Source organism: Brassica napus, chromosome A9, assembly GCF_020379485.1.
Source record: "Brassica napus cultivar Da-Ae chromosome A9, Da-Ae, whole genome shotgun sequence".
NCBI classification, from domain to species: Eukaryota; Viridiplantae; Streptophyta; class Magnoliopsida; order Brassicales; family Brassicaceae; genus Brassica; species Brassica napus.
In genome coordinates this window covers 6589272-6871427 of record NC_063442.1, presented here as the reverse complement: position 1 = coordinate 6871427, position 282156 = coordinate 6589272, and the positions used below count along the sequence as shown (strand labels likewise).

General features: G+C 33.5%; 39 protein-coding genes, 1 long non-coding RNA gene, 2 other non-coding genes and 2 pseudogenes across 55 annotated transcripts; 20 read left to right on the top strand and 24 right to left on the bottom strand.

Moving 5' to 3' along the window:
* Positions 1–2868: 2868 nt before the first annotated feature.
* LOC106441723 (probable alpha,alpha-trehalose-phosphate synthase [UDP-forming] 11) lies at positions 2869–6022 on the bottom strand. The gene is made up of 3 exons (XM_013883502.3): positions 3874–6022; positions 3512–3785; positions 2869–3437 (listed from the first exon to the last, which is right to left on the bottom strand). Exons 1-3 carry the CDS (start codon positions 5844–5846, stop codon positions 3090–3092), a joined length of 2595 nt encoding a protein of 864 aa, XP_013738956.2. The 5' UTR covers positions 5847–6022; the 3' UTR covers positions 2869–3089.
* A 22055-nt stretch (positions 6023–28077) lies between these two features.
* On the bottom strand, positions 28078–29296 carry LOC111213920. The gene has a single exon (XM_022715763.2). The coding sequence runs from the start codon at positions 29099–29101 to the stop codon at positions 28139–28141; it is 963 nt and encodes a 320-aa protein (XP_022571484.1). The 5' UTR covers positions 29102–29296; the 3' UTR covers positions 28078–28138.
* Positions 29297–30446: 1150 nt separating this feature from the next.
* Positions 30447–36325, top strand: LOC106374704 (putative RING-H2 finger protein ATL49). Its single transcript, XM_048739648.1, has one exon. It carries the CDS (start codon positions 34759–34761, stop codon positions 35989–35991), a length of 1233 nt encoding a protein of 410 aa, XP_048595605.1. The 5' UTR covers positions 30447–34758; the 3' UTR covers positions 35992–36325.
* Positions 36326–38070: 1745 nt separating this feature from the next.
* On the top strand, positions 38071–39936 carry LOC106374714 (geranylgeranyl pyrophosphate synthase 4-like). The gene has a single exon (XM_013814681.3). It carries the CDS (start codon positions 38104–38106, stop codon positions 39286–39288), a length of 1185 nt encoding a protein of 394 aa, XP_013670135.2. The 5' UTR covers positions 38071–38103; the 3' UTR covers positions 39289–39936.
* Positions 39937–40780: 844 nt separating this feature from the next.
* On the bottom strand, positions 40781–42951 carry LOC106441732 (UPF0496 protein At2g18630). 3 transcript variants are annotated; one of them, XM_022692416.2, is made up of 3 exons: positions 42498–42951; positions 41079–42350; positions 40781–40988 (listed from the first exon to the last, which is right to left on the bottom strand). In XM_022692416.2, exons 2-3 carry the CDS (start codon positions 42227–42229, stop codon positions 40970–40972), a joined length of 1170 nt encoding a protein of 389 aa, XP_022548137.1. In that variant the 5' UTR covers positions 42230–42350; positions 42498–42951; the 3' UTR covers positions 40781–40969. The 3 variants fall into 3 exon arrangements, with proteins under 3 accessions (XP_022548137.1, XP_022548138.1, XP_013738966.1); XM_022692417.2 differs by having other exon boundaries at positions 41079–42254; XM_013883512.3 differs by having other exon boundaries at positions 41079–42241.
* A 9302-nt stretch (positions 42952–52253) lies between these two features.
* LOC106441745 (NEDD8-conjugating enzyme Ubc12-like) lies at positions 52254–53520 on the top strand. Of its 2 annotated transcripts, none has more exons than XM_013883518.3 (6): positions 52254–52343; positions 52505–52623; positions 52720–52828; positions 52901–52979; positions 53059–53175; positions 53257–53520. In XM_013883518.3, the coding sequence occupies exons 2-6, from the start codon at positions 52512–52514 to the stop codon at positions 53392–53394; spliced, it is 555 nt and encodes a 184-aa protein (XP_013738972.1). In that variant the 5' UTR covers positions 52254–52343; positions 52505–52511; the 3' UTR covers positions 53395–53520. The 2 variants fall into 2 exon arrangements, with proteins under 2 accessions (XP_013738972.1, XP_013738977.1); XM_013883523.3 differs by having other exon boundaries at positions 52265–52343; positions 52508–52623.
* A 6051-nt stretch (positions 53521–59571) lies between these two features.
* Positions 59572–62954, bottom strand: LOC106374726. Of its 2 annotated transcripts, XR_002654141.2 has the most exons (4): positions 62809–62954; positions 62174–62709; positions 61957–62042; positions 59572–61418 (listed from the first exon to the last, which is right to left on the bottom strand). It is a non-coding gene; the product is annotated as an uncharacterized LOC106374726 (long non-coding RNA). The 2 variants fall into 2 exon arrangements; XR_002654140.2 differs by having other exon boundaries at positions 61957–62709.
* Positions 62955–65474: 2520 nt separating this feature from the next.
* Positions 65475–67839, top strand: LOC106374738 (homeobox-leucine zipper protein ATHB-21-like). Of its 2 annotated transcripts, none has more exons than XM_013814698.3 (3): positions 65475–66157; positions 66386–66726; positions 67335–67839. In XM_013814698.3, the coding sequence occupies exons 1-3, from the start codon at positions 66070–66072 to the stop codon at positions 67575–67577; spliced, it is 672 nt and encodes a 223-aa protein (XP_013670152.1). In that variant the 5' UTR covers positions 65475–66069; the 3' UTR covers positions 67578–67839. The 2 variants fall into 2 exon arrangements, with proteins under 2 accessions (XP_013670152.1, XP_013670160.1); XM_013814706.3 differs by having other exon boundaries at positions 65481–66157; positions 66389–66726.
* Positions 67840–72816: 4977 nt separating this feature from the next.
* LOC106441762 (splicing factor U2af large subunit A-like) lies at positions 72817–76665 on the top strand. Of its 3 annotated transcripts, XR_001287889.3 has the most exons (14): positions 72817–73045; positions 73387–73655; positions 73742–73837; positions 74006–74076; positions 74470–74537; positions 74611–74658; positions 74741–74800; positions 74881–74941; positions 75029–75141; positions 75222–75668; positions 75763–75907; positions 76048–76147; positions 76215–76282; positions 76393–76665. XR_001287889.3 is itself a non-coding variant. In XM_013883532.3 (13 exons), the coding sequence occupies exons 1-13, from the start codon at positions 72941–72943 to the stop codon at positions 76528–76530; spliced, it is 1689 nt and encodes a 562-aa protein (XP_013738986.1). In that variant the 5' UTR covers positions 72817–72940; the 3' UTR covers positions 76531–76665. The 3 variants fall into 3 exon arrangements, 1 of the variants encoding a protein (XP_013738986.1); XR_007316173.1 differs by having other exon boundaries at positions 76048–76282; XM_013883532.3 differs by lacking the exon at positions 76048–76147.
* A 467-nt stretch (positions 76666–77132) lies between these two features.
* Positions 77133–78666, top strand: LOC106441776 (pentatricopeptide repeat-containing protein At2g18520, mitochondrial-like). Its single transcript, XM_013883546.3, has one exon. The coding sequence runs from the start codon at positions 77265–77267 to the stop codon at positions 78522–78524; it is 1260 nt and encodes a 419-aa protein (XP_013739000.1). The 5' UTR covers positions 77133–77264; the 3' UTR covers positions 78525–78666.
* Positions 78667–79246: 580 nt separating this feature from the next.
* On the top strand, positions 79247–81448 carry LOC106359169 (splicing factor 3B subunit 4-like). Its single transcript, XM_013798910.3, has 9 exons — positions 79247–79494; positions 79567–79615; positions 79690–79778; positions 79863–79919; positions 79990–80052; positions 80122–80187; positions 80278–80364; positions 80472–80565; positions 80679–81448. The coding sequence occupies exons 1-9, from the start codon at positions 79390–79392 to the stop codon at positions 81212–81214; spliced, it is 1146 nt and encodes a 381-aa protein (XP_013654364.2). The 5' UTR covers positions 79247–79389; the 3' UTR covers positions 81215–81448.
* A 6899-nt stretch (positions 81449–88347) lies between these two features.
* Positions 88348–90169, top strand: LOC106357802 (probable polyol transporter 3). The gene is made up of 2 exons (XM_013797502.3): positions 88348–88544; positions 88683–90169. Exons 1-2 carry the CDS (start codon positions 88424–88426, stop codon positions 90062–90064), a joined length of 1503 nt encoding a protein of 500 aa, XP_013652956.2. The 5' UTR covers positions 88348–88423; the 3' UTR covers positions 90065–90169.
* A 4198-nt stretch (positions 90170–94367) lies between these two features.
* LOC125577790 (cytochrome P450 71B2-like) lies at positions 94368–96410 on the bottom strand. The gene is made up of 2 exons (XM_048739647.1): positions 95223–96410; positions 94368–95128 (listed from the first exon to the last, which is right to left on the bottom strand). The coding sequence occupies exons 1-2, from the start codon at positions 96117–96119 to the stop codon at positions 94517–94519; spliced, it is 1509 nt and encodes a 502-aa protein (XP_048595604.1). The 5' UTR covers positions 96120–96410; the 3' UTR covers positions 94368–94516.
* Positions 96411–97383: 973 nt separating this feature from the next.
* Positions 97384–97927, top strand: LOC125578023 (uncharacterized protein At4g04775-like). Its single transcript, XM_048740290.1, has 2 exons — positions 97384–97557; positions 97637–97927. The coding sequence occupies exons 1-2, from the start codon at positions 97384–97386 to the stop codon at positions 97925–97927; spliced, it is 465 nt and encodes a 154-aa protein (XP_048596247.1).
* Positions 97928–98235: 308 nt separating this feature from the next.
* On the bottom strand, positions 98236–100171 carry LOC125578022. The gene is made up of 3 exons (XM_048740289.1): positions 98664–100171; positions 98362–98593; positions 98236–98286 (listed from the first exon to the last, which is right to left on the bottom strand). Exons 1-3 carry the CDS (start codon positions 100169–100171, stop codon positions 98236–98238), a joined length of 1791 nt encoding a protein of 596 aa, XP_048596246.1.
* Positions 100172–103243: 3072 nt separating this feature from the next.
* LOC125577789 (proline-rich receptor-like protein kinase PERK4) lies at positions 103244–106597 on the top strand. Its single transcript, XM_048739646.1, has 9 exons — positions 103244–103591; positions 103767–104350; positions 104424–104975; positions 105066–105152; positions 105258–105328; positions 105417–105493; positions 105590–105734; positions 105832–105993; positions 106063–106597. The coding sequence occupies exons 2-9, from the start codon at positions 103819–103821 to the stop codon at positions 106303–106305; spliced, it is 1869 nt and encodes a 622-aa protein (XP_048595603.1). The 5' UTR covers positions 103244–103591; positions 103767–103818; the 3' UTR covers positions 106306–106597.
* A 2066-nt stretch (positions 106598–108663) lies between these two features.
* On the top strand, positions 108664–110308 carry LOC106357805. Its single transcript, XM_013797506.3, has 7 exons — positions 108664–108882; positions 108968–109018; positions 109144–109257; positions 109333–109435; positions 109506–109800; positions 109869–109923; positions 110015–110308. Exons 1-7 carry the CDS (start codon positions 108751–108753, stop codon positions 110081–110083), a joined length of 819 nt encoding a protein of 272 aa, XP_013652960.2. The 5' UTR covers positions 108664–108750; the 3' UTR covers positions 110084–110308.
* Positions 110309–118048: 7740 nt separating this feature from the next.
* On the top strand, positions 118049–120012 carry LOC111206748 (GATA transcription factor 20). The gene is made up of 2 exons (XM_022704062.2): positions 118049–118596; positions 119000–120012. Exons 1-2 carry the CDS (start codon positions 118270–118272, stop codon positions 119279–119281), a joined length of 609 nt encoding a protein of 202 aa, XP_022559783.2. The 5' UTR covers positions 118049–118269; the 3' UTR covers positions 119282–120012.
* A 6014-nt stretch (positions 120013–126026) lies between these two features.
* On the bottom strand, positions 126027–127177 carry LOC106423686 (non-specific lipid-transfer protein 8). The gene is made up of 2 exons (XM_013864459.3): positions 126767–127177; positions 126027–126374 (listed from the first exon to the last, which is right to left on the bottom strand). Exons 1-2 carry the CDS (start codon positions 127105–127107, stop codon positions 126365–126367), a joined length of 351 nt encoding a protein of 116 aa, XP_013719913.2. The 5' UTR covers positions 127108–127177; the 3' UTR covers positions 126027–126364.
* Positions 127178–143296: 16119 nt separating this feature from the next.
* On the top strand, positions 143297–144887 carry LOC106399912 (zinc-finger homeodomain protein 6-like). The gene has a single exon (XM_013840359.3). It carries the CDS (start codon positions 143968–143970, stop codon positions 144763–144765), a length of 798 nt encoding a protein of 265 aa, XP_013695813.2. The 5' UTR covers positions 143297–143967; the 3' UTR covers positions 144766–144887.
* Positions 144888–146658: 1771 nt separating this feature from the next.
* On the bottom strand, positions 146659–149704 carry LOC106399901 (ATPase family AAA domain-containing protein 3). The gene is made up of 8 exons (XM_013840349.3): positions 149344–149704; positions 149177–149272; positions 148656–148766; positions 148259–148568; positions 148040–148130; positions 147629–147959; positions 147397–147545; positions 146659–147313 (listed from the first exon to the last, which is right to left on the bottom strand). The coding sequence occupies exons 1-8, from the start codon at positions 149614–149616 to the stop codon at positions 146785–146787; spliced, it is 1890 nt and encodes a 629-aa protein (XP_013695803.2). The 5' UTR covers positions 149617–149704; the 3' UTR covers positions 146659–146784.
* Positions 149705–154386: 4682 nt separating this feature from the next.
* Positions 154387–156549, bottom strand: LOC106357813 (transcription factor HBI1-like). 2 transcript variants are annotated; one of them, XM_022710385.2, is made up of 6 exons: positions 155687–156549; positions 155408–155608; positions 155192–155326; positions 155040–155111; positions 154813–154953; positions 154387–154718 (listed from the first exon to the last, which is right to left on the bottom strand). In XM_022710385.2, the coding sequence occupies exons 1-6, from the start codon at positions 156074–156076 to the stop codon at positions 154662–154664; spliced, it is 996 nt and encodes a 331-aa protein (XP_022566106.2). In that variant the 5' UTR covers positions 156077–156549; the 3' UTR covers positions 154387–154661. The 2 variants fall into 2 exon arrangements, with proteins under 2 accessions (XP_022566106.2, XP_048595602.1); XM_048739645.1 differs by having other exon boundaries at positions 154813–154947; positions 155687–156348.
* A 2964-nt stretch (positions 156550–159513) lies between these two features.
* TRNAN-GUU lies at positions 159514–159587 on the bottom strand. The gene has a single exon. It is a non-coding gene; the product is annotated as a tRNA-Asn (tRNA).
* A 2449-nt stretch (positions 159588–162036) lies between these two features.
* On the bottom strand, positions 162037–163014 carry LOC125577788 (annotated as a pseudogene).
* Positions 163015–163324: 310 nt separating this feature from the next.
* Positions 163325–165324, bottom strand: LOC106413316 (transmembrane protein 53-like). Its single transcript, XM_048739644.1, has 4 exons — positions 164545–165324; positions 164223–164325; positions 163841–164025; positions 163325–163767 (listed from the first exon to the last, which is right to left on the bottom strand). The coding sequence occupies exons 1-4, from the start codon at positions 165180–165182 to the stop codon at positions 163482–163484; spliced, it is 1212 nt and encodes a 403-aa protein (XP_048595601.1). The 5' UTR covers positions 165183–165324; the 3' UTR covers positions 163325–163481.
* Positions 165325–171796: 6472 nt separating this feature from the next.
* On the bottom strand, positions 171797–172720 carry LOC106422311. Its single transcript, XM_013863120.2, has 2 exons — positions 172135–172720; positions 171797–171954 (listed from the first exon to the last, which is right to left on the bottom strand). Exons 1-2 carry the CDS (start codon positions 172718–172720, stop codon positions 171797–171799), a joined length of 744 nt encoding a protein of 247 aa, XP_013718574.1.
* A 1058-nt stretch (positions 172721–173778) lies between these two features.
* On the top strand, positions 173779–176265 carry LOC106357815 (soluble inorganic pyrophosphatase 2). The gene is made up of 9 exons (XM_048739643.1): positions 173779–174026; positions 174744–174892; positions 174960–174988; positions 175067–175132; positions 175270–175377; positions 175468–175533; positions 175619–175739; positions 175819–175900; positions 175980–176265. The coding sequence occupies exons 2-9, from the start codon at positions 174748–174750 to the stop codon at positions 176020–176022; spliced, it is 660 nt and encodes a 219-aa protein (XP_048595600.1). The 5' UTR covers positions 173779–174026; positions 174744–174747; the 3' UTR covers positions 176023–176265.
* A 992-nt stretch (positions 176266–177257) lies between these two features.
* On the bottom strand, positions 177258–182523 carry LOC106399829 (tryptophan synthase beta chain 2, chloroplastic). Its single transcript, XM_048739642.1, has 4 exons — positions 182241–182523; positions 180366–180799; positions 177645–177739; positions 177258–177558 (listed from the first exon to the last, which is right to left on the bottom strand). Exons 1-4 carry the CDS (start codon positions 182418–182420, stop codon positions 177371–177373), a joined length of 897 nt encoding a protein of 298 aa, XP_048595599.1. The 5' UTR covers positions 182421–182523; the 3' UTR covers positions 177258–177370.
* An 86-nt stretch (positions 182524–182609) lies between these two features.
* Positions 182610–185940, bottom strand: LOC125578021. Its single transcript, XM_048740288.1, has 10 exons — positions 185416–185940; positions 185317–185339; positions 184862–184989; positions 184473–184570; positions 184168–184371; positions 183995–184087; positions 183832–183933; positions 183462–183755; positions 183282–183374; positions 182610–183212 (listed from the first exon to the last, which is right to left on the bottom strand). Exons 1-10 carry the CDS (start codon positions 185938–185940, stop codon positions 183201–183203), a joined length of 1572 nt encoding a protein of 523 aa, XP_048596245.1. The 3' UTR covers positions 182610–183200.
* Positions 185941–187448: 1508 nt separating this feature from the next.
* LOC125578000 (tryptophan synthase beta chain 2, chloroplastic-like) lies at positions 187449–190942 on the bottom strand. Its single transcript, XM_048740229.1, has 2 exons — positions 189739–190942; positions 187449–187541 (listed from the first exon to the last, which is right to left on the bottom strand). The coding sequence occupies exons 1-2, from the start codon at positions 190048–190050 to the stop codon at positions 187449–187451; spliced, it is 405 nt and encodes a 134-aa protein (XP_048596186.1). The 5' UTR covers positions 190051–190942.
* Positions 190943–198442: 7500 nt separating this feature from the next.
* On the top strand, positions 198443–198549 carry LOC125578724. The gene has a single exon (XR_007316807.1). It is a non-coding gene; the product is annotated as a small nucleolar RNA R71 (small nucleolar RNA).
* Positions 198550–201202: 2653 nt separating this feature from the next.
* Positions 201203–202090, bottom strand: LOC111198085 (glutathione S-transferase T3-like). Its single transcript, XM_022689379.2, has one exon. The coding sequence runs from the start codon at positions 202088–202090 to the stop codon at positions 201203–201205; it is 888 nt and encodes a 295-aa protein (XP_022545100.2).
* Positions 202091–205532: 3442 nt separating this feature from the next.
* Positions 205533–207510, top strand: LOC106362784 (AAA-ATPase At2g18193). The gene is made up of 2 exons (XM_022692399.2): positions 205533–206741; positions 206828–207510. Exons 1-2 carry the CDS (start codon positions 205713–205715, stop codon positions 207326–207328), a joined length of 1530 nt encoding a protein of 509 aa, XP_022548120.2. The 5' UTR covers positions 205533–205712; the 3' UTR covers positions 207329–207510.
* Positions 207511–212425: 4915 nt separating this feature from the next.
* On the top strand, positions 212426–214496 carry LOC106366417 (mitogen-activated protein kinase 7-like). Of its 2 annotated transcripts, XM_013806015.3 has the most exons (3): positions 212426–212727; positions 212956–213390; positions 213548–214457. In XM_013806015.3, exons 2-3 carry the CDS (start codon positions 212968–212970, stop codon positions 214229–214231), a joined length of 1107 nt encoding a protein of 368 aa, XP_013661469.2. In that variant the 5' UTR covers positions 212426–212727; positions 212956–212967; the 3' UTR covers positions 214232–214457.
* Positions 214497–228345: 13849 nt separating this feature from the next.
* Positions 228346–229713, top strand: LOC106366419 (bZIP transcription factor 2-like). Its single transcript, XM_048739641.1, has one exon. It carries the CDS (start codon positions 228974–228976, stop codon positions 229478–229480), a length of 507 nt encoding a protein of 168 aa, XP_048595598.1. The 5' UTR covers positions 228346–228973; the 3' UTR covers positions 229481–229713.
* Positions 229714–235066: 5353 nt separating this feature from the next.
* Positions 235067–237366, top strand: LOC106364209 (purple acid phosphatase 5). 2 transcript variants are annotated; one of them, XM_013803830.3, is made up of 7 exons: positions 235099–235324; positions 235442–235651; positions 235748–235859; positions 235941–236167; positions 236268–236406; positions 236490–236832; positions 236923–237346. In XM_013803830.3, the coding sequence occupies exons 1-7, from the start codon at positions 235160–235162 to the stop codon at positions 237128–237130; spliced, it is 1404 nt and encodes a 467-aa protein (XP_013659284.2). In that variant the 5' UTR covers positions 235099–235159; the 3' UTR covers positions 237131–237346. The 2 variants fall into 2 exon arrangements, with proteins under 2 accessions (XP_048595597.1, XP_013659284.2); XM_048739640.1 differs by having other exon boundaries at positions 235067–235651; positions 236923–237366.
* A 735-nt stretch (positions 237367–238101) lies between these two features.
* On the bottom strand, positions 238102–242235 carry LOC106366423 (transmembrane and coiled-coil domain-containing protein 4). 2 transcript variants are annotated; one of them, XM_048739639.1, is made up of 15 exons: positions 241953–242235; positions 241790–241861; positions 240497–240967; positions 240237–240402; positions 239989–240141; positions 239767–239864; positions 239574–239665; positions 239409–239479; positions 239204–239339; positions 239048–239107; positions 238847–238929; positions 238699–238775; positions 238546–238616; positions 238403–238460; positions 238102–238317 (listed from the first exon to the last, which is right to left on the bottom strand). In XM_048739639.1, exons 1-15 carry the CDS (start codon positions 241992–241994, stop codon positions 238204–238206), a joined length of 1764 nt encoding a protein of 587 aa, XP_048595596.1. In that variant the 5' UTR covers positions 241995–242235; the 3' UTR covers positions 238102–238203. The 2 variants fall into 2 exon arrangements, with proteins under 2 accessions (XP_048595596.1, XP_048595595.1); XM_048739638.1 differs by having other exon boundaries at positions 241790–241871; positions 241953–242232.
* Positions 242236–242397: 162 nt separating this feature from the next.
* LOC106357824 (zinc finger CCCH domain-containing protein 44) lies at positions 242398–245478 on the bottom strand. Its single transcript, XM_013797525.3, has 4 exons — positions 245008–245478; positions 244837–244916; positions 244584–244771; positions 242398–244514 (listed from the first exon to the last, which is right to left on the bottom strand). Exons 1-4 carry the CDS (start codon positions 245301–245303, stop codon positions 242751–242753), a joined length of 2328 nt encoding a protein of 775 aa, XP_013652979.2. The 5' UTR covers positions 245304–245478; the 3' UTR covers positions 242398–242750.
* Positions 245479–246104: 626 nt separating this feature from the next.
* Positions 246105–250126, bottom strand: LOC106362785 (probable serine protease EDA2). Of its 3 annotated transcripts, none has more exons than XM_048739634.1 (11): positions 249722–250126; positions 249505–249630; positions 249257–249416; positions 248999–249174; positions 248720–248890; positions 248556–248627; positions 248248–248453; positions 248076–248170; positions 247925–247999; positions 247769–247852; positions 246105–247700 (listed from the first exon to the last, which is right to left on the bottom strand). In XM_048739634.1, exons 1-11 carry the CDS (start codon positions 249893–249895, stop codon positions 247585–247587), a joined length of 1455 nt encoding a protein of 484 aa, XP_048595591.1. In that variant the 5' UTR covers positions 249896–250126; the 3' UTR covers positions 246105–247584. The 3 variants fall into 3 exon arrangements, with proteins under 3 accessions (XP_048595591.1, XP_048595593.1, XP_048595592.1); XM_048739636.1 differs by having other exon boundaries at positions 246105–247673; XM_048739635.1 differs by having other exon boundaries at positions 248999–249178; positions 249261–249416.
* A 3641-nt stretch (positions 250127–253767) lies between these two features.
* LOC111200897 (histone H1) lies at positions 253768–254656 on the bottom strand. The gene is made up of 2 exons (XM_022692397.2): positions 254433–254656; positions 253768–254342 (listed from the first exon to the last, which is right to left on the bottom strand). Exons 1-2 carry the CDS (start codon positions 254544–254546, stop codon positions 253971–253973), a joined length of 486 nt encoding a protein of 161 aa, XP_022548118.2. The 5' UTR covers positions 254547–254656; the 3' UTR covers positions 253768–253970.
* Positions 254657–255898: 1242 nt separating this feature from the next.
* LOC106366425 (peptide methionine sulfoxide reductase A5) lies at positions 255899–257319 on the bottom strand. The gene is made up of 4 exons (XM_013806022.3): positions 256902–257319; positions 256623–256735; positions 256396–256540; positions 255899–256316 (listed from the first exon to the last, which is right to left on the bottom strand). The coding sequence occupies exons 1-4, from the start codon at positions 257196–257198 to the stop codon at positions 256119–256121; spliced, it is 753 nt and encodes a 250-aa protein (XP_013661476.1). The 5' UTR covers positions 257199–257319; the 3' UTR covers positions 255899–256118.
* A 235-nt stretch (positions 257320–257554) lies between these two features.
* LOC106362788 lies at positions 257555–260167 on the bottom strand (annotated as a pseudogene).
* A 4774-nt stretch (positions 260168–264941) lies between these two features.
* LOC125577787 (protein SMALL AUXIN UP-REGULATED RNA 10-like) lies at positions 264942–266675 on the bottom strand. Its single transcript, XM_048739633.1, has one exon. The coding sequence runs from the start codon at positions 265587–265589 to the stop codon at positions 265263–265265; it is 327 nt and encodes a 108-aa protein (XP_048595590.1). The 5' UTR covers positions 265590–266675; the 3' UTR covers positions 264942–265262.
* Positions 266676–278796: 12121 nt separating this feature from the next.
* Positions 278797–281806, top strand: LOC106375100. The gene is made up of 11 exons (XM_013815000.3): positions 278797–279063; positions 279154–279288; positions 279678–279951; positions 280062–280152; positions 280254–280378; positions 280448–280529; positions 280603–280720; positions 280807–280964; positions 281043–281157; positions 281236–281421; positions 281506–281806. The coding sequence occupies exons 2-11, from the start codon at positions 279256–279258 to the stop codon at positions 281641–281643; spliced, it is 1320 nt and encodes a 439-aa protein (XP_013670454.1). The 5' UTR covers positions 278797–279063; positions 279154–279255; the 3' UTR covers positions 281644–281806.
* Positions 281807–282156: the final 350 nt, after the last annotated feature.

Sequence of the window (282156 nt, the reverse complement as noted above, 5' to 3'; positions counted from 1 at the left end):
CCATCTCTTGTTCGCCGACGATACCATGTTCTTCTGCAAGACAAACGCGCGGAACTGCGAGACTTTGAGGGGGATTCTCCGTAGATATGAGAGCAGCTCAGGGCAATGCATCAACTTGAGCAAATCTACCATAACTTACTCTTCCAAAACGCCAAGCGACATCAAAGACAGAGTAAAGAGAGCACTAGGAATTGAGCAGGAAGGTGGTATGGGCAAGTATCTAGGATTGCCTGAAACTTTTGGTCGAAGAAAGTGTGATGTGTTCACAGGTCTTGTGGATAAAATTAGACAGAGATCTCAGTCTTGGACTACACGTTTCCTATCGGGAGCAGGGAAGCATGTTATGCTGCAGTCGGTGCTCACTTCCCTACCAACACACTCCATGTCTAGCTTCAAGATCCCGACCTCCCTCTGTAACAGGATCCAGTCCATCCTTACCCGCTTTTGGTGGGATAGTGCACCTGACAAGAGGAAAATATCATGGGTAGCGTGGAGCACAATGGCGCGACCAAAATTCTTGGGAGGACTGGGCTTTAAAAACCTTGAGGACTATAACGACTCCCTTCTGGCTAAGCTCAGTTGGAGAATTCACTCCAAGCCGGAGTCTCTACTGGCCCAAGTGGTGAAAGGCAAGTACTACCCGGAATGCACCTTCCTGGAGAGCAAAGACACCTCTGGCTCTTCCCATGGTTGGACAAGCATAATGGCGGGCTTGGAAGTTCTAAAGAAGGGAATGGGTTTTGTAGTAGGTAATGGTCACGACGTTCATGTCTGGTCAGATAATTGGCTCTCTACCTCAAAGCCTATGGTGCCAATAGGACCTCCAACCTCCATCAATCAACATCTGATGGTCAAGGACCTATTGAATCCAGACACCAACGATTGGGACTTGCAGAAAATCAGACAACATTTACCTCAGTATGAGGAGAATATCAGATTACTCATCCCAAGCGCTTCAGCCCCAAAAGATCGAGTAGTCTGGTTACCTGAGGACTCAGGAGTTTATACTACAAAGTCAGGGTACAAGACCATCTTTGAAGAGAAAAATGTCTTAAACCTTGATTTTGACTGGATGCGGTTTGTCTGGAAAATCCACATTCCACCAAAGATTCAACACTTTCTTTGGAGGCTACTCAACAATGCTTTACCGGTGGGAGAGCTACTTGCAATTAGAGGAATTAATGCAGAATTACAATGCAAGCGATGTGGAGAGGCTGAAACCTTACAGCATCTGTTCTTGCAGTGCCCTTTTGTAGGGGAACTCTGGCAGCATGTCCCTGTTTCACCACAGCTGCCAGATAGTTTGGGTATAGAGAGCCTCAAAGTTTGGTTGCAAAGATCGACAACTTCTCAGGTGTTACCTCCAGTAGGCTTATGCTCTTCACCTGCGATACCATGGATACTCTGGAATGTGTGGACTGCAAGAAATAAATTGGTGTTTGAAGGAAAAGTTTTTCAGGTTAAAGAGATCATCTCGAAAGCCATTGCTGACGCAAGAGAATGGGAAGCAGCTAATCTCAAAACAGAAAAGGAGCATGCGAAGTCAACGGGAGTGAAGCTGAGACTACACGCTGTTCCAATGTGCTGGACGGATGGAGCTTGGCAGGAAACCTCAAAAGCTGGAGGCATGGGCTGGATCATCAAGAATGAGGATGGTGCTGTGCTACACAGAGGATCAAGCAACCGGCTGTTCGTCTGCTCTGCCCTTACGGCAGAAGCTCTAGCAATGCGAGAGGCCCTCATCAAAGCTAAAGAACTCAACCTTCAAAGTATCCAATTATTCTCGGACTCTCAGGTCCTTGTATCGGCCCTGCGATCAGGGTTGGACGTGTTAGAGATTGCAGGTATCCTTCATGATATCAGGAACCTTGCCACTCTCTTCTGTCCACTATCTTTCAATTTTATTCCTCGTTTAGATAATCGTCAAGCTGACTCTTTGGCACGAGCAGCTCTTGAACGTTTGAATGCAGTGTAAACCTTTGAATTTAGTAATGAAGTAGTTGATTGATTGACAAAAAAAAAAAAAAAAGATAAACAAATAGTGTTATATTCTTTTTTGATCAAAATAGTGTTATAGTATATGTTTATGGTTTTTTGGTGTTACATCGAAGTTTATCAAGAAACGTTGCTGTCTTCTCACTTTACTGTGCATTGTTTCGCTGATAGGAGTGTCTCTGTTCAGCTCTGAAGCTTCCTTCGGTTTTTGATCCAAAAGAAACTTCTCCTCTAAGTAGCATTTGTGAAAGCTTTCCAAGTCTTTTGTCTCCGTCACTTGAAAAGCTCCTCAGGTAGCAAAAGAGATAAGCCTTCTTCTGGTCGAGGCATGGCATGTCCGGTTAGCTTACATACATTCGCTTATTTGACTGTTTTAGCACTATTTATGATGCTTACTCTTTTGAATATTGAAAACAATTCCATTGAATATTCCTAGAGCTTCTTAGGTTCTTAGCGCTCTCTCGCCTTCGGATATACATACCACTAGTGGGGTGGGGTAAATCGAGAAGCTTTTGTTGGCAATTTGGATCAGAATAGCTTGTTGAGCACATTGGATTTGCAGGTACTTCTGTTCTGATTCTTGTCGAGTGTGCTACAGATAACTGCAAGAAAGATTCAAGCTGACATCATCTCGCAAAAGAACCAAGAACATTCCTTGACAAAGTAAACTGGTGACCACCTTTTTTACATATCAAATCAATTTTACTGTAACAAAGGTTTTGACTTTGATTAGTACCATATAATAATCTCACAATTGTCATGAATCTGTCAAAGATAACCCTAAACCAAGTACAAATTATAAAAAAAAACTTGAAGCTGAAGCTTGAAAATAAAGAAAGCTGAAGAGCAATCAATCATTGCTCCTCTTCAAAATTGAAATGAATTTCATAGCATATCTATTTCCTTTTCTATGTATAAGCATCTCACATAGGGGACAAAGCCACCCAACCAAATTGGAACCAAGTTCAAGATACTCTGTACAAAGGCATAATAACAAACCCTAGTAGAAAGAACCCTCTCATGATATCAAAACCTACCCCCATCTTTTTTTTTTTTAATATCACAACATGAAATCCCTAAAACAAACCCCTTCTTCAAAGATCTATGATCTCGTTTCGACAATGCCCCTGCTGAAAAGTGAACTTGCTCTGTTGCTCACCATCCTTTGACTTATCCGAAGCTGAGGCCAACCATTCAAGCATATTGATAACCATTGGTGTATCATCCAGATAGTACTTGGCCTTGCTCGGTTTCTGACCCACCGTGCACGCAAACACCTCTGCAAATGCGATTGGGGACACGTCTTGGTGCTTCACTATGCTGTCAAACATGTCTTCATCCGACCTGTCATCGCCAATGCACAGCAGAAAGTCCGGTCGCTTCCCTTTGCTGTTCCTCATCGTCGCTATCAAATGCTCCACCACCTTTCCTTTGCTTACTCCCTGAGAACCAAAATCCCATCAGAATAATGCCAATTTCAAGCAAACAAGTGTAGAACTGAATCATTTATTTGTACCTGAGGTTTAACTTCTACGATGTGCTGGCCTCTCTTGACAACAACAGGCTCGTTGGTGAGAACGCTCTCTAGATGATCAAGAAGCTCCTTAGCTTGCCAAGAACCGAATGAAGGGTCAGCTTCTTGGTGGTGCCACACCATTGCACTCTCTTTCTCCTCTATGAATGATCCATCAGTCGCTTCTGTGTAGTGGCTCATCACTGGTTCAGCGATCTTCTTCCAGCCCAAATCCGTGGGTAGTACAGTCGTCTCCCATGGTGAATCACTGTTCCATCTGTGAGAGAACAGAATCGAAAGCATTTAGCTTTAAAAACAAATGAGACAGAAGATGATCAAACTATAAAGGTTAATAGAAGTAGTACCTAGTGAAATAACCATGCTCAGCTGAGAGACCGAGATTCGCACAAGAACCAAACCATTTGCTAAGCGGGTCCTTACCTCGACCACTAACGATAAAGACCAGATTGTTTGGGTCGCCACACAAACGGTTGAGAAGCGTGATGAGATCATCGCTCGGCTTTTTATCCAAACTATCCTGATCCATCATCGTCCCATCGTAATCCAACAGGATCAACCTGCTGCTTGTCTTCTTATACGCAGGGACTATGGTTTCAACACCTAGCTTCCTGAAGTTCGGGTCTAACGCAACAACCCTGAACCCAAGACCCAGTCCAACTCCCCAGAACCTCTTGTTGTAATGATCCTTGCACGCCCTCTGAAGATCTTGGTCGTAGCTGCGCGACCAGTAGGCCACGTCGTGAGAGCTTATGTACTTGTGATGCTTCTGGTGGCGCAAGTTCTTCTCTTTATCCGACATTGTAACAGCAGAGCTCATGGCATCAGTCACCGCATCGATGTTCCACGGATTCACACGTATCGCCCCGCTCAGGGATGGAGAGCAGCCTATGAACTCAGAAACGATAATGACACTCTTCCTAACATCACCAGCCCCAAAACCCAACGCTTCGTCCAAAACAGGGCTCCCTTGCCTAGTCACCGTGTACTTGTAAGGCACCAGATTCATCCCATCCCTCACAGCATTCACCACAACGCACTCGGAGATAGCGTAGTAAGCTACTTTATCCAAAGTACTAACGGGTCCATTCACAAACACAATAGGCTTATAACCAGAACCAGGTCTCCCAAACTTGTTATTAACCTCATCAGCAATCAAATGTATCTGCGTCTCCACGTCTTGAACATCCTTACCTGAACTCCTCGCAGGGTTAGTAATCTGCACGAGAACCACTTTCCCACGAAGCTCCTTGTTCTGCTCAAGAAGCTGACCCATCGCCCAGAACTTCAAGCTAATACCTTTGAACATATCCAAATCATCAACACCAAGCATCACAATCTTCTCCTTGAACCTCTCTCTCAACCCCTTCACCTTCTCCGCAGTCTCCTCGGCGACTTTAATCTCCTCAATCTGCCCCATGTGGATCCCAACCGGCAGAATCTTGATGCTCACCGTCCTCCCAAAGTACTCGAGACCAATGTAGCCTCTCTTCGACTCGTAGTCAAGACCAAGCATCCTACTGCAACAAGACAAGAAATGCCTAGCGTAATCGAACGTGTGGAACCCTATCAAGTCGCAGTTGAGGAACCCTTTGAGGATCTCGTCCCTCACCGGAAGGGTACGGTAAATCTCCGACGAAGGGAAGGGACTGTGGAGGAAAAATCCAAGCTTTATCCGATGAAACCTCTTCCTCAAGAAAGTAGGCAAGATCATGAGGTGGTAATCGTGAATCCAGACGTAATCCTCATCAGGGTTGAGCACTTCAGAGATCTTGTCAGCGAAGATCTTGTTAACCTTCGTGTAGGCCTTCCAGTGGGATCGATCGAAGAGGGATCCTTGGGCCTGGGTCATGGGGAGGAGGTAGTGAAAGATGGGCCAGAGGTAGTGTTTGCAGAAGCCGTGGTAATACTTGTTGAGCAAGTCACAAGGCAAGAACGTTGGAACGCACTGAAACTTCTCGAGAAGGTACTGAGAGACGTCTTCTTGCTCCGAGGGCGAAACGTCGGCGTTTAGAGACCCGACGTAGACGACTTCCGTCTCGGGAGGGAACCCGTCTTTGAGCTGCAAGTAGAGACTGTCATTGTCGAACTCGAAGCACCACTTGTTCGACGAAATGTCTCTGTGGGCGCGGAGCGGGAGCTGGTTCGACACCACGATGCGTCTCGGTTTTGAGACCCACGCGCCGCCGTTTCCGCCGTCTCCGTCGCCGGTCTCGAGACCCGGAAGCTTCGTGACGGCATTGGGGATCCGGTTGCCCATGATCTGGTAATCATCGGCCGAGACCAGGCTCAGCTGGTCTTTCCAAGATTCCGGTAACATATTCGAGAAGAAAGAGCAAAAAGATTCAAGCTTTGCGTAAATCGAGAGAGGATTAAGAATGGGTAAATCGAGAATCTTTCATAACATTCGAGAGAAGAGAGAAGACGAAGAAGAGAGCGTTCGTTCGTCTTTAAGAAGGAAGAAAAAAACGGAAGTTTTTTCGGTGAGGATAAGAACGAAACGAAAGAGGAAATAAATATATTAAAAATCAGGAACGGACGGTCGGGATTTTCTCGAGATGGAAATGATTGGTCGATCTGAGCCGTTAGATGAGCGCGTGTGTGTGACTCGAACCGACTTCTCTTTTAGAAGATGGGAAACAAATCTTAATAAAAGCGTATTAACCCTAATTTCTGATTAGTTGCTATGAGCTGTTACTTCTCCAATATGGGATATAAATATTTACAGCTATTATTTTCCATAGATACGTTATTTGTATTTATCTTATTGCTGACGTGGGTTACCAAGGCAAAACGTCTATTTACTTTGGAACATATCTCATTTTTAATGGATGGAGAAAAGTTGGTCAATCTATGAAACCTTAAAATCTAAGGGAATATATATTTTTAGACTTTTGAATTAAATACATGAAATATAATATTAATTTATTTATTGGATTTAATATATCTGTTCATATGTAGTACTCAATAAACCCCAATTTATTCTTTTACTGTTTTATAGAGATAGTGGAATGCCACTAGTTTAAAATATGTATAAAATTCCACAAGTGCAAATATATCTTGAAAAGTAAAATTAAAAAATAGAAAATTATGTATTTAATTTCTTATTATTTGTAGACATTTTCAATGAAAATTTTCAAATGAAAAATAAGAAAGAAATCAGTTACATTTTAACTTTACAAACTGTATTTAAAATTAAAATTAAAAATCTATTATCCCAAAATATTCTCTCAGAATATTCTCAAATTATTCCAGTGTTCGTCCGTATATGAAGACTGATGTGAAAAAAAAAATATATATATATATATATATCACAAATATTGTATATATAGTATCAACAAATATAAAACGAAATACATGTGGAATAAGCAGAAATACAAGATCAAGTAATTACTAGAGTTATTTTCAAAAAAAAAAAGTAATTACTAGAGTTTAGTCCAGGTACATGTGGAATAACTTCAAATCATACAACAACCAATAATATATCAGTGAATTCTATTAGAAACTACACAAAATACTAGTTTCTCTTTTTGTTAATGGATAACATACTATAAACCTTTTTCTTAAAAAAAAAACTATTTAGATAAAAACGAAGTTAGCCAATTAAGCAAAACAAATTTTGTTTTTGATAAACAAAAAAAAAAAAGAACAATTCTTTTTGTACTATTCTGGTGGGTGGATAAGGAAAAACCACGTGGCAAACATGTAGAAGAAACGTGGCGTGTTAGGGTGGGAAGAGAAGATTGGCAAAAGTCACGAAGCATGTGCTCCTTTGTTTTCTGACTGATGACGTGGAAGACTTTGCTATCAACGGCAGCTATGTCATCCAATCACCCTTTGACACGTCATTCTTTCCCTCCAGGAACGTTTCAAACTTTGTTCTCCGTTTCTCCTCGTTTCAACGGTATAACATGATGGTCGACCTCCGTTGGGAACACGTGACATCATCTCAAAGGAACATTTATAATGCTTCGCATCTAATTTCATTTTTTTCCCAACTTTTAACTAACACCTCAACCCTTTTTTTTTTGAAAAATAATACTCCCATCATCTAACACATACTTGTATAAAATGTTCAAACTCCTTTGGTTTTGCAAAATAAATTATCAAAATACACAAAATAATGGCTTAACTACTACTTACTTTACGTGTTAGAGATAAAATATTTTAACTAAATATAGAAATTTGAAGTTAATGTTATATCATACACCATACATGGGTTAGAATGTTGGCTATTTTTTTATTTATATAAATAACTACTTAAAAATAACACTGGATGTTAGATTTAGATTATTTAAATTTAATTACATTTACAGAAGAATTATATAGAATAACCACTCTCGCGAAAAATTTCAGTACTGTATTAAAATAACTGATTTTTATATAATTTTAACAGGATAAATAATTTTTTCATCTATGAAAATTTATTAAAGAAGCCACAAGTATATCGAAGAACACATACATAAAATAACAACAAGAGAATCAAAGATCAATAACGTTTTATCGAAGAGAAACATATTTGTAAAACAAATTAAAGCGGAGTATTGTACATCTTTGAAAAAATTTAAAACATGAAATTTAATAATAATTAATATTAATGCGGAATCATTAAAGTTTTTAAATACGTAATATTCTTAGAACCATCTCTTCTGATACTTTTAAAATATTAAAAATAATGAGGTTATTAGTAAGTACTGATATTTTATATGCAAAAAGGAAAAATATTCACTATTTTTCATAAAAAAAATATTATTTTAATATTTTTATTACAAAGAAAGTATCATTTTAAATTTTTTAATACAATTTATATTAATTTTTATTTGATATCAATACAAAATACATTGATCTTATAAATAATTTTATTTATTTCATGTATTACGAATTAAATAAATTAGAAAAATACATTTAATTATTTTTTAATCTGTATAAAAATCAAAATAACATTCTTAAAAAAATGGAGGATATATTATTTTTGTGTAGTGCCCAAGAAGAAATAGAAAGAAACTTTAGACAAGAAAATTACAAAATAATTTGGGTGATCAGTATTTTCCATGGTAGCTTCAAAAATATCATAACATGGAAACTTTTTAAAAATCAAAGAATCTTTTTTAAAAATTGAAGATGAAATGAGTGGTTTAATGGTGTTAGAATTTGTTTTAAATTTCTAGGACAAGATAAGGGAGTGGGAGAGAAAAAGAAATACTAAAACGAAAAGAAGAGGACTTATCCAAATCCCAGAAACCATTGTCCTAATTGTGGGACCCGATCTGATCAGCCACGTTGTCTGAAAGATTTTCTTGGGCCCCACTTTATCTATAGCGTCTTGAGATAATTATTTTAATATTCTCCTTTTCTTGCTTTTTGTTTATTTTTGAATATTCTTTCTCCTTTTTTTGACTCTTCTTTTTCTTTTTTCTATTTTTTTTTAAATATGGCAATTTCTTGTTTTTGTTAGTTCCATAGAAATATGATAGCAAGCAATTTACCACAGCCGCCGGATTTGTAGTCTTTCAAAACTTTTTGCATGCCAAAGTTCGGTAGATATGCTCTGAAATTATGGGCCCCCTTGAATGCTTACGTGACAATCGTGTATAAATGACGACAAAAAATAACTAAAATATAATAAGTTAATACTCTGTTTTAAAAAAATATATGTATTTCTAAAATATTCATACATATTAAAGAAATTAAATTAAATTAAATTATCAATGCATTTTTGGTAACTAATTATTCTCCGTACCTTTTAACCAACATAATTTCAATAAATACATTTTCTTTTAAAATTTACAATTTACTTTTAGTTAATACATGGAAATTTTTTTTTGACAAAAAAATGGAATTTTTCAGAACAGAAGAAGTATTATCAGAATATTATAAATTTTAGCTACTGTTATTGCATTTTGTTTCTAGGATTTTATTATTATTATTACTTACACTTCTTTTTAATTCAATATTTTTTTATTCTAAAACCAAATGTCTTATAAGTAATTTATATTTTCCGAAACCAAATAAAACAAAATTAAGATTTCAGATAACTTGAATAAAAGCTTTAGAAATAAAATTTCAAAGTGTAGTACCACCCATAGCTCATACTCTTTTACTTCCTCATATGTACATGCAAAAAGAGAGATGAGTTATGAAAATTATTTAGTGAGGATAAATTTTATGAATCTACGAACTTGTTTAGGACAAACAAACAACACACACAGTCATAAGCTAATATCAACTACCAAGCATCAAACAACAATCAACATAGACCTCTAGGTACTAGTGCATGCCCATGATTGTCCATTACCATCTAACATTCGTGGAGGGCGTCTAATCCGAACTACTATCCACAACTCCTATGTGACTATCCGGCCACAGCTGGTTGACCCATTAGACACTGTTCGCACTCTAGTGACCATAGTCATTTATATTCAGACTCGACATGACTCAATCTTACCGGCACCGTTATGTTCACATCCCCATCCACAATTTTGACCACACCCATTCTCGGTGTCACAACATCATACAACACATCATTCATAGGACTTTCTATACACATGCCTCACCTAATTTATTCACATTACACAACTAATTATCACAATCATCCACAACACACAACCATTTCGTCCTTTAAGATCCTAATAAATATAGGTGTTTTCCATCACACCAACACAAATCAACAACTAGATACAGTTCATCATATCAACATCATCCTAACCAAAACACGGACAATAGTAACAAATCACTAATCTCCTTGGGTTTCTTGCATGAGAAGAATTCACAATCGGATCCTCATCTAAGTCGGACACATACATATAAAAAAGATGTAGATTGGTCACTATCCGAGGTAGCTAGAACGCAGATGATGAAAATATCTGATGAGAGAAAATAGAAAAAAAGATTCTTCTATTTATAAAAAAAGAAAAAAATCAATAAAATTTCTCTTTTTAGGTCTTTTACAAACAAGCAAAGCTCGCGATGTCACAATTATGATTACAAGTTCTTTCAGAAAGAAATTTCACATTTTAATTAAAGTGGTTGAACAAAAACATATTTCATACAACCTGCTTATACGTAAACAAATGATTAGTTCAGATAATATTTTTAAACTGTACAATGAAATTTCAAAATACATATACATATATATATATATATATCAAATACAAATTTTAATTTAATTTATCTTATACAGTATAAAATATAAATTGATATTCAATAAATTAATAAATCTTCTCAATTCTAAATTGAGCCGGTTGAAAATATGACGCATATCGATAAATAATATATTTTTTGATAGAATTATATGCAACTATATAGTCCCACTAAAATCATAAATTAATAGCTTTATATGTATATATATATATATATATATATATTAGGATAATTCTTTTTAGTTTTTTTCACCAAAACCAAGGAGAAAAATAACTAAAATAGGTTTTATTAAAGGAAAAATATACACTTATACTCATATGATTTACTAATATACACTTATGGTTTAAAGTTAAGAGATGGGGTTTGGGGTGGTGTTTAAAAATTTTAAAATAAAAAATAAATATTAAAAAACTTTAAAATAAAATTTTTTAAAATAATTTCATAAAGCATTTTGGAATTTAGAAAATAATTGTTTTAAAAAATTATTAGAAAGTTTGAATTTGACCATATAATTTTAAATTATAAAATATTTCTTATTATTATTATAATTTTTAATAAAATAATTATTTATATTTATATATTTATAAAGCAATGAGTAAAAAGTTTTTTGCCTCTTTAATAAAAATTCTTTTGATCATTTTTATTTTATTTTTGAGGTTCTTTGAGAGAAAAACTTAAAAAGAAATATTTGAGAAAAATGATTTTTATAAAATTAAAAATAAAATATTAAATTGTATTTTTTTGTTAAAAATATAATTATTTTTATTTTTTCTTAACACTTCAGTGTATATTTTTTTATTTAAATAGTACTTAGTAAAGGTTATATATAAAACCACATCAACTCGAATCTTTGTTGAAGACGGATTGTCTATAATGTTTTACTGTTTTAGTTTTATTACCACCGGTTAGTATATATATGTGGATATTAAGGTCGGCTTCTCTCTTTTTAGAGAGAGAAAGTTGTTCTCTTGACTTCTCTTCTTCTTATCTCCTTTAAATATTTCAGAAGAAGAGATTTCGCCGATTTTTTTTTTTCCATCTCTGGATCTTTTCGGGTTATGATTCCCGATGGTTCGATCTTTGACTCCAGGAAGTGGCAGTTCTCTCAATGTTATTTTCTCCATCTATTATCTTCGGGAAGAGGTGTTCCCGTTATTTCCTCTTCGCCGGCTCCTCACCGGGGGTTTTCTCGGTTCCGTTTGATCATCGCTTCTGCCCTTTCTTTGTTCCATCGACTCTCGATCTGATCCTCCGAAGCCTTTATCTCCCTGTAACTAGGTCGTCTCATCTTCAAGCTTATTTTCATCATCAAAGATGGCTGTTCGTTCATGCAGGAAGAACAGAGTTCTCTTAGATCGATTGAAAACGATGGTTTTTTCCGAAGCGGTGGTCTGGTTGCGTCTTGGCCTTCCGTGAAGACTACTATGTTGGTCTTTCACTGATTCTTCTCCGCTGTCGGTGGATCTACGACGTGACTCTTTCTGGTGGAGGTAGTGGTGCTTCGTCTTGATGCATGTTTTAGAGTCGTTTGTCGCTCACGTGGGGGAAAGTGTCGCTTACCTTTTTATACATTTTTTTCTGTTGGGATGAAGGCGCATGGAATTTTGTATATGCAGACCGTTGTTTAAGCTTCTGTTTTATCTTTCTGTTGGGCTGAGTCTTTTGTTGGGCTTTGACCCGTTTAATAAAATTTTCAGTTGACAAAAAGAAACTGTATATGTGAATTTAATGTTGACAGACTGATGATATGAAAGTGGATAATATTTTTTAAAGAAGTCGATAATATTGCATTAAAAACTGTTTGATAAAACAATGATAGTGAAAAACAAATGTTGAGAACGACTTTCTTTGGTCGCGGCATGTTATAAGTGCAACGAAACAAGACGAATCATGACTCTTTTACAACTAAATACGACTGCATTCCAAGTATGACGTAAAGACAAGGTTTACGTACATGCATGTCAAAGGTAACATTTTTAAAAGACATAATATGAAATAAATAATATGTAACAGCTAATAGATTAGTCAATACCAAAAAAATTGTTCCATAACACTTATTTTCAAACTTTACCTATATTATACAACTAGGTCCAGTTAAGACTACGAATACACACCTTCACGTGATCTCCGAACTGATGAGAGCTATCCAACTAGCTAGGTTTCTAGCATTAAATCGTCGATGAAAATATCATATGAAATTTTAGGTTTGGGAAGATCTTTTCCACAGGAAGTTTGAGGTTTGAGATCCATGACCAGTTTCTGAATTTATCTGTCAAAACAATTAAATATTTTACATATACATATAAGGCCAATCAACATAGTGAAATGAAACGTAAGTTTTGCCACTTCAAATTTGAAAAGTTAATAGTATATATATTTTAACCATATGACCTTATATTTCCTAAAAAAATTTGTACCTATCTTAAACACGCCAGAAATATAAAAAGACATGTGTTTCTAGAAGAATAGAGTGGATTCGCGTCTGAAATACATCAAATACTATAATGCTTTTACCACCTTTTTCATTTTTTTAAAATGAATATTAAATTTATTCAAGATATAAAAACACTTTTATACAATAGATGTGTCTTTGTACAAAAACACCTTTTTTTTCATTCTCTTGTGATTAATGCTTTTGTGTTCGAAATATTATATACCTTGGTGAAGTATGCCCTTTCGCTATTATGTTATCTTGTATTATATATAGATATATACGAAAATATATCTAGCTTTATAGAAAAGGGACAGGAATGATCAAGAAATGTTCACAAAATTGTCAGCTACATATGGACACAAAAGCAGCATCGTTCCACAAAAATAATGCATTCCGCTATTTTTCCGATTTTCAAAAATCCTACGAAGAAAAATAAACTAATATTATATATTGTCATAATCTATTATATATACACACAATCTCATCGACTCAACCCCCGTAAGTACTAGTTATTGGTCATGTACATTTGCGTATTACACTTGTGGCATAAAGCTAATATGTATGCAAAGAAAGGTATTATATACTCGCAAGACTGAAATCCGATCCATAAAATAGGAAGAATGGCTCATTCTCAACCATAAAATAGGAAATATGATTCTTATAAGCTTTTAGATAAATAAAATACGGTAATATATGCATATACCAGATTGGCCTCGGGTAATCTGCTAATTTGGTAAATAATATCTGGTAGTAAAAGTTCGACCTCGCTTTGTGTTGTGATTGGCCTGGGGGAAGTTAATATTATTGGGTTCTGTCTTTCAGTTTAACTGAGGTTCTTCTTTATGTGGCAAGCTGGATGTTTCGACTATGTCTGGTCCGGTGGTTAGCTGTCTTATTTGTTGTGTTATTCCCCTGTTAGGTTAGGAAGAATAATGTTTAGTTGTTTTACTTCTTTTATGTTACTCGTTTTCTATGTGAGGATTTATTAAATCTATATCCAATTATATATTGTTTGATTAATACGATATTATTCACTTTAGCCCTTAAGTAAATTCGCATAGATTTACTTTTAGTTTCCTTCCAAAACGCCTCGTACTAATTAGTTGGACATCTCTTTGTATATTAGATTTTTTTTGTCTAACTTCCAATATGAGACTTTGTTTGATATCTCACATTCTTTCTCTCAAACTAAAAACCACGCTCATCTCGTGTGTTTTTCTTCCTTTAAAAATGTTTCTCCACAACATCTCGTTTTTTTGAGAATTTTTTTCCCACAACATCACATGTTCCATGATCTTCTGACGTTTCTACCACAGATCTCTTATTCCGACTTGAAAGATCTCATTTCTATTCGAAAGGTATTTTGGTATTCTTGCAGATCTTCGTCAAACCTGATATGATAACAATGTTGAGATTTATTAAATTCATGTCCAATTCTATATTTTTTATTAGTATGATATTGTCCACTTTGGACCTTAGGTAAACCCGCATTGATTTATTTTGTTTTTTTTTTAAACTATGTATTAGTTAGAGTTAGATATCTCTTTATCTTCTGTATATCTGTAAAAAAATTGATAATAATATCTTAGCATTTTTATCGAAACAAAAATATATGCATATATTTTATTTTGAATTCGACCAAAAATAACTGAATTTCTAGTTTTGGAGAACATTCTCTCTAAGAGAAACTTTAACGTAAGCTTTTTATTTATCATCGAACCAAAACACTTGCTATATCTTATACGTTGATGTCTCACAATTTCCGAGATTCTTTTCAAGTTAAGATAAAATGTTATTTCTAATGATCACTAGCTAATTCATTATTCAAATTTCATCATCTAGAAAATAGGAACACTCGTCATCTTTCTCCTGTTATAGATTTTTCCAATTTGTGATTTTCTTGTCACCAAATAAAAATACTTATTTGTTCTATATATATATATATATATACACTAGTAATTAATCCGTTCCATTGAATATAGAATGGATTTGTGCACACAAAAAAAAAATACAGAATGGATTACATTTTCATTGTCATGGATGGGTGAGCAGTTTGCATCAATAACTTTTGTATAATGGTCCTACAATTTATAGGATAATAAATGTGAGAACCACTACAGCTGATATTTATAGATTTAGTGGGCCGGATTTGATTGGGTTCATACACGTTATTATTTAAAACAAAAATAAAATGTAAAATTTATTTTCTTTTCGGCTCAACCAAACCAAAATGTTTGAGAAACCTTATTGGATAATATCTAAAAAAGATACTAATTTAAATTATGACAGAAATATATAATTAAAATTTAAAAACTTAAACCTGTAATAAAGTTACAAATCGCAACAAAGTATCTGCAGAGGTTCTTAAAGCTTCTAACAAGAAACTTTCTTATTCTTTGTCATCCATTATTCTTATTATTTTTAATAGTTATATACTTTGCATGACGACCCACGATAGACATGCGCTTAAAGCAATTTTAATAGTGAGATGCTAATTTGAGTATCTTAAATAAAAATTTGTGAAGTGATTTTAAATCCATAATTTTATGATTATTTATCTATATTATTATTTGTAAAGTGATTTTTTGTCTAATTTTTTACATTAAAAGTTTGAATGGTTGAAGTCCCTAATACCCTCAATATATTATTAGATTTGCTTATTAAATAAATCTAATTATATTATTTATTATAAATTAAATAAACATTGATCAAAAATGAAAACTATTTTAAATTGAAAGATAATTCCCTTATATATAATGTGAATCTGTTCAAAAAGAATATTTTTAATCATAAAAATCAAAATAGTAGGAAAAAAATATGGATAATTAATTTTTAATCAAATAAAAATTAAATTTTATATATAATCAAAAAGAATATTCAGGAATCCCAAAGATAATATATAGAGAGATTTTTGAAAGTATTTATAATACATAATACATGAGAATTTTCAAAAATTTAAGTGAATAACAAGCATATATATTTTAATAAACAATGTGTCAAATATAGATAATTTAGTGACGTTTTTAAACGTTCTGAGAGCATAAACAATATCTAATTTTCTATGATTTTAAAAAAAAAATTTTAGTAGACGCAATTTTTTTTTCAAGTTTAAAATTAATTATTATTGGTTGATATACTAAAACATAAAATGTATCTTATCGAATTTCTTTCTCTAAAATATGTCGGAAGAAGTAATTAATATACTAAAAATCAATGTGTGACAATTTCATCATTTCATGTCGGGCGAAATTCAAAGCGGCATTCTTAATTTTGCCGTATAGTCTCTAGACAATCGCATGTGCAATGTTTTCACATTGTTTGGACAAGTTTTTCAAAAGTTTCGTGAAAAGGTTTTACACATAAAATATGATAAATCAAACGATTAAGTAATCATATTTCTTAGAACAATTCATGGTTTAATATTTGGCATATTACCGAAGATATTAATTCTACAAGTAAAATTTTCTACCTTAAGAGTAAAGATACCAAAACTCGAGTGTCAGCAGCTGTAGGAAGGAGATTTAGCAATATGTTGTTGACTTGTTGTTCTTGCCTCAAGGAAATTATAGGCTTCGATCTACAATTTCTTAAGTTCGATTTAAATATATATATATATATATATATTTGTCATATTACGTTGACTTTTTTAGCACTGATTTCCTATTCTAGATTCATGGTTTTCTTTTTATCATATAAGTGTAAGTGAGAAAAGTTTCCACATATAATTTTCTAAATGACTTAAATACAAATAATAAGTCGACATGGGTTCATACAATATGGTTATTGATATTGTATAGTGGCATTATATTTATGGAATGAATACAACTTCTGTATTAGGTGGGGAGCTGATCGGTTTACACATAAAATGAGAAACTACTGTGTACCATAAAATTTTATTTCCAGTGTCACATTTAAAATTAATTATCGTGCTCTTCACATTTTAAAATTTTACTATACCAAAATGTTTTAGGTGTTTTCAAAAATAACCAAACACATACAGCTCAGTTGGTTTATTCTGTGTGTGTGTGAACGTTTTATATATGTTGGACTTTGGTTGAATTCGTTCAGTTATTCATAATATAAGTAAACATACACATAGTTTTAAAACCATCACTCCACATATCTATACCATGACTTACCCGTTTCTTCTAATACATTCAGTTAAATGGGACATATATAATACTACTACTGTATTATTTGTAAAATAAACTTTACAATAGTAAAGAGAACAAAAGATTTGGGAAAATTATCCTTTGGGGTAAAGTTCCCACAAAAAAGACTGACTTTGGAAACATTAATTTATAATAAAATAATGGAAAATTGTCATTTAAATCATAAATTTTCAAATTTGGTTGAAAAAAACATGAACTTTCTCTTGGACCATTTAAAGCACTCACTTAGTTTGAATAGCCAATTTAAACGTCAACTTAATTTGATTAAACCAAACTAAAGACGACGTTAACTCGGATAACAGATTGATTAGATGGGGCTAATTACCGTTTCTAATCTCTGTTAAGTTGAAACGACGTCGTTTTGATTTGTTTATAAGAAATTGTAGGTGTAAGGAATCGAACCCGTGGCCAAAGCTACACTTGTTATTTCTTAACTTGAATAAACACTAATAGATATTATTATTAACCTTCTAAATCATCTTTTCTCACTTTAAATCCCTAATTTGAAGAAACACGAACACGGAACATATATTATTATGAAGCCGGGAGAAACGGTGATACTGCGCAATTCGAGAATAGACATGTTTAAGGGTACGATCAGTCTATGGGTTGATAAATGGGCACGTATCGAAGCTACTGAACCTGCATCTTTCACTGTCAAAGAGGAAAACAATCCGTCTCTTGTTGAGTACGAACTGATTAACGTTAATGACCAGTGATCTTCTTTAGTGTGTGTTTGGGAAGTTAGAGGGTTATGATTCTTCTTCTTCTTTAGTGTGTGCTTGAAAAGAACAGCTCGAGAACGATAAAAGAGAGTTAGGGATTTAGCGTGAGAGAAGATGATTTAGAGGGTTAATAATAATATCTATTAGTGTTTATTTAAGTAAAAAAAATTGTAAGTGGTCTAGTGGTTTGGGTTTATAACAAGTGTAGCTTTGTTTATGGGTTCGATTCCATGCGCCTACAATTTAAAAAAAAATCAAAATGATGTCGTTTCGACTTAACGGCGATTAACCCCGTCTAATCAATCTGTTATCCGAGTTAACGCCGTCTTTAGTTTGGTTTAGTCAAATTAAGTTGAGGTTTAAAGTGGCTATTCAATTAAGTTGATGTTTTAAATGGTCCAAGAGAAAGTTCATGTTTTTTTTCAACCAAATTTGAAAGTTCGTGATTTAAATGACAATTTACAACAAATTTCAAAGAACGATTTATTTGGAGGTTCCTAGAAGAAAACTTGGAAGCCAAAACTTGAGCTTCACCTTATGTCTCCTGGCAATGAGGTCATGCTTCAGAGAGCTTTAAAGAAGAGAAGAAGAAATTGTATTTGTCCTAGAAAACTGAGAATGAAGAGTAGGTGGAACTAAGAGAACGACCTCACTGCCTTGCAACCGGAAGACAGAAGAACTTCATGTTGGTATCGCTGAAGGTTTTATAAGGAAGAAGAAGACTCTTCAATGTGCTTCTCTAAAGTAGACTCATATTCTCGTTGTTATACTTGACAACAAGCTCATAAGCATCCAGGCTACTTTTTTCCTAAAAGAAAGAAGAATGATAAGAACAAAACTACGAACACTGGGACTATTTTTCTTTGTCCATTTAGTAGATGGAGATGAGAATTAGTGTTCGTTTTGTGTTAAAATGAGAAACAACTAGGTCGTCGACTGCAAGAAGACATGCCTATGACGGAGAATGTTTACGAGGAATATAGGTTGTCGTAAATTGACTAGGAGGTGACGACGACATTACGATGAAAGAAAATTGTCGTTTTAAATTTATGAGAAAAACATTTTGTCATAAAATATATCTAACTTTACGACTACTGTACAATATAAAAAAATTACTCGTAAAACAATTGTAAAATAACAACTGTTTTATGAAGGAAAAATTTAAAATTCTTTAAGGACAAGTAAACTGAAATGGTAGGTGTATGAGAGATGTCAGGCAAGAAGTAACTAAAGAATATGTGTGAAAGGTGAAACATATTTCTGCTGGATCTTGCAAAATATTATTAGGAATTTCCCGGGTTAGTGAAGCTGAAATGCGTCATCTTCAAATATAAATGGTTCAACTCCATCGTCAACAGAGGTGTTTGGTTTAACAAATTTGGAGTTGTTAATGTCAATTCCGGACAAAGATATAACAAATTCGAGCATTCCATATTAGCATTGCATACAGACCAAGTTAGCTTCCTTCCATACCTTCAGATCAAAGATTCCAGAATTACTTGGTTATCTACTATTAAAATTACACCTTATGGCCAAATAGTTAGTGGAGAAAAACTACCTTTACAACAAGATTTTTGTATCAATGTAGCCGAAGCAGCTGAACAACAAAACAATGCCATCCTTTTTATTGATCCAAATAACCGTAAATATGAAAATCTTCCCGACGATATTGACGGATTTGATGAGAGTGATGACCAATGTAGTGATGATACCTCGGATGATGAATATGAATGATTTAATATATTTTCATAATTATGTTTCTATGTTGAAACAACTTTTTTTCCTTTTATAAATGAATTTCAGATTTAATGCATGTGTTATGACAGAAAAAAGACTTAGTGCATGAGTGTTGGGGTTTGTAGAATCATGTTTAGGGATCTGAGTTTAAAGGATTCGGTTTTGAGGTTTCCATGTTTAGGGATTCAGACGTGGGACACAAAAATTTGTCTTAAAATAAAAACACGGGACGTGGTAGATTTGTTGTAAAATTATTTTGCCGTAAAGTCATAGTAACTGAGAAACGCGAGACGTGGTAGATTCGTCGTAAAATTATTTTTTTCATAATTGAAAAACACGGGACGTGATAGATTCATCTAAACCATTTTTGTCGTAATGTCATCGTTGTGGCGAAATGCAGGACGTGGTAGATTCGATGTAATTAAAAAACACATGACTTGGTAGATTTATCGTAAACCAGATTCGTCGTAAAGTTGTCTTCATTGAGAAATGCGGGATGTGGTAGATTCGTCGTAATAAAAAAACATGAAACATGGTAAATTCATAGTAATATTACGACGATACTACTTCTCTATATACACTTGAACCATTTCGCCCTCCTTCCTCGTCTCATCCTCTCACTCTATCCCAGATCATCATTTCCTGTCCAATAAAAGTTAGTAATTTTTTAAAAAAATAGACTCTATAGTTTAGGTAATGGAACTAGTTTATGATGCAAAATATGAAATTTATATATTAAATTGCAGAATTTGGCATTGTTTTAGATTTTGTTTGTAGATTACTACTAGGCATAGAAGAGAAAAGAGTCCACATAACAGTGATTAGGCGGCATCACCTCACTGAGGAGGAGGCCGAGTTAGAAAGAAAAGCCGACGTGAGCGCTCAGAGCTCTTTGACAACCTCAATTGCTAGTTACTTTGTTTTTTAGAATTTAATTTTTATTTTTACTTTGTACCATAAATTGAAGTTTTAATATTTTATAAATTTTATAAATATTCATATTTTATACATTTACAAATATTAAAATTTCATAATTTTATTTTATTTTATATTTTTTTAAGAAAAATTACTTTTAAAAAAAAATCAAAGTTAATTCTTCATTATAGTTACAAGTACTTTATGGGGCTGTACTTGTTTATTCGTTGTAAAATTTACAAGAGGTTTACTACAACATGCTGCCTTGTTGGTAAACTATGATTTTACGACGAATTGCGAATTTGTATGCTTGGTGTTTACGATGAAAACAATTCGTTGTCACACTAATGAGTCATGGTTAATTTGTCGTAACACATGAAAAATTAACCACGACACAGACTGCTGTAAAACATATGCTTTCTATTAGTGTTCATCAAAAATATTTCTTAAAATTTAAACAAAGTTTTGAAAAGAGCATGCCCTAATGAAACTTTATAATTTTCTTTCAAAAATGAAATTTCCTTTTCACATTAAATCCATAAATAAAATTTTCTTATAAACCCGTCAAAAGTTTATTTTCTCGTCAAAACCGTAAAGTTATATCTTTTTCTCCAAAAAATGAAAGTTATATTTTCTGTTAAACCGTAAAATCATATTTTTAGCTAAAACATCAAAATTATATTTTCTCATCACAACCACAAATTCATATTTTTCTCACTTTAACCGCGAACATACTTTTTACAAAATAAAAAATTATCCCACAAAAACCGTAAAATCATATTTATTTATTTTTGTTGAAAACTGCATAATTACATTTTCCGCCAAATCACAAAATTCAAAAAATCATAATTTTCTTGCAAAAATCCTTTTTTTTTGCTAAAACACTAAAATAACATTTAAATCTAACCCCTCCCTCCCTCCCTCAAAATCATGTTTTCTCACTAAAACCGCAAAATCTTATTTTTTTTTCATTAACACTGCAAAAATTTATTTTTTGTCAAAAAAATTGAAATAATATTTTTTTGTCAAAACCGAATAATCACATTTTGTTATAAAACCACATAATGACATTTTCTTAATAAAATTTCAAAATCACATTTTGTCGTCAAAATAGAAAATTATATTTTGTATGAAAATGCGAAATCAGATTCTGTTAAAAGTACAAAATGGTTTTTTTTCATCAACCACAATATTGCATTTTCACCAAATTGCAAAATCAAACTGTATATATTTTAAATAAATAATTAAAATTACGAGTAAATATTAAAATTTAAAATATTATTATCATGATAAATGTAGTTTACTCATTTTAAGCAAACAAACAAATATTCATTTAAATGTTTCATTCAAATAAACATCCAAAATTAAGACAGAAACAAATAACAACATTCGGATGAAACATTTGGCTGGAAGGGGATCCAGGCTTTTTCTCTACGCATTCCACTTGTTGTATGCCTCCTAGGTAGTCAATTGCAACACACCGAAAGGAACAATGATAATAACATAACTATAAAACTGTGCAATTCTTATTCCAATCACAAAACCATACAGATTTAATAATAAATGAAAGGGGATCTCTACTCTCAACCATGTGCAGAGACAGCCTTATAAATCCATCCCTAACCAATTTCACAACAGCATAGGTGATGCAGCGTAGCATCCTATTTCTATTAGGCTTTGGTTTTCTAATTTCCTTTTTATTCTTGTTCTAGATAAACATTAGTATTCTTAATATTTGGAAAGATAATGATTAAAGACTTTAGGATAGAAGGTTAGATCCTAATCCTTAAGGACTTAGGTCTTTTCTTGTAAGTATAAATAGTGAGCTCTTGATTTGTAAGAGTCACAACTTTGATTATTGATTTATAAAACTTAGAGCTTTGTGTTAAACAACTCTTGATTCCTTATTTCTGGGCATTCTTTGAGAATTCAACAGATCTTAAGAAAGCTAAGATAACGGGCATTCTCAGAATTCAACGATATCTTTGCATTATCGGTTACTAGACGGTACTTCCGCTCCGTCATTTGGTATCAGAATCCAGGAGCTTTAATTTTTAATTAGGGCTTGATCCAGGGTATCTCAAACGATGACATTTAGTAATCATACAAACTCCATAATATCGCAAGCTATAAAATCTGCGGTTGATGGCGTACTAGAAAAATCTAGGCATGAGCGGCAAGAGTTATTACGTGACTTCATTGAAACTGCTGCCCGTGTTTTTATTCTACAGCGTACTACTCAAGATTGTGAGGAGGGAGATGAAGCTGATGTTTTTAAGGACAATTTGTTCGCAGAAACAAACCAAGACCAGCATCAACTTCTTGAATTGGAGGATCCTCACGATCAAGTTAGAGACTTCGTTGGGGCGCCAATATATGATGATTATGGTGATGATTTTTACAGGGAACCATGTCACATATCAGACGTGATGACAAAAGAAGGAGACACGTCTCCTCAAAGGAAGTTGCTATCTCCAATTGATATTCATGAGATCAATGATAATATGACAAGAGAAACGCTTTTCGGTAGACCTATCGTCACAAACGACGTGAAGAGCTATTACGTTCCAGTCACAAACCTGACCGATGAGCCTATCTATGATGTTTCTGATGATGAAGTATTTATAGATTCCCACTACTGCTTAGATCCACTGTTCAATGACGAAGATGAAGTTCAAGGCTTGAACAACGGAATTGATGTTCACGTGGTAGTTGATGATGGTAATATATGTGTCCGCAAGGAAGGCATAAAATATTATTTGGGAGAAAAGGATTGTCATCAGCAATTTCATCGCAATCCACCTGATCGTGATAAAAATCACACATATGGAGCTCCTTTTGTAACACATAATAGAAGAAGCATTGGCTCCTCAAATACAAGGTTTATGGAAGAAACGGGGAGTATTCTGAAGTTGGACCATGATCATCAGGATTGTTTAAGTAAACTATCTTTCATGGAGATACATGCATTGGAAAACAGGATAACTTATCTTCAAGAAGCTCTTGCCTTAGAGAAAGAGAAGAACATGAACTTGGAGCAGGAACTGACCAAAATGCATAAGAAAATTCGAATGTTAAATAATGGATCTGCAAGCTTAGACAAGATTTTAACCATGGGAAGAACAGAGAAGTCAATAATGGGTCTTGGTTATCAAGGAGATTCATCAAATTCACAAACTGTTTTTGTTCGTGGTAAATCTGCTGAGCAAAATAAAACTAGGGTTGTTTTGAATGATGAGTTTAGTGGTCCTTTGGAGTGTATAGATGCACACAGATGTCTGCAAACAGAGAGTGAGTTTTCTATGGAGCCAGCCTATGGTGTTGGCAAGGAGGAAGTTCGAATTCAGGATGAATGCAATGAATTTGATGTTCAACAAAGAGAATTCTTACAGTTTCCCATGACACGTTGTGGTATAGGCGTCAACAAACTTGACGGAACAACTAAAGTTTCACCTTCACATGATATTGTGAAGCTGGAGAGCATGGATAAAAAACGTGGATATATGTGGTTGATAGAAAACAGTACACACGAGTCTTTTTCTTTCTCATTGACCGACGCGGAGGAAGAGGCCAGGGATTATGCCATTGCCAGTGTGATTTGCCGTACGTACATTGGTCCTTCTCATCACGTGCAGAAAATTTACATGAGGTTTCCAATGACAAAGACTCCACAATTGTTTGTTGGAGTGACGTTGCTTGCATATCAAGCGAGTCCTTGTTTGGGTCCATATTTTGCGCAGGAAGAGAGTGTCTTTATTTTTCTGTCATCTCTTCTGGATTTCTATTGGTGGATCTTTTCCATTTGGTGAATCAGAGAGTACAAGGTTTCATTTGTATTGTTGCTTATTGTCCAAGTTATGTGTCACCAATGGACTATTGTTGGATCCTAGTCATCATGGACAAGGTTTCGTGCTCCTATGACCTTTCGGTGGAGAGATTGTATCACACTTTCAGCATCATATTGGATATCCTCGTGGGTGGTATCATATTTTTCGTTGAACATTCCATAAACAATGTGGAACTACAGCTGGCACAAGTCAAGAAAAGCATTTGTGTGGCATATCTTTTTTTGAAAGAATGTTAAATTTATTCAAATCAAAAAAGGCTTTTGTACAACTAGTGCAACTTTAGTCTAATACGAGAGATAGTTTTTTGAAACATTCATAAATCACAGCAGCCTAGTCTCTAGTAGAAAACCAGACCACCATTGTTTTGTTGAAAGTTGTTCCTCCTCGTCCACGTAAAGAACTGATTCGGTTCCGTACTTGCTTGTCGATGAACTTGATAAGAAGACTTGGGGGACGATTGACCGTGCCATGCCTTCTTCCGTTTCGCTCAAGCCAAATAGTATGCACAGAGAGTTGGAAAACATATCGCAGAAGAAACTTGGTATCTCCTGAGATAGTATTTGTAGATAGCAAAGCAAGAACCTGACCCCAAATGTTTGAGTAGCTCTGCCTCAAAAGTTTCTTAGTGAGGTCTCTCCAAATGACCTGGTGAAATATAGATGATTCCGGGACTCAGCAGCAGCATTGCAGAGCAAGCACTGAGCATTTGCCTGAGGGTTCCACTGCAGCAATCTATCTCCTGTTGCCAGTCGGTTATGTACTGCAATCCAAGCCATGACCGAGTATTTAGGCGTTGATCAAGAGAACCAGATGCCCTTATACCACGGGACCTTTACTTGCTGCACCCGCGTAAGATTCCAAGTTTGGTTCGTGTCGAAACTAGGTCTGAACACATCTCCTTTTCCTTTCCACAAAACCACATCGTCTTCTTCAAGAAGTCCCTTTGATCTCAGCTTCAGAATCTCCTTATCTATGGTGATAAGGTGTTCTGCTCTATATCGGCGGCTCCTATAGTTTTGAACTACAAATTCCACAGAAGCATTGATATTAATACCGAGTGCGATGCATCCTTGCATATTTGTGAGCTCAATTATCCTCCCCAGGGGGGACCACTCGTCAAACCAAAAGGAGGTGGTAGCACCACTCCTTATTTCAACTTTAACAAAAGATCTGGCCAGCGCTCTGTATTTCAACAGCGTCTTCCAAATCCAAGAGCCAAGAGAACCTGCCTCATTTATGCTCCAGAATGAGCCCTTTCTTATCAAATATCTTTTAACCCATTGGACCCATAAAGTAGACTGAGACACAACTCGCCAGATAAGTTTTAAGCAACATACTCTGTTTGTTTCTGATAGTGATCGTAGTCCCAGCCCACCTTCTTCCTTTGGACTGCAGACCTTGTCCCAAGATATCTTAGCTTTTGTCGTGGACATAGCCGGTCCAGACCATAAGAAAGCTGAGCAGAGTTGATAGATCTCCTTGATGCATTGTTTTAGAAGCCTATATACCGACATCCAAAAGTTGGTGATACTATGTATCACAGAACCAATGAGTTGTAAGCGACCTGCAAAGGAGAGCTGCCGTGCCGTCCAAGTTTGTGTGGCATATCATGTTCGACGTTTCCTGTTTCATCGTGGTCACCGTATGCTCTTTGTGATCTTGGAAAGAAAAATGTTTTCTTTTGTGAGACCATCGTGGAGTTCTTTGGCCTTAGGAGCTCTGTATCCAACCATTCACCTTTTGCGTTTCGTCTTATTCTTTCATGAATTATGTCGTGGAGTTGACATTAAAGAGTTTGACCTCGTGTATCTTGAGTTCACTGCAGCTGGTAGTGCCCATATGGACGTTGTGGAGTCAGATTTCACAAGAAATAGTGTGCATGCCAAGGAGTCTGAAGGTTCTTATGGTAAGCTAAAGACGAGGAAGATGGGACCACTAGAGATTCTTGGGAAGATGGGACCGCATGTGCATGCAGCTGACGTTTTTCACGTCAAACGTTTGTTCATAGTTGAGCCAGGTGATGCGTTACTGTCCGGATTCGTGGGCGAATCTCTCAAAGGGGGAGGGACCTGATGCAGCGTAGCATCCTATTTCTATTAGGCTTTGGTTTTCTAATTTCCTTTTTATTCTTGTTCTAGATAAACATTAGTATTCTTAATATTTGGAAAGATAATGATTAAAGACTTTAGGATAGAAGGTTAGATCCTAATCCTTAAGGACTTAGGTCTTTTCTTGTAAGTATAAATAGTGAGCTTTTGATTTGTAAGAGTCACAACTTTGATTATTGATTTATAAAACTTAGAGCTTTGTGTTAAACAACTCTTGATTCCTTATTTCTGGGCATTCTTTGAGAATTCAACAGATTTTAAGAAGGCTAAGATAACGGGCATTCTCAGAATTCAACGATATCTTTGCATTATTGGTTATTAGACGGTACTTCCGCTCCGTCAATAGGTTAACCTTGATTGCCGAAAGCAGCTCATTGTCGCCTTCCATTGATATGCAAACCGAGAAAAGCATCTTTAAGATTTCAGGTTCACCAAACAAATTATTCATCTATATCAGACTCCTCTTGAAGCATTTTTAGTTCTTGGGGATACCACCATCAAAGAGCCCCAATATATTTTGTAAACTTATCTTTAAAACAATTCTTAAAATCTTATCATACTCCCAACAACGAGTCAGCAGAAAACACATAAGACCTTTCGAGATTTGTTCTATGTATCTATGCATTTTATTTTAAAAAAAAACATTATATGGAACTAATCTTATTTATGATTTATACTAGTTAAATTTTACCTATTTCTAGACATTTCGTTAAAATTAATTTGGCCACTATTTACATATTATACCATTTTATTTGAATACACCATCACACATGAAATTTTTGATGTTTTCTATTTTCACTACGATAAAATTTTATATATATTTTTTAAAAAATTATTTTTTAAATAACAAATTAAATATATTAATATTATTAAAATGTGTATCCAAATATTTTTTTCAGTTTTCTTCTAAATTTTTCCTTTTTTACAGGCATGAACATGTAGATTTCAAAGAAAATAGTAAAAAAATTATTTGTTTGAATTAGGCATGGACGTTCGGATTTCGGTTGGATATTTTAGATTTGGTTCTAATTTATATCTTAGGTCTCATTTAAGTAAATTGGTAAGTACGGATCAAGTTCAGATATAACACATCGGGTTTTGTTCTAATTTAATCACATCATAATTCCCATAAAGTAACTATATATCGTTTGAATTAGAGTTATATCGGTTCGGTTCGAATATACATGAAATAAAATCCAAAATTGAAAAGGCAAAACATGAAAATAAATACTTTTTATAGAATCGAGTATTTAACTTATTTAAATTTTACATATTTATTTTTAGATGTCAAATAAAAATAAATTTGGAAGTGAATATTTGAAGTACACGTTTATGTTTCAAATAATTATACATTGTATTAATCTGTGCATTCAGATCGATTTCTTTGTATATTTTTTGAATTTTTTGTTTTCCGGTCATCCATTCGGATTCTCGGTTTATAACACTTGAAATCATATGTGGCATAAACAGTATAAAAGAAGAAGCAAATATATATTGAAAAACATATATTATTCATAACAGTAATTTTCCAAATCAAGGCAATGCTGCTCCAATAAGAGAAGTGGATGATAATTTCGTATATTCAACATCCCTCAGCGACTCAATATCTTGGCCGCGGAGACTCTTGCATTGGAAATATGCAACGGTGTAAATCACAAGTTGAAACATCCTCACCGCAAAGATTGATCCCACAAGTACCAAACCGGTGGTTAAGGTAACCGCAAACGACCATCTCAAATCGACCAGCCTCACGACCTGAGCTAAACCGAAGCACAATAAACCGAAGATAACATTCAAGAGGAATAGTTGTGGTTTCATCCCTTTAACGATCTTTGCAGCTTTCCCCAAAGCTTGGAATCCATAAGTTTCCTCGAGTATCGATATGACCAAAGATAGGTACCAAACGATAGCTAAATAGGACTCGAACAATGCAAACAGAACAAACAAGGACCACGACTTGGTTGCTAAGGAACTAAAATTTGAAGACAACAAAAGGAGAGGGAAAAGGATTATGAAGAAGAGAAACCAATAGCCAAGACTGAAGAGAGATATGTAGAAATAGGTCACAAGAGGTCCCTTCCAAGATTTAAGGGTCAGAACCGGAAAGTCTCTGAGATTCACGTTCTCATCTTTATGAGTAAGAGCTGAAGCATGGACGATGATTAGAACCGATAAAAGTTTGATGACAAAGGAGACTGTGGAAAAGAAGTATGAAGAAACCACAAACTGGCGAAAATCTGCAAAGACTCTCATAAGTTGAGCTATGTATTCCGGGCTGCTTGGATCCATCATAGGTAACAAATTAGATTCTTGAATCAAGTTTGTTATCTCAGGTTTGATGGCAAGGACCGTGAACAAGTAAACTAGACCATTGAGCAAGAGAGGGAATACCAAGACCGAGAACATCAACTTCTTGTTCTTGAGAAAGAGTTTGCGGGATTCATTTAAGGTACCCACAACATCCTTTAGAACATTCAAGAACGGAACTCGATCCATGGGTTAGAAGGAAGAAACGCAAATGAAAAGCTCTTAGATATTGGTTTTTGAAATGGTGGTGAGGGTTTATAAGGTCATGCATTCATACCCACCTGTTTATATACTACTAACCATAAGACTGATTAATTGACTGAGTCCAAGTTTACGAACCACAAGATATATCTAATCCAAAAAGAAAGAAACCAAGACTTGAATCCATTCAAGGCCAAGAAACCGAAGCAATATAACAACGTCGAAGAAAAGTCTAAACATGACCTCCTGATAGGGACATAATTAGCGATGTTAAAGAGAGGAAACAAGAGGAAGCATGTTCAACATTGCAACTGGCCTCCCTCATCAAATGAACGTGATCAACACTCGCTTCATTAATTTATGTTGAAACGGTCAAGCAACACCGTGTAGAAAACGAAACGTCTACATCTATTGACATCTTATTAGTGAATATATAAACTAACTGCATATCATCTCCGGTAAAGACGTCAGACAAAAAAAAATCTGTGGTATAGAATAAAGTAGTTGACTTTGTTAACTAGAAAGAATAATATAAAGGGTAAAGAAAGTCACCGGCATTGTGTTTTACTACATTACTTTTTTTGAAAACATCACATATAGTAAAACAAAAATGGTTCCAAAACGTCAACTAAAACAAAATGGGTGGAATATAACATAATGTCGGGTAATTCAAGTTAGTAAGATGTTCTTTCTTCTCTCACCGTGGAAAATTCAACGAAAACTTAAGTAATATATAAAAGATTACGGTCAATCAATTTGTCATCAATAAGTATTAAATTAGAAGCCTATAAAACTTATCATGATATCAAAAGCATGTTAGATTCAGAAATATTATGAATTACCAACTTAAAACCAGTTGATGACAAGTGGATTAACTCTAACCATTTATATATTAGTTAAGATCCCCTTAAATTTCCGACATGGAATACCTATCTTTAATATATAAGATTAGAAGTTTTGGATCATTATGCTTAACGGTGTGGCTAGTCTTCACTAGCGTTCTAATCTTGTAGATCTGGTTTTAGATCTCTGTCTCTCCATCTTGTTTTGTGGCCTGTCCGGTTTGGCCCCTCCTCGTGCAGCAGTTGAATGGTTGTTGTTGTTGGTGATTCTATTTTTGAAGTAGAGCAGGACTTATATGCATAAGAAAAAAATTATTAGGGTCCCCATTTAATGGGACCCCACTTCTAATTTGTATTCATATATAATTATAAATGTAAGAAGAGAAAAAAAATTAATAGAAGAAAAGTGAAAATATTAGATGTAATGTGGATAACTTGTTAGGATTTAGATAATAATAATAAATTTAACACTACGATTAAAATAAATAAAATTCATCAAACAATTGAATAAGGCCTTTTAAAATTAATAGAAGAAAAGTGAAAATATTAGATATAAAAGTTAGATAATAATAATAAATTTTAACACTAAAGTTTCTAGTCAAACAGTTGTTTTGTTTATAGGAAAAAAAAATCTAGTTTTCTTTTTTGAATAGGGCCTTTTAAAATACAGGTTCTACTCTGCCTTAAAGTATAATTCTTTCTTTCTCCCATACTTTTTTTCATGCCGATTTCGTTCTCTTTCACTTTTTGTTTCTAGAGATGGGTTTGTCTGGTGTTGTCAGTTTCGCTCCCTGTTTCTTCTTAGAGATCAGTCTGAGGTCTTGCTTCTTTATAAGCGGTTCTTGATCATGTTTGCTGACTTCATTGTTCTGGTTGAATGTTTTACGAGCTTTTTGTGGCTTGTTCTAACCGGTTCTGGAGCATAGGCTCTCTGTTTGGATTTGTTATGCTTATTTATTATGAGAAGTCTTTGTTACCTATAAAAAAATTGGTGACCTTCTGTTTAAGGATGTAAGGCCACCTCCAACACCAGTCTCTTAGTAAGTATATTAAGACTAAAAAATAGAAAATATATTGAAAAAGGTGAAAAAAAAAGAGAAGCAGTATATGTGCAGAAATATATTTCTCTTCACATTAGAACTTATTTCCACTATATGTCTTTCTTTATTGGTCAAATTATTTTTTAATTAAAATTATTTAATTTTTTTACTTTAGTATACCCAATACAGTTTCTATGCGTTGTGGTTGCCCTGAAGAGTGCCAACTGCCAAGCTTTGTTTCTTGGTGTGAATATCATATTTCTTGTTGTTGCTCTTCTCTCCATTTTGGTTTAGGTTCATCCCCCCTAATGTTGGGTATTGGAGTTTCTTTTTTACTTACGTTATTTCTTTTCTATATTAGGGATTGGTCTCTAAGAGCATCTTTGTCTTAGCACTCCAAATGGAGTGCTTATTTTTTTATTTTTTTTCTTTTCTCTTATTAAAAAAATAAATAAAAAAACTCACCAATTGTGGGCTGCCACGTGTCAGTAGAACCCGCAAACAGTACAAACAACCCACATAATTCAACGCTTATCTGGGAGCATCAAGCATCGGCTGTTACTTTTAGGGTGGGGCCCACCAACTATTAAACTAATTTTTTTCTAAGCACTCCCTTCTTAAAATACCCCGTTAAAGATGTTCTAAGAGCTTTTCCAACACTGATACGAGAGAAAGTTTGTAAAATTTAAATAATAATAAAAGTTTAGAACAGTAACTGAAAAGACTAAGACCGATTCTTTATTCACAAACTTTCGGAAACTTACAATATACTCAATGGATCATTTTGAGTGGTTTATTTTATAATTTTCATTTCAAACAAAAAATCATAATTGAAACTGTATTAAAAGCATTAACATTAAATAAAAAAATAATGAAAACAAAGGATCTACCGTTGAAGCTGCTCTAAGAGCACTTCCAACGGGGTTCTTCCCGTTGGAGTTTTTAATATATTTGTTATGTATAAATTATATATGCATAAGTAATTTTGAAGTCCACAATTTTTGTGGAATTCAATAGATAAAGATTCTTAAAAGAGGGTTTTAAAATCTTTAAAAACTTTTATTTATGAGGTTTCACAATAATTATAGACTCCACAATTATTTACACATATATAGTATATACATATATATATATATATACATAATACATATATTAAGAACCTCAATGGAGAGAATTCTCATTCGAAATGGTCTAAGGAAGCTTATTTTTGCTGACTTAGTTTCCGAAAATATCCCATAAATCCTTCTGCTTTGTATCTTTTGAATGTTTCAAACAAAATATTCGGAAGTAGAAAAAAAAACTTGTACGTTAAATCTTTATCAAATTCAACTATAAGAAGAATCAACACATTGTACCGTTCGACCAAACATTGAACAAACATTTAAACAATTTACTTCTTATACATTTTATTTTCCCATTTTTATACTTATATTTAATGATACTGTTATAAATAATGAAATAGTAGAATAAACTATTTCAAAATATTCTAGTCTTCAGTTAATTTACACAAATAAATCTAATAAACTATTAACATAAATTCACTTTCAGATGATTTTTTTACAATGATTAATTAATTTAAAATATTCAAATTTAAACTAATATCCTTTGTTTATTTTGCTATTTTATATTTAAGATTAATATTTTTATGTAACATAAATAATATTTATACATTGTTTCAATATAGTATTACATTGCTAATTAAAAAATTAGTAGTTTAATATCTAAGACATCATTTTAAACAATAAATTCATATGTAAACTGAAATTTCTATGTATTAATTAAAAAAAATAGTATTACTAAACACATTAATATTATTGACATAAACATATTATTAAAACAACGTGGTATTAATGTAACAACTTGTATTACCTAGATAAATTAGTACTACCTCTACTTCACATTATTTTGTGTTTAAAGTTTTTTCAAAATTATTGAAAAATTGTTAACTTTTATTCATTTTGCATTAACTAAACCTAATCAAACCTATTTTTTTTTAACGACTATTCACTTTATGACAACATGGTTTATTCAGTTTGGTCATTGGTGGTTCTCCGGTGTCATGGAAAACACAAAAACATGTGTTCACGCTCCCCTGTAGAGGCTGAATATCGTTTGATGCAGATACTGTAAGTGAGATTATTTGGCTGTGTGGCCCTTTCGACACACTAGACGTGAACTGTTCTACTTTTGTTCCTCTTCATTCCGATAGTCTCTCGGCTATTCATCTTAGTAATAACTCAATGTTTCACGAGCAGAAAAACATGTTGGCAAGGAATGCCATTTCATAAGTGATGAGATCATACGAGGTGTTATTGCTCCTAAACATGTTTCCACGACTCAAATAGCAGATGTTATGTCTAAGACTCTTGGATGCAAGGAGTTTAGAGCTTTTATTTGTAAGTTGGATGTTGTGATTTACACACTCCAACTTTAGGAGAGATATTGAGAGTGTTATGGACTGATTTGTATATTGGTTAATTACATAAGTCTAGGCAATTGCCAAATTTTGTATAGGGCCAATGTGTGTATAAAAAGCCTATGTCTTCTTTGTGAATGAATTTAAAAAAAAAAACTCTTTACACCAAACTAGGGGTTTTGACATAGTAAGGAAGAAAATCACTTCTGACTTCACCAAACTTCTTCAACTATATAAAACAAGGAAGAAGAGCCTTAGAAGAAGTAAGTGGATTCTTAATCTAGAATTACACAAAGGAAAACTAAGAACAGAGTTCTTACCCACCTTATCTCGCTTACATTACACTCATAAACATATAGATCTACATACGAAACTACTCACTTGAAACAAAAAAAATCATCATCCTCAATCGATGTCTAACTTCGGCATCACATAGAGAGAAAACTCCTTAAGGTCACTCTTTCATGCATGATAGATGCACACCCAGTGACCCAAATATAGTACGACATCATTCTTCATCCCCCCAAAGAACAAATTCTTATCTTATACAATTCAAGTTATTCCACCAGAACACACACTCCCATTTGGCGAAACAACCCTACAACCAAATATTCCACACTATTTTAAACATCATTCATATTTCTCACTCTTTTTTTTTTTTGTTCAACTCATATTTCTCACTCTAAAAAGCGCATAGTGGGACGTATATATTTGGCAAAATTTCAAGATGACATTGTGGTCATCCCCTAGATGATTTGGTTGTATATTATTTCAGCATGAATAGCCCACTCCCAAATTTTAATGATAGTTTGAAATATTCCCTTATGTCTAGTCATTTTCAATCTTAATGGTATTTTGAATTCAAACTAGGTTTATTACATCAAAACAAAGGTTAAGCTGTCAGAAAATTGGTTTATTCTTATGGATTCTACATTTATATTGTTTGTCCCGTTGGCTTTAACATGGTTAAAATCATAAAAAATTATCATTTATGATTCATGAAGGAAAGTGGTATTATCAGTCTCTTTATTTAAAGAAATGTATCGTTGACTTCCCATTTCTTCAGGTAATAAAATACTAAGATCCAAATCCCATTAATTTCTGAAATTTTAAAAAATGATTTCAAAGACTAGACTCTTCTTGGGTGTAAAAAAAATATAAAATGAAAAATAAGAAAAAACCTCATCTGTCACCATCAATGGTCCAACCTGTGATTCTCATAATCACCACTGTCTTCATTAATTTCAAAACACTTTGAGCTGAGCTCAAACTCTTCTCTTCTCTTCTCTCAGTTTCAAGAAAACCAACAACAAAGCTAGACTCTTGGTAAGTTCTTCCATATCTCTCATGACATTTTCTCAGGAAAACATGGACTTGATATCCCCTTCATCATCACCACAAGTTATACCTCTCAAACCAAACACAAGCTTCGACTTAGCCAGCAAAGTCAGCCCCGACATCCTCCTTATAATCATAATCCTCTCCATCATCTTCTTCATCTCCGGTCTCATCCACATCCTCGTCAAGTTCCTCCTCATGCCATCAACCCAAAACAGAGAAGATTACTTCGACAACAGCAGCGCCACAGCTCTTCAAGGCCAGCTCCACCAACTTTTCCACCTCCACGATTACGGCGTTGACCAGTCCTTGATCGACACGTTACCTGTTTTTCATTACAAATCCATCACCGGTCTCAAGATCTCACCTTTCGATTGTCCCGTTTGTCTCTGCGAGTTCGAAGCAGAGGACAAACTCAGGCTCTTGCCTAAATGCAGCCACGCCTTTCACGTTGACTGTATCGACACGTGGCTTCTCTCTCACTCTACTTGTCCACTTTGCAGATCCAATCTCCTTCTCTCTGATTTCTCACCTCGTCATAGTCCATATCTCCTTGTTCTTGAGTCCGCGAGTGGTAGAGACATGGTTCCTGTTCCTGAGGCTAATGATCTTGGGTCGACCCATTTCGGGTCGGGTCGTACATCATGCGACCCTGATGGTGTAGATGGAAATGTTGTTCCTTTAGAAGTTAAGCTAGGGAAGTTTAGGAACATGGATCATGTTGGTGAAGGAAGTAACAATAAGAATAATATTAGTGGTAATAGCAATTTAGATGTAAGGAGGTGTTTTTCAATGGGATCATTTGAGTATATTATGGACCAAGAAGCGATACTTAAGGTCCACGTTACGACCAAGAAACAATCCGACAAAGACATTCGCTTGTCTGGCCGTAGGGCAGTTATGTCGGAATACGGTTTTGATCCTAGGGCTAAGGGAGTTGGGAAGAGTGTTGTGGAAAGAGAGAGCTTTTCTTTGTCGAAAATTTGGCTAAGGGGAAAAAAGGAGAAGCAAAAAGTTACTAGTGTTAGAGATCAAGAATGTTCTTCACTGTCTTCCTATTCAATCCAATTTCCAAACCAAAGCAATCCTCCAGAGATGAAGAGTGGGATCGATGAAGAGAATCAAAAGAGCGAAAATTCGGAATCTTTGGAGACGAGAACGCCATCTTTTGCTAGGAGGACCATGCTTTGGCTTGCAGGGAGACAAAACAAGGTTGTTCATCCTTCAACATCCCATGTCTAGTTTTTGACTTTTTCTACAATTGTTTGTGTTTCATTAGAGAGAGAGTAGATGAACATTGGTATTCAAACAAAAAAGAGAGTAGATGAATAGTGGGAGATTAATTAATATATGTAGGGATCTTACTTCTTAGACACATTGAGAATTTGGTGGGTCTGTATTGCAGACATTTCACTTATTGTTCTAATTCTTATTATTTGTTTCTAATAACATTGGAGACAAGAATGTGAAAGAAGCTACTTTGATGACTAAAGTAGATTCATTCTGTTAATCAATAGCTTACTAAAATATTTTTACCAAATTCAAGATTAAGAAGTGTTCCCCATCTGCATGAATTTGTTTTCTAAATATTTTTATCATCAGAGGCAAGCGACGGACGTATCATCTATGAATTTGTTTTATAGCATAAATAACAAGTGAGTTTGTTGGTAGACAGCTGCATTTTAATTGATTCTTATGGATATGTACCAATTTTTATCACACATGTAATGTGTCTATATTGGTAATAAACATTTGAATACTCATGTAAGTAATATATATGAAAAATATATTTGTATATGTATGTGTTATAATTTGAATACTTATGTATGCATGTGTTATAATTTCGATTCGCTAGTAGTCTTTTGCATTAATTGATGAAATTAATAAATGTCACGGGAAGAGAAGGGTTGTATGCTCACTAGTCGCTTTGTTAAGTTTGAATGCACATTTTGTGGCAAGACTTTTGGAATAATTACATCAGTCTTGGTCTATTGGAATTATAATATCATGAGTATTCATGGACTTTCACGAGTTTTTGAAGAACTCATCTCTTGATGTAGTTGATTTGGTCATCTTTCACTTTCACTTCCACTTTCTAATACTGCATACAACTAACTGTTAAACACAAAGCAAGCATGTAAAATTTGCGGCTTTTTTGCGGTGACAAAAAGAAAATAAAGTCATATTTTGCATACCTTCAAAAGCACTTTTAAGCACTATCAAACGCAGTGAATGGCTTATGGCCACATGCTACGTTTGCTTCAAAAACCTTTGCTCTCTAGTCTCCATGTTTTGTTCGTTTGTTATTTCTCTAGTTAGGAAAACTGTATGGTTTGATTACGACAATAACAAATTTACAGGTCACATGTGGGTTTGTTTGACCTTTTTGTTTGCTTCGGGCACACGGTTGTATATAAAATTTAAATCTTACATTTAACCTGAAATTACCCCCAAAAGTAAGATGAAATTACCCCTAAAAATAATAAATTGAAGCAATTTTTACAGCCAATCACATACAGTTTCATTTTGAATATTATATGGGCTTACGATATGAAGATGATACTATAAAGAATACGTTAGGATCAAGTTTGAGTCGTTGGTAAGTTCTTTCTATTAAAAAATCGAAAAAAATTAAACAGAAAACATGACTAACATTACGCCACTATGCGTTGATTGAATCTCTCTTACAAATCATTAAATCCTCGGACTGATAAGTTTTTTGGGCTTCCAACTTAAAATCAATTGGCAATTAGTGGATTGACCCAAGTCCCTTATATATTACTCAAGTCCTTTCATATATTTAATGTGGGATCTTCTCTCCAATACCCTCCCTTGAAATAATGGTGCGTATAACCATTAATCTCGCAGAATCCATCATACTCCCTCCGAAATCATGCTTTATTTTTCTAGCGATCTCGGCGGAACTGAGCCTTCTATGGGCCATCAGCTAATGGGATGATCGAGCCACTGTCCAGGCCGGATTAATGGATTAGGGTATTGGACCTGCTCTGATAAGTCCCTTTCATATATTCGATGTGGGATCTTCTCTCCAATAAAGACAAATGACAGAACGATAAAAACACACACATTAATAAAAATCCAAAACGTTCAAATTTGATGAAAACCAGGGAGGCTGTCATGTTTGCTTCTTCATTTAGATATCAATCAGCCTTAAGCATTCCGGTTTGTTTTTCCTAACGATTTGATTCCGGTTCAGTTTTGCATTTCTTAAAACAAACTATTCACGCATTGACTCTAAATCAATCCATACGGTTTGGACCAAACTGATATACGAATCAAGGCCGAAACAATGATCCCACGACGTGCTTTGCCGTTGACTTTTTGTTTTTGTATATGCTAGTGCTTCAAGACCAGATAGGTTATTATAAAGAACAAGAACCAACAAAGATCATTCAAACATCACACATTCATCAAATGGAAGCTCAAACTATCATTCTCTATCTCTTACTCTTCTTCCTATCTCTAAACTTCGTGTTTCAAACTCTAAAACAACGGCTGAGTCCGGCAAATACACGACGGCTAACCCGTTTCCTCCACCTCCCGTTCAAGCATCCCGCCGTTTTCGCCAGACAGGATGTCCATGAGTTTCTTGATTCCTCAACCCAAGTAGAGAACAACGAAGACGATTCCGAGTTCGACTTCAAACCTTACATGAAAACCAAAGCCGAGTCAATAAACAGAGCGCTAGACAAAGCCATCCCACTGGTGGAGCCTCTCAACATCCACAAGGCAATGCGCTACGCCATCCTCGCCGGCGGCAAACGCGTCAGACCAATACTCTGCCTCGCGGCCTGCGAGCTAGTCGGAGGGGAAGAGCGTTCGGCGGTTCCGGCGGCGTGCGCGGTCGAGATGATTCACACAATGTCACTCATCAAAGACGATCTCCCTTGCATGGACAACGACGACCTCCGGCGAGGGAAGCCCACGACGCACAAAGTCTTCGGAGAAAGCGTCGCGATTCTCTCCGGCGGCGCGCTCCTAGCTCTGGCCTTCGAGCATTTGACGGAAGCTGACGTGTCGCCTGAGAGAATGGTTAGGGCGGTTAGAGAGCTGGCGAAGTCTATAGGGACGAAAGGGCTCGTGGCGGGACAAGCGATGGATTTGAGCAGCGAAGGGTTGGATCAAAACGACGTCGGGTTGGAGGAGCTTGAGTTTATTCACGTTCATAAAACCGGTTCGTTGCTTGAGGCATCGGCGGTTATCGGAGCGGTTATTGGAGGTGGTTCGGAGGAAGAGGTTGAGAAGGTGAGGAGGTTCGCGAGGTGTGTTGGGTTGTTGTTTCAGGTGGTTGATGATATTTTGGATGGGACTAAGTCGTCGGAGGAGCTGGGGAAGACCGCCGGGAAAGATCAGGTGGCCGGAAAGCTGACGTATCCGAAAGTGTTGGGAGTTGAGAAAAGTAAAGAGTTTGTTAAGAGGTTGAAGAAAGATGCGAGGGAACATCTTAAAGGGTTTGATTCGGACAAAGCGAAACCTTTGGTAGCTCTTGCTGACTTCATTGCCAACAGAGATAACTGAATTTGCATGCTGAAAAGATAATCAGATATACTTTTTGTTGTGGAGGATGTTAAATTATTTAAATCAAAATATACAATTGTGAAAACGGTTAAAATTAGCTGTTTGATTGGGACTTAAATAGATATTTGTTCTCTTATCATGTAAAATTACATAAAATAAATTGGTTAATTGGAAATTAAGATTAGTGTTACTGTTCAAGATGAAATAGTATGCATCTCTTGTTGTAGTGCTTGTGATAGATGGCTTTAGCAACAAGAGGAAAGAACATGACTTTTTTTTTTTAAACTCTATGATATCTAAATTATGACATTAATCAACTGAGTTGAGTAGTTTGTGGACTCCCCCATCGTAGCTCAATGGATCCCTGGAAACAAATGATGACTTCTCCGTCTGTCTGATTGATAAGTTGTGGTACTTTAATGCCACATATGTGATGCAGATTAGATATAATTTGGTCTCAACAATTATAACATGCTTGACGTTTTCTTTTTGGTCAAGGACATAATGTGGTTGAATAAAACATCTAAGAAAACTATTAATACATATAAAAGGTTTTATATTTCATGGTCCAAGGCTCATGCTAAAGCATAAAATCAGACACGTTCTAGCCAACGTTATAGATCATTTAACCCATTTGAGTAACACATGGACCGAACCATGGATGCACAAGATATTTTAGCTGTGATTTTGCAGTTGACTGTGAAATAAACCAAAATATAATGTGAACAAAAAGGAGAAAAAACAAGGAGTTTCTTGTATTAATTGATCAAAGAAATAAATTCATAAGAACTCTAAGAACAGAAAAACTAGAAAAGTAGAACGAGTAATCTTTTTGCTAGAAACAAACCAAGGTGACTGGTCTTTTGATTAATCAGTCAACTGGTTGAATAAGACCAATCATCATATCGACCAAAACAAGTCGATTGACTACTAAAACAGAGTTTTATGCTTATACTAAAATGTTGCTCAAGACGTAAATGTCCCTTGTGTGAGACTTATTCTCCATCGTCTTTCATCATCTAACGTCTTGATTTTTACTTTTATTAATTTATTAGCTGGTTAAGGATCCAGCTTATGAATCCTCCAAAAGCACAGACATTAATAAACACATATAAATACAAGATTCGCATAAAATCTTCCAACAAGTTTAATTAATGCATTGTGTAAAGGTTACCCCAGGGCAACTAATAACATTAAGTACATCCTTTTTTTTTCATTTTATAACTTCTCCTTAGCTGTTCATAATATTTGTGCTAAACAAAACAAATCAACAATCTTCAAATCCAACAACTAATCTGAATCCACCTTCTCACGACAACATTTCTGTCCTGGTCATCAAACAAATTTATAAAATCATAAGAGATGGTCAAAACTTTATTCAAAAGACCATGAAGCAATTAAGTAATATTAACTGGTTAATTCTGTAAGGATCCAGCTTATGAATCGTCCAAAAGCACAGACATTAATAAACATATATAAATACAAGATTCAATCGCATAAAATCTTCCAACAGGTTTAATTAATGCATTGTGCAAAGGTTACATCAGGGAAACTAATAACATTAAGTAAAATATCCATTTTTACTTTGATAACTTCTCTTTAGCTATTCATAATAATACTTGTGCTAAACAAAGCAAATCAACAATCTTCAAAGCCAGCAACTAATCTGAAATCCACCTTCTCACGACAACATTTCGGTCCTGATCATCAAAAAAATTTATAAACGTTTAAAACTTTATTCAAATAACCATGAAGCAATTAAGTTTAGTTTAAGGTGTAGGTATCTTTACCAAGCAGCTTCTTCAGTGGTTGAACCATTAGGGTATCTGATTATCCTCTGCAGAATCACAGTCCTCGCCTTCGTCACATCGCTACAATACTTACTCGCATGCTTCCCAAGCTCTTCAATAGTCTCAGTAAACCCATCAAGCTTCTTCTTGATCTCATCTATAGCAAGCCTCACCACTCTCTCATCACCAACAGCAAACTCAGCGTTCTTCAACAACGACCCAATCTCCACTTCCACTCTACGCACAAGCACACTTATACTATCCATCTCCCTAACCGACACATACGTCCCGATTCTAATCGACGTAACGATCTCCTTCTGCCCTCTAACCACTTTCTCATACTTGTCCCAAAAAGAGTTGCACCACTTCCCAACAGACCCCACAGGAACAGCCAACGCGCCGGCCAGCGCCGCCACTATAGGCGGCGCAGCCACAGCTGCTGCGACCACCGAGAAGATCAGCACAGAGACAAACGCGGTCACGAACACCACGTTGGAAACTCGTCTCCACGTTTTGACGCTCTTAAGCTTCTTATCGAGCCTCCTCTTCAGCCTATGAAGCTCCTCGAGCATCATAACCTGATGTCTATGCACCGAATCGAAGAGTGCAAAGAACTCTTTCGAAAAAGGATCGCCAGCTAACGTAAACCTCTTGAGCTCCTCAAGGGTCTTCTTATATTCCTCTTCCTCAAACTGTTTGACAGCAAACTTTATAATCACTTGGCTTCTCCTCGCCCTGTTGAGACAGCTCTCGAGCTCAGAGCAGAAGTCCATGGTCTTCGCGGTGCTGTCGAAGTACATGTTGACAAGAGAGAACATGTCTTGATTGCTCCATATGTCTTCTTTGTCCTGTAATATAACTTTGACCACGTCTTGGTTCATGTCCAAAAGGCATTGCGTCACCTCTCTGAGGGATTCGAAGGAGAGGGATTTGATCTCGACGCCTGATGATGCTGCGAGGTTGTTGATGACGAGGTTGGTTCGTCGGTGAAGGGATGAGTCGAAAGACTCGAGCTTTGGGTCTTCGGTGCAAGCTCGTTCGTATGAGGTTAAGTGTTCTGTGTAAGCTGAGTTGATCTTCATTTGTACAGGTGTTGTAGGTGAACCGTACTCAATGTTTTGCTTCTTCTTGGATGGGTTTCCTCCCATCATTAGAAACCAAACCTATGTTGTTGAGCTTGTAAGAGAAGGAGAGCAAAATGAAGAAGATCGAAGTGGGTATTTGATTTATAGCTTAAAGCAACTAACTTTTAACTGAATCTTGCGGAGGAATCTAACATTGGAACCGACATTACAGAGAGAGAGAGAGATAAAGGTGAAAACTTTAACCCCAAGGGTAGTATTAAAGCGCAGCGAAGCAGTTAAAAAAACAAAGTGAAAGGAGATTATAAAGATGAAGAAGTAAAAGTAGTGATTTTACCTGGGAATTTTGCAGATGATTTTGGTAATTCAAGCAGATGAGTTTACTTTAAAATTGTAGAAGAAGGGGAAAGAAAATGCGGGAAAGTTTCAGGGTTTTATCTTAAGTGAAAGGGAGAGAGATCTGAGGAGGAAGACCATTTCTCTAACGCGGTTTTTTAAGACAGTGTGTGAGAAAGTCTTTGCACTATTCTCTCTCTCTCTCTCTCAACTAGTTTCTGATCAATGGCAAGGAAAAACCAAGAAAGAACCAAGAAAGTACATAGAAGATAGTTAAAGAAGAAACTGAAAATTGTACCTTTTTTTTTTCTTTGTTGTCTGGACAGATAAATTAATCAGTCGTCGAGGCTTGAAAACTGAAGCCGTAGAGGCAGGCCCATCGATTTTCCCATCTAGAATCTAAAAACTTAACTAGTAAGTAGACAAAGATTACAACTTTTTTTTGTACGACATAACTGGTATCAAAAATTTCATTTGCGTTTATACTTCATAAGTTAGTGTCACTGTTTTTTTTGTTACCTACACTAATGACAAAATATACCATTTTGATTTTTGTATTTGCACGAAATCTTTTTGGAAGAAGTGCCCCTGTGATTTCAATTGTCTTTCTCTTCTTTTGATCTGGTCACAGAGATCTTTATTTCTTATAGAATTTTTCAAAATGATTTTATAGATTTACTAACTTTAGGTTGGAAATTTCGTATTGACTAGGAATATGATTGAACTCTCAATGATTTCTCCTCACGTTTTCTCCCCTTATAAACAACTAAATAAAATCTATAAAACATCACTTTCTATAATCTTTTTGTTTGAAAATACCAACAACCATCCAATACGACACACGATTCAGATACCATTATGTGGTTTATGGACCACAAAAAAAGTATATTAACTAATTCAATACAAATCTGATATTTTTATCTTGCAGCATTTTGGTTCTTAAACTATTTTTGGATTTATTTAAACCCATATCTAATTCTGATTATTCTTGTGAAAAAAAATCATGTGAATTTATCTGATCGACCAAAATAAAAATTATTATACTATATTACTAACTAGTGGTTGGCCCGCCCTACGGGCGGGATTCTATACTAAAAATTATTATAGATAATTTTTTCTAAAATTTTAAGAAGCTTTATAAAAACTATTCAAAATAAAAAAACAATACTATAAATTAACAAATAACAGTAACGTTTATTATTTTGTATATAGAATACAAAAGTAATGAAAGTGATTCAGAAAAATGTTATGGTATATATTTATTTCTCTTTCTTTTTAATTTGACATAATAAAAGAAAATTTGAAGTTAAATTAATAAAAAATTATTTATTTCAAAAAAATTTAAGTTTAAATATTTGTACACTAATTGGTTTTTTCAGGATAATTAAACCTAATGTTTAAATACTATATAAATAGTTCCAAAAATAATAATTAGTTTTTTCCAATTTAACAGCAACTGATGTTTTAGAATATATATTTGTTTCAGTGCATAATTATATTTGAATGAAATTTCAATTAGTTTAGGGGTTTATTGATTACATTTTGTAAATTATTATAACTGTTGGTGAAATATTTTAATAACAAAATTATTTGTTGAAATTGTTTCTCATGATATTTAAAATATTTTTTAAAATTAGTATTTTATAAACTAATAAAACATGATATTTCGAAGTATGAACCAAATTGTTAAATTAGTTGAACTCTATTTAATAGCAAATTATTTGTTGGAAGTTTTGTTTTTACTTTAGTTATATATCACTTTATATCAAATAATTTAATAAAAAAAAGATGAGCCAAACTCTAACTACACAGAAAAAAAACTTAAATATAATGAAACCATTAATAATCTGGAAATCAAAATGAACAAAACTGCATATAAATGTTCAATGAAATTCGTTTTTCTTTTGATCAGTAGTGAATCTATTCTATAACTTTTGTGTTGGACTTATATTGAATGAAAGCCTATAATTTATTTTTCATCAAATATTCTCTTCTCAGTTTTACATAGTAACAACGGAAATATTGTTAAACATATATAAATTGCATAATTAAATGTAATAAAATAATCAAAGAATATGTTAGCTTTATATTACAAAGCCCAAATAGACACAACGAAGCAAAATGCATAAAATAATATTTGCACTCCAAACATCTTAATTCCATCTACTTCAGGAGCAACATAATAACACTTCCTACTATATCACTGTAAACCTTTCATGTAAGCATATGAAGACAAAGTAATTCAATTACACTGACCTAACTTGACAATGTAACAGCGTATGATGGAAACAATCATGCACACTAAAATTTCCAGAGCCTCTGTTTTGAAGTTTACAATGATATTCGAAAAGTTTGAAGAAACCTATAATTTCAAAGATTGAAAAAGCCCGACATGGGTTTCATAACCATCCCCAAGAAAATAGACTAACAATATTCATTGGGTTTCACAATGCTGTCTCAGAGTCAAAGTAACGATGGGTTCCGTAAGTGCCGTTGAGAAATAACCGGCCTGCATGTGGGAAAGTGAGTTTTTTAGTTATATACTGGCCTGAGAACACAATAAATCCTACAAACTCGGATGAAGCTGTGTCTTAATGCTGGAGACATTACAAATTATCAGTATATTATCTCCAACAACCTTGGGATTGATGCTAGGGACCAACACAACTTTTGGCTCCGAACCGTAGCTTTATAATTTCTTATGAAATTCAAAAGCTAGGCTATCGAACAGACTAACACTCACACTTTCACATCGCTGTAAAGTATCAATGAAGATGAAATTCTTAGAGAATACAATATTATACAAAGTTATTAAAAATTATAAACAATGGATTGTAAACTGTTGAGGCTACCTTTCTAGACGTAGAGACAGAATTACACGTTGTGTACCGCCGTTGATTGTGCTCTTGATTGCAATGACCTAGTCAAGAATGTCTTGAAAATATTAAAGAAGAGGTCCGTAAGTACCGTGAAGAAATTATAAAGCAAAAGATTCTATAAAGAAGTTTAAAAGACCCTACTCTTTGAGAAAGCTACTGCTCGCTCCACACTTGTTGTCAAGATATAAATTCGTTCCAGATGTAGCGTTCAGAAACAGCCTCCCTGTAAGGAAATTCAGTCAATAAACAGCCAACATAAGTGATTACTTTGACTTGAGAGCTTTTGAAACTGTCTAGCATCTATATATAGTTAGCAAGCGTGAATCAAGAGGTTTCTGAAACTTGTGTGGACTTTTCATATGAAAACATGGACACAAAGGTTTGGATGATAGCTAAAACTTTATTCCTATAACAGAGTAGACCAAGCGTAACTGGAAGTTGTTTCTTACCTCCGACAAGTTTTGGATTTATATTTGTTGCAACGACCCCCTTTGGTTCAACACCAGATTCTAGTAATTTTTTTTTATCTAGGTGCAGCTAGCCTGTCAAAAACACTCAAGCATGGAAAATATTAGTTAATAATCTTTTATAACAGAGCACACACATATACGTAAAACGGGGTACTGAATAGAGGCATGAGATTTCTCAAATACATGTGAAGCCTTTATGGTTGCCATGAGGCGTTGAGTGCTCTGAGTCTTTTAGTTGTAGATGGTTTTAACGCCTCTATTTCTCCAGCGATACATAACTATTAGGGGTAATTATCTGTGAAATGTATACTCATAATATGGAGTGATCGTTTAGGGATTTCAATAATAAAACCTGGCAAATAAGTATCTGTATTGGCTAGTGACATGAGCCGCTCGTATTTTTGAAACCTAAAACACTCCTTGGGGATCAGTTCACAGTTTGGTCTGTGAATCTAATTGACACATGGATTTCAGCAAACTTGAAGGTTGGATTGCTTCATGCAATATCGAGAACGCTTAGCTCCATAGCCTGTGACATGAAAGGATGAATCATAAGAAAAAAAATTGTGATTCTCATATTCTGTTTTAAGAAGATAAAAAAAATTTATGGTCGTACCTTCGAATCAATAAGGACCATAGCAACACAGATCAGTTCACTCCCTTTCTTAACATTCTGGGCTTCTCAAAATCGAAGGAGCCTTCTCGACAACGCCCAGACTTCAATTCTGTGAAATGAATTAGAAAGGTCGCCATGAGTCTAGAAATTAACAGAAGTTCTGCAATCGGAAAGGGAAAAGTATTAAGCTTACGTTTTCAAGCGATGTATATATATACTGAATAGTGGAGTGAAGTCGAGAAGGTAGATTTGAAGCTCCATTGATGAAGAGTTAGTGGTAATAGTGGAGGAACTTGATTGCTTGACACTATTGTTAAGCGTAATGTTGGATGTGAAGGGGAAGGATGACTGAAGCGGCAACAGTTTCAGATCTCCGGTGTTAGGATTCTCAGCTTTGGGGAGGAAGATACTTAGCGATGGGCCACAAGGTTGTTACCTCATAATTAGATCTAATATTACAGCCCAAACAATAGTCTAAAGCCCAATTCGATACACATATTTACATCGCAGCACAAAAAAAAATATGGGAAGAGGGGTGAAAACAAAAATCGCGAATGGTTTAATACGGCGACACGTGGCGCAGAATGCCCCTTCCTCCTTGCTGAGCTGGATAGCCTAAGGAGAGAGACAACTCTCCTTTATATATATAGATAGATAGATAGATATATAGAGTTTAACATATGTCTAAAATCTCAATAAAAAGAAAAAAAGTGCAATCCTAAATTGAAAAGAAAATATAGATATTATATGCAAAACTACTACCTGGTCTTCTGAAGTTGGGCGAGGGACAGCCAGAGAATCAAAATCTTGCAATAATCTTTATTCGGGGTGAGGTTGTTTCATCCATCAATATGAACTTGGTTAGCTATTGGCTTATTGCTAATAGAAAGTTTTTTTAACATTGGTTAAATAGTCAATATATCATCATATAATCTATATTTCTATTAGATATAATTAGGATCGAGACTGATAAACAACTTCACAGACAACGATTCCACGATGTAGCTTTCATCAATTGGTGAAAAATCTTACATTTGTTGTGAAACTTATAACGCATATGCACAGTTCTGCATTTTCATTTTTTCATCTAATTCACCTTTGTTGTTCCAAGTACACGTTAAACTGATAGACTTCTATCATCTTGAGTCTGACGTGGCAAATGAGTGGCTGAGCTGGCAAAAGGAGTGAAGACTCTATGCGATTCAGAATGTTTGCAGTTGGGAAGACTAAGGGAGAAAGACTTCATATAAATATAGTTCGTCTTCTTCACTTGTTCTTTATGCTTATGATGTTGATGTGATTCAAGCGCTATGAGCTTGGAGGAGATGATCGCCATGAGATCATCTCTGCGATCGCTATGAGATCGTATTTCTATCTTTTATGAGCATCGTTACTCTTGTAATCTGACATTGAAGATCAATAAAGGAGTTCTGGATAACTAAAGTCTATCATTGGTGCGGTGAAACTGTGATCGAATCTAACGCGGTGGTGTTACGGTGATGATGAAGTTCGGTGAATCGGCGGCAAGAATCAAGGGAAGCGATGGTTTTGTTGCTGGATTCGTAGGAGGCGCTATTGAGTTTCACGAACGATGCGAAGATTACGGAAGTTACGGAAATCGCAGAGTTTCCAGAGATGATGCGAACAAGACGATGCAGAGAGATCCGTTGGTGACGCGAAACGATAAGGCGACGGCAGAGCGATTGGATTCTGTGGAGAAGCAGATCGCAACGATCGGAGAGGATTCAAGCGCAGTCATGGGAATCGTTACGGTTCCAGTGTTTCCGGATGTCGACTTGAGGCAGTGGATTTCGTGGATGGAGCATTACTTTGCTCGGAAGGGACTCACTGACTTCGAGAAGTTACACATGGCTTATGGATTCATTGTGGATGAAGCTGAGAGGTACATTAGTGGTATCGATTCTTTGAGGCCTATTCGAAGCTGGAAACATATGAAAGAAACGTTGTTGTGGCAATTTGGTGCTGATGATGATCCAGAGAAGATCAGAATGAAAGCTAGTTATGATAGAGGCCACAAAGCTTTCTTGGAGTGGGAAGCAGACAAGCGACGACGTTCCCGACTGTGTTCAGGTGATTCTGGTGACATAACTTTCACGGTTGAATCAACCTCACACAATGCCATTGTTCATGAGACTGGAGTAGTGAGGAACTGTTCTCTGTCAGATTTGATTCAGCCAGCTTTAGATTCCGAGACGGTTCATGAAAGAGTTAGGGTGATACAGACTGTCCCTGCTGCAGAAGTTTCTGTACAATCTGAAACAATACTCGAGAAAGATGTTTTTGCTGAGACTGGTCATGAGGACGAAGCAGAGAAAGAAGCAGAGCAGGTGTCAAAGTCACTATGTATTGCAGCTCAGGAGGAGAGATTAGTTGCAGAGATGTCTCTAAAGGGGCCAGATTTGGTGAAGACGATGGCATTAACGACTTTGGATAGTGTGTCTGTGAGTTCTAGTGATGGGCATGTTTCAAGTTCAGAAGCTGCTCAAGAGGCAGAAGTAGAGCTTAAGCCTGCGTCACTTCCGGGTATGGAGCAACAAGCTGATGTTAAACGTGAGATATCAGACAGTGCTTGTGTGGAGCAACCTGATTTGTTTCTTGAGAAAGCTCCAAGTTCTTCTCTGGTTGATAGGAAGCTAAAGGAGGCCTTGCATTCAAGGAAGGAATCTGCAGGAACTGTCAAGGGCCTTCAGAAGTTGAGTGGGTTGTTGCAGGCTCAACTGTGTCATGTCCAAATGAAAAGTTTGGATGTAATTACCTTGTTGACTTCAGAACAACAAACTTTGGAGCCAAAGAGGAGGAGTTCCAAGTCATGGCACTTCAAATATAAAGCTGAGAACGTGGGGCTGTGTAAACAATACAATCATGTCCTATATTATGCGTGTTGGATTCTGCATATGAGAGACTGGTTGCGGCAGCGCAAGGATGGACAGTGTTTGAAATTTTGGCACTCTCGGTTTCCATGCGTTCCTGTCCTGGCTGAAATATGGAGATCATTGTGCAAAATAATAACTCAGGGTGAGAACAAGGCAGTTGCAGGAATGTCTCAGTGTGAGAACTTAGCTATTACTCTTATCTTGGTTATCCACACATTTGAGAGGTTCAGAGTGGAGAATGGCAGTGTTTGGATTAGTAGCATGATTCTTCCATGCCACGTACTATACCATACATATCTGATGAGCAAGAGGACAGGGCAGATGTTTCTGTTCCAGATGCCGCAGATTTTACAAGTGTTGCAACATTTTTTGGTTGGTGAGGGAGAGTTCCACGTGAAGCATAAATGGAGGTTTAAGTCAGTGGCAGATACAAAACCAGAATTGCAGTATTTTCCTCTCATTTTCCTCTGTTCAAGCTTGTGGGCAAGCTTGTTTTCAAGGGTGGGAGTATATGAGAGTATACTTATCTGCTTATGGATAGTGGCTGTGTTGTTTTGGAGATATGATAGAGAAGAAAAGAAGGAATCTGAGCTGTTGATACAAGAGCTGTTCAGAGTTTCATCATTTCTGAGTCGTTTGTTACCTCATGACAACGGCTTGTTACTAATGCAGCACGAGGGTAATCTGCTACGAGTGCGAGTACAGCAAAGTCATAAGAAGAAAAAGTCTTTCAAGACGTATATGTTTAAGTACAAACAACAACTCAGCAAGACAAGTGTTTGGACAGAAGTTCTGCAAACTAACGTACAAGAGGCGTATATGTATGATATAAGTGGAGATGATGGCAAGGTGCAAAGCCGTGATTGCGGAGGATTGTGGAGTGGCTTGTCTGTTCACAAGGGCAACAAAGTCATGCAACAAAGGCGGAGAAGTAAAGTGCCCAAGTCCTGGATGTTCAAGTATAAAGATAAGGTGGAGACTTCAGCTGTTACATTCGACATTTGCAGAAGCTGTAAGACCTGCATGAATGAAGCATTGATAAGTCCTATCTTGATCTTTTACATGAGCACCAGTAGTTTCTTTTCTTCTCCCAAGCTTGAGGGCAAGCTTGTTTTCATGGGGGAAGTATTGATAGACTTCTATCATCTTGAGTCTGACGTGGCAAATGAGTGGCTGAGCTGGCAAAAGGAGTGAAGACTCTATGCGATTCAGAATGTTTGCAGTTGGGAAGACTAAGGGAGAAAGACTTCATATAAATATAGTTCGTCTTCTTCACTTGTTCTTTATGCTTATGATGTTGATGTGATTCAAGCGCTATGAGCTTGGAGGAGATGATCGCCATGAGATCATCTCTGCGATCGCTATGAGATCGTATTTCTATCTTTTATGAGCATCGTTACTCTTGTAATCTGACATTGAAGATCAATAAAGGAGTTCTGGATAACTAAAGTCTATCATAAACCTATAAAGACTTGATAAATAACTAAAAGCTCTAAAATACATATTTTCACTCGATAAACAAACTCAAAACATGGATTTAAAGCTAGTAAAAACAGTAATATATCAGTTCTCCAGATATGAACATTTTACTTGCCCTCAAGTAAAGACTAACAAAAACTCAAAATATAGTAAAAAGGTTTGAAAACATGAGAATTAACATATCTTCTAGAATACCATTTCACATCAACCAATTGCCTTAGAGACCAATTGTAAGCCACATCAAAAAAACACTAACCTTAATTAAAAGGTATTACAATGTATTCAACCTCAATTTAGCAACCTAACTATTTTCAGAAATACCTTACGACTGTTAAACAATTTTGTTGTAACTGCAATTATGACTAGAAAAAGATCACAGACGACTAACACAAAACCAAAGTAAAGGAACAAAACGTTTGTTGTCTTTGTAGTCTTTTACTATTTGTTCGTTTGCTTCGTGTTTTGGATCAGCTTTGGTTTCCTCAGGTCATATCTCATCTTCTTCTCCACTTCCCTTTTCTTCTTTTGACGCTCTCGTTTTGTTTGACAAACCTCAGTGTTTGTTGCTTTCTCTTCTTCTTACAGTTTTCTTCTTTCTTCTTTCTTCTTTCTTCTTTATGTATCAAATCTTTCTTGGTTCGAGCTAGCGCCTCTCTCTGCGTGCTTCTTCTATCAACCGTAGTGTTTGTTACTGTCTCGTATGGTGAGTCATCTTTCACCATAATATGTTCCTTTGGCAGCATAAGCACAGATTTTTATTAGAAAACATTAACAATGTTTCAAAACGATATTGATTTACGGATGCAAGTCTCACCTTCACACTTGAGAGCTTTCCTTCTTCATGCAGCTTTCTTCTTTCTTCACGTAATACATTTCTTCCGTCGACATCAGTGTATCATGTTGATTTTAGATGGCGAGTCATCTTTCACTAGAATTTGAACAACTTTTATCAACTAATCTTTATCATAAAAAAACTTTTATCACTAGAATTTCAGCTCGTGAAATAGCCTCAGATGCAGTTTTTCTGGTTATACACCGATATGTTGTATTTCTACTCTCAACATTAATAAACTATTATTTTTGATTTCTTTGATTGGTTTACTTTATGTTTATGTAGTATCATGAAAAAAACCTTTGCATTATTTTTATCCTAATAATAAGAAATATGAGATTTGTTTTCCATAGCAAAAAAAATGATTAAATTTTAGTTATTTTCACATTAGAATATAACATATGTATTGTGTATATGAAGTTTTCACACATGCAATCTTTATTGTTTTTACGTTATACAAGTCAAGTCATACACATGTATTAATTCTGAAACACAAAAAGTTGGAACTGAAATTAAACGGACGCGTAGCCCATTAGGTTTTGAGAAGGCCCAATAGTTTGATGGAATGCTACTTATAGTTTCAAAATTACACCTAAAGGGTTCTTCTGAATCAACAACCAAGGGAGAGAAAGCTACGATCACGATCGCGAGAGAGGCAAAAGATTCGATCCGAACTCGTAAGCTCTCTTCAATCCCTTTCGCGTCTTGTAGTTAGATTAGAACCTCCGATCATCTTGTTCCGCTTATTCGTTCTGGGAAGAAGATTCAAAATTGGGCGTTTAGGGATTTATCTGTAAGGTGTCATTGATTGGAATCCATATCTGTTATTTGTTGGTAGAAGAATCATGATAGGGTTGTTCAAGGTTAAGGAGAAGCAAAAGGAAGAAGCTAAGAACAACAACGCAAGAGGCGCTTCTGCCAAGAAACAATCTGCTGGTGAACTTCGTCTTCACAAAGGTTGTGTTATCTCTCTCTCTTTCTTCTGATTGATGTAATCTAAAACTGTATTATTCCCTACTTACCTGTTTGGATCCTTTGGTTGTTGTGTTATAGATATAACAGAGCTGAATCTGCCAAAGTCTTGTTCGATTTCTTTTCCCAATGGAAAGAACGACTTGATGAACTTTGAAGTCACCATTAAACCCGACGATGGTTATTACTTGTGAGTAGTTTTTATTAAAAATCTTCCCTTTCGGTTGCTAATTGATACGTTGTTGTGTTTACCAACAAACAGAGGTGGTAAATTTGTTTTCACGTTCCAAGTCTCTCCTGTGTACCCACATGAAGCTCCAAAAGTTAAGTGCAAGACCAAGGTTAGGCTTCTCTCTCTTGACTTGTTTGTTTGTTTGTTGATTCTTCTTGTAATCTGCTTATTAAGGAATACGTATGTAGGTGTACCATCCGAATATCGATTTAGAAGGAAACGTTTGTCTGAACATCTTGCGTGAAGATTGGAAGCCTGTTCTCAACATCAACACTGTCATCTACGGTCTTTTCCATCTCTTCACGGTAAACAAGGATCATCTCCCTTACTTAGCTTCTTTCTTGGTGGGGGGGGAACTTGAGTGTTTTTTGTTTCTTTCACCACAGGAACCCAATCACGAGGATCCTCTCAACCATGACGCAGCAGCTGTTTTAAGGGATAACCCCAAGCAGTTTGAGGCTAATGTCAAGAGGGCTATGTATGGTGGCTTTGTTGGCCAAACCTCTTTCCCTCGCTGCATCTAGTTCAATGATATGGTTCTGTTTCATATCACTTTTCTTCTTCTCTAGAGACTTGTGGTGTTTGCTCTTTTGTACATTTGGCATTTTACTATCGGTTTTATTATAATAATAATAAATAAACTTCATCTAGTACCGGTGATGCAAGGCTTGCATTGCAGGCTAACCCAACCAACCAATAAGCATAATACTCTCGTACCATCTCTACTTCCCTTGAATCTTGGAGGTGTATCTGTTTTCTCATCTTTATGTAACAAAGACAACACAATCCAAACGCGACAGCCATCATTCACATGAACCCCTTGGATAACACCTCATCCTCACGACTTTTAAACTATCAATGCATTTTGTACAAACCCGATGACTTTCTCGACATTAAGGACTATGATTCCCTGAAATGTTCGTAATGTGGTTACTTTTTTTCATGGCCACCCACGATTACATCCAAAATGGAGCTCGAACTTACTGTTTGTTGCAGAACTGTTTTCATCTTACAAAAAACGCATTCCTTACTCAAAAGTATTAACAATATAACAAAACAAAACCAAAACGTAATTACTTAGTTTCTCACATTACTAAATCAGAAACTCATTAAGAAACAAAATTTCTCACATAAATTTTGGGGTTTATGGAGACGACCAGGGTTATGTTTATATGGCTAACAATCTCGATATTTATTGGGTTATAATAAGTCTGTCCATTTGTATGCATAAATAGTAGGACTAGGATCTGATTTCATCCAAGGAGTAGCGGTTAACGTAAGGCCATTTAGGATGTAACTGATCATACAGTTTCGTATTGTTTTTATCAATCACGTAATACAAGCAATACAGTTAACATAAGGCCATTTAGAATAACTTTTCACATTGAAAGAGTAAGGTTGTTACATAATCAGTTTATATACATCGCTTAACATTAAACCACATTAAATCGACATTCACATTTCTCTTAACCATTGGTTTAGTGACTTTGGTATAATAGTAACGTATGTAGCCCTTTTTGTCAACGGTCCTATAATTATCTTAACTCCCGAGATAACAAGTAGCTAGGTGCATGGAATCTTACAAATCAGTTGTTACGAATCAGAAGATTTTTTTTATTTAAACTATTTTTATCGAAAGTCATTCAGTGATTGGCTTAAATAAGTGACCGAAATTCCTATAATTCTGCATTTAGTTTTTTTTTGGTAGTTAAAAAAAGATTCTTTTCTTCTTTTTTTTTGTCGGCAAAAAAAAAAGATTCATTTCTTTGAAAGCTGATTTACATTTAGGTTCCTGTGTATTTATTTTACAGCAAACTAGGTCTTAAAATGTATACTAATCAAGTTTACGAATTAAATAATTACTTTAGCATGGTTCATTATGCATAATTTTTTAATTTATTAACACAATGCATGTTGTGCCATGTATATACCTTGGACCACCACGAAGTCAGACAAGATCGCCTTAAAAGCTGTATTAACCAAAATAGAAAGAATATCATAAATTCGTAATATTAGTTCACATATTAAATCACTGGCTAAACAGATCAACGACCAATATTTAAGAGCCATCTAGAAATCCGCCTTCTTTAGCTGGTTGTATTCAGAATCATCGCCTAATGTAGGTTACTTGTCGGCATATTTATGGAGACACCTATCATATACCCTTTATGAAAATGTATAATATTATAGATTAACGTGTTAATGACAAGATTTATTTAGTTGCTAACCATGTGGTCAAAGCACCTAATCGGGATATAGAATGCAGAGTGACAGGTTGGAGCTCGAAGAGGCAAAGATAAACGAGAGAGAATATACAATAATGCATGTAAATGTATATATATGGAAAGCATATGACTAATGACTTCGATGCCAAGTGAGAGAATGATCAATAATTCAATATACTAGATGGTTGTCTACGATGGGTACACTGTATATTTAATTATTTGTATTAATATTTTTCACATTTAAAAACTAATTTGCTTATTATATGAACTAAAATTTAGTCAAGTGGGTCAAATAGTTTAAACTGAAGTAAATTAAAATGTATAACTGATGGTAATTAATGTGGCCTATTTTAATAGTGAAATGCTATAGTCATATTTAAGATAAATCGTCAAAAATGTGAAATATAAACATACATCTATAAATGCGTGTAATTTTTTTCTTCTGAATTCTTGATGAATCTGTGTAGCTTATTACCGCTTGGTGACTTGTTGTAAATAGTATCTAAATAGTTTTGTGTATATACTGATATCCGACTGATATGCATTAATTTCTCATGGCTTAACGAGTAAGAAAATGTCTCAAAATAGAATTGACGAAATCAAATTTGCTTAAAGAACAACCAAAGTGTGCAAAAAAGCTATGAAGCTTTTAACGTTTAAAAATGAGAAAGAAACTAATCATTTTATTTATATTACTTTTAAATAAAAAAAATTGCATAAGCTAGTTGCTCTTTTGTGTTATACGTTTCATACTAGAAATTTTATATATATATATAACTACTCATATACGTTAAAATATATTTTAATAGTTTGAGCTTGTAAAATTTCATTAATATACCAGTATTATCAGTGCTACTAGTCTACTATCATTTGATCATACTGACTATTTGAAATGGTATCACCGTAAATTAGCCTAAATACCATTTCCAAACCACTTCTATTTTTTATTACTATAGCTAGCTTTTCCTAAAATAGATAAATTCTATTATAGAACAGCTCTGCAGTGGCAGAAAAAAACTATTTACATGGATCATACCATTTTTTAATGTTTAATATAGTTGTTGAGTTGTGAACGTTTAGTTACAGAGTTGATTTTGTTCTAATGTATGTGTATATATAAAATTCATCTATTTTTAAAGAAAAACATAAAAAATGTCATTTCCATCTCTAAATATAGAGACAAAGTAGTATTTTTTAATATTTTTATATAATAAAAAAATTCTATTATTAAATCATACATTGGAATAAATCTTATATAATAGAGATTTTTATTTTACAAAAACAAAATATAGAAATATATATTGAAAATGCTATGATAGACTGACACACTGTTTTACCCAAATGAGTAGAAATAAAAAAAAAAAATTTGTCAACGAGTAGAATGAATATAGTCTCAAATATCATATATATACCCTTATTTAATTATATCTGTTTTTTTTGTCTCTTCTATGTCTTTTTCATCTCTTACTGACATAAAAATGTGGGTTATTGATATCATGAACTGGGAATCCAACACGTGTCCTTATTGGAATAACCCTAATTAAGACAAAACGTTGAAAGATTAAACTCACATGCTTTCGTCGTTCGTCTTGTTTCTCACTCGGGGAATCTCTAAGGACTTACGTAAACCATTTCTTTTAAATTTCCCCGATTCATAATCCAACCAAATTCAACTAATTTGGTAAAGATTCTCATCACAGACGCAATGTTTGTGTGCTATTAGTTAGTTATTATCTTCGCAAATAAAATATATATTATATCAAAATTAACAGTTATTTGTTGATAAGTATTTGTATATGGGATCAAATGTTTATTTTCTGAGTAGCGCCATTCTTCTTGCATGTATAACTAACGAACACGTTATCTCGCATATAAATTTTTGAATCATGTAATCTTCATGTCTTTTCCGATTATTTTCTTGAATTCATCCTCTTTAAAGTAAACCAGCTATTTTAATAACTCGTAGCTTCCAAGAAGAATCATGCTGAACTGCAACTCTTTTTAAAGAGTCAGGCAATACTTTAAAGAGGATGTATTCATTAGAAGTTTGAAGTGACTTATATAAAATGACAAATTTACTGTTTTTAAAATATAATTAAAATCTAATGTTATTGCACTTATTATTTGATAAAATATTTAGAAACGACTGTTGTTGTATTTTAAAATTTTACTAGTGATTTTTAAAATTTAGTGGAATTCTTTATTTTAAAATATAAATTTCATTATTTTAGATGATATTTTATGATAATTTAAGTTAAATCTTAATAAAATTTTAATTTATCTAAAAAGGTCTAAAATGTAATAAAAGTTAAACCACACCAAACTCCCAGTTAAATACATCCTTTAAATGTAAAATAATAAAAATGTAATTCTTAAAAAAGGAAGAAAACTACTGTGATTATGGTTGTGAACCATAAAAATTCTCTTAAAAACATTTTAAATTATGAAAAAAAGATGGCGGCTATTGCAAACAATACGACATGATTGGTCGGGAGAAAGTGCGGGGACAGAAGATCAGAACGCGTGTGCGAATGGGAGAGGAGGTCTATCCTGCGAGTCTGTTGAACGTAGACACGTGCTCAAACCCATGTGCTTCCCTTATCTCCCTTTTCCCACCATTGGCGCAGGGCGATGAAGTACAAAAACAAGTCAAAATATTTGTTTTATATATATAAATAAATTTTACGGTTGCAGTTCTAATATTTGTTTTATATTTAAATATCAAATTCTTCGTTATTTTACAAAATATTCAAGCTTTTCAAAAATAGGTAGAAAATTATTGGGTTTGTCAGAGATATCAAACATTTTAGAGAAAAATATGCTATTGCACGTGTATTTTTTCATCAATTGTAAAAATATGCTATTGTATGTGTTTTTAGTTTTTTTTTTTACAAATCTTTGATAAAATTTATTATATATAAAAATTCAACAGTTGACAAAAACTTCGGAGAATTTATTAAATCGTACCAACATATAAATATTTTCATTTTACACAAGTTTTTTTTTACAACGAAATGTTATTATATTATTCAAATTTGAAGTTGTCTGGATAACCAGACCGGAATAGAACAATCGATAAAACATATTTCCTTATGGAAAGACCATGCATTCCTCGCTAAAAAAATTAAAATCTGATTTTACACAAGTATTTTGGAACAGTTTGTTTTCTATAATATATGAAAATTTACATACTACTAATCATGCAAATGATTTTATGTTACAAGTTTCATATTTAACTTTGAAATATTTTCATTTTCAAACAGTTTTTGTCTCTCTAGTAGTATTTTAAGTATTTCCAATCTTTTATTGTTTTTGTTTCTGTAATAGTATTTAGAGGTAATTCCACTCGAATATATTCTTATTTCTTCATATAAAATAGAAGATACTACTTTTCTATATTTAAAAATCTCCAATGTATTTTTCTCTAAAATATAAAAATTATGGGTTTGAATGGTAGTGCCGTAGTGGTTGTAGGTGAAGTCCACATTCCCATTTATTTCTACAACATTAAATTCACAACAATCAAACTTTAATTCATAACTCTTGAAATAACATACAACTGTACAAGTGTCTTGTAGAGCCAAATATCCACAATAATTTTTGGGGCTTTTCGTAAAATTCTACGGCAATAAAATCTAAAAACACATCAAAAAGTCTATAAATTTTTTTCTAAAGCAAAAATTTTAAAGCTACAGTCATTACCAATCAGACCCTCTATAATAGATTTAAAATTTACTTTAATGTATTTCCCTAAAATAGAAATATCTAAATATAAAACATAAAATAGAGGAATATTTTTTTCTCTATAAATAAAGGAATAAATAATCTCTATTTTAGAGGAATAACTAGAATTGCGATGAAGCAATTTTGCTTTTAAATGCTACTTATAAAGGTAAAATATAAAAATGAGTTGGAGAGGTTTGAGCAAAAATAACAATCTCTATATTTATGGCAAGATTATTATAGGAGAATACACTAGAGAAAAATTTATTGTTATTATAAAGATTTTTCATTTATGAAAAAAATAACAAAATACGTCGAAGATGGTCATAGAAAAAATGAAGCATGTATGTTTTTTGTTTTCGCCTTGAATCTATCAAACTCCATCTGTATTATAGAAAAAAAAAGTAAAATAAATTGGAAATGGTGCTAAAGAGAAGGAAGAATGTTTTGTTTTTGTTTTTGCCTCTAATCTACCACTAAGTTAAGTATGTCATTTATCATCATCATAAAAGAAGGAAGATGGATATATGCAATTGATTATTTTTCATACATTCTTTATATAAGAGTTTAAGGGGGGCCTATTGGAAATAGAATTTGTGTGAAGTTTGAAAATTTTAAGAGTTAATAGATTTTTAAAAGTTAAGTAGATTTGATGAATTCTTACGCAATGTATTGTATAAATTGTCATTGATTATTATAGATTTTCATATATACTTTTTTCCAAACTTATCTTTCTATTATTTTTTTTTAAAAAAATTCTTTCATAAAATAGAACTATTTGAAAATTAAATAAAATTTTTGGTTTTTTAATATTTTGACATTTTGATTTGTCTTGTTTGATTTTTGTTTTAAAGTTTTTAAGATCAACCTATGAATTTTCTCATGATTTTATTTTAATATCAAATAGTTATATTTCATGAAAGATTTTTTTTAAAATTGTTATTTTTAATAATTTCTTTTATCTTTAGTTTTCTTTTTACAATTATCTTTGACTTGACAATAAAAATGTAAAAATTTTTGTTGTGTTTGTGTATTTGTGTTTTTGTGTTTTTGGTACATAGATTTTGAGAATCCTATGACTATATGTGATATTTGTAAAGTTGAGTGTTATGAGTAAAACTATAGAGAATTTATGTCCCAATAACAAAAGTGTTTAATAGAATTACAAAGTCAATAAAAACTAAACATTTTGAATAACATAGGATTTCCATAGAATTTAAAAGTCCACAAACCAATAACAAAGGATTCTAATAAGATTTTAAGAATTCATTAACCAATAACAATGAAATCTCTAAATTTTAAAATTCCTTCAAAATTTCACTCCCAATAACCCCCCCTAAGAACCCTAAGGTTTTGCTTTAAGTTGAAGGAAAGAAGGTTACCGAAAACTCTCTCACCTCGACTAACGAAATCATTAGAATACATTATACATAAAAATAAACTATTTAACTATGTATTTTCGACTGTCTTATATATGAATTTTTTTTCTTTTTGACAACAAACGACTATTCTATTACTCAAACTTGAGGTGGTCTAAATAACCAGACCGGAATAGAACAACCAATAAAACATAGAGATCTATGAAAAGAACGTGCATTCCTAGCTAACGAACATATAAATTTTGTTATTTGGAGGGAGAGTGAAGGATAAATCAAGTGCAAAAACATAAGACATTTAAGAATAAGGGGGAGACAAATGAATAGACAAGAATTAGGTTTCATTGTTCTTTTCTAATCGAATATTCCTCAGCATACTAAAACCCACGTACCGTTTGCGTTTTATTTGACACGTTTCATGATCTTGTTTCTCATTTCTGTAGAATTAACGCACATATGAAGTATTAGCACAGTCGAAAACGGTTTACTATTGAAGATCTCATCAAGAAATCTAGAACGATTCTTTTTATACACTCAGAAAAACCCATTTTGTCTGTATGTGTTCGTCTACTCGATAGTGATGTATGGCAATCAAGTGAGAAGGAAAATATTGTAGTTATAAAGAGTGAGAAGCTCGAACGTTTCATAACTTTATTAACATGAAGTCATAACCAGTGTCTCTATGTAAATCTTTTCCTCGTTTTCTCTAAAATCCAATGTGAGTTGAAGTAATTTTGACTTTAATTTGATGTATTTGTTTAAATTGGTGCATTAATGTAGTAGAAACTATTACTATTTGAACACGTACATTGTTCAAACATTAAAGCTCTCTTACCATCTATATTATTAAAACTGAAGTACACATTGAGATTGTTTGGAAACATGAATAGTAATCTTAAAGAAAATTGTTTGGAAACTTGGATAATTATTGGTCTTTTAGTAATTTCATTAACATAAAGCTTTAACCAATGTTTCTTATCCTGTCCCGTTAATCTTCTAAACCATCTGGTTTAATTAATCCAATTAATTTTTAAAAAAGACGCTACAACCTAAAATCTCGCATGCAATCTTAGCAATATATAGAAATCAGTCCCATATATTACGTAATTATTCATAGGAAAATTTTTTTCCACTTCTTTTTTTTTCTCCAAGGTAGATATCTTTTAGCTCTGTTATCTTTCCTCCTAATTTCCGTCAGATGCCTTTCCAATTTGTTACCATAATCTGCGCAAACATTTATAACAATATTTATAAATCATTCCCATATATTTTCAAAAGATATGATTTAGTTTAAAAAATTTAATGCAGAGAATATCCGCACAAAATCTATGCACGCCATAACTCCCCTTAACCAACATTCTTTCACCTGTCTATATATACCGAGTCTAAGACGTTCCTAACATTCACACACATCTCAGAAAACAAACATGTCTGGCGCAAGAAAAATGGTTCTTATCAATGATCTCAAGCCATTCAAAGACGAATGGCGAATTAGTTTTAAAGTGTTTTTATTGAGTTCTAACAAGTATTGATTTGCTTTTATTTTAGACAGATTACTGTTTTTCTTTAAGTGTTATAATTTTGAACTTCTTTGTTATTTATAACACATTCATTCACAAGAATACATATATGCATCATTATTCAATCAATACTAAAGCCATATAGTACTATGTAACTATGTAAGGCAATGGTTCAATCTTAATCCTAAATCTACATGATACTACATTGCTTTCATATCAATTAAGTAATAATAGTTACTAACCCTAAGTTGTTGTTTACTTTCTCTGCTCAGGGTGGGAGAGTAACTTCTTTCTGCTCAGCTTGTGGTTGTTCCTTCGCCCACATTTTCTCATTGTAAACAAAAAACAACAACCGCTCAACACACTAGAAAAATACAAATTTGTTGTCCATTTTCATGGAGTAATCTCTGAAACTCTGATAAATAAGTAAATACACATATTAAAACCAGCCGTACTTACTTCTTTTCAACAGTGCTCTTCCCATGAAAATAATTGTCTTCCTCCTCCACTGGCTTGCCAAAGACACGATGCTCTGTAAAAGCAACCTCATCAAACTCCTCTAATAATTATTCTCGATCTATCAACTCCACTACAGCTCCAATAAACTGCTTCTATGTTTGCAGCACTTCTGGAGAAGCTGATATACCAATTCCAATTAATATACACACAAAGCAACTGAAGAAATAAATAACTAAAATCAGTAAATTATCTGCGTGCCCGCGGATGAACAGTTCTAAAGCGCTCCAATAGCTGAATTAGCAAACACACAAAATGAAATTTGACAACAAACATCATCACCACATGACTATACAGCTACCAAATTCTATAAGTAATTGAATAATTAAGAAAAATACTTTCCATGTAGACTCCGACTATCTCAAATCCTCTTCGATGTTCTCTGTTCGTCTTCTCCTCCAAAGCCGGTGTGTTAGGGCATGAGTTCTCATAAACAGATCTTCTATAGTAAGCTTCTTAGCTTGACCCGTGCTCCCGTTCTACATGATGCAAATCGACAACAATCAATATCTAAGAAATAAAACAAAACCTAAATATCCTCAAAATCAGAAGTTTTATATGTACAGTTTTTCACTTACGATCTGCATACATATTCTTAGTTTTGATCCAGAAACATAAGAACATGTGGTCTGGATCTTAGCTTTGTTTTTATCGAAAAATAAGTTTGTTTCCTTTCGTCGGTGACACAAAACTGTTTGTTTTTTTCCCGGAAAAAAAGAAACAGATACCTAATGGGGTTTTTGACACATCAAACAATTTTTTTGAGCCCAAATAACGGTATACATCAGCCCAAATCATAATCTTAATTTCATTTTCATTAATGAAATTGTGATTATAATTTTCTTTAGAAAAATGATTTAAGAAAATATATTAGGGCAATTCTTTCAAATAGACTTTTTAAGTTTTTGTCACAAAAATAGACCTCAAAAACTAAAATGACCAAAATAGCATTTTTTATTTTGAAAATTTTAAATTTAAAAAAAAAAATTGAAATCATATCCCCAAAACTCCACTCTTCAACTCTAAACCCTAAACTCTAAATCCTAAACCTTAAACCCTAAACCCTAAACTCCACCCCTTAACTCTAAACTCTAATGTCTAGATTAATTAACCATATGGGTATATGTGTATATTTATTTCTTTTGATAAAACATTTAAGTCTATTTTGGTCATTTTTATTTTTATGGTCTATATTTGTGACATAACAATTTCTAGGTCTATCCCAAGGAATTTCTCAATATTATATTATATATTGTTAAAAAAAAACATTTCTTCTTTATTTAGGTACAAACATAAAATTCACAATAATTATAGATATATATTTTGTTTATAAAATCGTTAAAATTGATAGCATATTATCATTTACTAAACAATTAACATTTCAATATGTACTTTTTTTTAAAAAAATAGAAGACTTAAAATGGAAAAGAAATAAAAATTTATAAAAAAATAAAAATTAATATGGTGATACAATTGTATTACAAAATGGTTATTCATCTTAAATATATGAGAAGTTCATATAGAAAACAAAAAACACATATAAAAACACTTAACACCCGCACGGCGGGTCAAGCTCTAGTATATTGTTATCTTTTACGTACATACTAAGAGAGACATGTTTTTCTCCCTGTTTTATTTTCTTTTGATCTAAGTTTTCTCTCTGTTAAGGGATCCAAAAGTTAACAGAGTCCAAACCTACAATCGGTTAAAACTCTAATAGTACCTTCAGTCAAGTAAAGATAGTTGTTAACCAATGAAATTATACAAGAAGTAAACAAATACATGACCACTACAGATCTTGAATCCTCACAACAACCTTTCGTTTCTACAATATAATTTCGAATCCCAAGAACTATATAAAAACTCATACTATGTATTTTTAGTGGTTTAAGAAAATATTTATAATTATTAAATTTTTATATAATGTTTTTTTATAACATTGGTGTGATCTCAAAGGATTTATATGCTCAAAGACTAATCACTGATAGACCAACAAAAATCCGAGTTTTCTTGCCACTTAAGGCGTCTATGGGTGACCAAGAGGAATCGAACCCAGAGCGGAAGCTCCAGTTGAAACCCATTTACCACTAATCCAAGACTACTTGGTTAATTCTTATATAATGTTTTCCAAAATGTTTCTTACTCCCTCACCTTTTTTTTTTAAATTGTTACTTTGACATTTTTTTTACATATATTAAAAAAATAATTGAAATGCATTTATGTTTTTATTAGTTACATTTATTTAACAAATAAAATTTGAGATAAATAAAATTATTTATAAGATCAATGCAATTTGCATCTAATATTAAAGTGGAAAAGATATATTTATCATTAGAATTCTAAAATGACATTCTTTGTATAACAAGAAAAAATGTTAAAATGATACTTTTTAAGAAACATAGGGAGTAATTATCTAGGTGTTGTTATACTAATGTATATAGCATGGGCAATAAGCATTTTTTATTGCATGATTAAGAAAGGTTAAATTTATTCAATCCTTACTTCGCACGTAATTGCTTTAAGTACATTATGTTGAAGTTTTAGCTAAAAATACATCATCTTGAAACGTATATAAAATAAAACGCATTTCGAAGAAAAATCTTGAATATAAAGGCATTTGGCTTTATGGTATCAAATATCAATTAGGGACAGTCTATCAGAAAAATATACTTGAATTTGTTCCAAAACACTACAAAACAAAAATGATAGTAGAGACAATCACAGTATATTAAGCATATACCTACCGCTAGCTTTAGATGTTAAGCAAATCGATGTGCTTTTCTTCTATTTTGTTACACAAGAAAATCAGTTGTTTCTATGTTTTCTTCGAATGAAATAATATAATTCCCTCTACGTTTATTTTTCTTTTAACAAACCAAAGAAAACGAGTTTTTAATTAGTAAGCTAATGTTGTTATACCGATCAAAATTTAAAGTCATTTTAAGTGAATCTTTATACTTAATTTTATGTTATTCGAGTTTAGAAATCGGATTAAAGGAAACTTTAGAAAGAGTGGGGACGTAACAAGTTATTAACACACTGAAGATGAGAGTGAAAAAATTAAACAACCTTTTGATGGCAAGTCACTTATGTGTTCTCTTTTAGTTTGTTGCGAAGACTTATCCATATGATGGTGATAACGACTCCCTTTTATCCTCTCACTACACGTAAAATATTTATCAAAATACACATTAGATTATATATAACGAGGATTACATGTATAAAGACTGCATGTAAATATCCCTTCAAAAGAATACTAAAATGGAAATTTTAGTAGAATTTACATGGACTAAAATCGAGAACTGTGTTACTTTGTAATGCAATGTCAAATTTAAAATTATTGAAGTTAATTAGTTTCATATTTTATTTTATTTTATTTTTCTAGATAGAAGGATATTTAGATCCATATATAGTTTTCAATCCAAGCAGTATATTAAATTATATCTATGTTGATCTACTTATTTCTTTATTTAGTACGTAATTAGAAGAAAAAAAATTAAAATGTTCCATTATTTTTATTGCTTTCACATGAGTTCCAGGAAATGATATATTTCAAGTTAAAAGTCATTTCTTTTCAACATGAAACATTATTAACGATAGTGATATATAATATATAACATAATATGCAAAAGGATAATTATGTAATTTGGAAAATATATACTTATTACATAACTAAAAATAAATAAACTCTAATCAAACCATCCCTTGACACCTACCCCTCCTTTATAAATGATAAGTCCCCCTCTTCTCCCAACACATCTTCTCCTTATTGCAGAAAAAGTGAGACAGAAAAAAACATCAACTAAGAAGAAGATCTAGAGAGGGAGAGACCAAGAAACATGAATAACCAGAATGTAGATGATCATAATCTTCTATTCATTTCTCAGATGTACCCTAGTGTCTATACTGCATCAATACCACAACAAGGTTTGTCCATATTTAAGATCTTACTCTTTATTTTTTTTTTTAAAACCCCAAAAATTGGGTTAACAACTATCTTCAAGTGTGTCTTCTTTATTATTTTATTTTTTTGTAATGATAAAATTGTCTTGTCTTAGTCCTTTTCACATACGTGCATGATAAATACTTAGAGTTAAAGACATAGATTTTGTGATAAGTTAAAACATTCGTACTAATTGGTTTCTCTTTGATCAGCAGGAGGATCGAAACCAGCGCGGCCGAGGAGGAGGAGGAAGAGCAAGAGTGTTGCGGTGGCGGAGGTAGGTGGAGAAGGAGGCAATGGGTGGTTTAGGAAGAGGAAACTGAGTGATGAGCAAGTAAGAATGCTGGAGATGAGTTTTGGAGATGAACATAAGCTTGAGTCAGAGAGGAAAGATCGTCTTGCTAAGGAGTTAGGGCTTGATCCTCGCCAAGTCGCCGTCTGGTTCCAGAACCGCCGTGCACGGTGGAAGAACAAGAGGCTTGAAGATGAATACACTAGACTTAAGAACGCACACGAAAACGTCGTCGTTGAGAAGTGTCGTCTTGATTCTGAGGTGCGTGATTATCTTCTCTTTCCAGAAAATAATTAATATTTTACTATAAATTGCTTAAAGATGTATGGCAGAGTTATGTAGGTTATAGATAACGATTACTGGTTTTCATTTAATAACAAAAATTTCTATTTATGAACATATACTTGTAAAATGTTATACACTTATACCCGAAGAAAAAGAAAACTAATATGAACTGAAACCAAGACAACATAAGCAATTGAGAAAGAAAAAAAAAGTAGAAATCAACGTTGATTGAGTCACAATTTTGTTTTGTTACCTTTAGTATATAGCTAAAGCTGTAAATTACATAAACTGATACTATTTTTTTTTTGTCAAACTGTATATTATTTTGTTGTATTAAAAATAAAATAATAGAGAAAGTGAACTGCTAATTCCAAAAGAATAAATAAAACCAAGTGTCATTTTATGTAATTATCTTTCCGTACAAACTTCCTTCGTTTTCTAGTGGTTATTCACTTGCTTGTCTTAATCACTGGGCCTCTAATCACCAGACCCACAAAATTAAATTAATCAAATCAAAGTCATAACAACATGATTAGCTATAAATAGTAAGGTATTTAGTTAATCAAATCAACTTATTATTTCAGGTTCTTCACCTAAAGGAGCAGCTTCATGACGCTGAACGAGAGATCCAACGGTTGGCACTAAGAGTCGAAGGAGTCTTAAGCAACAGTCTGATCTCATCTTCTGTCTCTGTCGAAGCCAATCAGACTACGCCGTTTTTCGGAGACTACGAAGTCGAAGTTGGAGACGACGGTGGCGGTTATGAGAACTTGTTCTACTCGCCAGAATACATTGATGGATTTGAATGGATGAGCCCATTCATGTGAAAACGACTAGCTTAAATATTAATTTTATTAGTATAGTGATAACTAGGCTATTTATATGATTGGTCGATATCTCTAATGAAGCAGAATGTAAATTAAAGCTATAGTTCTAATTCGGTTGTCTAATGTTGTGGATATCTTTCTCTAAGCATCCATTGCTTAACTAGGTAACTAAGTCTAAAGCGGCTTTAATTTATTTGACTTGAAGGTCAAGTTTGCACAAAACAATGTATTATTTTTTGTCAATTATAAGTAAATTGCGATTTCTCTTTCTAATTATAGGTTTTAACTCAAAATATATGTGGATATGATATGAATCATATTATACTTGGTAATTTTTTAAAGAATTTACAACTTTATATAATAAAAGCCTGTTTACGTCGATTCCCTTAGTATTTAATATGCAAAAGACATACATAATTAATTCATTATTCAGAAAGAACTATATATTGATCAACGAGTTATTTAATCACACGCTAAGCAACTACTGATACTCTGATATATTGTCAAAAGACGCAACGTACTACAACTATTAAAAAAACGTATGACCACCTATTTGACGATGATATACACCACTTAAAATATATATTGGTAATTTGACGATGGTAAACGACCACTGAAAAATACATATTAGTAATGTATTACGTAATATAAGATATTTATTAGTATCATAAAAAAAAAAAGTTAAGGTACAGAAAAGATTGCGTTTTCTCACTCTTTAATCACATAATTTAATTTCTTGGTTCTTTTTGCAGCGAACGACTTGGTTGTCAAAATTTATAATTACGAATCATACATAAGAAACCGTACGTACATAGTCATTGAATTAGAATACCGACACTGGTTGTCATTTGTCAAAAAGAAAAGAATACGGACCCTTGGAATCGATAACCTGATAGATTTTAAAGCATGTCTTCTTGTCAGATTGGTACGTACGTGTTTCTATATGGACTGTGGATATATTTTTTTATAAAAGAGTACGTTACTTTAGAAATAAATTTTTTTGCAATTATAAAAAAATATAGTACGTAATATAAGCTGTATATATTACGGGTTTTCTTTAAGAACTTTTTATCATCATCGAACACATATAGTGGCATGGTATATAAAACTAACGGCGAAAGATATCGCACTCGCACATGATACAAACACAAGCAAAACGACGATGAAACTTTAAATGTCGATGGATATCATTTTGTCAAAAATATTAAAAGAGGTTCGGATAGAATATAACTCAATTAGGTAACGAAATAATGTGAGTTCACCTCATGTGACAACAAAATTGGATATCTTATGCAATAGGACGGTCCAATATGACTCTAGAAAATATCTTCCTATGCATATATTATTGTCATTGGTTTATTATTTGAATCACAAAGATTTAGATAATACAAGATGTCTGTCCACGTCTAGAAGTAAATCTTATTATACTAGTGGGTTTTTGTATAATACATCAATAGCTAAAACTCAAAGCTAAAGTTGTAATAACTTTGTTGGGAAGGATATGCAGGAAAAGTGTCCCATGTGTCTTATCCTTGCACCGATTCAAGGCTTTAAATCTGTTTGTTGTTTCTCAAATGTGAGATTTAAATGGTCACATAAAGTTCAAATTCTGTCAAATTAACAATGAAGAAACTGAAAAATATATGTGTCTGTATTTTTTCTTTTTTTTTTTGAACACCAAATATATGTGTCTGTATAAAGAGATGTTATATGTGTCAAAAAAATATTGCAATTTATTTCTAACAAAAAAAGCGGAATCGAGAAGTGATAAAAGAACGCAATTGGTGTAATTTTAGGAAATAAGGATTGATCTTAAAGTGTAAAGAAGCAACAGTGTGTAGGTACTTTTCAAAGTTGAAGTCAGATTCATTGGAGTATAGTGTGATATGTGTCAAAAAATCATGGATTGATGGGTTGAAAAGTCGGTCATCTTTTCTGGTACATCAAATATTGTTTTGAAAATTTCGTTGATAGAATAACAAATGGAAATGAATAGCGCAATATTCCATTTAGTTGATTATACTTTATGAAAACATATAATATAGTGTTGTAGAACCAAAATGAACGCTGCTCAGTTACTGGCTTCGATCGTTTTTGTTGTTCATATTACTCATTTTTCTATTACTATTTTTTGTCAAAAGGGTTTTCATAAAATTAAAAATATTGTTTACACAGTAGCAAGCAAGAACCCATTTTAAACAATGAAATTATATGAAAAAGATCATCAAACTAATACTAGAAAAGAGTTTTTCAACAAAAAAAAAAGTAATAGAAAAGAAAGCAAATGGAGGGTGGAAAACGGACATTGATGAAGAGCTAAACCAGAGCTATTGTTGTTCTTTATTATGTGTAGGATATATACTAATCATTTGTAACACATGCCTATTTTTTTTGTTATACGTTATACGAACCATGAAAACTAGTCGGAGTCGCCCCAGTCACAATGCAGTTGATTAGACAAGTGTGGAAAGGTCACTTTCACTTTAATTAACCAGTCTGATACTGGTTTCAACGTCGGTCTGGTAATCGTTTTGTTGTGTTGATTTGTGGATACCCTTTTCAAAATTTTATTACAACATATATGTATATATATATATATATGTATAAATATTGTATAATCTTACACAATCTTACATTATATTCATTTATAACTTATTTATTATTTTAAATACTATATATTTACCAGAGGGAATAAAACAAAATTAATATATGCATGATTCCTAAAACTAATATTCCAGAAACTTTATTAGAATACAGACCTATTGTTTTGTGCAATGTCTTCTATAAGATCATCAGTAAGATTTTGATAAATCGGTTAAAATCTTCGTAAGATAAAATTGTTTATGGTTCACACGCTGTATTTATCCGGAGAGGCCTGTCAAATAGACAAACTTCGGCTCAGATCAAGTGTTGTCGGTCCATCTAACCCAAGTCGGCATAAGGTTAGGCCAACTAAGATTTTAATGCAGCTTTATTAGCCAAACAATTTGAAAACATATTCATTTGCTTAACTCTTTACTTGCCTAGGTAATTGGATGACATTATTATAACCGATCATGCCCGTTAGAAGATCGAAAGATATAATCGCCTTCTTATGGCTGGAGTAGTATTATGCAGCACTGTTATTCTTGAAATCAGGCCTACGAAAGACAATTGGGGTGGGACTCAATACTATGGTATAGAGTGAACCATGGGTATTGGACACCGAGTCTAGACCTCCAAGGGCCTCGAATCGGGTTACTTATCGGCACTCAAAACTCATAGTTCATTACTTCATTAGATGTGATACTATAGATTTTTATACTACTCTTTTACGAGATTATTTCCACCCCCAGGACATTCATATTATCATTGGGCTGAGACCTAGTAACATGTGGTCAATGGACGGCTTCGCTTGGAATCACTCAAAACTGTTGGTTCATTCCTTCATCAGGTGTTATACTACTCTTTTACGAGATTATTTCCATTCTGAGGACATTCCTATTATCTTTGGGCTGAAACCTAGTAACATGTGGTCAATGGACGGCTACGCTTGGGATTACACAAAATCCAAAATTTATTCAGTTAAATTCAGGTTTAGTCTACTACACAAGAAAAACGAAACATAGACTATTTGGTCGACCACCCGAGTAACACTGGTTTACAGAGCCATGTGTGGAAGGTCTGAGGCTCAGGAAAGATGAAACACTTTATGTGGCAAGCACTTACATGATATTTTGCCACAACATAACGACTTGCCTAAAGATATTTTGGAACTGATAGCAGCTGTCATAAATACGGTGGTCCAGAGAAAACTATAAACCATCTTCTTTATTAATGTCCCATGACTTTTACATGTTTGGGTTTTATCGGATTATCCGCCTCTTCCGGGTTTCTTCCTGAGCACCTTTGTTTACCAAAACATGGACTTCCTGTTTGGAGGAAAAAGTGTAGCCTATATAATACCTCTAATTGACACATTTCCGTTGATCATCTGATACATTTGGAAGGCACGAAATGAGAAAATATTTAATGGAAAAGACGTCTCACAGATTGACACACTCCAGCTAGCTTCGCTTGAAGCGGAATGTTGGAGAAAAGCGATGATTCTGGCCCGCCAGCCGGTGATGATGCTCTACCTTTTCCCTTGGACCCCTAATCTCTGACTTGTCAAATTGATGTCTTATGGATCGACCATGGTACAATCAGTGGATTAGGGTGGACCTAAATGGAAGGAAGGGGTGTAGAACACTTTGGAATCCATGTCTGTCGTTAAAGTCTCTCGGCTTTCCATGCGGAGATGTAAGGATTACTATGTGCAGCGACATGCTTACGGAAGGCGTTTTACTAGGATACATATAAAGACAGATTGCTCAGATTTGGTGGAAATGATTGCTAACCAATTTGACTGGTTAGTCTTTGCCTTCGAGCTAGTTTTATTCTGTCTTCTGCGAGACGACTTTTGGACTTTAGTATATCCCATATACTGAACACGGAATTTGCGTGTAGAGTATCTTGCAAAGGAGGCCAGAAGCATTGGTTTCTTCTTTTCCCATGTAGACAAGATGATCAGAACAAGTGTCCTCTCGGAATGACTTACCTTCAACTAACAATTGATCTCAAGAAATGAGCGTGGACAAAATAAATTAGGTGGAGAAAAAAAGATGACGTAGAATACTAAAAAAGGGTATCAAATTATTTAAACCATTGTTGATGGTTTTATAAAAGAAAAATGTCTTCCATTTTATCCTATATTAACATTGTCTCCAATTTACAAATATAAAATTTTATCTTTATTTAATTATTTTGACACAATAAAATTATAACTATTATTATAGCATTTTGACATATATAGAGAAATAGAAAATGTTTGTTTGGGATTAACTGTCTTTTTTTATACGAAGCTCATACTGAACAAAAAAAAATACGAAGCTCATATACAACTTTTAAATGCATCTTCAACAAGCCTTCAAACCTTCAACATTGAGTCCTGGAATTTTCTCGTCAGAAGAACTCAACTTCAAACCATTATTTTGAAGATCTTCTATCTCCAAAATGAGTTTTTTTTTTGTTGCGGTCTTGGAAATACTATAAACTTTAGAGAAATTTTGGTCATTTTAGTTTTTGAGTGCTATTTTTGTGATATAAATTTAGAATGATGCTATTTTGGAGATTTGCCCTTATAACAAAGTCATCCCAAGTTTTTTTTTTTGTGGTTTGGTAAATATGAACATTTACACTAATACCCCCGAGGTCAAGTTTATCTCCCGATTGTGCCTTAAATTTATTTAGCTTTCTGCTACATCACACACACACACACACACACCCCCTCTTCTCAAAAACCTCAACAGCGATTCGTGGAATTTTAGACGGGGGCGAGTGAGATGTCTGATTACGAAGAAAACGGCGTTGCCGGCGATGGATTTCACTCCGAAGATGGCGGTGGACGCGGCGGCGAGATCGACGACCACCGAGACTCAAAATCCGAGGTATGTACGTTTTGCACAATAGGGCTTTCAGTTTCTCGGAGCTATCACTGTGTTCCTGTGCGTAATTGGATTTGGCTCCGAGATTTGTGTGAGATTCGTCTCGTTTTCAATTGAATATGTGAGATGGGGATAAGTGCAAGATCAATCTCCATGCACCCCCAAATCTCACCAAAATTTGAAGCAAAGATCTTAACTTTAGGGTTAAATTGATTGAATGTTCAGAGCTAACAGTGTTAAGTGTCCACTAGAGTTAGTTTAGATGTTATCTTGCTAGAGTTAGCTTAGTGTTCTTTGAATTAAGGGAGTATTACTGCAGTGACGAGAGTTGTTTTGATGTTTAGAAGGAAATGCTTGACAATGAGAAGGATCCTGGAAGTAAAGAAGAAGAAAGTAGAGTGAAAGGGAGAGATAGGGACCATGAACGGAGGAGGGACAGAGATGGAGAGAGAATCAAGCGGCGTGATGACAGGGATGAGGATAGAGGCAGGGATCGAGATCGACATCACAGGAGTCGTCACAGGGATCGCAGTGTGGAGCGAGGAGATAGAAGAGAACGTGCTAGGGGTGATGATGATGACTACCGTCGAAGCCGTGACCGTGACTTTGACAGGTTGTGAACTCTTTGCATTATGGATGGAACCATTTCCACCTTTATATTTTACAAGACGTTGAGTATTGACATTTTTTATGTTTTAGGCGTAGAGATTATGACAAAGATAGAGGAGATAGACGCCGTCGTCGGTCTCGTTCAAGGGGTAGATCTGAGCGTAGATCACGATCTCCATCAAAGAGGTAACTTATTTTTCTCGTTTGATACTATAGTAACATATTTTACAGAATCCAACTGTGATTTACAAAGAGTATTGTTTAGTTTGTAGAGTAGATTGTTCTCTTGTGCAGCTCTCGAGTTGTTAGTCTTTGTGTTTTCGATTCTTTGAATATCAATCTACTTAATTGCAGTAAGCGGGTCAGTGGATTCGACATGGCACCTCCAGCTTCTGGGATGTTAGATGCTGGTTCTGCTTTTACAGGTATACCCACTTCATATTATACCTCTATTCTAACACAGTTGTTTTCTCTTATATTTATTACCTTGAAAGAGATAACTAAGAGAGGGTTGCTATGGAGTAAAATGCTAGAATTGAAACCTTTGGTTGTATGCTGTTTTTTTCCCTGTCTATCTTTTGAGATGGCAAAGTTGGGTTACTTTCCCCTCTCTTCCAAGATTTTGGTATATCGTTCTTATACTGACTTTGTTCGTCAAAAAATTTGACAATCTCTCTCTTACGAGCTCCTTATAATCTCACTTGTTTCACCACTCTATATTCTAAAACCTATAGGATGGATCTAGGTCTTCTCGTACTAAAGTAGCAAGTAGTAGTAATAGGCTCCGGTCAGGTGCTTACCTTGTTTTCCTTTTGTAGGCCAAGTTCCTGCTCCAAGCCCAAATCTTCTTCCTGGAAATGGAATGTTTCCTTTACAACCTGGACAGGTATGTGCCCTTGTCCCTGCCAAGTTGATCCATGTTCCTGCAACTGATCTTGCTCTTCTTCTATGTCATGCAGCCATTCGGGGGAGTCCCTATGATGCCTATTCAGGCAATGACACAGCAGGTCTGTTATATTTCTCATGGATATATGGAGGATACTGTGATTTTCGTCTGTTCTAACATGCATTTGTATATTGTGTCTTCAGGCTACTAGACATGCTCGCAGGGTCTATGTTGGTGGCCTTTCTCCCTCAGCAAATGAACAGGTCTCATATTGTTCACTGCATATTTTGGTCCCTATGATCTCATCCTGCGTTTGATACATCTATAAATTCTTGTATTGCAGTCTGTTGCAACATTTTTTAGTCAGGCTATGGCTGCTATTGGCGGAAACAGTGCTGGTCCAGGTATTTTTTTCTGCTGTATGCATTGGCTGAAACAGTGCTGGTCCTAGGTTGAATACTGTTACAATCGTTTCTTATGATTATTTTCAGGTGATGCTGTTGTTAATGTGTACATAAACTACGAGAAGAAATTTGCATTTGTGGAGATGCGATCCGTTCAAGAGGCCAGTAATGCAATGACTTTGGATGGAATTATATTTGAGGTATGTCTTATTGTTTGTCATGGCACCAATGTTTCTTCTGTAGGTAATGAAGACTAAACCATATTATTATTCTATCCCAGGGAGCTCCAGTGAAGGTGAGGAGACCGAGTGACTATAACCCAGCGCTGGCTGCAACCCTTGGTCCAAGCCAGCCCATTCCAAATTTAAACTTGGCTGCTGTAGGTCTGACTCCGGGGGGTGCTGGTGCGCTTGAAGGCCCAGACCGTCTTTTCGTTGGTGGACTTCCTTATTATATCCCCGAGTCACAAATCAGGGAGCTGTTAGAGTCCTTAGGAGCCCTGAAAGGTTTTGATCTTGTAAGAGACAGAGAAACTGGAAACTCAAAAGGATATGCATTCTGCGCGTATCAAGATCCCGCAGTTACAGACATTGCATGCGCTGCCCTCAATGGAATTACCATGGGGGATAAAACTCTATGTGTAAGGCGAGCTAACCAAGGAGCAAATCAAACGAAACCTGAACAGGAGAGTGTATTGTTGCACGCACAACAACAAGTTGCTTTCCAGGTTAAATAAAGAATTACATTAGGTTCTGCCTAGAGGTTGCCTCTTTTGTCAACTATGAATTAAATTGATCTTTTTTTTTTTTTCTCTTTGACAGAAGATTATGCTACAACAGGGAACAGCAGCAGCAGCAGCCACGAAAGTCGTGTGCCTGACTCAAGTAGTTACCGAGGACGAGCTTAGAAATGATGAGGAGTACGAAGACATTGTTGTAGACATGAGAGATGAAGGCGGAAAGTTTGGTAAGAACTCTCCATGGCTAAAAGCTAAGCTCACTTCGGTTTTGGTTTGGTGTACAATAGTTCTTGTATCTGTGTTTAAGATTAGATTGAAAGAGTATTGATTTATCTCCGTTTTGTGTTGGTATATGTCTGTTTTACAGCCTTTTGTTGTCCACATTCTGCTATAGAGAATCAGGCCATAACAGGAGACTGCATAACTTCCTTATCTATATATCATCCAAGACACATCCTACTTAGAAGGAACAACTTGTTGTTTTGTGTGTGTTTTTTGCTCTTGGATTCGAATATGTTTGCTATTAAAATGCAGGTGCGTTAACTAAAGTCGTGATCCCTCGCCCCAGCTCCAACGGTGAGCCCGTTCAGGGCGTTGGCAAGGTTTGTTCAAAACCACTTTGGTCTATATTATCTTTTACATGTTCTGTTCTTCTAACCAAGTGGAATATCTCCGGCTAAAACTGTGGAGGCGATGTTTGGTTTTGTGACAGGTGTTTCTTGAGTATTCGGAAACAGAGAGCTCAAGCAGGGCAAGAAACGGGATGAATGGTAGGAAGTTTGGAGGGAACGAAGTGGTGGCTGTGTTTTACCCTGAAGATAAGTTTGAACAAGCCGATTATTCTCTCTAAGATAGTATATTTTAATTCTTCAAATAACTTTTTATAAACCATTTACTTGTTTATGTTGTATCAAGACAATGAAGGATCCATATCACAATGCTTGTTACCTTTTATTTATCAAACAAAGACATTCTTTTGGTTTCACATATCTTTTTTTTTTTGTGTCTGGCTTTTTTTAGTTAATTTGCAAATAATCAAAATCTCAATAACACTTCAAAACATAGCATCTTTAGGTAATAGTTTACGTCGTTTTTTCTTCAAAATGAGTTTGTGTGTTCACTAAAATGTTTCCTTTATTTTTTTCTTTAAAATAAAATATTCAAAAATATTTTATTATTAATACTTACTATTAATTCTAATAATACTTGTTATTTTAATAACCTACAAACTTTACACAATTAATTTTAACTATATCTTTATTATTATATATATAGTTTCTAAAAGAATATAAAATGATTTATATAACTTATAATTGTATTATGGAAGTGAGTATAAAATATAAATATTGAATTTCTTGGATACAATACAAAATTATATACAATAATTTAACTTTCTTAAAAAAAATGTAACACTATTATTCTTTAATTTAAAATTCCAGACATTACAAAGTCAATGCTGAAGTCTTAAACCCAAAGACCAAAATGCCAAACTTGCAAAACCCATTTCTCCCAAAGTCTTAAACCCTAAAGTCATTTCATTTATCCAACAGTCGACCACTACCACCTTCGTCGACGACGCTTGCAATGACGCCGTCTCGCCTCTACCTCCATTTCCTCCGCCGTTTCTCCACCGCCGTCACAGATTCCACAACCACCGCATCTCCCGCCGCAATCACCGTCTCCAAAGCCAAGTCCAAACTCCGCAAAGTCCACGATCCCGACAAGGCCTTGGCGATCTACAACTCCGTCTCCAGCAACCCCTCATCCCCTCTCTCCTCCCGCTACGCCATGGAGCTCACCGTCCGCCGCCTCGCCAGATCTCACCGCTTCTCCGACGTCGAAGCCTTAATCGAGTCTCGCAAGAAAGACCCACAAATCAAAACAGAGTCTTTCCTCTCCACGCTCATCAGATCTTACGGACGAGCCTCCATGTTCGACCACGCTATGAGGACCTTCGAGGAGATGGAACAGCTCGGAACGCCCAGATCCGTCGTCTCATTCAACGCCTTGCTCGCCGCTTGTCTCCATTCCGACTTGTTCGAAAGAGTCCCCCAACTGTTCGACGAAATGCCTCAGAGGTATCGTAACATCACTCCCGATAAAGTCTCTTACGGGATGTTGATTAAGTCGTATTGCGATGCTGGTTCGGTGGATAAGGCTATGGAGACTATGAGAGTTATGGAGGAGAAAGGTGTTGAGGTTAACATCATTTCTTTCACAACAATCTTAGGATCTTTGTATAAGAATGGGCAAACCGATGTAGCGGAGAGCTTGTGGAGCGAGATGGTGAGTAAAGGCTGTGAATTGGATAACACTGTTTACAACGTTAGGCTCATGAACGCTGCGAAGGAGAGCCCCGAGAGAGTCAAGGAGTTGATGGAGGAAATGAGCAGTGTAGAGTTGAAGCCTGATACCATTAGTTATAACTATCTTATGACTGCTTACTGCGTGAAAGGGATGATGGGTGAGGCCAAGAAGGTGTACGAAGGGCTTGATGAGAAAGAGGGTTGTTGTGCTAATGCCGCTACGTTTAGGACGTTGATATTTCATCTGTGTATAAACGGGTTGTATGATCAGGGTTTGGTTGTGTTCAAGAAGAGCGCGTTGGTTCACAAGATTCCGGATTTCAAGACGTGTAAGCATTTGACTGAAGGGTTGGTGAGGAATAATAGGATGGAAGATGCGAGAGGAGTGGCGAGGATCGTGAAGAAGAAATACCCTCCGCGTTTGGTAACTGAGTGGAAGAAACTAGAAGAGAGTCTTGGATTGTATACAAAGGCCAGTGCTGCTGGTTCTTCCCGAACAAGAGAAGTGTCGGATCAAGAAAGTGATGCTGATGCATAAAGCTAAAGAAGATATGTGTGTTTTTGTTTGTGCTGTCTTGCTTGATCCAGGATGCATTTATTTTCTCATGAATTAGCTGTAAAAGCTACAAAAGTTTCTAGTGTTTTGAATTTATATAAAGATGAGAACAATTATAGCTTGATAGAGAGAGAAATAGCAAAGATTTTGTCTCTACTCTGCATGTCCACTCAGTCCATGTAATGTAGATCTATGTACACAATGCTATTAATATTGAATTTAAATTTCTTTTCCACCATTCCTCTCTAGAAAGCCGTAACTTTAAAACTTAAGCCGTAGATTTTATTGCTATAAAATTAGTTCAAAGTTTTGAAAACACTAAACATAAAGTTGTAGAAAATTTAATTTCTAAAGCAAATATATTTCTTCTTCAAAAGCAACTTAATTTTTTTTTGACTAAAACTTGATTGCTTAAATTTTATTATTGTAGATAGTATTAAAGTTGTGTGGAGAAATCACAACCATCACCGATCACCTGAATATCTAACAAATGCTTAATTTGTCAAGTATATGCGCGAAATAAGAGGTTGAAGAATCAAGTTCTTAGAAAGTTACTGTAGCAACACAAGAACACTCTGCTAGGCATGGGACTGAATTACAATCAAACCAAATCAAAAAGTCCCAAATATAAACCTCAATCAAATATTTTGAAACAAAAACTAAATGGGCCTAAAATAAAAAGCCCATTACTAATCCAAAAACCCAATTAGTCGGCGAAAACCTCATTCCTTTATTTCTTCTCCTGAGCTATATAGAAACGTCGAGAAGCAAAATAGACAAAAACCAAAATCCAAAACCTCAGATTTAGCATTCAATCGATTTCTCCGGCGAACGACTCGTAAGTAGAATGACGACTCGAATAGCTCCGGGAGTGGGAGCTAATCTCCTGGGCCAACACTCAGCCGAGAGGAACCAAGAAGCTACTGTCTACGTCGGCCAGCTCGACCCCCAGGTTCTCCCGCTAACTCTAGGTTTCCGATTTCGATTTCGTGTGTGTTTACTCATCTCTGTGAATTATTTGTAGCTTTCTGAAGAATTGCTCTGGGAACTGTTCGTGCAAGCAGGCCCTGTTGGTAAAGTTCAATTCTTTGATTCGATCTCGTTTAGTTTCTTGATCTGATTCTTTGTTTTTTGGTATTTTCATCAGTTAACGTCTACGTTCCGAAAGATAGGGTGACAGGTCTTCACCTAGGGTATGGATTCATTGAGTTCCGTAGCGAGGAAGATGCTGACTATGTAAGTCTCTTGTCTTAAAACTTTCTTTCTTTCTCGGCGCAGTTGTAATGTAAACGTTTTGCTTTGCTTGTTTGTTGTGTGCAGGCGATTAAGATTCTCAACATGATTAAAATTCATGGCAAGCCTATTCGTGTTAACAAGGTGTCTATCATCTTTCTTTATTGTGTGTTTTGAGGAGTTTGCTAACTTTTTTTGTTTTGATTGTGTTTAGGCGTCTCAAGATAAGAAGAGCTTGGATGTTGGTGCTAACCTTTTCATTGGCAATCTTGACCCTGTAAGTTTCTATCATTTTGGTGTTTACTTTTAGCCATCTACTCATAGCTGACGAGGTTTTATGTTACAGGATGTGGATGAGAAGATCTTGTATGATACTTTCAGCGCTTTTGGTGGCATTGCTTCTAATCCTAAGGTATATAATCTTTTACTTGTTAAATTTCAGTCCGTTTATTATTATTTGTTTGGGAATAGAACGGCTGATGCTCCCAACTTTTCGTTTCAGATAATGCGAGATCCTGATACTGGCAACTCGCGAGGTTTCGGTTTCATCAGCTATGACTCCTTTGACGCTTCTGATGCTGCTATTGAGGTCATTCTCTTTTCACTTCTGTAAAACTTGTCTACGAGAATGAGTTGCCAACATATTTCACATTAATAGCTTCTCTAGTCACCTAATCCTGTGAATGTGTATTGCAGGCAATGACTGGACAGTATCTGTGTAATCGACAAATCACAGTCTCTTACGCGTACAAGAAAGACACCAAAGGAGAGCGCCATGGTACTCCAGCAGGTTAGCCTCTCTTACTCTTCTTCACTTGTTTTTTTCTGTTATTCTTTTTTTTTTGTAGTTCTTATCTCTCTCTCTCTTAATGGAACAACAACGCATTGCTTTTGTGAATGCAGAGAGGCTTTTGGCTGCCACAAATCCAATTACCCAGAAAAGCAGACCCCATACTCTCTTCGCAAGCGGCCCGCCAACGCATCCCAATGCTCCTCAAGCCAATGGTATTCCACGTCCCTTTGTCAATGGCGGCATGCCACCTGTTTCTATCCCAGGACCCCGTCCAACACCACCGCCACCACCTCCACAAGTCTACCAAACTCAGCCACCACCATCTTGGCAACCTCAGCAGCATCAACAACAACACGGCTTAGCTGTTCCACCGCCCATGCAATTCCGTCCTACTCAGGGAATGCCTCCGCCACCACCTCCCCAGTTTCTTCATCACCAACAAGGTTTCGGCGGTCCAAGGCCACCACCACCACCACCTCAAGCCATGGGAATGCACCAACATGGATGGCCGCCGCAACACATGCAGCAAGGTGGGCCACCACCGCCGCAACACATGCAGCAAGGTGGACCACCGCCGCCCCAACACATGCAGCACCACCATCCTCACATGTCTATGCCTCCACCACCACCACCACACCAAGGCTGAGTGTTGGGCCATTCGTAAACTAGACAGGAGATAGAAAACACAATATGCTATATTTTCTTGATGTCTAGTCTTTGATTCTCTGCAAGAGAGAGAGAGAGAGAGCGTGGAAATTAGTGCGCATGTCTGGTTTCTAGTGTTCATGTTCTGTTGCAGAATACCTGATACCGTGTGCTTTGATTTTTACCAAAACACTTTGCTGTTAAAATCTCAGTTATTACTTTCTGAATTCTGACCCTTCAGGTTCCTTTTTACACTAATAAAACAAGAAAAAGATAGGGATGATTAAGCAAGCAGAGGTCGTTTGTTGCTCAAGTTATGGACCCATTCTCCTTGCTCACCTTTCCTTGCCCAAACTCAAGTAGTCTTTCTGACCATTGACTGATTCAGCTTCAGTGTTTAAAACCTCAAGAACATTACACTGAAGATAGGGAGAGACACATCTGACATCTGCATTGCGTCTGAGAAAGCCAAAGGAGGCAAAAAAAATCACAGCTATAATTCTACACCAGAAATTGAAACCACGGCTCTTACCAATTAAATCCATAATGTAGATAAAAAGCCATTAACATCTTTAAACATCCAAGCCATCTCAGAAACACTCCCATTGTCCCTAAATGTTTAACCCACAATCGTAGTTACATTTCAAATAAATGTTTATATTTGGTTATCTTTTTTTGAACGGCATATTCGGTTATCTTTAGTTTGAGTTTAACTGATAGCTTTGGCAGAACTATTATCACTATTATCATTATATTTACATTTTTTATAAGAAATAATTGTTTATATTTGGCTATACTTGGTGTACTACATTATATAAAATTTATGTACAATTAATTCTTTATTTATACTATTTGTTGGGAATTGTTTTTGAGAATAAATCTTAACTGAATCTTAGCTAATGTGCTATATATAAAAATGGTTTCAGTTTAAAGATATTCTTCTTTAGCTGAATCACGCAATTAGAACGAAATGACTTGTGTTCGATGTGCTCTTTAAGAAAAAAAGGAGAGGTGCATCGTTTTCAGAAACTTGTTTCGCCATGCCACATGTATATAAATCGTACCAACAAATAGTTCGGCCAATCTTGATGGCCTTGGTTTCATTCCAATGTGCTTCCATCATTTTGCTTTCCACTCGAGATGCTTTTTTCCCACTAATTTTATATATCACCCGGAAATATATTTCAATACTTTTCTAATAGCTATATCAATTTTGAACCAGATTTCACACTAACAACAAAATCAATAAAATTTTGCGGTTTGTTCCTAGTAAAGATGTCTATAGTGGTCAATATAAAATAGAGATAAACAATAGGTGAAGCTTGATTACACCAAAAAAGAAGAAAAATAGATGAAGCTTGATCCCGAGCAATTTGAAATACTTTTTTTTTTCTCAAATCATGTTTTTAAGGATTTTCATTTTGTCCTAAGTTTTAATCACACCTCCGAGAAGTTGATTACGGTTGATCCACATGGCACAAGTGAAATATTGACATTATATTACGACAATGATTATTCACGTCCACATTCTCTACCCTACTAATGGAATGATTGATTTGGAAGCAAAAATTTTAGGAAAAAACTATTTCTTATCTTTGTATACGGGATCCATTTCCAAAAGAAAGATATCAGTCTCAGGTATGGAAACAATTAACGAGGTATGGATTATTAGTATTACATACAAAAACTTGGTTTATTATCTGAGCTCTGAACAAGATTACCATAAATCACACGAAGAAACATGGAGGAAGTTAACTAAATCCATGAACTTTTATGTCTTTCAATAATATGATTAGAAATTGCGGTCTGATTGACTTTGTAGCCTTAGGCAATATGTTGTCATGGCAATAAAGAAAAGGGAAACAAATGATATGATGTATATTGGATAGGACATTGGCAAACAAGGAATGACATACTTTATTTCCCTGTTCATTTACATAATATTTAGGAATAGTGGACTCTGATCATCAACCTATAGTGGCAGTCATTAAGGACAAGGTTCCAAAGAAGAGAGGACAATTCTGATTTGATGAAAGGTTGATAGGCCACGAGGGCTTAATTGAATCGATAACCCGCGGATAGGAAATATTGTAGGGACAGTCCAATCAAGACTCGGCAAGATTGACTAACTGTAGACATGAAATTGCTCGATGAGGAAAGGATAATCCACCATATGAGAAATAAAAGATAAGTGAACTCCATCGTGCTCTAGAAGAGGTCCAAAATGACGACAATATAACTCAAGAAAAAATAGTGGAATTTTCAAGTAAGTTACAAGAGGCATACAAAAATGAGAAAGATTACTGGCAACAAAAGAGTAGAAAAATGTGACATTCAGTTGGGATGCAAACACAAAGTTCTGCTTTGTTTTCACTAAAAAGAGGCGGTCTAGGAATGGAATTATTTGTTTACATAATGAAGGATGACAATGGATAACAGATGAATCAGGGGTGGAAAATGTGGTAGTGTATTATTTTGAAGATCTCTTACATCTACCTCACCCATCGACTTTGATAGTTTCTTACAAGATATCCCGGTTAGTATAAATCATCAGATGAATAGACGTCTAATAGCTGCAGGTACAAAGAGGAAGTTCGACTAGAATTATCTATGATGTACTCGGAAAAGGCTCAGAGACTGGATGGAATGACAACCTTCTTCTTTCAACATGCTTGGCAGATAATTAAAGATGACATACACAACTTAGTGAATACCTTTTTGCAGACAAGGAAGCTGGATACCCTGTTGAATATAACAATTATTTGTTTGATTCCAAAGATGGAAAGACTTACAAGGATGACATAGCTAGGATTAATAAGCCTTTGTAATTTTGGATACAAGATTACCTCTAATGTGTTGTACCATAGTCTGAAGAGCTGTCTGTCAAAACTAGTTTAAGAGACCCAGTCATCTTTTGTAGCAGGACGTTTAATTTCAGATAATATTTTGATAGCACATGAAATGTTTTATGGAATGCTGACAAACAGATCATGTCAGTACAAATTTATGGCAATCAAAACAGATATGAGTAAAGCATATGATAGAGTGGAGTGGGAATTTATTCAAGTTCTTCTGACGAAAATGGAGTTTGATTGTCAATGGATCATGTGGATGATAGAGTGCATCACATCAGTGCAATACATGATACTGCTAAATGGACAACTACGAGTCCATATAGCTCCTCATATGGGACTGCGATAAGGATATACACTCTCACCATATCTTTTTATCAAATGTACGGAAGCGTTGATTGCAAATATAAAGAAAGCAGAACAAGATAAATAGTTAACATGATTAAAGGTAGCAAGAGCGAGTCCGGTGATTTTTCATCTTCTATTTGAAGATGATAGTATCTTCTTTTGCAAGCGCAGAAAGAAGAGTGCCAAACAATTTTGCAAATCCTAAAGGATTATGGAAAAATGTCGGATCATAATTTTTGCCAAATCATATCTGCAATTTCGTCATAGGATTTAGGAGGCAACTAGAAAAGAAATGCAGGACATTTTAGGTATCCATAATTTAGGAGGTATGAGATCTTATTTGGGAATTCCCAAATGTTAGGAGGCTCAAAGACACATATTTTTGGGTTTTTTCAGGATCGAATGCATACTAAGTGAATGGCTGGATAGTTAAATATCTTACAAAAGGTGGAAATGAGGTTCTAATAAAAGCAGTGGCAACATCAATGCCGAATCATGTCTTGTCTTGTTTCAGATTACCAAATACATTCACGTCTAAGCTGACAAGCATTGTACATATCTCAGTTCTGTTGAAATTCTAGAGGAAATGCAAGGGGTGTGTATTGGATTGTCTGGGGAAAGTTATGCTAGCCAAAAGAAGATAGAGGTCTAGGTTTTAAGTATATTAAGGATTTTGATACGGTAATGCTAAAATAGCAATTATGGCGTCTAATTGAAAAGCTAAGCTTCTTATTTGCAAATTTTTTTTAAAGGTCGGTATTTCAGAAATACAAACCTTCTAAAACCAATAAGATCATACTCGAAATCATACAGAAGACATAGTATTGTAAATGCTAGATATCTAGTTAGCAAATGACTAATAAAAAGGATAAAAAATAAGCATCTATTTCGGTATGAAATAAACTTTGAATCCTCATCTAATCTCCCGAGATCAGCAAATAAAAATTCACATATTTTTGATCATGCACTTAGGGTAGGCAAGATCATTAACCCTAGTACGTGGAATATGCATGTAATAAAAACACCGGTGACAGAAGACGTATCTCTTATCAAAAATATACGATTAAGTATATTAAAGTCTATACTTTTTTTTTTGGAGTCTTTTTGTATAGAGGGAAAGAGCGATTCAGTTAAGAGTTTCGTGAGAAATAATTTAAAACAAACTTTGTCGAGATATGGTGGTTAACTTTTTGAATGGACGGAGATTGTTGTAGACTTCTTAAAAATGGCTCCCACTGATAAACTTAAGAATGACGTTAATTTTTTTTTTATATATAGCTGTTTTAAGAAATAGAAGAAAATTTGAATAGAGTAGAGGAAAATAAGATCTGCCCATATGATCTAACCTACCCAAGTTATCAACTGAGCCGGAAAGTCCCCAAAACTTATCTTTCTGGCTGTGTTGGGCATATGCGTCCCAAATAATCTTAACAAGTTCACTTTAAATTTCTCTTTCTCATCTTCCAGAAGATTTCTCTTTTTAGTATTGATGAAAATAATTTATCTGTCTGGTTGGACTTGAACTTTAGATACATGTAACTAAACTTTAGATACATGTAACTGATTAAGTCTAACAGATTGACCACCTTAAAAACAACATATTTTTGGATTGAAAAGAAAACTAATTAAAAAAAAACTAGTTGTACATGAAGACTATTAAATTGTGAACGTGTGGTTGTATTAATAACCGTGTGGATTATCTTGTCAAAAGGGCAAAAAAACGCATATATTTTTAATTTAGATCCGTCTATTCTCAGTTGGCTTTCCATAATAAGAGTTTCTTTCCGAATGCGTGGTTGAATTTATCATTTCTTACCTAACTAAAATAAAAACGAAAACGTGGTCAGTTTATCATTTCTTACCCAACAAATTCGTTTAACTTCATCCATGATTTCTTCCGAGTTAGTGACTCTCGTTCACGTTTTGATTTGTAATAGTGACTAAATATAAAAAAAAATAAAAAGGTGAAAGTATTCAATATTCATTTGTTTGGGTATAGTTTTTCATTACAGTAACGTCGTTCAGGAAATCAATTAAAAACTATGTTTGTCACGGATCTTTCGTTTTCAGCTCACCATATTTCAGAAATCAAATATTACAATATATATATAAAAAATATATATATATATATATATATATATACTCTATTTTCTGTTGTAAGAGAAAGGAATAGAAACACACAAAAGAAAACACATTCACTGTTTTATCAACGTTGGCACCACGAGCATCCCCTCCACCTCTTATAAGCGTTGGGTCCATTTGGACACGTTCCACTTGGAGCAGTACTTCACATAACTAGTCCTTTTACCATGTCTAATAGTTTTTTTTAAAGGCTTACCATGTCTAATAGTTTTAAGAGACAAAAAAGTTAATTTTAATTAGTTTATTATTGAGGCAAATTAAATAGTTCAAATACAATATAGATTAAAGAGAACATAAATATTAATATAAATTTAAATATAGCATCATTGATTGTTCCTGTTAATTTAGGTCAAGATAGAAACCTTAAACTGGAATTATAGCTCTTACAGATATAACCGTGCTACAGTACGTATGTACAACAAAACATGCACGCCACCAAGTTATATAAATGTGGAAACGAATCTTTAAAGGATATTTACCACTTTTACACATATCAGGAAAATGCCGAAAGTGAAGAAGATAGGGACTTTTAACTTGTCATTTTTAAATGGTTTGAATAACATAATAATTTTTTTGACTAAGGGCTTTCAAATATAACATCATAATGACGTTTGTATATCATAGAAATTTAAAATTTATTTTTATAAATTCAAATTTTACACATAAAATTAAATAAAAATTTAAAATAAGATTTATAATATTTTAAAACTAGAATTAGACAACAAGAATATTACAAGAGAAACTTAATAGAAAAACTTTTTAAGAAGATACATGAAGACATGATTATTTCACAAATTTAAATATTACAACAATACTAATAGTCTAGTAATTTGCTCCGGAACCTCTAAATTGTCCAAACAAATTTTGTGTACCGAAAATAGAGCATTACAGAGGTAATTTTATAGAATAATGTGATATTTTGTTTGTATTTTAATATTTAATTATGTATTTCTCTTTATAATTTTATATTCTAATGTAATAATTAATTAATTAATTAATATTACTGCAATATTTTTATATATGTGCTTGTTATTTATAATTTATTTATGAATTTATATTAATTATGAAAAATATAAAAATTATAGTATACATTTCAAATAATTTTAAAGTTAATTTTAAAGTTTTGCTTTTGAAAAAGAACACTACGAAAATTTAAATATAGAGTTTGAAAACTCTAAAATAGAAATTTTTTTAGAGATGTTCTAAGAGCTATATATATTGCTTTTAACATAAACTAACCACACAATCGTAGTTGAGTGGTACGGCAGGTTTCAAAAGGTGTTAAGAACTCCCGGTTTAAAATATACCAAACTCAAATTTATTCTTTTGTATGGCTTGATGACATGAATATTTAATTTTTTAGGAGATTAGTCGGTTGGGCTTCGGTCCGCTGGACAACCGCAAACTATCTCAAAAAAATATTTTCATAAACTTTTTTTTGTAACTTTTCATAAAGCTTTTTGCACATGTTAAATGCAATTTTAAAGCACTTATATGACAACATGTGCACAATATTTTCTGATTGTTTTTGTTTGAGTTCTTTTCAATTTGTTCTTTCCTACTTCTTCATTAAGGTCAAAATCTTAAGTTAGCTAGGAAATATTATATTTCGTTTTTACCGAAAAAAATATTATATTTCGTAAATATCTAATTCTCGTACCAAACAGAATACTTGGGACCCGCGAACACTGTTGAAGTTTATGATCGTCATTTTCCACTAAGTGGCGACCAAAAGTCATGACTCATGTGTGTGACAGTGTGAGTGCGTCTATATATACAAAGAAAGACACATATCAATACTCCAAGCTACTAGAACATTTAACCTAAGAAAAAACTAACAAAAAAAGAGAGGAGAAAAAAGACTCCCCATGGTTCACGCTGGTGGTCATAATTCACCGGCCGGGTCGAATCCAAACCCAACCCATATGAACAAATTCGCTTTCGGGTGTGCTGTCGTTGCTTCCATCATTTCAATCATCTTCGGATATGGTAAATCTCTATATCATACCAAAACGCAGATTTTTCCACGTTATATGATGCTTGCTTAGCATGCTTTTGTCTGAATCTTACCGTCCAACCAAAACCCTTATGTTAATGAATCTTCTTGTTCTTTTTGTTTGTGCTTAGATACGGGAGTTATGAGCGGAGCACGGATATTTATACAAGATGATCTGAAAATAAACGATGATCAGGTAGAAGTTTTGATGGGCATCCTGAATCTTTGTGCTCTCGTTGGATCTTTAACGGCGGGAAAAACATCTGACGTCATCGGTCGGCGTTACACCATTGCTCTCTCCTCCGTGATATTCTTAGTTGGATCGGTTGTTATGGGTTACGGTCCAAACTACGCCGTTTTAATGGTAGGAAGATGTATAGCTGGAGTGGGTGTAGGGTTTGCTCTAATGATAGCTCCGGTCTACTCCGCCGAGATAGCCTCTGCTTCACACAGAGGCTTTCTCACTTCGCTCCCCGAGCTTTGTATTAGTCTAGGGATCTTACTAGGCTATGTTTCGAACTACTTCTTCGGGAAATTGACGTTGAAACTCGGCTGGAGATTGATGCTTGGACTCGCAGCGATTCCTTCAATGATATTAGCGTTTGGGATTTTGAAAATGCCTGAATCTCCGAGGTGGCTTGTGATGCAAGGTAGGTTAGAAGAGGCCAAGAAAATCATGGTTTTGATATCCAACACCGAAGAAGAAGCTGAAGAACGCTTCAGGGACATTTTAGCCGCTGCAGAGATAGAGGAAGATGGAGCGGTTAAAGCGGTTGGCCGCGGTGTATGGAGAGAGCTGGTGATAAACCCTACACCCGCGGTGCGTTTGATCTTGATCGCGGCCGTGGGGATCCATTTTTTCGAGCACGCGACTGGGATCGAAGCCGTCGTTTTGTACAGCCCAAAGATCTTCGAGAAAGCTGGAGTGACTTCAAAAGACAAGCTCTTACTAGCCACGGTCGGTGTAGGTTTAACCAAGGCTGTTTTTATAGTAATAGCTACTTTCTTGCTGGACAAGGTAGGTCGGAGAAAGCTTTTGTTGACGAGTACAGGCGGTATGGTCTTTGCGTCGACCAGTTTAGCGATTGGTCTCACGATAGTTCACCGTTTCGGGCGGTTAGTGTGGGCCTTGAGGTTGAGCATCGTCTCTGCGTACACGTTTGTAGCGTTTTTCTCGATCGGGCTTGGGCCTATAACGTGGGTGTACAGCTCTGAGATATTCCCGCTGAGACTTAGGGCTCAGGGAGCGAGCATAGGCGTTGCGGTTAATAGGATCATGAACGCAGCGGTCTCTATGAGTTTTCTGTCAATAATGAAGACGATCACGATGGGAGGTGTGTTCTTTATGTTCGCTGGAATCGCGGTTGTAGCGTGGTGGTTCTTCTTCTTTATGTTGCCGGAGACCAAAGGATTGCCATTGGAAGAGATTGAGAAACTTTTTGGTGGTGGAGATGCTCGTGGTGCTCGCGACGGAGTGGAGATTCAAGCAAAGAGAGTCAATAATAAGATTTGATTATCATTGTAGTAGTAGTAGAGTGATTTGGGCCATTTGGCTTATATTTTCTTTGTCAACGTAATTTGGCATATCTATACTATATATACGGTGTGATTGTGTATGCAGATAAATCGCTCAAGACTATCTATAATCTATATTCACTACAAGAAAACAGTCTATTAAGGACGGAAATTAACGACATCAACATAACATCGTAAATTAGTGACATCTTAATGACACACGGACGACAAAGATATACATACGTCGTTAATACGTCGGTAATTAACGACACACACAAACGTCGGTTTTTAATGACATTTTAACTACACTATAATGTCAGCAAAGAAACTTATGTCGCTAAACCATCACTAAAGCATGGCTACAGTATACGTCATTACATTGTTGTTATTTAACGACATATTAACGACATCAAAACAATGTCGTAAACTATCCGTCGTTAATTCCAGTCAAAACACACACAACACAAGTGCATAACCCTGTGTAAATTACCAACGACATGTATATGACGCAAATTAGCATCCGGTTAACGCCTATTCATGGTGTTCCGTCGTTAGTTCGTTAGTAATTAGCGATATAGTAACGATAATTTCAATCCCTAAACCACAAATTTTTGTCTTGAACCTCCAAATCTAAAATTCATGGTATACTATGTTTATTGTACAAAATTATTTGTTATAATATTATATAGCCTACTATTATATATCCAATATTATCACTTTTTTCCTTCATTGAAAAAATCAAATATCACTAGCTATTCCAAGATTTCTATAAGACATACGATATATGATTACGTTTATTTATACGATTATTAGCAACAACTTGGTGTAAAAGATATTGCATACTATGTACCTTTACAATGAAATATTAGTGTGTGCAAGATGTAAACTTTTCTTTTTGTGAATCTTAAAAAATGAGTTACAGTTATTTGGGGGTTTTAAAACGACATATTAACGACAATTTGACCAACAATAAAATTACAATTATTTGTGAATCTTTAAAAGTTTCTTATTTCTTATTGGCCAATATCTTTTTGCAAGGATTGCTATCTACACCCTTGATTATTTTTTAATCTAATGGTTCAGATTTTTCTTCCCCCTTCTCCTCTCTCCTTCAGATTTGTTTTCAGTCCTTCGCATTGAGCTTCTTCTATCTCCTATTCTCTCCTCCTTCCACACTTCGATAATATTTTACTTCTTAGTCATTCGTCTCATCTTCATATTCTTACTCCTATCTCCACTGCTCATGGCTCTCCTATCTCCACCGCTCACCTCATCCTCTTATCTCTACTGCTCACCTCATCCTTTTAGATTCACCGCTCACGGCTCTTCTGCCTCCACCGCTCATCACTCAAGACTTCCTCCTATCTCCACCGCTCACAGCTTCTATCGCTGCTCACTCTCTGGTTCCATCTCTTGCTATCAATCGAGATTCAATCCCCTTAGGCTCCGGAATCCCGCCAAGAAAGACGGTCTTGAAGCGACCGGAGCAAAATGACGATACTTCAGTTGACGGCGCAAGACAACGAAGGGCATGAAGATTTTTTTATTATTTAGGTTTAGGTTTGTATTGTTGTTATCCATTTTATGCTTAAACCGGTTTAGTTTGTTAACCAAATTTAATTGTAACCCAGATTTTATTTATAAACTAATTTTAATTATTTACTTTGCAAACCAATTCCATTTTCTGTATACTGGTTTAATCTGAAAGTTTTTAGTTACATGATTTAATTAATTTTAAACAAATTATTAAAATACCACATTTAGGCATTGCATCGTTAATTATTGACATTTAGAAAGTGAAGCTAATTAGCAACATATGGGTACGTTGTTACTTAGCATCAGAAACAAATGTCGTAAATAAGTGGTATATTAGTGACGACAGGATGTCGCTATATAAGGACAAAAGAAACACGCATAGAAATCTGTCACTAATTAACGACATTTTAACGCCATATAAAATTTACGACACGCGATTAGGGACATTTCTTAGGATGTTGTAAATGCGACCCAAATCATGGTTAACGACATAAAAGGGACATTTTTGACCGTCAATAACGATGTGTTTTCTTGTAGTGATTGGATCATGATATATCGCATAATTTTTTTATTCTTTGGGTTTATATCTTCTATACCAAGTTTATGATATTCTCTTAATGAATCACGTGGTGGTTTAGTGTTATTTGACTGCCACATGTTTCATTCTCTCATGGTGCACAACATTCTTTTTCAAACCTATTGCACTATGAGAATCACAATACACCATCTTCTGATTTTCCAAAAGCAATATCATGTAACCTTTTAACTCCATCTGGATATCCTGTGAATATGCATGACTCGCTTAGCCCTTGGTCAGGAGATTTTCTTCTACTGAATGTACATAAGTCATCAGACAACAAAATTTCTTAAGATTGTTGAGATCTGTTGGGTTGGGTGCAAGGCGGTTACTTGTTTTTTTAGATATACTTGATACTTGATTTGCCTTGAACGAGTAATGAATTTTTCGACTTGTACTTGACTTGTCGGAAACGAGTACTTGTTATTTCAAGTACTTGTTCAAAAATATATTACTTGCAAGTTACTTGCTTTGTTCAATTACTTGCTACTTACAAGTATTTATTAATTATTTGGATATATTTCCAAATTTCTAAAAATTACTTGATAGATAATATTTTACGAGAGAAGGTTATGAAAGTTTATTTTATTTACTCGACTTGGTAAAAACACGAGAGTTATTTTAAATAAAATATTTGCACTTAATATAAAAAGAAGAAGATAGAATTCTATAAGAAAGTATTGTTTACTTATTACAACAAAGAAATATTTGTTTAGAGCTTTGGTTTTTATGTTTTAATTATCATTTTTTAAGTCGTAAAACAAGTAACGAGTAATATCAAGGCGACTCGTAATTTTTTTTGTGATACTTGTTACTTGCTTTGTACTTGCAAGTAGCAACGACTTGATACTTGACTTGGCAACAACGAATACTTGAAAAAATGAGGCGAGTACGGATCAAGTAGCGGGTATAAGGCAAGTAACGAGTATTCGTGCCCATGCTGCTGCAACTGCTGTGCTTCTAATAAACAGGTCACCTTCATCAGCAATAGAGTTCAAAATACCTACAAAAATTATGGACATCTCAAGTATAATTAAGACAAATAGATATTGACCAATATGGCCCCTTCTCAAAGAGACTGCCCTTAGGACTCTATTAAGTGAAGTCATTTAACAGCAGACAGACACAACTTATGACAATCCTCACACGAGGGAGACTTACCCGCATTCGACTTTTCATGCGAGACAGAGATAGGCAAGATAAAGGTCAATCGTGGGTTAACTATTTATTTGATTTGAAAGACCAGGCTGTTCCGCTCGTTCTCAGGAGCTTGAATAGACCATTTCGTTCAACTCGTCTGAAGGAGACTAGGCTTCCTTAAAATTAAAACTCGTTTCGCTCCTTTCTCACTCGTTTTACCGCTTGCTCTTCTTATTCATGATTATACAGTTCACATGTATTCCTATTATTATTATATTTTAATCATTTATAAACACTAGGTAATAATTAGTGCTAAGCCACAGAGTTTTGTATGTTTTCAACTTTTATATTGTGTTGTTATCATGTTTTGGTTAAAGAGATATTCTAAATGAAATGTGCACATAATTGATTTGATATAAAATTTTGAATGTAATTATTTTAAAATTGATTGAATAATGAGTAAATATTTTCTTTTATAACACTTAGTGCGTGTTTTATTATTTTGCATACGGAACTCTCATATTTCTCCAATTTATTTATGAACCGTGAAACTCTTTAAAATAAAAGAATATCACAGTTAACTTTGTTTATATTTCTGTTTGAAGTTTTGCAATATGAATTAATTGCTAAATTTATATCATATATATGTCACATTTTAGTTTTATTATAAATAATTGATGTACCTCACCCTATGTTCTTGAACTGGTTACATATTCATTTGCTCACTACCATTAAGATTCCATCAGATCAGTGAAGAAATATTTTTTTTCCTTCTCTCTACACCTTCAAATGGAAGGCGGATGTCAATTCTAGTTTTGGTATGGATTTATAATAATTTTCTTATAACTAATGCTTGGTTTATATGGATTCAAAATAAAATTGAAAATAACTATTATGAAAAAACAACAAAATTAGGGACGGGCACATCCACATCCCCTTCTTGCCCTATACCTGCCACCTTTTTTTCTAATCTCAAGGAAAAGTCATTTAAAATGATGTTAATTGACTTGTTTTCCAAAACTATGTAAAATGAAACATCAGCTATGACGCAACTTTCTAAATAAAACACTGAACTTTATTATTTCTTGATATAGTATCGTTCAAACATCAATTATTACATAACGCAACAATATCTATAAGAACCTTACGTTCCTTGCTCGTGATCTTTCCATGCTATCAAGCCTTTTAGACTCCACATCAGTAACGTCGGAGGGGTACAAGTTGAAGAGGTAGTTTCTTGACAATGGTGAGATTGCCAAATTCTTCCATGTCAATTTCTCCAATTTCCATCCCATCTGGCAATCCCCAATCGAAGAAGTAAAGCAAATTCATCAACCCTAGCTCCACAGTAGCAACTCCCATTGGCATCGCGGGACACATCCTTCGACCAGAACCAAAAGGTAATAGGTCAAAATGTTGTCCTCTAAAATCTACAGAACTATTAATAAACCGTTCAGGGATGAAATCTTCAGGGTCGGTCCAACGCTTGGGGTCACGTCCGATTGTCCATACATTAATTTGGATTTGCGTTCTCGGGGGAATATCGTAGCCTTTGATCTTGATGTGAGACATTGTTTCCCTTGGGACGATAAATGGAACTGGTGGATGCAATCTGAATGTTTCCTTGATTATGAGCTTTAAGTAATCAACTTTGTTTAGATCATCTTCAGTTATTCTTTCCCGTTTGGCCCCAAGGATGGTTCGAATATCTTCCTGAGCTTTCTTCATCACTCTAGGGTTTCTAACAAGTTCTGTCATCGCCCAAATCATTATTATAGAGCTTGTATCTATCCCGCCAAGAAACACATTCTGAAGATCACATAACAAACATTAAAATCTAATTCTATATAGTTGTGGTTTAATAAGATGTGAAAAAAAAAACAAGATTTGATGAGCTTATTACCATGAGGATTGCCTTGAGATTATCCATATTGAGTTTGAAAGAATCTGCATTTTCGGGTTTATCCATCATATCCAACATCAAGGAAACGATATCCGGATTTTTCCTTCCTTCTGGCTTCAAGTGATCATCAACCACATGCTGATAAAAAGCATCAAGCTCTTTAAAGACTTTGTTGATCTTCTTGTGTCGTTGAAACAGAAAGTCTACGAATCTTCCGACTCCACCCTGGAAGAAGTCAGAGAAAGTGAAAGTCCCTAGAGCTTCCACTGCGTCCGTAACAAGCGTTTTGATCCTTTCTTGATCAATAATGAAGCCGCTCTCGTGGAAGTTCTGTCCTAAAGCTACTCTACCGATGATGCTTGCCGTGAGGGAGAAGAATGTTTTACTTAAATCCACGGAAGATTGTTTCAAGCAAGATTCCGTCAGATTCTTCACCAAGAAGTCGACCTCTTCTTCTCTAATGTACCTAAAAGATTGAACCTTCTTAAGGCTAAAAAGCTCAATAACCGCGATTTTTCGCATTTCCCGCCAATAAGCACCGTATGGAGAAAAGGAGATGTCTTTAAAGCCGTAAGAGAGTTTTCTTGTTCCGAAGGTGTTTGGTCGGCTGCAACATTCCAAGTCATGAGTTCTGAGAACCGCTTCAGCTGCTTCACTCGATGAGATCACAACCACCGGAACAAAGCCAAGTCGAAGAAGCATCACCGGTCCATATTTGATTGATAGCTTATGGAAACATCTGTGAGGCAACCCTGCAAGATGATGCAAGTTTCCAATGAGAGGAAGACTTGAGGGGCTAGGAGGAAGATTGAGTTTTGAGTTTTGTAACTTCTTAAGAAAGATTGATGATACAAGAGTAAGAAGCAAAACCAAAAAGAAAGAGAGCAAGATCGCCATTTTCAAATTTTATCTTTTTAAGCTATGTTTCTTGAGAGGTGAGTGTACAATTCCAAAGAGTCTTGTATATATAGTGAAGGGCTCGATAGATGACTTTCCGGATACGTTACCTCTCCTAAATTAAGTTGTTGAAAATTGTGTTACAAAGTTGTTACCTTTGAGGATAATATCTTCTCCGGAATTATAAATGTGGCAAAATTAAGTCTAATAGTCTTGTGGTCCAACACTCCAATAGTTACGTATTCTGATAGACTTCTGTTAGATCGATTGATTGTATAATTTGTATGTCATGGCACTGGTATATTGAACTATTAGTTACCTACGATGCATGGCTTCTTTTGTTCGATTATTGTGGTCCAACACTCCAATAGTTACGTATTCTGATAGACTTCTGTTAGATCGATTGATTGTATAATTTGTATGTCATGGCACTGGTATATTGAACTATTAGTGCATGGCTTCTTTTGTTCGATTATTAAAAATCCAATCATTTTGTCATAAAACCGGTCTGGTTTGATCTGTCGTTTATTCGGATTGCACATGAATCACGTAAAGAATTAAGATGTATGTGAAGTTTTCAACCTAACATTTTTATAACTTTTAACCTGGGGTTAGTTCAGTTCTGTAACATAATTCATACATAACAACTTAACTACCCAAATTTTGCAAAGCAATCACAGATTCCTATCTATATTATTAAAACAAGAACATTACTAATTTTACCCTATTTTGGTATATTACTTTTTGTGTCATTGTGGTTTTAAATGAAACTATACTTTTTATTAAAGGTCAAATATCCAATAACTGAAGATGATCTACACGGTACATGCACATGAAGGAGTTTTGTACATTCGTGTTGTTACAAGGACTTTTTTTGCTTTATGTTCTCATTAAAACTCTAACGGCGCCCCATAATTATTTATTGGGTTGACGATCTATTTCCCCCTCGGAACTTTCATATAACACCAGTTATCCACAAAGTTCAGACCTCGTTCCATATCTCCATGAGATGAAACTCAATAATCTATTTCCCCATCGATAGAAAGTTCGAAATCTATTTACCCCTAAATCTGGTTAATTGGGTTTACAACCAAAACCAAAAACCAAACCACATATATTCAGACCGTAAACCGAATTTAAATTTTGACCAGAGTAAACCGGACCCATCAAAGTCGGGTAAAAGCTTTCTCTTTTCCCAAAATTCCCAAATCTGAACTTTGTAAAGCTAGGAACCCTAAAATCGATTTGAAATCCATCTTTCACCATGAGCAATCTAACTGGAGATTCGACTGCTGCATCATCTCGCCGAGGAAGAGGTAGAGTCTCGGGAGTTCCGAGCCAATGTTGGTGTGGGGTTGCAGTTGTGGAAAAGATTTCAAAATCTGACTTCAATCCGTATCGCAGATACTATCGTTGTTCTTATGCTGCATCACATAAGGTAATGTGATTATATTTTGCAATGGTTATGTAATTTGTGAATGTCATTGGTGTTTAATCTGAGAAAACTTGTTTTATAGCTTGAAAATGACAATCATGTTTTCAAATGGGTGGATGAGGCTTTTCTAAATGAGATAGACAAATTGGGTGCTCAATTAAAAAAAATCGAACAAACCATGGAAAAGATAGATCAAGGTAGAGAGGAGTTTGAGAAGATGATGTTTGAGAGTGTGCAAATGAAGCTAGAGAAAGAGATTTTTGAGAGGGTTGAAGATGCTTTGTTGGAATCCAAGGCAAACATGAAGAAAATGATAATTGGTGGAGTCATTGGATGTATGTTGATGATCGGTTTAGTGAAACTAGTAGGCTAGGAATCTTGTCTTGTTGTGTTCGGATTGTGCCACTTGTTATGTGTTTGTTTTGTTATGTCAAGTGTCACTAGACATGAGCTGTGTTTCTTGTAATGATATTGTTGTGTTTCTATCATTTGTCATCATTCTCATAGGTAAGAAACATACGTAAAACTAATAAGTAGTTTTTGATTTCATAAACCATAACAAGTAGCTCTAACACACAAGTAGCTCTTTTACATTGCAAAAGGAACAAAATGCCTAGTAGCTCAACAAAATAAAAAACTGACAGAGCTTAACCCATCAATCATTACACCAACACAAACATATTATTCTTGAGCCTGTGAAGACTCAACCTGAGAAGAGTCACGCTGAGGAGCCTGCGAAAGTAACATCATACCATAAGAACCATCACACAAATACAAAAGAGTAAGGACCACAAATGATAAACTAACCTGTTGTGCTTTCTTGTGAAATCGAGAGTTGTGATTAGCTACACCACATTGACTACAATGCATTATCCTCTTCAACATCTTGGGTTTCTTCTTTGTTGGAGACTCATTTATTCCTTTTTTCCTCTTTTTACTGTTATTTCCTCTCTTTCCATCTTTTTCACCTTTCTTACGGCCAGGTTGTGGTGGCTCCGGAGCTTGATGCACTCGTGGTTCTTCTCCAACAGGCCAAAACCTTAACACGATACGAGCACCCACCAATTCTCGCATCAAATGTGTTATTTGTGCTTCTATGCACCACACACGCCGATGCTTTCTCTAACTCCTCTTCTAGGTACTCAATCACATAAGGAGTACACAAGCTTCTGTGATCTAACGTTATCACACTTCTCTTTGCGATACGGACCATTGACTGTCGAGCAATCATCTCCAACATAGGGACATATGGCTTGTCTCTAGCCTTCAGAATTGTGTTGTTCCACGATTCTGTTGAATTATTCTCAACATCTTCACAGTAATTTCCAAGCTTAAAGAATGCTCTAGACCAAGACTTGGGATTTGTCTTTAACACATCTTCATGAAGTTGAGAATCGTAGTTGAATATCCTGTCCAAGTTCTCATAATATTGTGGCTCATTGTAGCTCCACGCAAGATTCCAAACATGAAGCTTCAAATCTGTTCCTTTTTTTCCATGCTTCCCCTTCAAATTTGTGTATATATGCCTCACACACATTCTATGCTCTATTTCTGGCAGCTCAGTCTGAACAGCTTTGATTAATCCTTTTTGCCTATCCGAGACCATGATAAATCCTTCACCATTAAGCAGACCCAAATCATCTTTTATCTTTTTCACAAACCACAACAAATTATTTGTGTTTTCTACTTGCACTACAGCCCAAGCAATAGGATATATTGCATTATCTGGATCTCGACCTAGAGCTACCAATAACATCCCTTTCATCTCCGACTTCAGATGGCATCCATCCACTCCTATAATCTGCCTACAAGTATCTTTCCAGCTTCTTCTTAATATGTCAAAACAGACATAGAACCTATTGAATAGCTCTAAACCTTTCTCATCTGGCAGACACTCAAGCTCCACAGAAGAATTGGGATTCGACTCCAGTATCTCCTTAACATAATCATGGAGACGCGCAAACTGTTCATCATACTCTCTCGCAATCCACCTCAACGCCTTGTTCCTTGCAGCTTGACACTGAGGTCTAGACACATTGATCTTCCACTTCTCCATGATTAGTTTCTCGATCTTCATTGGCATAAAGTATTCCGGTTCTTCTCGAATCTTGTCGACAAACAAGCGTGCAATGACTGGAACTTTGATCATCTCACAACAACCATTAGGGACACAGCTATGCACATTCTTAAAGACTTTAACTTGCCATTGGAATGTCTTCCCCGTTGTGGAACAGTAGATCCGCCATGAACAGCCATCGCCAACACAATTATAGCCAAGCTTATCTTTGTCATACCTGTATTGTTTGAGATTTCTGCTTGTTTTCAGAGCATAATCAAGAACAGCTTCCTTAAAAGCCAAACCAGTGCTAAAGACTTGTCCTTCAAACAAATTTCCTTCGCCTCTGACGATATTGTTACGCTTTCTCACTGTTCTTTGGACTTCTTCTTCTTCATCATCGCTCTCTGTGTCTGGATAGACATTGTGACGAATGGGTGATTCACCGTCAAAGTCAATCACAGCTTGCTCAATGTTGTAATCGTTTCTTTCAGTACGGTTTTCTCCATCAGAATCCTCGTCGTTGAGTGGAGGAACATCTCCCCATTCCGGTAACGCCATGGATGCACAGACTCGGGTGGTTTAGGGTTCTTCGTAAAAGTTTCTGATTTGGTGGGTTTGCTCTCTTTGGTTGACTTACGGGTAATAAACTCGGGTGGGTAAGGTTTTAATTATTGTAATCAGGTTTATTTCGGTTAATTTTGAGTCTGGTTGGCGTTTAATGGTTATCACCGTTTTGGTGAACAGTAAACCGTACTTAAATGTGGTTTATGTGTTGATAGATTTTGATGTATTAATTTAGGGGTAAATAGATTTCGAACTTTCTATCGATGGGGAAATAGATTATTGAGTTTCATCTCATGGAGATATGGAACGAGGTCTGAACTTTGTGGATAACTGGTGCTATATGAAAGTTCCGAGGGGGAAATAGATCGTCAACCCTTATTTATTCCAACATGTGATTCATCATTTCTACATAATATTTACGCCTTATATTCTATGAATCACACGTTACTTTATATAATTTATTTATCTAGATGGTTTCATTATTTAAACATGTTTTTGTATTATGCTATGTTCATCATATAATATCAACTGATATTATTTATATTGGAATATAAAAATAAGTTAATATTTATTTATTTTATATAAATAAATATTAAAATAAATTACTTTTATTTATTTGATATAAATAAACTATTAAAATTGGTACTACTTATAATATTTGTTTATATGGTAAATCAGATTATTGTTAATATTACGATTACATTTTTTGTGGGTTATTATTTAAAACATAAAATATATCTAAAATAATATATTATCTCATCCCTTATATATTAATTGAGGAACATTTGAAAAGATATAACCTCAATTTTGTATTAATTAAAAGAGGCCCCAATGCATAGGTGGCACTCAATTAGGTAGTCAATTACATTCAATTGAAAAATAAGTAGGTCCACATTCGATTTTTATATGTTGTTAGATACATAAGTTGGTCAAACTATATGATATAATGATATGATATGCTATTTGCTTTCCATAAATAAAACCTACGGAATTACCATAAATGACTAATATATATATGATAATTAATGATTTTAATAATAAAGATTTGATAACAATTTATATCTCCTTCATCATTTTTTGTTTAATTTTATATTATTAAAATAAATTAAACAATCAAATTAGCTATAAAAGTAAAATTTAGATTTTTTCGTATATGTTATATTTTGAATTTTTAAAAACGACAATAAATGACTAAAACTATTAAAATAATTATGTTAAAAATTAATGATCAATGGTTTAACATTTTTATTATAAGAAGATACACATGATTTTAAAACCATATGAGTAAAAAATATCATTTAATAATAAAATAAATATATATATATATAGATTAAACACTATATACCATAAGATTACATAAATATTTTAATATTAAAACTTTCAATGAATTTGCAAGAACATTGGTAAATTATAAACTTATTAAAGATTTCAGATTGAAAATTTTGTTATCGATGATTTAAATATTTTGTTATTAAACAATAAGAATGATCATAGAACCGTATGATTATAAATTCTTATTTAATAAATAACTATATAAAATATACTATTCTTAGAAAAATAGGTTGGTCTATCTTAACTTATATTACACTTTTTATTAAATTAACTATCTAATTGATAAATAACTTACCAAAAATGTTTTGCACTTTCCTTAAATAAAAGCTACGAAATTACCTAATATGATTAACGTATATGTGAAAATTAATTATTATGAATAATAAATAATTGATAACAATTTTTGTAACTTAGTTCTTTTTTAATTTTATATTACTAAAAGATATTAAAAAATCACATTAAATATATAATAAAAACATTTATATTTTTTCTTATATGTTAAATTTTGAATTTTTCAAAACGTCTATAAATTATTAGAAATTTGAAGATTCCCACTCTGAAAATTTTGTGATCAATAGATTATTTTTTTGTCATAATAAGTTACAAATGATCATAAAATTGTATTAATATGAACTTTTATTTAATATTATAAGAAGATACACATGATTTTAAAACCATATGAGTAAAAAATATCATTTAATAATAAAACATATATATATAGATTAAACTATATACCATAAGATTACATAAATATTTTAATATTAAAACTTTCAATGAATTTTTAAAAACATTTATAAATTATAAACTTATTAAAGATTTCACATTGAAAATTTTGTTATCGATGATTTAAATATTCAGTTATAAAACGATATGAATGATCATAGAACTGTATGATTATAAATTCTCATTTAATAATTGACTATATAAAATATACTATTCTTAGAAAAATAGGTTGATTCATCTTAACTTACATACATTATATTTTTTATTAAACTAACTATCGAATTGATAAATAATCTACCAAATTTTTTTTGCACTTTCCTTAATTAGAAGCTACGAAATTACCTAATATGATTAAACGTATATATGAAAATTAATTATTATGAATAATAAATATTTGATAACAATTTTGGTATCTTAGTTTTTTTTTTTAATTTTATATAATTGAAAGATATTAAAAATCACATTAAATATATAATAAAAACATTTATATTTTTTCTTATATGTTATATTTTGAATTTTTCAAAACGTCTATATATTATTAGAAATTTGAAGATTCCCATTCTGAAAATTTTATGATCAATAGATTATTTTGTTTGTTATAATAAGTTACAAATGATCATAAAAATATAACGCATATGAATTTTTATTTAATAAATATTCAAACTAAATAATATATATATATAAATAAATACTAATGATTTAAAGTAATAAGATTGGCTGATCAATTTAGTCGTCCAGTTGAAATCTTTCAAAAGTATGTGAAAGACTAAAGTCAAAGTAAATATGGATTTAGAATAGTAGTTATATTTTACTAACCGAAATACCGAAAAAAACCGAACCAAACCGAAACCAACCCGATATCCGGATTGAACACCCCTAATCCAAATGAAGCCAAACTATTGTTTCATTCTCCAAAATATAATAAAAATAATAACTTAATCCCGTGCAAGGCGCGGGTCTTATCCTAGTTTCTATTATAACAACACTCAAACAAACTTTGATCAATGTAAAATAGATTTTTTAAAATGGATTAACCATTTAAATTTAAAGCTTTAAATAAAACAAAAGATGAATTAATTCAATGGATGCAGCTAACAAACAAATAATGCATGGATTTACGTGGAATTGAATCAACATCTTTAGCACCTAACATCACGGACTCAAAATGAAAAAAATAAGACCGATGCAACTAAGTAACAGAAAAACAGTTATTAAGACACAGAGAGAGAAGAGGCATGTTTGTCGGGATGAAGACTGAGCAAATCTCATCTCTTTACTTACTTTCTATAATCATTTTCTTACCAAAATGTTTCTTTCTCTCTCTATTCTTGCACTCTCCCCTTAATCTATTTCTCTAAGGTACTAATCTCTTGCTAGTTCTGTATTAAATCTAACAATCTTAGCATTACTCTGTTTGCTGTTAATTGTTAGTTATCTGACGAATATAATAACACAAGAAATCATGGTCAAATAACACCATCTGATAAATGATTTGTGTATCTACGTTTTGTTGTTCGTTGTTTGTTGTTCTTAGACAATTTGAGTGATTAAGGGAGAGAAGATAGAGAGTTTCTTCTTCTTCTCCAATGGCTTCTTCCCCTGAATCTGCTCCCCCACCGTCAAATTCAAGCTCTTCTCCGTCTCCACCGTCTCCATCTCCTCCTCCTCCTACTCAAGAAGGCTCATCACCTCCTCCCCCTGATTCCACCTCACCACCAGCTCCACAAGCTCCTTCTCCCCCGGATTCCAGCAATACCTCTCCTCCTCCACCGGCATCACAGGGTGGTGGAGGAAATGGCGGCGGCAATGAGTCTCCACCGTCACGTGGCTCCCCTCCTTCTCCTCCATCTAGGGGTGGAGATAATGGTGGTAGTAGAACGTCACCATCTGGAGATAATGGTGGCTCTCGCTCGAATAATTCTCCCTCTAGTGGAGGTGGCAGCAGTACTAGTGGTGGAGGTAGCGGCACTAGCGGTGGAGGAGGAATTAATACGAATACGGCGATCATTATAGGTGTATTAGCTGGAGCTGGACTATTGATGATCGTGCTTATTATTGTGTGTCTTAGACGCAGAAGGAAGAGCAAAGATGATTCCTTCGACGCTGAATCCATGAAAGGTAAAACCATTTACTGTACACATATACGTCTGTTGTTGCATCAAAAGTTTCACCATTTTAAATATTGTCTCAGGAAATCAATATCAATACTATGGAAACAACAACAACAACAGCAACAATGCTTCACAGAATTATCCAAATTGGCACCTAAATTCACAAGGCCAAAACCAACAACCTTCTGGTGGTTGGGGAGGCGGTGGACCATCACCGCCTCCTCCTCCACGGATGCCTACAAGCGGAGATAATTCTTCCTTGTACTCAGGACCAGCACGCCCGGTTTTACCTCCTCCTCCACCTACTCTAGCCCTCGGATTCAATAAAAGCACTTTTACTTACCAAGAGCTCGCGGATGCAACAGGAGGCTTTGTAGATTCTAACCTTTTGGGACAGGGAGGATTTGGGTATGTGCACAAAGGTGTGTTGCCTAATGGGAAAGAAGTCGCGGTTAAGAGTTTAAAATCAGGTAGTGGGCAAGGAGAAAGAGAGTTTCAAGCTGAGGTTGATATCATTAGCCGTGTGCATCATCGATATCTTGTTTCTTTGGTTGGATATTGTATTGCTGATGGGCAGAGAATGTTGGTATATGAGTTTGTTCCTAACAATACTTTGGAATATCATCTTCATGGTTAGACACTTCAAACTTACAACACAATGTTTTATCTAGTCTATAGATTCAAGACTTTTTAACCTTTGTTGGTTGTTATTATTATTACAGGGAAGAATCTTCCAGTAATGGATTTCTCCACCAGGATGCGTATCGCCTTAGGTTCTGCGAAAGGACTCGCTTACCTTCATGAAGACTGTGAGTTTTGCACATTACACCAATCTCATATCTTAACCAATGTTGCAAAAACAGAGAAAAAAAATTTCTGACTAGTAATTTATTTTGGCTGAGAAATCGTCATAGGCCATCCTCGGATCATTCACCGTGACATCAAGTCTGCAAACATTCTCTTGGACTTCAACTTTGATGCAATGGTGATAAACTAGTAGTTGCATTCAGCTTCAGTTTATGTTGATGCAAAATCACTATAGCTGATGACTTTAAGCATTTGTCTTTTTTCAGGTGGCTGATTTTGGATTGGCCAAGTTAACTTCAGATAACTACACTCATGTATCTACTCGTGTGATGGGAACTTTCGGGTTAGCGTTTTTTCACTAGATAAGATTTTTCATGCCACTCAAGAAACATAACCTTTGTAGAGTGACCAATTTACTTCTCTGCACAAACATGTGTAGATATCTAGCTCCAGAATATGCATCGAGCGGTAAATTAACTGAGAAGTCCGATGTTTTCTCGTACGGTGTCATGTTGTTGGAACTAATCACTGGGAAACGACCGGTCGATAGTAGCAGTACCATGGACGACACATTAGTAGACTGGGTATATATGTTTTTTTCATTTTTCCTACTTACAAACGTTGGTATATGCTTTTGCCTTTTTTACGGGTACTACTGATAGCATTTTACTACAAATATAGGCTCGTCCTATCATGGTTCGCGCGCTAGAAGATGGAAACTTTAATGAGCTCGCAGATGTAAGGCTTGAAGGCAACTACAACCCGCAAGAAATGGCTCGAATGGTGACTTGTGCCGCTGCTAGCATTCGTCATTCTGGACGTAAACGCCCAAAGATGAGCCAGGTGAACCAATGGTTTAACTTAAAAATTCCTTTTGTTTTCAGATAATAACAAAAAAGTTTTTTTTTTCAGATTGTAAGAGCGTTAGAAGGAGAAGTGTCACTAGATGTTTTATATGAAGGTGTAAAGCCGGGACATAGCAACATTTACGGGGCATCAGGAACAAGCTCAGATTATAGCCAGACATCTTACAATGCAGATATGAAGAAATTCAGACAGATAGCTTTGTCGAGCCAAGACTTCCAAAGCAGTGAAGGTGAAGGATCATCTAACAGTGATTCTAAAGAGATTAAAAGTCCTAATGCTCCTAAATGAAATCTCTTTTGAAACGACCAGTGGTAGATTGATTTTCTTGGGATAATATGAATAAAGGATTTTTGAAGGATTTTGAGGTTCTGAGAGTAGAAGCATGTAAGCTAAAAAGTAATGTTTAGAATGTTTCTCAGACAGATTATATTATATGTTTCATTTCTATAGCGATTTTATTCAATTCTCAGACATGAACATATAACAACTGCTTGATTTTTGGATTTTTTTAATCTTCAGTATTGTTAATAAAAAAGGTACAAGCTTTTGGAACTTGCCATTTTATTCTTACAAGTTTTTTTCATGTGATAATTATGTTTGGTCAAAGACCTAACCCAAATCCGACATGAGAATCAATCCAAACCCGGTCCGATTTGTAAAAATACATGAAAAGAATCTTGTAGGGCGGTATCTGGGCATTGGATATCATCCGAATCTGTATACCCAAATTTTTTTGAAAATCTGAAAATCCGAATCCGAACAAATATTTGAAGATTTGAATTAATACTCAAAATAAGTATTTAAAATCTAATTCATATTTATTTTGATATGATTTGTAAAATACCCGAACTCGGAGTTGTAACTCGATCTTATGGTAGAGTACCCTACTAGAACGCACTTGGCTACTAATTCTTGGGGCATGATATCCCAAAATTCCTTAAGCACTTGATGCACTTCCTGAGAAAGAAGTTAAGAGCAATCAACACTATGGCTATTTTAGGACAATTCCCACCGTAGGAACCCTGTTGTGACAAGAGCTACTACATAGCTGGAAAGGTATGATTGGCGGATTCGACTCCTCCATAATGACTAGTAATATCATAAGGGCAGATAGATCATCCATCCAGTGTCGCTACTTACTTCTACTAAAGCTGAACTTAATAAGAGCAAGAAATATGGTGGCAACAACAAGAATGAAATATTATTTAATCGTGAAAATGCCATGTTAAATGCCTTGCGTGAATTACGTAAACTACGGTCTCATGGATATTGGACCTCGCCGGAGATGGCAGGGCAAAACCTGATGGACCTTATTTGAATCTGAACTCCAAAACAGTTTTTTACATGTGATTTTGAAATGACATTTCGAAACTGAAATGTTATTAATCTGACTCGATTATATATAAAACTCGAAATGAGCTTAAGAAGGTGAACCCCAAAACCGGGAAAATTTGATCCCAACCCTAATAAGTAGTGTCCTAGGCCTAGTCATAATTATGAAAATCGAATGGAAAGCAGTGACCGAACCAGAGTAATAAGTAATAAGTAAACGAGGTCTAGTCGTATAATAATGAAAACTAGGTTTTGCGCGGAAAGAACATTATATATATAAATTATTTTTTATATTATATGTTTATAACATATTATAAAATAATAAATATATATTGAATAATTCAAAAGTCATTATCTACTACTTATATAATTAAATTGGTGCGAACATATAAATAAATTTTATAAATCGAAAAAATATTTTTTCTATTTGATAAGATATATAATTAAATTTAAATGATAGTAACATATATATGGTATATTTTAATATTAATATTTATTAGATGATGCTTTTTGCTTATTTTTTTTGTCATTTGTATCTGTTATAACAAAAAGTCTAAATTAGTGATAACAAAATTTTCACTGTGGGATTAATGGTTTAAGTAATTTATAATATTTTAAAAAATAAGTTGTCAATATTTTTTTCAAATTTTTTATCAAAAAAATGTTCAAAGTAAATTTCAAAATTAAGATATTTATGTATTTTTATATGGCATATAGTTTAATTTAAAATGATACATATATTTATATATCTTTTATTTTTGATACTTATTAAATAAGACTCTCAACTTATATTTTTTTTTTAGTTATTTGTATCACGTCATAACAAAAGTTTTAAATCTTAGATCACAAAATTTGAATGTGAAACTTTTAACAGTTTTATTAATTTATACTCGTTTTTAAAAATTCAAAATATAATATATATATATATATATATATATATATATATATATTTTTTAAATTTTTATTATATGGTTACTATGATTGTTTAATTTATTTTAATAGCTTAAAATTAAACAAATATAATTATAATGCACAATTATTTTTATCAAATTTTTGTTATTCAAAATTATTAATTGTCATATATACTTTAGCCACATTAGGCAATTCCGTAATTTTTTTTAAGGAAATAATGAAGCACATTAATAATGTATTTATTATGGTTTAATAAAAAATTTATTATATATTTAGATGGACCAACCTATTTGCTTCTCAAATAATATACAGGGGATTGAATGGAGATGAGAAGCAGTGACCGAACCAGAGTATATATCGGGTCCCGGTTATACCGGACCGGTCAAAAACCCTTTTCCATTTCATTTCATTCTCTCACCCTCTCTCTCCGTCCCTCTTCTTCCTCAAATTGGTGATTTCTCAATTTCACTCTTGTTCCCGAATCTCACTATGCTAAGATTGAGAACCCTCCTCTCTCTGAAAAGCTCATTTTCATCACCTTCCGCGGCTACGAAAACCATCCTCGCTCCATTTCATTCGACCAGTGTCCTGTCTGAGAAATCGAGGAAACACTTCGGTTCCGTAAGATCTTATCTCGAGAATTTTGAATCTGGTTCGTTCAACAGTAATTAGATGTTCGATTCTTTCCTTTTTGTTTTTCCCGCAGGATAGAGCTTCCAAGGGTGGTGGTGGTGGCACAACTTCTGAATCTTCAAAGGTAACGTCTGAAAAGTTGTCAACTTTAATCCATTTGATCGGATGATTTGTTCATTACAACCAAATGGGTATTGCAAATTTGAAAACTTTCGTTTGAAGAGATAAGTTGATTTGTGTTGATCCCAGAACTCGTCGTCCGTAAGGTTCACATGTACCGTTAAGGAGAAGGGACGTCGGACTTGTGCTAAAAAGACTGTTGACAAGCTTCTCTTCCACAGTGGACTTAACGATCCCCTTCAGGTTTAATATCTTTCTTTACTTTCTTGATAGCTTCTATACTTAAAACGTCTGCTTGTCTTGTCTTATAACGTGTAGAATGAGTGGAACATTGGTCCAAATCCGCTTATCCGAGATAGACATACGAAGAAAAAGTCTCCACCTGGCCGGGGGAAGAAGCCTCGTGACAAGAAAACTAAACGTGAGAGTTGCTTCCTTCTTCTTCTTTGTACTAATATCACACATCACACAAGTTTGTTTGTATATATTAGGGTGGCACAGAGAAGGAAACACCGACGACGATTTTGAAGCGGATGCTACTAATAAATTTGAGAACACATGGAGAGAAGCATGGACGAACCAATCTCAGAAGTCCTCGTATTCGTATTCAAGGGACTCGGGGTTTCAATGGAGAGAAGGATGGAGCTGGACTACTCAGTCTCAAAGGAGCAAAGCCTGGAACAATGATCATTGCGATGAGCCTTTGGTGGTTGGGTCTCAGTCTGATAGGAAGGCTCTTGGTCTACCTCTTGCTGGTCCCCTCAAACTAGAAGATGTTAAGAACGCGTACGTCTTCCAAGTGAATCCAATGACAATCTGACAAGAGTGTATTCAGTAAAGTTTTTTTCTTGCAGATACCGTTCATCAGCTAAGAAATGGCATCCGGATACGAACCAGGGGACTTCTAAGGTATGCTTTTTGAACAAAGATTCGGATTGTTTTAGGTTTTCTCAAGTTGTGTGTGACGGATTGTTTTGGGGTAATGTGGTGGAAATTGCAGGCAGAGGCTCAAGAGAAGTTTAAGCTCTGTGTTGAGGCATACAACTCTCTCTGTTCTGCACTCTCTTGACGTTTACATAGAGAGGCATTATTGATACACACATACATTCTTTAGTAGGAGTTAGAGAGTTTTGAAGTTGCTAAGGCTGCTTCCGAGAGATTTAGTAGTTCTCATATGATGGATTTGATTCATGAGAAATGCGTGCGTCTCTCAACCTTTCCAAGCATTTGATAACACAAAAACAATAATATATGATAATGGTTTACTTTAATATATTAAAATATTACTTTCAAATCTAACTTTTTCGTTCTCTTTTGCTATTTAGTGTCTACATTAATAAACATACATCCAAATTCTACGAATCTTACCTATGCCGGACAGAGAGGTTAGGTCTTACGATGTCCTTTGAGCTAATGAGAAGTGAAGCTCCGAGCCATGAGGACATGAATACACCAACCAGGAAGATGAATGTGATGGATGTCACAAACCCAAGTCCGAACATATTGATTCCGAGATGGGTAATAATAGATTGGGGGAGAAGAAATGAATGAACCACCATGTGAAGTAGAATGTGACAGCGATGGGAAGAAGAATCCCACTATCGTTCTCAAGAAAGTGGAATCAATCCCATTTGAAGTGATCCTTGAAGATGAAAGTGATTCCGAAACAAGAAAGTAAGAGAGATAACGTACCCATCCGGTCATGAAATTAAAGACAGTATATAACTTAGCACACAAGTAACTAAGTCGGAGCTCTTTGGTCAAAAGCAATTATGTAAAAAAGCAAAAAAATATTGATGCCTAAATTAAGTAAAAACCCCAAATAACACGATGGTAATCCTTTTTTCATATATTATTTTAAGAAAATTATACATATCTAACAAATTGGGGTGTTGAAAAGACGAATCAAGATTATATATACGAAGATCGAACCATTTCATCTCTTCCAAAAGCGATTGTATATGTTTTCCTCTTGAAAAACGATTTGTAGAAATTTAATTTGAGATCATATATGAAAACGTTCTTTCGATTCCTTCCTATCACTCAAGGTTAGGGTTTATAGTTTTCGTTTTTGTATTTTACTTTTGATTTCTTACACAAGTCGAGCTATTTATATATACTTAATTGTGTTTGTTTTAATACTGTTGTTGATTACTAAGGAACTCAGAACTGAAAGATGAGAAAAGAGACAAGCAAACGTTTGTCACAATTTGTTCGCATAAGCCCCGCCGAGCAACTGACAACCACGATTGTCACAGTTTACAACTGGCATGAGTCCCGCAGAGTGATTGACAAATACACTTGTCACGACTAACTCGCGTGAGTCCCACTAAGTGGATGATTCCGTTCGAACCACTTTCAACCGAGTTCTTCATTTTCCACAACCACCCACAAATTCACCGAGATCAACTGCATCTTTCACAAGTGGACTGAAGGAATTTACCGTAAAAAATGGATTGCATCCTTCCACAAGACCATTAAATAAATAACTATGCCCAATAAGTCGGCTCAACCCGGCTTTCATATTGGGTTTCAAGCAAATTGTTGCATTTAATCATGCACTAAACCTTCATTCTAGTAATGATATTTACAATTTAGCAAAAAAAAAAAAGTTGGCTCAACCCGGCTTAACTAGGCGTCATGAGACAGGCTCAATTGTCTGGCACTCTAACCCAGGTGCCGCGAGCTCGGCATGCCAGCTCGGCAACTAAAGGAACGACCTGAAGGCTCGGCACAATCACTCGGCCTGTTAATCCCGACCCAATTCGTTAGGGCAAACCAACTTATGCCAAGGAGTGGAGGGAGTTTGTGTATAAAAGGGAAATAAGATCAAAAAGAAAAAGATCCAGACTTGAACACATAGAAGACGATTAGAAAAATCTAAGGATGTGACTAGTGACTTAGAGAACGAAGAGGAACACTATGTACTTTAATATTATTTTTTTACCATTCATAAGGAATGAATTTTCCTTTTCATTCCCCTTCATTCCTTTGTTCGTAGAGAATTATAGAACAAATTTATTCTTCATTAATTTTGATAAGGAACCATCATTCCCAAAATTTTATTCCTACTCATTTTTTTCCTATCCGTTCCTATTATTCCTATGATGGTTACCAGACACACCCTTAGTGTTTCAAAAAAAAAAAACTTAAATATCTATTAGGATTCAAAAAAGGTTATTAATCTACGTAGTATTCAATCTAATTTTGTTTGAACTGAAAATTATCAGATGGACGTAAGTGTAACCGTCGACGGTAGAATAACCATTTTTAAAATTGATGGTAGAATAACCATTTTTAAATCGACGGAAAATTACGGGTTCGAATCTCAAAAGCATTGATAGAAATATGTAAATGAGAAGAATAAGTCGACGGTAAGTTATCTAGAAAGCCAATCGGTCAAACTACATGTTAAAAACGTAACTAATAAGAAACAAAGAAGAAAAAGATAAAGATAGCTGAACCCAATCGGATCATGATCCTTTTGAGGGATGTTTTCTTTTCTTTCTTTGTGGTTGGCCATTTTGCTGTCATTCTCTTTGTTTTTTTTTTTTCCTTGTCTTCTTGTTTGAGTGTTGGATACGGACCGTATAATACAGTACGGATCCAAAATGCTAAAGGTGGCGTCGTAAATCGGTGATTAATACTGATTAAACCATTAAACCACCTTATTAAACGTTTGTTTATTTGCATGCATGCGTCCTTATATCTGAACCAATTTATCTTTTCTATTAAAATAGAAGTCACAAATTCATTTAATGTGTGATTTTTTTTAAAAAAAGTAGATTTTTCTTACAAAGTTATGTTTCATTTATTCCTTAATAAATTTTCATGACTTACTATGTATATTACTTCATATTATTCGTTAGCTTAACAACTAACTACGCCTAAAAATATGGCTTGGTTAACCAACATAGATTAGCATATGACAACTTTCGTATACGTATGTTTAAAATATGATTATAACAAACCAAACCGGTTCAGTTTATACATTTAATAAACAAGACTTGATAAGATTTAACCAGTTCTGATCGTCGTTTATAATGCAGGATTAGATTGAGGACTCAACATGTCAGTTTTTTATACAGTTATTAATGAAAATCATACATTACATCTTTAGCATGTATCACATAAACCGGTTTGTATTAGTTTATAATAGGTACTTACATAAATCTTAAGTCATAATTTAGAATCAATTGCATATTGTACATATATCAAAAGATGATCAACAACATGTTTTTTGTTATTCTTATTCCGTGAAACAATTTAAAAGTGCATGTGTTAGAAAGAAATAAGAGAGACATCTCTGCTAATAGCGGCAATCTTTTAATTAAACAATCTAGCTCACCAATCGCAACTTCGATTTTATTCTCTCTGTTTGCTTAAAGCCTGCTTCTTTGGCTCTGTTGAATCTTTTCATATTCTTTGAATCTTTATTTGATCGGTATTATTTTCAGACTTAAGTATATAATATGTCGGTCCATATTCTTGGGTACGCCACAAGAAAAGAAGAAATGGACGAACATATTCTGCATCAAAGTCTACCAATCGCTCAAATTTTGCGTTCTTATTTCTTTGAAAATGCAATCTTACCTTTTTAAAACATTAATAGTTAGTCTCGATTATTCGACAAAATGGGGGAAATATAATGTCTACAAAGTTCCTCAAGAGTAATAACAATCGGATCCGTGCAAGGAGTTTTTAGATGAAATAATTCGAGACAACAGAACTTAAGATAAGGGAAATAGGTTATATGACTTATATCTGTAGACCAATATAATTTCTAATAAAGAAAATACGATCGTAGACAATAATGTATGATGAAAACGACAATTTTGTCGTGTTAAATTGTTAATTCTGTGGGATATATAACAGAGTTGTCTTTTATACGCACATGTACATATTTCGTCAGACCATCTCCAACCCATATTTATTTTCATCTTTATATTTTTCTCTAAAATGCTTCATTGTATACATTTATAATAGAGTTCCTTAATTTATAGGAACAAATATAGAAATATACTATTTTTATTTCTAATTTTTTTTTATCATCAACTTTACAGACTCATACTGACTCTGTAAACCAAACCGGGTGATCTGCATCCCTGTGAACGACAAAAGACGGTTGTTTCCTAACACTGCGTGCTAGTCTATCCGCCATTGAATTTTGCGTCTTTGGTACATATATGATCTCTGATCGGGAGAAGCTCTCTTTCAGGGTCTTGACATCGTCCAAATAATTTACAAAAGCTGGTCATTCTTCTGGTTCCAAAACTATCTTCACCAATTGAAAACAATCTCTAAATATAGAAGCAAAAAATAAATTGCTTCTATATTTTCCTCTAAAATAGAGAATTCTATTATATAGGTATACATCGGAGCATTTTTACCTCTATAATAGAGATTTTTATTTTTAAAAAAAAAATTAGAAATATACTTAGAGATGCTCATTTTTGCTTTCGGTTTAAGATTTTTCTAGGTTTTTTTGTTGGTATTTACTATATTATTCTTGTCTTGACAAAATTATCATCAATTTTAGGAGAGGAACGAATTAGTATATAAACCCAAAATAGGGAACAAAAGAAAAAAAGAAAAAGAGAAAAAGAAGTAGCAGTTGAGTATTTGATGTATCCCGTTGTTTATTCGTTTGTGTGTCTTATTTCTGATTATTGCTTTAAGAAATTACTTTAAGTTGGAGTTTGCTTCTTTGACTGATCAATTGAATCTCGTTCCCCAAGCCAAAAAAAAAGAACACAAGATGTTGCTTTTGATCATTGCCAAGAATCTCACTTCGGAATTCTCTTACCTTTACCCTTTTTATTTTCATTCCTAGCTTAAACAGTACTTGTTCTCCTTAATTATGACATGTAATAATTCATATATTGCCTTTATATTAAAGAAGCTTCAGTATTATACCAAATTTTGGTTATGATTTTCAGTTCCAAGAATAGTAAATGACAGTGGTATACCGACAAAAAATGACATGGCATAAAAAGATAAACAATTGATTTTGTCGTTTTTAACATGTGCATTTAGAGCATTTAAGCATCTTTCCATTTTTCTTTTACTTAAGAATATATTATATTTTGAAAACATAAATTGAGATCCTTAGATATTTTTTATCTATTTTATACAAATAACTGATAAGAAATACGCACAACCCTTAAATAATTTGGTATTAAAGCCAAATTAAATATTCATTAATCATCTCCAAATGGTAAATCAAAACAATGTACATTTTGATGAACCGGAAAAACAACAATAACTAGGTTATAGGAAAATGACAAAGAAACAAACTGGACAAACAACAATAACTAGGTTATAGGGAAATAACAACAAAAATAAACATATCTGAAACAATAAAAGACAAAAAGCGTGGGAAGAAGACTAGTAACGAGCAGCTCGGGTTGTCCCCGATTTCCAGAGTGTCCAAAATCAGCCTTTATCCATCAACAGTGTGCTGTCAAAGTAAGCCACCTTATAGGTCGTCCTGCGGGTATCAAATTAAGGTTGTGATCCATAGGAAAGCATGACTCCTGAAATCCTAGCTACCGCAGTCTACCATGAAATTTACCGTCTCACAGGTTCGAGCCACCCCCATGTGCTTTTCTTCATTCAATCCAGGCATGGGTCACTCTGCGCCGTCCCAGATAATCGCCATCTCCAAGATCAGTCCACCGAGTCAATCAATTCGCCCTCAAAAAGCTACAAACCCTAAGAGATCCCGACGACTAACCAGAAAATCCCAGCCTCGACTCCATTGTTCTCTAATAGAGTACTTCTGGCGACGATCCGACAATCCACTAAAACTGCACAAGCTCTCCTAGGGATCCACTGCACAAGGATTCAGAGGAAATAGAGAATAGAGAAGCACATATTGAGTACCGATTCTTGACTGTTCTGTCACGGCGAGCAGATGCCAAGGGACGGGTGGGAAACTTCTAAAATGTCCCGCGAAGAACACAAAGTTTGGAAGGCTCCACACCCAAACAAAATTGTTGAAATTTTGAAAGAGAAAATTGAAGTGTGTGAGTACATGACAAATTGATGAGAGTAAAGCACACAAACGTGTTTAGGAAAAATATTATTAGACTATCAAAAAAATAATGTTACAAGGTGCATAGTTTATATAGAAAATAAATCAACCTAATTTCTTAAACTAATATAAAATATTATACAATAGATAACGATAAGTTTCATATTCTAATATATTGATGTATATCCTTAATATTAATCATTGGATTAGGTCGATCTTCTAGATCTCCCGATAGTACACACCTCTCAATTTGTTTTCAAGATATCAGTTTGGTATTTATTTGTTTTTTTATAAATTTGATAGTTATACATGGTAGCTTCGCGAAAGGATATATATATATTTTTTTCTTTCTTTTCTAAGTAAATTGTATACTCTAATTCTAATTTTATAATCATTAGTTTCATAGCTTAAAACTAGTAAATATCATTTTCAATTTAGCTAACTTTGGCTGTTGTTCAATACTGTGTTCCACTTTTCTCTTCGTTTTCTCATCAATTGCCAGATTCATACTATAAGTCAGACCAAGTCCTTGGTTTGTTGAGGCTACAAGCCAAAAAAAATTATGTGGTTGGCTAGCCTTGAACCCTGCACCTCTTGTAAAAGATAGAGACATTAGACCAATGTACTAAAAATTAGATATTATATTTTTGTCAACCATTAAATTAGATCTTTGACTTCACCATGCACACTACTAAATTGTAGTTTTGCTTAAGATCTTTTTTTTTATAGTGCAAGTTTCGAGCCTTTTGGTCCGTAATATCTCACAGATCTGTAATCAGCCTTTAAATATTCTGATTTAAAGAATAACCATCTATACCAAAGATGGTTTGAACCTGGAGAACAAGGACACCAACCCTTTTATATATATATTACCACTAGACTACCAACATTTTGGTTAACTGTTAAACATTTATACTTTGCTTTTATCACTTTTATTCAAAACAAACATGTAAAGGAAACAACTCATTTTATGTATATATACTTGTAAAACTTGTTCCTGAAATGTCTGCAAAAACTGAAACTGACATGAAAGAACCATTTGAATTAAAAAACAAAAAAAGAGAACTAACTGAATAACTTTGATATTTATTCAAAATTGCAACATAAAAACAAATTATCTGTCAACACGAGGAAATGAGAATGTTAAACATGTATCCGGTATTTGAATAGACTTATTCTTGGGTTCACCCCCTAGGGTGAACCTTTAGGTTCACCAACCAATAGGATTGTGTTATTTTATATTCGAAATCTTTTAAAAAAGGAAACAAAATATTTTCTCAAGCTATAAATTATATTATATTTTTAAAATAGAAAGGTAAAAATAAATAAATTAAAAAAGTAGTAATTAAAAAAATATATTTTTAACGTCTTCAACAAAATACTAAACCCTAAATCCTAATCTCTAATCCCTAAACCCTAAATCCTAAACCCTTGGGTAAAGCTTAAATCCTTGGATAAATCCTAAATTTCAAATCAAAAACACTAAACACTCAAGGGTTTAGGGTTTATGGTTTTAAGATTTAGTATTTTTGATTTAGAGTATGAATTATCCAAGGGTTTAGAGTTTGTCCAAGGATTTATAGGGTTTATGATTTAGGGTTTAGGGATTAGGATTTAGGGTTTAGTGTTTTGCTGATGACGATAAAAATATTTTTTTTTTAAATTCGTTTTTCTCTAACTACTATTTTTTTCTAATTTTTTAACCTTTTTTTATTTTAAAAACATAATATATCTTGACAATATTTTGTTTTCTTTTCTAAAAGATATCGGATTTGAAATAATGAAATCCTATTGGTTGGTGAACCTAGAGGTTCACCCTAGGGAGTGAACCCAAGAATAACTCATTTGAATATAGGAACTGAAATAAAAAGTGGTGCTCCACTTAATTCTTTAAAAAATCTATTATATTATTGGCTGATGCCAATTGTTTCCGTACCCGAAAACGAAAAACTCGATTAAGGAAATAGTGAGTTAACTAAAGCCCTTGAGAATATTCATTGTAGAATTGTTGCTTTCTTTAGATAAAGTAGAAAAGTAATGCATGTAATCTTCACTACAATAGATTTGATCATACCAATTCCTTTTGTCGTTAAGTTAAACAAAGGCTCTATATATATGTAGCCATGTCTTAATTTGTACCTTATAACCTACTCACAAAGCAACCAGACAACACATACATCTCTCATCTCTCTATTCTCTCTCACTGTAAACTTCAAATTATGATGGGATACCAAACAAACGCTAATTTCTCCATGTTGTACGACCAAGACCACCCTCATAATTATGATTATGATGACCTCTCTTCATCAACTTCTGTTGATTGCACTCTCTCCCTTGGAACACCATCTACTCGTCTCGACGAACACCATAGATTTTCTTCTGCCAATTCTAACAACATCTCCGGCGACTTCTTCTTTCACGGAGGAAGCCCAAAAACGACGACGTCTTACAAGAAGAGCGGTAGTGAACACAACCTGCCTCGCCGTTGTGCTAGCTGCGACACAACTTCTACTCCTCTATGGAGAAACGGACCAAAAGGGCCTAAGGTAATTTAATAATAAAAGCAAAAGGTGTCATTTTAGCTATTCGAAAGTTAAAAAACTATTAGATATTATGCAAAACTCATAAAGACATTTGGCATTCTACCAAAAGAAAAGTAGGACTTTACTCAATATTTGTAACATCATACAGAAATTGAATGTTATATAACTCTTTTTTTGCAAATCATTAACTCTAATTTAATTTACTTTTAAATATTTAAAACAGCTAGGTTATGTTAAGTTTATAGCTAAAATTAACAATTCTTAAAATTATATAAAGAATGTTAAGCTATCATTTATTATTTTAATCTCGACTAAATAACGTATTCATATCTAGTCAGACTAAATCAACAATATATATACATTTTAATAATATTTTTGATGTGACAAATGATCCAACATGGCGCAGTCGTTATGCAATGCGTGTGGAATCAGATTCAAGAAGGAAGAGAGGCGTGCAGCCGCCAGAAACTCAATAACGTCCGGTGGTGGTTCATCAGTGGCAGAAGTTCCGGCAGAGAACCTGTACAACGGAGGTGGAAACTATTACACTCATCATCACTATGCTTCGTCGTCACCCTCGTGGGCTCATCAGAACACACAAAGAGTTCAGTATTTCTCGCCGGCACCGGAGATGGAATATCCGTTCGTTGATGACGTCACGGCTGCCTCGTTTCTGTCTTGGAACTGACGTCACCGAAACCAATGGCCTTCTCCACCATTTTTGACGAGATAAACGTTAACTATGGATGATGATGACGATGATGAAAGGTCTTGTCATAGATTCTCACCCAAAGTAAATCAGTCCTGGTCAAATTCATTATAGATTCTTTTTATTTATCTATTTCTTACATCGACTCTATCTCCTTTTTTTTGTCGACGCCCATCGACTCTATCTCCTTGTGTTTTCTTTTTATGACTTTTTGAAAGATAAATATATATATATGTACTGTTTACAACCCTTTTCATGATATTCCACTTGTTTTGAGTTTTGACCGTATATGTTATGATACATAGTATTAGAGATGTCAGGTTTACCCATCCCGTTCTATACCGCGGTGGGTTAGTCATCGAGCGGGTCACAGTGAACCTGTTCCGTGCGGACTGCGGTCTTCAAAATGCTGGCCCAAACCTGTACCACGGAATATATAGGCATTCGCGCGAGACACCTCCTTATCAAACCGTCTGCTACATCTTCTTTCATGAATGTTCAAGTAGAAGAGTTGTGTAAGAGAGATGAAGAGAGCTCATTAAGTTTCACTAAAGCCTTATCAAAATCAATGCCACAAAGCTCCGTTTGTGCTTGCATTTTTGAGTTAAAAGCCTTCTTTTATTATCACCATAAGCTTTTGTTAAGTTTGAATCTTATTGAGTTGTTGTCTTTGTAATAATTTGTCTCAAGTGTTGTATGTCTTCATCAAACCATCTCTCTTTTTCATTATTTGGATTGCAAAAAAATTTGTGAATCACTTTACCAAATTATACAAGTGACGTGATATACAACTAACTTTTCTTCTAAACAACACTATTGTAACCAATTTTTTTTAATTAAAAAAAACACCACTTCACAGTACTGAAAACAAAACCAATCAACTTAATCAAGAAATATCACATTGTAATAAATCAATTCATAGTTATGTATAATAAAAAAAGAAAACCAAATCAAAACACCCCAAGAACTCGAATCATCATCGCTGGAGTCGTCATCGCCAGAGCTCGAATCATCATCACCGGAACTCGAGTTATCATCGCCGGAACTCCTTACGTTTACTGGGAAAAAAGTCACAAAAATTGTTTTTTTTCACTTTCTTTTTCGTTTTTTTTCAGGTAAAATAAAAAATAAAGAAAAAATACGGGTCTATGTAATCCCGCATAACCTGTTTCGGCTCATCCCGCAAAAAACCTAGTCCCGCAAAGATCCATCCCGTGAAGCCCGCAAATTTGCGGACCTAAAAAATCTCGTCTCAATACCGTTCCATGACAACCTTTTACGGATCAGGCCCACGGTCCAGATTCATAATTGCCATCTCTACATAGTATATGATGTATCTCTCAATATTCTCAACTTTATTCTACATCGTTTTATCCCTTAGCACTTTTATTTTGTAACCTAAGGCTTGGCGATGGCTTGTTTCGTAGCAAAAAGTTATTTTTATTGAATGTTAAGTTTGTTGATAAAATTTAGGGAATGATTAACATCGAGTCAATCAAAAGGATCAAAAGACTCGGAAATAATGGACAACAACTGAGTGTATCATATAGATATATATATCATGATTAAGGATTCGAGTTGCCAAGTTAAGATCCCACAGCTAGATTGTGATTATTCTCTAAATGATAGATTGTTGGGTTACGGAATATCTTCTTTCCCAAAAAGAGAGCAAAAATAGAAGAAAATTGTAAGAATTTCAGATTTGATCATAATAATGTTTTTATGGTAAATGAATGTAAGTCTAACGTTTGCAGAGTCGTAATCGAGTCTGTTCAAGTTGATAAAAACAAAAGTAAGTGTAAATGATCATCTCCATGGGTATTTCATTTTCCATTTTTGCTTCTTTTTTGACGTAAATGTATTTTTATCTTTTTTTTCAAACTTTGAAGAATTGAACAGTTGAAAAAATATTGTTTAGTTTTTCATTTTTTGAAAATTAAATTTTTAATTACGTACAAAACGAATCCTTATTTTTAACTTATTGTTATTTTTACTTAAATAAAAGTGTTAAAGTTACCCAATTAGTTTTAAATTTTGTATTATTATTTACATCTAATTAAATATTAATAGCGAAGAACATAAAAATATTCATTCTCGAGAATTTTATGTTCGATTTAGAAGAATTCAAAATAAAATATATTCATTTTTAGTTTCAGAATACTTTTGTTAATCACTTAAGAGAAATATATATTTGGTATCCCCTATATAGTAAAAGAGAAACATTACAACATTTGAGGTAGCCATGTGTCATCACCACTAGAATCTCTAGAGAAATATGTTGGTCCATCTAAATATATAATAAGCTGTTTATTAAACTAATCATAAATTAATTATTAATGTTCTTCATTTTTTCCATAAATAAAAATTACGGAATTACCTAATATGGCTAAAATATATATGAAAATTAATAATTTTCCATAATAAAGATTGATAAAAAATACTGTATTGCCTATCATTTTTCAATTTTAACTTATTAAAATAAAATAAACAACCACATTAACCATATAATAAAATTTAGATTTTTCCGTATATGTGATATAGTCATTTTTAAAAATTACTATAAATTACAAATGATTACAAAAAATTTAATGTGAGAGTTTTAACAGTTTTAGTAATTTATAGTTATTTTTAAAAATTCAAAATATCACATATATATAAAAATCTAAAATTATATATATATATATATATATACAAATTTAGGTTTTTCCATATATGTGATATTTTGAATTTTTTTAAATGACTATAAATTACGAAAACTGTTACAAGTTTCACATTAAAATTTTTATGAACCATTGTTTGAATTTTTATATGACAAGGTACAAATGATTACAAAATCATATAAATATGAAGACTCATTTAATAAATATTAAGATTAAATATATATATATATATAGTGTATATGTTAATTTCATTGTTTGAACAATTTTTTTGATAAAAGCTTTGAACAAATACAACAACTTAATAGTTAGATTTTAAATTTTACATTGATTTCTTTTTAAAAAAAAAATTATAAATTGCAAAAACTATTAAACATCACACAATGAAAAAAATTGTTATCAGTAATTCAAAGTTTTGTTATAAGAAGATACAAACGATCAAAAAAATATGAGTAGAAAAAATATTTAATAAATATCAATATTAAAAAATATTATATATCTATGTAAATATCATTTAAATTTAAATATAGACAATATAAAATAAAAAAAAATATCTGTTTGGATTAATAAAATTTATTTATGTGATTGCATCAATTTGACAATATACGTAATAGTCACTGATTTTTTAATATCTAATATATGTTTATTATTTCTTATTATGTAAAAAATATATAATACGTAAAACTAATTTATATATAATGTTTATTCCACGCAATGCGCGGATCTTAATCTAGTGTTTCTTATAAGGTCTAGGGAAAACTTAATATTTTATTAGTTGTCTCCAAAGATATTTTCTTTAGTCAGCAACTAAAATATATTTGATCAGATTTGATCCGAAGGTTTGTAGATATTAAAATATCGGACGGGAGTTACACAGAAAAATATTTTTTGTTGTACTCTTTTCTTTTGGAGGGAATTTACACTTGAGAACGGAAATCCCCTATATATTATTTGAGAAGCATTATTGTAACATTTTTTTGTAGCCACGTGTTATCACTAAAATAATTCTTAGAATCCTTAGAGAAATAAGTTGGTCCATCTAAATATATAATAAGTTTTTTATTAAACCACAATAAATACATTATTAATGTGCTTCATTATTTTCTTAAATAAAATTACGGAATCGCCTAATGTAGCTAAAGTATATATGACACTAAATGATTTTTGAATAATAAAGATTTGATAAAAATAAGTGTGTATTATAATTATATTTGTTTAATTTTAAGCAATTAAAATAAATTAAACAATCATAGTAACCATATAATAAAAAAATTAAAAAATATTTATATATTATATATTATATTTTGAATTTTTAAAAATGAGTATAAATTACTAAAACTGTTAAAAGTTTCACATTCAAATTTTGTAATCTATGATTTAAAAATTTTGGTATGACATGATACAAATAATTAAAAAATAATATAAGTTGAAAGTCTTATTTAATAAGTATCAAAAATAAAAGATATATAAATATATGTATCATTTTAAATTAAACTATATGCTATATTAAAATACATAAATATTTTAATTTTGAAATTTACTTTGAACATTTTTATGATAAAAAATTTGAAAAAATATTGACAACTTAATTTTTTAAAATATTATAAATTACTTAAAAAATTAATCCCACAGTGAAAATTTTGTTATCACTAATTTAGACTTTTTGCTATAACAAATACAAATGATAAAAAATATGAGCAAAAAACATCATCTAATAAATATTAATATTAAAATATACCATATATATGTTACTATCTTTTAAATTTAATTATATATCATATCAAATAGAAAAGTTATTTTTTTGATTTATAAAATTTATTTATATGTTCACACCAATTTAATTATATAAGTAGTAGATAATGACTTTTAATTATTCAATATATATTTATTATTTCATAATATTTTATAAATATATAATATATAAAATAATTTATATATATAATATTTATTTGTGTAAGGCGCGGATCTTAACCTAGTTTCTTTATAAAATATAATGTTCTTTGTTTATTTATGTTATGTGTAATAATCGTATCATATGGTCATATTTAATATTCCAATAAATAGTATTTATGTCATTTTGATAAGCTGCTTTGTTGGGTCTATTTTGTCGAGAAAACCGGATGGGATTTTGTCGGGATAGTTTGCGAATTTCGGACACACCTCCCGATGAACTCTTAACAAAATATTTCACCGTAAAAAAATTTCGGAAATGTTTTTGACACCAGTTGTTTCACGGGGAAATTCTAGATAATCATAAGCCTGTCAAGATTATTACCAATGACTTAATGTCCATTGGAAAAATTCCTGAAGAACCAAATGTCTGACGGGATTTTTACCGACAGCAAAAAATTTATCGATGGAAAAATGACTTTTACGATGCACATCAATATTTGGACATTTAAAATAATGTTCATCCAATTATCAAAAAAAAATTCTTAACATGCATATGACATCTAGATTATCTCGCAACAAATAACCATTTCAATATGACAAATCCTAAAAAAATTACTCTTTTTTTTTCTATTTGTGGTGTTCTCCAAACACTGGATAATGTAATTTCACTATCTTAATTAGTCCAACAAATCACTTCTACTTAATTTATGAGGTGGATTGTCAAACGCCTTCTTTTTCTTCTTAAACAATGTTTTACTCATACGTAATCATGTGGTAAAAATCTCAATTGATCATCAAACCAACATGTTTTAGTCTATGTATTCGTTAGAAAACATATGTATTATATTAGCAACAAGGGCACAATAGCCTCTCATGCATTGTTTATACAAGTATCATATTATATGTTGGAAAATTACTTATTGTCAACAAAAATATGTCCACATTTAAAAAATTTCTTCACAAGAAATAGCGTATGTAAGAACACCATGCTTACATAGTAGTTCCAACTCATATATCAATGACTGAAGAAATAAATCAAGTAATCTCTTAGGATGCTCCTGCCTAGGGACGAGAATAAAGAAAAACAAAAAACTTCCATCACATACATAGATTTGGAGGTAAGTTGTAAGGTGTCACAATTACTGATCATAATGAATATTGTCTTATATGCTTTTGAATGGGTTGAAACCATCAGATGACAGTCCAAGATAGACATTTCTTCTCATGTTCATAAGTTTCAGATCTTTGATTGGCAATACTTTTACTCTTCACCATCTGAAAGATGTGTAATATCACCATCTTTTGAGTGCTCCACATGCTATCTCACTGGTCATATTGTGCGTTCTGAATTATATAGGTATAGCCTATTCAGCATTTTTGTTAAAGGAAAATAGCATACCTTTTTATATGAAACTGCAACTCTTGCGCTTGTCTCTTGATTTCCACAAAAGCGACATCTTTTTGGTTTTTATTCTCACTCCAGTAAATTATCAAATTATCAATGCATACATCGATCACCTAATACAGTAAATCAAGACCAGTTACCAGGTTCTGAATCCCGTAATATGAACCATGTGCAAGATTATCTTCATGTGAATATCTTTCACAAAATCAACAATCGCATTCACATATTCTTCATCCAAATTATAACATTTCTTTATGGCTATCGATCTATTTGAAGAAGATATTTTTTGCTTTTTTTTGTAAATGAGAAAAAATGGTATTTAAAAGGTGGTATTTATAGATAAATCTGATCGATTTTTTGACGAAATTCTAACTAAAAATTCCAAATTCGTCAAGAATTTTGAATTTTTCAAACGGATAAATAAAAGTTATAATTTCGTCAAGAATCTGTCAGAATGGTTTCAAAATTTTTGTTTCTTGTTGGACATCCGTCGAAAAACACAGCTAGTATATAATTTGTTCCTCGAGAATTCGTCGAATTTGTCCGGAGTCTGTCGAAACTTTTCAACTGATTCCAAACGTCTTTATTTAAATTTATTTTGGTCAATCTTTTGTCGGAAACACTCGCTTTCTTGTAGTGGCATCTATACCTACATGGCGAGATCACCTTTCATAAAATTAATATTCAACCGCACGAAATATAGAATTTTCATGACACATCAGGTCACACAAATACCCAAACCACCGGCGAAAATAAGTGCACTAGTTAATAATTTAAGAGATATTACTTATACATGAACATATGCATACATAACGAAATTATATGAACCTTATAAGTTGGCCTAGAGACACAAACAAGATAATACAAGGCCTTTATTGATGTAAATGTCATACGTAAGAATGATAGACGGACCACTCCTCGATACTGAAAATATCTCAAAAATATTACTTATACTGTTATACATGAACATATGCATACATAACGAAATTATATGAACCTTATAATGATTTGGCCTAGAGACACAAACAAGATAATACAAGGCCTTTATTGATGTAAATGTCATACATAAGAATGATAGACGGACCACTCCTCGATACTGAAAATATCTCAACCAACCCTGCAAATAAAAAATTCCAATAAAATCAAGTTATGTTTTATTTCAGCCATTAAATTTAGAATTTAATTTAAACAAAATAATAAACAGTATTAAATAAGTACTACAATATTTTTTAAATTTCTAGTAAATTTCATTTATTAAAATAGTAATAATTACTCAATATTTCACATAATTACAATTAATTTTTATCCTTTTTAGTAGCGTTTCGTTTTAAATTAATAAAATAAGTTAATAAATTTGTGAATTTTGATAATGTATTTCTAAGAATATTACTATCTTAATCTTCAAAGGATGTTACGGTATTCTATTGTCACAAGCTTTAGTACGTTCAATATAAAGTTATTAATAATAGTATTAGACAATAAATTTAGTCAAGAGCATATCAAACGTACGTATTGCAGTCGACCGTAGAAGATGCATCAACAGGCAAGCTCGCGTTACAATTGCTAGCGAGGGCTTTAGCCAATTCAGGCTTCACGGTGACACTGTTGGCCACTGACTTGATGCATTGACAAGCCGCCTTTTTATCAGCGGATGTAGTGGTCGCTGCATCTAAACTCCTAACTCCGTCGCAGCAAGTCTCCGGAGGTTGTCCACTTCCGCTAGTCAAGTAGCTAACACATGGCTGCAAATCGCTTAGAACAACACTGCAAGATATCGCAGATTCGGAATAACGAGGTGTTAAAAATATTCCGAGAACGAAGATGGTCACTAAACTTTTCAATATGCTCATTGTAGAAAGAAATAATAAAATCTTATGGTTTTATAGTTTTCTTCCTTGTTTTTGTTATATATGTAAAGTGAAGACGAAGGGGTTATATATAAGGTGAATTGCGAAATTATATTACCAAAATTTTTAAAATTAGAGAATTATTAGATGTTGGTGTAATTGTGATTGAGTGTAAGCTACTACTAATGTACATAAAAACTTCAACATTTTGGTACGACTATTCTTTTAAATAGATATTATTTAGGTCCAGGTAGTTAGGTTTGTATAAGTCTTGTCATTTTGGGTTTGCACATATTACTTTTATAATCATTTTGGTACCATTTGTAATTACAATACTCAAAGATTACGTGTTTGCTAAACTATTGGAGATTTGGAGGTTATGGGTCATGTAGTCCATTGAAGGGTTAATTAATCACTGAGTAATTAAATTATACTAGTAACTAAGTGTTCTGCCCGCACATGCAGGCATAGTATTCTTATAGATATTTATCTGTTTATAACTATTAAATCAAAACTAAAATAATAAATTATTAATTATGTTTTTAAAAAGATAAATCAGACATTAAACTTTATATTTTATAATAAAAAATATTATTTCAGATAAAAAACAACATATTTAAGAATTATCTTATGTTTTAAAAATATATTTTATTTTTGAGAATTTTATTATATTTACTTATAGTCAATTATCAAATATAATATATAAACAAAATATTATTAATATATATTCATTAGTTTTATCAAAATATATATATGCTTATTGTTGTGTTAAATTTTAAAAACATTCACAAATATTTTAGGAAATATATTTATTTGTTTGATTAGCATTTAACTATAAATTGTTATATATCTAACTATAAATTTTATAATAAAATATTATTTTCAGATAACAACATAATATATCTAAGAATTATCTTATGTTTTAAAACATATTTTTATTTTTGAAAATTTTATTATATTTATAGATAGTCAATTATCTAATATAATATATAAATATAATAGTATTAATAGAAATTCGTTTTTAATTATTTGGATTTTAGATAATTATTATTATTATTAATTTTAATCACTTATTTAATCAGATATATTTTAAATTTGTTTTTTATTTTCGACTAATTTATATAACTTATTCATTAAAGGTATAAACAATTTATTATTAATTTTAAATCACTTTTTAATAAGATAGATTTGAAATTCGTTTTTATTTTTTTGACTAATTTATATAATTATTCATTAAGAGAGTATAAACGATATTAACCATTCTAACTTTTAACGTGAGAGCTCCGTTGCAAAATTTTACTTCGCAAATAATAGTATAGATATTCAATTTGCGTAATCGTCTAATTGCGTAGCTCAATAAATCAGTCGACAATATATAAACCGTGGGAGGTATGGCCGTAGCCCACGTGAGATTTCTTTGTAGCGGTGTAGAGAACATGCCATCTGATAGCACGAACAAGTGGGATGGTCAAATAGGGTCTGAATCTAAAAATTATAAAAACTTTGAAAATAAATATATAAATTATGATTTAAACCTTTCAATTTTCAGATATACTATTAAATTTAGAGCTTGTGATTTTAGAAAAATAAACTTTTAAGACTACTCTATTACATTGTTAAATATTTTGTTAATATTCTTTAAATAATTTGAGACGGCACTAGTATAAATGATCTTTATCAAAGAAACAAAGTTTATGGAAAATAATTCTAACAGAAGTACGAAGTGCAGATCTCCAACTCTGATTATACGTTTAGAGAATTCATGCAATACAAGAAAGAACTATTTCCACAAGAACCCATTAATTGTTTGAAGAAGATCATTACCCATGTTCTTTAATATATGAGGCAGATATGATTATCGATGCTAATAGTTTTGATCGACAACATCACGAAAAGCGTAGCAAAATGATAATACTTCTAAACAAGAAAAGAAAAAAACTTAAACCCAAAAAGTTACCAAAGAAAAATGGGCTTGGTTTCAATAAATTTAACAATTACTAAATCTGCATTTTTTATTTTGCAAGTTATCAATCAAAACAAGTCTGCCTAGATAAAATTAGACCGCACAACACCAAATACATTATAACTACTCACTAGGTGCTTGCGCAGGATGAATAGACTAAATAAAATTAAAACTTTTAATTTCTGCCACAATAATAGAGTCAATCAAAATATATTAATTTGCGAGATTAATGACATGGATTATTCGCAAGATTTGTCCGGAATACGAAATTAATTTTAGTTGCCATTTTTAAAAGTATGGAAAGTACTATAATTAAGAAATCATCATATATGAAACAATATTAACTTTGAAAATTAAGCTGATAAAAAATAACCAAATTGACGTTTTTGACGTGTTGATTCCTTAATTTTAGAGTCTTGGTGCTTAAGTTAAGGGATTAAATGGTATTATTAAGTTTGTATTGTCCAATCAGTCAAAAGATAAGATTCAATCGGCGTCATAATCCATGATCAATGCTTCTATAAAATCAATTAGGGGTTATATGATTAATATTCATATACAAATGGCATTATATAAATATGAATCACATATGTAACATATCAAAACAATTGTGAGGAAGACGAATGCTTCTTTAAATATATATATATATATATATAACAAAATTAATTCCAAGTAAATGGTCATAAAATTTAATATTTTTGAACGCTTGTAACACACAAAAAACAATATAAAAGAACATTATCTAACATACCAAAACAATAGGTTAGTGATTGCTCTCCAGAACTTTTTTAGTGGTTGCATTGCATGATCGAGTCAACAATATGTATATATATATATATATATATATTGGTACGATCAAAAATAAATTTAGTGCTAAATATGAAACAAATTGAGGTTCTAGTCAACGAAATTAAATTCAAAATCAATCAGTGACGATCAAAAATATTAATATATGTTTTGGTTTCAATGGTGAATTTCCATTTCTAAATTCGGCCAATATTAATGAGTACATATATAACCGTAATTAGTGTCATATTTAGCTTCAAATTTCCTAATTTGAAATATTCATATGGCAATCATACATTCTCATGAATGAATTAAAGAAATTATTACTTTTAATCTATATATATTAGAAAGTCAAAAGTCACAAATATTAGATATAATGAACTATGGAACAAAATTTTGCATGTTTTTATAATGTAAGCTTATTTGTTTTGTTTTTTAAGTTTGTGTAGTTGGTAGGTGCAATTAAGTATATCTTATGAATAATAAAATTTATAAGAGTGAGCAAAGACTAATATAAATTTATTATGAATTTAAGGAAAAAAACAAGAGAAACATGAGTTTACGTTTACCAGCTTTGCAAGCAAATCGCTATAATGATATCAAAATCTCACTATTTAATTTTACGTAACTTGCGCTCCACTACAATTCTAAACTTGTCGTAATTGTAATATTTGCTGATAAATCAACGCAGCAAAAAAGTATTACATTAATGATTGCCATATGTAATTCCATAGTAGTATTCCAAATTTATTTGTGTTTCCAAATTTAAAGAAATAACTAGATTTTGACCCACGCAGGCGCGCGGATGTACATTTTGAAAAATATGTTGATATTTGTTTTTCATGTAATTATTAAGGTTTTACAAAATGAATCCAAAGAACAGAACCGATACCGATCCGAAAATATAGTACCAAACCCGAACATAAATTGATTAAATATTCGAATTATTCAAAATTTTGTTATTTAGAGAACCAAATCTGATCCGAACCAAAGTATTCGGGTACCCGAATTTATCTAAAAATAGATTTATCTACTTATATATATATATTAATTATTTTTAGATTTAACGTATATAAAACATTAAGAATGATACTTTTAAATTGGTTTAAATACTTGAAAATATATATATATATAGTCAAAAGTAAATATCTGCAATAGTTAAAGTATACTCAAATCACCAAAAATACTTAAAATAATTATTGATTCCGTATCCAAAATTTTAAATCAAACCAATTGATATGTTAAGTTTAGGTATTCTGACATATGTTATTCAAATTTATAGGTAATATATTATTTTATTTATAGATTTTGAGAAATTTAAAATAGATAATGATTTAAAACTTTAAAAATAATTTAAATGGGTTATCCAAACGCGAACCAAACCCGCAAAGATCCGAATCAAACTCAAACCAAAATTTAGAAACATCCTAACAGGGCTTAAATCTTTGACTCCGAAAACCCGAAACACAAACCGATCAGAACCAAACCCGTATGGGTGCCCGAAATCTCATCCCTATTCATTATTATATATCGTATACTGTCATCATATAATTAATTGTATTTTATACGTACCATCATATAAGTAATCATATAATTAATAGTATTTTATACGTGCCATCATATAAATAATTACATATATTATATTTATAAAACTTAATAGGAAATATAAAAACGATAATTTGAGTTGGTATTTCAAATTGGGCTTTGTATTGTATTTTTATTATATATATTGACAACATTTTTGTATAATGGTTATTGAAAAATAGTTTAGTAAAAATCCATTTTTGAATATATGTATTAGTTTTTAATCAACTTTAAATATTTATTTTGATTTGAAATATGTGTATAAAGTTTAATTTTGTTTTATGGTTAGTTTAGAAAAGAAAAAGTTTTAGGCGATTAGATTGACCCGTTTTCGTATATTTTAAATCTCGCCCAGATAGATAGTTTTTTATAATATGATGGACTTTTAATTTTTCTTAAAAACATAAGCCCAATACTTTTTTTTTCTTAATACTACTATCCTTGTTTCCAAACAAAATTAATTTTTTTTTAAAAGACTACAATTTATGTTTCCAAACACTCCAAATTTTTTTAATAGTCCTATTCAAGTCTCCAAACACTCCAATTTTGTACTTGAGTTTTAATAAGATAGATAGATGGATAATTATGATACAATTGTAACAAAAATAGGCGAGGATAGTTAATAAAAATCATTTAAGCCTAATTTGATAGGCAAACAGTTTTTTTTCCGGTGAAAGGATTAGTTAATTAGGAATAGGTATGTGGAATATTTGTTTTAAATGTAATTGGAATTTTGGATTAAATCGACACATTTCCAATTTTTATAGTATATAGAAAAAAAGAATATTCCATGAATTAGGCAAGTGCAGATTTTTTTTTTTAAGATTGATATCGTATTAGTTAATGTGATTGCTTAAATATAGGAGTTGCTATTGAATATCATTGATTTTAGTATTATTCTTGCATTAACGTTATATATATACCGGAAATATTTTAAAGCTTAGGATACATGCATTGCGATTATTCTCGGTTTCGTTTGGTAGTATTTTATAGAATACTGAGATCAAATTCCATCACAGAAACAAACTTTAGACATAAACTTTTACAATTGATTGATTTATTGGTGGTTATTTAAACAGTATTTAGATGAATCACATTACTAACATGAAAATCCTTAGAATCAAAGTAATCATACATTGCACTATCGTTTAAAAATGTGGATAATATTATGCTTATTTATTTTGGTTGACAGGTTGGTTATATGTTATAATTAAAGATTTAATAAAAGTTATAGGTCCAACTTAAACAAAGATCAAGTTTGGTAAAAAGAGGTTTAATTTTATTAAGGTAAACGAATTTGGATAAATTAGGAAAGTAGTTAAATGTCAAAAAGGGTCAGTGGCATTATCTTGTAATTATTGAGGAAAACTCAGGGTTAAGTACTATTTGTACTCCTGTTTTAATAGTTTAGATAGCTAAAATCATCATATTAAAGGATTTGACTTGTTCAAAATGTATATTAAAATTTAAAATTACATAATTTAGAAAACAATAATTGAATTCATAACAATTTTACACCTACCGAAAATACAAAAAAATTATACAATCAATAACTCCGGAAATGTTTTCTCACCAAATGAATTTCATAGAATCCCATAATAATATTTATACATTTACGAATACAATTCAATTTGGTTTGATAGACATGAAACCGATTTATTAAACCGAGCTGGGTGTTTGTTAAAAATCTATTTTATAATTTCAACAGATTTCAATTGATATACAATAAAATATATTAATATATTTATTCTATTGATATATGATAAAATATATTAACAAAATAAGGGTTTAATTATATGGTTGACTTAATAATTCATCCTGAAGCCACTAAAATAATTTAGAGTGATGTTTGTATCATTATACTCAAAATAGCTCCATGACTTCTTATATATTTTATTGGAAATATGAAAAACTGATGATAATTATATATTGCCATTTTGATTTTAGTGGTTTGTATACATGATGCAAATGACCAATATATCAAGCTGTCTCGATTTTATGTAAAAGACTAATCAGAGAGTATAAAGGTATTGGAGAGTTCTTCCTCGTACATGGTGTATGATAAATCAATTTTTTTTCGGGCATAGGACAAATCAATTTCGTGAACGTTCACTATAGAATCGGTTTCTAGATCTAATAATGAGGATGCATATAATATATCATAGTAATTAAAATCTAATGATCAATGGCAAGATATGCAATTAATCTAGTAAAAAGAGGATCTTTAAATATATGGTGTGAGAGTGATTGTAGTGTTGCCATATAGGAAATGACATTTTTGATAATAACACATGCCGTAAAGGTTATTTAATAATAGTGTTCCTCAAATAATAGAAAAGGGATATCTGGTTTTTACTAAAAAAAATATTCACATTTACATTTACTTGTTCCATCTTCACATTTAAAACTTTTGATTTAACTTTACTTATAAAAGGTGTAGGTGATAGGAATAGAATCGAGGTTAGGTTATAAGGTCAAAAATTGATGTCAATTAATTTATGTTGTCAAACATGTTTAATATGATTACTTATATTGATTGTTGTATGAAACCGTAGATTTTGACTCAAGTGGATCCGAAAATTAGGGGAATCAAATGGAAGTTATAAATAAAACTAGATATGGATATATAAAGAGAATAATAACTAACCCTTAAATAAAAGGAATATATGTTGGACATAACCTTTTATCAATTGTGCATGTTCCTAAATTAATAGTATTGATCTATCATAATCAATATTTAAACGAGTATTAAATGGAATTCAATGACTTCGGTCTATGCAACGACCTACGAGTAAGATTTTTAACTAAAAAATAGATACATATACCATATCTAAACAGCTCAGACTAACTATACTCAGGCAGTGCCGGTCCTGAGATATACAAGGTCCCATACAAAAGTTTTTTTGAGGTCCTAAATAAGTAAACAATTTTTTTCATTCTAAAATGTAACTATTATGAGTGACGCGATTATTTCTTAACAGAAACTAGATAATTTGAAATTTAAATAATAATATCTATCGTTATTTTTTACTTACTTCTCACACAAAATATAGGAAAAGTAAATAAAAAATCATTTGTTTCTATCTTATATAGAACATACGATGTATCTTCTTCTAACATTGCGAAACAATAACAAAATAGATGGGCCATGAAACTCTAAAATAAGTTTTAGGCCCCATACATTTGTTAAATGGGAGTGGGATCAGAACCAGACCTATACTCAGGCCCGGTTTACGGTCCAATTGGTACAAACTTTCGCTTTATACTGTTGCTTTAGACTATTGACTGTAAAAATTCTGGATGATAAAACTGTAAGTATTATTTTAAATATTTTAAAAAATAAAACTAATGATAGAAGTTATAGAAACTGTTAATTTTATTCTTAATATTTTATTACAAATATGAAATTATACTAATAATACAGAAAAACCATATATGAAAAAAAAAATCAATATGTGATCTTAATATAACAAGAAAAACATAATAATAATTTATTTATCAAAACAATTTTAAAACAAAATAAATATAACTTAGATTAAAGTGTTTTAGTTATTATGGAGTAAAGAAAAAGTTATTTTTATAATAAAAATGTTTTTGTTGTTTTAAAAGTCACGTAGAAATGGCCGTAGAAAAAGTAGTGTAAAAACAGAGAGAGAAATAAAAAGAGAGTTTAAGAACTTTAGAACCCCTAAAATTAGAAAAAGCTTGATAAAAAATGGGCTTTAGAAACTGTTTATTCTCACAAAGCCTTGACAGCCACAACTCCAATCGAAGCCTTAGAGGATGTGCGCACATCATATTTGCACAGGGTCATTTTTTTTTCTTTAAAACATTAGGATTCTATTTTGCTAAAATAATATAAATATTAGAGTCCTGGTTTCTTACTACCATATAATAACTAGAGTTTTGAAAAATAATTAACACAAGACAAGGTCCTCGTCCTATTTGAGCCGGGCCTGGCTATACTAGTAGCTAGTTTGAGTAGTGACCAAGAATTTGAAAAACAATGATACAAGAAAGACAAAGTATCTACTTTAATTCTCTAAAACATAAATCTATTATACTTTCCGGATTAGTTATATGTTTATAACTTTTAACTCTGATACGACATGTAAACATGATTTTACATGAACTCTAAGATCTTTAATATCTAGACTAATAATATAATAGAATTATGAGAAGAATTAGTGGAATACCTCTATTTGAAAACTTTTTCATTGCGGAAATCTTTTTGAACGGTTTCGATCATATGGAAGATGATTTCTTGATCATTAAGTTGGAGTTAAGACTTCTCTCCTCTTGTCTACATACCTTTCTTAATGTGTTTTTCTTTAATTTTCTTGTGATGTTTTAGGATGGAGAAAATACATCTATTTATAGGTGGAGAGAGGGACCTAACTTCATCATCAAGTTTTGATTAATTTATCACCAAGTGTTTCTTATTTCTTTGGAAAGTTTATCATTTAATCTCAACCATCCATTAAAGTTGAGTAACTGGCAAATGTTTACTTAAAGTGACTCATTTCATTGTGAGAAGACAAGTGTTTAGTAGGACGTATATTGCGGTTAGTGTCCTCCTCTCTCTCTTTTAGTTCTTGTGGCACTATAATGGTTTCATATGACATATATACATAAATGAATATGCAGAGCCAACAATGAAAGGTAGTTTACCTATACATAAAACACAGTGTCGAACCTGACCTAAAGTTGGTAAAGCTAGGGCTTTAGGTGTCAAATTAGTATAAGAATTTAAGGGCATCTATATTACCAAAAGTTGAGTGTAATCTAGTAATTGTGCGCCTACTTCTCTAAGTTTAGACTGCAAGGTTCGACTACATGCGGGCACAAATTGCATTTTGCGACATCGATATATACCGGGCCAGGCTTGATAAAACATTGATTTTATTAAATAAACTGAATTTTAAAAAGATTATATAGTACTCTCTTCGTTTTAATTTAGTTATTCGTTGAGAGTAAAATTTCATTTCAAAATAATTGTTTTATAATTTTAATATAAAATTTACTGAATTTATATTTCAATATATTTTTTTATTGGTTGAAAAGTGGTTATTTGTATTGTTAGTGATGTTTTTATTTAGTAAATATACAAAATTAAATGTCTTTTTAATATGTATACAAGTCTAAAACTACAATTAAAATGAAACAGATGGAATACCAAATTAGTGTATGAATATTTTCCGTTATCTAATTACTCGGAAATTGATCCATAACAGGTTGTCATCGCCGACAAGTTTAATAAGAAAAAGGTTAGACAGAGATTCTAACCCATTAACATTAATAGAGAAAATATTCTGCTGCCAGATTTCTTCCAACTGTTAATCTTGATGCATTACCCTTGGTCATCTGTTTATTATCTTTATGTTTTCAACATCGATTAATTTACGTTCTTAACTATATTAAACATTTTTCCAAAAAAAAAAAACTAATATTAAACTATGTTTGCTATATTATATGTGATTTGACTGAATAAGAGCACACATGTAAAGTAAAGGTTGCACAAAAAAGCATATATAAATAAAAAGGCTTGCTATGCAAATGAAGATGAAGATGGCGTTACGGTTCTTCTGATCGTGGCGATGTTTCATATGTACCAAGCTCCCATCCCAGTGCCGGCTGTAGGTTCCTTGATTTATTTTCAGTAGCGTTGCTTGGTTGAGTTTGTATAGGTTGTTAGAGCACCTCCCTCCATTAGAATCCACCAAAGTTTCTAAAAAAAATATATATTAATATTATAATCATTCATTTATTTATTTTCCTAAACTCAGATAAATCATTTACTTTTACTAACAGATTAACGCATGTCTCTTGAGTATATAAACAGTTTTCTAAAAGCTTTTAGTTAAGAATTTTTTATTTTCTCTTTCCTAATTTTGCTATTTTTTTTTCTTTTTTGTTAAATTTTTAGAACATCACCTCATACTACCGTTGGAGGTGTTCTTAGAGTCTTTACATATTTTATAAGTAATATTTGCAACTGACCGGTTTTCACTACACTTGTAGATGAATTTGAACAATATAAAGAATTTTTTTTCAATTTTACGATCCAACATATACCAACGGTGCATAACAAAATAATGGATAAGCTTACACATGGTGATTAGAGTCTATCTTCAGCTGTAACGTATGTTAATTTGATTCTGCTAGTTTAATTATTCGAATCTTATTTTATTTTTGCTTGACAAAAAGAAATATGAACCTTTCTACGAAATATATAAATGCAGTGTGAGTTCTGATGTCTTTGACCTTCATCTCCAAACACTATCAACAAAGAACACTCAGTTGAACACCAAACTTCATCTCTAAACCTAGTCTCAAGGGCCTTGTCTATAGATGTACAAGCTATTGATGTAGAAGTGAGTTATTGAGTTGAAGAAAGTATCGATTTCAAGCTAGTCTCTTTCCAGTACACATCAAATCAAAGTCTTGAGGATTGGCTTCTGATTGTTAAAGTGTCGGGAGTGACTTGTTTTGTCGATGTTCAACTCTTAACCATGTACCTTCTCTGTTATGCTCGACAAGATCTGGTTATCGAGGACTCCCAGGAAGTTGTTTCCTTCTCCTCTGCTCACTGACTCCTCTACTTTGGCAACAGACATATCCTTGTTACTGGTGCATCCCTTCCAAACGACCACTACAGATTTCTCGCCATCAACATTCTCCTTCTGTGGTCAATAACCCAACGCCGCCGTCTCTTTACAACACCAATAGAGCCCATTAACTGCATTATTTCAGAGTCTGTAGGATGGTATCGATTTATGTTATTGGCGTGTCTGACCAGCTTATGATTCTCAAGGACAAGAAGGTACTATACCTCAAAATTCATCTAGTACTTTTCCGTTTGCGTACCTCCTAATACTTTTCCATTTGCATACCCCGGCTCACCTTGATCCCCCTAATGGGCTGTTCCTTGTGATATCTCATTATCCATTGCTGTATTTCGTGTTTACTGAGCTTCAAACTGTCACGACAAGTATCTTTGTCTTTAGGGAGATGGCAATTTATGTCATGCCCGAAGAGTTCTCTAGAATCAGAGTTCTTGACTCAAAACTCTCTGACCAAGAAAATTTAATGGAGCTTTCATCATATGATGTTGTATTGCCTCAACCGCCTTACCGTTTTCACCGAACAGTTTGCTTCTCGTTGCTTTAGAGATTCACCTAGTCTCTCCGGAAAGCCTCATCGGTGTTAGAGCTGATCTTACTCGTCTATTGGGCTGTTTAGCCAAATCCAGATCCTCTTCGGGCAATTTTGCCCTCTTCTAAACCTCATCGTTTGGATATATCAACGTTGTTTTCTACTATGATAAGCTCTTTGTAGCTTCCGCTGTAGTCATACAAGTGGAGACAATCTTTGAGTTTCTTTACTTTGAGTAAGCCTCTCATGTTAACATCTCTATTTTAAGATTTATCATTTTTTTGTCCATGGTACCGTCGAGCGTTCTGGTTGTAGTCGTTTTACCGTTGAATATCGCTCCAGTTGTAACCTATTAACCTCCAGACCTCTTTTATAATATAAACCGTGTTACAAAAAAAGAAAGCATATGATATTTTGCTTTAAATGCGAATGTTGTGATACTAAATTAAAAATCTAGATTCTCCAATTTTGTATTCAATATAGATTATCCGGAAATGTCTTTTCATCAATTTTATGATTTTAGTTATTACTCTTTTTTTAGTTAGTTATTACTTTATGAACAAACTTAATCCAATTTAAATTTCATTGCACCAAAATGATACTACCCAATAATACTATTTTCTTCTTCCCTCTCAAGCTTTTGAATATTAGTATTTTTTTTTGTCAAATTGACTATTATTTCTTTTGTATATTTTCAAAACAAAATTGGTTTAGATTTCCCCGAACGTGTGGCCGCTAAGAAGAGCATATGGGATGGGACATGTCCCACATGAGCATTCATATAGTTACATGTATCTAGAATGACAATTCAACTGATTATAATCATTAAACTCATTTAATACTACAGTAATCATATATTATTATTATCCAGCAATACAATCATCTTTTGTTTCTCCGTCAAGATCCAGTAATCCTTTTGGCTCCCTTTTGGAGAAATCAGCATTGACTAAAAATATTTTGTTGTTAACTCAATATTCGATATCTTAAATAAAACAAAGAAATAAGATGATATCTAAGCCGTACAGAATATTAATTTATCTCTTTCACACATACTTGATAATTGATATAATCTAATATTTTATAGTGGCATAAGAAATTAATAATGGTTGATTGAAAGTTTAGTAGACGATATATATTAATTAGAAGGAAATTAGAAAAAATGATACTCCCTCCGTTTCACTAAGATAAATGTTCATAAAGAAAAAATTGTTTCACAAAACTGTTAGTTTTGTGTTTTCTATAAAAAGTGGTGAACTTCAATAAAATTAATTGAATTTATTGAATTACTATTAGTTAAAAGTTATTAAAACTTAAAAATTACAAAAAAACATACATTTATTATAGTGATTTGATGTATTTTTTTATATGTGTGTAAAAACTAAAATCTATCTATGTAGAACGGAGATAGCATTTTCTATTTTTCTCTTATTTAATTACTCTTTTTTTTTTAATACTGAATTATTGAAAGTAAGATGAATACATACAATTGATATCTCTGAAAAGGAAACCGTAACATAGGAAGTATATTTCTCGCAAAAAAAAACAAAGAAAAGGAGTAAACATAAATCTTTAAAATAAACTAAAAACCAAAATTTATAATAGAATTTACCATTAACAACTGAAGATTAATTCAAATCTCGCAATAACTGAAAAAAGTGGAATATGATACAACAATGTTATAATGCATATATGCTCATGTGCGCATGTCATGTGGAACATCATTCGTCCTCTATCTTTCTTTTTCGTTTTGATTTTTAAATATTTGGCTTCTCACTTCTAGAGATTCGTCCCTTCCAAGTCTTTTCTGTGTCTCTCAGTGTAGCAAAGTTTTCTGAACCCTGGGAGCTGCATTCTCAAATACGAAACCGGTTAAACAATGTATCTATTGGCTCGGAGTGCATGTCTCAAATGGCGATATATGTTTTAAAAAAAAAACATAATTACTCTCTTTTCAATTTACATTAAGGATCTGAATGGTAAACCCGATTTTAATAATAGAAACGGTGTGAAAAATATTATTGTAGGGTGTATCTGCGGTTCATGTGTTATATGAAACAAATGCAGTTTTAATAATGTACCTATTATTAGCTCAGAGTGCATGTAAAAATGGTGATATATGTTTAAAAAAAATAATTACTCTCCTTTCAGTTTACATTAAAGATCTTAATGGTAATCACGATTTTAATAATGGAAACGGTGTGAAAAATGTTGTCGTAGGGTGTATTTGCAGTTCATGTGTTATATGAAACAAATACAGTTTTAATAGAATAAACGATGTAAAATAAAGTTTAATTGATAAAAAATTTACAATTTTTGTTAGACAATATTAAGTAAATATCTTTTGGTTAAAAATATTAAATTATTATTATTTAAAATTTTAAGTAACTAAAACATATCAAATAATAAATTATTTAACGTTTAATATAAGTATACTTACAAAATCTACAAAAACAAAAGTTCAAAACAGATGAAATCTGTGTGATTGATTTTAATGTTACATACGAATTGGTTCGCTTTTATATTTTACCTTTGTAAAATTGACGTGTGTTTTTACTTTTCAACATCTACTTCATTAATTTAGAATCCTATTTTTATCTACAATTAACAAGTTATAGTAAGATCACTTAAAAATTAGTTAATGTGACATATTTAATTATTTACATTAATAATAAACTAATTATAAATTTGAATTTTTTTAGAGAGAATCTAACAAAATCTTAGTTAAAATTTAAATATTTTTTTAAAAAATAACATATTAATTAATTTATAATTAGTAAGATATTCTTATTATAAATAAATATTAACTTAATCCCATAATGTATATTACCAAAAATTTAAATATTTTTTTAAAAAAAATAATGTATTAATGTAGTAACAAAAAATTCAAAATTAATGTAATTTTACAAACTCAAAAATAGTAGTGAAATTTTTTAAAGTTTTCTTGACAAAATTTAAAATTTTGAAAATAAATTTTCAAACTCAAAACGATAATATTTCAAATTTGACAAAATATAAAATCATGTATAATAACTTTTTGAAATACACCACGAAAAAAAGAAAACTTAAAATTATAATATTCAAAAATATCCTTGATCAATAAAATGTACTAAAATAATATTGCTATATTATTTAAACAAAATAGTGTTTTTACCTTTAAATCCCATAAAATGCTAAATAATACATGTTAAAGTATTTTTTTTAAACACAACATGAAATATAAATTATTTTAAACATATTTGTTTTTTATAATATAAATAAATAAAATTTTAAAATGTATTATAGCAAAATGTATAAATTAAATAAAACATATTTTGAAGGAGAATATCTATTTGATTATTTCATATTGTTATTTTATATACTTAACTCAAAAATATATTAGTAAGTAATAAAAATTAATAACAAATTAAAATATACTTAACAAATCACTATATATTAATAATGCCGAATAAAAATAGAAACAATAATATTATGGAGTTACATAATATATAATACTAAAATAGAAATTATATATTTAAAATGTTTGTAATAATATTAAATACATTTTTAAAATAAAACAATATCCGCACGAACGTGCGGTCTAAAATTTAAGTATAGAATAAAATCAATAACGCACAGCACACTACTAGTTTTGGTTGATTGGTGACAAAATATACAAATACTGTCCGACTTTCGTCAATACCGCAGTTACCGTTTAATACCTAAATTAATTAAGTTGAAATAATTTTTACCCTTTTCCGCTAGTCACTATTTTAAATTTTAATGGAGTAAAATTAGTTGTGTTTATTCTTGAAATGTGGAGAAAAATTATTTTGCGACGGATTTAACTCTATTTAAAAAAAATTATATACTGGATTTATTTTTTTTCTTTTTCATATTTCTCTAGTTACTATCGAAACAAAAAAATACATTTATTGTACTATATAATTCATCAAAATAACAACATTTATTCCACTTCTTTTTCTTTTCATCCCCTTTCACCTAATATTCTTATTCAATTTTACTCTCAAAATCTTCTTTTAACATCACTCTCAAAAATATCAATCAGACCTATATTTTCTTTTCACCTAATTTCACATATTTATTTTATTATTATTATTATTATTATTATTATTATTATTATTATTATTATTTCCAATTCTTCTATATTAACTACTAATCGCACTCTAAATATAGTATTCACTCCAAATTGTGTTTTTATTTTTTCAACAAACAAATGAAAAAAGGAATTTTGCATGTGTTGATTTATTTTTTTTTTAAATAGAATATATATATATATCTTTACCAAAATGAGGAGTGAAATATAGTACCAATATTTACGTAAAAATGCGTTTTCCTCATTTCGTAGCAAATTTTTCTTGACCAAAAAAAACGTTGCAAATTTGTTTTTTTTCATCATTGCTTCAAAAAAGCATTTATTAAGTTCTTACTGCGGTGAAAATTTCTCTTTAAAGAACCAGTTCACAAGGGATTACTTATTTACTTTATTGTTCTTTATAACATTTTAGATCTCAGAACCGACATGCTTTTATTTCAATTCATAAAAGAACATGGATGCAATATTTGGCCAACATTGATGATACGAACTTTACTTATGACGCTTATTTTACCATAAGTCTTTTTCTTTTGTCAACCTTATTTTACCATAAGTCACTATGGCATCAAACTATACTAATCGTTAAACTTGCAGATATTGTAATTAATTAAAAGAATAAGATTTTATCACTATTGCGACCAATGTGCGGACACTGTATGATAGAGAAACAACGTGGCATTGTCTGCTACATGTCCACATCTCTTGTTTGGTAGTGGACTGTGTTATTATTGGCACAGACCAAACCCACTTCCTTTCCCATTTCATCATTAGATTTTCTTTCTCTCTTGGAAATTGATGGGCAATAGGAAACACAATTTCAAATTCTCTCTCTCTCCTCTTATCCTTCCACAATAATCGATACCAATAGTGTCTTCTGAGCCTCTTTCTCTCTCCTCTTTTCCCTCTTCTTTTCTTGCAGGGGTTTAATCGCTTCTTAAATCGGTTTAGATCAACTTCTCCTTTAGTTTAATTCCTTGTAGACTTGAGATTAGTCTAGTAGGTTTTGGTGGGGTATCACAAAGAGTAGAAAAATAAATAAAGATGAAGTCAAAGTCAAAATTTTAAAAGGTTTGGACTTTGAACAAGATATTTATCATCAGCTTCATCATGCTATCTATATAGCTTATGATTAGCTTATGAGAAGCTAAAGCTATGATTATTTCTTTAATCAAATAGCTAGGGCTTTGGAGAGAGAAAGAGAGGTTAAAAAAGGTTTTAATCTTTGTTTAAGAAAAGGTTAAACAAGATTAGGGTTCCATTTCAGAAGCTCAAGATCAAGTAAATGGAGGCTAGAGAGAAGAAAGATAATAAAATAGAGATGGAAAGACGACAATCATCAGCTAACCAAAACATTCAAGATCATCGTCTACCTCCGTACACTTACTCCCAAACCGCCGACAAAGAGAAAACCACCACCAAAAGAAACGGGTCGGATCCTGATCCGGATCTGGATACCAACCCTACTTCTATAGCTCCAGCTCCAAGGTCATACGCTCGGCCTCAAACAACTTCTCCGACAAGGAGAGTGAGCTATAGAGAATGCCAAAGGAACCACGCGGCGAGCTCCGGCGGACATGTGGTCGACGGTTGCGGCGAGTTTATGTCATCAGGCGAAGAAGGCACGGCGGAGTCACTTCTTTGCGCCGCATGCGATTGTCACCGGAGCTTCCACAGAAAAGAAACCGACGGCGTGTTCGTTGTCAAGTTCAATAGCTTTGGTCATTCGCAGAGACCTCTCATTAACCGCCACGTGTCTCCGATCATGATGAGCTTTGGTGGTGGCGGAGGAGGAAGAGATCCGGCAGAGTCATCGACGGAGGATCTCAACAGGTTTCATCAAGCTTTAAGTGGTAACGGAGTGGAACAGTTTCAGTACCATCCCAAGAAGCGGTTTAGGACAAAGTTTAACCAAGAACAGAAGGAGAGAATGTTCGAGTTTGCTGAGAAGATCGGTTGGAGAATGAACAAGTCGGAAGATGAAGAAGTGAACCGGTTTTGTCGGGAGATTAATGTGAAAAGACAAGTGTTTAAAGTTTGGATGCACAACAATAAGCAAGCAGCCAAGAAGAAAGAAACGTAAGAGACTTTTTATATATGTACTGTTTGTTATAATAAATTGATTTTAGAGCTCAGTATAATGATTTCTAATTTTTACTGCTTGACCTTATGTCCTTGGTTTCTTTGAATATTTTGGACGCTCCATCTTTGGTTTTGGGTGTGTTTGTCTTCAATATTCTCAACTGATCCCTCCATTGCTTATGTTGCTTTGTCTCTACCATACTTCATTGTACGTTCACCTTTATCCGCTGCCATGTCATTGGCCCTCTTTGGCTCCTTCATCGGCTTCACTATTCTTCTTCGTCACCATTCTGATCACATCGCCTCAGTCTTGTATTTTGCATTTTGAGCCTTTTTCGTAAGCTATGTCCTTCGCATTGCTTGCTTTTTTGTAAGCAAAGTCTTTGGCCGCACCTGCCTTCTCATAGGCCATGAACTTCACATTTTCGGCTTTCTTGATCGTACCCAATGTCCTTGGCATTTCCCACTTTCTTGTAAGTCATGTCCTTCTCATTACCCACCTTATCATCGGTCATGTCATTCGCAAATGCCTGGCTCTTTCATATGCCATTTCCTTCGCATTGTGCGCCTTATCATAGGCCATGATCTTTTGCATCACTAGCCTTATCATAAGAAAAATCTCTCACGTGTCCAGGCTCCTTGTATGCCATTTCCTTCGCATTGCGCGCCTTATCATAGGCCAATGTCCTTTGGAATATTGCGCACCTTATCATTGGGAAATCCTTCACATTTTCGCTTTCTCGTAGGCCATGTCTTTAGCATCACCAGCTTTGTCATAGGCAAAATCCTTAGCGTAACCTGCATTGTCACAAGACAGTCGTTGACGTATTAAGTGCACGTGTTGTAAGCGTAGTTTTTTTTCATGTTGGACGGTATTGAAAGATCTACAAGAGCGTCATAAATCCAACTGTCAAAATTCAATACATCATTATGAAGATCTAGAAAATATTTGATATACATCAATATCTTAATAAGAATATAAAATTTATTATAATTTATAATATATTGTTTATATTACTTTAACGATTTATGTTTATTGATCTTTATATAAATGCTTATTCACTATAAGAGTTAAAAATACTTTTTCGATTCGTATAATACTTGTTTCAATTTTTAAACTCAATCTACTGTCCGGCTACATTTTCTGGTTCCTTTTTCTTGCTACCAAATGCAATAGTTTAAACGCGTTACCTCTAAATTCATATACCAACTACAACCAAATTCGTGCAGTCGTGCTTATTCTCCAATGTAGTGTCCAAATCTAAACATGATACATTACCAGCTTCACATAACAAAATGAGATAACATCGAGAATCTTTATCAACGTGATAAGTTACAAATATATATATATATATATATATATATATATATATATATATCAACGTGATGGGATGGATGGATGGGTGGGAACGTCAACGACTGATTTGGGCGAGAAGTGGGTTTCAGAAATTACTAACGTGATAATTTTGTCGCCGACGCAACCAGCTCATGAAGCGGCTTGTCTTTAGCGTCTTGAACAGTCTCCGTCTCGCCGGCGTTCCCTTCTGCTAAATAAGTACCAGCAGTGCCAAATCCCGATCTTATGTCCATCATATCTTTAACAGAAGTTTCGTTTACGGATCAAAATTTCTTCAAATTTGCTTTGACCAAAAGTTTTGTTGTCTTTTAATGTTTAGATTCTAGTTTCAATGTCCTCTGAAGTTATCAAGTTATAGAGAGAAGTTTGTAAAGCAGAGACAGAGATCTTTTTGAGAAGCAGTTACTGTTCAACACGTGGTGTAACTAGGTTACGTGGCGACCAAACATACGGTTTTGTTGAGGAAGTGTCCCTGCATATTCGCCACGCATCTTATGTGTCAGGGGCCCTGACTCGGGGTTGTCTAAAGCGAGTTGATTAGACCAAAATAGAAAATCTAACCAATTTCAAAATCAACCGAATTTGAACCGGTCTCTGAACAATGTCGCTGTTTCAATTTGTTTTTATTAAAATCAAAACTTGTTTACCATACAGAAGCATTGACTAACCGTACAGAAACGATTGGTCACCTTCGGTCGCAAGTCTGGCTCTCTGGTGGTGTTCTTGGATCTTATAATCCACAATCTCTTCAAAAAGCTGTGAATCCAAGACGCAGTCTGGTCGTCCGTACACCGCAGCTTGAACACCAGCGACAAGCTTCGCAATTTCACGACCAGAGAACCCTTCTGTCTTTCTCGCAGCATCTCTGATCACTTGGTCTGTTAAGTCTCCTTCAACGGTTATCTTCTGTGACTGCTTCTTGAACAAATGGCTCCACTTCGTGTTTGCGTCTTTCTTGTCTTCACCAGTTAGGTACTTGTTGAGATAGAGTTTAATGAGCTTGAAGCGCTCATCTTCACCAGGGAGCGGAAACTCGATAACTTCGTCGATCCTGTCGGTGACTGCACTGTCGAGATCCCCTGGTCTGTTTGTGGCCAGGACCAGTACTATGTCCCTTGACTGATCACCTGTTCGAAAGAGCAACGCGTTCAGAGCGCTGCGCTGAGCCTCGCTCATATACGTGCTGTTACGTCTGCAATAAAACGATCAAGAATTTGATAAAACTATTACATATAAATATGGACAGGCTTTCAAAAAGAAGCGAGAGCATCTTACTCGCATAGGAAAGCATCAGCTTCATCGATGAAAAGCAGTAAGCCTTTGTTTGATTTCTTAGCCCAATCAAATATCTCATGGATTTTAGTAACAGCCTGTGCACCCAGTGGAGCAACATCTCCTCCTGTCATCATAGCATAATCAAGACCCTGCAGGAACAATATAATCAAACAGGTGTTACAAGGTGAGGCCCAAGTATATAAGACCAAGGATGAGGAAACAAATAGCTTACCGACTTCCGAGCAATCTCTCTGGCCACCATAGTTTTACCGGTACCAGGAGGACCATAAAACATCATATTGCGGAATGGAGCTTGATGAGACTTAGTATTCGCTGTGGCTCTAGCAAGATGCTCGATTCTCTTCTTTAGAGAAGGATGGAGAACTACATTATCAAGGGGGTTTTCTCCTTTTGCAGATGCAGCTTTTCCAAACTTGGAGATTTTGTTTTTATACTGAGACACTGAGCCTGCCCACGGAAACCTACCCATGGAGGATTCTCGGATGAGTGATGGCTGTCCAAGTATCCGGTTAATGTAACCCCATGTAACTCTAGCACCCTCTCTGTATTCATAAAATAACCATATAAGAAATCTACAATACGCATCTTAAATCACAGCTATATGTAGTTAGGAGATGCATACCGCGTTGTGTAGACCCCGGCGGCTAATGCTGTAGCTCCTCCAACAGTCATAATCAGCTTACTTCGGTCAGTTAATAGAGCCTTGACTCCCCCTGTCATGTTTCAAGAAAGCAACGTTATTATCTTCTAAAATATTACTCAGAACGTTACTTCTTTCAGAACAATCTACGCATAACAAGAAGTGGATATATCTAAGGAACAATGGTTATAAGTTACATACCTTCAATGTGACTGAAGGTAGTGTTGATTGCTGCAAGCCATTTCTCCCTTTCGCCATTGATCCTATCAAGGAGCATTCTTCGATTCTGCTCCTCGGTAAGTTTGGCTTCGTGAGCTCGGCCTTCAGCCTCAGCCATGGCTTTGACGCGAATCGTTTCTCGCTCAAGTTCAGCTCTCTCTTTCTCAGTCTGGCGCTGCTGCGCTTGAATCTGTTCTTCCGTGGCGATTCTTGCCTGCTCTTTCCGGGTAGAAGACTCCTCTTGCATCTTAACCAACTCTACATTGTGCCGTCTCTGAGCTTCATGATCCGTCTGCAAATGTTCCAATTCAAAGACTTTCTCAGTAAAGTAAGATACTTTCAACATTTAAACATATGTTCGATGTTTTCTTGATCTTACCTGCAGTCGCTTCCTCGCCAACTCATCTTCATATCGAAGATTCTGCGCTTTTGCTTGTGCCTGCTGCTGCAGTAGATTTCTCTGATCCTCAGCCAATTTCTGCTGTCTTTCCTGCCCCCATTCAAATCCCCATAAAACAAATCATATATGTAGCTTTCCGGCTTAAAATGTTTATATACACAATAAGAAACTTAGATACTGCAACCAATGTGCATCATAACAAAGAGCAATAGTTAGTCACTGTTATTAGAATAGCATAATTTTAAAGATAATAAAAACGTTCTAAAGAGAGAAAATTCAGAAGAATCAACCGTACTAAGGTATATGTTCAGTTTCACACGCATATATATAACTCTTAACATCAACCAATGTGCAGCAAAACTTTGAAGCAGGGAACAAAGAGACAAAGGATTCCAACATCCTAGATGAAACTTAGAGATGGTACAGTGAAAGCAAAGCCAGTCAGAGAAACATAGTGTTCCATTAACATCAGCTAAACCTTCATGTTCAAAGTTACTCACAATGTCCTTGCGTGCTTGAACAGCTTCATTATGCGACTTATCAGCCGCTAATTCAGCCAAACGAGTCTTCTCCTGCTTTCGCATTAGATCAAACACCTGGTGAGCACAAAAAAACAAAGTAAGCAAACATCACAATATCCTTAACAAGAGAAGAGACTCATAATCACCTGTTTGGAATGAGGAGACTTGTTGATTTCTCTAAGAGCTTTAGCGCCTCTTTCCAACGACTCAGGATCGAAACCAGATCCTTTACGTTCATCCGTCTCCGGTTTCGTCTCCGGTGAAGGCTGATCGGTTTGAGATTCCGACGGCGTGGAAGAGGAAGAAGAGAAGAAGGGAAAGCGAAATCGAGAGTCAGCGTAGGCTCGGTTCGGAGACATGGACGCTGAAGTGAAAGCAGCCGCGATCGCCGCCGCAGAACATAATCTAGAAGCAGCCATTGAATTCGATTATGGTTTAGCTCTGGCGAGACGAGCATAAACCCCCACACGGTGGCTAGGGTTTAAATGGTCTTTTCTCTATTTCTTGGTCGTGTGACATTTCCTCCTAGATAGAAAGTAATCGAATCTACGATGGGCTGGGCTATACATTTGGGCCCGTATTTAGGCCCAATTGTAAACTATTCCCAGTGTAATATTTGACTTTTTGGTAAATCGTTTAATGAATTCTTGTTTTTAACAAAAAAAACATTTTCAGTCCACCAATAGTTGTTACATAATATATTCGATTGCAAATTTTTATTCGATTGGTATCGATTCCAATAATATAAGATATGCAACTGCGCTTAAAATAAAGAAAAGTAAATTACATTTCATATGAGTAAGAGTAACAAATGATTTTTATTATGGAAACATTTTTTTTTTGTAACTGAATTATGTAAACATATTAGGTCCATGTATACTCTAACTTAGGCACATCTTGACCATGCGTGAAGTAAATCCCATCTTCTCTAGCATACCAGTAGTTCTTTTTACCATGATCAAATGCGCCACTACCACCTTCAAATGCCCTAATCATTACAGAAGGTCCACTTGCCTGGCGAAATGTACAATCAATTTTATTCTTAGGAATAAATTTATCATGAAAGCTATAGTCATCAGTTTCTCCTGGTTTTAGGAAAAAGGTGCCAATCTGATCACCATTCCATTTACAAAAGATTTGGAGGTCGTTTCCTGGATTAAGAGAGTTATTTAAGTATATGTGGTTTTTCGCAAACAGTTTGGCGTTACCCAATTCAATAGACAATGCGATGATAAACAAAAAGCACGAGAAACGATTCATCATTTAGTTAATCAATGTTTTTTTTTTGTTAGGGGTGATATGTATTTTTTAAATAAGATATGCCAATTTATACAATGATGTCTACACATATACACACACATATCATAAATGTATTTTGTTAGAATAAGGGTGAATTGATGGTGGTCAAAGTGACTTTTGGTTTGTTTGGTATTCTACTTTGAACTTTTAATTATATATATTTTGACTATATTGTTAAAAATTAATTTAAAATCTCACTATTTAAGAGAAGTACTTATCTGGTGTCAATAATCTCTGGTTTGATTGTTTTCTATTATTCTTATTTATATATTATCTACTAAAAAAATTGGTCCAATGAATACTATTAAAACAGAAGCGCAAAGTTGCACCAACTTAGTTATAAATGAAATATTTTTTAAAAACTATACAATCTAATTAATATGTCAATTACATTATTTTATAGTCTCATACATTTATATCTATAACAAAATCACCATACAATCCCACCTTATCATTTATGGTAAGTGATTAAATGAATTTATTATTAACAATATCATTTTTAAAATAAACATTTGTTATGGTAAGACTTTAATACACCCTAATTTATGATGTATGTAGTTATCCTCCTATATATCTTATATATTAAAACAGAAGTCACAACTTTGATTGATGTGTGATTTTTTTAAAAAATGGACCTAATGGACTTATTCATAGAAAGTCATGTTACATTTAATATCTAATCTTATCATTTAAATTTTAGGTCTACCATAAATTTTTATTGGGCTATCAATAATTGGATTTAAATAATAGATTATCTATTGGATTTATAGATAATATAACTTAAATATATATAATTTAATGTTGTAATACTATACCTCCATATGTTAAATATTTAAATATTTGTCGATGTTAACTTTTAAAATTATGAAGATTTTTTTAAAATAAAAAAAATCATATTATCTAACAATGATTAATATTTACTACCTTAAACCAATGAAAACAAATTTTAAACTATATATTTTATTTTAAAAATTAAACAAAATATAAATGTTTAATTATTTACTCGATAATATAAATCTATAAAGCGAAAAGTTTAATTTTTTAAAAACTTTCTAAATTTGTGAAATGTTACAATATTTTTGAATATGACAGTAAAACAATATTTTACTAATCTTTATATATATAGTTATGATTTTAGTAATGAAATAATAGTCCAAAAATATATATATAGAAGAAGATACAAATATATGTGAAAGTTTGAAACAATCTATTCAATGAAAAAAATATACCGTAAATTTATTATGTTTTAAAAATTGATAAACACATATATTATAATATATACCAATTTAGAATTGAAAATAAAATATTTATATAAAAATAAATGATACAGAAACCCGTGCTATTGCGCGGATCGAGATCTAGTATATATATACTCCCTCTGTTTTTTAAAGATGAATGTTCTAGGATTTTCAGCTTATTAAGAAACCATATTAAAACTTAGTTATTAATGCATAGTTTTTTGTAACTTTATATTTCCTATATTTTTAAACCAATAGGATTAAAAGAAATGTAATTAATATTTTTGAAACACACAATTTTTCATTATTAATTGACAAAATATGCTTTGAAAACATGAAAAATACATCTTTTGGAAACAAAATATTTTCCTAGAACATCCATCTTTAAAAAACAGAGGGAGTATATTAAATGAGAAGTCACTTGATTGACTTTTGTTTAGGTGTCAATCATAGAGATAATTTAAGAAAATTGTTATAATTTGATTGGTTGAAAGATATTCAATTTTTTTATTATTTTAGTTAGATCTAATATAAAAAGTACGTTTAGAACTAATTAATATATGTTACCAAATAGTCTAAATGATATTACAAATAATAATTTATGATAACTAATTGTCAAAATTATTGAAAATGTATGAATGTTTGATTAATAACTTTTTATATTTATATACTTCATAAAATAATTAGTATACACAATTTATAGAAATCAATATAATGATTTCATATTTTTATATAAACTATTATATTCGTATATAAAGAATTATAATATTATTAATGTATTATAATGTCCATATATGTCTTATAAGTCATTTAAAATTAAAACAAAATTAAATTATCTATCATAGCTTTTATCTTAATTTTAAATTATTTATATTCGTTTATAAAACATTTTATACAAAAAATATTCTCCTATATATTAAACGAAAAAGTCACTTAAGTGATTTTTATTATGATTTGCTTGGTCGGATTTTAATTTTATTTATTTTAGTTTAGATTTAAAATAAAAATAAATCTAGAACCAATTAATATCACTTGCCAAATAATTTAAATTATACAACAAATAATGATTTATGAAACTAATTGTGAATTTATATAAAGAATAATAACATTTGACCAATTATTATTTTTATTTATAAACTGAATAATAAAAACGAATGGAACGTTTTATGATTTTTAATTATTTAATTAGATCTAAAATCAAAGGTAAGTCTAAAACTAATTATTATCACTTGCCAAATAACCTAAGTGATACTACAAATGATAATTAATGGTAGCTAATTTTCAAAGTTATAGAAAATGCAAAAATGTTTCATCAATTCTTTTTGGATTTATATACTACATAAAATAATGAAAAAAACAATTTATATAGTGATCGATATAATGATTTCATGTTCATATAAAATATAGTTGTATCTATAATAATTATTAATTTTTTATAATGTCCATATATGATTCATAAATATTTAGATTTTGAAGATTGAGAAAATTATATTTAATGGAACAAGTGAGAAATTTCATTTAAAAACATTTTGTATTTAAGTCAAATAATATAGTGAATAAGGTAATGTTATGATTGAAAAGAATTCTAAGATGCATTTTTGGTTTATTGATTGTATTTTTTGTATTAATATTTAGAGAGAAATAAATATTTGGCAATAATATGTAAAAATTAGAAAACATTAGCAAAATTTTAGTAAAAAAAAACGAAATGATAAGGAAAAAATGATAAAAATGCATAATATGTGTTGGTAAAGTTAATGTGATAACTACATATATAATTTTACAAGAATTTATTATTAATAAATATTCATATTTTATTTTTACATCAAATTTATAGAAACTTTACGATTGATTTTGAAATTATTTGAAGTTAAAATTATATTTTTAATGTTTTTAATTATTATTCGAAATTTATGACATTGTATACATAATATATATTTTCATACAATACTTATATCCGTGAATTCGCAGGCAACCACATAGTATAGAAAGAAATACATTAATAAAACTTTTCTATGTCACTTTATAGTATTTATATTGGTTGATTATATTAGTCGACCTAGTGGTTTATACTATATTTTCAAATTATATTAATGCCTCATATGTTAATAAAACGTTTATATGTTATTTAAAGACTTCACATTGGTCGACGGTGATATATGTTTCACTGTACTATATTAGTTTTAATGATATTGATGCTTTTTCTTCACACATGCATGTTAATAAAACTACTTTGTATGTTATATTATATAGATTTTATATTTGTCAGATTTTTTTGGGTCTTTTAATGGGTCAATTAACGTCGAGTCACAGATTAATGGCGGATTTTTAGATTTTTATTGGGGTTTATCAGTTTTTAATTGAAGATTTTTATTAAATTTAAACCGGATAATATACGGCTCACCAGGTTACCAGTTCAACCACCGTTCCGGGTCATATATGAAAATGAATAAAACTAAAAACACATATATATATATATATAATTATTTTTATAACATAAAACTGTAAATCAAAATTCCAAAGTATTTAATACCAACTAACATTTTTTTTATTTAAAAATCAAATCATTATAGCTATTAATATATCCAACAAGGAATTGTAGACTTGTTTTTTCTTTCAGACATGAGCCATGACACATATCACGCCCCTATAAAAACTTTTAAAACTTAGTATTTATTTACTCTCTTTCTCTCTCTATATTATTTTACAAATTAAAACAAAATTTATACAAAGAGTAGTGGTTACAAAACCATTAAATTTGATATCTCATTTTCTTTGGTTTAAATAACAGAAAAGGGATCAAAGGACAATGCAGAAGCTGAATTTGTGTTCTTCGCGAAATTGTCACTTTGATCAGCATATATAGTGCCTAGTGGAAATATATTGTTCTGATTTTGGTGATGTCAAGTTCGTTGCTTCAATAGATCTTATCTTAGTATTGAAGCAAAGAGACTCTGTGACTGAGTTTCCCAGCTTTCAGATGGCTGAAGCAAAGAGATATAAGAGACATGTTACTTCCCAGACAAGTAACAATAACTTAGAATAAACGGAGAAGTTTTCACATTGATAAATTCTTACAGCGTCAATAGATGTTTGGTTTGGGTTTGACACTGATAGATTTAGAGATCCTTGCTGGTCTAGTGGAAACAATGGTACATCAACCATTACTGATGGTTTTGAAGCAATTACCACTGGAAAATTTGTAAAGTAAGCCTGAAACTGAAATTTCATAGTGAAATGGAAAAAAAGTTATTATGATAAGTTCTTGAACAAGATCTTGAGGGTCTTAGAGAGAGTAATTTCACCTGCTTTACAGATAAATCTTCCACAGCAAGCTCGAGTTCTGGGTTTGTGACAGCAAGTTTCATCGACAAGAACTACAAGAGTTTGTCACTTTAAAATAAGACTTCTAACTTTGGTTAATGATGAAACAAATGATCTTGGTTTCATTACTTACCTCAACTTGTCTCTGTAGAGACTGAACATAATTGATGATCTCATCAAGCACACCAGCTTTTCCAGTGACTGTGTTGCATCCAGGGACAAGATCTTGCAGATATTTCATCTTCTTGCTTATCTTTTCTCTTCTTGCCTGCAAAAGCAAATATATTTTAAACCCTAGAATTGTCTTTACCTTGGTGCACAAGAAACTTATTTGATACACTTATTTTACCCTTTCTGCTAAACTGTGTCTGTCTGTGGCTTGCCCTCGACGAGCTCTCACGTGGATATAATCCAATTTCTGGATCTGTGAAGCTCCCTTTGATGTCTCCTTTGAAGTGTCTGAAGATGCTTCCTTGTTACTTATGTTTGACTCTCTCTCAGCCTCTACTTTGATCTTCTTCTCTGTCTTTTCCTCTTCCCTTGTCTTGTCCTGAGACATAATTATATCAGAAAAATAAAAACCCATGTTTCAAAACATACTTTCAGACAAAACTATGATCAAACAAACCTCTGATTTTCTCTTGTTTTTCAAGGAAATAGCTCTGTTTTCTTCACTGTTCTTCAACATAACCCCCATTGTATCCGGTGGATGTATCTGGCAACTACTTGTTCTTGAAATGCAGCCATCCATAGCTTCATGTGAATGACCAAAACCCATGTTATAGTTTGTTCCAAAACCAGATCCAACCATTTGAAAATGACTGAAGGTACTCTGCAACAACTCATCATTGTTGCTTCCGTGGAATTGAAGTATCTGAAGAAGTTCGGGTGAATCATTACTGCTCAGAGACAAAACTTCTTGTTGTTGATGCTGTTGCAGCCATTTAAGCATTTCAGGTACAGACATGTCCGCGTAGCTAAAGGACAAGCTTTCTGGAGAGACAAGACCTTCCAACATGTTGTTCTCTGCAGAAATCTCTCAACTTGTATTAATGTGTATAGTTTTAAAAGTGAGACAAAAAGTACAAACAAAATATAGAATGGGGAAAAAGGCTCTGATTTTTTTTTTTCTTGTTGTGTGTTGGTTAAAGCAAAAGAGAATTTTCTATAAGTGTATGAAGAAGTATCAGATTTAGGTTTATGTAATGTTTTTGGGTAGGTTGCTTAGAAAAGATGAAAGAAGTGGGAGAAACTAATACATTGAAAAAAAAGCTAATACATTGAAATCATTCTTCTTAGCTTTAAATAGAAAGCATCATTGACCCACACACAGAGTCCCCTACTTCTTATGTTTCCTACCTTCCTTTCTATAGTAATTTCATTTAATTATTGGTTACCTCAACTAAACCTCTAGACATAAATACTCCGTTACAAACTCAGAACGGTACCACAATTTTTAATGCATATACCACACACTACATAAAGTCAGAAACATTGAGCAATAACGGATAACTTTTTTATATAGATATATATATAGGTCCATATATATATATATATATATATATTGATGATAAGGAAGTTATAGACCATGGACCCGTAAGTTCTAGAATGAGGCATAAACCATGTAATTTAATTTTCTTTTGAAGAGTAGATTTTGTCTAATGTGAATCGAACATGTGACTTCTAAAATCTCTACATTTTCTATAACCAAATAATTTTACACACTAGACTAACTCATTGTTGTAGGCTTGTAGCAAAACATGTTTAGACGTTTGAACTGAAGGAGCAAAAATATAAGATGAGAGTCAAATTATACCATGTCATTATCTTAATGAATGTGACATTTAAACGGATTTAGTTAGTATTGGCGGATAAATCTGGTCCAGTGTCTAGACACTTGACTATGACTAAGGATCAAGAATAATTTGCATAAAATAGTACTCCTCCGTTCCTAAAAGATTCATATTATAATTTGTTCACACTTATTAAGAAAACATTTAAAATTGTATTTTTCAATATATTATTTTTCTTAATTAATTATTTCCAATAACTTTTAACCAATGAGATTTTATTAAACATAATTGTATTTTTTTAAAGTACAATCTTTTCATTAATTAATGTATTGAAAATATAAAAAATGTATTTTTTTGAAATAATTTTTTTTTCTAAAAAAATGGATCTTTAAGGAATAAGGAACAGAAGGAGTAGTAAGATTCAGTATCTTAGGAAGATTGGGACATAAATTGATTAACGTACAGGTGGGGAGCAAAGAAGGTGAGAGGAGAAGGTGTGGGTCTAAGTGACATACCCAACACCATGTGGGCATGTTTTTATGAACATTTGGAGGTTCTTTATCCCCTTCTTGTGTGTGTCTATGTTTTTTTCTTTTCTTTTGCCCTTTCAAGTAGATAAAAGGAGCTTATTAGGAAAATGAACGATGAAAGAGACCTTAACACTTATGGTATTAGGGTTGGATGGTTTGACTATAAGATAGTCAAATTAATGGAATTTAGCTAAACACAAATTTTTAATGCGATAGAAACTCATTTAATGAAACTTTTAATGCGATAGAAACTCATTTAATGTTTAATAAATTGAAAAATATTTCTTTTCCAAATTAGACCAATTTAAAATATGATAGAATCTGATAAAATAATAAGATAAGAATTTTATTTACCTTATACAAATATGTAATCTCATTATTAAATAACAAATTAAAGATTGTATATACCATTTAAAAAATATTTTACTATTTTCTTAAAATAAAATTAGTTTATTTTTTTTTCTTATTTCAAAATTATTTTGATCTTATTTTTAGGAAAATATATAAAATGAATTTATATTTTAAAGCATATATCTCTAATACATTAAAGCATTGAATAATTTAATAAAAGGTAAAATCTATAACATTTAGTAGATATATAAAATCATTAAATATAATATAATCTTATTTTAAAATAAAAATCTGAACATAAAAATTATTTATATTTGTAATATTATAAACTCATACATAATATAGTTCTGTCTTTATTAATTTATAGAGTTTGCTACATATTGACTAAAACTTTAAGCTCACAAAAGTTTACAACAATAACCAATACAATATAAATTCTTCAACTTATTTGGGTGCTCATTGTTGTTTCTTTCAGTTTTTTTCCACCCATTTAAAATTACAGTAGAAACAAGAGTTTTTAACCCCAATCAAACAGCCGGTCGGACTGGATCAAACCGTGAATCGGACACATATCCAAGTTGGATGGATAAAAATTAGGTTTGTTATTTACTATTAAAAATAAAATTTGTTAATTAATTATATCTTTAATTATAACTATTAAAAAATTAATTATTTATTTTGTTCAATTTTCTTAATTTTCATAACTCATGATGGTAAATATTTAAAATTAATAATAATTTTGTATTTAAATTTAAAGTATTAATTTATATTTGATTTTCATTTGGTTTATACTCCAGTTTTAATTAACATTTATTTTATTGAAAATATTTAATAACTAAATTTAGTTATGTTTATAATTTAAAAAAAAAAGGAATAACCAAAAAAAATAGAGAAATTAGATTTTTAGAGAGAGAGAAGAAAGAGATAGGAAGAGAAAAGAGGAGAGAGGGTGGAATTTTAGTTAGATAGTGAATTTTGTTTTTTTTCTTAGCTATTGGGTGCAATTTCTCAAAAAAAAATAACTATCAAATCATTTTATTTTATTTTTCTTCTTTGTTTTAATGTATTTGAATTCGGTTAAACCGATCAAACTCATCAAACTATATTGATCCATAAACAGAAATTTTACCGGTTTGATTTTAAAAACGTTGGTAGAAACTTAATAAATTAATACTTGGTATATTAATAAACATAATAAATTGATACATTCCATCAGTTTCAAGAAAGTAAATTTTAATTTATTAAAATATGACGCCATTAAAATAATATTATAATAAATTTTTGAAAAATCTTATATAAATATATAGTCCCAGTATGAACATGAATTAATAATTTAATTTGTGAAGTTTATATAAATCAAATATTGTATTGTTTGTTTTTTAATTCATACATAATACTTAAAAATATATGTTCTATACACCATATAATCTAATAAAATAACATAAAATTTATTTCAACGAAATATAATCAAATAAATTTATACATAAATTAATTACTATTTTTATCTTATATTAAAATATATTTCAATATATATATATCTAATGATGATTTTTTCTAAATTAATAAATTTATAAATTTTATTATAATTCAACATTTTTTAATTTATAGTACTGTATATCAATTCCTGCTAGGCTGCTAATCAAAGGAATGAAAACTAAAAGGCATGTAGGGGCCCTTCTTTCTCATACATGTCATAGCCCTTGATTTCTCCTTTTATACTCTTAACAATGGAATCAGTTTAACTCATAAGCGGTCTCCATAGAGGAAAAATAAGTAAAAACCGCTAGAGAGAGGGGTCGAACCTCTGACCTTGTGGTTAACAGCCACACGCTCTAACCAACTGAGCTACTCCAGCCGATTGATACTGAATTAGAAGACGTCATTTTGTACTGGTAAAACAGAAACAAAGAAGATGGAAAAGATTAATAACCCAACTATGAGTTTAAGATTATAAAATGAAAAATTTAATGTCATTAAACTTTTGATTTTTATTTTAAAATACAATGTTATTGAATTTTTTATTTAAAAAATTATTCCAAAATCCACGGTTATTGAAACTGTTATAAGTTGTGAATTTTATGATTATTCTAATCACTTTATAGTGTTTGGTTGAGTTTCTTAATTAAACAAATAAAAATCTTATTTTGGGTGAGATTTTAATAAAAAATCATATTAAACTTTCAGTTCACCTAAAATCTTTTAAAACATACTAAAACTCCAATTATTTCAAATTATAGAACGAGTACATCTCTTAGTCATTTTGGATCTTCTATAAATGAGTCAAATTAACTTTTGATTATTATTTGTGTATGTTATTAAATATGTTTGGGGGTAAATAATAAGAAAATGAATAATGTGGGACAACTTATAAATCTTTTTAAATTATGCTGACGTTTTGCTTTTGGTTTCTCGCTTGCTAACATGACAAATTTATTATATTTTTAATCAAATTTTTTTTATTTATTAAATTTTATGATATTTGAAAATTAGTTAATTATATATAAAATGTGTTGAAATATATTTTATTATTACTCAAAATTCTACAAAATTTATTCAGCAAATTCATTTTCTTAAAAAAATAACTTCTGTATTTAAAATATCAAAATATAAATACATTTGTATAACTATATTAATTAATGCTATTATTTTTAATTAATTATTTAATTTTGTTTAGTTTCTGGTATAAAATGATACATATCCTCTCATATATTTTTAACTTAATTATGTATACTTATTTGACCAATAGTATTTGAGATAATTTGCATTGAAATTCTAAAATGACACTTGTTATTTAATAAGAAAAAATGTTTAAATGATATTAGTTTTACAAATAATAAATATCCACAGATTACCATAAGGCTCCAAAAATATATCTTAAGTATGTCGTGATGTATTATTGCTTAAGTGGACATCTAGACTGCTTTTTTGAATGCCTAATTCAATCTTAAAACAAATTGTTTCATTAATTTGTTTCGTTTAAATTCTAATGTTTAGTCGTCGTCTAAACCTATTTTTAAAACACTGATTTACAAATGATAACAGATTACCATGACATGTAGTCTAGTGGTTTATGTTTTTTTTTTTGTTATTCTAGTGGTTTATATTTCTATCACCATTCAAATTTAAACCCACATAATGTATGCTATTGTGACAAAAAATAGCAACAGATAGACAAATTATATGTCTGATTGGTAATGGCTGTAGCTTTAAATATTTTGCTGTAGAAAAAAATCTGTAGACTTTTTGTTGTGGCTTTAGATTTTATTGCTGTAGAATTTTATTGAAGCACTAAAAAATTGCTTTGGATATTTGGCTCTGCAGAGCACTTGTACAGCTGTAGGATATTTTAAGAGCTGTGATTTCAAAAAAAAATTTAAAGCTTGATTGCTCTGAATTTGGTGCTATGGAAATAAATAGGGCTGTGGACAGCACCTACAGCAACTACCAATCACCCCCATACTTACATGTTATAGCTTACAACCATAGAGTTTTCTCATTACCTTTCTTACATTCTTCATGCATTTAAATAGATTACAAAAGTCAAGTTATATACTCAAATATTATAGCTTACCATCATATCGACTTTAGATTTGTTGGCTTGATAACTTTCAGCTGAACAGTTTATTTTCCAACTTTATCAACGTACTATATAAATCTATTACGATACTACTGTAGTGATATATATGGTGTTACTGATGCTGACACAATTTCTTCCTAGATATTATCATAATATGTTTCTAAAAGTAGCTTTCAAGCTAACAAATGGGTCAATGTTCTTTTCTCATATCAATTTTTCCAACCAATGATCTAGATCATATATGAACTGTCTGATTTTGACAAGATCTGTGACAAGATATTATCCATAACAAAAAGGAAAACTAGAGGTAGTTTTTGAAGAATGAGAGTAGTTAAGAGATTTGAGAGGATCGAAGGATGACGGATGAAGGATGAGAACCACAAAGAGTGGGCATCATTGTGGTTGCAGAGATTTTTAACCAAAGTGGACCTTCTTATGTTCTATCGCTTTCTCTGAAAATTTATTTTTCTATATTTCTCTACTATCATTTACTGGAAATCCCTAACATAATATTAAAAAGTCCAAATATAAAATTATTGAGGTGTTGTTATCATAAAAATTGATCGGAATTTCATTTTGTTTTCGAAATACATGAAATTTCATTAAATAGTAATTGTATAGAATTTTAGTTTTGTAAACATCTTCTAGACATTAGTTATGAAGCGATTTTTTTTTAATGTTTTGTGTTGTTGCCACATTCATTCTAAAAAAAAGAAGATGAAATTACTTTGAAAAAATATAATATGATATCAATTTAGTTGTGACATAAAATTTCTCCAACAACTAATCCTTCATATAAAATTTATCAACATCTTCATTTCTGCCGTGTCTGCCAAATGTATACAAAGCGTTGACCTTCTTCATTGAACATTTTCAGTCAATATAAAAACAAACATATTCAAAAGTTACAAACAAAGTTGATCTTTACATGTTCCAAGTTCATGATGCTTCTTGTTCAGCATGTTGCTTTTGTGTCTCAGCCTCTAACGTCCTCAGAGTAGTCGAACTTATCTTATTCCCACTTGATCCATCAGAAACTATTTCCACAACCTCAATCTACAAGGAAGAAAATGATAAGGGTTTGATGATTGAATCTTTCAAAATTCACCACAAGGTTAAGGCTGGGTGAATAAAGAAAGATGAACCTTGAGTTGAGAAAGACCTCTTTCTGCTCACTTTCTGTTAACTGACAAGCCACCAGGTAACGTCTCTTTGCTGCAGGTTATGATTAGTTAAAGCCACGGATGCGAATAGAAAGGAACATGTGAAAAAAAGAGATTAATAGACTAAACCTGACTACAATAGCTTCCAAAGATTCATCGACAATAGAAGGCCCATATGGATCAGTAATGGGCTCAGTTTGCACAACCAGCCCAGGTTTGATAGACTACACAAAGACCAGGGAGACAGAAAGTAAATAAGAGTAACTCATATCTTTTGTCACATTTAGTTAGCTCACATGGTGCAATTACCTTTACATAGTTCTCCACATTACGCATCCTTTCTCCAATTGGTTGTATCATCTCAGAGAACTGTACACACAAAAGAGTGAGTAATAAGAGCTCACTACACCAATTTGTTCACTAGTTAACTCCTCTATTGATAGAAATAGAGCAGTCATCTAACCGGAAACACTCTGTGTGAAACAGAGACTTCTCTCTGTGTGACTTACTCGCTTGTTAGTCGACATAGGGCCATCACATACTCTAACAACTAATCGTTCCCTGGCCAGTTCCGCCGCCGCCTGATTCGATAAATTTCGATTAGATTCTCAAAAAAACTCATACATACGCAGAAATCACTTATGAACCGAACAAACCAAACCAATTTTTTTGTTTTCGGTTCAAATTTTGTTATGAATTGGATTCGATTCGATAAATTAAAACAGATGTGTTATTTGTTCGGTTTGATGATCAATAAATAGAACTTTTACAAATAAAAAAAGCTATACCAATTCTAACCAAAATTTCGAACCTAGCTAACTTAATTTCAAACAGAAACAGCGAACCAGTCGGTTCAACATTAAATAGATCTAATTTCATTTAATATTAGACCGAAGAAAACAAAATCACTTATATATTTCGTAACGCTTCACCGTATCTGCAGCTTTCACGATCATTCAGCCAGAACAAAAGAAATGAACCAGGCTACAAAAACATTTATGCTTCCAAATCAGAGAGCTCGCTGCTGCTGCTGCAGCTGCTTCGATGGCTTGAAGCACTCTTGCAAGAAGTTGTGAAGCTGCGAGGAGTACAAGTCTGGAAACTTCCGGTAGTGATCAACATGAGGAGACGACTTGAAATTGAAAGACTGTACGTTTCTCCCAATCTTCTGCTGTTCTTTGATCCGGATCTCTACGGAATGCGAAGGAACAACTTTGTCCCCGGAGCTGTAAAGATAAAGCTGAGGGCATGGAGGGTGGTTCTCATAGAGTCTCTGAGTGATCCTAGTTAGCCTCCTGCAACACTCACGACCAATGACTAACCAGTATCAAGTCAAAAAAAGAAACAGATGGGTGATATAAAGCTTACATGTTGACCTCTGGGATGTTTAAGACAATGGGGAATAGTTTCTCTAGAGATGATAGCATCATGCTTTCGATTCCTAGAGGTTCCTTCTTTTGCTCATCTTCTTCTTTTCCAGGACTGTTTGGGTCAGTGTTTATGGTGGAGCTACGTTTCTTCAGTATAGCAGCAGTAAAACCAGCTGCCCAAATCTGCAAGTAAACCATGAAATCTATAATTGAATCTTCATACTAACATATTACTCATTGCTAAATCTATGTCACTCCAGTGATTAACATGTGTATAAAAAACTATACTGTTATAACGGAAGCGAGAAGACAATGCGGAAACAATGAAAATACAGTACTGCTAAGTTTCAACATAAGGAGAAACATTTAAAAGTGCAAACCTTGGTATCTAGAGGATCTGCTCCTCCTGAATCAATGATACAACCCTTAATCTTTTCTACTAACTCTTGTCTGCCCACAAAGCTCTCCAGCAAGGTACCATAGCTGCCATAAGAACAACACTAATGAGTAAAAGTGTTTGCTAGTTTCATCATCATCATCATTAATGAGAAGATGAAAATTGTTTAATTATCATCATTAGTAACCAAATAAAAGTGTTTGCTAGTTTCAACACATTCATATTCAGACAAGTAAAACCAAACACGACGTGCGTTCATCACCAACATCAGTAATGAGAAAGATGAGATTGATAATCAAACCTACACAAGCCAACCAGTGTTACTGAAACTGTGGAACACCAAGCACTTTTCTCTCCCGCCCTCTTCTTTCTCCGACACCCACTTGACCAACTCGTTACCAAACTCATCTATCCGCCGTTCAAGCCTCCGTCCAAGATCAAGCCTGACCAAATCCCTAACGTCGACGGTGAAAGTAACGGCGTTAATTCCCCTGGAGTTGTACCACTCAACGTACCTCCTCAGGTGTTTCGCTCTCGCTCCCAACCACCCGAGGAGAACCACCGTCGTCTCTTTCCCGTCCCCGCCGAACGTATTCGCGTTTCCCTCTCCGTTCACGGTCCGTGGAGCTCTGTTCCAGACGGCGACGCCGTCGCTGGGTTGGGATCGGAGCGGGTTGGCGTGAGCGGCGGGGTTCTGGAGGTGGAGATTCGACGTGAGGGAGAGGAGGGATTTGAAGAGGTTGGGATTCGAGGGGAGCGAAGAGCAGCAGCGTATGCGAGCGGCGGAGGAGGTTGAGGGTTCTCGGAGAACGGCATTGGGGGAGGGGAAACAGAGGTGGTGTGTGGATTTGGGAGAGAGGGAGTATGGGTTTGGATTGATCTTGGTGAGAAGGAGACGACGATTGAGAGCGCAGGTATTGAAGATTCTTGCTGTCGCTTCCATGGCGAAACTCCGTCGACAAATCTGACGGTTTCATCTGAGAGTCGCTAAAAAAAAGAACATATTTAGGAAAGCAAACACTCTGTTTCACTCAGCAGTTTTGGTTTTGTCTGGTCTAGTCTAAGAGGATCAGATCCGTTGTATTGACTATGACTTATTTCATAACGAAACAAACACTCTTTTTCGCTCAGCGGGTTTCGTTTCGTATGGTCTAATTTGTTGGGATTTGGGAAGAGTTTTCTTGAGAAGAAATTAGTGGGAGGTTGAGCTGCAAAAGCCTTCCTAAGAGGCTTTTTTGGTGCTTCTTATGTTTCGTTAAAGCTACCTTCTCGAGACTTTGAAATGTTTCACCTGTTCGGTTTATAAAATAATGTGTGTTCTTGCTTCTTACAGATCGGTAATGCTCATAAAGCAAGCAAACTGCAGAGTCTAAGTAGTTTTCTCTACCTACTTCTGTGAGGCAATTAAGTTGTCCACAAAGTAGTGAATCCAAGCCAATCCCCTCATCAAGTCGTCATGAAATCCAAAATAATAATAATACATATTATCATGTCAAATAACTAAGTCTTGCATATATTAGGCAAAATATTAGGCAACTATGTGATGTGTATTGTAAGATATGAAATATAGGTTTCATGAAATATTCCACAAAATTTTATTTACGCCTTGTACTATAAATAAGAGGGGTTCAAATGTGTTGCAATCCAAGCCAAGTGAGTTGAGTGTTCTAAATCCTAAAGAGTCTCTCGAATCTTTTCTGAGTGTTTTTAATAAAATAAAATCTCTTTCATCGTAAATCATTTGTGTCTACCCTCAAACACTTTATCGATATACCTTTGATTCTAAACATTTTTTGTGGTTGTACTTACTATGTGTTTGTAAATTTCAAACCATTATAATATTAGATTTTGGAACCATATAAATACACCAATCATGATGGAAAGTATTCACAGTTCTACATCCAAACTCACAAAAGTACATAACCACAATCAAAGACTTGTTATGAACCAACCATGGCTTATTTACAACATAAAAACAGTAAGAGACAATACATTCAGATCCCGGTTGTGTATGAGGCCCTTCTTGCTAGCCTTTGTTGGTCTCATGCAATCTTTTGTTGGTTTGTAATAAACCATTTGGAACTCTTTTTAATCATTGTCAAATTTAGTAAAAAAAGAACTCTCTTCTTAATCATTTTCAGATGACAAAATCTACTTCCATATGTTACATTTTCTGTAAAAATTTTACTGTTAGTACGTAGTGAAATGTCACACTTTGAAAATATTGTCTTTCATATCTCTTTGTGTGGAGTTGTGGTTAATTCCATAGGTATTTTTTAGGCGAACTCTATAGATAGCATATTGATATAACACTTCAAATTTCACAGTTTGTAGATGATTATTCCACATACAGATGACATATCTAAAGCTTGTTTGATCTGAGTCCTTACATTCGTGATAAGGAGGCCCGAAAAAATATTGAAAAATCCAAAACCGAATATTCTCATTCTTTGGTGTGGGGGGCGTTAGAACCGACTATCAACTTTATATTTTGGATGATGCCTTCGTTTGTAGCCGTCTATTTGACGATCACCAAAACATCAGTTCCCACAAATACACAACTGTGGTTAGGCGGCCAACAATTCAATTATTATTATTTTCTTCCATTTGCATAGTAAAAAACAGATACTTATGAAAGAAATCAAAAAAAAAAAAAAAACAGAAGAGGTAGTCTCGTTGCTACAATGCTACTAGAGGCAGCCTAGTGACCAACCTTTTATGTGTGCATGTGCGTAGATATTATAATGTGGTGACTAAAATCTTGCTACATGTTTTTTCCTGCCTAACCTTTATTCTGATGAATCGTGCAAATAGTTGCATTTGCATAACTAAAGAGACAAAGTTCGGTGATGAAATGAATCGTCAACAAAATGTAACCACCATTTAATAGCAACTTGGTTACATTTTAGCCAAAAAAAAGAAAAAAAACGAGAAATTATGTATATTTATACAATATTTTCTATTTAACCCTTCATCACTATCCCATTTATTTTTATTTATTTTGAACAGTTTAAAAAATAACTATTCAAACTTCATATTAACATATAAAAATATAGATTTTTTATATACCATGTTTTGAATTTTTTAAAACAAATATATATTTATAAAATTTACATGGTTTTTTTTTGAAAATATTATAATGTTCTATTATATTTAAAATATATAGAATAGAAATATAACACACTCTCACATTTTTTTCCTTTTTCTCTTGTATGAATTTCATGTGATGTTTTAATCTATAGTATGAAAAATATAAATGTAACTCTCTCTCCCTCCCTCTCCCTCTCTATTATATAGCTTTAATTCTATTTAAAACTATCTATTATATATCGACATTTTAAATAGAATACTATTTCATTATTGTGTGTTATATAAACGCTCACATGCTATAAAAGACTACAATGTCTGTTTTAGTGGTAAATTGAAACAATTCCTAACTCAGAGGTATTTTATTAATTCTTTTTCTGCAAATGTTATACCACACATTCACTCAAAAAAAAATTAAATAACACTGTGTTGAATAATAGTAAGTGAGATGTGAGTGAGAGAGAGAGTTATATGATTGACTTTTTCATTTCATATATCCATAATACAATTGCACATCACACTCCTATTTATAGCATGAGTAAGTCGGTTTTGTTCAGATATTTTATAAAAGGAAATATGTGATGTAGACACATGTATAGTGATACTAATCACATACGTTTGATGGAAGTGAGACAAGTGTTTTCATGATGAATAATCATCTTTTGCAATACTCCCCCTTGATTATTCATCTTGTATCACGTAGTGCCTCGTTAAAAACCTAGTCATGGAAAAACCCATTGGGACAAAAACCATGATAAGGGAAAAAGAGTACACTGCCCGTAATCTCCCCCTGATAATAGTGGATCTAGCTTTCTTGTCACAGGTCACGCAAATGCCGCATTCCGATACTATAGACGTGTTTTCGAAACGTTGTAGTCGGAAGAGCTTTTGTGAACAAGTCAGCTGGATTGTCGCATGACCGTACATATTTAATGTCCACTTCTTTATTTTTCTCGAGCTCCCTTATGTACGAGAAAAATCTTGGAGGGATGTGCTTTGTTCTGTCGTTCTTAATGTAGCCTTCCTTGAGTTGAGCAACACAAGCCGAATTATCTTCAAATATTTTCGTTGGCTCTTTCTCGTTGACTATTCCACTTGATTCTTGTATGTGGTGACTCATTGACCGAAGCCACACACATTCTCGACATGCTTCGTGAAGTGCAATAGTTTCAGCCTGATTCGAAGATGTCGCAACCAGAGTTTGTTTCTGGGACCGCCAAGAGATCGCGGTTCCACCAATGGTAAAAACATAGCCGGTTTGCGATCGAGCCTTATGAGGATCTGATAAGTATCCCGCATCTGCAAAACCAACTATACCAAACTCGGGTTTTCTAAAATACATTAAACCTAAATCAACTGTACCTTGGAGGTAACGAAATAAATGCTTTATTCCGTCCCAATGTCTGCGAGTAGGAGCAGAACTATATCTCGCCAGTAGATTAGTAGCAAAAGCTATATCTGGTCTGGTACAGTTTGCAAGATATAACAGCCCACCGATAGCACTCATATAACGTACTTCTGGACCTAATATGTTCTCGCTATCTTCGCAGGGCCTAAAAGGATCACTCTCAACATTGAGAGTTCTACCAATCATTGGAGTACTCAAAGGAGTTGTTTTGTCCATACGAAAGCGTTTCAATAACCTTTTCGTATATTTGTCCATACGAAAGCGTTTCAATAACCTTTTCGTATAGTTTGATTGATGCACAAATATTTCTTCTCGGAGATGCTCTATCTGGAGCCCAAGACAAAACTTTGTCTTACCGAGATATTTCATTTCAAACTCCTCTTTCATATGAGTTCGAGCATCATCAACCTCCTTTTGAGTTCCAATTATGTTCAGGTCATCTACATATACAGCAATGATCACAAAGCCAGATGACGATTTCTTTATAAAAACGCATGGACATATCGCATTATACACATATCCTTTACTCAAAAGATATTCACTTAAGCGATTGTACCACATGCGTCCGGATTGCTTTAATCCGTAAAGTGATCGCTGTAACTTGACTGAACAAATCTCCCTGGATTTTTCTTTCAATGCCCCTGGCATTTTCAATCCCTCACGGAGTTTCATGTATATATCGTTATCCAACGATCCATACAAATATGCAGTCACAACGTCCATGAGATGCATTTCAAGACTTTTAGACGCCGTTAGGCTCATCAAAAATCTAAACGTAATTGCATCCATTACCGGGGAATACGTTTCCTCAAAATCAATTCCCGGTCTCTGAGAAAAACCTTGGGCAACTAATCGGGCTTTATATCGTGTTACTTCATTTTTCTCATTTACTTTTCTCACGAATACCCACTTATACCCAACAGGATTTATATTCTCAGGCGTTATGACTATAGGTCCAAAAACATTTCTTTTATTCAGGGAGAGTAATTCAATTTGAATGGCCTTCTTCCACTCCTCCCAATCATGTCTTTTTTGACATTCTAAAATGGACCTTGGATCGGGATCATCATTTTCATGATCGATCTCTTTGGACACAGAAAAGGAGAACATTCCATCAACATCTTTTATCTTATTTCTGATCCATATCTTTTCATCTCGGGCGTAGTTGATGGAAATCTCATACTTTTCTGTTCCCTTCTCGTCATCTGGATCATCTTTATCTATGTCTTCTTTCAGACATTTTTCACTATCAGGTTCTTCTAGAACCGTACTTTGTTCATCCAATTTCTTTTTCTTTCGGGGATTTTTATCTTTAGAATCCGCTGGCCTCCCCCTCTTTAACTGAATCCTAGGTTCATTCATTTTATTTCCATCAGTTTGTTCTTTAGGAACATCAACTCTGGATGGAACATTTTCAGCGGGTATACATGACTTCGTCACCCTTCTCGTATCTGTGAACGCATCTGGTAACTGGTTTGCCAAATTATGTAAATGCACAATTTTCTGAACTTCCAGCTCTCTTTGATTCGTAGGGGGATCAAGGTGTAACAACGACGGTGTACACCATGTAATCTCTTTAGGAATTCTATTAATTCCTCCCCCTAACGCTGTAAATTCATCCTCATTAAAATGGCAATCGGCAAACCCTGCCGTAAACATATCACCAGTTACTGGTTCCAGATATCTTATTATACTTGGTGACGTATAACCCACATAAATTCCCAATCTCCTTTGTGGGACCATTTTTGTTCTTTGTGGCGGAGCTATTGGAACATAGACCGCACACCCAAAGACACGGAGATGGGATACATTTGGCTCTTGTCCAGATGCCAATTGTAAAGGGGAGTACTTATGATATGCACTTGGTCTTAGCCGAACCAGTGCAGCCGCATGCAATATAGCATGACCCCATACAGAAATTGGGAGCTTTGTTCTCAAGACTAACGGTCTTGCAATCAACTGCAACCGTTTTATCAATGACTCGGCCATGCCATTTTGTGTATGCACATGGGGGACAGGATGCTCCACATCAATCCCCATTGACATAAAATAATCATCAAAAGCTTGCGATGTAAATTCACCAGCATTATCAAGCCTTACTTTCTTAATGGCATACTCTGAGAACTGCGTTCTCAGCTTTATTATCTGGGCAATGAACTTTGCGAAAGCCGTATTTCGTGTTGTCAAAAGAGACACACTTGACCATCTACTAGATGCGTCAATCAATACCATGAAATACTTAAACGGCCCGCACGGTGGGTGGATCGGCCCACATATATCACCATGTATTCTTTCTAAAAACATTGGAGATTCATTGCCTACTTTTGCTGGTGATGGCCGAGTTATAAGCTTTCCTTGAGAACATGCATTACATGTAAACTCGCCCGTTTGCAAAATTTTTCCGTTTTTCAACGGATGGCCATTCGAATTTTGCACTATCTTTCTCATCATGACTGAACCAGGATGTCCTAGCCTTTCATGCCATATTTTAAATGTATCAGTAAACTTCATGTTTACCACGGCATATGACTCAGTCATGGTTATTTTCGTACAATATAGTCCAGAGGATAACATTCTTAACTCTTCCAATATATGTTTCCTCTCAGACTTAATGCAAAGAAATTCAATGCCATCTTTATTCATAGTCTCAATATGATATCCATTTCTTCGGATATCCTTAAAACTCAACAAGTTTCTATGAGACTTGGGGGAATACAATGCATAACTTATTTCAAATATCGTTCCCCCTGGCATTGAAAATTTCGCTCTTCCAGAGCCCATAATAATCTTTGCATTACCAGATATTGTACTTACGCTTCCAGCGTAATCTCTTATTTTGAGACTGGAGAAATATTTCTTATCTTTAATTATCGTGTGCGTTGACGCACTATCTGCCAAACACAAATCTCCATCCATAGTCTCAAAGTTTGGCATTCTTTCTGAATTTAAAATATTCATAAAACATATATTATTAAACATTAAACATAACAAACATAACATATATCTTACAACAAAATATATAGATACTATAATACAGTCTACTTATATCACATCTATTTATATTACTCATCGATACTCTCTGGTTCAACCAGAAAGTCTGATACGTCAAGATGAGTATCATCGTTTAAACCATGAAAGGATGGCCCAGGTTCATCAGAGATGAAGTTAGTTTCACCTCTTCCTTTCTCTTTTCCCTTTTGGGATTCTCTATACAGATCGGCTAAATGTTTTGGTGTACGACAGGTACGTACCCAATGACCTTTCATGCCGCATCTGTAGCAAACCGTTCCCGTTTGCCTTTTATCATCCTGGCCCTTTTCATTCCTTTCATTTTCGTGGAAGTCTTTATTATTTCTTTCATCATAGGGACGGAATCTTCTTCCTCGTCCTCTTCCACGACCATGATAACGGTTTCCACCACGTCCACGACCTCGTCCTCTCCTATTATCATAACTGGATGATGCAACATTCGCTTCTGGGAATGGAGCAGATCCAGTGGGACGAGCTTGATGGTTTAAAGTCACGAGTTGATTATTCTGCTCCGCTACAAGGAGGACTTGCATCAACTCCGAGTAACGGGTATATCCACTCACCCGGTACTGTTGCTGCAGGATTACATTTTCAGGATGGAACGTGGAGAGAGTTTTCTCGATCATATCATAATCACTTATTTTCTCTCCACATAACATCATCCTCGAAGTAATTCCGAACATCGCGGAATTAAACTCACTAACACTTTTGTAATCCTGGAACCGGAGATGGATCCACTCGTGTTTAGCTTTCGGTAAGATCACATATTTCTGGTGATCAAACCTCTCTTTTAAAGATTTCCAGAGGTCACAAGGATCCTCTTTCGTAATATATTCATCCTTTAAACCATCATGGATGTGGTGTCGTAAAAATATCATGGCTTTAGCCTTTTTCTCATCCGACACCGTTTTTGAACTATCGATGGTTTCCAAAAGCCCGTTTCCTCTCAGGTGCATTTTTGCACCCACTGCCCAGGTCATATAATTATTTCCCGTAATATCCAGGGCATTAATTTCGAGCTTTGTCAAATTCGACATGATAACTGTATTCATAGAATAATATATAAATATAGTAAAGACGGGAATTTAAATGCATAATTTAAATGCAAAAATTAAAGGCATAAAATAAAAGCATAAACTTAAATTGCAGAAATTTAAATTGCAAAAATTTAAATTGCAAGAATTTAAATAGCATAAATAAAATCGGGAGGCTCAGCCTACCACATGATCCGAGGAGTCATAGACTACCATATTGATCATTTTTTTTTTTTTTTTTTTAAAGTCCGAGGAGACATGGTCTACCATTTTGACTTTTACTTTTTCAAGGTCCGAGGAGACATAGTCTACCATTTTTGACCTTTCTTTTTATTCACGGAGGCAAAGCCTACCACGTGTTTCTCTGATCGTGAAGGCATAACCTACCATAACGATCAGTCGGGGAAGGCAGCGCCTATCATCCCGAACGGAGAAGGTCCAGCCTCTCACTCCGAAACAATAATAAAATTTAAATAAATTAAGTATATTAAAATACATAAATTTAAACATTACCTCGGCTGGTTTAAGAACTTTTGGATTGATAAACTTCAGTTGGTCAGAGCCTCGTGCTGATAACGTGTTGAATAATAGTAAGTGAGATGTGAGTGAGAGAGAGAGTTATATGATTGACTTTTTCATTTCATATATCCATAATACAATTGCACATCACACTCCTATTTATAGCATGAGTAAGTCGGTCTTGTTCAGATATTTTATAAAAGGAAATATGTGATGTAGACACATGTATAGTGATACTAATTACATACGTTTGATGGAAGTGAGACAAGTGTTTTCATCATGAATAATCATCTTTTGCAATACACTGTTAGTACATTTGGAATTGTAGCAAAATGGAACAATTAATAAAAAAAGGGAGCGCCTAATTCTCAGAACACGCGTCCTACACTGATTTGCCAATTTGGTGTAGTGACTGTAGTCCTTTTTCTTTCCCTCGATTTTTAAGAAGCTAGAATAAATCACGTTCGTCGGATCCTCCCCCTTCCAAACTCAACGTACAAGATCCATCATAGGATTGAAGATGAACAACAACCAAGGAAAAGGTGACGTCACCGTCTCCTTCCTCCAACGTCCATAAAGAAGCGCCACACTCTCTCACACACACACACCAATACTGCTACTGTAACTGCTCTTCAAGCCAAGAAAGAATAAAAAATTACGTTACGGAATCTCTTCTACAGCTGCGCGATTCGAAGCTTCAAATCGCATTGTAAGATCATCTCTTCTCCGTCGATTAGTCGTTTTCTTGATCATCGGAGTAGTTTCACTGATTTTGATCGCCAATAACTTAGATTGTTCGTCCGCGTATATATGCTCTTGTTTTCGTTAGGATTGTAATCAGATTCCCCGTTCTGTTTCACTTTTCCGATCGATCGATAGTAGAGGTTAGAGTCGGAGGTGATTTAGATCTCTAACTAGATGAAATCGAGAACTGATCTGCGTCGATGCTTTCACCGTCGTAAGATTGTTCCCTAGATGATACATGAGTGCTGTTCGTTTGGTTGACGCAGCTACCTGCGGCTGCTTTGGCGTCAACTTTTTTAATAAACTCTTATTCATTTCATTGCCGGTACTGCATCTGCGTCTAAATGCTGCGTCGATTGCCGAAAAAATCTGCGTTTGCGATTAAAACTGCGTCGGCGTCTATGAAACGAACAACAACTATTTTTATTGACGCTGACGCCGATGCTAACGCCGACGCCGAAAACTGCGCAACCAAACGAACATGACTATGGTTTGTTTTGAGTTTAGTATTCGTGAAAGGCTCTTTTTGAGTTAGAAGGTTTGGATTCTACTGGAACGTAGAATATGTTTCCGTTGTATCCTATGGTTATTGCACAGATTGAGAATAAGTTTCATTGAGTTTGTTATATGCTTGAATTACTCTTCTTCTAGCGCTTATGGTTTTTGCTTTTGAGTTTTTTAGTGATATGGCTGATATCAAGGATGAAGGAACCCCCAAGAGCTCTGCTTCTTCTCCTCTGAGGAATCCTAATGTTACCCTTAACGAAAGGAATTTTGCTGCCTTCACGCACAGATCAGCTGCTGCTCATCCTTGGCACGACTTGGAGATTGGTACCTTAAATCTTATTATTGATTTAAGTGTCGTTTCTTATTCTCTGTCTTTGCTTGAATCTTGTAGGTCCGGAAGCTCCTGCTGTTTTCAACTGTGTATGTTTTTTTCTCCTTTTGCACTGTGGCAAGATTAGATCTTTTCAGAGTTAAAACGAAATTTAAATTTGTTTATAGGTTGTTGAAATTAGCAAAGGTGGCAAGGTGAAATACGAGCTAGACAAGAATAGTGGCCTTATTAAGGTACTGCGTCTTTTACTTGATTTGAGTTTTGGAACCTGTTGTTTGTTTCTGTGGTTGTATGTATCATTGCATATATGCAGAGAAGTCTTCCTTCTTATATGTATTAAATCACTGAAAAGTTTTTTTTTTCTCATAAGGTTGATCGTGTCCTGTACTCATCAATTGTGTACCCACACAACTACGGCTTCATTCCTCGAACCATTTGTGAAGACAGTGATCCTATAGATGTCCTGGTACTCATGCAGGTGCTCTCTCTCACCTTTCATTAGCTTCAATTGTTCATGCAAACTTGACATAAAGAAACAAACTTAAGGCAACTGATAATTATTGTGTAGGAGCCTGTGCTAACTGGATCGTTCCTCCGTGCCCGTGCTATTGGACTAATGCCCATGATTGATCAGGTAACAATCACTTAAACCCAAATCTCTATCTTCTCCTTCTCTGGATGTATTACATTAGTAAGAAACCATGGAATCAACCTTGCAGGGTGAAAAAGACGACAAGATCATCGCAGTGTGTGCTGATGATCCCGAGTTCCGTCATTACAGAGACATCAAAGAGCTTCCTCCCCACCGTCTAGCTGAAATTCGCCGCTTCTTCGAGGATTGTATCCACAATATAACATCATATTCTGTTTCTGGCTTATGCTTTGTTCTAAGTTTTCACTTAACAGAAAAAAAAATTAGACAAGAAGAACGAGAACAAGAAAGTGGACGTTGAAGGTTTCCTCCCCGCTCAAGCTGCCATAGACGCGATTAAAGACTCCATGTAAGTTTGTTTGCTCCAAAGTATTTTACTATGTTACCTTAGTCGCAACTAACAATGTATTATTTTGATAAAAACGCAGGGATCTTTACGCAGCTTACATCAAAGCTGGCCTGCAGCGTTAGTGAACCACCTACATGCTCGTTATAGCTTGTGCATTTTCGCAATGTACATCAAAAAACGTTTGTCGCATTATACGCTTTCTAATGATGACGATAAAAAATGTCAGTTTCAATCATTAAAACTTGGAGATGCATACATTAGCTCATGCCTGATTTTTATATTAATGATGTTTGCAAACTCTTCTTTGTCTTCTTGTAGTTAACTAAATAATGTCGTCTCTTAATCGAGTCCATTTAACTTCTCTAGATTTTCCGCAATAATTGTTCCTTTTTTTTTTTGAGCAAACATCGTTAATGTGAAATAGGATGATGATTTCAAACTATTATCGGTATTTTCAAATATGAATATATATTCTGCAAGCTATCTACATAGCATTCCTACGAAATTTTGTGATATATCAGGAAAAGTAGAAATAATAATTTTTTTTAGAAAAAAAAACTGAATAAGAATTCTAGAATTTATCTTAAGAATACAGAATTTGCGAATTGTTCATAATGTGAAATAGGATGATGATTTCAGACTTCAATGTAATCTGAATGTCCACCCACACTACAAACATGAGCTCTCTCAACTTTTTAAATCTTATATATATATATATATATATTTTTTCTTCCTATTATTGGTATTTTCAAATATGAATATATAAAAACTGATAAGTATCAAGAAAGTCTTTCGAAAATTTACGTTAAAATATCCGTAAATTTTGATTCATTTCATTATCCATTTCGATTCGAACTGAGAAATTCAGATATATGTAACTCTACGAAGAAAAGCAAATACTAAAATTTAATATCCACAAGAAATGAAAAATAAAAAAAATACTAATATATTTTTTCAAAAGGATATCTGATTCGTTATATGCATATATATATATATATATATATATATATATATATATATATATTATATTTTATATAAGTTTTACAGTATTTTAGTTGCTAAATTTATTATATTAGTTATTAAACTTTCAAAAGTAAATAAATTTTTATTTTGTAGTAAAATATTATTATTTTCTATTATTTGAAATTTTTTTTATTAATTTTGAATCTTTTAACATATCGAATCGGATATCCGCGTCAAACTCTAAAATTTTCCAGATATCCGGGACGTCAAATATTCCGGTGGCTTAGATCATTCGTATAATTGATTATTCGAACGAAATAGTTTGAATCATGAATACCTTCCAAAATCCAGATATCCGATTTTTGAGCACCCCTAGTCACCGGTAGTTCGAAAATAGCTAATGATTGATGTCTTATTATTTCATTCATAGTGCTTTGATAATAAAATATAGAGAAAAAAATATGTATATATCATTCATAATGCTGGTTATGATTGCATCTTGGTGAGTCAACAAAGAGAAGAGGGCAAGCCTCGTTGGATGAGAGTGTCTAGATCTTTGTCACCACGGCCACTGCAATTCACTACCACTTTGGCACCATCGCGTAGAGTAGGAACAAGTTTGTCGAGGAACGCCAGCGCGTGAGACGGTTCTAATGCTGGGATTATTCCTTCCAATCTACTCAATAGCCTGCACGCTATACAATCGTGAAGATAGATATTTCTTTAAAATTCGTGTAAGAATTAGAAAGAGAGCATCAGTAGTAAGTAATATAAAAGATACCTTGAATGGCTTCTTGGTCTGTTGCTGTGTAGAACTCTGCTCTTCCGGCTTCTTTGAGAAAGCTAATTTCTGGTCCAACTCCGGGATACTCTAACCTGCAACCAATCAAAGCATACATGAGGCTTAGTATTTCACATAATTAATTTGGTTATGCAAAAATTATAACCAAAAATGGCTATCCAACCTAAGATAAAAATTAGGTTTAACCAGACGCCCAGACCGGTTCATAACCGATAACGAGAGATGAGTTGCATGTGATAAACATGTAAACCTTTTTTTGTGATAAACAGAGGCGCAGCCGCGCAGGTAACGTTAAACGTGCAAAACGACAAATACCAGTACAATATTTCACATAATATTGAAATATTGTGCTAAGCAATTATAAACGACAAATACGACAAAGATGTGATACACTGATACTACAGACTTAACTCGTGCTAAGCAATTATATTTACTATCTATGTCGTGCTCTTGCTATATACTCCCTCTGTTCCTAAAATTAAGATTTTTTAGAATTATTTTTTGTTCCAAAATAATAGTTTTTTAAAAAATTTAAAATATTTTTAATAGTTAATATTGATAAATTATATGTTTTTAAGAAAAATTAATTAAAAATATTTGAATTGATTAAATACTATTAGTTGATGGTTATTGGAAAATTTATAGTGAAATAAACAATAAATTTAATTGTAAACATTTATTATATTCTTAATATGCGTGAATACTCTATAAATTTTTTTTTTCAGGAACAGAGGGAGTACTAATTTATTTATAAAATTTAAAAAATCCATTTATTGTAATTTATGTAGTTCATCTTTCTTACAAGATTAATTTTTATTTCAAAATTTATTACGTTTTCTTAATATATGTGAAAACTCTAAAATATATATCTTTTAAAAATGAATAAAGTTAATTATAATAAATGATCTAACAGCCTTCTTATTAACTCTTGCATAATACTTTGATCATTGTTTAAGAAAACACTAGATCTTGACCCGCCCGGTCGGGCGGGTATTAATTTTTTCGTATATTTTATTGATTGTTTGTATTAATTGTTGCTATTATAAAATAAAAAAACAGACGGTGTACATATAATTTAAGGTACGTATAGTATACATAGGAAACATAAAGTTGAATTTGGAATTATGATCAAATAAATAACTAATAGTTAGCATGATACAAACTATAAATAAAATATCCTTAAATTTTGAAAGGTATAAAACATTCTATTTAATAGTTAGCATGGTGAGTATTTTCCTTTACCCACACCGGATACCTTAAAGTTTTCAATCACACGCCACTTTCTTATCATAAGGTCTCGCTGGATCCGAAACATGTGTGATCTGTTGCATGATGCATGGATTTTATGACCTTGTAAACAAACAAAAATCGATTAGAAACTTTAAGTATAACCAACATTTAAACAATGTAGGTAAAACTTACAGTCTTATCAGCCAAAACCATTTCGACTGTTTCATCAGCATAGGGAGGGGTTTGTTTTCTTGATTAAATCAGCTTCACCTGCACACACCATTTACTCAACCTTGGCTTCAAGTAGTTTAACAATGTAAAACTCTTGTTTGTTGACATTATAACCTCTAAGAAACGAACTAAAAAAATTGTTTAGGAGCTATTGAGGTGATGTTGAATATATATATGCAAGGTACAGTATATATATGTATATATAACGTGATTGTAAAACCCTAACGAAGAAAATATACCTAAACACTTTACACGATAAAATCCCTTGATTTGCAACAATTAAATTGTTACCAAAATATCTCCTACTATACGCAAATATAGTCAATTGTTTGCAGTTGAAATATTTACAAATAATTTAATTAATGTTGAACTCTTCCGCAAGTTAGCAAAAAAAAATTGATAGGGAAATTTTTTAATGATAATTTATTATTCACCAAAATGTAGAAGTTAACGAAATTATAGGATACAATTTCTATATTTTATAGGTAAATTAAATATTTGAGAGTGATTATAGGTTAGAACTTAATTATTATCGGTAAAGATTTTTTTTTTCAACAAATGCAAAGATATTCTGTTTAGATTTTGAATTGATTGATTTGATTAGTTCAGAAAGATTAGATCATCGATTGGTATAGCTGATTTATATTTTATAAGTCATGTAAAATCTCTATTAAATAACTTACTTTTATCTATTTTATTAATAATATGTATGCTGCTTTGACTAACGTGACTTCTTTTTATATGTATTATTAATTAGATTCATGTATGAAAGAATAATTGGATTAATGATTTTAGTTTTTTCAAAAAAAAAACTAAAGTTAGAATCCATCGCTATCTAAACAGGAATATCAAGTTCTACGTCAAGAAGAAAACTGCAGATTAAACTAAAGTTATAATCCATTGATTTACTTTTGAAGTAATTCGATTCATCTCATTGTAGGAGAAGAAGAAATTTTTTTTCGTTACAGTGGTAAGATATATTTATATTTGCCTGAGAGTTTTCATGTAATTAAGTTAATTCACATATGTTTAACGTTTGAAGTTGTTTCCGTTTTTAATGCATAAATTAAAATGAGGAAATATGCATTAAATGATCGGAAAAGACAAGCTAATTTTAAGGAAAGAGTAATAATAGTTTCAGTGGCATTCAAAAGTAATTAACATTGAAAACTCAGGGTTAGTTTAATTTTGTACTCCTGTTTTAATAGATTAGATATATAACATAATTTAACCACTTACCCTACTCCTACGGAGTGTGGTTTAAGTATCTGTCCTTCATCATCTTGCAACAAGTAGCTCATGGAGCCATGGTACACACCAACATCTCCAACAGCCAAAGTAGCTGAATGTTTCCCTGAATCCAAACCGAATCCTGCAGCCTCGACTCCAACCAGTCGCACATCCTCATCCCCAACAAACTCATGGAACAATCCTAATGCGTTTGAGCCACTCCCCACACAAGCCACTAACACATCAGGCTTACCAACCCATAGTTGGTTTGCTTGTCTTCTTGTCTCTTTCCCAATCACGGATTGAAACTCGCGTACCATTAATGGACTCGGGTGTGGTCCTACCACTGTCCCCGATAAATAGTATGTGGTTTTTAGGTTTCCAACCCAATTTCGAATTGCCTCTGAACTCGCATCTTTAAACGTTCCTTCCACTGATTTCACCTAGTAGAATCCATATACAAACAAATTTTATGTTCAGTTTGACCAAAAAACCAGTTATGTGTTCCATAGATGCTATTTTTGTAGAGAGATTTATATATACTGTTATTTCCTAAGTGATTTTTTTCGCATTCGAACTCACATGTTAAAAGGTAGAACGATTAAAGTCATTGTTTACCGCTCATTAATGAATAGTTAGATTTATTTTAAATTTATAAATAACAATATTTAATTCAGTATAAAACATATTAAACTTCAAATAAATTATGTGATCAGTTTTGAAAACTGATAAGTAACAATTGTTAAATAGCGTATGTCAATTTAATGTTTAATATAGGTTGATCATGACATTACTATTTTGTTTTATGAATATTTGGATAATTGTTTTACACATTAAATATACATATAAATGTTGAGTTTGAATAGTTTGATTATGACATTAATATATTATAAATTAATATAATAAAACTGGGCCAAAAATAAAACATGTTTAAAAATAAATAAAAAGATAATTTATATATTTATATTATGTTGTTATTCGAAAATAATATTTTCAACCATAAAAGTTAAAAAATAAGTAATGATCTATATTATTATTTTCCAAGTGATTCTTTTGATTTGAGTTCTCACGTTATAAGTTATAAGAGCTAAAATTGTTGAAATTCTTATTAAGTAGTTAAATTTATTTATTAAATAAATTTATTATAAATTAATGTAATAAAATTTGGCCCAAATATAAAAAATTTAAAAGAAAAAATGTAATTTCTATATATATATATATATGTAACTTTTTTTTATCCAGAAATAATATTTTCAATCATAAAATTAAAACATTTAAAATAGTAAGATGCATGCATAAATACTAATCAAGTATAAAAAATTCGAACAATTAATTCCAAATATTTTAACCCTATGAATCATATACATTTTGACGAAAAATATGTCAAATATGAATTATTTGGTATTTAATTTATTTTTCTGAGCATAACCAATGGCTTCTTAAACTGTTCTCTGAATTAATTAATAATCCATGTAATAATAAATATTAGTAATATGACACACGGATAAAACATCTAATTTGAATAAAACCAATCGTTTTAGGAAAAAAAAGTTTTATTTGTTTTGCTTTTTTCTGGGATTTTTACATAAACAATTTTATTGTTAATTACCGACATTAAATTTCTTGATAGATTTTGTATCCTCCTTTATAATAGTATGAACGTTCATATTTAGAAAAGGGAATGGAGCCTCACTTTTTCATGGATCAGCTAGCAAAAAAAAAAAAAAAAAAATATATATATATATATATATATATATATATATACACATATATGCTAAACAAACTAAAGTATTTTATTAATAAATAAACAGAGTTCATACTGCAAAACCAGATCCGGTTTTGGCTAGGTTATGAGTGTAATTATTTAATAATTACATGTTTTACCTGAGCACCAAGCATTTTCATGGAAAGGACATTAGAGAATTGTTTCTCTTTATCAGCGGTTCCCATGAAAACAGTACACTCTAAGGAGAACTTCGCACAAGCAGCCGCCGTGGCGACCCCATGCTGACCGGCTCCTGTTGCTGCCACCACACGGCTGCACCCAAGCCGCCGGGCAATCATCGCTTGAGCGAGAGCATTGTTGATTTTATGGGACCCGCAATGGCTAAGATCTTCCCTTTTCAGGTAAATCTCAGGTCCGTCTCCGGTGGTTCGAGATATGCTCTTGTAGCACTACAAAAAAAAGGTAGTCTTACATCATTTATTTTGAATATTTGTATTACTTATAAATGATGTAAAAGAGTTTTACATCACTTAAAAAAGTGACTCTGAAAGTGGTGATGCAAATAATTTACATCAATTCATTTAATAATTGATACAAAAATATAAATTATTTACATCATTTACATAAATGATGTTATTATGTATCAATTTCTGATAAATGATATTAGTTCTTACATCAACTATATTAAATGATGTAAGTATTTCTATCAATTAAAATAATTGATTTAATAATTTGTATCACTTATAAATAACTGACATATAATTAATATCAATTTTAAGAAGTGATTCAAAAATGTATCATTATATAGTTACCGATTTAAAGTATTGGTATCATTTACTTATAATTGATGTTACATTTATTTCAGTTTTCACAAATGATTCTAATTAAATGTATCACTTATAAAAAGTGATGAAAATATTTATTATTTCCGTATTTATTATTAATATTAAAAATATTATATTTTAGAAAACGAAAAAATATTTTTTTAAAGAAAAACACAAATCTGAATTACTAATTAATCTACAAGCATCTGAATTACATAATTCATCCATAATACAATCAATCTATGATGATCACCAGCATAGTTTCCAACATTTGAATATCCATGGACACCTGCATCATTGCATTTCCTGAAATAAAATAATATAAATTGTTATGTATCATACAATCTTTTTTTTAAACTTAAACATACTATTTACCTGATTAGGATTAGATGGAGTCGGTATGTTTGCGAAAGGTGGGTTTGGTATGTTAGCAAAAGCTACTGCAAAACTTGCAGCCCATGCTCTTGCCTAAGTATTTATTTTAATGTATTAGTTTTATATATAATATATAATGAGATATTTTAACTTATAGACTATTATTATAAATATTATTACCTGTTCACCGGTTGAAGTACCAATTATTTGTTGGATGAAAGTACTCATTCCCTTAACTTGATTTGATAGTTCTTTCACTTGTGTCTGCAACCCAACGACCATTTCAGAATTGTCCACCTCTTGTCTAGTTGCAGTACAACGTCTCACCAATTTTGATGGTGTAGGTCCTCGACCAACACAACGTACTCGTCCTGGACGCTCCGGACCAAAAACTTGAGCAAATTCATCATCCAGTGTGGCTGCAACATTGCTTGTGCCATGAGAATTTTGATTCAACAAAGTTGTAAGCGCTTCCTAAAAAACATGCAAAAAGTAAATGTTAAACTAATTGGCAAAAAAACAATGAATGATGATTTTATATAAAACTAACCGCTCGTGTTTTTGCCTCTTCACATACAAAGCTTCCATCAGGTTTCGTGCGCGTCTCAATAAAAAACTCTGCTCGACATGGAGTTTTTCCGGTTCTGATTGTCTTCATAAACAAAATTAGTATAATAAACTAGTTTTATATCATAACTATGAATGTTACTTACTATATCATTTCTTTTTCTCGAGAAACTCTTTCTTCCACATACATGAGGCATAGTATGTTTTTTTTGGTTCTTTGTATTCCTCTCTTGCATTTTCTGAAATCTCAAATGTAAAAATATTAAATGTGCTTGATAAGAAATATACAACATATAAATGTACAATAAATAAATTTTACCTTCCATTTTTCAGTAAATCTCATGTGCACAAAATGCTCCCATTGTTCTTCAGGAACATTATTGGGTCGATTCTGCAATGTTTGAAGTTGATCATTTCGTTTGTGTTCTTTCCAAAGACGTAGTTTGACATCTTTGCATCTGCTTCCCAATGCACTCATCACATATCCTTTTCTCATCGTTGGATCATCAAACCAAAATTTGGACTGAAAAAACAATACCCAACAACTCATTAAAATAATACATATATCACAAAACATTACTTGATCAAGAAAATATATAGAGATGAAATGATGGCAGAAGCTACCTGAATAACATCCCACGCTTTTCTTTTAGTGTGAATATTGACCATCCTCCAATCACTGTAATTGATAGGTAGCAAATTCACATCATTGCTTAATTGACCTAACCATGATCCGAGTAAACCACCAGAATCCCCAATTGGTTGACCGCTATTTTCATCAAAATGCACGATCACTTTACCGCTCTGAAGTTTCCATACATCTTTAGATGTCACCATTTTGCCTTCTACACTGCCCTCAGAATCTTATTGATAAACACATCACATAGACGATAAAAATAAATTAGTACATAATATAAAACTAAGTCTAGTGAGGAGACAATAAGATAGAGTCATGCAGAGAAAAATATGGCTTAATATTAAAAGTAGTGATCCGTTTAGATTATATTTATTACCTATCACTTGTATTTTCCATTTGAAGCTTTTACATTCTGGAGCAAGTGGAGGAGGCGCATTGAAACTTGTTTCTAAATGCGGTGAATCATCTGGAGGTTGTGTCTCTGAATCCATGAAATCCATAATCCTAAACAAGATAAAAAATAAATAAAACTTGTTATATTCATTCTTACAACTATCGATAAATTGAGAAGAAGAAGAAGAAGACAAAACAAAAAATTAACTAAACCTCACAGAAGAGATATAAATGTTTGAGACAATTTTTGTTTCAACTGTTATTAGCAGTTGCATGCCATCTCATGTGAGTAGCAGTTTTGGATGACATGAATAAACGTTGCAACCGTGGCTTTAGAGGAAAATAACGCAAAACTTTTGCAGGAGCTTTACTTTTTTTTTTCTCTGATCCAGAATTTGCGCTCTTTGTATTTTCTTTCCAACGAGAAGCTTCACAAACCTTGCAAATCTCTCTTTCTGCATCTGCCTCCCAATACAACATGCAATCATTTGGACATGCATGGATTGACTCATAAGTCATTCCCAGTTTGCGAATAACCTTTTTCATATCATTAAACGAATCTGGCAATTTAGCATGTGTAAATGCTTCTTTCATCAAATCAAGCACCATGGACATTCCCTTGTCACTAATCTTGCACATACATTTGATATGGTATAGTTTCAGTATAAAGGACAACTTCGTGAACTTAGTGCAGTCTGGATACAGCTCTTGATTATAATCAGCAAACAACTCATCAAAACTTTCTCCTTTTCCAAAGGTTCCACTGGAAGTTGATGGTCTGTCTGCGCCCATAGGTTGACTGGTCGTTTCATTTTCATATTCACCAGGCATATTCACACTAATATCAGGAAAAATGTCATCTAAAAGATTCAAAGTTGAATCCAATTCAGACTCATTAACATCAGACGGTAGTCTTGTATTTCCTGTGACACACACTTCCTCTCCATGTAGTATCCAACTTGTGTAAGAGCTTAAAAACCCATAGCACATCAAGTCACCTTCGATATCATCTTTTGACAAAGATTTGGTTAGAAGACAACGGTTACATGGACATTTCATCATGTTTGCATTTGATCTAGTAAATGCAAAATCCAGAAAACGTTTCACCCCTAATCTGTAGTCTTGGGATAATCGTGGTTTATTTATCCACGACTTGTCCATTAAAACCTGAAAATTTTATTTAGCACATTTATAAGTTTTAGAATTTACAAATTTGACTTTAAATTCCTAAATGTTTCAAATCAATCGGTTTATAAATAGAACAATGAAAACAGTTATAATAATTGATTTAGTTTTAAAAACCTTATAAATTTGAATAATACGTTTGCTGGAAATCTTTTTAGCGTTTTGACTTTTTTTTTGTATACTGAAAATGTGTCGCTTTATTATAAATTTGGATAAGTTTTATTAGTTTTTCTTTTTAATTTTGTGTCTCTCTTTATTGTTTCAGTGATAATGATGAAATGAAACAACAATTGTCCTCACTAACCTCCAATAAAAAGAAGTGAAAGTCTTGGTTGTGAAAGCTTTTTTTTGTAGTGAAGAAATGTTTCGAACCTTGACCCTTACTGTGTTTCCTTTGACGTAGCAATTTCTTTTCTCAAATCCAGTTATGATAATGGCCTAGAAATCTGACAAATAAATGAAAGCAACTCACAACATCAATACTCTTGAAAATCTCGTAGATGACAAAACATTAAACATTAACCCTTATGAAACTTACTGAACCCTTCGTAGTCTCTTCCTCTAGGATATCTCTGGAAAAGCGTAAGATTCCTTTTTGCATAAACAAGCTACAGGTACGTGATTAAAGTCTATCAATTTCCACCTTCTCTTCTTTCTAGGTCACGTTCAATATCTCAGTTCTTATGGAATACAAATTTTGAATTATGATCAAATAACTAATTGTGTTTCTAAAAGTGAAAGTCAACATCAAACAATATACAAAACAGATTCCTTCTTTTTCGACATATATATCTGATGCCAATCTAAACTAACTTTTCAGAAATGAGAACTACAACTTTTATATACATTTTTATTTGGATAGTGAAATTAACGATATTTGACATTAACAATGAGGTGGGCACCACTAACTTAGTGTTTGGACAAGGAAATTTATCATTGATATATTCAACGGTCAAAGCAACATGGCCTCCTAGTTCTATATATTATTTAATTATTAAAAACATAATTATGAATCTTTAAGGTACCACAGTTACGTTTGAATGTGAAAATATAATTTTAGGAAGAGAATCATTAATATAGTTTTTGTTAGAATCACTTGTTACTGATGTAAATTTTGTATTATTTTTGTAATTGATGTTAACTAAAAAAGAAATACATCAATTAGTTAATCGATTTAAATTTATATAATTATATCACTTTTGTTTAACTGATTCTAATTTATAGAAATTATATCACTTAATTCAATTGATGCCAAATTTATTAATACCAACATCATTTATTGTAACTGATGCTAAATTATGTATTTTTTACCTCATTTATAAATAAGTAATGTAAAATAAGATCACTTAGTTTTGTGATACAAATTAAGTGATACAATTCAACACTTATTTTGTAGTGTAGTGTTCAGTTAAACGTCCGGCGAAGTAGAGAGGCGTTTCTCTTCCTGCGTAGTCTCTTAATGCTGTGGTAAGCTCCTCCTAGTCACAATTAAAAGCACGCATAAGTTTAGTAATGCTAAATAGAAATGTCGTCATCAGGTTATTTGTCTTTTTGGTAAATAGGTTATTTTGTTTTACATGCGCAAATAAGTTTTGTTGTTGTTGTTGTTAAAATGTAAATAACGTTGAGGGTTACAAAGTTGTTAAAAACAAACTGAACCACCTCTAACTTTGATTACACGGCAAAAAAATTAAAAACCGTGTAATAAAGACATTGAAGCCGTTCTACTTTGGCACGAACATGGCAACAAGAAATGATATAATCTTGAGAATATTTTGGTACATACATGTTACATAATGTCTCTAATTTTTGAGTCAACATGATACTTGTTAAACATACGAAAAATGTTGGCACATGTATGTTGAGATTGAAAGAGTTTCTCAAATTTTGAGAAATTAAAGTATTGTTTAATGACTTTTTTTGAGAAATTTGGTGAGAAACACCATTGGGCCTTGTACACAATGTCCCGTCACATTATGTGAGCTGGCACTCTAATGATGTCTTATGTGAAAAGGAGGTATTGTGTCGGCATGTACTTATTCTAATGCTGGATAATGACAATACTAATAGTAGTGCCAACTGTAAGGTTTCCAGTCCCCTTGTCTTTTTGGAATGGCAGCTGATTTCGGATCTATAAACAATACATATTGTTCTATGATTGTGATTTCAGGTGTTGACAAAAATTATATATTTAAGTATTTAAATTATTCTATCTATTATATTAAAAATAAATAATATACAGAACTTACTATTAGCTTAGAAATTTAGTTTTTTAAAATATTATATTAACTGTAATATCGCCGCCTCAATTTTAAATTAACAATTCAAATTTATAAAAAATAACTAATTCATAATATCTTCTCTTATTTATTTATTTATTTATTTATATTTATTATAACCAAATCCTATTAAAGTTCACTATATATTTTTAAATAATTAAAAATATATTATAATATCATTTATATTACAAATATAATTATATTGGTAAAATAAATAATAAATATATCAATAACTTTTACAGTTTATAAAACTAAGTTTAATTAAGTATGCAATAAAAAATCATAATTATGATTTTTTTATAAACTTAATTTCTTAGAAAGTAAATAAGGGAAAATATTTAAAGTCTTATTTATTAAATAAATAGATATTAATTTTTAAAATAAAAATAGTAAAAATAGAGAATATCCATTCAACTTGACAAAAACTAAGTTTATTTAACGGTGATTGGTCAAATCACAACTGATGAAAATTTTAATTAAATATATTAAATATCTAGACCAACACGAAACGAGTTAATATATATATTATCTCATTCCGGTTACAATACTAAAAGTAAAAGAAAATTTAACTAACGAAGGTTAAAGATGGATTAACTCATTTCAATTATAAAACCAATAAAAAAGAAACTAAAACTAATGAGAGATGGATTAAATAGATAAATTATCTTTTTGTTTCAGGAATAGTTTTATTTAATTTTATATTGTAAAACAATAAATTATATAAATTAATAAACTGAGATTTTATATTATATTAAAATCCAATAATTTTATTCCAAAGAAAATAAAATGTGTATACCAAAAAATAAAACAAATAGATCAATAATATAAGCAAGAGTTTCATATATTTTTCATTATTAATACTATAAGTTTGACAAAAGAATCCGAGCTGTCGAGTCTCGGATAACAATCTAGTTATCTTTATAACTTAAAGATCAAATTGTCAACTTTTTCTCAGTCATTTAATTCATTAATTTCTTTATAGAAAATGTGTGTTGCATAAATAATAAAATTATTTGTTTAGATTTGCAGTGTGCAATTTTTTTAAAAAATATATGAATTTGGTAATTGACAAAAGATCTTTTTTTTTTTTCTTTTTTTTTTCTTACACCAAAAAAAAAAAAAGATCTCTTTTTCAATATTCATATGATGTATTACTTGTAGCATGGAGTATGACTTGTATGGAGTATGAAAAAAAAAAGTAGCATGGAGTATGACTTGTATAATCTTCCGATCGCTTCCAGTGACCTAATTGGTTACAGTATGTAGTGCCAAGTGATGTATTAGCCATTTAGCCTTGCAAAACACTGATCTTTAATGAAAAAGAGTTGCTGAGTTACGTTATATATATATATATATTGAGATTAGCCTAATCAATAACCGCATGAGAAAGACCAACCTGAAATTCGTGATCGCCCAAAACAAAATTAAATTCGTCTTCAAGATCTTTCAGGGGAGACATCAATGTCTCCGGTACAAACTTTCCACCGAACCTCCCGAATCTACCGTTACCGTCACCACGAAGGAACTGGCTCTCGGTTGTTCTTATGGGGACAGAACCCAACGATGAACCATTCGTACGGAGTACATTGCTTACACGGTGGTGACTTTTGATAGAAACTCCACAAACAAAAGAGTTTATCATACGGTGGTTTCTTGCCGGAACCCTAGGAATTGGCTGCCCTCGTACTTGTATTTTAGTCCAAGACATAATCTCTTTTGTTTTTGTGGAAATTAAACAGTAATGTTTAATTATTTGTGACTTTTGCTAAACATTTGTGTTGACGAGTTATTTTTTTATAGTGTAGGAGTATATGTTTTTATGCATCCATTTGAATATATACTAGATTTTGATCCGCGCTTAGAAAGCGCGGATTTATTTTTGAAATTAAATAAATTCTTCTTATATAAGAGATAATGTATACGTTTGAGTACATTTACCCGAGTGCACTGAACCGTACCAAACTGGAAAAAAACTCAAAATTAAGTTGAATTTCATAAATAATCGAGCATAGAAAAAATAGAAACCAAAGTAAAGACCAAATGAGTACTTAAAATTTTAAAATACAAATTATATACCTATTAAACATAACTAAACCATTAAAAATTTATACTATTAATAGAATTATACGTGGTAATGATCACATTTGAATAATTTATTATATATTCATATAGATTTATTGTTAGAGCAATTATATAATAGATTATGAGAAAATAATAAATGAATTCATTTAAATTATGTAAAGTATTTATATAATTAGAGAAATATAAGTTAAAACCAAATAAATAGTTAAGTCTAATGAAATGATCTAACAACTTTGTTTAAGTAGATTTTTTAGGAGTGATTTCCTTTTAATAGATTAGAGAATGTTTAACATGTTGTTTAATCTTTTCCACACCATGTCCCCTTGAAAAAGCTATAACTTCCCGTTGCAAAGACACAAAACAAATAAGTGATTTGAAAGAAATTCAACTAAAATTATTATACCGTAGGCCCCTATTCTTCGCGATATGATATATAGCTACTAAGAAATAAATTTATTTGAAGTTTCCTATTCCAATCAGTGTTATTTACAACTTACTTAAAGGGATCTAAAGGTTTGTTTTATCATTTACAAGTTTTAGTTAAAGAAACCCACGTACTCACCTGAATCACCTCAGTATCTATCTTATTTCCTCTCAAGTTTATCTTTTATTTGTCGAATTTACAGTAATTTCATACTTGCGTTAAATATTACTCCCTCCGTTTCAATATAGATGATGTTTTAGAAGGTTTGTTTTGTTTCATTTTACATGAAGTTTTGAGATTTTAAGGAAGTTTTGAAATTTTAAGGTTAACTTTAACTTTATTGGAAACTGTTCAACCAATTAGATTTTACAGTCTTTTTTATAATTGGTTAACTGAATTTAAAATTGTATTTTTAAAATATTTTTCTAGAGAAATGTAATTTTTTTAATCTTTGTGCACTATTACAAAACATCAAGTATTATGAAACAGAGGGAGTATGTGTTAAGCCAAGCTAGCCAAAACCCAAAAGGTATAGGAGTTCAGTCGATCTTTCTTAGCCGATCAGCTGTGCCCACCCTCAGTGGATACGGATATCAAATAAGTACTTGGTATGATAGGTAGGAAGATATGGAATCCCTTCTGCTCAAGCTGGCCTTGTGCTGATCCCCAAGGTACTTTTGTAACTGTCGAGCAGGCTTAGGGCATCATTATTGGTAGGACTAATCCTTGAGTCCTTAGATTATTTAATTAGTATTTTGATGTTAAGAGTTTTAGTTAAGGACAAACTTAAAAATATAGATTATTGGTAGGACTTTTGCAGAGTCTTTAGATTATTTTATTAGTATTTTGAAGTTAGTAAATTAATTAAGTATTTTAATTTTATTACATAAAATAGTAAACATATTACATTAAAATAAAAGACATTACATTGAAATTGAAAACATACTAAAAAGGCGAATTTTATCACATTTTTACTAAATTTGTAGATTGCGCAAACAAACAATTTTATTGAAGATCTCCAAATTTATCCCATATATTTTCTATCAAATCTTCTTTTAATTGTTGATGAATGTGTGGATCCCGAACTTCTTTGCGATGAGCAATTCTATTGCCGTGTTTTGTAGTATTTTTAACGGCAAAAGTGGAATCCTCATCTTGAAATTCCTCTAGAGTATGTGAATCTCGTTCATCTTCGACGATCATATTATGGAGAATGACACATGCTCTCATAATATTTCCTATTTTACTTTTATCCCATAAATTAGATGGATTTTTAACAACGGCAAACCTTGCTTGGAGGACCCCAAACGCACGCTCAACATCTTTTCGGACGGCTTCTTGGTATTTAGCAAATAACGAATTTTTTGGACCTTGTGGCAGTCGGATAGATTGAATAAAAGTCGCCCAATTTGGATAAATACCATCCGTCAGATAGTAAGCCAACTGGTACTCCCTTCCGTTCACATAGAAGTTAACTTCCGGAGCTATTCCGTTAATAATGTCATCAAAAACAGGTGATCGATCAAGAATATTAAGATCGTTCATAGTACCTGGAGCTCCAAAAAAAGCATGCCATATCCAAAGATCATACGAAGCAACCGCCTCCAACACAATTGTTGGTTTTCCGGTTCCTCGTGAATACATTCCTTTCCAAGCGGTGGGGCAATTCTTCCACTCCCAGTGCATACAGTCGATGCTGCCCACCATCCCGGGGAATCCACGTTGTTCTCCCACATAGAGTAGTCTTTGAAGATCCTCTTGTGTGGGACGTCTGAGGTATTCATTCGCAAACAAGTGGATTATTCCGGCGGTAAATTGGTGTAAACATTTTCGTGCAGTTGTTTCACCAAGTCGGACATATTCGTCAATGCCATCAGCCCCACCCCCATACGCCAATTGACGAATTGCTGCGGTACATTTCTGGAGCGGTGATAGACCAGACCTTCCGGCTGCATCTTCTGTTGGTTGAAAATACTCTACTTCTGTAGAGAGACGATGCACAATACGCAAGAACAAGGGCTTGTTCATTCGGAACCGTCGCCGGAATAAATTGTGCGGGTATGTCGGAGTGTCGCTAAAATAATCATTCCAGAGCTTGTTGTGGCCTTCTTCCCGGTTTCTCTCAATAAAAATACGTTTTTTTCGCTCTTTTGGTTCAGGAATAAAATCGAGATTTTCAAAGATATCCTCAAAAATAGAATCAAATTCATCATCATCACCGTTGTGGTAATGATAATGTGAAGAAGAAGCCATTTAAATGTTGCAAATGAGAGAAAATGTTATGAGCGTGAGGAGAAGTGCAAATTTAAGTGGGAGAAGAAGGATGTTACTTATAGGGAGACAGTGAAGAAAAAAACAAAGCATGTGACTTTGGAGTTGCTATTCTCAACCCCCCGTGATACTTATTACTTTGGTGAAGAAAGAAACAAAGCATGTGACTTTAGAGTGTAATGTTTTCTGACATTTTGGCAGCTTATTTTGGTGAAAAATATCAAGGTCACGAGAGTTGTCTCCTGTGTGCTCGTGAGTGGCAAGGTCACGAGAATAATGTGTAAGAGATTTTGCATAAGGTCACGAGAATAATGTGTAAGAGATTCTGCAAAAGGTCAAACAATACCATGTTTCAAACAATAACATCAGACACTAACAAGTATCAACAAGTCCATCTTCAAATTAAACAACAATAAGATATTACAAATCCATGCACGGTACTCGTGCTCATCAAGTCATATAACTAATCCGTGCAGGGTTCCTATTAAAACCAAAACGAGAACCGTAGCACCTACAAAGTACTCAAACCTCCCGGTAAAAAAAGATTTCTTCGTGGTTATATCAGTCACAAGCTTCTCTAGCCTAACCATCTTCTGTTGAGTCTCATAGTCGATGGAGAGGGTCAGATTGTCTACTGATATTACGTGTATACGCACACCAAATAACCTAATGTGCACACTACCACAATCGAATGGTATGTCGATGTAGCACTTTAGGATCGAATCCACAGAGACCAACGGTTACACTTTATCTTTATGGGATCAATACTTAGCTAAAACAATATGGGGGTTTTAAGATTTGAGGGTTTCGTGAGAAACAAGTAACAAGATTAATTAAAGTATTCAGATAACTAAAATGCTAGCCTAGGGTGGTTTGATCGGGTGTTAAACAAGTGTGAGCCAAACAATTATTCAAGTTCGATTAAAGACCAGTCTAGAACTCGGATCACTCAAGTAGAACAGCCCACTGTCGTGGAACTGCCCCCTATGCTGATCGATCTTGATACCTAAACTCTCGTTTGGATCAAGATGCGACAGCAAGCAATAGAGATCAAGTCCGATATGTTCACAAAACACCCTAATATCTACTTTCGCTGATTAGGGATGCAATGCTCATTCAAGTTATGTCTAGCAACCTATAACACTTTTGATGAATAGATTAAACCTAGAATCAGGCACTAAGTGGTTAACTTGATGCAAGCCTTAAGAACAACAGTGAATGAAGACAATCGATTTATAACTTATTTATGTCAAGCTCACAGATCTAACACCCTAACACCCTAGACTAAGCAAGCTGACTACTCAGCCATGGAGCAAGAAAACACAGAGATAACAGATGAAGAAAACATGCTGAATCAATAAAATAAAAGAGATAGGGTTCAGGATTCTTCTCAAGAGTGTAGAGATCCTTCTCCCTTTACAATAAGCAAATCCAACAATGGAGTTTTTGGGTCTGGTTCCTCTCTGTAAACTAGCGTAGTATGATAAGGAAAAACAGAAAAAGAAGATATATCCAAACCACAGGCGGCTGGGAGAGAAAATAGAGAGATTAGGGCAAATCCCGAAATAGGTTGATGTTTCCTTAAAAATCTCTGCCGCTGGAACACTCCCTCGGAACAGTCACTCGGGTTGCTCCGCTATCCAGAACAGTCATCAAGACTGTTCTGCGTGAAAATCACCAAATTGCACTGTTTTCTGCCTCTTTTGTTCCAGCTGGTTCATCTCCCATCCAATGCAACTCCAGACCTGTAATGACTCGAAAAGGACTAGGAAGACTCGATAAAGACTTGAAAACCAATTTAAAAGCATATATACAAGATGTATAAAACACCATATATCAATTCCCCCAGACTTAGATCCTTGTTTGTCCTCAAACAATGTCAAGTATCAAGAACAGGGAGAAAGGTTTGAAAGTGTGGGAACTCTCCTATTCTCAGCAACCATACTTTAACCACGAATCTCTGAACCATACAAGCAGTAAAACTAGGACAACACACCCTTACCGGAACCCCACTGACTGCTGTTCAAAAATCGGCTCCATACTCTTCATCTCAAACCTGAAAAAGCAACACTATCGAGACAGAACTCCCTACATTCATTTAAGAGTAGCGTGAGCTTCTCATCACAGGCATCATTCAGGGTAGACGGTCTAGGTGTGGAACAGGCTATTTAATGGTGGAGTTAAAAGTGTTTAGGGGCTACCATTTCATTGAAGAGGATGCAGGATATCACACAAAATGGCAAGAGAGGATAGATCCATTGATGTCCACAGCCTCTACTCGTTTTTGCTCTATCTGGTGCGACTGTTCTGATGACGGAACAGGCAACTGATTGTTCTGCTTTCTACTTTCCTCTACACACTCTTCAATACTTGGTACCAACTTCTTGCTCGACCTTTCCAGTGGCTCCATGTTTCTTTTCTTTCTTCCCCTTCTCCATCACATTAATCTTTTTTTTTTTTTTTTTTTTTTTTTTTTTTTTTGAAGACTGATATGGTGATGTGACGAAGAAGGAGGTAATACATGATCGTTCTGAGTGCCACTGGTGGTTCTGATTTGCAACCATTCTGGTTCTCCACCCCTGCTCTTGCGCAGTTCATTGGTTATGGAGCGGTTGCTCCCTTAATCTGCTTGTTCTCCTTTCTGACTGAATTTCTGCAGCAGTAACGAGTAGCAGGCTGCGTTGATCCTTTCCTCTCCGACCTTTTTGCACATATCTGCACATATGACACTGAAAAACAAATGCATGAAGGTGGAATAAAGGCTAAGGTGCAGGGTGGGAACTAGCTAAAGATGAGCTAGCCACTCAGGATCAGCAAGATGGATAAAAAGGATAAGAAGTCCTGAGTGTGTTCTCGTTTCCCTGATCTAATGCCCATAACAAGAAGAATTTCAGTCAAGATTAGGTTCAAGTAAGGTGGAGTTAAGTCTACCCAGTGTAACCTGATCGGCTGAGAACTTCTGGAGAATCAAGTGAGATATGTCAGGGTGTTCCAGGTCCACATGTGTGTCTTTCGCCACTGCTAAGGTCACTGAATAAGATAACTAAAGCACGAGGTGGTTAGTGATCAACACGGAATAAGGTCCTAATTCCCACAAAATTTTGACTGACTCAATAAAAACTGACTCGAATTGACCCAAAAGAAAAACAAAAGAAAGAAACGAGTTAGTAAACGACGAAAACCCTCCCCCAGACTTACTTCACAACGTCCCTGGTGTGAAAATAAATCAGAGAGAAGGTGAAATCAAGAATAAACATTTTTTTTTTTCGAGATACTTACCTGGCGCGGAGCAGCCTGACAGAGCAAGACGCGGTTGCTCCAGCAAGGATGCTCTGGAATGAGAGCAGCCAGCTGCTTGCTCCAGTCAAAGGTCTCGGATTTTCTGATTTATGACCTGAGACTCAACAAACTAAAAACAAAAATAAGTAAAAAGAAAATCCTAATGTTAATGACACTTACCAGTGGGTTGCCTCCCACCAAGCGCTTGGTTTAAGTCTCTAGCTTGACTTGGTGACTGGGATCAGTCGGGTTGAGCAGGAGGGCTTGTTCCAAAACAAGCTCCACAATCAGACATGTTTAGCTCCAGAACTCTGCTCAACAACCCTTTCACAGCAGCTTTTCCTTTCTCCTTCAGCTCATGTGTGAGAATAGCTCTGACTTTAGAGAAAGGTTTAGAGGTACCCTTGCACTTTACCTCATACTCAATGGAGTTCTCATCACACTTGAGAGGTATCAAAGTCATTGTAGGATCTCCCTTGATCCTTTTCTTCTGGACTTTCTGTTTCACCCTTGAATTCCCTCTGAATTTAGTAGGATCAGTGCTAGGATCTTCATCAGAGAACAGCCTGCTCTCACCCTTATCACCATGCTCCTTCTCTGGAACAACCTTCAGCTTTTCTACATCAAACACTGAGATGCGAGAGGCGTGTGATGAGGAAGATCTGGTGGGTACAGCCTTGTAGAAAACTTTCTTGTTGATGTTGGAGAAGCAGACTCTCTTGTTGGGCATATCGATGGTTGCTCCAACAGTAGCCATGAATGTCCTTCCAAATATTAAAGGCATCTCATGATCCTTGTTCATCTCAACAACTTGAAACTCAGCAGGAACAATGCATTCCCCTACTTGAACATGAAGGCTGCGGATGGTTCCATATGGGACTGCTCTGGAAGAGTTTGCAAAGGTCAGGGTCAGCTGAGAACGCTCAACATCAGCAATACCCAAATCGTCTACAATAGCCTTTGAGACGAGATTCACACAAGAACCAGAGTCACACAGAGCATCCTTGAAGGTTGTTCCTGCGATGGAGCATGGGAAAACAAACTTTCCAGGATCATCAACCTTAGGCAATACCTTCAATGCTGGTGTAGACAGTGCTTTGATATAGAGGACCTTGATCTCCTCTTGAGTCTCTCTACAGTGTTTAAAGAACTGGAGCAATGGACGAATCTGCAGAGCATCTTCGAATGCAAGTTCTTTAGGAAGCCTTCTCACCATCTTGTTAAAACCTATCAGCTGCTCTTCACTAATGGGATCCATCAGATGTCTAGGTGGAATTGGATAGGGAACCTTGGGAACATAGACTCGAGATGGTGGAGTCTCAGCAGGTTCGCTAGGAGCAGTCACTCCAGAGCTAGCAGACTGCTCTGCTCTCTCTTCTGCGCCTGAAGCAGTCTCAGCAAACGGCTGCTCTATTGCATTACAGTGCTCAGTCCTAGGATTTTTATCAGTTCTTCCAGGAAGCGTCTCTTGTTGCCTCTTGACACTCTCAACTGTTTGAGCAAGCTGAACATCGATCTTTCTTATATGGATCGCAAGATTGTCATACTTGTTATTCAGCTCAGTGAACATGTTGCCCATCCTGGTGTCTATTTCCTGGTTACCTGATTCAACGCCTTGGCCTGAACCTGCTGACCCTGCAACAGCTGTTGCATCATCATACCCAGACCCTTCAGCTCATCTGGTTGACTGTTCCCGTTAGCTGGAACAGCATGCGGATTGCTCTGCGGTTGTCGCTGGTTCTGGTTCTGAATATGCCCGGCCGTAGGTTGTTCCATGTTGAAAACGTGTCCTTGGTTGTTTTTCAGTAGCTGATCAACCTTGGCAGTCAGCTCATCTATTTTCTGGGCGTCAGAACTGTTCCCTTTCATGGAGCAATCACTCTCCTCTTTCTTATTAGCTGAGCTAGCAGCCATGTTCTCAATCAGCTTAAACGCTCCATCAGTGGTTTGAGTCATGAAATCTCCATTGCTCGCAGAGTTTAGAGCACCTTGGTATTTCCAGTCCACTCCATCATAGAAAATGTCCAGGAGATAATCATCATCAAATCCATGGTGAGGACATTCTCTGCGATAGTCATTGAAGCGCTCCCATGCGTCGCAGAAAGGCTCATCAGTGAGCTGTTTGAAGGAGGTGATCTTGTTCCTCAATGCAGCTGTTCTCGCCTTAGAGTAGAAATGGCTGAGGAACGCTGATCGGACCTGTTCCCATGAAGTGAGAGAGCCGGTAGGGAGAGAGTTCAACCACCGTGCAGCTTTTCCATCAAGAGAGAATGGGAATAACATGCACGTGATGTAGTCTGGTGGAACACCATTCACGCGAGTGAAACTGCAGACTTTTTCGAAGCTCTCAATATGCTCCATTGGAATTTCTGTAGAGAGACCAGAGAACACCTTTCTCTGTACTAGACCAATCAAAGCAGGCTTGATCTCGAAGTCCTGCCTGGTGCAGAGTGGAGGAACAATGGCAGAGCGCGTAGTAGGGATGTTACGCGGAAGGTTTCTCTGCCCGATTGGAACAGTCTGCGCCTGTTGTTCCTGCTGCGCGAGAGCAGCCTGTTCAGCAGCATCCTGCTGAGCTTGGATGGTCTGCTGCATTTGTTGCATCTGCTGCTGCATGAGTGCCATAGCCGCAGCGAGATCATCCTGATTGGCGTGATCACCCATAGTGGTGTCAGTTTGCCTTGGCTGTTGACGATTTGTTCTTTCTAACCTTGCTAGCTCCTGGTTGGTAAATGTAACTAACTCTCCTTGTGCGTTTCTCCGAGTATGTCTACTGGTCATGCACCTGGAACATTAGCTGCAACAAAAAGGATAAGGCAAGTTAGAGGTCTTAGACTAAATAAATAACCGAAAAATAAAGGTAAAAAGATGGTCCCCGGCAACGGCGCCAATTTGATATTACGTGTATACGCACACCAAATAACCTAATGTGCACACTACCACAATCGAATGGTATGTCGATGTAGCACTTTAGGATCGAATCCACAGAGACCAACGGTTACACTTTATCTTTATGGGATCAATACTTAGCTAAAACAATATGGGGGTTTTAAGATTTGAGGGTTTCGTGAGAAACAAGTAACAAGATTAATTAAAGTATTCAGATAACTAAAATGCTAGCCTAGGGTGGTTTGATCGGGTGTTAAACAAGTGTGAGCCAAACAATTATTCAAGTTCGATTAAAGACCAGTCTAGAACTCGGATCACTCAAGTAGAACAGCCCACTGTCGTGGAACTGCCCCCTATGCTGATCGATCTTGATACCTAAACTCTCGTTTGGATCAAGATGCGACAGCAAGCAATAGAGATCAAGTCCGATATGTTCACAAAACACCCTAATATCTACTTTCGCTGATTAGGGATGCAATGCTCATTCAAGTTATGTCTAGCAACCTATAACACTTTTGATGAATAGATTAAACCTAGAATCAGGCACTAAGTGGTTAACTTGATGCAAGCCTTAAGAACAACAGTGAATGAAGACAATCGATTTATAACTTATTTATGTCAAGCTCACAGATCTAACACCCTAACACCCTAGACTAAGCAAGCTGACTACTCAGCCATGGAGCAAGAAAACACAGAGATAACAGATGAAGAAAACATGCTGAATCAATAAAATAAAAGAGATAGGGTTCAGGATTCTTCTCAAGAGTGTAGAGATCCTTCTCCCTTTACAATAAGCAAATCCAACAATGGAGTTTTTGGGTCTGGTTCCTCTCTGTAAACTAGCGTAGTATGATAAGGAAAAACAGAAAAAGAAGATATATCCAAACCACAGGCGGCTGGGAGAGAAAATAGAGAGATTAGGGCAAATCCCGAAATAGGTTGATGTTTCCTTAAAAATCTCTGCCGCTGGAACACTCCCTCGGAACAGTCACTCGGGTTGCTCCGCTATCCAGAACAGTCATCAAGACTGTTCTGCGTGAAAATCACCAAATTGCACTGTTTTCTGCCTCTTTTGTTCCAGCTGGTTCATCTCCCATCCAATGCAACTCCAGACCTGTAATGACTCGAAAAGGACTAGGAAGACTCGATAAAGACTTGAAAACCAATTTAAAAGCATATATACAAGATGTATAAAACACCATATATCATCTACCTTATCAGCCAGCTGAATCACGTGTCTATCTCTAGCTCTCATTTCCTCCATCACCGCAACATCCCACCATTTCCATATATGACACTCTCCATCGTCTGCATTCACACAAGTGTAGTATCTTCTCCCTGTGGTGATAATACGGAAAAGTAAATGATCACTTATAGAAGAGTAAATGAGTATATGATTATGCATATCGACATGTAACCTGGATTATTCCGACCGGTAGATGTTGCAAGCAGAGGCTGAGCACCACAGTAGCATATCTGTGGGAAGCCAAACTCAACCTCCGGTTGTGGAGGGTACTGAACTGATGAACGAGCCTGTAGGCTAATCTTAGCTTGGTCACGTCGAATTAGATCATTTGTTTCGCTAAAACCACTACTTACTGAGTTACAAAACAAATCCTCTGACTCCGAGGGCTGGCTGTAGCTGTAGTCATGTCCCATGTTAGACTTAACCTGCATAAATAGACAATGTTATTATTACCAAAATTAATTGAGTTCATAATGAAAGAATGCAAGACACAACAACACAGAGTTTAAACAGAAATAATATATATTATTGATAGCAAACGGAGTCCATTACATGAAGAAACTTAAGCACTGACAGTCCATTACATGGAGAAACTTAAACAGAAATAGTAGACATCAACCAACAGAGATCAAACACAGATTTAAAACAGAGAATTGTTGTTCATCATTCTCAGAAATACAAGGCAAGCAGCTTATTCTTAACTACTTCTTCAGCATCACTTAATGGTTGCTCTCTAGTAAGCAGAGTGTCAAGTATTGCCAGCTTTGACAGTTTCTCCTTCATCTCCAAATCCTCCTTTTTGAATTCCCAAATGGTCTTAACCTCATCAAGATCCCTCCCCTTACAGCTACTCCTTTTTGCCTTTGCAGCCTTAGAACCTTCAGGCCGGGTCTCATGATCACCAACTGACGCTTGGGAACCTGGCTCACCCGTTTTTCTCTTTAAACTGCCACTGGGTTGAGGTGTGTTAAGGCTAAGCCATTTCTGCTCAAACCTTAACACACACCATGCATGTTCAAGAGTAAACTTGGTGTTATGATCAGCGTAGAAGATCTGGTGAGCAACCTTCAGAACATCAGTTTCGTTCTGGCCACTGGCTTGTTGTCTTTCTGCAGAAGCGTATGCGGCGCAGAACTTGTTGGTGACCTCGTTTATTTTGTGCCACCTTTGCTTGCAATGGATATGCTCCCTCTTCTCACCCTCTGTAGCATGACGAGTAGATGCATAATATTCTCCAACTCTTTTCCAAAAGGTGCGTGCATTTTGATCATTAGCAACAACCGCATCCTTAGATGTGTTGAGCCACGCGCTGATTAAAACCTCGTCATCAGCCGGGGTCCATTTCTTTCTCTCCCTTCGCTCGACCGGTATGGCTTCAGGTTGACTTGGAGGGTCAGTTGGTTGTGAACTGAAAGGAGGGAGTTCAGATGCTCCAAGGTTAACAGTACTAGAATGAAAACTTTGAAAAGGAAAGTTTTCATTGACAACACTAGGTTGTTGACTGTGAAGAAGGCCTAGATAGCTAGCGGACTGGCTATATGGATTCCTTGGATCCATGGCAATTACTACAGAGAAGGGTTTATAGAGGAAAACAAAATATTTGGTTACTGATTTTAGCTAAGCGGAGAGCTGAATAAAGAAGATGTTCGATGGTTGGGGTTTAATAGGTGCAAGTGTTAAGTGTAATAAGTTCTAGTGTTAATGCTCAACCAACAACTACCGTTGTCTAATCAAAAGTTATTAATAAGTTCTAGTGTTACAGACTACACAACTTAAAAGCTATCAAGTGGAACTTAACAACTTGACAAAATGAATTACTGAATTTCGTTTCAAACAAACTACAAGAGAAGTACAATTCATCATTTAGTGCTATCTCAGTTTCAAACTACTCTTCTACTACGAGAAGAAAGCAGACACAACATTTCGAAATAGGACACCAGCTAGAACTATCTGTTTATAGAGTTCAATTAATCATCTAGTACTATAAGTTTTAAAAAATCAAAATTTATCAAGATTATGTAGTTCAATTCATCATTTACTGCTATCTCAGTTTCAAACTACACTTCTACTACGAGAAGAAAGCAGGCACAACATTTCGAAATCGAACACCAGCTACTACTATCAGTTTTAAAAAACGATATTTATCAAGGTTTATGTAGTTCAATTCATCATCTACTGCTTATAGTTTCATCTACTACGAGAAGAAACCAGACACAACATTTCCAAATCGAACACCATCTAGTACTATCAGATTAAAAAAAAACGAATTTTATCATGGTTAATGTAGTTCAATTCATCATCTACTGCCATCAGTTTCAAACTAATCATCTACTACGAGTTCCTCAATCACCCATGATTCAATCACAACCAACCACTTACAATCACAAACAACCACATACAATAACAAACAACCACACACAAACGGTAACAACGACGAGGACAGAGGATTGAGCGTTACCTTATTTTGATTCCAACCGGCGGAGAGATTAAACGGCAGAGAGATGACTCAGCGGAGAGAGGAAACGTCGGGAGACAGAGCCGGAGAGATAGGTCGGCGGAGACAGATAGATCAGCAGAGATAGAGGTCGAGAGACAGATCGGGAGAGAGAGGAAACGTCGGGAGACGGAGCCGGAGAGATAGATCGGCCGAGAGAGGGAACGGCGGAGAAAGAGGTCGAGAGACGGATCGGGAGAGAGAGGAAATGTCGGGAGACGGAGCCGGAGAGATAGATCGGCCGAGAGAGGGAACGGTGGAGAAAGAGGTCGAGAGACGGATCGGGAGAGAGAGGAAACGTCGGGAGACGGAGACGGAGAGATAGATCGGCCGAGAGAGGGAACGGCGGAGAAAGAGGTCGAGAGACGGAACGGCTGAGACAGATTTTGGGAGAGGGAACAGGGTGAGACCGAGATCGCCGTTGAGAGAGAGAAGGGAGAGGATGAGAATGACTCGACTCCCCTGTTCCAACCCTAGACGCACACTCCCTCCCGCGATGACACGTGCCGTTAAGGACGGACACAAAAACTTCTTAACTAACATACGTTTTCTTCTTTTTAATTTCATTTTGATTTATTTTTTCGGTTTAATTCGGTAAGGACGCGGTTTGGGACGCCGATAATGATGCTCTTAGCTCGTGGCTTTCTGAAGTACATATTATTTTTTTAATGGTTTTTACTGATATACATTTTCTTTATAACTCCACTGAAACATAAATCAAGGGAATGACTCTTTTTATTACAAAGAACTTCCCACAAATACACCACATATTAAACGTGTGGACTGAATCTGACGTGGCAGTTGAGACAAATTCGATTTGTTATCCGGTTTGAATATTCAGATATCCGTAATTATGCGAAACAAAACAAATACTAATATGTAACATCTGTAAGAATCGAAGCAACTAATAAATACTAATAATTTTAGGAACGTATATCCAATCTGATTCTTTGTAAGCATATATTCATATATTTAAATAATTATATAACTTTTACAATTTTTTATTTACTATATTTATTAAATTAGTTATTAGAATTTAAAAAACTAAATGACTTTTATCTTTTGTAATAAAATATTATTATTTTATATTTTGTGAATTTTTATATATTATTAATGTTTATATAATTTTATGGATCAAATAAGATACCTTGTCAAAAATCTAAAATTTTCTGGATATCCGGGATACCAAATATCCTGGTGGCTGCTACAGATCGAATCAAATAGGATAATTGATTATTCAGACGAAACCGATCAGATCACAAATAACTCCAAAAACCCAGATATCCGATTTGTGCCCCCCCCTACCGATAGCTATTCAAAATCCACAACCTTTTCCAAATCGATATACCCAAAATTTTGTATAAAACTACTTATTTTATATATAAAATACTTTATTATGCCTTCTTTCTAAAAACGTAACCGTACATCGCTAGGACCAACCCAAAAACATGAAACTTCTATTTTTATTTATTTATTTATCAATGGTGTTCATGTCTTAAGAATATAGAATTAGCGTTAATATCTTAAACAAATATAGAATTTCCATAGCTAAAGTGGCATCAAAGTCTAGTTTTAGAATTGATGCTCATGTTGTAAACAAATATAGAACTCGTCTGCTACCAAAACATGTCGAAGCATCGATTATACACATACATAGTCAGAAGGATTTAGTTTTGCGATTCAGATATTTTTAAAAAAATATTTTATATTGACATACTACGTGTTTTCTTACACCATATGTAATAAAAAAATTTTAAATTTAAGTTTTATTTAAAAATAAAGTTTTATTATTACTGTAGATTTTATTAGTTGCTTACCAATATTTTGATATAAATTTGATTTAATTAAACATAATTAAGATAAAATAATTTTTTGTTTTAAATTATATACATGCATATATTTTTTAAAATATAATCTTAGATAGATTTTTTTAATCTATTTCTTTTGGTTAAATATATTAAATGAACTTGTATAAAATTTGTATAATTATTAAAACTAAAACTAAATAGTATTTATTAAATTTGTAGATATGTAAGATACTAATAATTTGTATGACTAAGATTTTTTTTTAATTGTATAAATTATAAAAAAATAGAATTAAATAATATTTCAAAAATTGTAATGTTATATTTGAATATATTTATTTTAATGATTATGTATGAGTTATTAACATATTCTAAAACGTTAACAAAAAACATAAATTAATATTAAATGTATATGAGTTATTACGTTATTCTAAAAAAAGGAATTCGGAAATATAAATCAATATTAAATGTTATCTATGTTATATTTAGCCGTAAAACATGTCATCAATTTTAGTAATTATTTCCTTTTTTTTCATGAAAGTGATCGTAGAAAAGAGATTTGGCAAATCACTTTTCATAGTGTCTAGGGAACTATCATCTAGTACTGAAAATAAAAACAACGACACAATAATACTTTTTTGACCATGTATTTCTCTTCATTGATGGACCGAATCAAAAGGGAAAGAGGAAGTCGGTGTACTGATTGGTGTCTGACGTGTACACACGGACACACTTTGCAACGCAACCTTCTTTCCCCTCAAGTTTCTTTAGTATAATAGAAGTTATAAATTAAAGGAAATAAAAATTATGTGCCTATAAAACCTAAAAACCATATCGTCGATTTTTCTCATAGTAAACCCTAACCCATCCATCGCTTGAGATGTTTCCTTCATCCAATTATTCTTTCTCACCGTCGACTATGTTCTCTGTGTGTGCATCTCTAAGTGGCTTCTCGATGCTCTTTAGATCGATGCTCAACGATTTCGTACCGGACCAGCTCCGTTCCTACATCTACGAGAACGTACTGGGCAAACTATTCACTCCGAGTTCGAAGAATCTCACGTTGATCATCGACGAGAACTCCAAGTATAAGAAAAACCTAGTCTACGAAGCGGCGGAGATGTACCTCCGCACCAAGATCGGCCCCGAGACTGAGCGTTTACGCGTTGCAAAAACTCCGAAGCAGAAGCACTTGAATGTCACAATAGCCAAAGGAGAAGCGATCCGCGATACGTTCGAGGACATCCAGGTGAAGTGGTTATATGTTCAGACGGAGAAGGAGAACAGTGAGAAAGTGAAACGGTACTACGAGCTCACATTCGAGAAGAAGCTGAGAGAGAGAGTCTTGGACTCTTACTTGAACCACGTTATCGCGGAGTCGGAAAAGATCAAGAGGGACCTGAGAGTGGTGAATCTCTATAGCCGAGATGTGCCTGGGAGCAGGGACGACGATGGTTCTTCTTGCGGGAGCTGGGGATGTATAAGTCTAGAGCATCCTTCGACGTTCGACACATTGGCGATGGATCCAAGTGCAAAGAAGAAGATAATCGATGACTTGGAGAGGTTTCTGAAGAGGAAAGAGTTTTACAAGAGAGTTGGTAAAGCATGGAAACGTGGTTACTTGTTGTATGGCCCACCAGGAACTGGTAAATCTAGCTTGATAGCCGCGATGGCTAATTACCTAAAGTTCGATGTGTTTGATCTTGATCTTAGTAATATTTATGACAATGGTGAACTGAAGAGGATTTTGTTATCCACCACGAATCGTTCTATTTTGGTGATTGAGGATATTGATTGCAATGCTGAGGTGAGAGATAGGGAAGATGAGAATCAAGAAATTGGAAAAGCTAGAGGAAAGAGGAAACGCAGGGATGATGAGTATGACGATAGTGAGGATCAAGACACACAGGTGATATTTTTTTATAAGAAAAAATTGTGAATAAGTTTGGGTTTAATTTGATTTGAGATAATCTTTACTAATATTGTCTTGAGTAGTTGACTCTCTCAGGGATTTTGAACTTCATTGATGGGTTATGGTCAAGTTTTGGAGATGAGAGAATCATCGTGTTCACGACAAACCACAAAGACCGGCTTGATCCTGCGTTGCTACGTCCTGGAAGAATGGATATGCATATCAATATGTCGTACTGTACAGGTTTAGCATTTAGGACATTGGTTTCTAATTACCTTGGTTTAGATGGCTTAAACCATCCTCTATGTGAAGAAATCGAGAAGCTGATAGATTCTACGGAGGTTACTCCAGCTGAGTTAGCTGAAGAGTTGATGCAGGACGATGATACTGATGTTGTTCTCCGAGGAGTAATTAGCTTTGTTGAAAAGAGGAAAGACGAGAAAAGCAAGGTCAAGGCCCAGGAGGATGTTTCTGCTTGTAACGAAGTTGTAACTAAGATAGATGATAGTGACGGGAAACAGAATAGTACGAAGAATCAGAAGCAGGTTGGTAAGAGGGGCAGGAAAAGGCAAAAACTTATGTAGAATATAATGTCTAATGAGTTTCTTCAAAAAAAAAAAAAATATAATGTCTAATGAGTGAACCAAACCCTTTAGTTTTGTTTTTTAAGTATCCGGCTTGAAACTTACTAAAACTATTTGTTGTTTAGTTTTGTGTCGATTTAAATTTGTGATTTGATTTTTGGTTTAAAGTGAGACTTATTTTACTCAACAGAAAATTAAGTTCTGATACAATTGTTATATATAACTAGAGCCGGTGTCCGCGCTTCGCGCGGATTAGATGTTTAATTAAAGTACCAGTAAATTAAAATTGGGAATTTCTTGTTTCTGAGAAGTTTTGTTTCTTTTAGAATGTGAAGACGGTGGAAGCGCGTCATCTGTTTCTTTTTTAAACTAAAGTAAGTCAAAACCGGGCGCTCATGGAAAGGCTGGCCATCAACCAGCTTAAGGTGGCTAACAACATCTACAACACACAGTCAAACGGTTAGAAACAATGTATTAATAAGCTATACGGGTTTTGAATTTATAAAACAAACAGATGGTTAATAAGTTCGGGATGTTGTATAAGTTTGAACTTGATAAGAAATCATCTAATTCTTACTCTTCTCCGCTAAAACAAATAAAGTAAATATTATTTTTTTCAAAGCAACGCTAATATACCTCTTCATCGATCATAAGCATCTCAATCCCAAGAAGGATGTCAGGTCCTCCTTTCACATTCTTGCGAGCTTCCCAGTGATGAAGAAGCCTAAACTGCATGGTGGAATCTCCTAGCCCTGGTGAAACATGTCGGAAGAGGAGAGGGGAAGAAGCTTTGCCGGTGAGGATTGCGGTTTGTTTGCCCATGATGAAGGTATGGATTTTTTCGATCTGAGGAAAGAGTGATGTGGAAGGATGTATAAATAGTCGGAGAAGAAGAGAACACAAAGAGATAGATATCATCGAGCCGGAGGAGAGATGTGGAGGGTCAATAGTCATCTTGATTAGAGGATTTATGGCAGACGACTAAGCAGCCCAGGGACCAGGACGGGGACCGGAAACCGGGAGGGGAACAAGGACGGAAAACGTCAAACTTAAAATTCATAGATACGGATACGGCATATATATATATATAAAATACCTATACATCAAATAATTGAAACATCCCACATAAGATTTAAACAGTTTTTAAAATAGTTAGAAAACAATAGAATAAACTAATAATAGTTATATGACCAATACGAAAATAAACAATCAAACATATATATATATATGTGTGTCAATTGTCCTAAGCTAAACATAAAAGTAATAGAAAATCTATAGTATTAGTATAAACAAATTCAGATGGTTAAATATTTTTTTGAGAAAATTTCAAAAAACACGTTAGGTCACTTGGTTAACAGTTGTAGACTATAATTTTTGGGTTCGACTTTTTTTGTTCGTATAAATGAAGGTCAAAATGGTCATTGACATTTACCCTTCATCTTCTCTACACGATCTGAAACTTAATCTATGGCCGCCAAAATTTTTCTTACTTGATTTTTTTTATCAACTTTTCTTACTATTGATTTCTATGGTTCCATCATCTCATTTTAATTTTTTTTTAACATGTAAAAGATAAATCTAAACATTTCTTAGTCATATTTCAAGCAAAAAAAATCATGAACATGGCTTAGAAACGTTTCTGAGATGTCTCGGTTGACTAACCAAACCGTCCCCATTTGAGTCCTCTCCGTCTGTACCCGTGCCGTACCCGTCCCCGCGCCGAACCCGATACGTGAGACGGCACTAAGTCGGCGTACCCGTGCAACTTGACGATTGAGGTTCCATCTTGAATGGAGGCGTTATGCGGGAGGCGATGGGGAAGGGAATCGATGTCGGCATCGAGACATCGATAGATGGGAGGCTGATTGTGTTTCGCTTAGAGTTACGGGGGAGATGATATTTACTTTGGACATAATACGTAAGAGGCTGGGCCAGTACGTGACTTTTTTTTTTTAATTTTTGGGTTGAAGCTCAGTCTGGGATGACATGGCATATTGGTTGGTCAGGAATTTTTTTGCCTATGTGGCACACTTTGGAAGCCTCTAAAATAGTCCCTTTTATATAGTAGGATTGGATATACATAATTAGATTATATATGTACACAAGTATCAAAACTTATTTATTCCGTAAATATTATATCTCTATAGTTGATGCACGATGATAATTCTAATGTTTTTCTGCATAAAGTATTTAGAGCATATTTATTGTAGGTCTCTTATGTTGTGTCTCTTAACGTAATATAAGATACAGTCTCTTATCTTTTAACTAAAAATGATAAGATACGTCTCTTAAATAAGAGATATAAGAATACATTTCTTAGTTTTTTTTAGTTAAAAGTTAAGAGACCGTATTTTATTTTACGCTAAGAGATCCAACCTAAAAAACCTACAATAAATATGGTAAAAGATTTTTTATATTACGTTAAGAGACTCAACTAAGAAACTTGCAATAAACATGTCCTTATACTTTCGGTGAGAGAGTATTATTGATCCCGGCAGCCACGCTTATCATTTTAAATCTCCTTTTCAAAAGCCTCTGACCGAGAGAGAGTATCTAAGAGTTGTTGTACTTGACGCACTTTCCAGGCTTTTTAGTTAGGTTTTACTTCACCAGCTTTCAGGGGAAAAGTGCCAATTTCGACCCAAACTATTTCAGTCGTGCCAAATACGACCCGAACAATTGATCAGTGCCAAATACGACCTCAACTCAATTATAATTCAAAAAAACTACCTGAACTTCTTAAAACGTGCCTAAATCTACATTGACTCTAACAGAAGTTAGTCAACCGTTAACAAGATAAAACGACGTCGTTTGATATACGAGGAAAAGTGCCAATTTCGACCCCAACACTCTCAATCGTGCCAAATAAGACCCGAACAAATGGTCAGTGCCAAAAACGACCTCAACTCAATTATAATTTTAAAAAAAAATTATCTATTTTTTTCTAAAACGTGTCTAAATCTACATTAACTCTAACAGAAGTTAATCAACTTTTAACAAAGATAAGACGATGTTGTTTTGATATATGTATTTTTTAAAAAAATATGTTCATTTCGGGATTCAAATCCGTGCTGGGATATCCTTTTAAAGGGGCACACTAACAACTAGACTAAAATAATTTTTTGAAATATTATTACAAATTGAAATTCTCCATTATATAAACTACTATTCTTGTTCATCTTATCCAATTTAAAACTTTGGTGATTGCTTTATATATTTTAGTTATTGTTTAATTTGTCTAATATTTTGTACAACATATCTTAGTGAAAGAAAGGTAAAAGGCCTCTTAACATTTTTGAACAAAATATCAAAATATATAATATCAACTTTGAAAACTAAAAAAAATTCCCACTTAATTTTAAAAATTAAAAATAATTTATATAAGAAAATTGTATAAATAAATTCAAAGTTGTAAGCATATTTAAGATCGTATAATAATAAATATTTTATTATTTATATTTTAGTAAGATATAATTTTATTAAAGATATGATAAATAAGAAAAACACGTTAATGTATTTATATAAATCAGCAAAATTGACACCAAAATTTTAAATTGGATAAGATGAAGAATAATAATAGTTTATATAATTTCAAATTTGTAATAGTATTTTAAAAAGTTATTTTTATCTAGTTGTTAGTGTGCCCATTTAAAAGGGTATAACAACATGGTTTTAAAATTCCATAAAATACTATTACAAATTTGAAATTATATAAACTATTATTATTCTTCATCTTATCCAATTTAAAATTTTGGTGACAATTTTTTCTGATTTATATAAATACATTAACGTGTTTTTCTTATTTATCATATCTTTAATAAAATTATATCTTACTAAAATATAAATAATAAAATATTTATTATTATACGATCTTAAATATGCTTACAACTTTGAATTTATTTATACAATTTCTTATATAAATTATTTTTAATTTTTAAAATTAAGTGGGAATTCTTTTAGTTTTCAAAGTTGATATTATATATTTTGATATTTTGTTCAAAAATGTTAAGAGGCCTTTTACCTTTCTTTCACTAAGATATGTTGTACAAAATATTAGACAAATTAAACAATAACTAAAATATATAAAGCAATCACCAAAGTTTTAAATTGGATAAGATGAACAAGAATAGTAGTTTATATAATGGAGAATTTCAATTTGTAATAATATTTCAAAAAATTATTTTAGTCTAGTTGTTAGTGTGCCCCTTTAAAAGTATATCCCAGCACGGATTTGAATCCCGAAATGAACATATTTTTTAAAAAAATACATATATCAAAACAACATCGTCTTATCTTTGTTAAAAGTTGATTAACTTCTGTTAGAGTTAATGTAGATTTAAACACGTTTTAGAAAAAATTGGATAATTTTTTTTTTAAATTATAATTGAGTTGAGGTCGTTTTTGGCACTGACCATTTGTTCGGGTCTTATTTGGCACGATTGAGAGTGTTGGGGTCGAAATTGGCACTTTTCCTCGTATATCAAACGACGTCGTTTTATCTTGTTAACGGTTGACTAACTTCTGTTAGAGTCAATGTAGATTTAGGTACGTTTTAAGAAGTTCGGGTAATTTTTTTGAATTATAATTGAGTTGAGGTCGTATTTGGCACTGATCAATTGTTCGGGTCGTATTTGGCACGACCAAAATAGTTTGGGTCGAAATTGACACTTTTCCCCAGCTTTCAGTGGAAACTTCGGACAAAAAAGAGTGTTGCCCAATATACGTAAGCCACGTGTCATATTCCACTGTACCCACGTGCTTAGCCGGTTGCTTGATCCAATCCTTCGCTCTTCTCAAGTCTCCATATTCGTGTACGTATGTATATATATATGAAGTAAAAAAAATGTAATAAAACTTAATGCTATCTCTTTTTTTTTTGTCATGCTATCTCTTTCTTTATTAATTACAAATCAAAGTACATAGTATTAAATTCTTTGATTCAATAACCTATTTCTAATTTGCATTATTACGTGTAATATGGAGAGTCCATGTAACTATTTTAGATATTTATTACATTTCTCTAGAATTTAAATAGTTTGTAACTGAAGCTTTATACTAAAGGAGAAACAAAAAAATATCTTACAAAAGAAATGTCGTTTTCGTAATTATCAGACTTTCCAAATAAAATTATTTTACTTTTTTCTGAAAAAAGAAAAGAAGTAGGAAAGGCTTCTTCATCAAACATAACGTATTGCTTCATCTTCTTCCTCTTCTCTAACATTCCCCGGTATGGGTCTCAACACTTCTTAACTTCTCTCTCTCTTTTATATCTTCTTGATAAGTATGAAGAACCCATCTCAATTCAGATCCAATCATACCCTTCTCTTCTTTCTCTGATCACCAATCAAACAAAACACACAACCAACAACAACAATTCAGCTTCTGTAATTACAATCTGGGTATGTCGAAATCTTCTTTTCTTTGCTTGTTTTAACTTAAATTTTGTTTTTCTTAAATTAGATAAAGAGTTTAGTCATAATTACCTTGAAAGTTTGATTGATAGCTAAGTAAAGGAAAAAAATTGAAACGTTTCAAGAAAATCAAGAATCTCTATAAACCCTTTTTGAAGATTTGCTCAATTTAAGGAATAAAAGACCGAGAATTTGGAGGTTTTTGGTTGAGTTTAGGAACAAGAAAGCATGGCGATGTTAGTTGAGCCACCAAATGGGATCAAACAGCAAGGGAAACATTACTACTCCATGTGGCAAACACTGTTCGAAATCGACACTAAGTATGTTCCCATCAAACCCATCGGAAGAGGAGCTTACGGTGTGGTTTGTTCTTCCATCAACCGCGAGACCAACGAGAAGGTCGCCATCAAAAAGATTCACAATGTGTTCGAGAATCGCGTTGACGCCTTGAGGACGCTGAGAGAGCTCAAGCTTCTTAGGCACGTGAGGCATGATAACGTGATCGCGCTTAAAGACGTTATGCTGCCTACGAATAAATCGAGTTTCAAAGATGTTTACTTGGTTTATGAGCTGATGGATACTGATCTTCATCAGATCATTAAATCCTCTCAGTCTCTTTCTGATGATCACTGCAAATACTTCTTGTTTCAGGTAATGTAACATCTTCTTATTTTTTTATAATACCAGGAGGTTCGGGGTTCAAGCCTGTAATCATGTTATATTAATTTCGTCCCAGCGGTCACTCGCCAGGGTCTCATGTATCATTAGTTAGTTAGTGATATTGGTTTTTGTTTTGTTGTTTGTTTAGTTGCTTAGAGGATTGAAGTATCTTCACTCTGCAAACATCCTTCACCGCGATTTGAAGCCAGGGAACCTCTTAGTCAACGCTAACTGCGATCTAAAGATATGTGACTTCGGGTTAGCCAGGACGAGCCAGGGAAATGAACAGTTCATGACCGAGTATGTGGTCACGCGTTGGTACAGAGCACCTGAGCTTCTTCTCTGCTGTGACAACTACGGAACCTCCATTGATGTCTGGTCAGTTGGATGCATATTCGCGGAGATTCTTGGTCGAAAACCGATATTCCCGGGGACAGAATGTCTCAACCAGCTTAAGCTCATCATCAATGTCGTTGGTAGCCAGCAAGAGTCTGATATTCGGTTTATAGACAACCCGAAAGCTCGAAGATTCATCAAGTCTCTTCCTTACTCGAGGGGTACACATCTCTCCAATCTCTACCCGCAAGCCAATCCTCTGGCTATAGATTTGCTGCAGAGGATGCTAGTGTTTGATCCGACCAAGAGAATCTCTGTAACCGATGCACTCTCGCACCCGTACATGGCGGGACTGTTTGACCCTGGTTCTAATCCACCTGCGCATGTCCCAATCTCTCTGGACATAGATGAGAACATGGAGGAACGGATGATCAGAGAGATGATGTGGGACGAGATGCTTTATTACCACCCTGGAGCTGAAACTGCAAACCCCTAATCACCATCGTCATCATCCAGTTATCTTTTTTTCCTTCTAAAATGCAGCTTTGATGTTATGTTTATATAGCGAGTGTTTTCATCTCGCCTGTTTATTTAGATACAGTTGAGTGAGTGAGTGAGTAATAGCAAAACATAATTTGAAGAACTGATTTAGTATCTCTTTTCAATTTTGTAAATGTGAATCGTGTGAGAACGTTTTTAAGTTAAGGGCTTGTTGTTCTTCATTGTCTTTGAGCTGATGAGTTTACGTCATATTTTCAGACAAAACCCTGTATTGTTTCAAGAAAGTGATGCAAGTCTTTGGATACTACAAAATTATCAAAGAGATCCTATATATATTTGGGACAAGCATCATCGGCTATAGAGATGGCAAGGCTTTGTTGTCGACAATTCAAAACGTATGAAGCAAAGGATATACAACGGTCGACGGAAATTGTCAAGCGTTAGTAAAGATATTACAAAGTTTAATCACATGACATTCATTGATGTAACAAATCCCTTTAAATACAAAGACGAGCTTCTTTCACATCACACGACTAGGAATTGTAATCAAACTATATATATACTTAAGCTAAGAAGTAACTTTCTAACCATCTTGTCTACTCAAATTGCATGCATTTGCCATTAAAAAAAATGAGAAAAAGACTAAGATAGCACTAAACCAAGTTTTTGTTCCCAAAGTAGCACTCAAGGCTCAAAGTCACAAAAATAGGTTTCATTAAAGAGGTAAATATATACTTATACCTTTTGGGTTAATTAATCCAAACCTTAGGGTTTAGAGTTAAGGGGTGGGGTTTTAAAATTATGGTTTAAAATTTTGTAAAAATTAAATACTAAAATAAAAAATAAAAATTTTAAAAACAGTTTCAAAAAGTATTTTTAAATTATAAAAAGAAAATTTGAAAAAAAAGTTTCAAAAAAAAAATTATAAAAATTTCGAATCTGAAAACATATAATCTGAAACTATAAAAAAAAATTCTTTTTTTCATTTTAATTTTTTTTAATTTTTTTTATTTATTTAATTTTAAACCAAGGGTATTAGAGATATTTTACCCTTTAATGAATGTCATTTTTGTGACTTTCTTCTTCTAGTGCTATTTTTGAGACATAAACTTCAAAAGGTGCTATTATTGACAATTGCCCTTAAAAAAAAATCTTCAGCTTAACATCCTAAAGACCATTAAGTTGAAAGAACTTTTTTATCTATCTTATCTTTCCGAAGCTCTTTTGTATGTGATTTGTCTTGATCCTTATTATGAAACTCTGGTTTTTTAAACCTTCACTAATATGTAACTAGAACAAAAAAAAATTAACTTAGCTGTAACTTGGAATTTATTTATTTGAAATGATATTAATAACAAAGAAACGAATCTAGACCTGATTAGAACAGAAAATGCATTTACTCTCTCTGTTCCTGAAAGTAAGATTTTTTAGAGTATGCACGCTTATTAAAAATTTAATAAATGTTTATAATTTAAATTATTTTTTACTTTATTATACATTTTCCAATAATTTTCCACCAATGAAATTTAATCAATTTAAATATTCTCAATTAATGTTCCTCAAAAGTTTAAAAAGTATCTTAACAATATAGAAAATATATCTTTGTGGAATAAGAAAAAAAATCTAAAAATTTTACTTTTGGAAACGGAAGGAATAGTTTTTAGGCAACATTATGGTCAAAAATATGCTTGAAGGCTTTTTTTTTTTTTGATCAAAATGCTTGAAGGCTTGAAGGCTCTAACTTCAAAAATGTTAGATCTTCCCTTTCATAGTTTTCATGAGGTTCAATTCTTCCTATATTCCTTAAGCTATTCAAAAATAAGGAGATCACATTTGTAAAATGGTATCAAATACAACTATTTTAATCTATCACTCTAATCTGCATGGATTATGAAACAGTCTCATTGTATGCATAACTACCACCGCCAGTATCGATTCACCAATTGACGGAGTCTTTTATAACTTTTTATAGATGCAGAGAATCAAATCACTTTAAACAGAAGCACATGACCTGTAAGATCTTGTTGAACATATGTAAAATAAAGCTATTTTGGCTCTTTGAAGGAGGCTTTGCTTAGTGGTGAAGTAGTAGGCAATTTGTAGCTCCTTTGTTTTTCCTGATGTTATACTTAATTTTCATAAAGACAAAACATCTGAATCATTAATATTGTTGGGCTTTTTTCCAAAACTAACCTAATTTTTTTATCACGTACAAAACTAATCTTTTCAAAAATATATTTTAATATTTTTATCCTAACATATTAATTATTCACGAAAATACTATTCAAAATACATTGATATACCAAAAACCAAGCTCAACATGCTTTTTAATTCTATTTTTATTTTATTATAGATAAAAATCATTTATCTTGCATTTCTTCTCTTGGTTCATCCAAAAAAAATCATATTTTCGATTTCCAAGTCACATTTACATTGAACTTCCTCAAATTTGAGTATTGTTGGTTATTAATGCGTGTGTTTCTTTCATTTAGCTTAAACTAGGAAATAGGATTTATGGGTGCTTGAGAACACTAAACATGAACTCTGAATGGATTTAGATAGTTATTCATTTGATTTTCAAATTTTTCTGATCTATTTCACACAAAAAAAAAACTTCAGGTGAAGTCTGCTCAACTGTGCATATTTCAGGTGAAAATTTATGGTCAATGCATGTTAGTTTTGTAATTGATTGTTTTTTTTAATTTTCTTAGAATACTTCAAGTGAAATCTGCTCATTTTATTTTGTAAAAAAGATCGAGTAGATTTCATGCAATATTTTTTAAAATATGCAGTTAGTTTTGAATTTAAGAGATATTTGATAGGAAATTGAATTTTTCTTAGGATGTTTTATCTGTGAAATCTGCTGTGAGAAGACTTCATCTGAATTTTTTTTTACATGTCACATGAAGTCTCCTGCGTCTAACAAGAAATCTACTCATGTCAGTTTTGCAATTGACATATATGTTAAACATTTTACTTAAAAATAAATTAATTAGCAGATTAAGTGAAGTTTCCTATTTTTGAAAATTAAGAAGACTTCACCTTAGGCTGTTTTCGTTTTTATTTTGAGATTTTGGTCATATCTGTGGTTCTAAAAGCATACTTTAGGTGAAGCTTATTCATAAAAATTCAAAGATGGTCACTTGCAAAGTTGCCCCGAACAGACTTCTTTTGACAATTCAAAGATTTCAGATGACTTGTAGGAAGAGTTCATGTGAAGTCTCCTCGTATCAGACTTGGGTGAAGTCTGCTATGAAGAAGTCAAATCTTATAAAAAATTTGGTCAAATACAAAACGAGCATGGTAATCACAGCAGACATCGGATGAAGTCTGCTCTTAAAACTTTTTTTAAAAATTGATACACAAAAGTAACCCAAAAATTTATAAAGTAAAACTTCACCCGAAGTATGCTCATTGAGCAGATATAGGTTGAAGTATCTTTGTAAATTTACAATTTTAAAAATAACCTAAAAGAATACTTCGCCTGAAGTCCTTTTTGGGAAGAATTCACCGGAAGTATTTTCTGGGAAAACTTCGCCTTTGGTCTTTTATAAGAAGACCCTAGCTTAAGTCTGCTCTAGAGGACTTCGCAGGAAATTTTCTCTATGATTTTCTGTTAATTATAGTTAACTTGCATTTTCTCCATATTGAAAATGATTATTTTTTTAAAAAAAATTGTTCATTCATGTTCATTTGTTAATTTTGGAGTCTCTGAATGAATTGTCATCTTAATTTTGTATAAGGATGAGAATATTCTTGTTTCTTTATGTTTATAGCTTTCACCCAAAATCTGCTATCCTAAAAATTTTGAACGTGATTTGTCTATGTTTGCTTATGTGGTTTATGTAATTTTATCTGTTCAACTTTTGTTTAGTATTATTTTAAATTTTTATTATGTTGAACTTATAAACATGGAAATTTTTATGTCGAATTTATGTCAGGTGTTGTTTTGAAAATGTGTTATGTTTGAAATTATGATATAAAATTTTCTCTTATAAATATAACTTGTTTTATTTATAAGTTGCATGTTTACATTCTTAAAATTTAATATAAGTTTGAAGTCTTAAATTATTTGATATTTGGAAATTGTGTTATAGTAAAACATACATGCTAAGTAATAATTCTGTAAGTAATAATTCTCCGGACTTTTAAAATCGATGAGTCATAGTCAACATTTCTTACGTAATAACAATCATAGGGATTACAATCATGCTGACCTAGCCTGACCGGTAAAACTCATAAATATTTAAGTACAAAATCTAAATTCTCATTAAAAAAAAAATCAATTTTCTTACATCTTAAACATGTATCATAATATTATCATTTGATATAAAAGCAAAATAATTAGAATAGGTAAATTTACGATATAAAAAAAATAATAGGTAAAATACAATTAAGAAATAAAAAAAAAATCTAAATTAACAATCTCTCTGAAAAAAAAAATATAGTAAAATAAATAATAAATAAATATACAATATAAAAAATAGAAGTAGTATATTAAAAATCTATCGTAATATTAGAATAAGTAAATATACAGTATAAGAAAAAAATACATAATAAATAAATATAAAATATGAGAATTAGAAAAAACTAAATTAAACATCTATTTGAAATAATGTATAGTAAATTAAATAATAATTAAATATAGAGTATACAGAATAAAAATATTAGATCATAATATTAGAATAAAAATAAATAATAAGTAAATATACAATATAAGAAATAAAAAAACTACATTAAACATCTGAAAAACGTACAATGAAATAAATAATAAGTAAATATACAATATAAGAAATATAAATATTACATTACATTATAAGTTATTACCATATGATATAAAATAAAAAAATATAATAAGTAAATATAGAATATAAGAAAAAATATATAATAAGTAAGTATACAATATAACAAATATAAATATTACATTAAACATTATAAGTAATATTACCATTTGATATAAAAGCAAAACATATATAATAAGTAAATATACAATATAAGAAATGGAAAAACTAAATTAAACATATGTCTGAAAAAATGTATTATTTTTACATTTTTATTATTTACAAATATTTTTATAAGTAAATATATATACAATATAGGAAGAAATAAATAATAAGTAAATATACAATATAAGAAATACAAATGCTACATATTATAATAATTAAATGAAAAATATAAGAAAAAATAAATAATAAGTAAATATAGTATATAATAAATAAAATATTGTATTTAATATATATATCGTAATATTATCATTGATATAAAAGCAAGAAATTTAGAATAAGTAAATATACAAAATAAGAAAAGATAAACAGTAAGTAAATATACAATATAAAAAATGAAAAAAAAACTAAATTAAACATATATCTGAAAAATATATAGTTAAATGGAAAAATATATAGTTAAATAAATAATAAACAAATATACAATATAAAAAATAAAAAATATTACATGAGACGTCTATTGTAATTTAACATTTGATATAAAAGCAAGAAAAATTAAAATAAATAAATATTCAAAATATAGAAATTCCCTACGATAGTCATTTTTAGGTTTTACTCACAAAAATATCCCTCAGTGAGAAAAAATGACCAAAACAAGTTTTATTAAAGAGTTAAAATATATTTATACCCTAGGATAAACTAATCTATAGTTAGGGTTTAGAGTTAAGAGGTTGGATTTTGAGGATAGAGTTTCAAATTTTAAAAATTAAAAATTAAAAATTTCAAAATAAGAAAGGCTATTTTGGTCATTTTCTTTATTGAAAGTTATTTTGTGACAAAAACTTAAAAAATGTTATTTGAGAGAATTGCTCTACAATATAAAAAAATAGAAAACTATATCAAACATATATCTTAAAAATGTATAGGTTTTTTTTTAAGGAAATATGTATTCACACAAACATACAATTTAGAATTTTGTTGTTGTTCATAATACAAAGTTTAAAAGAATAGCTATATAGTTACCATTTCAAAATTGATATAGCCACGTGGGTAGCACATGTTAATTTCTATACTGATAAAATGTTAATTCCTAGTCTATACTAATAAAAGAGACATTTTGAGGTTCCCTGTACCGTCCACATCAACGAATAAAACTTATTCCGAAATATGACACGTGTCATTGTTACTAAAAATAATAAAAAGTAAATATAAATACAAGGAAAAATAAATAATAAGTAAATATACAATATAAAAAATGGAAATATTACATTAAACAATAATAAGTAAATATACAATATAACGAAAAATAAATAATAAGTAAATATATAATATAAAAAATATAAATATTACACTAAAAATCTATCGTAATATTACAACTTGATATAAAAAAAACAACTAGATTAGTAAATATACAATGAAAAAAAATATAAAAATGAAAAAACTACATTAAATATCTATATGAAAAATGTATAGTTTTACATTTTTATTATTTCCAAATATTTTTATAAGTAAATATACAATATAAAAATAGAAATATTACATTAAACATCTATCATAACATTAACATTTGATATAAAAATAAGAAAATTAGAATAAGTAAATATACAGTATAAGAAAAAATAAGCAATAGATAAAATACAATTAAGAAATAAAAAAAAAACTAAATTAAACATCTCGCTAAAAAATGTATAGTAAAATAAATAATAAGTAAATATACAATATAAGAAATAGAAATATTATATTAAAAATCTGTCGTAATATTAAAATAAGTAGATATACAATATAAGAAAAGATACACAATAAGTAAATATACAATATCAGAACTGGAAAAACTAAATTTGACATCTATATAAAAAATGTATAGTAAAATAAATAATAAGTAAATATAGAGTATAAGAAACAAAAATATTACATTAAACATATATCATAATATTAGAATAAAAATAAATAATAATTAAATATAAAATATAATAAATATAAAAACTACATTAAACATCTGAAAAAGGTAAAGTAAAATAAATAATAAGTAAATATACAATATAAATATTACATTAGACATCTATAAATAATATTACCATTTGATATAAAAGCAAAAAAATAGAATAAGTGAATATACGATATAAGAAAAATTAAATAATAAATAATTATACAATATAAGAAATAGAAAAATTGCATTAAACATTTATCTGAAAATGTATTGTTTTACATTATTATTTACAAATATTTTTATAAGAAAATATACAATATAAGAAATAGAAATGTTACATATTATAATAGTTAATAAAAAATATAAGAAAAAACAAATAATAAGTAAATATAATATAATATATAAGAAATAAAAATATTACATTAAATATATATCGCAATATTATAATTGATATAGCAATAAATTTAGAATAAGTAAATACACAAAATAAAAATAGATAAACAATAAGTAAATACACAATATAAAAAAAAAACTAAATTAAACATCTATCTGAAAAATATATAGTTTAATGGAAAAATGTATAGTTAAATAAATAATAAGTAAATATACAATATAAGAAATATGAATATTACATTAAACATCTATCGTAATATTATTATTTGATATAGAAGCAAAAAAAAAATAGAATAAGTAAATATATAATATAGAGAAATTTTCTAGGATAGTCATTTTTAAGTTTTTGTCACAAAATAGCTTCAATGAGAAAAATGACCAAAATAAGTTTTATTAAACAGTGAAAATACATTTATACCCTAGAGGCTAGGGTTAACTAATCTAGACTTAGGGTTTAGAATTAAGGGGTGGGGTTTTGAGGATAGTTTTCAAATTTTAAAAAATAAAAAATAAAAATTAAATTTTTTAAAATGAAAATGGGCTATTTTGGTCATTTTTCTTATTGAAAGCTATTTTTTGACAAAAACATAAAAAGATCTATTTGAAAAAAATTATCCTATAAGGTAAGAAAAATTAAATAATATGTATATACACAATATAAGAAATAAAAAACTATATCAAACATCTATTTGAAAAATGTATAATTTTCTGATTTTTCTGAAAAAAATATGTATCCACACAAACATTCAATTCAGAATTTTATTGTTGTTCAATACAACGTCGAGAAGAATAGCTATATAGTTAATATTTGAAAATAAAATATGTCCGCACGTAGTACGGATTAACTCCTAGTATATATAGAAGAAAAAAGCTTTGGAGAGTAATTGTTAATTTGCCGAAATTGCTGACTTGCAAGTCATTTAATAATATTATCAAATTCAATTATCATAAGGGAAGTGACCTCATTGATCTGTCCATTACATGTTTAAACTTTTAGAAAGGGGTTCAATGAATATAAAACAATCCTTGTTTGGGAATATTCCTCATCAGTTGCATCATTGAGATATATATTATTACATCAAATTAAAGGGAAACTAATTCTATTTGACATCTCTTTGTTACTAATTTTAAACTAATTGAGAATAAAATGAAGGAATTGTCCAATTTGAGGTCTGACCTATGGGCTGTGGTTGCATGCACTGACTTTGCTTTCTAATTTATTAACAGTTGCTTTTTTCCTCATCTTTCCAATATACTATTTGCTTTCTCAATGTTGGAGCCAGCCTCTTTGAGACTCATTTAGCAGCCCAATTTTGTACATATGATAATAGGAGTATTATTTTTTTTAATTGAAATCTGTTAGTAAAAATAGTGTGTCTCTCCGTTCAATTAAACTATTCCTTCGGTTCCATAATATAAAATGTTTTAAAAAAGTTTTAATGTTTCAAAATATAAGATGTTTTGATATTTTTAAGATATTTTAATTTTATTGAAAGTTGGTTAATCAATAACATTCTATTACATTATTTATGAATAGTTAACTTATTTTCATTTTATATTATTAATAACATTATCTTCTAAAAAAATTTTCTTAATTTTTGTGCATTCATGTTAAGTATCTTATATTATGAAACAGAGAGAGTAATAGATTGAAAACAAAATTAGTTATGTATCTACTTATCCATGGCTTTTGTAGTACTATTAACTTGATAGTACCTAGAGATTTTGATGAGGTTACCCTTTTGATTACAACAAATTTGAAAAGTTGATATGCTGCTTGCATTTTGATAAATAGAATCAAATAGAAATTTTCAAAAAAAAATCGAAACAAAATGCTAAATAAGAGTAGGGCCATTTTTGATGGATCCTTTCAACCTAACTTTGCATTTTCTTTTCTCATTATCTTTAAAATTTTATTATATATTTTCGTAGTTAATACATGACACGTAAACTGGGACATCATTCGTAAAAAGCAATACACTTAACTTTGAAATTTTTGAAAAAAAAAAATATATATATATATATATATATATATATTTTTTTTTTTTTTTTTTTTTTTTGCCAAAGGTATCCTCAATACATGGTGGGGAATTAAATCAAAGGAGGTTCTAAAATACATTTTACCAAACGAAGTATTAGCTTATTGGTAAAGGAGTATTTATTAGGCATTCCCCATCCGAATTAAAAAAAAAATTCTAAACACTAGAAATTCATTCATCTAGATTCAATTTTTTGTTTAGAAAAACCATTTATAATGTTTGGATTTCTGTTAAAGAAATAATAATTTTTTATATTCAATAAAGTACATTTTTTGCTGATCCCTCCTTTAAAGATACCACAACTATTTATAAAACATTTATAAAATTTTAGAAAGTTTTCTTTAATAGAATATCTAGGAGGACTTTTTAAAATTGTATTATTTTAGAAAATGAAGTTTTGAAATATTTCTCTTAATAGAATTAATTCCGTTTAATAATATATCGTTCTAAATAAACTTATTAGATATGGATTTCACCTAACCCTAATGCGTCAATTAGTCGTCATTTGACCTCTTATTGAAGACTGTTTTAATATTTTATACATAATTAGTAGTTTATACAAATAGAAAATGTTATGAAGTTCCAGAAAGAGTGAGCTAATGGACCCATGTGATTATTGTCCCCTGCCTCTGCTTAGAGGTTAAGTACATTGTTTTCTAAGTATTCTCTTTTTTCTGCCAGATAATTTCGTTTAATTTAAATTTGAACTTTGATGCATATTAAGAGCCGCTCGTTAAGAACATGGACTGCGCAATGCACGTGGTTTCGTACGGTGCAGATCTACAAAGAGATTCCGTCAAAAACGGCGTCGTGCACTGTAGTAGCAGTGAATGATTAGCAAATAATTAACTACCAACCGTAGCTAAAACTAGTAATGTACGAGGTGAAAATGAAATTATTAAAAGGTAACGGTGGTCAAGTCGTCTCAATGAGTCGGGAGGCACCTAAGAGGATCTCCAAAAATACATTCTATTTCAGTTTCTAAAATTATATATTTGGATTCTAAAATATTGTTTTCCAGAAGCAAAATTTCAAACTTAACTTCAAAACTATTTATATTTTTAGTATGATTTTTATATTTACCATAATTAATTTAAATTTATAAAGATTTTACTAGCACATATATAAAAATATTACAACAATATTAATTAGAAAAATGTTATATTTAAATATATATTTTTAATATAAATAACATAATTAATATTAAAATTTAAGAAAAATACCACAATATTCCATAAAATTGTTTCTTTAATGCATATATAATCATCCAGTGCATTTCAAAGTAAAAATAACTCCTTTCATTTGTAATTTGTAAATTACGAATTACAAATTATTGAAATTGGATTATATTAATACATGTAAATATATTAGATCTGAAAAAGGTAAAAAAAAATAGAATATTGCTAAAATACTTAACTTCTGCCGATAATATTAATACTCGTGAATACATTTAATCTGAACAATAAAGAATAGTACGAAAAAGCTATAAAATAACAACAACAACCATTTTCGGTTACACAAAATTTGTTTGAAAAATATTTTGGAAGTCCAAGATCAAGTTTAATTGACTTTAATGTTGTTGTAATATATAAATTTGTGTAAAGAGTAATGTCTTCATGTAATTTTTCATCCATAATTTGGTAAACACTTGGTTATAAGACCATCCGTTTGGCTTTGCTTCAATTTTTAACCCTATGTTTTGTTTTATTCAATTTTTTTGGTCAATGTTTTATTCATATAACTATATGACTTTATAATAGAATAATTTTCTAGGGTAGCACAAAAATATTTTTGACCAATTTTTTTTAATAATAAAATAGTACACAGAGAAAAAAAGTCACTAGCTAGTTTAACATTCATTAAAAGATATTAAACACACATATATCCTTAGATTCATTAGTTGAGAATTATAGTTTAGATTTTTGGGAGTGATGGTTAGGGTTAGGGGTTATGATTTAGGATTTAAGAATTAGGATATATTTTAAAATAATAATTTTTTAAAAAAAATTAATTATATTATGTGTATTATTCATTAAAGATTTAGCTCAGTCTTTATGCTCTTTAATTACTGTTGTTTTGGTTATTTTTCTTCTATGTTATTCTGTGATAAAAAAATTATTTTGTACTTTTTAAGAGAATTACTCCCCTTTATAATTTATCACAACTTATAAAAACTAGTCCAGAGACAACTCTGCAACTTAATCCGTTTTGAAAATATCAATATTTTTTTTGAAAAAATTGTTTCAAAAAAAATAAATTTTAATGTATTACTTAATGGTAAATTGTAAACTACAAAAACATAATTGTGTGTATTGAAATTATATTGGTTAAATTTTATAGGAAATAGTTAAATACAAAAATAATGTATTGTTAATCAAATTTTTTTTTAAAAATTCCTAAACATGTATATTTTTGAAACAAAGGAAGTATAATTTATATGTTTTATAAGAATTTATGTCTAAATTGTTCTTTTTCACCATCATAAACTATCTTATAATGATTTGCATATCACTATTTCATTCATATTGTATCAAAAATATTTGTATACAGAATTTTGTTTTATTTGTATATATAGTTTTTGATAAATCATTTTTTATTTGAAAACTAAATATCAGGATGTATAATCATTAATTAAATTTGTAGTAAAACCAATTATTTTATACAATGAATATCATTAAGACATAGTATTACATAAACAATTAACGAGAAATAAATATTCTTATAGATTCTGTTTACTATAGCCTTACGATTCACTCAACAATCATGAAAGTTAAGGAGTCATTTTGGAAAAATGATAAATATTTCTAAAACTATAGAAAATAATCATCTAAATAGTTTTAATAGTTTTATTTACTATATACATAGTCTACTAATAAATAATATATGAGTTCTATATGTTAAATATGTGTACTATTTGCAATATATGTCAAAACTAACGGGATAATCTAGAGCTAAAACAGATGCACTTTTACATTGATGAACTCCATATGTAGAAAACTTCTACACTTCTCATGATTAACTTGCAGTAGATAACCAAAAATGTCTTCATCATTCCAAATATATGATGGCTTGTTTGAATACAATACCATTGAAAAGTAATTGAGCTTCGCTTATATCTTAAATTCATCTACCTTTATCTTTCTGCAAATATGCTCAAGCAAAGCTGAGAATGTGACTTCCTCCATTGATTTCTTCAACACAATCATGTGAATTTCATCTGCTCCTTCACCATCTTTCCATATACATTTTATTTCAGCCTCATACTTCATATAATATCCCATGTAATCAAAATAAATGATTGTACAAAGCGTATTTTTCATTTTTTCTAAAATAAAATAGAATTAGCATTACAATTAGCATTATTAAGAATCTTAAAATTAATTTCCACACCGTACAATTTTCTCTTACTAATACTAATCTATTTCAGTATTATACATAGTAATACTAGTAATACTAGTCGAACTTGTAAACATAGTAATATCAGTAATACTATTTTGCTTTAGTAAACTAGTTCTTTTAGTAATACCCAGAAATTATCTTTGCACTAATTAGTTAATTTTTTTATGACGATTTTGTCCGGATTTTACATTACCTATGATATATAATTTATCTTAATGAAATTATACACAAAAAAATAATCAAAAAGGGACATAAATTATACCCTAAATCCATAAACACAGTTAGAAAAATTAAATCTTTTAAAATTTGCATCAAATCTTCCTTTTTACACTAGATGTAATATACACTTCTTTTTAGTAGTATTCCAGCAAAAAAATCATCAAAAACGAACATAAAATATATCCAAAATCCATTAACACAGTTTTTAAAATCGTTTTTAATCTCTCAAAATTTTTATCAATTCTTATTTTTTAATGTCACCCATGATATAAACAACATTTAATTGATATTACAGGAAAAAAATTCATCGAAAATAGACAAGAATTGCTTATTCTTTAAGCTTTAAAATCATCAATGGAAGATGAGGAAGATAACCTTTCCTGATGAAGATGAAATCACGTGGACCAGGTGAAATTTCATTGGTTAATGTTAATATGTGGGGCATAGTGGTAGATGAGTTATGATTAATTAATTTAATTGGAGAAATTAATATATTTATGAGGTAAAATAAAATATAATAAATTAATGGAGGGTTATATATGTAAGCACAATCATAAAAGGGTACTGAGAATAGAGAGAGGATAAAGAGAATGATTTTTTTTCAATAGGGGCAAATGGAGTTAAAGTCCGGTTCTTTATATATCTGGAATACCTCCAAATATATTATTTAAGACCTGTTTAAACATTTATATCCTATGATATGTATTCAGAGTTCATAAAATATATATAACAATATAATAAAATTGATGAAATTCGAATCATTAAATATAATTAATATATAGTATTTTGAAATAAAATATTTTTTATTTCTGTAGTAAAAATAATTTAAATATATAAATCTGAAAAGAAAAATTTTAATAGAAATTAATAACTCTATAGCTAAATTAATTGTTAAGTACATTTTTGATATATAGAGTTTTAATGTAGATCAGAATTAATTAAAAAGAGGTTGAATTAAAGAATAGTAGTAAAGAGTTTCACTAATTTTCTAATATAGATGCAATCTTCAAGACATTGACTGTTTTATCTTTTAATCTTGTTTTTTGGTCAACATTTACCTATGTAGCATTAATCACACCATTACATAGCTCAAAATCTACACTTACCATTAATAAATTTTATATTTCCAAAATAGGTTTACAAAAAGAAAAAGTACACACCCACCTACCGAGATTGTAATTAAAATAAATAAAATCATTTAAATTTGTACAAAATGATAAAACAATGGGCGGTCTTCCAGAACCACCATCCATTATTTCATATAGAAAAATAAATAATCAAGTGGATGCATGGAACTTGGCTTCTATATAATCCACATCAAACCCTTCATCAAAAACCTCTTTCCCCTTCACACATCTTCTCTTCCTTATCTCCAAATTCTTTACGTGTTTTTCTGTTTTTGTTCTTATATTTAGAAATCTCCTCTGTTTTCTTCTTGACAACATATCAAACATACAAAACTCTTTTTCCTCTGTTTCTTCCCGACAGCATACCAAACACAAAAATTCAGAACCTTTGATGATCGGACACTGATGACTCCCGTTCTCTGCGAAATCTTGCTCTCTGGGCTCACGGTTAAATCTGCTCTCTGCCGCAGAACCCATCTCGTTCAATCTTTCTCCGTCGTCTTTCTCTACTGGTTTTACAACGTTTCATGAATTGTTGAAAACTCCCAAAGCTAATCCTTAATTTAAAAAAAAATATATATATTTATTTCTTTTCAGACAAATCTAAGAAACCATCAAAAAACAAAGCTGTCCTTTTTTTTAAGTTCTTGTAATAATTTTCTTTGTTAAACCATTTTTCGGCCGAATAAAATGGCGTCATCTAGCAGCACATACCGGAGCTCTAGCTCTTCCGACGGCGGAAACCCATCAGGCTCCGCCGTCGCCGTCGACGACCGAAAGCGTAAGAGAATGCTATCGAACCGTGAATCTGCACGTAGATCAAGGATGCGTAAACAGAAACACGTCGACGATCTAACGGCTCAGATCAATCAGCTTTCGAACGACAACCGTCAGATCTTGACGAGTCTCACCGTCACAACTCAGCTTTACACGAAGATCCAAGCGGAGAACTCTATCTTGACCGCCCAGATGACGGAGCTGAGCACCAGACTCGAGTCGTTGAATGAGATCGTCGATCTCGTGACGGCCACCAACGGTGGTGTCGATCAGATCGACGGCTGTGGATTCGATGATCGTACGGTTGGGATTAATTGCGATGGTTATTACGATGATATGATGAGCGGCGTTAATCCTTGGGGTGGTTCGGTTTACTCTAACCAACCCATCATGGCTAATGATATGATGAATATGTATTAAATTAAAATTAATTATAAAAACTAGTGTACTATTGCCCCCTTTTTATTTCATTTTTTAAGTTTAGCTTTTGTGTTTGGATTGGTGTGGAGATGTAATTATCGTACATGCATCTTGATTGGTTGGAAGGATAAATAAACTTATATATTGGGGGCATATATAAGCTATCCTTTGTCATGTATTGGTGTGTGCTTTTTTGTTTGATTAATAATATAAATTATAAATTTTATAATTGATATGATTATGTTATCATCATTTTGTCCCCATTCCCCTGGTATACGTGGTTTTCTTTTTGAAGAAAATATTGTAGTGAATCCTTTTTAATCAACATGAATTATCTTTAAAACAATTATTAGTGTGATTTTAAATTAACCAGCGATATTTAATGATAGTTATACAAAATAATATAGTTTGCTTAGAATGTTTCATGGAAAACATTTTTGGATTGGTAACCAAATTCATATTTTGGAGAGTCTCTTATTTGATTATTTAGTTAATATTATCCCCCCAGCTTTATGCATTATGTCATTTTAATTAAGCAGGAAAATTTATAGATTTTTTTCATTTTAAATACATATATGAAATCTTTGATAGTATAATGCAATACAAAGGGCAGAAATTCAATCAATTATCAAAGAAATTTGAAACTGCAAGCAAATCTTTGATAGTATAATGCAATACAACGGGATACTTTATTGGCGCGTCTACCCCATCGACGGTGTCGACGTCTTCTTGCTCAATGGTTTAGGTTCTCCTAGCATCTGCAAGCTCGGTTACCAACAAATTCATAGTTCCAACCTGATTTTTTATTTTTTTTTGAGCCATTTGTAATTGTATGCTTCTAAAACTCATGTAATAACCTCATGTTCCTTTTTGGTATAATATTAACATTTTATCAAAAAAAAAAAGAAATTTGAAAATTCGGTGGCAGTATTAACGTTTATTGCACATACTCAGAAGTCGGAACATTTATTAAACATGGTATCATGAAGATTTATATGTGGCTATGAAGATACTTAACGTCAATATCTTGTAGTTGCTTTTGCATTTGTCTTCTCTAAATATCATTTGTATACTTGGATCGTTGTGAGCGAACGAGGCAAAGGTTTTATCTTTCACCTTTTTTTCTTTTTTATACCATTTATTATAATTTTGTTGGTCTTGTGTCGTTACGATTTGAGTGTTAACTTTATGTTGGCGAGAAAAAAAAGATATTATGTCGTCACAGACTCGCAAGCACCGCCTATATAAATATGAAACGGAACAGAAACATCAACAAAAATTAAATTATCCCACTATCGGATGTCCTATTCTTCCCATATATGTGAACGGAACGGAACCCACACACTTGTTCAAAATCATTTGGCTATTTGGCTGTTTCTTCCGATTTGTTTAATTTAAAACAAATATAATAGAAAAATACGATCTCATCTCTAACGATCGGCTATTATTTTTTTGTAAATGACATGATACAATTATTAGGTATGACTATTTGTAAATATGTGTGCATGTGTTTTCTAAAGATATATAAAACGAATTTTCTTTTCTAAAAAGTTCTATAAAATGACCATAGATATGGCTGTCCAGTTAACTTGCATTAGTGTTGTGCTCTTGAATTTGATCCATTGTAAGAAGAAGAGTGTTTTACGCCTTTAAAAGTATTAGCAAAGCCTGATTGTGGGCCAAGAGAAAATTAATGTCCATAGCCCGAACTCTCCTGAAAATTAAAAGAAAATATTTTAAAAACGTATATTGTAGCTTATGCATGTGAGTGCATGTATATAAGCATATCATGTGGAAGCACCGTAGCCTATTGGTTAAGGTTTAAAGGCTTCTACACCCAGGTCTGGGGTTCGAATCCCACACTATGCAATTTATTTCAGATTACAGGAAATCTAGGTTTCAAGTCCCGGAGAGAGCGGTTTATTAAACAATTATGCAGACTACAGAGGAAAAGCTTGCAAGGGATCTTCAACATGATGCAAGTAAATCTGGAAAGATGTAGATCTTCATAGGACGGCTCAGGTGATGCAATTACGGCTCAGATCATAATAAATCAGCGTTAAAAAAAAAATATAAGCATATCATAATTTACAGACACTACAAGAAAAATGGCTTTTGTTAGCGGCCGAAAAACGCTATCTAAAGATTTTATAGCGGTTTTACAAGCGCTGTGTCATCGCCCGTCATAATAGGTCAGTCACTTTAGATAGCGCTTTTTGGCATTGCTATGTTATTGTGATAAACTATAACGTTTTTTTATGTGCAATTAAAAATTCTTAAATAGCGTTTTCTTTTTGTTATTGTTCAAATTAAAATTAATTTATTTAAATAGTTATTTATTTTAAAATCATTAATTTTAAATTTATTTATTTTCCGTTAATTATCTCAAAATAAAAAAAATAAAAATTTGTTTTTATTAAACAATAAAAATTACATTCGATATAAAATAATAATAGGTTTACACTAAACAAAATTTTGTAAAAATTAAACCTAATCTTAATTAGACCTAATACAAGACCTAATCTTCTTGGGCCTGCCTCCTCACCAGCTTCTCCGTCGCCGCCTCGCCACAAGCCCCATGACCACCACCTCTTATCTCTTCTCCATCACCTCGTAGCCGCAAACCCAATGACCACCACTGCGTAGATGCCCCCCCCCCTTGCTTCTCGGAATCCGGTCAACCTGACGGAGCAGACTAACAGTCTCCGTGCGTCGGGTGGGCCTTGAGCGATGGTTCCCTACGAAAGATCCAGCGTCTTGGTGTCTCGTCGGTCGATAGTGGTTGCCTCCGTTCGAGGACGATGGGGTTCTAAGCTTTGTCTCCGACGGCGTTGATTCTTCTCATGGACCGGAGCTGTGGAAGGCGTGTTCTTCATCGGACTTTGAGCGGCGACTCTGCAAAGCGAGATACAGAGGTTAGGGTTTCGGGAACCGACGTCCTTTCGATTTCCGGTGATTTGAGGCCGCGGGACTATCCGGTGGTGGCGAAATCTCTGAGGATTCTCTTGACAGAGCTTGGCTGGTCTTGGACGCCCAGGGTTCGGTGAAGTCACGAATGTGATTTGCAGGTGACTGGTGGTGGTGAGAGAAGACGGTGGCGAATGGGAGAGATGGTGGACCTTACGCCATGGATGAACCAATGTGCAGAGAGAAAAGAAAGATGTATTTTGTTTTGGATGAAGTGATGAGATAGAGAGAAAAGCGTACAGAGTAAGATAGATGAGAAAGAATACATTGATTCTTAGCCATTGATTTATGTAATCCAATGGCCAAAAATAGTGATCCGTGATTTCAAAGAATCAACCAATAAGAAAAGAGCACCAAGATAATGAGTTTTGGCCTTTAGATCATAACTAATCAATGGCCCAAGAAAAACAACACAACCTTTATTTTATCTATAGTTGTTTTATAAATTGTTTGAACTTAAAAAAATAGATAACATATTTAACATTTCAAATATAAACTTGCGGATTTGAATTTTGTGGTTATATAATTAAAGAAAAAAACTGATTTGTTAGTTTTGTGTTTATGTTAAAACAAATAGAATTTAAATTTTAAGGTTTTAAGGTTTTAAGTGTATTGGGTTTGTTTAGGGTTTAAGAGTTTAAGGTTTGAGGTGAAATTCTGTGAATATAATAAATGTATATTGGTTTTAACGTGTATGTTTTTAGGATTGAATATTTTTAACTATTAGATATGAAGTTTACGATTTTAGATTTAAAGATTATGTATAATATAGAGTTTGGATTTAGTGTATATAGGGTTTGGTTTTAATTTGAAAATGTTTTAAGTTTATAATTTTATATTTAAGATTTGGAGTTTAAGTTATAAAACATTATAAAGACTATTAGTGTATTAGAATTTAAGATTTGTATATAGAATATATGGTTTAAAAACTCGTTTAGGGTTTAGGGATTTAAAAAGGTAACATAGCGTTTTTAATTATGTGCTATTAAAAATATGCTATCATAGCGTTTTTAAATATACCACTCTATCGTAGCGTTTCAAAATATACAAACGCTATCTAAAGTTAAGAGGTATGTCAACCATAGCAGAAAGGAAAAAAACGCTATACTCTACTGCTATCAAAACCCTTTTTTCTTGTAGTGAGAAGAAATTAAAGCAAACAAAAGTTGAGTTACGACTCTGGCTTTTGAGTGGCGGTTGTCTGTACGCGCTTATCTCTTTTCATTTCTTCTTCGTTTCACTTGGAGGCAGGCCCGGCCCAGTAAAAATTACTGCCTAAAGCAAAAAATAAGAAATTGACACCCCAATGTAATTGAACTGAAATTACTGATGTTTTTTGGTGCCTTAAACCCTAGCTTTGCCAGCTTTAGGTCAGGACCAGTTCTGTTTGGAGGGGGATATCTTCGGTCACAGCTCATGTTTCTACGATCGATCTCTTTTTCACCTCTTCCTTGTAAATCGGATCTTTTTATCGACATAAGCGTTAAACTTCGTTTAAAGGTTTTCTCTTTTTCTTTTTGCCGAAGCGGTTAGATCTGATGGTGCAGCAGATCTACATGTTGATTCAGTTGGTATGGTGGCTCGTCAGACAACAACTTACTCTCTCTGCTAGAGGACAGTGGAAACGCTCGCTAAACTTTGCAAATGAGTCAGTGGGGCAAAAAATTTAGCACTACGATTACGAGAGTTCTCATCAGTGACGGATCTTTCTATGGGAATTGAGGTTTCACTCGAAATGCATCTTTTCAAAGCGAACCTTGGTGCTTTAGGTTTGACCTCGTTTGATATGTTAAAGCTTGATCGATTTAGCTGACAAATCTCGATATTAGGTCAATATTGGTTTTGATAAATTATACTTGACATTATTGTCACGAAATGAGGGATCGACTACGTCCGAGAACTTGATCTGGACTTCGGATTAGTAACTAATATTGTTTGTTATGTTGTAACTCATATATCATTATTAAAGTAAAATTCTGTATAAATATTTATTTTGGCAAGACTCTTGAAATATATTACTAACTAAGAAATCATATATATATCAAAATTAAAGTGTATACAAATAAAAATAAACTAAATATAATTAGAAACATTTTTACATTAACTTTTATAACATATTAATATATATTTATTTTATTTATCAAAATTAGTTTTAAGTGTGCATTACAAATACAAAACAATAGTAATACTAATCAAATAAATATTTTGTTGATATTTAACTGATTAAAATTTTATTTAAAATTATCAGTTCATTTGGTTAATTAAAATTTTCATTTTTACTGATTGAAAGTATTTTAAACAAAACAAAAATATCCTAATTTATTATAATCTATATATTTAAATATAACATATTTTAAATTAGGGGATAAGAGAGATATTATAGATAAATAATCATTAAATAAAATAAAATTATTCTATATGATTTAGATTGTTAAACAAAATAAAATAATATCATATTTAATTAAAACTATTTTTATATCTTCACAAGATTTGGAGATATACATAATATTTTATTTCTTATCATAAATTTATATTTTTAACTAATTTTTTGTTGGAACAAAATCTTGTTCTTTTTTTTGAATAAGGAACAAAATCTTTTAAGAAGCATTTACATAGAATATACTTCAGTTAAGTCTAATATATATCGATCACATCATAACAAACATTTACAGAGTACAAAACACTAGCAATTTTGCAATAAAAATATTCAGCATGGGATATCGTTTAGCACTCGTTTGCTCAGCTATCGTGTTGCTAAGCATCTCCGGCTTAAGCCATGCCGGAGTCACCAGTAGCTACACCAGAGTAGCTGAACCTTCTGAAGAGATGCCACTTGAAACCTTCCCTCCTCCTGCCGGCTTAAACGCTCCAGAACAAGTACTTTCAAATTTATCTATATTGAATCAACTTCTACTAAAAAAATTTAAAAAAAAAAAGAATCAACTTCTACTTTTATTACTTATAGACTTACGAAAACTCTTTCTCCTTTCTCAGGTTCATATAACGCAGGGAGATCACAACGGTCGAGGTATGATAATCTCGTGGGTGACGCCAATAAACGATGATGGTTCTAACTTCGTTAAATACTGGATCGCGGATAGTGATGAGAGTACAAAGGAGAGCGCTGAAGCATCAACGTCGTCCTACACATACTACGATTACACCTCTGGTTTTCTTCATCACGCCACTATTAAAGGGCTTGAGGTTTAATTTTTTTCAGTGTCACACACTAAAGCAATCTGTCTATTTAAATAGGGTTCTTCAATAAATGAACCTTTGTCTTCTTTATTCCTTGTGCAGTATGATACTAAGTATTTCTACGAGCTCGGAACCGGTCGTTCCAGTAGACGTTTCTCTTTCACAACTCCTCCAAAAGCCGGTCCTGATGTTCCCTATACATTTGGCGTCATTGGTAATCCACAGATTCACTTTTTTTAACGAATTTTAGGGTTTTGGATATAATTTCTAAGCTATTGCTAATTTATTTTTATAGGTGATCTAGGGCAAACCTATGCCTCTAACCAGACATTGTATCATTACATGTCGAACCCTAAAGGCCAAGCTGTTCTTTTTGTTGGAGATTTGTCGTACGCGGATGACCACCCGAACCACGACCAAAGAAAATGGGATTCTTATGGCCGATTTGTGGAACCAAGTGCTGCGTATCAGCCTTGGATATGGGCTGCAGGGAACCACGAAATTGATTTTGCACAATCAATAGTAAGATCTGAATATATATATATATATATATTTTAATTTATTTTGTCCATAGAAATTACTATCTTAGATTTTATTGTTAAAACCGTCTAATGTTTTTCAGGGCGAGACTCAGGCTTTCAAGCCGTACAAAAACCGTTACCACGTTCCCTATAGAGCCTCGAAGAGCACTTCTCCACTTTGGTACTCAATAAAACGAGCCTCAGCATACATCATCGTACTCTCCTCTTACTCAGCTTTTGGTAACAATCGACGATTCTAACACTACAATATTCCATTTTTTACTATTTACCACCTAATGTTCTAATTTGATACGGTACCACAGACAAGTATACACCACAAAACTCGTGGCTCGAGAGTGAGCTCAAGAAAGTAAACAGAGAAGAAACTCCTTGGTTGATTGTTCTTGTTCACTCGCCATGGTACAACAGCAATGGTTATCACTATATGGAAGGTGAAAGCATGAGAGTCACGTTCGAGCCATGGTTCGTCGAAAACAAGGTCGATATTGTCTTTGCCGGTCATGTTCATGCGTACGAGCGATCAGAGCGTGTCTCCAATATCAAGTACAATATCACTGATGGTTTGAGTTCTCCAGTTAAAAATCCATCTGCTCCTATTTATATCACCATTGGGGATGGAGGCAACATAGAAGGAATCGCTAACGAGTAATAAAAAGAAACCATATATATAGCATTTAATTTAAGCTTCTTTTTTCTTTTGTCCTCTTTGATCAAAGATGTTTGTTTTTCATGCAGATACACGTACCCGCAACCGAGTTACTCGGCTTATAGGGAAGCTAGTTTCGGACACGCTCTCCTAGAGATAAAGAACAGGACACACGCCCTTTACACTTGGCATAGGAACCAAGATGACGAGCCAGTTATAGCCGACTCTCTGTGGGTGAAGAATAGACACTTCTTGCCGGAGGAGGAGGAGACACTTTCCGGCGACTCGAGTGCCTGATTTGCTTTTGTTTTTTCTAGTTTTAATTTTCCTTTTTTTTTCTTAGGATTTTTTTTCTCATTTTAGAAAAAAATAACGTTAGACAGTGTTCTTTGAACTTTGTTATGTTTTGTTAGTTTTATCTACTAGTTGTGTTATTATTTTATTCTAGAAATGATAATAATTCCAACACGTACAATACTTTTTTGTGCATATCCTTTTGACAAAACCTTAACGACACACAATATAAAATAAAATAATAACAAATCAACCTAATTGATAACCAATTACCAAATTTAAACAGTGAGATTCAGTATATTCCAATTGATATATACCAAAATATTGTTAAGATTTTGTTTTGAGATTCAACTAAAATCAAACTGATGATATATATAAGTCGTTGATCTCAAAAGTAAGAAAAATGACTTTCCATATAAAAATGAGATGCAATGATGTAGCTTTTTTGTTTTTTTTATATAAATAATATATTTTGTTGGTTTTATATGTTAACCAGGTGTTTTATCCGAATAGGCAGACATACTTATCTACTTGTGTGTGGACCACATCACACACAAGTAAAACGAATTCATGTGTACTCAACAAGTAGATGCTACCTTTCTTATCATCATACGCAATCAGTTTTAGAAATAAGCTATCTAATTATGTAATATATGTATTAGTAAATAATTTTGCCTGCATATTTGGGTGAAACATCTAGTTGACGTATAAAACTAACAAAATCTTATTTATATAAAACAAAAAAAAACTACATCATTGCATCTTATTTTTAGATGGAAAGTTATTTTTGGTCCAAAATCTTAACAATATTTTGGTCCACTCACGAGTAGACCACACCGCACACACACCGTGTGGAAACTTAGAGGCAAGAAAAATATGTACTTTACCGTCTACTCACGCAAAAGCACTCACCAACAGTGAATGAAAGGTTCTTGAAGAAGGCCTGAATGTGCATGTGGTTAATAGAGAATATCTGGCAATTAATAGCGGTTGCATTTGATTTGATGTTAATAATTAAGTAGTGAAAATAACTATAAATAATAAATAAATGAATCATGAACAATGTTGGGTTTTAGTTAGAGAGTGTTTCGAAAAACAGGGTAAGAGTTGTCGAGTTCGAGTCTTTCAAGGATTTGCTGAGTTTTCCATAAGTAAGATGAGTGACCTTCCACCATATCAGTTACATCCACCTGCAAAGTTAAGGGTATTATTTATATCATTCAAATTAACATGAACTGAAATTATATAAACAGAGGGAGAGAAAATGAGATTTACATCCTCGATCCCTGGGATACAGACCGGCTGGATTCCAGCTAATCCTTGAGCCAGAAGACTGCGAAAATTAAGAAAGGAAAACAAAAATTGGATTTGCAGGTGAAATTGAAGAACAAAGTTTACAAAGGTAGGAAGATAAGTACCTTGCACGGAAAGCAACCCCGAGGGTCCAATCATTTGTGGCGTAAACGTTGATGAATCTTCCGGCCACCATCTAAAGTAACCGATAAAAAGACACAGTAAGGACATAAACACAACGTATTTGTTTGCTAGAATGCGAAGATCTAGAGTATTACCTTTCTTACGTCTCGCCAGTTCTCGTTATTGATTGAAATTGGGGCTCCAAGAAGAACAACTCTTTCCACAATCTCAGCTGTCGTGAAAAATGTGTCATGACAGGACTAGTAAAGAAACAGAGATATGCGTGCGAGCGCTGAGATATACCGTTTTTCTCTGTCTCGGTCAGAGCCTGGAGGCACTTGAAGACGACACGCGCACCAAGCGAGAAACCCACGAGAGTCACTGGTCTGATATCCTCACAAGTATTCCAAAGCAAAAACAAAAAATATTCAACCCAGTGACGTTTTTAATTGTATAACTCTGATGTTATTTTATCCAAATAATTGTTTGTCTGAAACTTTATACCTATTTCCTTGTAAACCTTTTCGAAGCGCTTCAGCAAGAAGTCTTCCTGCTTTGTCTGACCTGAAATAGGATAAATACGATGATGATAGTTATTAGTTGCAGTAATGGTTGTTGTATCATACTTTGCATTTCCATGCATTATATATATTTTATTACCTGTCAATGGCGATACTCCATTTACTATCTATGAAATCAGCAGCTACTAAGATAGTTGCCGGCCATGCCATTGCTGCTAGAAGCGAGCTTAGTACTGTATACATTGCACCTTGTCTCATCAACTCCATTGCAACTCCTGTAACAATTTCATGTCGCTGTTACCATTTATTCTCAGGGGAATAACAAAGAGTTTATATAATATTACTTGAAGTAAGCCAATCCTGAATTGCAGTGCTCACTGCAATAATATTCTTGGATTCCCATATCACTGTGTACCTAACAATCAAATTATAGCAATCGTGCGACTCTTAGGAGCTAGTAGGACGAGCCACAAAAATGTACACATGAAGTCAACAACTCATGTTAATACCTTTCTAAGTTGCTAGTTAAACCTTCCCAGGGCTTTACAAAGTCTTCTTCCTTAAACACAAAGCCAGCAACTAAGATCTCCACTGCTAATCGCTAATTACATCAATTAAAGAATAAAATACGTCATTTGGATGGTACAAAGCAAACGTGAAACAGAGACAATAGATGATCAGCAAAATGAAATCGAAACTCACTCCTTGATTATGGTTTTCTCCAATAGCTTTAAACTCAAACTCTTCAATTTCCCCAGTTCTCCTCGCCATCTTAGCCCCAGCGAGCCCAGCTCCAGCAGCTGATCATGAACACATTCAGATGCAACGCTTAAGATAAATCTGGTACATGATCAACACTTTTATCCATTGTCTTCAGTCTTCTTTGAGTAAGCCAGAAAAACTGTGGTATAGTCTTTACTTTACCTCCAAAGGATGCTGCAACAGCAACAGAACCAGTAACAGTTCCCGCAGCACTAGCAGCTGCAGCAAACCCACTGGCTCCAATTACAGGAACCAGCGTGCCTAGTGTTGGTGCCAATGCACCAAACCCTGCAGCTATTGCTGGAGCGGCTAATCCTGTTTCATAAAATATGTAAACCAAACTCTAAATCCTAACTCTTAACAGTTTCCAAAAACGTGGGAATGGATATTAACAGTTAGAAGACACATACCACCAGTGATAGCCATCAGAGTACCCCCTGTTAACGCAGCCGCTCCAACAATGCCTCCACGCTTCCATTTATCCCATTCACTCTCTGGAGACAGAGACTCTTCTTCCTTACCGCCTGACTTCTGCAATGCCATGGCAGAGCATGCAGCCATTGTCTCAACTCCTTCCTAGAAATTACCACAATATGAAAATAGTTATCAGCATAAGAAAATTGGAACTATAGCCTAATATGAAACTTGAAAGGGATTAATGCAAGCAAACCATTTGGATCCACTGAATATCAAGCCAAGTTGCAAGTAAGCGCAGAGCAACATGGTGACGCGCATCATAGCCTTTCCTACTCCGTGTACATTCTTCCTTATCCTCATGTTTATCTGCCAAGCAAGCAGAGAGTAGCTCGTAAAGAACACTTATCTTCCTCTCATGGCTAAGCAATGCTGCTTCCTCAACAGGTTTCCCATCTTCAACAATCTCAGGATTGTGGGCACTATCTTTAGCTACATCCTCCCCGTGACTCAATGTTTCCTTATCTGCAGCACCAGACTGAGCCTCAGGAAGGGAATACTTCTCACGGCATTCGTTTTCGTATTCCAAATGTTTCTCCTTCTTAGCTTCTACAGATACAGAACCTTGCTGAATGCCTTGGACCATAGCTTCAGCAGCTTTAGCTAAAGCGGTCTCTTTCTCCACCATATCACCAGAACCGTCATCATCCGAGAGTAACTTAATGAGCTACAAATATTACACACGATAAAGAAGACGACCTCGTCAACTAGCCCTGGACATAAAAAAAGCAAAACCAAAACCGAACCATTGTATCTCTAGAACCGAAACCGAATAGACATCTAAATATATATTTTTTTGAAACACTGACATCAAAATATCTAAAATATACTCTCTCTGTTCTTTATAGATCTATTTTTTGGAGAAAAAAAAATTATTTCAAAAAGATACATGTTTTACATTTTCAAGAATTAATTAATAAAAAATTATACTTTTCGAAAAATACAATTATGTTTAATAAAATCTCATTGGTTAAAAGTTATTAGAAATATTTAATTAAAAAAAACAATGTATAGAGAAATACAATTTTAAATGTTTTTTTAATAAGTATGAAAAAACTATAACATTGATTTTTTAGGAGCGGAGGGAGTATATCTAAGATATTAATTATATTTAGTTCTAAAATAACCAAATACGATTTAAAAACCGACCATAACACGAACTACCGGAATACTCAAGTACGTTTTATCCGAAATATGTCAATTATTTGAATTATCTGATATTTTTATCCGTAAAACTTAATTATCCAATATTTTTTACGCAAATTATCTGGAAAACGGAAACACACCGAATCGACCCGAAATTTCTCCAAGAGCTGATTCGTACCTTTGTTACAAATCGAAAACCAAACTAACCGAACCCAATTTTATAAATATCCAAACATGCAAAACCGGAAAAAAAAAACCAAAAACTAAAAACGCTGACCCGGAATTTAAACCGAAAACCTAACGTCTAGTGTGATCGAAAGACACGGGGGGAAATTGATCATACCGCACCGATGTGAGGCTTAGCCGGAGAAGAAGCAGCAATCTCCTCGATGCCATGCCAAGCTGAGGAATCAATCTGAAGACATCTGAAAGAGACGGTTTCGTCGTGATCATATACACAGGGAGAAAAAATGGCTAAAAACGGTGTCGTTTTCGGAGGGAATCACCTGAAAACGGGTCGGAGCAAGCCAGAAACCTCGTGGACCCATAGATCCTCGTCCTGGGGGACTGACTCACCGCAGCTGGTTAAGCGATGCTCAGAATCTCCGTTATCACCGCCGTGATCGGTGTTGGAGATGCCGAGTGGCTTTGTCTGGCTGATCTGCGCTTGGTTGAGTGCGATCGCGAACAATGCGCTTGCCGCGTATCTCTGCGACGGCGTTAAATTCGACGTAGCTTCCACCATCAAATCAGATTAATGTAGTTTTCAATCGGAAAAAAAATAATCAACAAAAAGTTTCTAAATACGAGCGAGCGAGTTCCTCTTGTTCAGTTGTTCTTTCCACTTGTCAGAAACAAAAGAAACAAAAACGACGTCGTGTGATCAAGCAAATATGTTCACGTCTCAGGAACAAATAAACAGATATGTGAAGCATTAATGAAACGTTACACTTATCATAAACTATATATAGAATATGTGATGATCCCTACAATGGTTTGATTACATCCACTGACAACAACAATATCTTCCATCTTAATACTTACCCTAAGTACACAAACAATGTAAGAAAATACACAAGACAGGAGGACAACGTGGAAAACCTAAACAGCCAAAATTATCAGGAAGAAACATTTGACCATATCTTCTTCTTATGCGCCACTCTTTCTTTTCTGATGTGTAAGATTCGCTCACTTATTAATGTTCTGTAATAATCCTGCAAAAAAAGAGAGACAAGAGGGCACTGTCCACCATCCATCAGATGATCTATGCTAACCTGTGCCCTGATTATGATATACATGATCCGCTAAAAGTCCACGGGGTTGTTAGTTCGTAAATGCATTTGCAAATCGTTTGTTGAGCTCATGGAGTCGCCTTTACTTACATCAAGCGCTGGGCTATGCCCTTCAACAGGACTGAAGCTATCATTAATGGAGTGGCGAGTTAACTCTCCAGGACCACGGTATGTGGAAGTAGGAGAAGGAAGACGCTTTTGGGACTCCATGGCTTCAACTTCCGCCAAAAGATCTGAGACTGACTCGTCACACTCGTCAGGTCCAGTCACAATGGGTTGCCACTCCGTGGTATCAGACGCAAAGTTGAATTTAAAGGTCGGGCTAAAGAGATCTAGGAAGTCGATTTCTTGATTGTCTGTGAAAGACACCAAACCTGGGTTCGAATCCCACACATTTGAAGCGCTGCTTGGAGTAGCAGCATTCCAGTTTTGCCCACATGACTGAACTGTAGCCGTAACCTGTTTCTCACCCGAACCGCTAGGGCCAGCATCGTTTTGATTGCAAGCTTTCATTACTGTGTTCCCATCTGCCTCTGTATGACCAACATTCCATCTTTCCTGTTGCGGTGGCAGAGTACAGTTTGAGTTTGAGTTTCCTGGAAATGTAGACAGCGAAAGCGAACAGCTTATAGGGCTTTGTCCAGGCAAAGGACTGTCAATTTTCAATTTGTTACCCACAGCCTCCCTTTCATTAGAATGAGTGAAATCCAACGGGGTGTGGCTAAAAAGGTTTTCGCTTCTGTTGCTCGCGTCGGAGCCCCTTGTGATGACACTGTTACTGCTAGAAATGACACTCTGGTCGGTGGACACCGAGTTGGGGCTAAAGTCAAGTACTCTACTCTCTAGTTTAGCAACAGCCACACTCCTGTTTTCAACGTTAGCTATAGTAGCTGTCTCTTCCTGCTTCGGGATAGAATGATCCTGAAGCAACCCTGTCTTATGGAACTGCCCATTTAATGCGTCGGTCAAAAGTATGGACCTGTTCTTCTGTTCACCCAACCTCCATATTCTCAGCTCAGGCGGGAAGTGGCCACTCGAACTCCATTGCCGCAGGTTCATTAACGAAAACGGTCCATGAATCTTCCCATCTGGATCTCCATATAGCCATATCATATTCAAATCCAACTCATCGATTGGCTTATTGTACAGAGCGGCACTGGAAGGTCTCTGTGACTCTCCTTCTTGATGTTGTTCAGAGGCATTCAACCTATCATCGACCTGGAAGGACATAGTTTCAGTATCTGTAACCGGAGACCTTTCTTGATCCAGGAAGTGAGAATCAAGAATCTTCAACATTTCCAAGTGACCCACTCGCTCCTTCCCAAACAATCTCATAAGCCTAGGGTCACAGACTATTTCCGAATCCTGAGAAGCGTTTTGTATACTATTCCGTCTCACATACTCTAGCACGAGAGTTTGGACATCGTACTTCGACAAGACGGAAACATCACCGTTTTTCATATACCTAACAAAGTCCAAGAGCTCATCTGTAGCCCAAGCAGCAGCAGCGCCAGTCAATGGTGCAAGTCTATCACCCAGACAACTCTTCGAATCCAATTTACCCGCTTCCATTTTCCTTAGCTTAGCACGACTTAACTTCATAACCCCATCATCATTTCCATGAAGCTGACTAGTGGTCCTTCTCTTAGACGGTTTCCATGGATTTTTCGCTTTAGTAAGATCATCTAACGACAAAGATAGCTTCTCTTTAAGAGAGACCCAGTAGATCTTAAAAAGATACTCCCAGCTGCCTTGATCATCAAAGTCGACCTGAACCTGGACAAAATGTACATGTTAAACACACAGCAGAACAAAAGCAAGACAAAGTCTCAAGTTCACTCGTACTTTTTCTTTGTTAGCTTCAGGCGCATTCTCAATAAGCATGATAGTCTTCATGCAGATCCCACAGAAGCCTCTGTTCTCCCGTACAAGTACATACTCCGAGCTTCTAACGCATCTCTTGCAAACAGAATAAGGACAAGTATAGCACATGTAGAAAGAATCCTTCTGACAAGCCGTACATATATGCCAACCTGAAAAATAAAAAATCAGCTCCAAAAGACTTCAGCTCTTTGGGTAATGTATCAAACTAACTTACCACAGTTCCATTTAGATCTCGATCTGAAGAATGCTTCACTACGCTTAACACAAGCTGGGTGATACACCTTTGGACATCCTCTGCCACATATTAAAAGAAAAGTCCTCAATTTCAATTTTTTTGGAAAGCAACGAATCTACTACTAAAGAAGAAGCTCGAACTCAAACTCACCTACGATCGCAGAGAACAAGACTACCTCCATCGAAGCACACGAAACAAACATCTTCGTCTTCTCTCCTCTTACTCGTCACGGGAGAAGCTTTCCCCACCGTTCTCGGCGGACGTCCGCGTCTAGGCCGAGTCTTCTTCACGCAGCTCGAGTTTTCTTCTTCTTCTTCCAGCTTCACATCCACGGAGCCACCACAGCAACCGAGAGCTTCGATAGGCGGAGAAGAATCGTAATCGCCAGCCAATTTCACATCGGCGGCGGATTGATCGACGACTCTCATGAGATCGATCTCCGGCATCGAGTCAAGAAAGTGACGAGATCGGGAGGGGAGAGAGTAAAGCGTAGTAACCCTAGGGGAGGACGAGAGGAAGAATTGGGAATTGGAGAAAGAGGTGAAGGTGGTGGCGTGTAGGGAAAGGAGACCATGTGATCAAATGGGAACAAAGGCAGTGAGAGAAACTGTCAGATGTGACAACGCTGTCTCCTCTTTTTGACTTCCTTGAGAGAGAAATAAAAAGCTTTTTTTTTAAAAAAAAATTACGGCTGTCAAAAATGTTTGTATAGTTGACCAAAGAGTTAATATTTTATAAATATTAATAAAAGTATTTAAAATAAATTAGTGAAAAAATATAAACTCATTTATCAAAATGTGATATGAGTATTATGGTGATGGAATTTTCAATTACTGTGGTGTTTAGTAAAATAGATAAAATTGTTCTTCTACAAGAATATAGTTATTTTAAAATTTGTAATAAAATATTTTAGTTGGTAAAAAAGCTTCTCATGTGGCTGTTTCCACGTGGGCAAAGTTGACGGTAATGGGAGCCACGCGCGTCTACTACCTACCATAACTAATTAAAAAATATTTAGTGGTAGGCTTCGTGTTTTATTAAAAAAAAATTTTTGTTTAAAACAAATAAAGAAGTGGACCAAAGTGAAAATGAAATTGAACTACTTTTTCGTGTGTGTTTCATACTTTCATGTCGTGGTCGTACTCGTAGTTTCCTCCTGTGGGTCTTTCTCCATCTGTGCCTAACCATCCATCTTATCTTTAATTTTCCTTCAATATCTTTTTTCTCTAAAAGAAAATTCAAATAGTGTGTTGATGCTTAGCATAATTAATTAGTTGACAAAAAAAAATTAAACACTACGACTTTATTAAAGTTGCAATGATTTTCTAGCAAGGATAATGTTTTATAATCAACTGGTTTTCAAGAGTTTTGTTTATATTTATTATAATAGTGAGAGTTATATATCAAACTATATGTGTAGTTCTAATAACCAAAAATATCTTGCTCCACTAGGAACAAAACGACACTTGCAAAAGATGAGTGTTAAAAGAAACTCTAGGAAGTGATAGAAGATAGACCTAATTAGTTTTAATGCTTTCTGGTCTCCAGGCTAAGGTAAGCTCTTTATTATCTTTATAGTAGAAGGTTAGCTTTAATTTGTATTCGCATAAGACTCTTTTTGTGAAAGAAATTTCGCATGTAAGACAAAGTAATCAATGATATAAAGATCAGAAGTACTACATACAATTTGGCAAAATTTTAATTAAGATGAATATGTCACGTTAAAATCTTTTATATTATGTTCCATATGTGTGGTATAACAACCTATGAGAAACGTATAAATTGTATTATCAATATGATGATGCTTACAATATCTATTTACACAAGAGTAACGAGAATCGAATACTGATGAGAAGATTAATAGCTAGCTGATACTAATTCTTGACATATCGATATGACATGAGCTATCTCGCTAGAATGTCACTGTTTAAATGTATTTATCAAATGTAAATAGACTCACATTTGTAACGTGAACAAACAGTTTTGACTTCGAATGATAGAAACCAAAGGGATGGCTCAACAATGCCGTGGTTCCTAAGGCAAAACTTAGAAAATAAGCCATGTATCACAATTATTATAAAACTGTGAAATGCTATGATAAAATTTATACAAGTCGTCATACTGTTAATAAATAATTGTGAATAAATTTAAACATATAAATGGCAAAAAATTGAAGAAATTTTGAAATTGATAATCATTTTCATTCCTTTACTTTTGCTGGGGGAAAACGAGAGTTTGCAAGTTTAGGGGAAAGGAAACTGATCATTCGTGCAACAAATTCAACGGTCTTTCTTTTTTATAGTAAGACATAATTACTTATTTATTATTCATCCGACATGGATTGACAAGAACCCACTCTATGATTATACGAAGTGTATTATCATTAGAAAGAAGTATATTATATACAGAACAATGATATATTTATCATTATAAACCTTAAATATTGACCAAAACAAATATTGTAAATGAGACATGGTGGTACCAACAACTCGTTAAAAACCTTTGTATTGTAACATCGCAACCTGTGTTATAATTCAATAAGTTATTACGTCCTTTTCAACGACACGTACAGTAAATACTAAGTAGCTTCAAATGTATTTACTGCTTTAGGTTAACAGTTTCCATTCAAATTTGGTTTGCAAATCAGTACGTGGTAGTAAAGACTAAAATTTGTAAACTGTATAGTTTGTTTAACCAAACCATGACTTCTAGTTCTATGATGCAATGTTATTTAGAACTCCTAGTAGATCCGCGACATTCAGACAACCACAAATCGATATGTTCTACCATTTGTTGCCTCACTTTGTTAACAACATCTGGTGAGCTGCAATTATTTGATTTACCTGAGAAGAAAGAAAGATCTTTTAACATTTTGTTGACTTTTGAGACCAAAACACACAAGTGCGTTTACCTTCAATGACCATTGGAGATTGAGGGCATCCTCGTAGATCAGTTCCATGGCCACAGTTATGGCAATCCATGATGTAAGAAGGCACTGCAACATTAATTTGTCAGAAAATGCACAAATTCGATACAGAAGTTGAAGCTAAGTTAAAATAGAATTTACATTCAGGAGATGAGGTCTGTTTGGAAGCATGACGCCATGGATCTTGTGACCCATTTGTGAAAATGATTTTGGTTGCTGTAGATTCACAAATTTTGTCACAGTGTAGTAAATATTTATAAACTAACTTCAAGAAGGTTTTAATCTCACATACCCGCGATTTTATGGCCTCCATAGTACAGGTTTGTTGCTTCAACGTCAGGATATGTACCTTTACCAAAAAGGCTCTTGCACAAATTCAAATGGTACCTAATTAAGTAAGCGACATATTTTAAACAAAATAATGTGTGTGTTCTTTTATTAAAAGAGTGACTAAAGAATGTAACTCTGTATTGATTTGCTGAGATCGAACGCTATTATTTGCAGGTGCCACCTGGAAATATGCTAGTTCTGTGCAAACTTGGAACCACCATATCCGATATGTACTATCGGCGGTAACAACAGTGTTTCTAAGATGTTTCCGGTTATATGGTCTAACGTGTAGGCCCCAAACTTTCATGCAATGGTCTCTAACATATTTAGAATATGTTTCCTACATTGCAATTAAACCCATTTACAAATGTCTATAGTAAATCCAAGATGTTCATATCCAATGCGATATGAGAGGGTGAAAGAACAATGTGAGCTTAATTACCACTAAATCACCACCGTTCTCCTTTGCTTCAACAAGCGGAACACATAGTTTATCTGAATTTCCATATTGGAACTGCAAGATTTTGAACAGTAAGTATCACTGATCACACAAGACTAGGAATAGGACATGAAAAAATGAGTATATATGGATAATCAAATCCTTACAGCCATAACCGCTGCATCTGCGGTTAAGTATAAGAAATCAGCATCAACGTGAAGCTCAGTGGCGTTAAAGAGGGCTTTCACCGCCTTTCTGTTTACTTTGAGCCCTATTTCCAGGAGTTTATTAGTCTCTTGTAGCGCAGCTTTGCATTCCTGATCAGCTGATTCACCAATCTGCGCATAGCGGAACAAAAGATGAACATCCAACACACATCACATCCTTAGATCTTACAAGGAAAAGTGTTTACTTCTTCCGTTAAGAAAGTATGCTATTTATGATACCTGCTGATCAAATGCAGAGAATTCATAGACAGCATGAACAACTGCAGAACTAGCGAGGCTTCCACAGGTCAAGTGAGGGAACTTGAGCCGGAACCAAGCACTTAAAGCTCCAGGATAAGAAACCCCGAAGAAGAACCACGGGTTGTCACTACTTCTATTCAACTTAACATTCAAAGCTTCCTGCATGCATTAACAAAAATCCATAAAATGAAAAATTCTCTAACATAATGATATCTATGAATGAAATGAAACCAAGACTTGCCTGGTAATGTTGACGAAAAGCAGCCAAATCGAAAAGGGCTTGTTTGGATGAAAGGTATCTCAGATTCTCTGTAGCTAATGAGTTAAAAGGATAACTTTTCCCATAGTACCTATGTTCTAATGAAACCACACCAGCTTCAAACTTCTTTGCTAATACCTAAATATATATATGTGGTTTATGAAAAACATCAATCTCTTTTAGTTTCTTGTCACATAAGGAATCGTCAGGTAAATAAAATTATTACACTAATATAATCTTTAGCTATGCCACTGCAAGGACCTTCACCGCATATTATCATAAAGACAGGACCATCTGGAGCTCGGAAGTTGTCAAGGTATTCATAGTATCTCTGTCTGAATTTGCGATGATCCTGGAGGGAAAAATAAATAAAGTTCTTGAATTTGGACAACAATGCAATGCAATGCAATGAATCTGATACTCTTATTTGAAAAATTACGTACGTGAGGAGAGTAATGATCTAGGGTTTGATTAAACCAATGCGCATCGGTAGTCAAGTAATAGTCTCTTGGGGAAACGCCATGAGAGGCACTCCCGGAATGTAACAAGGCACTGGTCGAATAAGACAAAAACGCAGTGACGGTGGTGATCAGAATAAAACCGAGATCCGACGACATTTTCCGGCGATGTAAACCGATTTTCCGGTTATCTTTTCTGTTTGACTTTATTCAACCAATGTCAAAGCATCAACCGAAATCAAGGGAAGACCACTTTCTAAACAAAGAATGAAATCGACGGCTAAAATGATCTCTTAGTAATATCTGACGGATACTATCGAATCTAATTAAGGAAATTGAGATCCGTCGTCTTAGTGGAAATGTGTGCTCAAATGCTGATAATTCAGGTTACTTTAAATAGAAAAGATGGTGCATGAATTACTAGTGGATATCAAATATTAGTATGTAGCTCAAAAATAAAGAAAGAACATCAACAATTTGGAAATGAACCATTCTTGGGTTTGGGTTTATACGTGTACCCCACAATTATTTACACATATAATATAATATATATATATAATATATATATACATAATACATATATTAAAAACTTTAATGGAGAGAATTTCCAATGGAGATGGTCTAACGTCGTATTGACGCGTAGGAATCAGGAATACTAGTACTTCTCCTGATCGGAAGAGCTACACTAAGGATATTTTCTATCACTGATCGGACTGGCTTAAAATTTTTGGAAAAGACTTTTCCCAAATAGGCATCTTTGCTGATTTTTTTTTACCACGGCTGTTTCATGCATATCCATATATGTATATGTGTCGGAATCACGTCGCCTTTAGTCGTGTTAACACTGTTTATGTTTGCGACACCAGTTCCTTCAGTCGGTTTTCTATTCAATGGTGAAGTCCATTGACTCTTGTTTTCTCCTCCAGCCGGAGTGTCTAGGGGGTACATGGATCGTATGTGGGTCGAGAATCTGTGTTGTTCTTTTCTATAGTGTTGAAGGCTGAGTTTTCTTCTCGGCTTTAAACTGTGATAGCTTATGTACGCTATGCTTTAGTTTCTTGGGATATTCTTCCATTCTTTCTTTTAAGGTTTGAATATATGAGAAGATTCCATGATTATTGTCAGAATGTTGTTACTTTCTCTGGCATAATTCATCTCAGCGATTAGCTTCTGCAAGGATCTCGATTTGAGCTAGTAAGCCGATAACTGTCTTGGTGGCCAAGGGTTTTTCTTGCTCACTTTTGGTCATTGTCATGTAGTCATTAGTATAAAAGGGTGACGCTAATGTAGATATTAACTCTTCCGGGAACCAGTAACACGTAAACCATGTCAAACCAAGACCGATCAATACCCGAACGAAAGTGCAGAAGAAATTAAGTAAAGTACTCCAGATACAAAATATAGAAAGATGCCTATAACTTCTGCCCGAGGACCTACGATTATCCCTTTCATTCTATCGCCAAAACTGTTAGGATAAAATAAAGTAGGGTTCTTCATGATAGTACGAAATTATGAAGTGTTGTGCAGTAACTCAAGGAGGAATATACCAAAAGTAGTGTCTTATTGATCAATAGAGCATGAACGTATTCGTCTGAAATCCTTAGTTCTAATTGTATGTCTCTATAGTCGATATGTATAGAATAGTTGATACTTTTCTTTTAGGGTTTAAATTTTTTTATATAGGTCATTGTAGTCGGGATCTAGATTGGATATTTAAAAGGGTGAATTTGCTATCTAGCCAGGTTTGGAGTCAACATTAAGTAAATAGCTTTGATTTTGACGTTATTAAATTGATAACATTTCATACACATTTTATCCGGTTATGTCCTTATCCTTTCTAAGTTACCAGTGACAGTGGGACCAAGGATTAACGTCGACGAGAGCACATGTCCAAGAGAAATTGAAATTTAATATTGTCTACGTACGGGTTAACTATTCTACGTAAGTGTTGTATTCCATTTATAAAAGTACTACGTCAGATAGAACAAACAAAATATCTTCATACGAAACAGAATTATAAACTCTAAACCTAACCTGCACACTTAAATACTAAACCATAAACTCAAGTCTCTAAATTCAAACTCAAATGTTAAATTTAATTTAAAGTTACAATATTTTAAGGAAAACAACAAAAAACAATAAATATATAAATTTTGAACTATTATTCTATTTTATCTAACATGGAATGAAAACTACTCTTGTAATTCAACCCCAACCCACCTCTAACCCTAAACCCAACACACCTTAAGACTGAAATACTAAACCCTAAACTTGAATTCCTAAACCCAAATCTAAATGTAAAATATTTTAGATTAAATTAAAATATGAAAATAATATATAATATTTTGTACTATCACCTATACTATATAAAATGGAAAGAAAAATAGATTTGAGAAGAAGTACTACACCCTAAACTCTAATCACTAAACCCTAAACCCCTCAATAATTAACCATATAACAATCTTACCATAAACCCCTATATAATTAACCTTAAACCATAATCACTAATCCTTAAACTCAAATATAAACCCTAAACCCAAATATAAACCCTCAATCTAAATAGAATGGAACTAGATAAATAGTATAGTACATATTGATGAATTTTTAAAATTTATATTATATCATGGAAAAAGTTAATGCTAACTCCAAATAATATCATGAAATGTCTATGATATCATGAAATGTCTATGTTATGCAATTATAATAGAATACAACAAATAGTAAAGATCAAATATTTCATTTCACATGAATGGTCTTTCCATTCTACGTATACACGATCTATTCCACTTATATACACATTGTATTATTACATATAAATGAGAATATATTCACCAGATGGCTCAAATCCAGTTTCGAACAATCTACTTGGCAGCCTAATCTTTCATTTGTAACGTGAGAAACAAAAGTGAAAGATAAAGGTGTTAGGATTCAGATAACAAAATAAATGTAAAATAAATTGTATAGTATAACAATAATGTGGAATGAAAACCATGTAGGACGTTAGGAAGAAGAAGAAGAAGAAATGTGTGACTTTCTGATGACCACGTTTAATTTTAACTCTCTTAAATAATTTTTTTTTATTTAAATTGCAGGTTTAGCCGGTTGCGTTGAAGGTTAGAAGTGTAATATTATATAAAATACACTCCGTATCGATGTATTCTAGGGTATTTGGCTACTAATCTAAATATTGTTTTTTTTGTAGCCATACCACCTAATTCTCCTATTTAAAAATCATGAAATATGAAAAAAAATCTGTTTTGATGAAAGTTTTATTTTAATTTATTTTATCCAAAACAGGAAAACATAATCCAAAGACCGAAATTCGTTTATAGAGAAATGTAGACGTCTTTTTTTTTTTAACGTATCTGATTTTATTTCAACAATGAGAAATATTACATAGGTGTCTTTATTTAAGCATAAAAATAATTTAATAAATTATTTATTTCCAATATTTACTTTATATGTTTACTTTATGAAAGTTTATTTTATCTTTACTTTAATTTTCTTTTTACTTTTATGTTTACTTCGAATTTTTCAACAGTTTTAGAAAAAAAATCAAATTTCAACCAATACACAATCTTTCTTGCGATTTTTACTGATCCAATTTGCGTATTCTTAACTTACTCCCGACAGAGAATTATGCCGGTATAGAGAGAGCTTCATCAGCCAATCCCTTTTTTAGATTGAAACCCCTTGAGATTATCTCGTGGACTGAGTTGTTAGACAGAGCTTCGTACCAGCACATCGAGTAGCAGAGGCGACGAGAATTGTACGGAAACAACCTAGCACTCGTTGTTTAGTTTGTCTATGTGCACAGTACATGGATGCTTGGTAGAGCGTATGACTTTTAATCATGTGGCAGTGGGTACAGATTCTAGCGAATTTGTGTGTGTTTAATGGAATGAAGACGTTTTCCGCTGGATCAAATATATATTCTTTGCAAACATAATGAGTAACACGAGATCGTAGGTACTAATTTCTAAGAGACGAGAAGGGTAAGAAGGTGTTGTCTCTCCACAGTCGTAGGGCTATACAACCACAAATTATTGCATATATTACATTGACAAGTACGTAGTTTATATACATACCTAGACTCCTTACCCTGACAAGCCCTAAAGAAGGAGACACACCGAAACCAAAAAAGAAAAACAGAGTCAACTATTTTACAGAGAGAAAACCCTTATTCTTCATATACACACACACACACACTCTTCTTCTTCTTCTTTCTTGTTGATCAAGAAGCGGAAGCTCTCAAGACCTTCTTAGACCCTGGAGACTTGATCGACTTAAGCTGTCTTGGCTTCTTTGCTTTCCTCTTCTTTTTCGTCGTCACCATTTCTGGCTTGCTCACAGTCTTCTTCGACCGAGTCTCCATCTTCTTCTTTTGCTGCTGCCTCGTTGTCCTCGTGGTGGTCTCTGAGAGCTTGTACGAGGCTCTGATCTTCACGAGCTTACCTTTAGCGACAGAGTTTTTAAGCTGCAGAGAAAGTGTTTTACGGAAATTCTCAGGGAGTAGAGGTTTGTATTTCTCCTCTATCTGCTTTGCTATAGCGTAAGGGCTTGACCCGTTCTTCTCTTTCAGATTCATCAAAGCCTCTTTTATCATCTTCATAAGAAAAAAAAGAGGCAGAAACATTTTAGAAACAAAAATTTTTTTTTTTCGAAAAATCAAAATAAAAACATCTTTTTCTTTTACCTGGAAATATGGAGGATGAGTGGTGGTTTTGGGTTTTTTAAGCTTCTTTGGTTTCTCTTTTGACGCCATAGGAGTCTTCTTCACCGTTGGAGTCTCGTTTTTCTCTTTCGCCATTATAGGGAACACTTGCGAAACAAGACAGAGGATTAAGTTAGAAGATTTTTTACCAAAAAAAAGTTAGAAGATTGTTTTGTTTGTGCTTATCTGTTTGCTTTTTCAGCACTTGCAGTAGTATATATGCACTGAGAAATGTACACGTGTATCTGTTTTGTTGGTTATAAGTTTTGCTGAAGGATCTCTTACGTGTACTAGGTGAATCTAGAACGTACACGTGGGAAATTTGATGTGTTTTTCGGAGAAAACACACTTACTACTGTACAGGTGGTTCGTAGATATTTCTGGATTTTAATACTATAAGATTTATTCCACATTCGCGATTTTTTTGTCTAATGTCTACACAATAATTTGTGAATTGTGTGTTTCGAGTGTGTTAACTACTACATAAAAAGCCTCGAGTTTGAAGTCGTTCTTGATTGGTTTTGACATTTTTCAAATTTCAAATTTAGAAATGTTGGATATCGACGCAAACTGTGAAGCAAATCAACCGGATTCCTAAATGGTTCAGTAAAGAAAGATAGATTAAAACGATTAGAGCATCTATAACTTACTTTCATATTTTCCTTGATTTAAAAAAAAAAATAAATTAGAAATATATTTCTTTTCAGTGTATTATTCTGCAATAAAGAAAATTTAAAAGTGTATTATTCTGATATATGATTTTGATAAAATTTCAATTATAAACTTATCTGATGTCAATTTATTAAAATATATCATTTCATATACAATAACTTATTCATAAAATAACTAATTTTAATTTAAATAAAGGGGCCCTTAAATAAATGCAATTATATATTATCAAAATAAAAATAAGCTAACTCGTCTATTAAATTTATTTTATGCAAATTAAATATTTTGTAGTATTTAACCTTCAAAACACTTACTCATATATATTTTAAATTTCTTTTTATAAATTATTTAAATGTTTCTAATTAATTATTATATTTTTTAAAATATTTTTTATGTTTTAAAAATGTCATTTAACATTTTTTCTTGTTATAAAAAGTATCGTTTTAAGAACTTCAATACGATTTACTCATTTTCAACTGAATATTAATTGTAAATGCAATAATCTAATAAATAAATTCACTTATCACAATATTACTGATTAATTAGGTAAAATTAATGAAAACATTAATATATTTTTATTTTTTCTTTTTTAATATGTGTGAATAGTTTTTAAGTGACATTATGTATGAACTAGAGAGAGTAAGTAATATTTAAATTAATGTCTAAATTGTCTAAGAAGTGGAATAACTTTTTATTAGTTGATGATAAAATATTTTGTAAATAACATATGAGGTAAAAGTAAATTTCAAATAATATTTGAACTTTAATAAGATAGAAGATGAAAGTCCAAATAATCGTTGACAAAAAAGAAAGTCCGAATAATCTGTTTACAGGGAAACAAAGAAGCTTATTCTATGCGAGTGATAAGTAAGACAAAACATGCAAACATTGCTGCGTTAAGTATACAACCAATATTCCTGGGCAAAAGAATGAACCAAAACTTACATTCGAGATACTATCAATCGAAACCAAGACGAGGAGAATCAAGTGACATATATATTAGATGTCTTTCAAGACCGGCCAACCTTTCCTAATAATCTCGTTTACTCTAGAGTCAATATGTTTCTGGACTCTTGGTGGGCAGAGCTCTGCTGCATAACCGTTTAGCTTTGTGGCTAGAGCTGATCTCTCGAGCTCTTCTTCTGCCATGTTTCCAATCAGCTGAAGAAGGAATGGATGCTGTTTCAGCTCAAACTTCTACACATTCAAAATCACAGAACTCAAAGGATTAACAGCTGAAGGCGTTGTTTAAAGAAATGGAAGATAAAGATGAAACCTGATGGTCAGGCTCGGCGCGGTAAAACGTTCCAAGCTGTTGAATTTGGGTAGTGACGATACTGCTTCTTGATTTAAGCTGCTCTCTTTCTTTGCTAATAGTAGCCAACCTCAACTCTTCCGTAGAATTAGTGAAAATAATTGATCTGTGTCAAAAAAAAGAAAAAAAAGATTCGGATCTTTTTAGCTTATGTACTAATTCAGATAACTCAAGAAAATGTAAGTTACCTGTATTGATTACCGACATCAGGGCCTTGTCCAAACACTTGTCTGGAATCATGACTAGACCAGAATACATCTAAGAGCTGACGATAACCCACTACCCTTGGATCATATTCAACCTGACTCACACAAACAAACGTAAGGGTGGGTATGATTAACCCCGGTCTCTTAGCCGTTATATCTCTTAGTTAAAATTTAAGAAAAGCTAAAAACCGTCTCTTAGCCGAACATAGATAATCTATAAACCAAATCGAACAACATGGTGAGATCAAAGCTCAGACTAACCTGAACAGACTCGGCGTGATCACCCGACTTTCTATACTCCGGATTCACCTTCGTTCCACCGGAGTAACCTGCTGTCGTTCGTACGACGCCGTTTATACATCCGAACGCGGCCTCCGATCGCCAGAAGCTCCCGAGAGAGAAGACAGCAGATTTCAAGGGACGATCGGGAGAATCAACGACGGGATCTGAGATCTGATTGGATAATCTGATGGATACGGTCTTGTCGAGCAGAGAGATGCACAAGAAGAGGATCGCGAAAGGAGACAAGGAAAGGATTGTCTTCTGTGATGAAGCCATTACAGAGTCCGTCGTCTTCTCTAACTGTCGAACCTCTCCACATGAATGAAAGCCTTGTTGAGTCGCTCAAAAGTCACTCCTGAAACTCGTTAGCCAACCTGAAAAGTCTTTGAGTCCCTCTGTCTTATTCAGAAGGTTTCCATTGTATGATTTTTTCTTTTTTGATATTTTATTTGCGGTTCGGTTTGGTTGTCCGGTATGATAAACCAAACTAAAAGGGATCGAACCAAAATAAATTAAATTTGCTTTGTAAACTAAATCCCCAACAATCGGCTCACGCAAAAATAAAGCACGTACAGCTCACGTAGCCGTGAATTTGGTTAGAGCTTGTTGCGGCGAATTTGCTAGTGTCGAAATAGTGAAGAGATTTGGAGAAAGGTTCAGCGGTTACATGCAGTGCAGTGCTTCAGGGTCCTTAACACCGTAATTAACCATGATTTTTTAATTGAAGTTTTTAGCTTCGGCTAAAAAATGTTTTTTTAATTTTTAATTTAAAAAAAAGTAAGAATCGTCTTTTAAATAATAAATATAAGAAACGTTTTTTTGAACCGAAAAGTATTAAAAAAAATGTCAAATCATGAGACTCCAAATAAGAGACTGCTAGTGCTTGAACCCATTATTCAAGACATCTCAATATCACTGACAGCAAATGAAGGTTTTGTAGTGGTGTACTATCTTCGGAGTGGTAACAAGTCAGCATATAGAATAGCGAAGAAGACTTCTACGTTTACATCATTTGTCCCTCGGTGCCTTTGTGGTTGAATTCTTGTTTACAGGCTGATAAGCCATTTGTAAGACAGTGACCTTGGATTAATATTAAGTTGTTGTTGAGCCAAAAAAAAAAAGAAAAAAAAAATCCCAAATAAGAGACAAATGTTTAATCATGCTCTAAGTAGCAGCAATAGCAGTTTGAATATTCTACTTGTGTCCTTGATGGTAAGCTCAGCTTCTCATACTCTATCTACCTGATTTCTTCTTAGTCAGATATTAAACAAGTCTTGATTTTAATGACGAGAGATTTGGGAAATGAAATTTGCAAATGCATAATATAAGCTTCGATAGAGAAAGACAGATTCTAGACAAAGATTTTAAGAACGCAACCAAAGTCCAAAAGGAAACACCAGCAAAACTCAAACAAATATATATCTTATTAAAACCTAGTCAGCCTTGGCAGCAGAAGCAGCAGCTTGACCTCTTAGACGACCAGTTCTCCTAGCAGCAATAAGACCAACCTTCTGTCCTGGTGGTGCATCATGCCTAACCGTACTCGCGTGACCAATGTGCTGATGGTTACCTCCTCCACTGGATTCATAGCCACACCACGAACCTTAGGCCATGAGTTCCTCTTCACACGGTACTTGTGGTACGCGTTTCCTGCCTTGAGCATCGGCTTCTCTGTTCTTCCACCACCAGCAACTTGACCAATCATGGCCCTGCATCCACTCGGGACAATCTTCTTCGATCCAGATGGCAACTTGATCCTGTCAATACATATAATCAATTCAATATTGTGCCAAAATCAAGCATCAAAATTAGAATCTTTGGCAAACTGACTCCAAAATTTAATTTTCACCAAAATAACCGAACCGGGCAAACCAAAAATTTTGGTTTTGGGTTTGAGTTTGGTTCAATACGGCAGATTAAAAAATAATTCGGTTATCAGTTTGTTTCAGCAATAAGTTAATTTGTTTTTTCTTTTATAAATTCTAATCAAACCATAACAAATCTGAACCACAATTCCGAACCAAACTAACCGGACCAACTAAACTTCGAGTCAAAATAATCCAGTTGAACCAAAAAATTGAATTTCTATCCGAACCGGCAGGCCTAATGATAAGCATCTACAAGAGTAAAGATCTTCACCAAACAATCTCAACATATGGTTCCTTGATTGCAGACACAAACCTAGTAGTATCATTATACGGGTTGTGAGAGATAACGATAGCGTAATCTCCAGAAGCTCTAGCGAGCACACCACGATCACCGACATGATGCTCGACATTGCAGACAACAGCTCCTTCAGGAATAGCTCTAAGCGGGAGGACATTTCCGATAACAAGAGTGGCTTTCTTAGCGCAGTACAAGAAATGTAATCGTTTCAAATCTATGATGTCAACAATGTTATCATGTTTGATGCATAAACACCAAAATAACAACAATATTTGGAGAGAATAAATAATACATTAAAATAGTAATATTTTTATATCGTCAACTAGCATTTATAACATGTACACATCAATGTCGAGAAGACAATGCATAAACTCAAGATCAACTGGAACTATGGGCAAGCTAGTTTTTGAGCAGACCAGACAATGCACCTTTGTTTGGTCTTAGTATTTTAGTTTCATGTTCTTGCAATGTAAAACCCAGACAAGGTGATAGTTATGTGCGTTTGTTGAACTAGACATGTGAACATTTTTTATAATGTACAAGAATGAACAAGAATGAGAGACTAAGTGAGAGAGAGAGAGTCAAAACTATATACAATATATGACTTGTATCCACTTCATCTGATCTATTATTGGAAAAAAAACATCTTAAGGTATGAAGGAGATTAATGTGAGTAAACATGTCTTGCATGATTTAATTCTGTATGACATTATACCAATTTTATTCTGTATGACATGATAGTTCAGTGGTTATGTAAGATGTTATCAAATACATAATTTCTATTTCAGGAAGGATAATGACACATCAAATTAATTAACTAAACTAATATGTTACGGAAGATTATTTTATCTTTTGTAACTGAGTATGTTATCAAATACATAATTTCCAAGGATAATGACACGTCAAATTAATTAAGGAAACTAATATGTTACGGAAGATTCTTTTATCTTTTGTAACTGAGTTAAGTGCTTATAAATAAAGGGAATGTGTTTGGTAGACCTTTTTTTTTTCTAATCCGGGGGTATCTCAAGAGACCCGGACTAATTTTTAATGGGAGGTGTACCCCACGGATAGATCATCTATTTGAACATTTATACATGTTCTAAAACATGGATCCATATCTGTGTTAAATGACCAGGATAATTGTGACTTAATTTCGCACAACAGATGGATCAAACCTGAAGCATGTTAGCGTCCCAACCCCACTTTCTTACCACCCGACCACAATTACCCGGTCAAAACTGTTAATCCATGATCTCTTTACTTTGATGTACATCAAGTGTTTGTATCAATAGCGAGAATTTTATGGCTCATAAAAAGTTTTCATCAGTTTAACATATATTTTATTAATTAGATGAAACAATTAATCATATTTTATTTGTTTTACTCTCATTTATGTTTAAGTAAAGCATATTGTTTACTTTATTCCCTCTGAAAGTTATATAAAATATGATAATTTTAAATTTTTATTTCTATATTACATGTTACTCTACTTTTTCTCTTTGTTACTTACCATTTTTCTCTCTGTTACCCTATTTAAATTAAATTACTCTCAGTTACTTTGAGTTCACCGGACACATCGTAGAAATATGAAACATACGGTAACTGATAGTTCGAGAACTGTATTACTAAATATAAAAAAAATTATTTGAGAACCACTCTAGAATAACACTAAACATAAACAAATATTTATTCCAAAATAGTATGTAAGAAAAAAATTTCTCAAAATAATATTAACTAATTAAATATATATAAATCAATGGGTTGGGCTAGTGGTGCTTGAAAGATAACCTTGATATGGCTATCCCGCAGTTCGATTTCCGTTGGCCATCCGGACTGATTTAAATGATAAGAATATGTGGATGTTACAGACCTCGTGGGATTATTCGGCTGACTTCGGTCACAGAATCCCCACAATTATCAAATATATATATATATATATTATTTTGATTTAATGATTAAGGTTTAATATTTAACAAATAAGATTAGGATAAGGATTTAGAGTGAAATCATTTAATTACTTTTCTCATTAATTAATGATATTTGGAAACAATTATTACTCCATACGTTTCATAATAACTGTCACTTTAACAATTTTTATTACAAAAAAAATATCATTTTACAATTCCAATGCAAAGTATATTTACTTTCATCTAAAAATTAATTGAAAACTGCATTGATTTTATAAATAAATTTATTTATCTCAAATACTATTGGTTAGAGAGATATCATTAATAACAACTTACATATATTTCCGCTATTTTTTTAATCTGTGTGAAAAATATCAAAGTGACACATGTATTCCCGCCACTTTCTTAATTTTGTTATAATTTATTTTATTATATAAAAAGATGTGTTCCAAATATTTTGTGAATAAAATATTTTAGATTGTAAATTTTTATTTAGTAAAGATAAAACCTAAGATTGCCAAACAGGTAATTTGGCCTAATATATAAACATGCTCCAAATTTCGTCTTATTTATAATATGTGTGCATATGTGCGCAATGAAAGAATTATTTGTTTGAAATGGTTTAATTTATTTTAACAGATACGGAAATAATTGTGAAATTGTTAAATTGTGAAAGAATTTATTTAAATTCTTTTAACATGCTCCAAATTTATTTTAGATAATGGTTTAATTTATTTAAATAATGGTTTAATTTATTTATCTTAAATAATGGTTTAATTTATTTTAATTTATTTAAATTCTTTTAATATACTCCAAATTTATTTAAATAATGGTTTAATTTATTTTAACATGCTCCAAATTTATTTAAATTGTGAAAGAATTTCAATTTTATCATAAGTTTGATATCACTTTTTAAATTTACATATTTTCATAGATACTTTAAGTGTTATAAAACGTAAAATTTAACGTTTAAAAATAATTAATAAATGTTTAAACATAATTTTTAAAATATTCATAGAAGTTTACAAACCCAACCCACCTACTAAATAATAAACTCTAAAAATAATCAATTAACCCTAAACCTAAATGTTAGAATTTTTTTGATTGAGTGTCTTTTTTTAAAGTGGCTGTCAACTTATGGTATTTTAAACAAGGGAAATTGGAGCGTATAACCACAAAAAAAACCGTAATTCATCGTCTAGCTATTTACCCTAACGATTCTATACACGCTGCTACATATATATAATAATACTGTAATACCCTTAAAACTCAACCGGCACAACCTGCTACGAAAATTAATTAAATATCTTAATTATTCACAGCACAAAAGTCATTCGTGTCTTATCCTTGTTCACATCTTCCCTTTTTCACTTCTCTGGTAATTTTGTTGCAGTCGAACAGTTTCCGGCACCGTTTTCCTCCAACGACTCAACAGCTTTTCCATCTCCTGCCTCCTCCCTTTTCAATCGTGTTCGGCGTCAGGGTTCTCCGTTACGGTTTCAGCAGCGGTTAGTAACACACCCTTCCAACCCAACTTCACCAACTCAATTTTTTCTCAGATCTCTCAACCTCCCGTAAGTTCTCCTTCTTTTTCGTAGATTCTCTTCACCGTCTCCTCCTCTGTGCTTATTTTCTTTCAAGTTGGGGCTCTTCTCAGAATTAGGGTGTTATACTTGTTAAGTCTGTACCATCGTCCGCGTAAATCCCATCGTTCCCGATACGTAATTAGTCTCTTTCACTTTCCAATTTGTTTTAGGATCTCAAGTTCCCGATACATTACAGATCATTAAGGGAAATACATAGTAAATAGTATAGTAATATAATTTGTTATATGGAATAACATCTGTAATACAACTTGCCTGCGTGAAATCTCTTACGCCAATTTTATTTGAGATGGAACAGAAAAACTATATGTTCAGACTATTCTATTTGAGATGGAATCTATTGACAACTTATTCTACTTGAGATGGAAACTAGCTATTTGTAACGTATGCGCTACCATTTTTCATCAACAATACTGTTTGTAATATAAAATGTTATTTTCTATATAAAATAGAACGAATTACTCTGTCATAACCATGTTTCCCTCTTACTTTGTTCTTTAGGTTTGGCATGAACGATTTAGGCCTTTCAAAAAGATTGTTCGAGACAGGTTTTGAACCCACTGAAAAGACAGATTAACAACTATTTCAACCTCCGTTGGATTGAGGTGATCAAGAATGCATTAGAGGGTTCAATCTAGTTCGTTATTATTTCATGTTCTCTTGATATGAGTTTTGTATCAGTGTATATATATATTTTATATTAGTGTGTATAAGATTTTGCATAGATAAATAATATATTGAACTTAAATGGAATAAAATTTATTATGACATCAAATAAAACAAAATACAATGTGATGTTGAATGAGAATGATATTTATATGATGTTGTCTCTTCCACCTATTTTCTTTAATGTCGTCAATCTTCATTTCTTTCGCTACAATCAATCTGAATTTGGTGTAAGCATTACTTCCTTCTCTGCAATTATAGACACTTCAACATTTGAACAATATGTATTGTATTATATCGTTTGTCACATTTCTATTCTATATTCTCATGTAGAATTGGAAATGCATCTTACTGGTATTTCGAAATTTGGGTTTAGTTTATGAAAGATTGGGGTTGACATTGAATTAGGGTTTATATTTGGGTTAGGGTTTAGTGACTAGAGTTTAGGGTTTAGTATTTAGTAGGTGAGGGAGTATGGTTTGGGTCAGCATTAATTTTTTCATGCAATTATAGACATTTCATAATATCTCCAACATGTGCTATGTCATTTATTTTGTTCCATTCTATTTGGGTTTAGGGTTTATATTTGGGTGAGGGTTTAGTGATTAGAGTTTAACGTTTAGTATTTAGAAGGCAAAAAGGTATGGTTGGGATCATCATTAACTTCTTTTATGCAATCATAAACATTTTATAATTTCACCAATACAGACTATGTTATTTATTTTGTTCCATTCTATTTGGAATTCATGTTTATATTTGGGATTATAGTTTATATTAGGGTTTAGAGCTTATGGTTTAGGGTTTAGTGATTATAATTTAGGGTTTAGTATTTTGAAGGTGAGAAGGTATATGGTTGGGGACTTGGGGTCATCATTAAGTTCTTTCTTGCAATTATAGACATTTCATAATTTCACCAATATATACTATGTTATTTATTTCGTTCTATTCTATTTGGGTTAAAGTTTATATTTGAATTTAAAGTTTATATTTAGGTAAGGGTTTAGTTTCCATGTTATTTGGTTCACCTATTCTATTTCGTCATCATGAGTAGCAATGTTAAGGAATTGGTTTCTCCGTTACGTTCCCATAAGTTGTAATACGCGTACACTTAGTATTACTTTATTTTCCTTCGTAATGTCACTATCATACGTGATAATTACAGCTGGCTTCTCCCTGCGTATATGTATATGCGTGTTTATATTTGACACAAAAGCACCACGTCGCCTATTTTAACTATTGTAACTGGTAACTTGTAACTTAAAAGGACATAACCGGCTAAAAGGTGAGCAAAAAGACAGACACTGAATTATGTCAAAATCAGTGTTAGTTACCTAATTTGTCTCTGAAAAATGGCTATTACGCTAATAAGCCCTTTAAACAATTTCTCTTACATTCTTTAGATATTTTTCTCTAAATTCATGAAACTCGATTCTAAGTTTTACCAATACCCGATCATAAGAGTTTTGTCAAAGTATACAGTATACTTTGGATAATATTGTATATACACATACCGAAGTACATTGACCTTTTTTCATTCTGATAAACACAATCATTATCCCTTTCTACTATTTTTGGAGTAGAGACTATATTGAAAGGTGTTTATATACTTTTTTTTTTTTTGAAACACGAAAGGTGTTTATATACATATCTAGTTAATGACACGGATTCAAACCTGAATTATTGATTTTGGAACATTTATATATTGTGGATTAAAGAACATGTGTTGACAAAAAAAAAAAAGAACATGTAGATTTTTTTAATTGATCACAACATATTTATAGAAGTTAACTAGCTACTCCTCTCAAAATCACCGGCTAACCTTTCACGCCGACTTGAGGGAAAAAAAGACTCCAACTATTACAAATATTCGTCTTCGAAAGAAAAAAAAAGAACAAAAAAAACCCAACCCGCGGATTGATGCCTTGCTAACACGGATCTTCTTCTGGCCATCACTTAGCTATTAGTCAGCTTTCTTGGATATTTTAGATCGAACTTTATCTGAACATGGAGATCAGAGACCTGAAGAACCCTTCATCACAGGGTATGATAAGACCCATATTATGGTCAAAACCAAACTCTTCCTCGGCTAGTCGGAGCAACGTTTGAAACTCGGAGTATTCGAGCCACGAGATGGGAACGATGTAGCGACTTCGGTTCGGTCCAACATAAACCGGAAAATGACCTTTTGGCACGTCTTGTGGAAAACTATCATCTTCTTGATTGTAATAGCAACCGTTGACGTTCTTCTTCTTCCCTAGACTCGAGCATCTCTTTAAGATTTGCTTGATCGATGTTGCTTGAGATGACCTCTTTATTGTCATTTTTTAATTTTTAATCTTTTCCTTTTTCTCTGAAACTTGGGTTTTGTTTGAAGAAATGTTATGGACGTTAGAGGTACATGGAGAAGTATTTATAATATATGGAGTATGGACAGTTTGGAATGTTAATAAATTGATATGGAAAAATAATAAATATTAATATGTACAAAGACATAGTAGGCTTTTATAATTAGTTGAGTATAACAATATAGATAACGATTAATTGGCTATGATTACTTCTGACGTTGACCAAAGCAGTGAATATATTATAGGTATTATTAAATGTATGTTCAAACATTTACATGTATATATAGAGATATGCATTAGTATGAATGCACAATAATATTCTTTTCTTATTTGTTAATTTACTAGCTGATAGATCATAATTTTAATTGTTATTAATAATATATCTTAAAAACTATAGGGACTATTTAATATGCATAACTCGACGTAAAAAAGAAGTAGAAAGTTATACAATATGTATATAATATTTTACACAAAAACTACTAAACAGTTAGGAACACATGCATGCAGTGATTTAAATTCGGATACGAAAACACATGTATGCGGATAGAATCAATGAAAACACACGTCAAAACGCGTATATTTCGTATAAAATTTATAAATTTAATAACTAATGATGATATCTATATTAGCCATGTGATCATTATAAGCATATACACGGATCCAAGTTCAAGTTTCACTGATACGTAAACGAAAGCATTCATGTTTATCCCGTAAATCTAGATTTCTGGATCGATCATAGCCCTATTTATTGGGATCATATAAAAGCCAAATGTCCTGTTTGGATTCAAATTAGGACATCAAGATTTCCTGTTCTTGTGAAAGCAAAATCATGTGGGATGTAGTAGGCAAGGACAAATAGACTCTTGAAGACAGAGCCAACAAGGACGAGAGAGGGATGTAATTAAAATTTTGAAAGAGTATGTCCAGAAAAAGTTTGGGTAGGGACTATAACATTGCCCTACAATGTCTCCCATTTGCCTTTACATACTTAGACACAATGTTACAAACAAATGTCTATTTTGTTTCTCTTACTCTAATATCGTATACATCATATAAATGAGACCATGGCTTGTTATATATCTTTATAGATATGCATGTTCATAATTACGGACGAAATTAGAGTCTTTGTTGTAGCCAAAGGACGTACTTTCGGCGATACATATATAAGGATTCCTCGACAAAATTTTTTTTGGTAAAACCTTTGTCTTTGTTTCTCATACGTACAACGTGCATTTTGCAGCGACTTTTTAAAGTTGTTTTTTGTTACAAATGGCCATTATTGAAACATACATAAACGCCCATTTCTCTCAATAAAAAGATAGAGAGGAACATGTTATTTTCTTTCTTACAATGTCTTCTACTAGATCCAAGACAAAACTATAATTTTTGACGTTACCATTTAATATAAAATATATATAACAATACATTTGCGCAGGTAGACCCTAGTTTTTTTTTTTTTGTAACTGGCATTCTTAATATAAATTGCAAAAAGATAAAAATGTTTACAAATGCCCATGAGGCATTAGTGAGTGAGCCTAACCCATAGAAACTCATATTTTAATAACCCAACTAACCCAAGTAAATGACTAAGCCCATGAAGCTCTTAGCCCAGTAGAAATAAGAAAGAGATGAGGGAATGGTGTTGGACGATCGAGGAAACGGAGAAGTCGGAGAGCTACGGTGCTGGTGTCTTCAGTCAACGAATCCACAGTTGCATCATTGCAGAAGCTTTTTTAGGGTTTGTGCTTCTAAAGCTTTGGATCCTATTCCGTATCTGATGATCTATTATGGAGAAGATGCAGTCTATTGAACGAAACCGATTTGTATGGAGCCGTTGATTGCGTTCGTTCCATAACCAGTAGATTGAAGCTTGCCATCCAAGGAGAATCAGAGATCGAGTAGTACTTGGTGGTGGTAGAGACAGCATTTGGTTTAGAGAGCTCTCCCATGTTCGATCAGGCGTAAGTCTACACCTTCCCGCGACAAGTTTCCAAATCTCGAACGCAAAGTCACAGTCCCAGTACAAGTGGTCTCGCGATTCATCAGTTGAGTTGCAGAGGAGACATAGTGATGGTACCTGTATACCCCAGCCAATCAACCGGTCTCGAGTTGGGAGTCTGTTTTGCACTACGAGCCACACATGGAAGCTCTGCCGTGGAATACTTCTTGAGGTCCAGACTGCAGGCCACCAAGAGACTTCACCAACCTCTCCACACAGGTAATGATACACCTCCCCCGTACTGAATTTCTCATTCCGCTTGCCTTTAATCTCCCACTCATAGATGTCCGGCTCATCTGTGAACTGGACCGTGGTGATGTAGGAGAGAACTTGCAATTGACGGTCTGTTCTTGCTGCAGGAAGCCGCCAAGCTCCATCATGATGCAGCGATGCCAAAGTAGCATCTTTTGGAATTCCTAGTCGACTTCTTCGTCCTTCCAAGTAGTCCTGCAGTCTCCCATAAGGGCTCCAATTATCAATCCAGAATCTGGCTTTCTCTCCATTTTGAATCCGAAGATGAATCAAAGGGTAAGCCTCATTCTTTAATTTTAACAGTTTGTTTGCTAGCCAAGAAAAGTTTTGTGAAGGGTTTGTGGTCCAAAAGTTACTGACTGATCCTTTGAGTATTACTTCCTTGAACCAGGAGACCCAAACTGAGTCTGGCCTGAAGAATAGGAGCCAAATCAGTCTCAAGCAACACGCTTTGTTCCATGTCTGGAGATCCTTTACCCCAAGTCCACCTTGCTCCTTCGTTTTTACAACCGTTTCCCATGCAATCCTCGCCGAGTGGTGACCTTCGAGATTCCCTTTCCACAAGAAAGCACTGCACATTGAGTTAATCTTTGCCACACATCCCTTCGGGAGAACAAAAGAGGAGCACCAGAATGTGGTAATCCCTGAGATCACTGTCTTTATGAGCATCAATCTTCCAGAGAATGATAGTGTTTTTGTTGACCAGGAGGAGAAGCGAGTCTTGATTTGATGCAACAGAGGCTCACAGCTAGCGAGAGAGAGTTTCCTAGAATTCATTGGCACTCCGAGATATCTAAAAGGTAGGTTTCCACAAGCCATCCCTGTAGACGCTTGAATCGTATTAATCTCATCATCAGTCAGTCCTGATGCGAAGAAACTGGTTTTCTGCATGCTTACAGCTAGTCCTGAGCGCTCCTCAAACTGTTTTAGCACCTGGAGAACACACTGGACTGACTCTATATTTCCCTCGATGAATATTAACAGATCATCAGCAAACGAAAGGTGCGTCAGTTTAATCTTTTTGCAGTTTGTGTGATACTTAAACCTTGACTGAGCAGCTACAGCATTTAGCATATGGGACAGACAGTTCATGGCAATGACAAAGAGATAGGGGGATAGTGGGTCCCCTTGCCTGAGTCCTCTAGTTCCTTTAAAGTACCCATTCACTGTACCGTTGTAACCAACCATGAAGCTTGTTGTGCAGATACATGATCTCAACCAGTGGACAAAGTGATCTGGAAGACCCAAGCCGTAGAGACAGGAGAACAAAAAGTCCCACGACAGAGTATCGAAAGCCTTTGCTATATCAACATTGATGGTAATCTTTTTTGAACCCTTGTTCTTGTGGTAGCCGTTTATTAACTCACTTGCTAGGATCGTATTCTCCAGTAGAAGTCTCCCTTGAACGAATGCTGTTTGGTTAGGTAGGATTAGAGAAGTAAGAAGCGGTTTCAGTCTCCTAACCAGTAACCTTGAGATGACTTTGTAGATGGTGTTGAGACAAGAGATTGGCCTGAAATCTGTTACTTCCGATGCACCAGGGAACTTAGGCACCAAAGTGAGGATTGTGGCATTTGTCGAGGAGGGTAAGAACCCCGAACTGAAGAAATGTGAGATACAGTTTACAACTTCATCCCCCACCGTGTCCCATGCCGCCTTGAAGAACCCAGAAGTGAGACCATCTGGTCCTGGTGCCTTATTTGGATTTAGCTTGAACATCATCTTTTTAATTTCTTCACTTGTAGGAACTGACAGCATCTGTGTTCTTTGTGCAGGAGAGACCGTGTAGTTGAGCAAGCTTTGGAACCATTCCTGAGGAGATAAAACGATAGGAGCAGAGTATGTCGGGCCCAAGACTGATTGAAAATGAGACACTGCAAGATTACTCATCTCCATAGGATCTGTGATCCAAACTCCCGAGCTAGCAAGGAATGCTCGGATCGCATTATAACTTGATCTGACCTGACATATCCTATGGAAGAAGGTTGTGTTGAAATCCCCTTCCTTCAACCAGTTTATTCTAGATTTTTGCCTAAAATATAGTTCTTCAATTTCTCTCAAGAAGTTCCATTTCTGGTGAAGTTCTCTCTCTGATTGAAAATTGGTGGAGCTTGGGTCCTGCAAAGCTTGTACCTGCACAAGTTGAAGCAAACTGTGAGTTTCTGCAACTCTCTCCTGTATTTTTGAGTAATTTTCTCTGTTGATTTTCTTTAAGTCACTCTTTATTTGTTTCAACTTCCAGCACAACTGAGACAACGTTTGGCATACACTTCCAGCAAGAATCCAGGCTTCTTTGATCAACTGAGCGAAACCAGGGTGTTTGGTAAGGTAATTTTGAAATTTGTAAGGGTAGGTTCCAGCTTTTGGGAGGAGAAGGGCAAGGTTTAATAGACAGGGTGTATGGTCGGATATTTCAGGGGGAAGAAAGGTTGCGACAGCATGAGGGTAGGATGAGATAGTGGTGTTGTTGACCAGGAGACGATCTAGCTTCTTTGCTATAGGGCCCTCAGGATGATTATTCGTCCATGTGTGGCACGGCCCAAGGTAGCGCAGGTCAAACAGACCAGCTTGGAGGAAGCAGTCTTGAAGTTGATACATGAGATTGTCTGTAAAGTTAACTTCTGGATTTGAGTGTTCAAAGGGGAATAGAATCTGGTTCAGGTCCCCTCCAACAACCCAATTTCTGGAATCTAAGTCGAGTGATGAATGATTTTGAAGGAGATCATGCCAAAGTTCCAATCGCTCGTCAGCAAGGTTAGAGGCGTATATAGCAGTGTAGTATATTGGGGCTTGGTTAGGGAGGGTAATGGAACAGGTAATAAGCTGACTGGTTTTGAAAAGTATTTGAACATCCAAGGGGTATTTCCAGATCAAAATAATTCGGCCATCTGGGTCAGCTGAGTGGTTTGAATAGAACTTCCACCCAGGGCAGATTTTAGATAGGGTTGGGTTTAGAAAGGGTTCTTTAATATGAGTTTCTAATAGGGCACCAAAAAGGGGTTTTTGACTACTAAGCCAATCCGCAAAAGGTTTATGCTTGCCCGGGTCATTTAGACCACGGACATTCCAAAAAAAGAGCTTTACACTCATTGAGAAGGGTTAAGAGCACCCTCGGGCAGAGGAGCTCCTAGTGAACCAAAAGAAATAAGATTTTGCTTGTTGTCGGATAGGTTGGGTGAAGGGGGAGGTTTAAAGATCATGGGTGGTAAGAGGGTTTCAAAAGAGGGTATATGAGGATTCTGAAGAACAGAGAAAGGATTGGCGGTTGTTGAAGTTGGAGGGGACAATGTCGGGGAGGATCTCGAGCGTTTCAGAGAAGGTCGAGGCATTTGATCAGGAGAGGTGAAATGGTTTGAGTTAACAATGGTTAAAGGAAGATCAGGGGGTAGAGAAGGAGATGAGAAACCATGAGAGGCTGAAGGGGTAGTAGAGTTTGAGGATGAGGTTTTGACAGAGGGAGTAGTAGGTTCTAAGACAGGAACAAATGGCGTGGGAGGGTTCTTTTTCTGGTATTTTCTAGAGGCTTTGGATGGGGTAAAGTTGGTTTGAGGAGTAATGGTATTATGAGGGTTTTTTTGAGGGGATTTATGAGGTTTGTCTTTGGTGGGAAGGGTTTGATTATGGTCTGAGAGGGAGGTTTTTTTTGTTTCAGGAGCAGGGGGAGTGTAGGTGAGGCAGTTACGCACTATGTGACCAAGTTCGTGACAATGGGAGCAAGTTGGAGGGACCCAAGGGTAGTGAACTGTGACTTCAACAACTTCTCCACTCTCCCGCTCGAATTCAACCACAGGGGGCAAGGGAGCTGTTAGGTCGACCTCTACTTTGACGTGAGAGAGAGTTAGGCTCACAAGGTTTTTGGTGAAGTCATCCGTCTCTTTTGGTTCTCCAACAAGCCCCGCCACCCAGCTTAATCCTTCCTCATGGCGAAGATCAAGCGGAACACCCGTAAGATGAGCCCAGATCTTGATTGCTTTCAACGGAGGGGTAGTCATGGAGTGATCAGAGTTCCATTGGGCAGTGTGGAACATTGAGTCTCCCACATACCATATATTTTTCTCCAAGATCTTGTTTCTAAGGTATTCACTCTGTATTCTCACTATGGCTGAATGATTTAAAGGGTTGTTATGGATCTCTAGTCTCTTGCCCTTTCCCCACATATAGTTAAATACACTTTGTATTTGATTGTATGGTGGAGACTTTCCATTGAAGTAACAGATGATGAAATCCTTATGTAAATCTGCTCCTTTTTTGAAAACAGAATCAGGAATAACAACTCTTGGGCGGCCAGAGGGAGCTATGGTGGTAGGGGCAAGGCGTCTTAATGTTTTGTCTTCTGCAGCTCGCAGCTTTTCAGCAAGGGTCTGGTATTGAGCCGAGGAATGCTCTGGTTCAGTAGCTGTCGAGGGGTTTTGCGGAGGAACAGGTAATAGAGGAGGAGGGTTGAGAGGAGGTGTGGAGGATGTGGCTTGGTTTGTTTGGATGGGGGAGGAGGCTTTTGGAGGAAGAATAGTGAAAGTTAAGTTTGGGTTTGTTTCTGATTCAACTGTAGCAATCTCAGATCTGGATTCTGAAATAGGTACAGTAGTTGTTGAAGAGGAGTTTTCTTGCTCAATTTCCATAGAAGTGGTTTTAGAGCCAGTAGTATCATCCTGCTTCTTCTCTGAAGAGAAAAAGGGTAGTTGCTTAGAATCCTTGCGAGTTTCCTTACGGGATGGTCCGGAGGAGGCCGTTTTGGTGGTTGCAGCAGTTAGGGAAGGGAAGTTCACAGGGGAGAGAGGGGAGGCTGGGTCAGGAGGGTCAGGGGGAAGGATGGGAGGAGGTTCGCCAGAAGCAAACGCCGGTGGATTCTCGCCGGAAGTGCGGCCAGGGACGTTCCAAACAGAGTGCATTGGGAAGTGTAAATTTTTGTAACTGGCATTCTTAATATAAATTGCAAAAAGATAAAAATGTTTAAAACCTAGTTTTTCAAAGGTAAACACCACCACATAAAACCTATAATCTTGTGGTGAAATCGAGTGTAAAAGGTTAACTTGTATGGTTTATTTGGTTACTTTCTTAGTTTTTGCGGATCGTTTTATTCATTTAATCATTAGAAGTTGTGTGTACCATTTTTTGTGTTGTTTAGTCATTTTCCATTTGTCTACAGTCACTATTTATAAATCCTCTATAATTTTTTTTGACAGAACCTAATATGTTTTTGAAATGAAGTAAATAATTTTAAAAAAATCGTGAAACCAAACGAGAAAAAAAATTACAAAGAAAAACTTGCAAAAATGCTGAATAATATATGTACATTATATTGAATTTTGTTCAAGACATATATGAAGAAGTGACTGAATTACACAACTGTTTGACCTTAAAATCACCTAAACCCTCAATTTGTATTTTGTTTTATTAAAAAATCAAGGGATTTATGTAGGTCACTTGGGTTTATATCAAATAACAAATAGTATTGTTTATAGTTTTTTTTTTTGAACATTAGTATTGTTTATAGTTACGCAAATCTATGCGTATTCTGAATACTCTTGTGATGTCAATCATTTGTTAATCAATTTATACTATTTTCTGGACAATACATATGCAAGATGCATGGTAAGCGTAAAGGATTTATGTCCCATGTGAGAATTAGAACGATGCTTTAGACACGAACCTAATATTTTGTTTTATTATGAAATCTATCCTCGAAGTTGATGCATTGCATTAAGATCATTTCCAACAGCATTTTAAACGTACTTCTTCCAGGTCCTTAGACCATGTCCGATGGTTTACTATATTTTTCATTCTAAAATAGATTAATTTTATAATAGAGTTTAAGTTTGCTTTAATAATACTTTATTTTAGAATAAAAAATAGAGCGATGAACAAAAAAAAAAATTTCTATATTTGGAGTAAACCTATTTTTCACTCTATTATAAATTAAAAAAAATCACTAATACATTTTTATATCTAAAACTCTATTTTAGAGTGAAAAAATAGAATAGAGTTAGAGATACTCTTAATCATTTTCTTAACCGAAAACAACTTATTCATCTCCCCTTTGTTTTCTCTTACTTTTTAGTATGATCAAATCATCAAATCTTAGTTTTCATCCTCAATCTATAGTATCTTTTCACTATTTATGTTAAAACGAATTACGTATGTTAATCTATAACGAACATCAAAATCAAATTCCTTCTGCTAATCCTATAAATTTTTATTAACATATGAAGAATAAAACTATAGAATAGCGTTCCAAAAAATAAAATGATTCCACAGATTGTGATGATTAGCATGAGTTTTAGTCTACAATTTCTTAAATATTCTATATATGCGTCGAAGGTTTTTTTTACCATTGACAGCATTTATGTTTTTCAAATGTAAATTTACTATATACATATGCGATGAACATGTCAAGAATGTAATTAAACAGAAGATACTCCTACTACTTACTAATTAAACCCAGATTTGTTCGTTATTCTTGTCCATTAAAAGATCATATTTTCATGATGATGTTGATCAATATGTAGTTACTAGCTAGAATTCTCACTTTATAGTCAGGTATTAAAGTACAAAAACAATATAGAAAGTAGATAAATCCTCAGAAGGAAACAAACAAAAACAACAAAAGAATAAACAAAATAAAATAAGAAGTCAAAAGGATGGGTGGTGTAGAATCAAAGGGTGGACAGATAATGGTGGAACAATGACACTTGGCTGATTACAGTCGGGGGCATTTGTTGTGGTTATAACTCGGAGACATTATCAATTCATTCTTCCTTGACATCAACCGAAATCCCAACACCTTCTTCTGATTTTCTTTTCCCACTTATTGATTCATATTAAAACATTATCATTACAGAAAAACTAATCGTTAAAACTTTCACATCAGAGCTTAGATAAGATATAACATTAGTGTTACATACATACATATATATATATATATATATGCAGAATTGGTCCAAAGTATAATTTAATAAAACACTGGTTTTGAACCTAATCTTTTAAACAAAAATAACACATATAAATTTATAACCTCTAAATGATTAAAAATATTATTCAAACTACATGTATCCGACTTTGTAAAATGTTAAAAATTTTGAATAATAAAATCTATATTGGAAATAATGAATTTTACAGTATATATGTAAGAATATGAAGCAATCTCCTCATAGACAAATTGTTTTTATTAATTCTACCAGCTTAACATTCTAATATAAGAACCTATGTACATTAAATGAATCATGAAAGTTATGGTGTAGGATAACTCTTGAGAACATAATGGATACAAAACCTGTTAGTCCGATTATTGTGTCACTGGTCAATGACATGTTTCATTTTCTCATTAAACATTGTATTTGGTCACTATTATATTATCCTGACTTCCAACTTGAAAGTAACATGGTTTATATATCAGTTTAAATTTCTGCAACTAAACACTGTTATAACTTAGAAGAATCTTTGAAAAGTTAGTAAACTCATAGACCCACCAACAAAAAGAGGGGAAAGTAAGACATGTGATGTTCGACATGTATCTCTGCAAAATAAATTAACTAAAAAATGGTAATGAAAAAGGAAGCAAGAAGAAGACAACGTATTAGAAAAAGCAGAGCCAAGAGAAATAAGAAGAGGCTTAAGTGTGAGGGTCCATTGTCTTGGAACCATAGGACTCACCCATGTGGCTACTATCCAAAAACCTAAAACACCACCAGCAACACCAACTAAGCAAAGAGTGCCATAACACATAAGCAGACATATATTCCTCACCATCCAATATGAGCCACCAATTTGAATATTTTTTCTGTTCTCTTCTTTGGATAACCTAAAGTGGGGAAGTTAATTTCCCATGTTCTATGGCCACAAAGAACAACAAGGATTTCAACATCTTTGTCTTTACAAGTCACATGTGACTATTTTGAAATATTGAGCTTCACTAAGAGCCCGATAAATGTCCTTGTCACAAGTCCCTACCCATGAGAAGTGAATGTGGTGCTTCTTCTAACATAGAAAATAAACTAAAAAATCTACAAATGCCTAAACCGACGCATCCGGACATGTCCTATTGAATGAAAATGACAATACAGGATAAGAAGATGACTTTTTTTGTCGACGATAAGAAGATGACTTACATATAGAAGAGAAGGAGAAAATACTTGTTTTTGAGGTCATGTTTTAGGAAGAACGCATCCCTCCTTGCTTGCTTCCTCCATTGCCTCCTCTACTATACAGAGAAGGCATGAAAGATACAGAGCTTTACCACTAGAATACTTAGTCAGTGAGCATCATGCATCTTAACAAAGCATTTGACCCTGCAACTTCCCACACAAATTAAAAAAAAAAATCAGTTTACGTTCTGTTTTTTCACACCTTCACAAACCTGTGATGCTTATGTTTGACAAGAAAACTTCTAACATAAAGTTTGCAGCCAATGTAATAACGTATGACAAGGGAAGATTTGAGGCAGTCGCAAATAAGATGAGCTAATGCATATGCATTTTTACTGTCACATTCAACCATAGCGTTAGAAAACGTGTCCAGATATTAAGATATCTCCCCCATTGACGCATATGAAGTGTATCTTACAAAACATTCCTAGCGAACTTCTCTCTGTTGTTAACATTCATAGCCAGAGGAAAACTAAAACTCTTCAGGTTGCCTATCTACCATGATCAACTGTCTTTTTAGCTCATCTGCGTCTGAGAACTTTAAAAACCAAACGCAAACCGAATTATCCTTGTTGTTCTATTAGCGAGTGAAGATAATTATCATGACTAAGCAATAACGATTGCTTCACTAGACAGTAGACACCATAACAAGAATGCACCTAATGGGAGGTTGGAGATGTGAACAGCAAGGTAATAACACACGTAGGTGAAGAAACTCTCAAAAGGGTCAGGGAAGACAATCTCGCTGTAATACTCAGCCATGACAAATATGTGATTGTTGAGAGACTGAGGACCACTGTAAAATCTGCGTGTTAAGCTTTAACATGTAAGACCTTGGAGAAGTTCAAAAGATCATAGAAGATGTATATACACAACTTACTCGAGTGAGGTTCACAATCACAAAGAGGTACTCACAACTTCAACTCCTTTAAACATAGGCATGGAAGAAGATGGTTATATTGATTCTATAATTCTCCCCAACCACACTCAGACAATGCAAAAGGAGGTGAATCAACCACTCTAGTAGGGGTATGCAAGTGGAAGAAGACCTTACTTATAATTTTATAAACACACCAAGATCCTCATTTATAGCTCAACCTACATAGACAGTCCAGTTATGAGTTCAGTATCTAGTTGATGAGAAAAAGAAAACAATCAAATAAATTTCAAACCTCTACAAAGATTGCAAATATAAGGTAACTCAGGGAGATAGAAAATATATAAAATACGCACTCTTTAGCTGTCTTTCCGTGAAGAAAAGCAATCTATAAGCCATAATAAATTTGACAGGCTCTATAAGCCATAGTATATTTACGGAGAAAAGTTACAAAAATGTTTTGTCAGAAAAATAAACAATCGAGTAAGAAGCTTTGCAACAATCTGAAGCATTCTTTCAAAAATATAAAAAATGACAATGAGAGATGAGCCAAAAACAATGCGGCGAAGATAGATGCAAGATCAGATGTTTGATGCACTTAAAGCCATAACTTAGCATTTTTCAATGAGAGCAAGAAGCTGCGCTTCTTTCTTGTCAGAAACTGCCGTCAATTTCACATTCTCTTCCATCAGTTTCTGAACTTCAACCTTCTTTTGCGCCTTCTCTCCTTCTAGCTGTGTCACCAACCTGTTTCACCATTAACAAACACACATAAACTAGAGACGATGGTAAGGTTTGTAATGTTGATGAGTGTAAGTTTACGAGACTGACCTGACCGCTCAAAGAGCTCTTGGATGGTTGTTTCTCTGACGTTAGTAAAAGTACTTACATAGCTTTTAAGCGACTTGAACTCTCTCTTCACACGACACATCTCCTCCTCAATACTTTCCTCTGTCTCGTCGTCTCTCCAACTAGTAGTCCCGCGAGCAAATCCCTCCATTTCTTGTAACTTCAACGACAAATTCCATTTGGGGAAAAACTCATTTTGGTAGGAAATTTTGATTTTGCAGTTTTGCCTAAAAAACTCAATTTAGTGGGTCCTAACGAGAAAATTTGTTTTGGGAGGGTTTTTGGTGGGTAAACATGTTTTGGTAAAAATTTGATTTTGCGGTTTTGATATGAAAACTTGATTTTGGATTTTTGTGAAAAAAATTTGTTTTTGCAGAAAAGAAATATTTTACAAATTTGGTGGAAAATTCGATTTTGCGATTTTACCGAAAAGTAGAGTTTTGTAGTTCTCGCAAAAATAGGTTTTGCACTCTTGGTGTTAAACCTTAATATTTCAGATTTCAAGAGAAAACTCAATTTTGCATAATCGAACAAATTTTAAATTTTAATATATAGTTAGATACTGTATAAAATGGCGTAAAGCAAAATCAACTGACCAAAAACTTAAGCCTATAAATCTCATAGGCTAATTTTATTCAGTCTTCTTTTAATCATGTCTCAAAAATCAAGGTTATGATTAAAGATTTTGATACATGGTTAGTGTTAATCTTGTTAGATTAAACCCTAAAATATCCCTAATAATGAATGTATAATAAAAGAATCTAAAAACAAAAGCAGATGTTAAAAAAAATGAACGAGTATTTCACATTTGAACTCTAATGTAATTTCATAGGAACTATTACGAAAATAAAACTAGAATCTTTATATATAAAAGACACTTTTAATCCCTCCTGAGTGTGCCAACAAGGATGCCAGCGCAACAATTCATGATCTACTGTTTAGACACGTCAGCAACTCATCGTTTCATTAAAACGTGTAATGACAATACGTATCTACGTGGGCCTGACGCAACCGAACTTATATACATGCAACTGCAATTATCAGTTCGAGTTACCTGGTCTGGATTTGGATATACTGTATCAATTGTTACGGGCTTGACATTTGGGCTTCGTTATGTTTTCTTACGCGGCCCGACGACCTTAGTCTCCTGATGGAACCCTAATCAGACTCTACGCTCACCTTCGTGATCTCCGCTCCCCTACGTTCGGCGCATACGCGATTCATCATATGTAACGGTTCTTCAGTAATTAATGGTCTTAAATCGACTTTGATCGCCATCCCACTGCGAAGCTCTCTCCTGCCCCGCCCCTATGCTATATAAGGATCTTACCGGTACGTATCGCGTTACCTACGCTTTTATACTATCGCGACCCATTCATACTCGAATCTGACCCCTCATCTTTCTCAATGGCCATGGCAAAGGTTTTCTTTTCCGATCTCAAGACTGGGCGGTGCTCATCCGTCGTGGAGGCTAGGCTGCTTCGGTTCTGGGAGGCTAGGAACGTTAAGCGTGGTGGAGAGCTAATGTGGATGGATCTGCTCATGGTTGATGTCAACGTAAGTTCCCCGTCTTGATTAAATCCGATCGCGTTTGTATAATATTTTTTAGAAATATTGATTTTCGTATGTTCTTTGTTATAGAAATATACGAGACTTGCCGATCTGATCTGATATTGTATAGATGTAAAGTGATTATGTGTTTGACTACTATTTTATAGGAATGTTGATTTTCACGTATGTTCGTTGTTCAATAAATATACGGGTGTTACTGATCTGATCTAATATTATACATGAGCCGTTTTGTGTTTTTTTTTATTTATATAGATTTGGTTTGGCATTGATCCTGCTGATTGTTATCTAGATCTTGGTTTTTGATGATTATAGTACTGATTATCCGTTTGAGTTTATAGCGTTGTATCACTGATATATTCTTTACTGTGTTTCAGTCGACTGTGATGCAAGTCACGATCAGTGCTGGTCGTCTCCCACAGTTCCGGGAAATACTCCGTGCCGGAACAATGTTTTCCGTGTCCGGTTTTGATGTCTCCAGATGCGCGCAGAATTTCCGGCTCACTGATTCATCTTTGATGATCCGGTTCAACGAGTCAACTTCGTTCCAGGAGTTGACCGAACCTGACTCTCCCTTGCCAGATGAAGCATTCCGGTTCCGCAACCATTCGGAGCTGATTGGTCTTGCCAATACTAACACTCAGCTACCAGGTATGTTGATCACAACTGAAACGTCTTTAAATGTTGTTGATTCATTTAGTACATAGGGTTATGATCACTGACTTTGTAAGAAAATAATACCGGTGTCGAATTTGATGTAGACATCATAGGTGAGATATTGAGTGTGAGGAGCACGGTTTGCGATCCACCAGAGGAGAAGAATCGTGTAATGGTGACTCTGAAGCTGGATAGGTGACTGTCATTGTGACTTTGTTATTTATGTTGTCCATATATTAGTTCTGAACGTAATATGTGGATGTTTATGATGACAATTAATTTTCTGATATGTGCAGCGATGAGACTGTCACTTTAAGCTTCTTTGACGCTCAGGCTGTTGCTTTCCATAAACAGCTTGAGACTATGAGGGTCGATCCAAAGGTCATGGTCATCACTAGCATAAATCCCAAGATTGTCGGAGGTATTGATTTTTGTGGTATCATTTAATGTCATAGCACTTTAGTCTTGACAACTTTATTAATTCACGTAGGTCGTCTGTTTCTTAACGCTACGTCGGGAACACACGTGTATTTTGACAAGAAGACTAGAGCAGGGGATGCTCTATTCTACAAGTACGTTTGTCGTTTATTAGTCGTGTGTTTGTGCATTCGGTTGTTCTTAGACTTATCATTATATGCTGCATAGGTTGGTCGCCAGAGATACCGGTTTGCCGTCGGCCGCTCCACTGCTAAGGTCGTATGCGAAGGTGGAAACTATGACGATTGCTGACCTCAGCAGTTTCATCGTTTCTGCTGAATCTCAGGTATACTAGCTCTTGGGGATGATTTATATTTTTGATTTGTAATGTTAGTGTTTGCTTTGTACATGAGTCTTATACATATGATGCAGGAGATTGATTTTCTGTGCACCGGGAAGGTTGTTCGTGTTGACACGGAAAAGGGGTGGTGTTATGTTGCTTGCTCCAAATGCAGTAAGAAGCTGCAGCGGACTGAGTCTGCATTCACGTGTGGAGTATGCAATAATCCACATGCTGTTGGGGCCCTTCGGTGAGTATCGTAGTCTTTATATATGAGGATTTATACTTCTGATGGGAACCTGACATTGCCTTTATTATCTTCATAAAGCTATCGTGTGGAGATGGCGATAGCTGATGATACTGCAGAAGGAACGTTCGTATGGTTCGATGGTGTATTAACGAAGCTGCATAGTATCCGAGCAAGTGAAGCTGCACAGATGCTGGTATGAATCATAACTTTTTACATTCGTGATGTCAAACGTTGAACTCATTCTTACTTGCCATCTTATTTTCTGTCAAAGGCTGAAGATGGTGTGAACCCTGAGGACACTAGGTTACCTCCATTCATTGCAGACATGGAAGGAAGAACGTACACTTTCCAAGTGAGGGTCACTGCGTTCAACTTTACCGAGCATCACAAGACATTCACCATAACACGTATTGCTGAGGACCATGGTCGTCTGACGGAAGATGGCGTGGGGAGTGATGTAAGTTACATGTGTACCGTGATGTTGTAAACTAGCTGCATGCTGATTGCCTATACGTGTTTGTATTATAAAATCGATGTACAGGGAGATGGCGATGATGATGATGACAACCCGAACATCAAGACACCACCTGCTGCTGATGATCAAGGTGGAACCAGTAAGGCGCGTAAGAAGACTGACGCTGGGACGTCGAATGTGGTGAAGAAGGCACGTGCTGGTTAAGACTTATCACCGATCAATAATGCTTATGCATCTTTATTTGATTTCGCATATTTGAATTTTTCTATGTTGGATATTCCCCATGATATGGACGCTTTAATTTAAACTTTATTGCATTCCGGTTAATTCTTGATTATGAGGTGTTATCATTCCGGTAAGTCTATTATGTTGATGTGTTTAGGAATTAAAATAATATTTTCTGGCGTTAGTTACATATCTATATAGTAGACTTTTACATTATACGTGTTAAAAATAAAATTAGAATTTTCTGACGTTGATTACGTATCAAAATTTGAAGTTTGGTTAGTCCGGTATACAATTAATATTGTCGTGTTCAACATTCTGGTTTAGATTATGGTTTCTTCGATACTGGTTTCGGTGCAGTTGTGTGAACCCTAATCGTTATAAATGGGCTGTTCTATAACCCTGCACAAACAGATGAATTTCCTTACGTGGTCTTATATGTATGTTAAGATTAATTTGTTTGATTACGGTTTTTTTTTGTGACTATTAATA

Excerpts from the sequence above, each read along its gene's own strand:
- LOC125577789 (XM_048739646.1), top strand. The coding sequence starts at position 103,819 with ATGGCTTCTTCCCCTGAATCTGCTCCCCCACCGTCAAATTCAAGCTCT. Across the intron at positions 104,351-104,423 it reads CGACGCTGAATCCATGAAAG|GAAATCAATATCAATACTAT; the intron begins GTAAAACCATTT and ends ATATTGTCTCAG. Across the intron at positions 105,329-105,416 it reads ACTTCAACTTTGATGCAATG|GTGGCTGATTTTGGATTGGC; the intron begins GTGATAAACTAG and ends GTCTTTTTTCAG.
- LOC106366419 (XM_048739641.1), top strand. The coding sequence starts at position 228,974 with ATGGCGTCATCTAGCAGCACATACCGGAGCTCTAGCTCTTCCGACGGC.
- LOC106362785 (XM_048739634.1), bottom strand. The coding sequence starts at position 249,895 with ATGTCGTCGGATCTCGGTTTTATTCTGATCACCACCGTCACTGCGTTT. Across the intron at positions 249,417-249,504 it reads TAGCTAAAGATTATATTAGT|GTATTAGCAAAGAAGTTTGA; the intron begins GTAATAATTTTA and ends ATATATATTTAG. Across the intron at positions 248,454-248,555 it reads AGAACGGTGGTGATTTAGTG|GAAACATATTCTAAATATGT; the intron begins GTAATTAAGCTC and ends ATTGCAATGTAG.
- LOC111213920 (XM_022715763.2), bottom strand. The coding sequence starts at position 29,101 with ATGGATCGAGTTCCGTTCTTGAATGTTCTAAAGGATGTTGTGGGTACC.
- LOC106364209 (XM_048739640.1), top strand. The coding sequence starts at position 235,160 with ATGGGATATCGTTTAGCACTCGTTTGCTCAGCTATCGTGTTGCTAAGC. Across the intron at positions 235,652-235,747 it reads CCACTATTAAAGGGCTTGAG|TATGATACTAAGTATTTCTA; the intron begins GTTTAATTTTTT and ends TTCCTTGTGCAG. Across the intron at positions 236,833-236,922 it reads ATAGAAGGAATCGCTAACGA|ATACACGTACCCGCAACCGA; the intron begins GTAATAAAAAGA and ends TTTTTCATGCAG.
- LOC106441762 (XM_013883532.3), top strand. The coding sequence starts at position 72,941 with ATGTCTGATTACGAAGAAAACGGCGTTGCCGGCGATGGATTTCACTCC. Across the intron at positions 73,656-73,741 it reads CGTGACCGTGACTTTGACAG|GCGTAGAGATTATGACAAAG; the intron begins GTTGTGAACTCT and ends TTTATGTTTTAG. Across the intron at positions 73,838-74,005 it reads TCACGATCTCCATCAAAGAG|TAAGCGGGTCAGTGGATTCG; the intron begins GTAACTTATTTT and ends ACTTAATTGCAG.
- LOC106399912 (XM_013840359.3), top strand. The coding sequence starts at position 143,968 with ATGGAGGCTAGAGAGAAGAAAGATAATAAAATAGAGATGGAAAGACGA.
- LOC106399829 (XM_048739642.1), bottom strand. The coding sequence starts at position 182,420 with ATGATTGCCCGGCGGCTTGGGTGCAGCCGTGTGGTGGCAGCAACAGGA. Across the intron at positions 180,800-182,240 it reads TGAAAATGCTTGGTGCTCAG|GTGAAATCAGTGGAAGGAAC; the intron begins GTAAAACATGTA and ends GGATTCTACTAG. Across the intron at positions 177,559-177,644 it reads AGACCAAGAAGCCATTCAAG|CGTGCAGGCTATTGAGTAGA; the intron begins GTATCTTTTATA and ends ACGATTGTATAG.
- LOC106441732 (XM_022692416.2), bottom strand. The coding sequence starts at position 42,229 with ATGATGGGAGGAAACCCATCCAAGAAGAAGCAAAACATTGAGTACGGT.
- LOC106357805 (XM_013797506.3), top strand. The coding sequence starts at position 108,751 with ATGCTAAGATTGAGAACCCTCCTCTCTCTGAAAAGCTCATTTTCATCA. Across the intron at positions 109,258-109,332 it reads GACTTAACGATCCCCTTCAG|AATGAGTGGAACATTGGTCC; the intron begins GTTTAATATCTT and ends TATAACGTGTAG. Across the intron at positions 109,924-110,014 it reads CGAACCAGGGGACTTCTAAG|GCAGAGGCTCAAGAGAAGTT; the intron begins GTATGCTTTTTG and ends TGGAAATTGCAG.
- LOC106357815 (XM_048739643.1), top strand. The coding sequence starts at position 174,748 with ATGGCTGATATCAAGGATGAAGGAACCCCCAAGAGCTCTGCTTCTTCT. Across the intron at positions 174,893-174,959 it reads TTGGCACGACTTGGAGATTG|GTCCGGAAGCTCCTGCTGTT; the intron begins GTACCTTAAATC and ends TGAATCTTGTAG. Across the intron at positions 175,534-175,618 it reads TAATGCCCATGATTGATCAG|GGTGAAAAAGACGACAAGAT; the intron begins GTAACAATCACT and ends TCAACCTTGCAG.
- LOC125578022 (XM_048740289.1), bottom strand. The coding sequence starts at position 100,171 with ATGGCGTTACCGGAATGGGGAGATGTTCCTCCACTCAACGACGAGGAT. Across the intron at positions 98,594-98,663 it reads GAGTTAGAGAAAGCATCGGC|GTTTTGGCCTGTTGGAGAAG; the intron begins GTGTGTGGTGCA and ends TATCGTGTTAAG. Across the intron at positions 98,287-98,361 it reads TTCACAAGAAAGCACAACAG|GCTCCTCAGCGTGACTCTTC; the intron begins GTTAGTTTATCA and ends TTACTTTCGCAG.
- LOC111206748 (XM_022704062.2), top strand. The coding sequence starts at position 118,270 with ATGATGGGATACCAAACAAACGCTAATTTCTCCATGTTGTACGACCAA. Across the intron at positions 118,597-118,999 it reads ACGGACCAAAAGGGCCTAAG|TCGTTATGCAATGCGTGTGG; the intron begins GTAATTTAATAA and ends AACATGGCGCAG.
- LOC106357824 (XM_013797525.3), bottom strand. The coding sequence starts at position 245,303 with ATGCCGGAGATCGATCTCATGAGAGTCGTCGATCAATCCGCCGCCGAT. Across the intron at positions 244,917-245,007 it reads CTTGTTCTCTGCGATCGTAG|AGGATGTCCAAAGGTGTATC; the intron begins GTGAGTTTGAGT and ends AATATGTGGCAG. Across the intron at positions 244,772-244,836 it reads GAGATCTAAATGGAACTGTG|GTTGGCATATATGTACGGCT; the intron begins GTAAGTTAGTTT and ends TTTATTTTTCAG.
- LOC125577790 (XM_048739647.1), bottom strand. The coding sequence starts at position 96,119 with ATGGCGATCTTGCTCTCTTTCTTTTTGGTTTTGCTTCTTACTCTTGTA. Across the intron at positions 95,129-95,222 it reads ATCTCAAGGCAATCCTCATG|AATGTGTTTCTTGGCGGGAT; the intron begins GTAATAAGCTCA and ends TGTGATCTTCAG.
- LOC106375100 (XM_013815000.3), top strand. The coding sequence starts at position 279,256 with ATGTGGATGGATCTGCTCATGGTTGATGTCAAC. Across the intron at positions 280,530-280,602 it reads GGGGATGCTCTATTCTACAA|GTTGGTCGCCAGAGATACCG; the intron begins GTACGTTTGTCG and ends TATGCTGCATAG. Across the intron at positions 280,721-280,806 it reads TCGTTTCTGCTGAATCTCAG|GAGATTGATTTTCTGTGCAC; the intron begins GTATACTAGCTC and ends CATATGATGCAG.
- LOC106374738 (XM_013814698.3), top strand. The coding sequence starts at position 66,070 with ATGAATAACCAGAATGTAGATGATCATAATCTTCTATTCATTTCTCAG. Across the intron at positions 66,158-66,385 it reads TGCATCAATACCACAACAAG|CAGGAGGATCGAAACCAGCG; the intron begins GTTTGTCCATAT and ends CTCTTTGATCAG. Across the intron at positions 66,727-67,334 it reads AGTGTCGTCTTGATTCTGAG|GTTCTTCACCTAAAGGAGCA; the intron begins GTGCGTGATTAT and ends TTATTATTTCAG.
- LOC106422311 (XM_013863120.2), bottom strand. The coding sequence starts at position 172,720 with ATGCACCTGAGAGGAAACGGGCTTTTGGAAACCATCGATAGTTCAAAA. Across the intron at positions 171,955-172,134 it reads TGGTGGAAACCGTTATCATG|CCGATCTGTATAGAGAATCC; the intron begins GTCGTGGAAGAG and ends CAAAACATTTAG.
- LOC106399901 (XM_013840349.3), bottom strand. The coding sequence starts at position 149,616 with ATGGCTGCTTCTAGATTATGTTCTGCGGCGGCGATCGCGGCTGCTTTC. Across the intron at positions 148,131-148,258 it reads TACCTTCAGTCACATTGAAG|GGGGAGTCAAGGCTCTATTA; the intron begins GTATGTAACTTA and ends GAAACATGACAG. Across the intron at positions 147,314-147,396 it reads GCTGATGCTTTCCTATGCGA|ACGTAACAGCACGTATATGA; the intron begins GTAAGATGCTCT and ends GTTTTATTGCAG.
- LOC125578021 (XM_048740288.1), bottom strand. The coding sequence starts at position 185,940 with ATGATGAAATGTCCATGTAACCGTTGTCTTCTAACCAAATCTTTGTCA. Across the intron at positions 184,088-184,167 it reads GATTTACTGAAAAATGGAAG|AAAATGCAAGAGAGGAATAC; the intron begins GTAAAATTTATT and ends TTGAGATTTCAG. Across the intron at positions 183,375-183,461 it reads GTACTTCAACCGGTGAACAG|GCAAGAGCATGGGCTGCAAG; the intron begins GTAATAATATTT and ends ATAAATACTTAG.
- LOC106366423 (XM_048739638.1), bottom strand. The coding sequence starts at position 242,191 with ATGGTGGAAGCTACGTCGAATTTAACGCCGTCGCAGAGATACGCGGCA. Across the intron at positions 239,865-239,988 it reads TGTTGCAGCATCCTTTGGAG|CTGCTGGAGCTGGGCTCGCT; the intron begins GTAAAGTAAAGA and ends GTTCATGATCAG. Across the intron at positions 238,617-238,698 it reads ACTGGCGAGACGTAAGAAAG|ATGGTGGCCGGAAGATTCAT; the intron begins GTAATACTCTAG and ends CGGTTACTTTAG.
- LOC125578023 (XM_048740290.1), top strand. The coding sequence starts at position 97,384 with ATGAGCAATCTAACTGGAGATTCGACTGCTGCATCATCTCGCCGAGGA. Across the intron at positions 97,558-97,636 it reads CTTATGCTGCATCACATAAG|CTTGAAAATGACAATCATGT; the intron begins GTAATGTGATTA and ends CTTGTTTTATAG.
- LOC106423686 (XM_013864459.3), bottom strand. The coding sequence starts at position 127,107 with ATGAGCATATTGAAAAGTTTAGTGACCATCTTCGTTCTCGGAATATTT.
- LOC111198085 (XM_022689379.2), bottom strand. The coding sequence starts at position 202,090 with ATGGATCCAAGGAATCCATATAGCCAGTCCGCTAGCTATCTAGGCCTT.
- LOC106374714 (XM_013814681.3), top strand. The coding sequence starts at position 38,104 with ATGCTAGTGCTTCAAGACCAGATAGGTTATTATAAAGAACAAGAACCA.
- LOC106374704 (XM_048739648.1), top strand. The coding sequence starts at position 34,759 with ATGACATTTTCTCAGGAAAACATGGACTTGATATCCCCTTCATCATCA.
- LOC106366425 (XM_013806022.3), bottom strand. The coding sequence starts at position 257,198 with ATGGCTTCATCACAGAAGACAATCCTTTCCTTGTCTCCTTTCGCGATC. Across the intron at positions 256,541-256,622 it reads GATGTCGGTAATCAATACAG|ATCAATTATTTTCACTAATT; the intron begins GTAACTTACATT and ends TTTTTGACACAG. Across the intron at positions 256,317-256,395 it reads GCGCCGAGCCTGACCATCAG|AAGTTTGAGCTGAAACAGCA; the intron begins GTTTCATCTTTA and ends TTGAATGTGTAG.
- LOC106362784 (XM_022692399.2), top strand. The coding sequence starts at position 205,713 with ATGTTTCCTTCATCCAATTATTCTTTCTCACCGTCGACTATGTTCTCT. Across the intron at positions 206,742-206,827 it reads GTGAGGATCAAGACACACAG|TTGACTCTCTCAGGGATTTT; the intron begins GTGATATTTTTT and ends TGTCTTGAGTAG.
- LOC106441745 (XM_013883518.3), top strand. The coding sequence starts at position 52,512 with ATGATAGGGTTGTTCAAGGTTAAGGAGAAGCAAAAGGAAGAAGCTAAG. Across the intron at positions 52,624-52,719 it reads TGAACTTCGTCTTCACAAAG|ATATAACAGAGCTGAATCTG; the intron begins GTTGTGTTATCT and ends GTTGTGTTATAG. Across the intron at positions 52,980-53,058 it reads AAGTTAAGTGCAAGACCAAG|GTGTACCATCCGAATATCGA; the intron begins GTTAGGCTTCTC and ends ATACGTATGTAG.
- LOC125577787 (XM_048739633.1), bottom strand. The coding sequence starts at position 265,589 with ATGACAATAAAGAGGTCATCTCAAGCAACATCGATCAAGCAAATCTTA.
- LOC106441776 (XM_013883546.3), top strand. The coding sequence starts at position 77,265 with ATGACGCCGTCTCGCCTCTACCTCCATTTCCTCCGCCGTTTCTCCACC.
- LOC106366417 (XM_013806015.3), top strand. The coding sequence starts at position 212,968 with ATGGCGATGTTAGTTGAGCCACCAAATGGGATCAAACAGCAAGGGAAA. Across the intron at positions 213,391-213,547 it reads GCAAATACTTCTTGTTTCAG|TTGCTTAGAGGATTGAAGTA; the intron begins GTAATGTAACAT and ends TTGTTTGTTTAG.
- LOC106413316 (XM_048739644.1), bottom strand. The coding sequence starts at position 165,182 with ATGGAAGCGACAGCAAGAATCTTCAATACCTGCGCTCTCAATCGTCGT. Across the intron at positions 164,026-164,222 it reads CAGATCCTCTAGATACCAAG|ATTTGGGCAGCTGGTTTTAC; the intron begins GTTTGCACTTTT and ends GTTTACTTGCAG. Across the intron at positions 163,768-163,840 it reads AACATCCCAGAGGTCAACAT|GAGGCTAACTAGGATCACTC; the intron begins GTAAGCTTTATA and ends TGAGTGTTGCAG.
- LOC106441723 (XM_013883502.3), bottom strand. The coding sequence starts at position 5,846 with ATGTTACCGGAATCTTGGAAAGACCAGCTGAGCCTGGTCTCGGCCGAT. Across the intron at positions 3,786-3,873 it reads GAGCATGGTTATTTCACTAG|ATGGAACAGTGATTCACCAT; the intron begins GTACTACTTCTA and ends GTTCTCTCACAG. Across the intron at positions 3,438-3,511 it reads TCGTAGAAGTTAAACCTCAG|GGAGTAAGCAAAGGAAAGGT; the intron begins GTACAAATAAAT and ends TTTGGTTCTCAG.
- LOC125578000 (XM_048740229.1), bottom strand. The coding sequence starts at position 190,050 with ATGTCTTGGACTAAAATACAAGTACGAGGGCAGCCAATTCCTAGGGTT. Across the intron at positions 187,542-189,738 it reads TGGGCGATCACGAATTTCAG|GAGGAGCTTACCACAGCATT; the intron begins GTTGGTCTTTCT and ends AATTGTGACTAG.
- LOC106357802 (XM_013797502.3), top strand. The coding sequence starts at position 88,424 with ATGGTTCACGCTGGTGGTCATAATTCACCGGCCGGGTCGAATCCAAAC. Across the intron at positions 88,545-88,682 it reads TTCAATCATCTTCGGATATG|ATACGGGAGTTATGAGCGGA; the intron begins GTAAATCTCTAT and ends GTTTGTGCTTAG.
- LOC111200897 (XM_022692397.2), bottom strand. The coding sequence starts at position 254,546 with ATGGCGAAAGAGAAAAACGAGACTCCAACGGTGAAGAAGACTCCTATG. Across the intron at positions 254,343-254,432 it reads CTCATCCTCCATATTTCCAG|ATGATAAAAGAGGCTTTGAT; the intron begins GTAAAAGAAAAA and ends TTTCTTATGAAG.
- LOC106357813 (XM_022710385.2), bottom strand. The coding sequence starts at position 156,076 with ATGTTGGAAGGTCTTGTCTCTCCAGAAAGCTTGTCCTTTAGCTACGCG. Across the intron at positions 155,112-155,191 it reads CTCTACAGAGACAAGTTGAG|TTCTTGTCGATGAAACTTGC; the intron begins GTAAGTAATGAA and ends AAACTCTTGTAG. Across the intron at positions 154,954-155,039 it reads AAGATTTATCTGTAAAGCAG|TTTCAGGCTTACTTTACAAA; the intron begins GTGAAATTACTC and ends ATGAAATTTCAG.
- LOC106359169 (XM_013798910.3), top strand. The coding sequence starts at position 79,390 with ATGACGACTCGAATAGCTCCGGGAGTGGGAGCTAATCTCCTGGGCCAA. Across the intron at positions 80,053-80,121 it reads TCATTGGCAATCTTGACCCT|GATGTGGATGAGAAGATCTT; the intron begins GTAAGTTTCTAT and ends TTTATGTTACAG. Across the intron at positions 80,188-80,277 it reads GCATTGCTTCTAATCCTAAG|ATAATGCGAGATCCTGATAC; the intron begins GTATATAATCTT and ends TTTTCGTTTCAG.